This window comes from Lepeophtheirus salmonis, chromosome 3 (genome assembly GCF_016086655.4).
Source record: "Lepeophtheirus salmonis chromosome 3, UVic_Lsal_1.4, whole genome shotgun sequence".
NCBI lineage: Eukaryota > Metazoa > Arthropoda > Copepoda > Siphonostomatoida > Caligidae > Lepeophtheirus > Lepeophtheirus salmonis.
This window is the reverse complement of record NC_052133.2, coordinates 29,229,561-29,517,918: the sequence shown is the minus strand read 5'-3', so window position 1 is coordinate 29,517,918 and position 288,358 is coordinate 29,229,561. Positions and strand designations below refer to the sequence as shown.

At 31.6% G+C, this 288,358-nt stretch overlaps 18 protein-coding genes and 5 long non-coding RNA genes across 36 annotated transcripts in view; 11 read left to right on the top strand and 12 right to left on the bottom strand.

Moving 5' to 3' along the window:
• Nucleotides 1-66,374, top strand: part of LOC121114880 (protein quaking-B) — an 80,836-nt gene extending 14,462 nt beyond the window's left edge. For 2 of the 3 annotated variants that reach the window (XM_040708987.2, XM_071887295.1), the window contains exons 2-5: nt 17,530-17,666; nt 28,247-28,363; nt 48,836-49,464; nt 64,471-66,374. In XM_040708987.2, the coding sequence (XP_040564921.1) occupies nt 17,530-17,666; nt 28,247-28,363; nt 48,836-49,464; nt 64,471-64,591 (1,004 nt within the window). In that variant the 3' untranslated portion in view covers nt 64,592-66,374. The remainder of the gene's footprint in view (nt 1-17,529; nt 17,667-28,246; nt 28,364-48,835; nt 49,465-64,470) is intronic. The other variant, XR_011779365.1, reaches the window with a different exon arrangement.
• A 28,821-nt stretch (nt 66,375-95,195) lies between these two features.
• LOC121114879 (uncharacterized) lies at nt 95,196-96,906 on the bottom strand. The gene is made up of 2 exons (XR_005863363.2): nt 96,438-96,906; nt 95,196-96,369 (listed from the first exon to the last, which is right to left on the bottom strand). It is a non-coding gene; the product is annotated as an uncharacterized lncRNA (long non-coding RNA).
• Nucleotides 96,907-109,449: 12,543 nt separating this feature from the next.
• LOC121114876 (MOG interacting and ectopic P-granules protein 1) lies at nt 109,450-114,317 on the top strand. 2 transcript variants are annotated; one of them, XM_040708985.2, is made up of 7 exons: nt 109,450-110,407; nt 110,478-112,240; nt 112,307-112,473; nt 113,071-113,298; nt 113,429-113,614; nt 113,697-113,842; nt 114,051-114,317. In XM_040708985.2, exons 1-7 carry the CDS (start codon nt 110,352-110,354, stop codon nt 114,223-114,225), a joined length of 2,721 nt encoding a protein of 906 aa, XP_040564919.1. In that variant the 5' UTR covers nt 109,450-110,351; the 3' UTR covers nt 114,226-114,317. The 2 variants fall into 2 exon arrangements, with proteins under 2 accessions (XP_040564919.1, XP_071743395.1); XM_071887294.1 differs by having other exon boundaries at nt 109,450-110,415.
• Nucleotides 114,318-114,712: 395 nt separating this feature from the next.
• Nucleotides 114,713-115,929, bottom strand: Bka (FCF1 rRNA-processing protein Bka). Its single transcript, XM_040708986.2, has 2 exons — nt 115,074-115,929; nt 114,713-114,997 (listed from the first exon to the last, which is right to left on the bottom strand). Exon 1 carries the CDS (start codon nt 115,927-115,929, stop codon nt 115,333-115,335), a length of 597 nt encoding a protein of 198 aa, XP_040564920.1. The 3' UTR covers nt 114,713-114,997; nt 115,074-115,332.
• Nucleotide 115,930: 1 nt separating this feature from the next.
• LOC121114875 (importin-4-like) lies at nt 115,931-119,469 on the bottom strand. Its single transcript, XM_040708984.2, is given in 3 exon segments — nt 115,931-118,571; nt 118,645-119,292; nt 119,294-119,469. Coding segments are annotated over 3 exon segments (3,162 nt in total). The 5' UTR covers nt 119,354-119,469; the 3' UTR covers nt 115,931-116,117.
• A 1,371-nt stretch (nt 119,470-120,840) lies between these two features.
• RpS13 (ribosomal protein S13) lies at nt 120,841-121,555 on the top strand. Its single transcript, XM_040708982.2, has 2 exons — nt 120,841-120,979; nt 121,046-121,555. Coding segments are annotated over exons 1-2 (456 nt in total). The 5' UTR covers nt 120,841-120,978; the 3' UTR covers nt 121,501-121,555.
• Nucleotides 121,556-123,522: 1,967 nt separating this feature from the next.
• Nucleotides 123,523-124,154, top strand: RpS20 (ribosomal protein S20). Its single transcript, XM_040708983.2, has 2 exons — nt 123,523-123,665; nt 123,731-124,154. The coding sequence occupies exons 1-2, from the start codon at nt 123,663-123,665 to the stop codon at nt 124,094-124,096; spliced, it is 369 nt and encodes a 122-aa protein (XP_040564917.1). The 5' UTR covers nt 123,523-123,662; the 3' UTR covers nt 124,097-124,154.
• Nucleotides 124,155-126,651: 2,497 nt separating this feature from the next.
• LOC121114872 (galactoside 2-alpha-L-fucosyltransferase SEC1) lies at nt 126,652-128,437 on the bottom strand. The gene is made up of 4 exons (XM_040708981.2): nt 128,335-128,437; nt 127,607-128,180; nt 127,339-127,529; nt 126,652-127,273 (listed from the first exon to the last, which is right to left on the bottom strand). Exons 2-4 carry the CDS (start codon nt 128,145-128,147, stop codon nt 126,857-126,859), a joined length of 1,149 nt encoding a protein of 382 aa, XP_040564915.1. The 5' UTR covers nt 128,148-128,180; nt 128,335-128,437; the 3' UTR covers nt 126,652-126,856.
• Nucleotides 128,430-131,177, top strand: LOC121114871 (uncharacterized). The gene has a single exon (XM_040708980.2). It carries the CDS (start codon nt 129,403-129,405, stop codon nt 131,128-131,130), a length of 1,728 nt encoding a protein of 575 aa, XP_040564914.1. The 5' UTR covers nt 128,430-129,402; the 3' UTR covers nt 131,131-131,177.
• Nucleotides 131,178-132,300: 1,123 nt separating this feature from the next.
• sip3 (septin interacting protein 3) lies at nt 132,301-134,901 on the top strand. The gene is made up of 2 exons (XM_040708979.2): nt 132,301-132,770; nt 132,838-134,901. Exons 1-2 carry the CDS (start codon nt 132,478-132,480, stop codon nt 134,384-134,386), a joined length of 1,842 nt encoding a protein of 613 aa, XP_040564913.1. The 5' UTR covers nt 132,301-132,477; the 3' UTR covers nt 134,387-134,901.
• Nucleotides 134,902-136,803: 1,902 nt separating this feature from the next.
• Nucleotides 136,804-140,756, bottom strand: LOC121114869 (uncharacterized). The gene is made up of 2 exons (XM_040708977.2): nt 139,933-140,756; nt 136,804-139,850 (listed from the first exon to the last, which is right to left on the bottom strand). Exon 2 carries the CDS (start codon nt 138,862-138,864, stop codon nt 136,903-136,905), a length of 1,962 nt encoding a protein of 653 aa, XP_040564911.1. The 5' UTR covers nt 138,865-139,850; nt 139,933-140,756; the 3' UTR covers nt 136,804-136,902.
• A 4,560-nt stretch (nt 140,757-145,316) lies between these two features.
• LOC139904989 (uncharacterized) lies at nt 145,317-147,680 on the bottom strand. The gene is made up of 3 exons (XR_011779364.1): nt 146,286-147,680; nt 146,093-146,232; nt 145,317-146,030 (listed from the first exon to the last, which is right to left on the bottom strand). It is a non-coding gene; the product is annotated as an uncharacterized lncRNA (long non-coding RNA).
• A 17,445-nt stretch (nt 147,681-165,125) lies between these two features.
• LOC121114867 (sortilin-related receptor) lies at nt 165,126-174,300 on the top strand. 2 transcript variants are annotated; one of them, XM_040708976.2, is made up of 6 exons: nt 165,126-165,685; nt 165,756-166,153; nt 167,077-169,977; nt 170,059-170,724; nt 170,820-170,932; nt 171,032-174,300. In XM_040708976.2, exons 3-6 carry the CDS (start codon nt 167,092-167,094, stop codon nt 173,832-173,834), a joined length of 6,468 nt encoding a protein of 2,155 aa, XP_040564910.1. In that variant the 5' UTR covers nt 165,126-165,685; nt 165,756-166,153; nt 167,077-167,091; the 3' UTR covers nt 173,835-174,300. The 2 variants fall into 2 exon arrangements, with proteins under 2 accessions (XP_040564910.1, XP_040564909.1); XM_040708975.2 differs by having other exon boundaries at nt 165,183-165,685; nt 165,756-165,864.
• Nucleotides 174,301-175,527: 1,227 nt separating this feature from the next.
• On the bottom strand, nt 175,528-177,028 carry LOC121115472 (uncharacterized). Its single transcript, XR_005863530.2, has 3 exons — nt 176,634-177,028; nt 176,467-176,574; nt 175,528-176,410 (listed from the first exon to the last, which is right to left on the bottom strand). It is a non-coding gene; the product is annotated as an uncharacterized lncRNA (long non-coding RNA).
• A 4,055-nt stretch (nt 177,029-181,083) lies between these two features.
• Nucleotides 181,084-184,417, top strand: LOC121114866 (uncharacterized). 2 transcript variants are annotated; one of them, XR_005863360.2, is made up of 6 exons: nt 181,084-181,098; nt 181,216-181,340; nt 181,409-181,544; nt 181,612-181,727; nt 181,802-183,093; nt 184,403-184,417. It is a non-coding gene; the product is annotated as an uncharacterized lncRNA (long non-coding RNA). The 2 variants fall into 2 exon arrangements; XR_005863361.2 differs by having other exon boundaries at nt 181,088-181,102.
• An 11,146-nt stretch (nt 184,418-195,563) lies between these two features.
• On the top strand, nt 195,564-234,173 carry LOC121114862 (glycerol-3-phosphate dehydrogenase [NAD(+)], cytoplasmic). Of its 5 annotated transcripts, none has more exons than XM_071887293.1 (5): nt 195,564-196,009; nt 232,820-233,028; nt 233,085-233,422; nt 233,476-233,742; nt 233,798-234,173. In XM_071887293.1, exons 2-5 carry the CDS (start codon nt 232,824-232,826, stop codon nt 234,077-234,079), a joined length of 1,092 nt encoding a protein of 363 aa, XP_071743394.1. In that variant the 5' UTR covers nt 195,564-196,009; nt 232,820-232,823; the 3' UTR covers nt 234,080-234,173. The 5 variants fall into 5 exon arrangements, with proteins under 5 accessions (XP_071743394.1, XP_040564902.1, XP_040564903.1 ...); XM_040708968.2 differs by lacking the exon at nt 195,564-196,009 and adding an exon at nt 225,914-227,720; XM_040708969.2 differs by lacking the exon at nt 195,564-196,009 and adding an exon at nt 227,503-227,720 and having other exon boundaries at nt 232,784-233,028.
• On the bottom strand, nt 199,966-204,027 carry LOC121114864 (uncharacterized). Of its 2 annotated transcripts, none has more exons than XM_040708972.2 (6): nt 203,318-204,027; nt 202,436-202,612; nt 202,047-202,357; nt 201,303-201,895; nt 200,948-201,234; nt 199,966-200,882 (listed from the first exon to the last, which is right to left on the bottom strand). In XM_040708972.2, the coding sequence occupies exons 1-6, from the start codon at nt 203,636-203,638 to the stop codon at nt 200,757-200,759; spliced, it is 1,815 nt and encodes a 604-aa protein (XP_040564906.1). In that variant the 5' UTR covers nt 203,639-204,027; the 3' UTR covers nt 199,966-200,756. The 2 variants fall into 2 exon arrangements, with proteins under 2 accessions (XP_040564906.1, XP_040564907.2); XM_040708973.2 differs by lacking the exon at nt 203,318-204,027 and adding an exon at nt 202,692-202,897.
• On the bottom strand, nt 210,480-213,656 carry LOC121114865 (uncharacterized). Its single transcript, XM_040708974.2, has 2 exons — nt 213,232-213,656; nt 210,480-212,023 (listed from the first exon to the last, which is right to left on the bottom strand). Exons 1-2 carry the CDS (start codon nt 213,455-213,457, stop codon nt 210,480-210,482), a joined length of 1,770 nt encoding a protein of 589 aa, XP_040564908.1. The 5' UTR covers nt 213,458-213,656.
• On the bottom strand, nt 234,093-235,146 carry LOC121114863 (uncharacterized). Its single transcript, XM_040708970.2, has 2 exons — nt 234,745-235,146; nt 234,093-234,678 (listed from the first exon to the last, which is right to left on the bottom strand). The coding sequence occupies exons 1-2, from the start codon at nt 235,026-235,028 to the stop codon at nt 234,546-234,548; spliced, it is 417 nt and encodes a 138-aa protein (XP_040564904.1). The 5' UTR covers nt 235,029-235,146; the 3' UTR covers nt 234,093-234,545.
• A 933-nt stretch (nt 235,147-236,079) lies between these two features.
• Nucleotides 236,080-240,395, top strand: Cdc27 (cell division cycle protein 27). 2 transcript variants are annotated; one of them, XM_040708963.2, is made up of 8 exons: nt 236,080-237,214; nt 237,596-238,061; nt 238,208-238,749; nt 238,857-239,082; nt 239,137-239,382; nt 239,456-239,659; nt 239,716-239,890; nt 239,959-240,395. In XM_040708963.2, exons 1-8 carry the CDS (start codon nt 236,484-236,486, stop codon nt 240,024-240,026), a joined length of 2,658 nt encoding a protein of 885 aa, XP_040564897.1. In that variant the 5' UTR covers nt 236,080-236,483; the 3' UTR covers nt 240,027-240,395. The 2 variants fall into 2 exon arrangements, with proteins under 2 accessions (XP_040564897.1, XP_040564895.1); XM_040708961.2 differs by having other exon boundaries at nt 238,151-238,749.
• A 2-nt stretch (nt 240,396-240,397) lies between these two features.
• LOC121114860 (probable nuclear transport factor 2) lies at nt 240,398-242,006 on the bottom strand. The gene is given in 4 exon segments (XM_040708964.2): nt 240,398-240,676; nt 241,544-241,630; nt 241,632-241,715; nt 241,798-242,006. Coding segments are annotated over 4 exon segments (390 nt in total). The 5' UTR covers nt 241,906-242,006; the 3' UTR covers nt 240,398-240,565.
• Nucleotides 242,007-242,966: 960 nt separating this feature from the next.
• LOC121114857 (serine/threonine-protein kinase Chk1) lies at nt 242,967-277,651 on the top strand. Of its 3 annotated transcripts, XM_071887291.1 has the most exons (9): nt 242,973-243,153; nt 263,934-264,026; nt 270,436-270,989; nt 271,048-271,112; nt 271,709-271,967; nt 274,654-274,857; nt 276,564-276,868; nt 276,929-277,117; nt 277,183-277,651. In XM_071887291.1, the coding sequence occupies exons 3-9, from the start codon at nt 270,698-270,700 to the stop codon at nt 277,411-277,413; spliced, it is 1,545 nt and encodes a 514-aa protein (XP_071743392.1). In that variant the 5' UTR covers nt 242,973-243,153; nt 263,934-264,026; nt 270,436-270,697; the 3' UTR covers nt 277,414-277,651. The 3 variants fall into 3 exon arrangements, with proteins under 3 accessions (XP_040564893.1, XP_071743392.1, XP_071743393.1); XM_040708959.2 differs by lacking the exon at nt 263,934-264,026 and having other exon boundaries at nt 242,967-243,153; XM_071887292.1 differs by lacking the exons at nt 242,973-243,153; nt 263,934-264,026 and adding an exon at nt 245,794-245,890.
• Nucleotides 267,629-269,162, bottom strand: LOC121114858 (uncharacterized). Its single transcript, XR_005863358.2, has 2 exons — nt 269,015-269,162; nt 267,629-268,955 (listed from the first exon to the last, which is right to left on the bottom strand). It is a non-coding gene; the product is annotated as an uncharacterized lncRNA (long non-coding RNA).
• Nucleotides 277,652-288,358: the final 10,707 nt, after the last annotated feature.

Below are 288,358 nucleotides of genomic sequence, written 5' to 3'. Positions count from 1 at the left end.
AATGCCCTCTCACTCGAACTTGACTTACTCAAACAAGTTTGAAAGGGTCTTTTTCATTTACAATTCTACTACTTCAATTTATCTTTTATTTCTTCATTCAATACAAAGTAGGTGTAGAAACAACTGGAGATGGGATTAATTCAATATTTCCAACTTTGATCCTTTAATAAAGTCGAGTTTTTTCTCGAGTTCGAGTTATATTATGTATAGTCCAACACTAATATAGATAAACCAACCGTTCCGAGTGTATCTATTATTTTTATTGTTTTCCTTTGTTGCCTCCAAGCGATTAATTAATAATACTAATTACATGGACATAAAGCATGGATTGTTTTAAAGTCGGTAAAATATTTTCAAGTTTGCCTAATTTAGATTCATATCTTCTTTAATGTAGGTAACTCTTTTCTTTTAAAGAGAATCATAATTATGACATAATTATAACTATTAATATAGCATAAAGAGGGGACGTTGCAATGACAAAAACAAAGGATTTCAAATCCACGGATATGTGAAGAAAGGTCACCACTAAAGAGACTCTAAGGAAAAGTGAGACAAAAATAATAATGAAAATAAAATATCATCTTGAAATCTAATAGGTTTAAAGTAGTCTACTGCACTATGTTCATTTATTTATTTACACGCGTCATTTTTAGGGTTGGGATTAAAAAAGTCCCATCTCTTGTCATTTGATGATCCTTGGTTTGTGACTGAGTAAAAATTATTTAAATAAATGTTTTATTTTCATTATTATTTCATCCGTCTTGTCCCATCTTTTTTTAGTGTCTCCTTAGCCACTACGACATCAATTCCTATTAGTGTTACGGTGGTTGACTTTTTTGAGTTTGCAGATCTTTTGAATTAATTAACCACATCAGACCCGCAGCATTTCATCTAATTTGACTACAAAAGAATATTTGACAAAACATATACAAACATAATTATATATTTTTCCACATTCTCATCAAATACATTTTAATTTAATGTATTTAATTAACATTTAGAACTTTATTTGCATGCCCATGCCCCCTTTCACACACATTTTGGCATGTTCCATGATTCCCGTGACATAACAAATAAATAAAACCTTCTATCACAACAATTAGAAACAATTTATGTAACTACGTGTCACAGAAATAGCAGAACGTGTCTTCCTTAACCATACGTTTAGTTTTATTTTCCACAGAAAGATTGTGACATCAAATTCAGGGTTACTTTTTCTATGAATAAACAATCTTTCAATAGGTATAACATAGTCCTCCCAGGAATTATTATTTTAAATGAGAATTTAGGGGGGAAATAGTACTGCATCACGGATAACGCGCACTTTTTATGTCCTATATACATAAGGTCAAAACTTGTATGAAAAACGTTTTTCAAAGAGAAAAAGTGCATATAATTATTGAATATATTATGACATCCACCTTGCATAATAAATTCTTCTGGAACAGTATTCCTTGTTCTGGAATACCGACCAAGAAATTCAAAGGTAAAAAAAACCCCGTAATATGCCCCATATCATTCATGTTATAAGTACCTAACTACCTGCACAACGACGTTATATTTTTGCCTCAGCTTGTATGTTTGTTAATCATCAAGATTGTAGCAAAAGTTATAGATCGATTTTAATCAAACTTTGTTTGAAGATTGCATATATATGATCAAAGTAAGAGACCATTAAATTTTATACACAAAACCTAAAAAATACATAAACGACCTTGGAACAAATTGAGGTTCATAACTTAAATTGATTTTTAGGTTGTCCATTCTAGCTATAATTTATGCTACTTTTTCAATTATAAGAAGAAGAATTACTAATAAAAATATGAAGTCTTTGAAAAATATGCCTTTTAGGAGAACCAAACTAAAATATACTTATGCTCATTCAAAGTTATACAAAGAACTGAGTAACACTCTAAGAATTGTTTCGATAAATAAATTATGATTTGAAATCATGTTAGAGAATACATACCTACCTCGTATCCTTATTTAAAAAACACAAACAAAGATGCATTTAGTATAGTGACGAGTTACGTCGGGCAGGTTTTGAAGACTACCTACTACACAAATACAACATATTTTTATGTATCCAACTCCAGGATTTTGATGGAAAAGGTCATTATTATTTTGCGGTGCAAATATCTAGGTAGTAGTAAAGTTCAATTTCTGCTCATTCCTTTATTCTTTTTTAATAGATTTAATATAGACAGTACTTATGTTAGACCCTTATTATACATATACTGCAAAACCTGGTTTACCTTGAAAATGCAACCTTCTTCTTTTTTGTTCTTATTTTTGCAATAAACATCTTTGTTTGAACAACAGCAAAAAATCCAGTAGATCTAATGAAAATAATTCATATATAAATCGTATACAAGTTGGAGTTTATGTACAAGTTGCAACCAAAATATGGGATGAACAATTTTAAATGAAGGATTTACTATACTTGACATGAGGATCATGCAGTAACTGAAGAGTCCATGGATGATCCATATATTAATGGCATATTTTTTTAACTATTTTATTACAAATTATTAAAGTATAAAGTTCAAATGCTCAGAGTTATGTGACTCAGAAATACATAATAAACATCATAAATTTAATAAATCAAAATGAAATGATAGTGACAATGTACTCGTAAAAGGGCCATTATTCTAATTAAATAATGCATTTTAAGACGACGAACTTGCAACCTGCACAATTTGCTTACACAAATTGTAACTTGTGTAAGCATCGTAACTTGTACACAAAATATATAATATATTGTAACTTGTATAAGGGAATTGTACAACTTACAATTTCTACGTCTCAACGACGTGGTCACTTTAGGGGATCCAGCCTAAAACAACGTTTATCCTCGTCCTCAACTTAAAACCAAGTAGACTTAAATAACGTGAAAAAATGTATATACGACTGTATAGGGAATCTGGGACAAACATTTAAAAAAATATTTAAATAAAATATGTAACAATTTTTAAAGGACCATAAGAAGGCTTAGTCTTATCAAAAAAGTCATATTTTCTTTAAATATTGCCATTAAAGGAAATGTGATAAAAATTAATACTTTTAGGGGGGAGGCTGAAGAAAATAACCACTTGAGTCCACATGGGGGGGTAGAATGGGGCATGAACGTTATTTACTTATATTTGCTTGTAAACAAAACGGCAGAGAGTCTTGCTGCGAAATAATACAACTCCCTCAAATATAAGTTAACTTGATATATTTCATAGTTATGAAATCTAAATTGTATTTGGGGGCAAGAAAAATAGATTTGAAGGGATATCCTTTTTAATTTATTTATGCTGCACCCCTAAACTACCTACTATCAAACCACCTTACGGATATTTATTTTTTCTCATGCCCTAATAAGTGAAAAAATAACCACGTGGTTTATGAGTGACCTCCTCCCGCTTTATTTAATTACAGCATCCGTCATTTCAACACTATGGACGAAACATTGATGCTATGATTTCATTTCGATAAATTATAATTAATTACTTATTTTGTATTTACGAGTAATATATTGTTGGGCATCACAGAATACCTATTATCAATTAGTAATTGTTATTAAAAAAGTCCAAAATGACACCATTACTAATAAATCAAATATTTCCAAGAAATATATTCCATTATTGCATTACCCTCAACACATGGAGTACTTTAAATTATTCATTTCAAGTTACAACTTGTTCGTCTCATAACGCTTTATACAGTCACAACAATAACTATATTGCCTTCATTTCATTTTGATGATTTAAAATTACCTATTTATATGTATTTACGACTAACTGTGAGTATTTGACCTTTATAATATGCCACAGAATATGTACTTATATATTAGTAATGTTCATCCAAATAATATATTCATCTCACTGTTTGTTTGCAGCTTGTACGATTTGATCATACAAGTTGCAACTTGTACATTCTATAATATTTTTAATCAATATTAAAAATTCTAATCGTATGAGCCTTGTACGTAATACGAGGTGAGTTAACACAAAAACAATCCAAAACGAAAATCAAGAAATGAATAAAATGTATATAGTACAATATTTTATTTACATTTTCAGTTTATAATAGGCTTTGTGTTGAATTTTCTGGGAAAACTTGAAGTACTTAGGAGTGTACTCTATTGCTTAAAGTCTTCATTTGATGTATGACACTTTATTTGGCTCTGATATGTTCTTTCAAATAAAATCAAAGGATTTGACAAAATAATTTGATGATAAAAATTAACTGTAATTATTTGTCAACGAGTACAAAATATCTAATCTAGACTCATCTATTAGAAAAATCATTTTAGCTTACTTTTGTCTTGGCGGAGAACATATATAATATTTGAATTGACCTCAAGTCAGTTGTATTAATAATAATTACTTAACCACAATCATAAGTAAGTACAATCATCCAAGGCACATTGTTAACTTTATTCTAAGGGTGTTCACTGGCCAGCCTTGCCGGAGGGCTTAAATAGGAATTCAAATCCTACAATATATATTAAAACTTATATTTTATGAAAAAACTGTTAAATAAAGAAAATGAATAGCTTAAAATGTTTTTATATTGTGTGGTTATCTTGAGCCAAGCCTTTAAAATATATATAAAACTTAATCATCATCAAAAACATATATATGAAGGTAAAAAAATCTGATGACCTCCAAAGGAGCAAATATACCTTTAAAAAATTCACATATCATTAGTACTATAGGTACTATCTGTATAATATTGTCATTGTTACTCAAAAGTAGGACAAACTGGGGACAGTTGGAACCCTTTTAATTTTGGATCAATTACTTGGAGCTGGTTTGACTCAAATCACAACATACATGCATGTATAATGTATATGTTATTGTTTAAGTTTATTAAAAGTGTATCCAGTTAATAGTTTCATAATATTTTTGTTTGTGTGGCGAAAAAAGATGTAGCTCAGAAATTTTCCTCTTGCTGTCTTTAATAAATGATAATTTTCATTCTTGCTATCTTTTATAAATGACAATTTTCTACCCCAGAAATTTGAGGTTTATGTAAACAGTGGGATATTTTTTATGAAGTAATGGGGATACAAGAACTGGTACCAATATTAATTGAGTATAATAACGTTTTAAACTACCAGTAGCCTAGTACACTGTAGTACCGGTATACCAAACCATACTACCCCAATGTGATTTGTTGATGTTCGAAAAGTATGCTAATTACAACTGGTCCGCTGTCTACCCTACAATAATAGAAATAGGGAAGCATTGGAAGAGAAGGTTTCGTGTTAGATACTATAATTTGTAATCAGAAATATCTTGGCATATGTTGGTATACATATATATATATACATAAATGTCAATCAAGGATGGAGTCTCCATCACACTGAATAATAATAAAAATAGCCTTGAACAATGAATATGTCCTGACATTTAATATGATGCTGAAATGTAAAAAAAATCATCATGAGAAAGAGATGGCAATAGATACAAAAATGAAGATGTAAAGGTCAAGTGAAGGGTATAGCTGTATTGTTTGACAGTTTTTTATATGAACTAAATGTTTTAAGAGAATAAATTTTATTACTTTAAAAATATAAGGGATGGGTTACTAGTATTTTTTTGGAACCGGATAGGCATGGCTTATACAGCTTTGAGTCCGGAGTAGAAGTGGGCATTCTAATTCCAACGAGTAACTTGTAGCTATATACTTGGGCGTCCAGCTGCTGTAGGAGTTGTAGCTCCCCCCCTTCCGCAAAAAAATTCAATTATCCTCCGAGTCCAACAAGACTTACATTTATTAATCCATAACAAATCCTAACAGTTACTCCTCGGTCTTTCACGCACAATTTTTAAACTTACTGTTCTCGCTTAAAAAATAAAGATATCAGCTTTGGAAATTATAAAATCCTTTTCAGATGGTAATTACAAAAAGAGTGCGATCTTCCGTTTTCATATTCTTATAACCTATAGTAAATGCGATATGCACCACGCCAGTATAGTATATTTAATATATATTGTAGGATTTGAATCCCTATTGGGGAGGAAGGGGCATGGGCTCCTCACATTTTGAAAGTCATTAACAATAAAAAGTCGCGTGATTATATTGCCATTAAAATATGAAGTCATATATTTTGTGTGTATAATTGTAAAATAGACAACCTGACTCATTAACTTAAATCGCTCATGACCAAAATCCATGTAACTCTTTTTATACACAATATGAGACATCTGAAATGTCACATCTCCTATTGCTCCAAAAACACATATGATATTCCCAATACAGAACTTTAGTGCCGATATAGAGAAATTTGTTAACCTTTTTTTTCACGCATAAATAATGTGTGAATTTCTTGGATTAATCTCTAGTTCAAATTTCCTTCTTCCAAGTAAACTCAAACTTTAAATCGAGGGATTCTTCAATATGTAATTAATATTTAATTTGATGAATTATATAATCATTATTTGAAGCTTCGTTATGAAACGACACATGAAAGGTGCTCAATAATGTTTTTTAAAACTCTAAACTCATCGGGTAGAAAAATTTATAAACATAAAGAAAAAAGTTTTTATTTAATCAATATTACCTCGGTGTTTCTTGGTCCTCGTTTTTTATTTTATTTTTTCCTCAATATTATTTTAAGGAAAGCAATTCGGGGGGCTTCGAATAAGAGAAAAATAAATAAAAAGAAAACGACAGTAATAGATTTAGACACATATGAAGGGGAGGGGGAGACCATAATTAAAAGAAACAAACAGGGGATTGTCGATTTTTTCATAATTATAACAGGCTCCAAACACGGTTTTTGAATGTGTAGGGGCAAAACAAGAGATTTTTTTGCTGTTACATGCTGCGTTGAATGACCAACGATTATTTTAAGTTACAGCAAAGTTAATTTTTGTTTTAGAACAATAAAAAAATTTAACTTTAAATTTTGCTAATTGCAAAATATTTACCCTCTAACACCGATTCTAATTGTGTCACATCTCCTTTTTTATTGTAATCAAATCTACTTATTTGATTATTGTAATTTCTCAAAATGTGGCTATGGCTCTCATTTAGCACGACCCCTGCATAACAAGACCATACACACATACATAGGGGAGAGAGTTAATTGACAAGAAACTAACTTTTGGCACATTACTTATTATGTAAAAGTGATATAGAGATTTGAGTTTTTGTTGCAAAGTTCAAAGCAATATGTAACATTTAAAACCCATTTATAGCATAGTATGATCCTTTATAGCATTGAGACTCGGTTTGACATTAACTTTTTTTTCTAAGCAGATTTGAAATTAAAACTACCCTAGATCAAAATTCAAATGGAAGACTTATATTTTATTTTCTAAAAAAATGTCACACATAACAAATTCTATATCTTTTCTTTTAAAAAAAAAGTTTTTTTGTGTGTGTGATTGGATATAGGTTGATTTTGACTTCGAAACTCTTCTGGACCGAATCCTGACACTAATGTACCTACTATAGATGCAATTAGTATTGTGTAGGTCCTTATTTAAGACAAAAAGACTTCCACTTCAGTCCTCCATATCAGTCCTAAAACTTATAAAGTTTTGTCCTTGATGACGTCAACAAACTTTATTTTTATATTATTTTTGGTCAGTTCTTGTACTGACAGTCTTAGGGACCCGTCCCAAGTACAGATAAGGACCGAATATATAAGGACTGACACAACAATAACTAAAATATCAATTTTAATTTAGACAATTTATTGTCTCAACGTACCCCCTCATCGATTGATCAGATCATTCGATTAAGCAACATCAAGCCAGACATGATTGGTAACGATCATGTTGAAGTCAACAAAGACAATACATTGAAAATCAAAGTTTTAATAGAGAAAGTTTTTTCGTTAATAAATGTTCAGAAAAAATTTAAATAAAAAATGAAGAGATTTTTTTCCTCATGGATAATACGTGATTTTTTATAAGTACAAAATGGGAGGTCTTGAAATGTGAGTATTATATATAATAGTACATATTAATCTCTTTTTACCGAAATACATAAATATATAGGCAAAATATATTGATGGATTTAAACACTGATTGAATCTAAAATGGTTCGTTCCTTCTATTATTATTATAATGCACTGTTTCTATTTGCAATACATTCAAGGTTCTTTGATTATTGTTTGTTCCCTCTTGTGTGTGGAAGTCAACCCTCGCAGTGGTCATGAAAACGAGGGAGAGAGAGAGGCCAAAGCATTTTCTATGGATCACCCTTATGATTTTTTGTCAAAAGTACATCTTTTTCTTTTAATCTATGTACACTGTACGCAAAGATATAATTTATTCACCTTCGACCTTTTGTATTATGAAGAATTAAACACATATTAGTTAAACAATAATGATCTTTAACAAATAGTCTCACAACTGAGGGGAAGAATTCCTTACAAAAAATATTTCAATGCTCAGCGCTTGCAGATAGGCATAGATAGATAAAGTAATAGATGCTTTACTCATGTGTATCTAGTATTGTATAAGTGTGATTGGTTTATGCTCGACCGTGTTAGGAAGTTCAGAAAGATTCTACACTAAGAAAAAAAATGCAAGACATTTTTGTGAATGCTTGAGTTTGCGTCAAAGATTAACATCATCAAAGAGAAAATACGCCGTATTTACCTTCGATAACGCAAAAATACAAACCAGGCGAGTGAAATGTGAATAATATGGTCTTGATAATGTTAACAGCCAATCTTGTGCAATTTTGGCTTCGTCGATTCCGTTACGGTAATTTTGATGTCAAAGATGTAATACTAATTATCGGAAATATGAATAGAATAATGGAAATCGTCGTGTCTGACCGTCATGGACAACAATTTAATTTTTTTTAAACCATTCAAAATAATGGACTAATGGATCTAGTTTTCAAACATTGAGCAAAACAACTAACTACATATAAGTTGACAATTGAATGCTGAAGATATTAACACATAATAATAAAGGAGGGCAGAGACTCTTGCAAGGGATCCATTTTCTTGAACATCAAAAAAACTATAAACGCCATCATTCTGTAGTTTATGTCATATATCCCTCCCTCATAAAGGAAGAGTTTATATAATGTACGTCACATAATTTTTTCTATGATGACCATTTATTAATATATTTTGAGCTTGAAATGCACCACAAATTATCTAATTCCCTACAAACATTTCAGTGTTCAACGATAATATATACTATACAGCTAGTTTAAGTATCCTGAGCTATTTAAAAGTTGATAAGTGATATCTCTTTGTACTAAAACCCTTAATACGCTTTTGGAGAAAAAAAATGGAAAAATTATTTTTTTTTGCAAAAAAAATTCTAAAACTAAATTTTAAATATTAAATTTTTTGTAAGAACATTTTCTAAAAATTGAATTTTTCGGATAAAAAGTAAAAAAATAAATAGTTTTTTTAAGGATATAAATTTTTTTGGAAAAAAAATTGAAAAATTAAATCAAATTTTTTAGTATAAAGCAAAAGTTCCTTAATTTTTTTGGGAATGTGTTGTTGTTGTTTTTTCATAACTTAGAAAAGTAATAAATACTTAAATACCAGTAATAAATAAGAATCGTACTAGCTAATTACCCATTATTTTCCCGATGCCGACCCCGATTCCTGATCCGGGTAATTGTCCCATCACTAATTACAATAAAAACATTAATTTTCTGCAAAACATCAAAATTTGAGAGATACACTTAATGATAGTCTTGTTTTGCACCTATGTATAGTCTCCTAGAAGAAAACTCCCATTTCATGTGTAGTAGGTATTTTGACTTATTCTTTCTAATTTATTTAGTTCTTGAAATCGTCCCTACATGAAATAATACATGGGGTTTTTTTGTTTCGTTCCACTACACATCCATGAGTGGAATATGTAGACATATCTTATATACGTGTATAGATAGATAGTAATTTATGGAATATAGGATCTTAGATTTACATAGGAAGCATGTTTTATGTTAATTTTCTTCTTCTTTTTTTGTGAGATAAGCATACAATTCAATACGAGGATTATTTTTCTTTTTTTAAATCCAAGGACTTTATGAAGCATAAATTTTCAATGTGCTTTTCAAATAAACCATAGAAATTTTATTTATCGTTTATCAATGGTATTTTTTTTAAAGAAATGATCATTAGTTCTATACACATAACTGCATAATATGTATATAATATTATCTAATGTTAAAATTAGAAAATATTTTTGCTAAAAAGCTTTATATAGCCCTATATTTCATAGACATTTTCTGTTAATAATAGGGTTTTGTGTTCTCTTATATGAGTTGAGGTATTCGCAAATATAATCTATAGTTTAAAGTTCAATTGATTTATGACACTTTATTTGGAAGTTAATTTATCAATTTCTAATTTTTTTTTATAAGGACAATGAATTATTGAAAATTTAAGTGCAATTTGGGACACTTTCAAAGGATTATTTAGAGTAATTTGACGATAGAAATGAACAATAATTCGTCAAAGGTAGCAAATGTAATGTAGACTCTGAAAATGTAACTTTGAATATCAAACTTTTTACTATATTTTTGTGTTAATGGACCACATAATTATCACTCTAATATTAGGTTGTTCCGAAATGATTGAGACAGGTTCGTTTGAAGGTAAAGGAGATGAGTTAGTAGCAAAATTCCATCAGCATCAATTTTCTCATGAATTTTATGGTAAAAAAACAAATCATAATTATTCAGAGACTAAATAGCGAATGCCTAAATGCCCATTTCCACATGTTTCTCCATTCGTCACTGAACATGGAGACTCACAATTTTTGCTCGTACTTTTCGATACACTACAAACTGGGCAAACAGTGGATGAGACCCAAACCGACCTCATTATTGTTTGCCTTGATGCCTCCCCTGGTCGTGCAACAATCTTTCGGTGGAATGGTGAGATCCGGAGTCTTCATAGACAGGAGCAGCAGAGGGATATCTGAATGTACCCCAAGGATAACTGACCCTCGACTACTCGTCCAAAACCGATAAAGATGATGATCCTAATTGGCTATACCTGTAAACCTGAAAAAGATCAAATAGAGTCCCCACAGCCTCGATCTCAATCTCTGTGACCGATTTCTCTTCCGTAAGCTGAAGCACCGGCTCCGGGATAACGATTTTCATAGCTATGAAGACCTCACAAATGGTGTTCAGTGGATGATGAAGTTAGTGAAAGAAGAGTAGCCCTCCAGGCAGCTGTGGGCGTTGGAGAACGATTGGCACGACGTTATCCGAACTGAAGGAGACACTATGATATGTATTTGAGTACTTTATTTAAACTACATTTGAATGTAATTTCTTGTCTTACTGGGGCAGTCTCAATCATTTCAGAACAACCTAATATCACTAGTCATTAGTGTACCTTTTTTTTTTTTTTTTTTTTTGGAGGGGAGGGGGACTGCAATATGCTCTTCTTTTCAAAAATGTAAGTTATCTGAGTTTGGTTTCTACCCAAGCAATTTTTCCTTTTGTATCGGATCCTGCTAATTTAATAAAAATGCTTATACAACCTTTATAAATTATATTTTTAACGTCAACACCAAAAAAAAGACTTCCTTATTAATTAATACATTTTTGAAGATCCTAATAGTAAAAGTTTACGCCGCCCCCTTCCCTCCAATCAAAACATAGCTTACTACGGCCTAATATAATGTTTATGGGTATTCACTAATAGAGTGTAACAATATCAATATAACATATTATACGTATCAATTAGGTACAAGACTTGTAGTATAATCATAAATGTGTTTTGGGGAGAAAGAGAGTGGGGGGGGAGTGTTTGTCCTTGAACCATGCTGCTCACAAAAAGGAAGAATATCCCTTATATTTCATGCTATAGGATGCTTCTTCCGTATCTTCTTCTTTTAACCCTCTTCTTAATATCTTCACGTAAAATCACACCTCCTGTCTGCTTTATTCCTTCTGTAATTACGATTATGTTCATATAATACAATGCGGTATGAAAATGAAGGAATTACTGATTTGGAGACGTGTCTCTATAAATCTTTGACTTCTAAACAACACATCCTTGAAAAATTCCTTTGTTTTTGGTTATTTATACATTATTCAATGACTTTTAATAAGGAAAGTAATACCACAATAAGCATTTTTGTACAGTATCCTTTTTCCGGTATATTTTTAAATATTATTGCTGCTGGATCTATCAGCAGAACCCTTCTCAACTCGGCAAAGAAAATGAGTATTTATTTTATAGAAGTTTTCAAACAGGATATTGATAGTTTAGTGGATCACGGTTTACAGTTTTACACTATATAGGTCACACTTTCTATTTCTATTTCGATATTGTGAACAATGTGGAGGTTTCAATAGGGCATGAGCAAACTAAAAAAAATATTATCTGCAAGTTGGTGTCACAGTCTATAGCTTGTTGCTAAATAGCTTCTTTTTTTAAATAGGGGCATTCTTAAAAAAAAATCAGGGCGCCCTTTATTTTAGTAGCATACACTTATATTCCTTATTTAATAATATTATCATTCTGGGAGTTGTATTAGTTTGCCACCAGAGGGTGCGTCAGTCCTTAATTATTATGTCCAGTCCAATATTAGACCGGTACTTAATACTATCCGTCCTTCGTACTGTCATTCCTGTATATCAGTTTTAAGACTGATATTCAGGACTGAACTGTAGCAGACCGATACTGAACCGGACGGAACAGCAGTCTTTAGTCCTAAATAAGGATCGACACAACACTTGGCGCCACTCTTTGTCTCTTTGTTTACCAACAATATAAGTAAACAAAACTCATGCTCTTTTCGAGATATTGCAATTCAGTGAATTCAATCTTTTGAGATATTAAGAAGGAATAGGTGATTAAGCTAAACCTGTGGTCAGCATTCACAAATAATCTATCAAGTCTGGGAGTAGTAGAGGGTATGCTCCTACCAAATTCATCCCTTAGTCCACAAATCGACTCCAACTCCCCTGATACACCTTAAATCTACTTTCAAGATCATCTCAAGGGGTAATTTTCTGAAAAACTCGAAAGAATTGAGTTTTAATTTTCCGTATTGAAGCCTCAAGTCTGTCCTTAATATCGGAATAGAAACAGAAATAATGACGAATGGACTAATCTAATCCTGATGAACCAATTTATATAAGTAACTGTATTACGGCACTGATAATTTTTTGGGCGAATGAAAGCTATCATTTACCCTGACCGCTAGTAGCACTTCTTTATTTATTATTGAATCTCTTTTGACTTTGATAGAAGAAATCATAGCAAAAAATGTTTTTTTTAAGATGCGATACATCATTCTTTAATGTAGTTATACACAGAAACAACTTATTGTAGTTTCTGTGTCCTAATATCAAATAATAAAAAATTATAATGAGATCTTACATCTAACAATTAATTATTATCTGAAGAGTATAAATTAAGTTGTTTATTTTGGTAATGAATGTAGAGCCCTTAATTGGACATTCCATAGGGACCAAATCAAATGATGAAATGATGTCATTAATAAGTCAAAGTAGCAGATAAATGTCTCAAAGTTTAACATATTATTATGTATTTCTTATTTTTGGGTTACATTTTGAATAATATAGATTTTAACTTAGTGTTGCGTCAATTAAACCGAGTCAATATTTATGAAAAGAAAAATAAGATAAAAATTATCTAACTACGCATGTCCAATTCCTTTGCATAAGTTTATGTCAGAGGTTGCTTGATTCTTTCTTTTTTTAATATCATTGTTTCTAAATTAGAACAGATCCGAAGATAGATATTTATTTTAAAATATAATAACTTTGAGGTTTGTGATGTGTTAAGTAGCAAAATATCATAGCCGGAAAGATATTTTCCATTTTCAGTTATTCAAACACACAACAAATTCAGTTTTTGCCGATAAAAACCTGTAGATTTTTGAGCGTCAATAGTATGAATTAAGTATTATAATAAGAGCTGTAGTAAAAAGAAATGTATTATTTTCCTATGGATGGCTTTAGTAATGTATATTTCTCGTTATATAATTGTGATAGATTAACGCTAGATGATGTTAGAAAGATAAGTAATAGTTTTGTGATTTTTTTAGTTTATATCAAAGATGGACTCCAGCATTGAGAAATTTTTTTATAAATGTTCATGGTCATTATACAGTCATTTTAGTTTTGTCAATTCTGTTCCGGTAATTTTGATGTCAAATATGCAAGCCAGTTTTGTCAAAAATGTGGATAATTAAAATGGAAATCGTCAATTCCGACCGTCATGTAAGCACTGTTTTTATTTCCAAGGAGATAAACAGTAATAGAAAAAAAAATCCATTTCTTTTTATAACACCTGTCAAAGATGAATGCAAATTTAAAATTGATATTTAAGTGATTCTGCTAAAAAAGTCAAAACAAAAATTACTGCAACAATTTTTGTTCAAATTAATACTAAAGTCTGGTGGCTGAAAAAGAAATAATCATTTTTTTTAAAATAAGGGTCTCCCAAAAATCAACTGCCTATTTATTAATTTCAAGTAATCTTCAAGTATACATTGACATTTTTCTTCTTTTAATATTGTTTTAGTTTTTATTGATGAATAATGACTTCTTTTATATGCTGAGGGCAGGTATTCACACAAAGATTTATTTAGGTTGATTCCTTAGAGTTGGAGAGAGGAAAGAAGCATAGAATGAATGGAGTTTGTGTTCTTCCTGGAGGGGAGGTCACAGAATCCTTCTTAATATTCGTCATCTTAGAAAGGGAATCTTATGACGAATGAGGGAACCATAATGAGCGACAATTTTTACCAACATCTCATATGTCTATCACGTTTATTAGTTAGAACCAATAATATGACGAGAATGTGTAATAAATAATTACTTGGTATAAATCTTTGAAATCTAAATTGATTAGAAATCAAGCCAACATAATAAAAATATGAAGTCGACTCGTTTTAATTTTTCAAATTTAGACATCAACATTAGAGTCAAGTAGAAAAATCATCGACTCAAGTCAAGTCGACGCAACATTAGTATGCATATGTCTATGTATATTATCTTAAAAAATAGAATGTTTATATTTTATCATGGGCATGTGTTAAAGGATACATTTTTTTCGGGGGGGGGATATGAGTCAAAATTAAATACATTTGATGAATAAATTAAAGAATAAACCAAATATATATACTTGTTTGGAGATACAATCTTGATGAAATTGATTTTTTTTCTTTTAATTTTTCCATTTAATAAAAACCCATTTCATCAAGAGGTCATAAAATAAAAACATTTGGAAGATATTTTTGGAGAAAAAAAAGTTTTTATTTTCTCCTTATTCTTAAGTGCATAGTTTAAGTCAAGATCGCAGATAGTATTTATTTTTTACTTTTTTTCAATCCCTTTAAAAATCTTCTTTTGTTTGTTATTTTATTGTGTAGTTATTTTGAGTTTTGAAAAAGCTTAAATTATAATAAAGTAACTAGAAAAAATAGTGAGGAGACAATAAGAATTTTCATTATTATTAAGTATTATTCAGGTAATTTTGTAGGTAAACTACAAAAGGATCCCCAGTAGTCGATCCCGCCAAACCCATGTAGATTTTTGGCAAACAAAGTTATAATATAATTAATAAGAATAGTCAACAAATTTTTTCACATGGATTGGGATGGTGACCTCCTTATATCTTTTACCTCGGGAAAAGGGAAAATATCCTTTATATCCGAAAAATCTTTTTTTGTAGTCTATATTTGATATACAGAGTGTGGACTTAAAACTTGTAGAAGCAAGACTAAATTAGGAAAAACTTAATTTTATAGAATCAATAAAATACAACTCAAAACCTATTTGTGATATGTTGAAATATTTATTATATTTTTAATTCAATATGTCCATCTTCACAAGCAATAGAACAGATTGGCAGCTCTTGACGATGAAGGCCGAGTTCATGGTGGGCTGGCCACACTATCAAAATATCAGATCTGAGTGAATCCAAATTTTGAAGAGAGGTGGTGGGGCAGTCATCCTTCTTCAAGATACCCCAAACTGTAAAGTCTTACAGGCCAGAAGTCAGTCATTGTTGTTGCATAAATTTTGGCTCTGCTAGGCTGTATGGGAGGGGCGCCATCTTACTCATCCTTAATGAACTTCTTGATGTTGTAGGCAAGTCGAATGGAGATGCCAACGGCTTCTGCAGCCTTCTCGGCACTGACAATGGTGTGGGTCAGATAGTCCACGCGTTGTTGTTTTTTGTAGTTCCTCCTACATTTTTACAAACAGAAACATGGGATAAAAACAAAACTTGTTTATTTTTGTTTTAGCTGTCTTGTAAAGAAACCTCGCAATTAATGTCACTGCAAGTTTTGGTTCCCCACTCTCAATAAGTCTTGATAGCAGAATAATAAATATATTAATTAAGCAATAAATCTCAAAATACATTTAAAATATTAATTTTTCATTGTGCTATTTTTTTTATAAGTTTATATGTCTTCACTTTGCAACAAACTATAATTTTTGTAATTCTGATAAAAAATTGTGGAATTTATTAGACTTTCAGAGAAAGGGTTCATTTTTCGTAGTTTGTGTGTACTTATATAAATCTAAATTACCTGGATTTCCCTAAAGTAATTTAAAAGAAAATGTACTTTCTTTCATTTCCCTTTTCTCCTGATTCTAATGTAGATATGTTTCTCAGAATAATAAATATTACATTAGATGTCTGGAATTATAGTCGCAATATGTATTTCTTATACAACTTTCAAATAGCATCATACAAAAACAGATCTGTAAGAGAAATCTTCACTTTTCGTAGAGCAATCGTCGACTCTTTCCATGACTCTATTAATGTTTGATGTAGATGGCGTAGTTTCAATTAATAAATATTATTCATTCTTCCTTCATTGAGTAGAAAAATAATTGTATCAAAAAGATTAAAAAAAAGCAGATTCCATTATTTATAATATCACTCATCAATGACAGTTTTTATCATGTGCACATACTTTAATAATCTTTTTTCTTTCTTTTTTCGTTAATACTCAATAGAACTGTATAAAACTTGATAAATATTTTAGACAAATAACTAGGTTCATTAACAAATAGGTATTTTTATGTTATTGTGTATAGCTTCAATTAGCAGTAATGAGTGATTAATTATCAACGATCCTTTTTAACAGTAAAGTAGATGGTTTAAATCAAATTAAATCCAAAATTTTGTCAATTGCGAAATATTTAAAATACAGAGTACCATAAAATGTATTATAATCTTTATTTGAAAAAAATGAATCTAACTGCCAAAATATTCATTTAAAGTTCAGTATTAAAAAATAATGACAGGAATTTTAACAGGATCCTCTATGTTTGTGACATAACTACATACACTGTCCCAGGACATAAATAAATGCCATACCATAATCATAAATATATCATTTTAAAATATGTTTGTCCGTTTTTCCAAAATGAAAATCATAAATTAATTTGGGAAATAAAAAAAGGGGTTGGAAATAAATTATCGTTGTGTTTTTTTCTCCCTTAAACTCCTCACAATAATAATAATATTATTTTCTAAAGATTTATTTATTCTTTAAGTCATTAATTATTATTTTATTCCTTATCTTGTAGAAATTCAACGTCTTCAAAGTGGTTTAAAAGGGGGTGGATCCGGTCTCAAGGATTCCATTAAATATGTGGACGTGTATCGAGAACGTCCTATACGGTTAACAGTTCGTGTTCTTGTTCCTGTAAGAGAACATCCAAAGGTAGGTACACATTTTATAATTCAAAATTATATACGAGGTTTGTTGAAAAATTAAGGGGCCCTTTTTCCAATTCTCGAAGCACATCTTATAACGATTTTTCGGTACAGCTTTGAGTTCTTCCAGCAATGCAGTCTTTTCAATCGTTGCAAATCTTTCATAGGTCTCTTCGCTTTTGAGAAGACTATATGGGGGCTGAGGCATGATTGTGGTGTTGTTTTCGGCCAAAAAAGTCTATCAACAGCTCATGAGCGATGCTCATGCGACGATTATTTTGGTCAAAATTAAGCTGTATCGGAAGAAATTTGTTGACTCTCGTCTCATGAACAAAATGTCCGGAAAAAAGTTATGGCACGAGCCAACCTGTCAATATCCTCAAGAACTTTCATTGTTAGTGATTTGACGGTTTTCAAAAACAATTTTATTCACTGCTTCAACGTTTTCATCTGTTGTTACATTGCTTGAGTGTCGAGAGCGAGACATGTTTGGAAGAGTTTGTAAATATTTTTTACGCAGAACAGTTTCACCGTATGTCATTGTCAACATTTCAGTGAATGGAGTACTTAATTTCATTTTTTTTTAAACTTGATGCAAATTTTACACATTTACTTCTAACTGTTTTGCCTCTCACAAACAAATTAAACATATTATATAGCTGAAACAGTAAATATATGTTCCTCGTGAGTGTACTTACATAAAAAAAAATCGAGCATACCAAATGTAAGTTGCCTGCGCAAAGTCACCCTAATTTATGAACACAACTCGTTTAATTCAACCGATATTGTGACCTTATAAAATACTTATAGAATGACTTTTTGACTTGGGATATTTCTAAATGAAATTAATATTAATTGGGATTTATTTTGGTGTCTAAATAAGACATAATATCTTATAAAATTGCAAATGTTAAAAATGAGTAGGGTTCTACAAAATACGACCTGTCGTTATGTCAAATTAGCTTAACTATCATGACGTTTCATATAATTAGCTGCGAGCAGCTCTGAGATGAAAAAAATATCACAAATTACTGTATATATTTTTAAAACAGTTGACTCTAAAATAGTGTTTTGTCTGCCAGGGACGTTAAGTATACTTAAATATTTATATAAAACTAAAAAAAAAAACCTTCATGAACCTGCCCTTTTAATTGAATTAACAGGGATAATTCTGCACGAAAGGAAGAAAAAATTACGTACTTAATAAGGGAATATCTGGAAAATTATATAGTAACATCATCTGTGGTATTAAACAAATTGACATTTTACGTTGAGGGAAGAAGATTTCATGTACATAATGAATCTACTCAATCTAACAGTCATGTTTTGCCACTAGGTATATATATGACCAACCGTTCTCCACACTCCCTCCGACATTTCCTCTTTTTATATCCTGTCCTAAACGTCTGGATTTTCTTTTACAAATTTAGGAAATGGTCAATGTTTGCTAGGACAAACAGTTAAAGATTGACATAAAATCAAAAAAAAAAAAGGATAACAAAAAATTAAAATTTAGAAATATTGTATTCTTAAATTTAGTTCATTTTAAAATATTAATAAAAAAGTACTTTTTTAATGAAATCAAAATATAGTCAAGGCTATATGTTATTATATTAATCTGGGGCGATGTGCTCCTCAATAAAATTCGATCAAACAAATCATTATTGAAGCTGATCTAGACCTTTTAGATGTAAATTATTTTTATAAATAAAATCTGAATTATTGACGCTTTAAATGAACCGTTTCGACGTAAAAAAAAAAGAAAAATCGAGGGTTTATTCCTTTCCAAACAAAACCCTCAAAGTGAGCTAGTTTTCAAATTGCATTTTCTTAGAATTTTCAAAAGGCAGATATGCAAAGTGAAGGTAAAGTTTTGCAAGGTATAAACTAATTATCATATGGAACAGTGTTTTTTTTTTTTTCTTGGTCTTTAATTTCAAAAGTCAGCTCAAAAAAGCGTGAAAGTACTCCCAAAATGCAATTAAAAAATTCTCAAAAATCAGATATAATATGTATAAAAATTAAACAACTTATTCCTAATGAGTATTTCAAGCAGAGGGAGGGAAAGCTTTAATAAAGGTCATTAAGGTTTTTTCTTTTTTAAAAGCAAGGTGAAAATGTCATTAACAAAATGTCTTTTCTTAAATAGGTAATAAAAAAATTTTAAAAATATAAATTCACAAAATATTCTGGCAAAATTTGAATATACAAAAAAATTATATACTTTCAAGTACTACTAAAATTAAATATGAAGCTTAAAAGATTTTTTTTTCTTCTTGTGTAATCAAATACAAATCATTTTATTTTCTACAAAAAAAAATGATCAGGAAATTCTGTAACCAGAAAATGAAATAATGGTTTGTGCTAGCAACGAAATAATAAGGGAAAAAAGATGGTGGAATTTTATTTTTGTGCCCTTATGTTGAATTTTTTCAACATTTATATAAAATAGCTTATTTATTCATATTGAATCTTCTGACTTCTGCTTTGATGTTTCTATAGGAACTTTTTTTTTTCTTATAAGAATAGAACTTGACAGAAACATTTTCTAATAAAATACTTTCTCTGAAATGGGAAATATCCGATTCTAGAGCGCTTCAATCAATAAGTATACACCTAAATATATAGTCATATATATTACATAGACTAGATATTAAGTTACTATTACTACCAACAATGAACTACACAAAATGACTTGATGCCAGAAAGGAATTGAAGAGTGAATACTGAGTAGGTCATATTACATTATAAATCCCATTACTATAGAGGATTTTCACTGACGTCATGAGTTGTGTGATAATTGTAGGGACGCCATTTTTGTGACTCACGGTACTTGTTACTAATTAAAATGGACAAATTTCCAATAAATCTTGAATAAACTCTGACAAATGTTTTATAAAAAAGCTTAAGACTTGTATTTAATACTACTTGATGCCAATTATAGATACTAATATTGTAATTAAATCAAAGTAATATCTACTTAAAATCCATTTGATTTGGCTAGATCGATTTCTTCTACTATCCCTATAATGCCTAATCCACTTTTTAGTGATTGGTTGTCAAAACTTCTGATTTTTTTTTTTAAATTAGACTCCTTGTTAGTTTCTAACGATCTTTTTTTTAAAAATCGATCAAATAAATAAAAATTGTGAGGCTATTTTAGAATGCCTGATTTCATAGCAACGGTTCATGATATTCGTTCTTGCAATTGTCTATTAAAGAAATTGAATGTTTTTGGGCTAAAAAACGCTGTGTCTTCAAAGAGCAAATTCATTGGACCAAGAGTCCTTGCTCAACTATTCAATACCAAAGATACTCCCAGAAAAGAGTAAATAAGATGGCTGATATAATAAAAAGATAAAAAAATGTACCTCAATTATGTTCTCTCATTCACACACATAATGAAAAAAAAATGTTTGTAGAGACCGAGAAGAATAAAACTGTACATAATATTTCTCTACAAAAATTTCATTTCTAACAATGACTCGAGTTAAAATATGAACATTACAGACATAGACCATTTTAAACTATCAGATTTCAAGTTGATGTGTTTTTTTTTCCTGATTGATATGTTTGTCGTCTCTTTTCTTAGAGTTTATTTATTCAATTGTAACAAAGCTATCAGCCAACTAGCAAAACAAAGACCACTTGATCAATATTTGCACAAAGTAAGTGAGTTACCTAAAAATTCCCTCGCTCTGTAACTATCTGCGAACCCTCTATCAAGAAGTCACCTTTGTAACTAGAGTATCAAGATTAGTTCTACAAAGGAAAAGTTACATATGCAATAAGCAAAAAAGACAGAAAAGAATAGACTGATGATATTCTCTGTGTTAAAATAAAGTGTCGAGGTCTGCATGACAATTTGAAGAATGTTTTGGAGGAGAGCAGCTAAGCTGCCATTACGTTTTATTAAATCAGCTGCAAGTAGTCATAGAAGAAAAGGAAATAAACTCAAATCCCACTCTGTATATAGCAAGGACACATTTACAGAAAATTACACTGATATTTATCCTCAATTCTACTCTGAGCCCACCAAGGACTTATACTTATAACTCCTTATCAAGTCTTCAATCCAAAAGCTCAGGTGACAATTACAAAAAGTATAGCAATTGCTCTAGATCATATTTTCAACATCTCTATATATACATAATACTAAAATTTGCCTATTATTCAGTCCCTAATTATTCTGGGCAATGCCGGATACTAGCGTTAATGTTCTAATAAAAATGTATCTTCTATGAAAAGGTAATCATAATAAAAAATTAGAAAATAGCTCAGCCAGATTGAGCAAGAGCGGGAGCGCGCTCATTGATTGAAAAAACGAACGGAAGAGAGAGTGGGGTCACAAAATGGGGTAGTGAGTAGAAGTGTGTCAACTAACGCAATCGTTAACCCCTCCTTCATGTATTGTATATTTACAAACCTATCAAAATGGGTTTTATCATTGATTAGTCTGTTTCCAATTAGTTAATGTGATAAAAAAAAGGTTATGATTAGCAATGAGGTCTAAAAGCTGTTTTCCCATCCAATAAAGGAAGGAAGTGCAATTTATTTATTAAAGAGTTTTAAATCGGAAATCCCTTAGGATCCATTATACTTATATAATATATGTATTTATATAACAATTCTGGTTTTCTTTCTTTCCATATATTTTTTTTCACACTCAGAGCCTCAATAAACAGTTTTTGATCCTCTTGGGAATAAATGTCTTCTTTTTATTTTTTAATCTTTTGTTTCAAATCATGAATCAATCAATAACCACCTTTTACATATTATATGTAGCTGGTGTAAAAATATCAAGTAAATCATTGGACCTTGTTATGCTCAATGAACAACTTAACTGCCAGTATGTTAAAAAGACAAGGTAACTCTGCAATTTTGAAAAATGTTTGGGAGAAGAGTATCCTAGTCGTCATGACGTTTTATTTGCTATAAGCAGCTACCAGAAGAAAATAATAAACAAAAATTCCCCTTCTTATCTAGCAAGGACATAGCAAGATTTACTCATATGTTGATCCTCAATTCTACTCTTATATCTCCCCAAAAACATTCAAGCTACTCTTCTTTATTCGTGGTTATACTTTACACTTATATTTTCTCTCCTCAAGAATCAAAGAATAATGATTCAGCTTTGGAAAATTAAAACCACTGAGCAAATTGAAAACCACTAAAATCTCCCACGCTATAAAATGGTTAGAATTTAGAACTCTACCAATAATCTACTGCCATTTGAGGACTGTAAGTTCCTGAGCCTTACCATATGAGGTGCGTCAACATAGAAAATATCTTGAACAAAAATCAAGAAAAAGAGAAAATCTTATTTTATTTTTTACTTCATACATATATGTATATATATAACCCAGATATATTTGATTCAATTATAGACTTTGTACTCAAATTTGTGGGTTAATTTGTTAAGATACCCAAGAATTTCAGCTATTAATTAGAACATTTATTTGATTTAAAAGACTTATAAGGCCCCAATATGGCCTTTCAAATAAAATATGTCAATTTCTTATTCCTTCATCGTAACGATACAACGCTAAGTTCAATATGTGACGCCTCCAAAGCGTATTCATTAAAGAATACAAATATAAACAACAATTAATTTTGAAAAATATATTTCAAGATATCTTTTGTCTTGATGGATCATATATCCCAAATTTCTTCTCAGTGAGTGAGTCTTGAATTTGGATGTAATTATATTAACTGACAGCAAAATAATTAATAATTTAAAAATATTTATCAGGAAATAAATTCCAGCAATGGCAATGAAAAACTGACCAATATATTACTAAAATAATTATTATAAAAAAACCTACTTTTACACGTCAAAACATCTAACTGTCTTGAGTCGTCCGTACCATATTTTTTTTAAGAAGTTGTGTGAATTATAGAACTTAACTGTGTTTCATTATTTCTTTAGAATTCCTAATTGTCCACAATTACAATACATTAATATTTATTTCCATGGAGTACACACATAAATTATAGTTGGGCTCTCTCAGAAGAGTTTTTTCTTAATTATAACACTGGATTTCCGTATTAAGTATTACTAGAATAAAGGCCGTTCATGCTTTTGTTTCATTTATTTCTTTTGCATGAAGGATTATGAACAAATCAATGCATTGTATGTAGATATGATGTAACCTTTATGAATAATCTCTGTCTTAATTCGAAATAAATACTCACAAAAACATCAAAAAAAAACTAGAGCAAAGAAATAATAAAATAAAGATTCACGTAATTATGTTTGTGTCAATGCGTCTTTTTTATACTGAATGACAGAAATGACAATAAAAATACGTCAGGACTTTATTCTATTTTACTTTGCAAATGTTTCTTTGAATGCATTTAAATTAATGTATAAAATATTGAATAAAATTTTGTAGATGTCAGCTTCATTTCTCCCCCCACCCCTTTCTTTTCCCTCTCATTCCATTTTTTTATTTTTGGATAAAGTATACATATATTATGTAGAATTTGATTGAAAAGTTTTTTTTTCTTTTATACATATTACTGGAGTTGTAGAAAATTTGAGCTAGAACGTGTGCAAGATGTTTTTATTGTTGGAAACCTGAACAGTGTTTTATTTTATTATTATTAGCTTTTGGGAACTTAATATATATTGCTACCGTTTCCGGTATTTTTCATAGTTTTCCAACTAAAAATAGAAAAAAATGCCTTAAAGGGTTAAGTAATATGTCCATAAAAGGAGCATTCGCATATTTTTGTTTGGAGTAAAGCTAGCTCAGAAATTATAACAGGAATTTGATTTCTTGCAAGGACAACTTTGTTTAGGGTGAGTGTGTTGGTCAAACGTTTGAGGAGTCACACCATCGGAAGGCCAATTTTATGTAGTGTATCTACAATCAACGCTTTCATCATCATTTTATTATTGTACTGTTTGAAATGCATCAGTATCCCAGTACCTGTTGTGGTACCAGTATACAGAAAAACACTAATGCATCATTTACAAAACCTCTCAGACCTTTTATATTAAACGTCTAATTTAATGAATTAATATTTGGCAGCTTTAATAAACCAAAGTATTCTTACAGACGTCATATGCTTTAGAAAAATAAAATAAAACTTTTTCAACATTTATATAAAAACGAAGATAATTTAACGAATTATTTAGAGATTAAAATATTTTTTTAGCATTTTCTAAAGATAACTTTCTAATTCTCTTCTATCTCCAGTCAATACATCTTTTTACACCCACACAAAAGGATTTCTCATTTCCCGGGAAATATCATTATCATATATGTAACTCTTTTTAAAAAAACATGTTTCAACTGAAGTGTCACATATCATACTCCTTCAAAACACATATTATATACAAAATATGGGACTTTTGTGCTTGTAAATAAACAGTTTACAAATTATTTACCAAAACACATAAATATGTGTTGGCTTTTTTCAGGTTGAATTGGAGATATTCACAAACCACGTAGCTATATAGGGAGGGGTCAGGCCTAGGACCATGGGTATCCTTATTGGTGTATTGTGGTCAAATTATTACTACGTAGACGGGAATAATATTATGACAAAATGGATAAATGACGTCATAGGGATTAGGGGACAAAAGGTCGAAAAATAAAAAAATAAATTCATGGCAAGAATAACAACAAATTATTCTTGTGCATGTAAGATGCTTAAAGTTTTACAAAACTAAGTCAATGGGGCATGAGCGTTGTTTACTTATTACAGAAAGTCATAATTTAATCTTCACAGCCTTTTAATAATAAGGAAATATCTTAGCTAGACGAAAAATATATATTATTAGAGTAGGAGGCGAAGGGTCGAGTCTTTTTTTAAATATTCAGACAATTAGTACTTTGGAGGATCATAAAAAGTTCATGGAATGTCTCAATATCAGAAGGATGTTGTGAATTTGTCTCTTATGAAGAGTTCGGAGAGAGAATAAGGACTTGGAGTCAATCGGTGGACTGAAAGATGAGGCCGTAGGAGATCACATTTTATCATGACTTTTTCTTGTACCTTGGCTTCATCCTTCAGTCCACGGATCGACTCCGAGTGCCCCCTCTTCCCCCCTTCCCGAGTTCGCCATAAGTGACAAAATCACAATCTTATGTAATTATTATTAGAAGTTTGATAGGATTGAATTTCAACTTTCCGCTGTAACGGTCTCCAATTTTGAGATAGAAAGTGAAAGTATGATGTGTGGGAAAATTTACAGTTCAGTTGCAATATTGATTTGTTAAATTCCTTTTTATTGAGAAAAGAATGAATAAGAAGTTGATCAAATGATATATAAGCCTATTGATATTTGAATTTATTTTTCCTTTTTTATACAATATAATTCAGTATGAAAGGGACTACAAAAATTTCCAGACAAAACCTCGATAAATTTCTGTTTTTAAAAAATTACAAATAAATCAATATTACTACTGAAATAGATTTCGTAGAATCAACTCCTACGTTATTTCCCTCCTATATTCTTATTGCTTAAAAATACCTAAGCAATTCTCATTATGCCTTTCTATGCCAATACACACATACGTTAAGAGAAATACTAATAATTTCTTCATATACATATTTAGAAAAGGAAGTAAAATTAATCTTACAGCAATATGTTTTTTATGTATGAATATATACTGCCTCTGTGTTTGGAAAGAAAATTGAATTTTTGTTTTTTGCAAAATGGACCGGTATTTTTTCTATATTTTATTTTTCTTCCTACAAAGTACAAACATAGAATATTTCCCTCTCTTCATTAATAGATTCTCTTTACTCTTTTATCCTCTTTTTTGTGTAATAGTAAATAATTAATGAAATATAAAATAACCCACACTGAAAGAAACATACAAAAATATAACAACTATAAAATACTTTTTAAGAATGATGCTTACATTAAAGTTACTTCTAATTGTACCTTTAATATGTAAGTGTCTCTCCGGGGATCCCATTTTCATGGTGTGTCTCAGGCTTTTACATCTATCTATGGTGATTTTTTTTTCAATAAATCATAATTTTGGGATTTTTTTTTCGAAAAAATCCCAAAAACCAAGCCCCTCCCAAAATATAATCCTGGAGACGCCCCTGATCATAATATATCATTATTTTTAATGGATTATTATTATTATTATTTCGCCATTACAATCAAAACAGTGCTTACATGACGGTCAGACTCGACGATTTCCATTATTTTATCCACATTTTTGATTATTGGCCTTCTAAAAGTGTACAACAAGATGTTGGGAGACTCAAAGTAGGCGATACTATTAAGAAAGTAACCCCCACCGCGTTTTCAAAAATAAGCAACATTTAGATTCTTATTGGGGTCCTTCCCCCCTATTCGTTGAAATAAACTAAAGGGAAGCATAGGTTTGCTCACTTAGTTCCACAGAGAGCCCCTAGAGGTTTAATCCCTTTTTTGGTAATAATTGAATTAATTGGGAGGCTAATTCAAGCCTTAACCTTTAGGATGCAATTAATGGCTAATATAATTGCAGGGCCTTTATTGTTAGTATTATTAAGATGGGTAGCAATAATACCATACAACATAATTTTGGCCCACAGGCTGAAACCCACATTTATTGTTGTAATTTAAGCCGTAGAACATTTTATATTACCATTAAAATTTCCAACTTAAAAAGATTTGGCCTGCGTTTTTAGATATAACTACGATTCAATTCCATGTTTTGACATGAAAGAACCATATACATGAAAATCAAACAAAATAACAAATTGATACGAACGTTTCAGCAATTGAAAAATAACTTATTTTTTACTTTATCTTGATTAAAATTAAGGTTAAATGTATATAACCTCACAAAAATCGAATAAAATGAAGGACCTTACTTTTTTTTTTTTTACCTCAAGTGCTTCATATCCTAGCTGAAGTTATAGAATATACCCTATATTTTAGTTATAATATTGATAATTAATAAGAAGACTGATAAGGTACAGAGCGCGTTGAGCGTTAACTTTGTTAAAGATTCATAGATATTCACACACTATAATTTAATTTAGCAAAGATTGTTTTATGGGTAGACTTATGAATCTGATTACATGTGTCCTTAAGATTTAAGATGGGATCGGTCTAGTCTTCAAAATTTTGTTTAGCACCTTTATTGTATATATACAACCTTTCCTCATTCAAAAAGAAACAGAAATCCAAAATTAGTACCAACTTTGAAATTATTATTCAATAATCATTGTAAGGAACAGTTTACTATAGCATAACAAGAGCAGCTAGTTCGAAATTCAATCAATCAACGTTCAGAACTAAGAGAGAGAAAAGTAGAAAATCAACAGTTGACATAAAAAATATTGATAATGACATAATACGCATTTTAAATATTTGACAAATTTTTTTACTAATATATAGAACTACTGAATCTTTGATTCAATTATAACCTCTCAAAAAAAAGATATATTGGTATATAAAAAAGGAACTTGATTTATAGTATACCATTACTATCTCTCTTTCTCATTTTCTTTCTTGCCCCCCTTCCCCCTTTCTTTCCCAACAAAAACTACCTTTAAGGATTATAATAATACAATTTATTCCATTCTATATTTCTCATTGGTAAATTTTACATATTTATTTTTCAGTTCAATTTTGTGGGGAAACTTCTTGGACCGAAAGGAAACTCTATGAAGCGTTTACAGGAAGAAACGATGTCAAAAATGGCGGTATTGGGTCGGGGATCCATGCGGGATAAACAAAAGGTACATTCAAAGTTATTTAAAAATGTAATTTAGCCGATTTTTGTAGAAAAGTTCTAGGGATCATTTCAATCGATCCAAAATGCTATGTATAATATTCGTGATAAATATTCTAAAGAAGTAAATATAATTTATTAGAAAGCAATTGAAAATATAATGTATTACATTATTTTTCTGAAAATATGTGTTTAAGTCTGTGTTTCTTTCTGCATGGGACGCAATTCTATTTCTTATGGAGAAAATTCTATTCCTCACGCTGTTTTCAATTAAAAGTTCAAAAATATAATATTTCCTTAAATAACAACAAGAAAATGAACAATGTGAAAGTTGGTTTTAAATAGGTTTAGAACAACTGGTTCTCTTCAATGAATACTCAATTCTATAACAATTGTTTGATATACAAGAATAGTTACTAACCTGACAAGATCTAATATTTTAAACTCTAAGAGGAAGTCTAATTTTTGTTGAAAAATTCAAATTACTCTGTTTCATTATTTTCTTGTGATAAGTACTTTGAATTGATTTCGAATTTTTAACATTCCATAATGTTTTCAGTACTAATCATCGTTTAAAATTTTATTGAATTTTTCTGGTATACTAGCACCTTGGATCTGCAAACAAGTCGTGCCTGACGGTCACACGGTGTTATCTCCCTAACAGAAAAATACCCTATGTATTTTGTGTCTGCTGACTTTTCTCTCGTCTCACTTGATACGTCATGTCATGGCTATTTTGTAATTTATTATTTTTTTATCAATAAAGGAAGAAATAAGTTATATTCAACTTAGCCCCGTTTACAGAAGGAAAAGAATAAAATTCCTTGTTGATACCTTGTAGTCCTTGTATATATATATATATATATACTGGCTATGTTATTAATTCCATGAATAAATTTTGCCTACCATTTAGAAATACAAATGTATAGCTTAGCTATGTTTTTACTAAAATATTACTAAGCATTATAGTAATATACTATCGAATAAAATACTATCTAGGATTTTAATATTATGAAATATATTTATACAACTGGGTGGGTGGTTTTCAGGGGGTTTAATCAACTTTTCGAATTTTGAGAAGGGGTTCAAGTAGAAAGTTGTGTATTTGGTATAAATTTGATTCAATAAGAGCTCGAGGAAATGACATCCTTAAAAAATGTGTTTTTTTTCATATAGTTCATTTTCTTTTGAAGATATTGGGACCTATGATTTTATTTGTAATAAGAACAAAACTTGAACCATTTGAGTAATTATTGTAGGTTAAAAATACCAGCAAAGTTTATGCAACAATTCAAATTTCTGACCATAATTCGTTAAAATGGGACAATACTTTTAAAAAAACTCACAAAATATGTATAAATAAAATTTCAAGTCAATTGGGGAATCTTCCAAATACATAATTGATTTTCAACCCACTTTAATGTATAATCTACTAATACAGTGGTTCTCAAGCGACATAAACAGTTGAACAATTTTACAACTTTATCTGTATTAATAAAGCTAAGTTTATTTGTCTGTATGTCGACGCCATATTTTGAGTGCCCATCTTGAATCTATATGAATAACATACACACATTGTAAATTTTTCGTAAAAATAGTTTTTTGCATTTGTGTATTATCGTATGGCCCTTGTATAACTTTCTAAGTTGATACATAATAGCTCTTTACCTATGTAAAAAAATATATATTATATATATATATATGTATGTATGTTTTGAGAATATAAGTTTATAAGACTTTTCTTAATTGATTTCTTAATGAGAAAGAAGTTTCTCCTTAACAAAAATTAGATTATTCTTTGATTAAATGAAATGACTTTTTTTTATTCTTCTCCTTTATATTTTTGTGTAGAATGTGTTATGCACATATTAGATTGATACAACAAGGAATAATGGAGGAAAATTAGAGTACCTACTAGTATTGGGATGAGGTCTGGAAAATTTCAGACCAGTTTAATACCAAAATGATTTTAGCAACTAATTCGCACCAACTTTTGTCTGGACTGTACTTGTAAAAAAATTCCAAATATATATTAAAAAAAATCTTGATCATGTTTATTTTTTGAAAAAAAGAAAAATATTAAATGTTACCCTTTTAAATTTAGGTCAACCGTCTTAATTTTGTGAGTCTATCATTTTGAAATTCTGTTAACAGTTTGAATTTCGTTAGTCTATGTAAATATGTTTAATCCTAAGAGATTATAAAATGAATCTTACCCACAAAAGCTTTATGATAGAAATTTTCTATGTCACTTTCAACTTACTAGTTTTATAAGTATTGGACCGAAGGCTTGAAATTTCCCATCATGCAAATAATTATTTTCTAAAATTACTTATATTATTTGATTAATTATGATTGATTTCTTAAATATTGAGGTAGTCAAACTGATTTTAATTGTTGAGCTTATATTTTATCAGTGAAATATGTTTCTTTGCCGATGTTTTTACTCGACTTAGAACTCAAGTCAATACTCAATTACTCTAACTCATACCCATCCATTACAACTCTAATTTAACACTAATGCCTATAAGACTTTCTCAATTTCTGTGAAATTGCCTTTGAGCAGGGGAAACAAACTTTTAAATAACCTGATCCCTGGAAATATCGGTTACTAAATAAGGTGAAGTTTAAGTATTTTTATATTATTTGAAGAAGATACTGTATGGTCTTCATGTTAATCATTAACATTAAGGGTGTGAAAGCTATTTTTCAGAGCTCACGGGTAAAGTGTTTTTTTTATTATTATTACAAGGGGATGTAGCCAAATTTTGAGGAAATTAAGGAATTTTTGCTTTTTAATAGAACATTTAATATTTGAAAAAAAAAATTCTGATAATTTCATTATTGAAATTTAATTTCGAAAAAATTTTAAAAAAATTAATTTTCTGTGAAGAACTTACCATTTGAAAATTTTTCCCCCAAAAATTAATATCTCAAATTTTGTTCCAAAAAATTTAATTTTTTGAGTATAGCTATGATATTTTTAAATTTCTTTGAATTTCTTTCTTAAAACCAAGCCCTCCCCCCCCCCAAAAAAATATAAATATATATATCCTGCATATCATCCTGATTACTTAACTTAATCCGATATATTAAACAGTAAGTCACTAACAATCTAATTTTTAGTGGATTCTTTATAATGAGATAATTAAAAGCGGGATGTCACGTAAATTTTGCTTAAATGTAAAACCTGAAAAATCCTTGGATTCCAAAAGTGAAACCTACATACATAGTAGGTAAATATCAGAGGAAAGGCTCTGTGGCTTATCTATTAAGATCCTATGATGAAAGGTTAGCTGACGTCTTAAAACATTTTTTCCTGTATTTATATATGTCGTAGTTTTCTTATCTAAATGGAATAGAAAGTTGGATAAATATTGGGTTATATTGAATGTTTATTCTATTTTTTTTTCTTGTATACATTATCAATTTATAATCATTTACCTCTTATCTTATCATTAGAGCCTGATATCTAAGCGAATAAAAAGATTAAGCTTCATTTATTATATACAACTTTCCTTTTGTTCATATTATATACAAACATCTAGTAAAAGAAACCACTAAACATTTCCGTCAACAAACAAATAGATAAAGGGACCATTATTCGTAAAGAAAGCAGTACTTTTTTTTACTTTCTATCTGTCAACACAAAAATAAAATATGAATCTGGATTAAATTTACATTTTCAACTAATTTTCTACATTTCTATTAACAAATATGTTTTGTTCCTGTAAATTGCACTTAAAGTAGCAAAAATTTGCAATGAAAGAATTATAAATTGATAAATTTCTTTTGAAAGGCCATATCGGAGCAAAAATAAGTCACACTAACCACATCAAAGATTTAATCTATAGTTAATACTTTTGAGTTTAACAACTCGTTCCTGAAATTTTGAATGACGGAACGGAATATATCTGAAATATTGGACTAGATGTAAAAAAAAAAAAAATCTTAATTTTTGTTCAAGATTAATTGGTTTTTTTTCTTGACCTACCACATATGATAGTTTATGAATATAAATCAAATATTTCCCTCTAAAAATTTATGTTATGAGTAATAATTAATATTCAAGGAAGTATCCTTTTTTTTTCTTTGACGTAAGGAAAATAATATTAATAAGTCCTATATAATACATTTTTCCTTCTTGTACAAAAAAGAAAGTTATCAAATTCTGTTTGGTAACTCAGAAGATGAACTTTATAGAAATACATAAATGTAAAGCCAGTAGTTACTTTGATGAAATATATATATTGTTCTTTCTTTTTTGATATAGTTTCTATAGGGGAGCTTTTTAGCACCTTTCTATAACATAGACTTGTAAAAATATAATAAAAAGTTTGTTATAACTTTTAGGGGGGGGTTAGAATAGTGGTTTTTTACACAATAGATTCTTCTTGATTAAGAATATATTATTTCCTCTTAGGATTGACTATGAGTCAATAAAAGTCATCAATAAATAACTTCTTGACTGATCTCATAAATTGCATCAAAATTGAAAGTAATGACGGCCTCCTGAAAATGTTTCAAAATTAAATATAATTAGGTGCAAAAGGCAGATAAAGTTCCAAAACTAAATATGAATAAGTCGATTCTATTACATACATCTAATAAATAAATACTATTTAAATACATTGGATATGAAATATATTTATATTGGGGTTACTTTTTCGGCTTCTAAAATATTAATTACTTATTACAATTAGTCAAATAATCTCCTTAGTTATATTTAATTTCCAAATATTTTCACATAACCTTACATTCCTTATTTATTAAATACTCCATAATAAAATTTAAGGTTAAACTTGAATAAATTTAACTACACATTTCCTGAAGTTGTGATATAAATATTAATTATTTAGTTGTAGCTATCATATAAAGCAATTTAGAAAAATAGATTAACTTCCATATCCTCCATTCTACTGGATTTTTGTATGATTAGACGTATTTTGTAGGAATTGTATTAAAGATAACGAGGTAAATAATTTATCTTCTGAATGCTGGAATGTTTTTTATCTTTATACATATTTATGTCATTTCAAAATATAGCTCTGAATCGAAGTTATACTAAAAAAAAAGGCTCTACAAGACAAACCTATTGTGGCTGAAAATTTTAATGGTAATTTTCATGTTCAATGAAGTAACAACAATAAGTGTGGGATTTTCTGGCGGAAGAAACTGCTGTTCCATAGTGAAATAAACAAATGTCCTATCAATCTTGAATAAACTTCGTCAAATGGCTTTAAGAGTTAAAATAGACTTAGTACGCATACTTTGAATACTAATAGATGCCAATGAAAAACAGAGATATTTGAATGATATCAAAGTAATAAGTATTGTAAATCCTTTTGAAAATGGCTAGATTTGTGCGATTAATTTTTTTATTTTTTGGATTGATTAGGGATGAGAAAAAAAGGATAATTATAGAAAAATATCCTTCACTTTTCATTATAACAGTTAATTCATCTTCTACACTGTGGAAATAAGGCTGTATACCAATGTAATAAAACTGGGGATCAGAGATATATATATTTGAAAGACAGTAAAGGTGTAAGTCCTTTTATTTGTTGGTTTAATTTTGACATCGAGTAGTTCACTATTTTACTCAATATATTTATTCTGATTAAACTTGTTTGTGTGGGCCACTAAAATGGCCGACATGGTCAATGCTGACGTTATTTCTTATAACTATTATTAATACAATTATTGGGAATAGTTCCAAAAATGGCATAGCAATCATTATTAATCTTCCTTCTTGACCTTTTGTTTATTTTAAAGTCTTTATTTATTTTAGGAGGTCATTAGACATTGAATGAAATTCAACTCATAAACTGTTTTTCCTTTTTTCTATGTATCCAAGGAATGCACCCTTGTTTCCCTTCTTTTCTCTTTTTTTGACTAACTACGGGCAATTCTTAAGGAATTGAAAGAACTTTTATTTTAATTATTATTTTGGAAATAAAATAAATAGATTAAACCAAAAAAAAAAAAATTATTCCTTCAGAAATTCATTACAAGATTGATTTATTTCAATTATCTCTTTCATTACATAACTATTATACTCTAAAAAATTAATCATTCTGAACGATTAAACCAACACTGGAGAACCACAGGGAATTGACTTTTAGATGGGTCAAAGGGAAAAGAATAAAATATGTTTGTCAAAGACTCCATTGACATTAGAATTTAAAATATTTTAAGAAACATATGTCGAACTCACCTGTTATATGTACTTGTAAATATCCTTACCCCTATTTTGAATTGTCCACATATCTAAGTTCTCCATATTTCTGTTATGATTAAATATTTTGTATTTAGGGATTTGTCTCAAAACATGTTTCCTCATAGACAATTTATTAAATAGAGTACAGGAACATAATATCCCTTTTTATAATGCGTGGTAATCAGACTATAGAACTAGTAGAAGGATGGGCGTGGTTTAATTATAGGGGCAAGATTGTAAAGTTTTTTTGAAAATACAGTCAGTCCATATATCATGCGTTTGCCGTCGAAAGTAAACATTGCCGAAAAATGGTTTGACAAAATACTCAATAATGTTAAACACATACAAACTTAGCTCTAGAATTTTCATTGGTGCGATTTATGAAAATCATTAACTTAATTCAATTTCCAAAGTTTACAGAAAAACGATTTTTTCCATTCATTTTTATAATTTAAAATTTGCAAAATTATTTGAAAACAAATAGCAATATGGATAATAAAGCCAAAGAGTTCAAATTGATGTCCTTATATATGATGTTATGTATGAATTTTAAATTGGCTCATACAGCTCTTCTGCTAACCCCTGGAATACAACAATATAACAAACTGTTTTTCCTTTTCTAATCCACCTAAAATACATCCCTACTCATACATAGACGTAGACAAGGATCTAAAATATGATTTCTTTTCCTGTTTTACGTCTTTACATTTGAAATAAATGGTTATACTAGATTCATATACATGTGTATATCAAATATGTAATAAATGTCTTACCTATTACTCCAAACTTTACCGTCATCATCATTTGTCATTCAATCATAAAAAACTAGAGCGTATGTTGACAAATATATGTCATTAAGAAAGACGGGCGTTTAGTTCAGACTCAGTAAGAAAGAGAAGGGGAGGGGGACTCCAATACCCCCTCGTTGAGATTCCATGTATATTAGATTGGTTCTTATTGTAATTTGTGATAAAAAATGAAGAAATATAAATTTTAAGTCTTAGCAATCAATGTTTAGAAGCTGCACCGGTCCATTGAAGTCATTTATTTCACACTTTTATCAAAGAAATATCATTCTTAACGAAAGAATAGAGGATTTTATAATTAATAACTATTTTAGATAAATAAACCTTATTTTTTTTTAAATTTAAATAAAGTTTTCCTCTTGAGTGAGTATTTATTATACAAAATGACTTATAAAGTATTGTAGTATCGCGTATAGTGCGCACTTTTTGTTATCTTTATGTAGTGTTGTGTCACCCCTTATTTATTTGGTCCAGTCAGCCTTAAGCCAGGTTCTGAATACCGTTGGTCCTACGGACTGTCAGTAGTAGAACTGATTTAAAAAAAGAAAAATGAAGGAGAGGGACGTCAACACGAACCGAACTTTATAATCTATAGGATTGATATGCAGTACAGAACTGGATGGGAAGGAGATTAAACAGTGTGGAACTGCAGTCTTAAGTCCTAAATAAGGAGTGACACAAAACTACCTTAATGTATAACATATAATCTAAACTTCCTTTGACAAACATTTTTCAAAGATAAAAAGTGCTTTTTTTTTTAAGTTACATTGACTATTTTGTAGGTAACCCTTCTATTTGTTTCATAAAATTATGAAATTGACAAATTCAAGGACCCAGCAAAATTTCTAAGCCTTGAGCTAATTTTATATTGCTTCATTTTTTACTATGCCCACATAACATTTCGGAAAACTTAAAATAAGAGCCAGTCTAATTGGATATACACATATCAACAGAGAGATAATGTCATGTTTTATCGTTCATGTTATTAACTATTGACGATTTAGTATATTTATTGATAGCTTGAGGCAAGTCATGAGTGAGTGACAAGATATTGAAGGAAATTGTAATTAAATCAATATTTATACTTATGTAGGGTTATTGATATAACTGAGATTTAGAGAGCCACATATAACAAATGCCAGTTTGTTTGTTTTTTCTAATCAAATGATTCTCTATACTACATACTGCTTTCTTGTCTATCTTACTTGAGTTCTATACCTCCGGCACAAATCCGAAACACCATCAACGTAACTAGATAACTTAGAGACTTTTTATCCTTATTGCTAAAGGTCAAATGGAGTTGCATCGATTATATATGTATATGCAGAATATTTAATGCTACAATGAATCCATTTGATTTAGGAAATTGAAGTCAGTAACCATGTCATATGTATATTTCCTTCTGTAGAAGCGACAGAATATCAAACCTACGCACATTGAGTTCATAGAATAACTTCTTCCGAGCGTATTTCCACTGAGCAACGTTGCATCAATTTTACTTTCTTTTTATGAAGAAGTAGGTTGAGAGAAGCAATGGAGAATGTCATGTGTCCTATATATTTTAAAAAATGTAGAGTGGCGGAGTGTCGGGAGCCACAAGGACCATGGTTTCCTCTGGGACGAATAATGTATAGGATGCCAAAAGTTAGAGTGGGCCAAGTTAGGAATAAAACCATCAGATTTGATTTTTTTTTATTGATATGGATATAGATTGTTGAGATGAAGGAATTGGTCAATTGTTTCGTGTCTTTTTATTTAGGTTCATCTTTAACCCCAAGACTATATCCATTTTCTTAATTGCCATAACAAGGCAGCTCATCTGTCAAGATTTTGAGAATCTAAATCCTACAATTTTTCTCGTAGGATTTTCCGAAATTGGAAATTCATTGTTCTATAAAACACAAAGGTATTCTATTCTTTATTTTAACTTGTCGGATCATGACTAGCCCCAAAAGTGTCATGATTTTTATATTTACTAAATAAATAGATTCTAAATATTTCAAATCACGATTAACTTGATTTTAAATAAATACTCAAACTGTGATTACTCAAAAAATTACTATTATATGTTTTTGAATCATTAATGATCTGCATTGTCTAATAAAGGTCTTCTAAACCCCTTTACCTCATGTCACTCACATACTGTCTCTGGAGTTGTGCTAAGAGAAAATGCACTTTTTAATTTTTGACTATAAATGATCAAATTGGTGGAAATATAATAATTTCAGTGACTAATCATGTCGTAATAATTAACTATTATAATTTATTGATTGTCAAATCCAATAAAAATAACATAGAATAAGAGAGAATACATAGAAAAGTACATTTCAATTTTTGAAAGCATGGTGCATTAGAGTTTTCTTAGTAAAATCAAGAATAATGTCACAATATTTGTCGATAGCTTTAAATTTGAGAAGATTAAAGACGTCTGAAAATGATTAAATTCGGATCTATTTATGCCCATTTCTTCATATTAAAGGTGTTAATAGGTACTATGGTTGTATAGGTTAAAAATTGATTGAGTTGAACCGAACAAAGTCGATATGGATTGACTGGAGTCGATAAATTAGAAAAGGTAAGCAAAGAGATAATATTAAGTAGCTGCACATACTTACTCCCGTTTGGAGTTGGAAATTTGTTTAAGGAGGCCCAATTATCCATAATTTTGCTCTTCTGGCCCTCCCAAAAACTCCACCAATGTTAATCATCAAGGACGCTTTAAAATAATAGAATTAACTTATATTTTTTCTATATAATGAACTACCCAACTCAAAAACTGTTTCCAGGCCATGTGTGGCCAACGGACAGCTAATTGTAACCTTATGATGTACATTACTTTTCATGTAAAATTGGATAATTTTTTTGAGAACAAAGGACCCAATATTTTATCCTAACTGTAATATCGTGTAGTTACATACAAAGCTGTGGTATAGTTATGTCTAGTCTCTCTTTTTCAAGATTAAAAGAACTCATTAGAATTGAGATTGACTAGAAACTCACATAGAAACAGCACTACAAAACACAATTCATTCGATGAGGTTTAATATTAAAATATGAAATAGACATTGGGTTCATTAGAATGAGAAAATCGACACAACATTTGAATGGAGTAAAAAGATCATCAACTTAATTTGAGTACAGACGAGACTAAATTGTTCGAGTTGACACAACACAAAATAGTATGAGGGACTTGAAATTTTGCAGATTATTACTTTCTGAATTTCCGACAGCAGAAAAGAGCATTGTGCAGTCAAATAAATGATTTACTCCAAATAACGGACACTCTAATATACTTTAGTACATATAATTTTTCAAATTATAAACACTTTGTTCATTTCTAATGTAATTTACTTATGCCTAGTTGAAAAGTAATTACCTTATCATATGCTATGTTAAGTTAATGTCCCATTTATAATCATTATACATTAAAAATGATTTTTCATAATCTAAATTTAATTTAATCTAATTTTGACAAAATATAGATGGAGATATTTTCATCAGTGCACTTACATACGGTGCAAGAGACACGTTTTAATTACCTTGAAATTACTTTTTCAGATTTTTTTCAATGATCGTTCATGCTTAGTAAAAAAAACATATAGGCAATGCTTATTCGGCTTTTTATATCCCTTTGTTGCAGGGAAGACCAGGAGTAGTTGCAACACAGGACATAATAAAATGTACAACAAAGTTGTATAATAAAATAATCATTATTGGGGGGAAAAAGGATATTAGATAACAGATCTTTTTGAGAGGTAAATGTAGTTGTTGTTTTTTTTGTTTTTTTGGTGTATTATTTTTGTAATAATGTAGTCTAACTTGTCATTGTATCATTTAAATTACTGATTAATTTCCCAATATTGATATAATTTTATCAGAATTCAAAACTCACTCAGTGAGAAGAAATGTGAGATATTGTAATGATTACTAGAAAGGGACAAGTACTACCATTTTCCACGCATTATTTATTATTTTATATAATTACACTTCACATTTTCTTTAGGCAAAAGAGAGGTTTTTGAGGGTGAATTTCTTAATCGTCTATAACATATTGACAGTGAATAATTTAATAACTTAAAAGATCTAGTTATTTATTCAACAAAAAATATCATTGATCTAATTTTTTAGATTTCCAACTAAAATTTGATAACTGTTGCAACCACCCCTGGCTGTGGGACAGTTGCAACATTTAAGGAGTCGTATTCATTTGTGGTAAAACACTTATCTGACATTATGTTTAAATACATTCCTACTATATAATATATGTATATTTAGATATGTGGTGTGAAAATTTGGCGAGTCCAAGTCAAACCCACTCGGAGACATTGAGCCAAAAACAGAAAGCGTTGCGGCCCTCCCCGGAGATCCCCCTCCCCCAACTACACATACTAAACTAACAAAACAAAACAAAACAAAAATTGAATCATAATTACATGTGGGATTTAATAAAGCTTTCTATTGTTTGGTTTGGAATGAAATACCTAAATTGAAAAAAAAGCAGAACGTTGACCATTCAAATAAAAACTCTCTATTTCCCGGTTTAATGGTTTGTTTGTACCCTGTATACAAAAATGTTTTTAATTTAGTTTTAGTTGTTTTTTTTCATGTACACATGGGACTAATTAGATGTCCACAATATATTATTAAAGATGGGCAAAATGTAGATGAAAACTACATTTTTAAGATAAGTAAAGAAAAAACTTTTGGGGATATAGTCTTTTTATTTATTTTTCGTTCATTCCGTAAAAAATCGTCAGGTAATAACATCTCTCAATCTCTCTCTGCATATGAATTACCACATACTTTCGGTTCAAATTCATTAATTTGAACTATTGATTAATTTCCCATCCGCTGATATAATTTTATCAGAATTCAAAACTACCTAAATGAGGAGAAATTTGAGATACTACAATGCTTTGCAGAAAGCAGCTTAGCTGTCATAAACTTTCATTAAATTATCTTCGAACAGCTGTGAGAGAAAGTATATACGTACACAAAAGTATATTAAAGACATAGACAGTTCTACGCGGAGAATAACAAGAGCTTACACTTATGACTCTCCTATAAATCTTTATGGTTACTCTCTTTAGAAAGAACAAATATTTAGTTATTTGCAAGAAATCAAAATTATTGAGTGGTTATTGTTGTCTCATTCCCGAATAAAGGATATTAAATGAATATTTAATTGCTTTATTCTGTTCACGATTCCTCGGTCCATAATTTTTTTTCTTTTTTCAGTCAGCAAAGCTTATTTTATGATAATCTCAATGAATAAACCATTTTAAAAAAGTAGATAGATGGTTTATGGTTCCAGGGTTATGTACTCTAGAAACTCAAGATACCCAAATATTACATTCCCTTCTCAACGGGCCACCAAAAAATGTCCGCCATACCTGGCTCAAAGGAGACGTTTTTTTACGATGTATCGAAATCACGATTCTGTTATGGGGGTCTATTTTTTTATTAGAGGGGGGATGCCTGCTTGGAGTGACTAACTATGGATGACTCACTATTAATAGACTGATAAATCCTACTAGAACAAAATTATTGCCAAGATAACGACCCTGTTACGTGTTCCCCCAGATGACAACTTTTCACTTTCTATATCTACAGACCCTATTTTATTTCTGGATGTTGAGTAGCCCAAGAGGAAATATCTAAAGATGATCGATGAGATTGCTCCCTCAATCACAACCGACATTTACTTATTTGTCAGAATAATTCATATAAAAAATTCAAAAATGTTAATTGGATTAAATCTGCTGTCACTTGCATGAAAACAATAAAAACAAAATTTGAAAAGATCATTTCCAGCAACCAAGGCTTGAAGAGTGCTTGTCCAAAGGGCCTCTAGGGATTTGAAATTTTTTAACTCTAGATTAATATATAAAAGATTGGACATGAATAATAATGTTAATGGTTTATTAGGTTTATAGTAGATTTTTGTTCAAGATTTTTTTTGTGTTAACTCACCAAATATATATATTAAATATATTCTTATAACCATGTTCCACATTTCCTCTCAGATGTCTTATAAGAAAATCTGAGAAACTCAAATCCATATTATCTAGTTGACTATATACCTTAAAATATTTTATTTTACAGAATTTTATTTTTCTTTTACTTGAAAGAAAGGGATTTACGTCAAATTAACTTTGACTATCTTATTCCTTTCCTCCCTCGGCTGCTCCCTCACAATATTTGAAATGAATGTTAAAAAATAATATTATAATGTTGAACAAACACACACACAAAAGAGAGAGAGACAGAATATCGTTTTTCCATATTTAGAAAGTACCCCTTTTTTAACGACTCATTGCTTTTAGCATTAACTAAACATTCTCTATTGTTTCCTACCTATAGTTCTTTCATTTTCTGGGGAATTGTCTGTGAGTAAGATCCCGGGGAAAAATGGAAATAGTAAATATCAGGCTCCAGTTAGTGAGATTTAAGTAATTCTTTTTATTCTTTAAGGAGAAATAATAAATTTTAAGGTAGTCCTAGATTTTTTATGATTATCACTATGGGGGCACGAGTTGATTTAGAGCTTGCGCGTCCCACATTTTCGAATTCAGCAACCAGATCTCACCCGCAACAAACATCAATTTTAAATAGTAAGTGATGAAAAAGCTAATTTGTCGTGGATTATATATAATATTAAATGAAACCTATATCATGGCTAGTGACAGCATCCGCCATTATAATTTGGCGCCGACTAATTGACAAATTTTTCTTTATTAATGTAGATTATAGACAATAACTCCCCCAGAAATCCTCAGTGTTAGTCTGCGTTTTTATGAGCACATGTAACTACTCAAAACCATAATACTTATATCAATTCATCAATTCATATGACGTGTTTCCTCCTCAAGAATGAAAAAATAATAAAGAGAGTTTGAGAAAGAAAAAAAAATATGTTGGGATGAGTACTTTAGTCTTTAGGTTGCTCACTGATAAAAATAAAAAAAATCATTTTAACATACCAGTGCTTATATTTAATTCAAATCTTAACATATACTGAAAATGCACATTAATTATGATATAATACATAAGAGACCAATAAAAAAACAAAAATAGATCTTTTTGTATACAGGCACAATCCTTTAATATTTTGTTAATAGGACGGCCTTATTATATCTTACATATAAAAATTATATGATTTACGTCAGGAAAAACTATATAGCGTGCACCCTGTACATACATTCGATATTATATATCTGCACCCTGTTACTTGTTCTCATATATTCATGCATTAGACAGAAAGACAAACGTTGTTTTATTATTATAAATAAGGATTTCTCGGGAATTACCCGTGGGTATAAAACCCCGAGAAATATTGAGATATAAAGCCTAGTCGTATGTATATTGTATGTCTTTATCCATAAAATAGATAACACGCACGCTGAGTTAAAACAATATTTATAATGAGTGAAACAAAAATGAGGTCAGTCCTTTGCATGTAGGTGCGTTATGTACTTATTGTGAAAAGCAATTACATCAAAAAAAGACATTTGAAACACACTGAGTTCCACAATGTGCTATAAGTTTCCTTTAGTCAACAAAAAAATACTGATGGAAAATGGTTGACTCTCAAAAATAGGTCACTCTATCCACTGCTATCCTTGATACGTAAAGATATTTTTAATTTTGTCAATGACTTAACCAAACCTCAGGAGTTAAGTATGACGCTAGTTCTCATAGCTATAAGTCTTAAGCTATGTCAAAAGTCAACAAAAAAGACATTAGTGAAAATATATAACTGTATTATTCATTGATAGCTCACAATTCTATATTTGTTTTCTCTTGAGATGGTGTGTTCCTGTTTGAGTTTGACTCAAGAGACATGAAATGACGATTTTATTATATAACATTTCTGAGTTTGTGGCCTACAAAGAGCAAGATTTTATATTTGTATCAATAAACCTTGATGTTTTAATAAATATATAAGAAAATCTTTCAATCAACAAATCTTAAACAACTTTTAAAATCCTAATTTTTTGAATCTGCTCTTTTTTATTATGACGATATTGTAAGTTTTGTCATTGTGATCAAAAATAAGGAATTTTCTAAGTTTTCTAAAAAGAATGCCCATTTTATAATACGTTCTTTTTACGATTCAAAAAAAAGATACGGGCATAATTTAATTTTTTTTTTCTCTCCAGACATCCACCTACCAACTATTTATTTTGCATTTTTATTTTATTCAGAGCTTTCAAGGCAAAAACTAACACTATGTCATGTAAATGTTACAAAAAAATATATTCCGAAAAGCATTCTGTTGGCCATAAAAGTAGAAATTTGGGGTTATAAAGGTCATTTTCATGTTTTTGAGGTAAAAGCAATAAGGAACACACCATCTCAATTCAAGAGCAATAAATATTTCTTTCTCTATGGATATGATACCTATAATAATATGTATGTTGAAAGGAATTCCTTGATTTATTTACTTACACTAATATAAAATAAAAATAATATAGTTAACCCTTTTAGAGTTCATAATACCTTGAGTCAGCTCCTTAAAATCATTCAAAAGTCAACAATTAAAAACTACTGAAAGGAAAATATATTCGTTTATTTCAAAACGATCATCCTCAAGAATTAAAGAATAATGAATAAAGGTTGGGAAAATAAAATAAAACACTGTTGGGATTGCAAATACCAAAAGGAATGCACTCTTTTACAGCTCTACCTAAATATGGAACTGTAGAATATATAACCTGCTGCTATATAAAAATAAAAGAATATGAAAAATGACAATTTATGAACCCAGTCAATTTGAAGAATTTTTGGGAAGAGAGCACAGCTTACTTGCTATGAGGAGAAGGAAATAAACAGAAACCCCACTTCATATTTTGCGAGAACATAGAAATGAATTATCCTGATTTCGATCCTCGATTCTACGCCGAGTCCAAGAGAGACTTACACTTAAAACTTCTCATCAAATCCTAAGCGTGACTCTCCGTCATTCAAGAGTAAACACATTTTAGACTTAGACATTCCCTCCTAAATAATTAACGATTAATAATAACAGTTTTTGATAAAAACAAAAACAATGTTAGGCACAAAAAAGTATCGATCTTGTCTTAGTTCATAATTTCTACAACAATACTAATTAATGTCATCTTTAAGTTTATAAATCCTAAGGAAACACCTAATTAATGTGGTGTTTTTTTTTTAAAGCTATTTTCATTATTATTTAATACTTGTTGAAAGAACATCTTTGTTATAAAGTTTAATAAAAAATGGGTGTGCTCATGAATGACTGAGATTGAATATCGAAAACGGAATCCATCTCCTTGTACTTTTTTTTTGGTCTCCCAGTTTCTTTCAGCTTATTTAATGAAACGTCATGAAGGATAAGCTGTTCTCCTCTAAAACATTCTTCAAATTGTCAGTGTTAGTTTCTTCTTTTTTTTTTACATACCAAAAATGCTAACGACTTACAACCCTAGAAAATATTTTCCTCCAAGTCTGTACTCCCTGACGTTATTATTTGTTGCAAATAAAGAAATCGGATTGGAAAAGGGAATACTTTGTGTATAGGATTTTTGAAAAAACCCTTTCATAATGGAAGATTTTCCCCTCTACAAGTTCATTTTTTTCATCTCTTAGACAGTGCTCTTGTTTTTTTAGAAAATTAAATTGATTAATAGATACTTACATAGATTTACATATTATGCCATGCATATTATATATTTATATATGTAGGAAGGAAATTATGAAAAAGTTATAAAAAAACTAAAAAGTATTTATACTACTCTGTAGCAGTTTTTTTTTTAAGGGGATCTTTGAAGAAACTTTTAATGATATTTATACGTGTTTCAAAAGTTATGTTGTATACACATAAAAAAATATCTATTTTTTATAAATATTTAACCAGATATTACGAGATTTTACATAGTAGAGATGCATCGCATATATTTCTTAGTGCTGTGTGAACTTGAGTCGAACCGAGACGAGTGAATAAATTATAAAACTAAAAAAAAAAAAGAGAAAATTGAATAGCTACGCATACTTTTAGTGTTTACACACAACTTGAAGAAAAAAGATGCCGCCTACGTGGTTATAGTTTGGCCCCTATTAGCCAACTAAATCAAAAAATATATTTTTTGTAACAGTGCTTTAATCATGGTTTTATTTTTATTGGAGGACGGCTTGATTGAGAAATAGACTCACCATTATTTGTCGAGTCAAATTGAAAAATTATGAACTCAGATCGAGTAGAATCGAGTTCATAATTATTCGAGTTGACACAATACTAATCTTTCATCCAATATATTTCCATTTGAGTTAGTTTCCTCAATTACCAGCCCTAGGTAATTTTACCCTAAACTATATCGCCTCAAGACATTTTGCCTAAAACTATTTCGCTTTAGTGTCTGAGGGTTTGTTGTGGAGTTATAATTTGAAGTCCTTGTTGGACTGAGAGTAGAATTGAGGATCGACTCTCAGTGCAAAAAGGACTTACCCTTATAACTTCCCAACATATACTCAGAGTTACTCTCCATCTTTCATGAACACACGCACTTAGTGATTATTTTATACTTAAATTTTCTCTCTTCAAGAAATAAAGAATAATGATAACAACATAATTTTTTTTAAACTCTCATCATGATGTGCACAGACATAGGGAGTTGGCCTTTTTTGGGTATCACCTCAAATTTTCACCAAACTGTGCCTTGTATATTTTTTTACTTTTCTTAGTTACCTATGTAAAAATCAATTCAAATATTGTCTGAAAATACCCAGCTATTTGCCTGAATATACAGGATCCGCATGCCGAATGTGTCCAGAAAATGATTTTTTTTTAATCTTTCCAAACAGTTATCAGAATAAAAAAATATAAAAAAATTATAAGACTTCGTGAATTCTGATTTATTTTATGCTATCAGCTTCAATTACATTATTTAAACGAGGCCGAAAGCGTGAGCAAGCCTTTGCCAGTGTTCCCCTTGTCAAATCCTGGGATTCCTTCTTGATTCGACTGAGTTCCTCTTTGGTGTCTTTGTTTGTCGTTCGATCATGTCCCGCACACACAAAAAAAGCCATCAAATTCAGATACAGCGAGTTTGGAAGACAAAATTTCCGGCAAGATGAGAGCGTCAAAATTGTCTTGAAGTCATTTGCTACTTTTTTTTAGCAGGGAGCCGAGTCGTGCTGTTGTATGTAAGGTCTCTCATTGGCAACCATGTCGATCCAAGGAGTCACCTTGATCTCTTTCAATTGTTATGTCGTCGAACCTGGTTTGGATTCTAAGGAAGGGCCAGTCCAGAATATATAAGAATACGAATTTGTCAATTGATTCCATTTTTTCCAACTTCCAAGAGAGGCACTTTTCTATAAGAGGTAAAGTGAAGAAATTGGAAAGGTCTCATATTTATTTTCTCAAAAAGTCAAATTAATATCTAATTTTTAAGAAATAAAGAATGAAAAGGTCCCTGAATATTTATCTTTGTCCCAGGCTCTACTAAGAACAAAACAGGGCCTGGAGTCGAGATAAAAGTAATATTTCATTTCCGAGTTATTGTTTTCCTGACGATGACATAGTGCAGTTCCATCTTATTTTTCTATTAGTTCTTTTATATGTATATAAGGGGTCTAATGGATTGATTCTAGAGCCTCTTGAAGCGTGAGTGGATAACTGTGGAATCGAGAAAATGAAAGAAGATATAAAAGGGGGGAGAGGGGGGAATTATAAACAAACATTGACATTGTTTAAAGGAGGGGGGGAGGAGAAGGAAAGAGAATATCATATTGCGCTAAATGGACCAAAATTATATCTCGTACATTATTATAACAAAAATATTTACATTAGAATGTACATACACTCTATGTTAGGGTGAGGAGGATGCCTAACAAATACTTAACCCTTGACAAGATAATGCTTGACCTTCTTTTGATACTACTGTCAATTAACATTAGTAAAAATCACTTTGAAATACGTCACCATAAATATAGGAAAGTTTGCTCTCTGTTAATCTGTGGAGGCCTCATCTCCGGGGGTTTTGCTTAATATTGTAGAACTGTTGGACTACATGATCCAATAAATAACAATGAAGCAACGAGCGTGTGTACTTAAAGCTCAGTGAATTATATTAAAAAAGGAATGAAAAGGGGGAGTGTGAATTTTTTGTTATTGGTAACCTGAAGAGTTTTTTATTTTATTTTTAGGCTATTATCGTTTATCGATCAATTATCAGTATTATTTTTTTTATATTGAAGCGAGAACATCGAAGCATGAAGTGTAAACACAGGTTTGTTTTCTCATGAAAAATGCAGAGTATCATTGAGGATTTCTTGGAAAGTTAACTATAGTAAAAAAAAAAAAACAAAGTTTGATGTCTGTTCGTCTGTGGAGGCCTCATTTTTGAGTGTGCGGTTAATATCCTTGACCTGTATGACACCTTGACGAATGAAATAACAATGGAGTAGCGGCGGGTGTATGTAGCTAAATCTAAACGAGTCATATTATACAATAAAAGGGAGTACATGTTTATCTATATTAAGAAAGAAAAGTATGCTTGTCTGTTTGTCAACACCTGATAAGTGTCATTATTGACGTATTTCACTGCGCAATCTCTGCAAAATAACTTCGTTTATGCACTGAATTAGGAACAGATTTTAAATTTTGAGTTTATAGATGTATAGAAAAAATTGATAGTCACATACAAATATCCAAAAAAGTTTTTATAGTTTTTGATCAATTTTGCCAAAATATCATCGTTATTGTGCTCTATGTAAATATTAATGTATTCATAACAATGTAACACAGTACCAAATAAAGGAAAAGCTTATTTGGATAAAAGTAAGACATCAATCTCACCCTATTGTACAATTTAGGTTGTTAATGAAGAACCATGTTTCAAATTACTTCTTCAAATGTATATATGTATTTTCAGACGCCGTTTCTGTTTACTCTGAGAGTCAAAACGTGTTCTGAATGACTTTCTCACAATCATAGTATCCCTAAAAACATACTTTTGCTATATATTTTTTGTTGATCAGTATTTTAAACGTTAATTTGTTCAAATTAAATTATTTTTGGTTAAGCTATTAATATATCCCTACTATTTATAAAATGGAATATAGTTCAATAGTTAGAGAGTTGAACTATAGTAGTAGTTAGCCAATTCTTCCCCTCAACTATGGAATTATAATTCAATTATTGTTATGAATTGTTCACAGCGTTACAAGAGTTTATTCAAATTCAACCAATTACTAACGCTCTAAACACTGATAATGAGAAAGAAATAGAGAAATAAACAGGTCATATAAATAAAAAAAACAGTGTAAATTTGTGAGTTATTGAGATAACGCCGTGTTCCCAGTTAATTTTGGGGATTTAGTCTTTAAAAATTGTAGACTAGAAAAGATTGATATATGTTTATTTGCTCTAAATAGTTTACTAATTAGTGTTATCATGGAAAATAATAGACTAATCTTTTCTTTTCAGGAAGAGGAACTACGAGCCTCCTCGGATCCCAAGTACCAGCATCTCAACGAGGAACTCCATGTAGAAATCACTGCATTTGCTCCACCTGCTGAAGCACATGCTCGCATTGCATATGCTCTCACTGAGGTTCGAAAGTATCTCATTCCAGACTCTAATGATGAGATCCGGCTAGAACAAATGAGAGAAATTGAAATTCTCGCAGCCAATGGAGGAGACTCTCTAACTATTGCTGCTCTTGCCGCTGCGGCTGCCTCTGATCCAAAAAGAGGGCAGACAACGAATACACTCCATGCAGCAGCTGCGGCTGGTGGACTCACATTAGCTGCAGCTAATCTTCGACCTCAACCTACTGCTGCTTTACTAAGGAGTCCTGGAACTCCTTTCGTAGGAAACACGGGAATTCGAAATCCACTTACTCCCACCTCGAGTACATTCCCTCCTTTAGTTCATAAGATTGTTTCGACTTCCTCTTCTTGCTCCTCGTCATCTACTTCTTCCATCTCCTCAGTCTCCTCCTCGTCCACTACCAATAATGCTGTAGCACCCAAGAATGGCCCACACGGATTAATAATGGGTGGTGATGGAGGGGCAGAGTTCCTACATTTGGAGTCTGCGTGTCGAGAGGATGGGTAAATATGTATTTTATTACATCTTTAGCCAGTTTGGGTCTGTTACATATTTGGATCTGCAACTAAGGTTTTTAGCTCTAGTATGATTAGCCTAATTGTTGTAAACTTGATATCAGGGGATCGAAAGAACAAATTCCGCTATTTACAAATATGATGTATTTCTTTTAATTGGATTTGTTTTTTTAGCTTTTTTTACATGTTTACTCATATCAGGGCTAGAAATTCTTCTCTAGTAGGAATCATTCAATGCCGAAATCTCCCTTTTCATTCCTACCCTAAATGAATTTATTTATTCCTAAATATGTATGATTACTATAATGTTTATGGTTTTTAAGCCATTGATTTGATAATGTTTTTTCCATTTCAACGTCATCTATCAATAAAATAAAACATCTTTATTATACGTGATTTATATTAACAATCCACAGTTATAAATTTATTATCAGATAATTATGTTTAAAATGTCTCCAAATCTTTGCAGATGAGTATTTTTTTTTTCTATGCACGCCGTTACTACACTAACACAAACAATTACGCTATATTTTGCTGTCAGCTATCGACGGTTCTACTTCTTTAGCCCTTATCAGTATTCTAAACGTGATTGGTTAAATTTGAATGAACTATTGTTAAACTATGAACAACTCCCAACAATTATCAAATAATATTTCCATATTTGGAAAGAATTGGCTAACTACTGCCAACTAATTTCGGGTGTTTTTAAGTTATTTTTATATGAAAGGTTGCGTGATAGAATAAAATAATCGACATTTGTGGTGATTATAAATGTTTTTAAAACGTACGAAGAAATGATGATACTTAAAATCTTGTGTGATTTGTATAGCTGAATTACTCAAGAATCTTTTTTATAGTTATTATCTTGTGGAACCTGAGAGATATCTTTGGCTAGGATTATATCCCCTTGAATTATTTTTAATAGCCTCTACAGTGAAAAGTTTTTCACCCAAGAAACCCAATTCCCAACTCACGTGACTTTTTTTAGGATATTTGGAATTCTTTCTCGTCGATTCCATCTGGAATCGTTAGAAAGTTGATGCTGGTGACTGGGTCTGTAGCAATTGATCTTAAGATCCTTCTTGACAAGGTTAATAGAAATATAAGGTTATACCATAACGACTGTACGACTGATGTTTGACTTCCACCACGCTTTCTAATATTGACATCATAGTGTATGAGTGGGTGTGTGGGTTGTCAAAATCTTTTTTTCTTGCCCAACATTTGGTAGGATATACTAAATTGAACATTCTGGCAATAGTAACGTCATAGACTATGAGTGGTTGCGTTTTTTGTCAAAATCTGTGTGCCTTGCGCAGCAGTCGGAACGATACATCAAATTGAAAATTCTTTCTAGCAAGCCCGAATACATGATGGTCTAAACTTGTATTTCTAATAACCTTGTTCCTTGACAATTTTCCTCAATGTTTTAAGACTCATTAGCCATAAAATGAGCAATCTTATTCATTGACTGAACACAATTTCGATAGATTCATTCTCACATATTTAACCACTTCAGGGGTTCTCTTTTTACTAGGCTTTGATTGAGAACTTCCAGTGTCCTGATAACGTTTCAGGAATTTATAAATGTCCCTTATACTTATAAGTTTATCTAAGATCCAAAATATTTTAGAAGGCTTATTTTCTTCTTGATATAAGGAAATGACAGCTTCCCTTTGATTGATTTCCAATCATGATTTAAAACGTATTCTTAAGAGTCAAATTTTTTTAGACAATTTCAGTGGAATAGTATTAAGTGTCATCACTTAATTTGTGGTGCCAAAATTTTGTCACTAACTCAAAATTTGTTAAATATTTATATCAGTGTGCACGCTTATTGACCTAATACTGTACATTTTATTTTAAAATAATGATATCATTCAGGGAGTTGTATTACTTTACTACACTCTATTTTGCTTTGCTTACAAATTAATATAAGTAAACGAAGCTCAGGCCCATTAGTTATTTGTTTTTGTTTTATTTTGTTTTTCTCACAAAAAAATTAATATAATGTCGGTATCTTTATTTTATACTGAAACCTTTCCTTCCAATAGAAATAGAAAAAAATGTCGAAAATAAGTCGTTAATAGTTAGGCAAAACAGGAAACTATTATTCAATGATTGTTGGGAATTGTTCGCAGATTAATAAGACCTCATTCCAATCCAACCAATAAAAATAACGTTAAGAACATTGACAAGGAGAAAAGAAGCAGAAACATCGATAACTGACAACAAAATACAAATTATATTTTATTGTAAGCGTAGTAACGCCCTGATATATGATATATATCGAATCTTATATTACATCTTTTTAAAGCTGTCTTATAGACATTTTTAAAAGTAAATATTTCTAAATCTTCAAAGCTTGCTCATCTATTATGTAAAAGTACTTATATTTTGACACTAAAAGTGATTTTTCAAAATTGCTAAATCTTTATAATGAAAAAGTGTCATAAAATCCTTATTTTATATGGGAATTACTTTTTTGCTTCATTCTTATAGCGATATGCTCAAATACGTAAAAAAAAAGCTGTTTTGGGATAAATTGGCTAAGTAATAGCATCTTTGTTTAATTCATATCTTATTTAAAACTATACAGTAAGGCCACTCAGCTAAATCAATTAATACTAGAGAATAAATAGGGTTATTTTAATAATACTAATTCCTTATTTATAAGTGACGTAATTATATTAAACGAAAAATGATTAAATGAATGTTGTGTATTGTGATTAAGTCTTTATCCCTCTCAATCCCTTTAGTATTTTAAGCAGTTTTATATATGTATTATATAGAGTTTACTATGTAACATTGCCACTTATAAATAGCCTGGCAGGCGAGTAACAGTAAATGTATTGAGGTTTTCATCTCTCTTGGTCTGATTTGGTTTCCAATGAAGTTGTGTCACTCCGCCTCGCCACGTCACAAAAATTTGAACATATATCATGAGGGAATAGTCAACATTCGTTACGTAAATTTAAAAATAAATCCAAATTTATCAATCAATTAATGAGCTAGGTATTCACTATGTTTCTGACCAGTCTTTTCTCACATGCCTACCCCTTTTCATTCATTCTTTTTTCTAATCGGTACAATATTTGTCTCCAATTCAACAGTCCTAAGACTGACTAGTAGGTTAACTGGTGCTAGCTAGGTCTAAAGGAAATAATTACTGATAGTTTCATATAATACTAGAGTAGTATGTGACTAGACAGACACAAAATTTATTCAATATCTTGTATGTTCTTGTAATGAATGATGATCGCAGCTTTTGATGAAACTTCAAGAGTTGAGGGGGCGTAGTACTAAAAGTCTGATAAAGTTCCACCCTAGGATTCACAAGATTAATCAGGACAGGTATGAGAGGACTGCGGTCTTTGTAGGTTTTTATAACGGTTCAAATAATATAATCAATTCTTGTTTTAGAGATGTGAACAATTATCAAAAATTAGAGAATAATTAATCCATTTTTGGAGTTAACTTAGGATCTTTTTTCGGTTTAAAAAAAAAAAAAAATGAAAGGTTCCGATGTACAATCAATGTTAACCACAGACAGAGCGGGTCTTCGGGGAAAGATAAAGCCATTTCTTCCCTTCCTTTTTCAAAATTTTAATTCAAGTTTGGTTCAATTTAGTATTTTTAAAGAAAAGAAAATGGGTGGCCTTTAGATCTTTAGAAAATACTATACATCCCCATATATTTTGTTTGCAATGGTCAGTATCAATATTTATTTGTTTTATATGAATTTAACTCCGGCGAGACACACAGCCCCCTCTACCTCCCCTAAAACTGGTTCTGACGACGTGACTTATGTTTAGAAGGGATCATTTACTAAAATATAAATATATTTTAGTTGTAAATCGAAAGATTTTTTTTGTATGTAAAAATAACCCTTACTATTTGAAGGATGCTTGGGAGGAGAGAAGATTAGTGTTCATGGCATTTCATTCAATTAGCTGGAAGCATCTATGGGAGGAAGGATTAAATACAAATCCACCTACGCTTCAAGCAAGGACATAGGGTGGAATTATTCATACTCTTAGTCCAATAAGCACTTATATCTTTAAATTCCCCAACGAATCCTTAGTACTTCTAGGGTCCTTCATGAGCACATGGACTGGTAATGACTTTATAATTAGATCTTCTCTCTTCAAGAATTAAGAAATAATGACAACATTTTTAGAAGATTAAAAACACTGTTTAGTAGGGTGGGTCTTTTTTAAAAGGGGATATCGGCAAAAGTTGAGTGTTGGTACAAAAATAGTTTGTGTTTAATTTGAGCTCAAGGGAGTGGGTTTAAGAGATTCCTCAATGCATATATATCTGTATGTTTTTATATAATTGATTTAATTTGTGAGGATGACTAAGCCCATTCACTCAATCGTAAAAACAATATGACCCTACTTATTTTTATGAGAAGTAACTATTAACTATTGATGATGATTAATAATAATAGTTAGTAGAAAAAATGGATATTAATGATTTTGCTCTTGATGCATAACAAAAAATCTAATAACATCATATTTAACATAAAATATAAAAATTGATTTGTAGGGGCTGTAACTTTTTCAATAAGAGGGAAACTTGAACCATTTGATTATTATTATGGATTAAAAATGCCCGTGATGTTTCTCTAGAAATCAAATTTCTGACTAAAATCGGTAATAATGAGAAAATTAATTAAAAAATCTACAGAATATGGAGAAATAAAGTTTCAGCTGAATTGGGAAACCTCCAAAATGTGTTCACTTCCACTAAAATTTGATATGAAATAGTCAGTCATAGTATCAGGGCCGTAATCACAGGGGGTGGGCCCTTCCCTATTTCTAAATTTTTGATTTACACTCTACCGTTTAGGTTGCCAACTAAAAAAAAAAAAGAATGTACGACTTCAGTAATGCGAATGACTAAAAATAAGATACGAAATGCTTTTTTTAAAGTATATACATACAATATATGTTCAATGTACATGCATTGATATGTATTTTATGGTCAAGTCTCTCAGTGAAAAATAAAGGAGAATTAAAAGGGAAACATTCATTTTATGAAACGGTCCATTTGTAACTGAAGAACACGTGCAAAATGATCCTATGTCATCCATCTCTTAAATAATAATAAAATATGTACTAAAATAACTCATTTTGTAGGAATTAATAGTGAATTCATTTTTGCTAATTTAACTCGTTAGAATTATAATTCGAAATAGATTCATTGTTATTATGTAGGTATTTGTGAATCCACATTAAATGTAAGAAATATGTACAAAAAAATGTGACGTCATATTTTTGTGTCAGTTGATATGTTTGCTTAATTATTCTTGCATTTTGTTGGCTCAATGTATTTTTCTCTCTTAGGTAGAAAATATACCTAACAAATGAAAATCAAATTCCTTTAATAAATTCATATTAAAGTTGTTAATCATCATTAAGGATGTGAGTGTAAATCAAAAAGAAGAGTATATGTTGGAAACTTTGATAGACGATATATTTATTTTCAGGGATCACCAGAAAAACTAAAGTGCTCCTTGCTTGCTAATAGGTTTGAATTTTTAAAATAAGGAGAAATAATTAATAAGAGTACTTATATCTTGCAAGGTACCATATATACCACATTTTTTAAAAGAATGCTCACAAGGATTTCGACAGTTTTCACATCCCTTATCATCATCATTGATGAATAATGATGAAAATCTTGTACATTTTTTTAGCTGCCCCTTTAATTTGTAATTAGTTATATAAAAAAGGAATTTTCTTTTCCTTAGTAGTTTTCATTATTATTTAATTCCTTAATAGTGAAAATCCTTCCCTAAATAGATTCAATAATATTCAAAACCTCGTGCGTACTCATAAAAGACAGACTGTAACCCTGAGGTTTTGTTGCGGAGTAATAATTGCAAGTCCTTGTTGGACTTAGAGTAGAATTAGGGATCGACATCGAAGCAATTCTACAAATGCATTTGTTTATATCCTTTTATCCTTCCTCTCATGTCAATGCTAGTTGTAGCTGATCTAACGAAACGTCATGGGTATTATTCTTTCTGTTCTCCTAAACATTCTTCAAATTATCAGGGTAACTACTTTGATTTCCCGGTTTCTTTTATTAGCATGCCCATTCTACTCAGGATTTTCATCATTATTGATTAAAATAATATTATTTAGCTTTTTGTAATGGCACCCTCAATTTATATTTCCCTAAGCCGCTATCATTATTTTTATATTCTTGAAGAGAGAAAATATAAGTATAAAGTAATTGATAGTGCATGAAATACAAAAAGTGACACTGAGGATTGTGTCTACTTTGGAGATAAAAAAAGAAAGGATCCTTATCTTTGCTTAGTCAGACTACATAAATACATATTAGTTACATACATCATAGGCAATAAATCATTCGTTTTTATCTCAAATACTAATGTATATGGAGTCTTAGGTGTGTTCCTCCATGGAAATATAAATCATTCAGCAACAGAACCTCAAATACACATATTAAATGAATAGTATTTATGTCAGACATATTAAATATGATTAATATAGACGGTATTAATTTGAAGTCCCATTTACAAGGCCAGTTTTAGGGAAAAGATCTTCAATCCCAGTGGAATCGCTCATGATTTTGGCCCTTGGTATATACTGAAAAGAATTTTTTTATTCTTGTCCGTTTCTAAAAACAAACATGTTTTGGTTCTTTTTTAGAATCTTTGTGATCGAGATTTTTTTAAATTGATGTTTTTATAGAAAAATCAATTATTTTTTCTACATGTAAAACTGAAAAAAGCTAAAAAATCTAACAAAAACCGCTTTATTGTTAGGGCATACTTTACACACCTGTAAGTATACCACACAATTTGTTAGAAAAGGGTGTTGCGTGATAATATGGGCTTATATATGTAAAACATATTTTAATTATTACTTAAAATCTTTTATTATTGGATACATGTTTTGTGATTGACTTTTATTTTGAAGAACAAGTTAATTAAGTACTCGTACATAGCTACACATATCAAATGTGCCATACATTATGAAGGTTTGAAAATATATATTTAAAGTGTATATTTTATGATGAGTGAGTTGAAAAAAAAATATTAAATTCCTTTAAAATATAGGGGTTCTCTATGATTGAACTGTTATATATGTATAATGTATTATTTATTTATTTACTTTGAATCCATAACGTATTGAAGCTATTAAATAAAATGGAGATTATTAAGTAGGAACACAAAATAAAAGAAAAGGGGAAATATATGGGAGTAGCTAGCATAGGTATAAGTAATGCAACGGATCCCTAAATTGCGGTTCCGTTTTATATGCGGTTCTTTGATTTTTTTAAAGATCATCATCTAAGCTTTATAAGTTCTGATCAGGTTCCTCTATTAGGTTGAAGATTAGATTCTTCTTTAACTTATTTTCTGTAAAAATAGTAACGCATGGGCTGAAGAGTCCCGGGATTTTAAAAGAAAACACGTTTTCTTTTCGTTCTAAATTGGCTTTTTTAATATATACCAGTATTTTGACAACCACACTGTCTAGTTTACCAACTACAATGAAAACTACAATGCTAAAAAATACTTAGAATGTAGAACAATAGTTATGTTGGTAACCTGCAAGGTGTTAATGCTCTTATTAATTAATTTTACCACAAGGACTTACAATTATAACTCTGCAACAAACACTGCCTGTCTTTCATGAGCACTTAGCAATGTTCAGTCAGGTTTTGAATATAATTAAATGTAAAAGAAAACGAATTTCTCTACTCAGGAGTTAAATAATAATGAAAAACAGCTAAAGAAAAGAAAATGGATTCTCTAGATTACTAATTTTAAAAAAAAAAACGGACGGGCTAAAAAATACTCTGGATTTTCATCACTAAAGTACTTGTTGCACTCAGAGAAGAATTGAGAATCGACATCGAAGTAATTCCTGCCTAGAACGTTCTTGCTGGATGAAGAGTAGCATTTGGGTTCTTTTCTCTCACGTCATAGCAGCTAAGCTGCTCTTCCCTGAAACATTCTTCAAATTGTCAGGATTATTTTTCTGTTGCCTTCTTTTTACATTCGGCTATACTTTTTACAATTTTCTTCTTATTACAAGTTTTTATTTCAATTTTGTAATTGAAAAGCAAATATAAAAATGTTAAAAATATTATCTATTTTTAATCAGAAGTTGGGTTATTCTATTTATATTCTTAGTGTGTTATATCATTTTGGGTACTTGTCCTTATTTATAAAAATCAATCACTCAATTAAGCAACAAAAAATATCAACTATATATAAGAGTTGTTTAAGATAAATTATTTTACTTAATAATCATATGTTCATATAATGTAATTGATTTATTAATGAAGAATCCAAGTGCTTTAATGCATAGTATTTATTTCCTGGGAAAAAAGGAAAAATATTTCATCGTATTTTTTTTCTTACTGGACGATGAAAAGAAATTGAAATCATTTTCTTCTAATAAAAAAATAATAATAATACATATTTTAGTAGCTCTTAATCATTTGAGTATAATGATTTTAAGTCTGGTTTACGATTTAGCCCAGACGTCACAGACTCTCTCTCTATCTCAAAATCATGGACAGCGTATGATGATACAAGAAAGAACTGCAATACTTTATAGGATTAACAAAACAATGAGAGGTGATTCTGATCCAGTACACCTCCAGACTCATCCTTCAATCTTCCATCTACTTTAGACCTTTGCAAATAGATTTTTTCATCAAACTCATGTAAACTGATATTATTCGTATTTTCCAAGGTCTAAATTAAATTAATATACTCGGTCCTTTGAACTTTGGCTATGCCTGCCTCAAGAGCTTTATTATTGATGTTTTTCAAAAATGCTACAAATTAGTATAAATTATCACTAGTATATAGAAAATTTATTGCCCTTCATTTTTTTACCACTTTCAATCCTATATAATCAATTTCAAGGAAACTACAATGAAAACAGGAACATCATTATCCCAAATTTTGTAGGGTTTTGAAAAAGTCAATAATAAAGCTAGATGGCTTATAAGGCAGACATATTCAAGTAACTGGAATATTTAGGTAGTTAGTTTAGACTTTGGAGAATGGTAATAATATCTGTTCAGATAAATTTCATGTTAAAAGTCAAATTTGAAGAGGTCTAATGATGAACTTTCAATAACCTCAAAAGTGCTAATTGTCCGAATATCTCGGATAATTCGAAATCCTATTGCAGTAATATATTACTTATGTCGCTTCGCATAGCAAAATTAGTTCTACATTATTAAAAGGTTGTAATTATTGAATTTCAACTTTCTGCATAAGGCTGTCTACAACTTCGAAATAGAAAGATACACTATGAAGTCTGGACTAGACAGTAAACCATACCCGTGATTAGTATACCCTAACAAACCAAAAAACCAAGTAGCGCTACGATTACCAAGTGATCAAATTTTGCATTAATTAAATTAAATTAAATTTTTCACCATGAATTTTAAAAATAATTAACTACTCAACCTCGATGAATTTACCCTTTTAATTGTATTCACGAGGTGAATTCTACAAAGGGAAGAATAAATTGAATATATCACGAGGAAAAAGGATTCGGTAATGTCATTTATGGTGTCTCAAGATAGGGAAAGTTATTTCCTAGCCAAAGATGTCTTATCAAGTCTTCATCACCCTAAAATGATTACTTTGTGGAAAATATTTCAAATGACGAAACGTATAAAAAGGTACGGGCCAACAATCTTAACTCCCCTGTTGAGATATATTTATGAGGTAGAGGTTTTTCTAAAAAATATGGCCCATTAAAAATAAATATTTTAAAAAACTAAATAAGAATCAAAATTGATTTATGTTTAATCTTGAACTTTAGTAACTAAAAAACATTTTATTAAATATCAAAAACTGACAGTGATATTTGTTCACCTGGCCTGTCCTCTTTTCGGAAATCAAGAGTGGGTCACCTTATAATGTACATACAATTGATAGTTTCCTTACATAAACAATTTTCATTGAAAGGACTGTCTTATTTATTCTGTACATCCAAATATTTAAAATCCTTCAAATAAAAAACTATTAGGAAATTCAGGCCTAATAGGCAGATACTAATTACGGTGTTTTTTTAAATTGTCGTGCCTCAGTTTTTATGGGATTTTGTTCTCCGTTTTAATTAATATATTTTTAATGAGCTTCATTAAATGGAAGTACTTCTTAACAGAACTTCAATTTTCACCAATTATATGACGTAGTAACAAACACTCGAGCATAGAGAAAGAAATACATCCAGACGATAAAGATATTTGGAGTGACAGTTCGGCATAACAAGGGTGTAGAAGATAAAAACCTTCACTCTGTTCAATGAACATTTGCTGTGGCAAAGGGTAATTCCCCCCCCCCAAGAAAAAAAAAATATTTATATATATATATAATCCTGCAGAGGACCCTGGAACTGCTCAATTTTTCCTTTTTACTAGAAAATTTAATATTTCATATTTTTTTGCAAAAAATTTAATATTGTAAAATCAACTTAATTTTTAAATATTTTTTGCGAAAAATTTAATTTTTATTTCCAAAAATTTATTTTTTGAGAATAGCTATGGATTTTTGAAATTTTTTTCTAAAAAAATTAAATATTTAAAATTTAATTTTTGAATATTTTTTATCCAAAAAATTCCAAAAATTAAGCTCCCCCCCCCCAAAAAAAAAAAAAATAATAATAATGATATATATATAATCCTGACGACACCCTTGGAAGTGCTCAAGAGTTGACGACGGAACGCAAAAGTTACTTCAATCTTCTTTTTATTATTTCTAATGTGATAAATTGCTTTGATTTACGAACTCCCCCATAGAATGAATAAAACTCGTATGTCAAAGTATTACGGTACATTATATGGGTATAAAGTTGAACACATAATTTGAACGTCGTCAGCTAAAGAAATGATGTTGATTAGTTAACTTTTATTATCACATATGGAAGCCAATCAGAGTTGAATATCAGTTCTCTAGATGGAAATGCAGGTTATTAATGGAGAAAAATAAACAAATGTGACGTCATATTAAACCCTTTTTGTCAACTGATATATTTGCTCAATCGTTCGCCTCTATGTATTAATTTATATATGCGCTCGTCCTTAAAAGTAATTATTATTATTCGGAAGTACAAAGACTTAGGTTTTAGTGAAACACAATTTTGTATTTCCTTTATTTGAAATTATATATGTAAAAGATGGTAAGGAATTTATGAATACATTTTGTCAATATCCATAATATTATAGAAACTTTTATGGAATAAAATCTTTCATATATCTATGTACTTTTTTTTAACATGATGGATGGGAGAACGAATTCTTGAAAAATCATCATATTCTATTGATTGTTTGATTTTTTTCTTCTTACATTTGAAATAATATATACATATTATAGATTCAAAAACTATCCTTTCGTATATTCTTTGAAAAAAGACGGATAATTTTCCAATTTATTATCTACATTAAAAATAACACATTATTTTCCTTAGTAACCTCCTGTTGCCCAGATATTAGGAGACAATGAAATATAATCGTATGATGAGTCTCTTTATATAATAAGCTTAATTAATAATTATCGATCTTTTCTCCACTTGATCTATACCTAGAGTTGTATAAAATAAGAACTCCATGGATGTAAAAATTAAAGAACCCCAAAAATGACATGATAATCCTGACAATTTGAATAATGTTTGAGAGAAGAGCAGCTTGGTTGTTTGGATAATCCATTACATTAGCTGATGACATGAGATGATGGAAATAAATACGAAACCCACTCTACCTAGGAAAGAGACACCAATTCCTTCCACATCGAACTTCAATTATAATCCAAAATTCTAGTGGAACAAGGGCCAACATTTATAACTCTCCAACAAATCAAAAGTGTTACTCCCTGTTTTTCATAAGCACACGCATTAGTGATCACTTTATACTTAGATGTACTCACCTCATGAATTACAGAATAATCCTAACAAATTTGAAAAATAATTAACAATGTTCAGGTTGACAATAACTTGTTTTGTAACTTTTGTTCGTTTTAAAACACTTTATCCCGTATTCATCAATTTAGTCTTTTCTTTATTTCGTCAAGAAATAAAAGAATTGCATTGAAGAATATATATTGCTCGGTCTTCGTCTCCCCCGATTTATTTGGTAAAAAATTGTTGACGAATACATTTTGTCTAGGTATGGTTGACAAAATTAAGGTTGGCTTGGGTGCCCATTTCCAAATAACTTTTCCACTAGCTTATCATCAAAAGAAACTGTTTGAACAAAGAACACGGAATCATAATTTAAGGATCCTTTACATATTTAATTCAAACGTTTCTAAGGAGTGTAAGATTATATTTATTGTAGTAGTTAATGACATTAAGTTTAAAGTGATATTGATTAGTTGCCCATTTTCATATTTGAGGATGGTCAATACTATATGTTTGTCTGCTCTCTCTCAACATTGTCCTTCTGGATTAGGTTGTTCGTTTTTTTCTTTTTTTAATTGAGCTCTCGATTCAATACAAACTTGAATTCCAATTGCTTATGGAAAGGTTACTCCAAAAGTCATTCAAGTTATTTTTAGGTATTTTTGTACTAATGTTTGCAAAAAATTAAAGAGTTGCAAATATGTCTATTACTAAGTACCTATGCTTTTATAGGTGTATATATATATAATCTACATACTTTTGATAGGTCAAGAGTACGAAATTGAGTATGAGCCTAAATGTCAACTCTGCCAGTGTTCATGGCTAACAAATAGAATGATATTAAAGTACTAATAAATTAATGACCCCCTGTATTTAATGTATCTTACAATTACACAGTACAAAGGAATTATATCAAATTGTAGGGTTGTAAATCTAAAGCATTTTCTGTATGTAAAAAGGAAACAAAAAGTAAGAGGCAATCCTCACAATTTGAAGAATATTTTGGAGGACAGCAGCTTTACTGTTATGACATTTCCTTAGATTAGCTTTGAACAGCTATGAGATGAAGGAGATAAACACAAACACTACTCCATTTCTGGCTAGGACTTAGACATAAATTACTACGATGTCTATTTTGAATTATACTCAGAGTCCGACAAGGTGTTACTCTAATAACTCCCTAAGAAATCCTCTTCTTTATTCTCTGTCATTCATGAGCACACGCACCCTCTTGTTTTTATTTTATACTTACATCTTCTTTCCTCAAGAAATATGATAAAAGTTTTACAAGATAAAAAACTCGTACGCCAAAAATACTGAGTATTTACAATCTTATCAATGTGGGTTTTTGTTGTTGTTGAGGTAGGGGAAAGGAATTATGTCCACATGAATAAATAGTATGAGACGTAAAAATGATTGGTTGTGGCCACCTATCAATTCATTAATCAATTAGTGATAAAAAGTCGATATTATTGAATTATGTCACTAACTCATTATGATTAGATATAATTAGAATACTTGTCAGTTGAGGACTATAATTACAACAAGTAGGACTACTTTTATATATAGGGAAGACCGGGATGGTTGCAACACTTTAAGTTGATGGGTTATGATGTTTACTTCTCCAAGATGCTTTAATTTATACTTAGGAAATTTTAACAACACATGCCTACAATTGCCTGCTATTGTTTAAATCTATCGGAAGATTATAGCAAGCAATAGTGTTTCTCTAAATTGTATTTAAATGCGACTCATTAGTAGTAAAAAAATATGAAAATTTGAGTTAGAAATTAAGAAAATTAGTTTAAATAATATTTTTTAACCTTTATTATGATTAACTTATAATATACATTGTGAGATTAAGATATATATGATCAAGGCGTATGTAGGATTATATTTGGGGGGGGGGATTTAATTTTAGGGAGAAAATTCAAAAATTTAATTTTCGATATTTAATTTTGTGGAAAAAAATATCAATAATCCACACTCATTAACAAAAAAAAATTAATTTTTTCGAAAAGAATTTAAAATACTACATTTTTTGGAAAACAAAATTCTAAAATCTATAGCTATTTTCAAAAAGTTTAATTTTTTCGGAAAAAAATTTCAAAATCCTCAGTCGTTTATAAAAAATTAAATTTTTCATCAAAAATTTCAAAAATCCATAGCTATTCACAGAAAATTAACTTTTTAGGAAAAAATTTAAATTAAATTAAATTTGAAATATTAAATTGTTTGAAAAAAAATTCAAATTTTAAATTTTCTAGGAAAAGCCCACTCCCTGCGAACGAACCTCAATATAGATCACTAATCAGTATTACATATCAAAAAACTCTTCAGGGCTAAAATACGCTTGATGCAAAGTGTGGCTATACAAAATAATAAAAAAAGTCAGCAATGCGAGGAAAATTGTAGCATTTTTTGCAAATGTCCCCTTTGTACTAATTATTTCAGAATCTCAAATTTCCCATCACTGGGTGAGTTTTGAATTGGATAAAATTATTTGAACTGATGCAAAAATAACCAATAATAAATTCAAATTATATCAGTTGCAGGAAAAATAATGTAAAGCTAACTCCATTATTACAATATTAATTATCCTTAAGGAAACTACTCAGGCCCTAGTGTTGTAGGAGTCCTTATTTAGGATTATAGTTTGCACTCCCGTCAGTTCAGATCAGTCAAAAAAACTTATAAAATTCGGTCCTGGATGACGTCAACCAACTTTATTTCTTCTTTTTTTAATCAATTTACTGGACCGAGTAAATAAAGACTATTTTAACCCCTCAAGATCAGTTTTTATCTAATATCTCACAGAAAAGTTGACAAAAATTATATGGATAACATGACTATTGTGAATAAAATTTTATTCATAATAATCATGTTATACATATAATTTATGAGGTAAATTTTAAGACGTTGGAGAACAAGGAACTGTTGCAACTGTCCCCGATCTTCTTCTACTTCATTTTGTATCGAAGAAACATAACTATTATTTGTATAGTAGTAGGTTGTGTGATTATTACCCATGTAAAAAAATTCCGTAGAAAAATATTTCATCTTATTACCTTCTTCTTTACAGATTATTAACGGGACCGATGGGAGGAGATGAAACAAACGGAATCATGATAAATGGTCTTAAAGCTCCTGGAGTGTTTCATGATAATCGAATAAAACTACGACAGAACATAGCACCTTATTAAGAAAACAGAGAGTTTAGTTATTATTGTAACTGTTTAAACGCCAATTCCTCGTCCAAAACGCAACTCTACTAATGTCGCTTTGAAAAAAAAAATCACACAAAAAAAATCAAAAATTTATATGAATTATAGAAAATATCTGTTTTTGTGTTATTATTATTATTTATTATTTTTTATATTTACTTTTTTTCGTTAATTTTTGGAAGAGCTTTACATATTATATATAATTAAATATTATATTTGAGTAATTTTCAGTATTACAACAAACGAAGCAGGGAAAAGGATCGCGTTGAAATATGTAATAAAGAAACAACTGTTTATTTTTACGGTTCATCAGCAGCAGTGTGTTAATACATTTTATGTAGTTGTGTTATTATTTCCTTTCAAAATTTATATTCTAAAAGATCGTCGTCTTTCAGCAGTTTTTTCAACTGCTTTTGATTTACATATATGTCTGTCTCTTATAAATAATCATACTTATTAGGAGTCATTCCACGCCAAAACGTCTATAGATGTAGCCAAATATCTTAAATTTAACTGATTTTTGTTACTGGATGTGGATACTATTTAGATACGAAAATGCTAAAAATTAAAAATCAATACGTTTAATAATTCCAGAGATTTTGATATTTAAATTTAGCAAAAGGGGTTTGTTGTACAAATGTATACGACCTCTGCCTGAAAATTCAAAATTTTAGCAAAAATACACCCCACTCCCTTGAATTGGACCAAATGACCAAAGAAAAATTTAACCCCCCCTATTTTCCATTTTTAATTTCTCACACAGGAATATCTTTTGCCTCATAATCAAAAAAAAATCTGAATCTCCCCTCTTTCAGTTGACTTTTTTCTTAAATAAAATTATAGATGCAGTCGAACAAAAAAGCGATAATTTAGTGTAATTGACCTCTTAAGCTAGGTATTCTATTTTGAAACAATTATAAATTTGAAAACTGACTATGGTCGCTTAGTACGTTGACACACATAAAACATGTGGTCGTTAGACTTGTTTGACTATATAAGCTTCATTAAATACATAGCATTGAAGAGTCACTCAGTTTAAAGTGGACATTTTGTATGTCTCATATTTTTATCAAAAGAGTTCAATGGATTCTAGTGATGCGAAAATTAACTTTTAGCCAGCGGATTGGATTGTGAATTTCACCATTTACAATCCCCAGCTCCACCCAAAATTGGCTCCATCATCAATAACTACTTAAGTGTTTTTTGTTGTGAGAACTGCAGGCTTTAAAAAACCACGTTTTACAATGGTGGCTGTTAGAGAAGGTTTAACTCAATTTAAATAACTTTTTCTTATAGAAAAGAAATTATATTATATAATAAACTTTTTTAGAAAAGATTGGATGTATATTGACAGGACAAATATTGATAATGTGGTCTTCGTTTGGGTACTTGGTTTATAGCTTTACTATCTATCTACATTCGGTAAAAAAAATCAATTCTAAAATAAATAGTTAACTCAAGTGGCCGTTTTGGGAGGGGAATAACACTTACATCAAAGTTTTTTGAAGGTTTAAAAAAATTAAAGAAGCACCTACTCTAGAAAACACACAATCATTTATATATATATATTAAATATGCATCAATAGATTAATAATTATTAAATTAATTAGTTTTTAGTTTTTATTTGTATAACTGGAAAAAATACATAATAATCTATGTATAATAGTAAAAAAATATTTAAACCCAAAAATAACTTAATTGTTTAGCTGTTTGTGTGTGCGTGTATATGTTTTAGTCTTTAATAAATTCATTTAATTTCATATACTTTAAGTCGTCATATATAAAATTATTATGTCATTGTTTTTTTTAATAATACTTCATTATCCTATTTTGATTCTATTTATGCATAAGGTTTTCTAATCCCTAACGATGCTAACACATAAATTTAAACACTATTTTTTTTTACAATACTCAATTTTTCTGTACCTATTCCCCTAATCAATGCTTCGAGCGTTGATTGGTTGAATTATAATTATCTTATGTTAAGAACCTTTCTCAACAATTATTGAATAGAATGATTATAGTTCAGAAGAATTGGCTAACTATGATGAACTGATTGTAGGACCTACATAGTTTTCTTTGTTTCTTTTTGGGGGAAAAGTTATGAGATAGGAACAATGTGGTTGAATACATGGCGGATTTTAGGGGACACTAGACCCCCACTCTTGATTGGAATCACGTGCAGTATATAATTTATAAATAAAGTAGACCCCATTTAAACTGGATCTCAAGGGATCTAAGGATATCTCCTTAAGCCAGATTCACTATATATATTTACTATGTATTGAAGGAGACATTTATATAAAAATACCATAACAAATATAAATTTATATTATTTTAGAAAAAAACGTCAAAAAACGAAATATAGACATATGTACATTATTAAAAAGGGCCAAAGAAGGCTGGATATTTTATCAAAAGGGTCAATCTAAAAATGTAATAGAACATTCTTATTTTATTTTCGGGTAAAGAAAATGAATATTTTATTACAAAAAAACTGAATTTTTTTAAAAAATCTAATCTCATTTTTAAAGAAGAAAGAATGAAAAAGGCCCAAGCATATTTATCTCACTCTAAAACAGGCCATGGTTGAATTACGTCTGCATATAAATAAATAAAAATTGTGCACAAAACACTAAAACGTAATTAAATTTATGTGTTAAGGACGTCAAATATGTAGTTTGCAGTAAGTCTCTAGCACAGTGTTCATTCAACAACATAATAATAAGCTGTGTATTTCGTTATCAACTCTCGATTACACTTCTTCATACTTCCTCATCTGTGTTTAGAACCGTTTAATTCGAATAAGCTTTTATTATTAAACTGTGCATAATTCCCAAAAATTATCGAATAATAATTAAAAAGAATTGATAAATTACTCATGCAGTTATCTTTATTGTATCTCGCAACCTCTCCTCATTTAAAAAATGTCTGCGGGGGAATCCCCAAAAACAATTCGTACTAAGCGAATTTTTATATTTGTATTAATTTTAAGATCAAAAATATTTCCTCATCAGTTCTTTTAACTACAATTTTATAAAATAATCAATTTTTGAACTAGTTTAAGATATAATCAATGACTAGTCAAACATTTGAATTCCACTGTTGACTTATGACGTAAATTTATATGATGAATTTGATTAACTAATCATTGTTCATAGATAGTTAATTTGAATGAGCAACGTCAAGACGTAATTTGTTGCATTAATATTTTGTAAACAAACCCTATAGATTTAAAATGCTTGTACTTATTTGCAAATCTGTGACATTAATTCATTTATTCGAAACGTTGTTTCCTTTTTTATTTCTCACAACACAACCTTTACTCCGAAATAAAAAATGGCCCTGATGAGTTGCTAGTTAGACAATTCTTTCTAACAACATAATTATTATTCGATAATTGTTCACAGATTAAAAAAGTGTTATTTGAATTCAACCAATCAAGGTTCGGAAAAGAAGCAGTAACATTGATAGCTGAAAACAAAATACATAGTAAATTTTTGTGTTAGTGGAGATAACACCGTGTTACGAGAAACTCTATACATATTTATTCATTTAAAATCCACTTCCCCTTTCACAAAGAATAAATTTATATAGTTCCAGAGGCAAGGGGAAGGAGGATGGAGAGGCTATAAGCCCTCCCCCCCCTACCCCCACCACACAAAAACGGAATTTTGCTTTTTTACAACAAATTTATATTCGAAATTTTAAAGAAAAATAGGTATATTATAATTATAATAATATAATCCTGCGGATTACGCCCCTGATTTCTTACTCAATTCCTTATCTTGATATAATATGTATGTATTCTCGGAGGCCGTGCAATAGGGATGCCACCCACTTTTTGAGAATTTACTATTATCATATTTATATAGCAATATCCATAGAAAGGGCATCTAGCTTAATTAGTTTTGGCTTTAAGAAGAGATAGTAAATATTTTTATAACAGTTATTATTAGACCCTCCACTTTCAAAAACGTTATGCGAACCTGATAACTTTAAAAAGGCAATGTCTTGTTTAATTTCTTCTTTCTAGTCACGAATTCCTTTCTTAACCCTATTACAAAAACTCTTTCTACCCTTTTTTATTTGCTTATTTTTTAAATTTCCTTTAAGTTTATTGGACTAATAAAATATTCATAACGACACTAATTAAATTAATTTTTATGTTTTTTGGCAAAATTACAAAGTAAAATGATTATTCGTTAAATATACTTAAAAATAGCTTTTTTCGTTGTATATACATGTTTTTAAGAAAATTAATCACATTAAATTACTATGTTAATCTTTTATTTTTATTTTTTTTTACAAAATCTAAATATTTGATCCCTAAATTAATTTATAAAGTTTTAATATATAATAATAATAAATTAATAACCCTTTGATTTAAAAAAAAAAATAATATATAATTAAACACAAATAAATATTTATATTTAATGATCGTTAATTTAACCTCAATATGATGGATTAAATATTCAGTGGATTATACTTTCAAATTTTTATTCTCAATACGAGAATAAATAAATTATCTAACTTACTCGGATGGAGGAAATTACAAGACAACTATCATTTTATGTGCTTGTCAATACAAAAACAATTTGGAACAAAGATGTTTAAAATTCCCAAAATGTTTTCTTACTTCATAAGTAGATACATGCGAACCAATTTTTCATAGACCTATATTGGTCAATTAAATATTTTTCTAGGATGCATTGAGATATTCAAGAGTGTTAGCCATGATTGAGGCTCTTCATTTCATTTACAAAGCTTAATTTGACCCTGGTAGGGTCTTTCAGATAAAATAAATCAATTTCAAATCTACAAAATATTAATTAGAATATTTTGTAAATAGAAACAGAAGATAATTTGTTGAAGAATAAAAATGTCACCGAGAGACAAAGTGGTGGAAAACCATTCAAAGCTGTTTGTGTGTTTGGAACACATATTATGTCCATATAATTTAAAACACTTCCTTCATAAATTAAATTATTTTAGCAATCTTATTACTACTTCAATAATATTATGAATTTAAATAATTATTTGATTAAACTCATTTTAGTTTAATTTAGTGTAAAGAGTAGACATAAACATAATACTATCTTAGTTAATGAATAATTCATAGGTTTTACCATATTATGGTACATACTTTTTAACATGTACGTATTACTTGTAATAATAAATTGCTTAACGATTGTTGCTTGGATAGTATTATAATGAAATGATACATAAGCTAGTATTAAATCTGAGCTGACTTCATTTGCAATACATTAGCCGTCATAGCATTCCCTTCTTCTATAATATAATACACATAACATACTCTCTTGAATGTACTATAAATGGGGAGTTAATATTATATTTTTATGGACTGTTTCACTCCTTACATTTATTAAACTTTAGATTTTAATGTGTGTGAAAATGTCAGTCCGTTTTATTGCCTCAGAATGTAAAAAAGGTCATCCAACATATAAAAAAACAGATAATATGTATATGTTGACATCAAATTTCAAGAAGAGAAATGAATAGATAAGGGACATAGAAAAAGATATTAGCCATTATACTTATCTTTAAAATATCAAGAGACCTCTAATGCTGACTTCCTTAAAAATTGTAATAGAGGTGACCTCACTATGCCATCAGAAATGGTATATACAAATGTAGTAGTTTTATTTGGAAACAACTTCTGTGAAGAATTTTGGGAAAACGATATCCTCCGAAAATTAATGACAGGCAAATTTGGAAAGAAATCAACCTTTATTTGCTGCTGCAACTACTCAGTATATGTACATATGTATGTGTAAAACTTAATGAATAAAAAAATATGCATATTTGGCCATAGTTTCCATAACAAAGCAAACATCATTTATAGAAAAATGCTCTGTGCATTTATGAGAAAATGTTCGGTAAAGTAATATGCAGAAAACTTTAATAATAAAAATTGTACTAACGCTCAAAGAATCATAACAAAATTAAATGGTAGTTATTAACATTTTTTAGTATATTAATTATATTTAGTACAGGTAGTAGCTATTTTTGTTATGTGGACTAATCTATTAGTTTATTTTTGCTGTCCCATCTCTTGTAAGTGTATCTCATTGTAAACCCTAAGCATTTTTAATCTGCAATTTTTTTATGTTGGTGACTTGAACTATATAATACAAGGGAGTATGTTTCTAGTATACCTGAACACCTATATGTATGAAAAGTTATCTTATTAATCATGGAGAGGAACACTGATGATTTTTTGGGGAGTTATTAGTGTAAATCCTTGTTGGACTCTGAGTAGAATTGTGGATCGACATCAGAGTAATGTCCTTGCTACATACGGGTTGTGAATTGGGTTTATTTTCTTCTTTTCGTTGCTGCTTCCAGCTAATTTAATCAAACGTCATGACAGCAAAGCTGCTGCCATCCAAAACATACTTCTAAATGTCAGGGTAACTAAGTTAATTTTCGATTTACAAATCTGAAGATAAGCGATGCTCTTGTATTTCTTTCCTTTTTTGAAAATTTGAATTTAATTTCGAATCCTACTTTTTAGAAAATAGAATGCAGCTTTTTTTTTTGGAGAACAAATTATTTGACTCAAACACCAACTATTTCAAATTATTGTCAAATTTGGGTTTTCCATGTCAATCAATATAGATTTTAATTCAAGGATACGAAGGATCATTAAATAAGTGCATCCTGGTGTTGGATAGGTCAAAAAAGCTACAGTCCTATCAGTCTGGTCCTAATTGATTTTTTCAGTCCTAGGACTGGTCCTTATCGGTATTTTATGGTCACTGCAACAGCTGAAATGACGTAATTTGTAGCTATGTCCTTTCAACTGTTCCAACATAAGCTCTTTCAAGAGACAAGATAGCTGAAGTTAAAGGTAGAACTTATTATTATACGTTCTAGCTATCATTTATTATTTTCTTCGTTTTTATATCATTCAATTCCAGCTATGAGTGAGAGTAGCTATAAAGATAGCTAGGACCGTTGAATGGTGAAAAAGGTCGGATTAGGCAATCATTCTTAGGACTGGTCCAACACTAGTCTTTCCCTATCTTGTTGCTTGATCTATTAATTATTGCACCCTTCTTGGCTCTTCTTTTAAATAATCATTTTTATTTTGAGAGCGTATGTTACGTAATAAAATACTAAAACAGTAGATGGAATCTGTTCTTCTTTTTGGAACTTTCTCTAGGACTTCCAACTCCAATTATTTAGAACTTTGTAAAATTTTACAACTCTGAATCCTTGCAAAAGTATGTACCTCCAACGACTTCAACTCCACAACCCTTGTTACAATTACAATACTTAAGTTGAAATCTGATTCCTTTACATATCTGGCAATATAAGCATTACCAATTGGCAACCTTGATTATACTGACCTGTTTTTTTCCTCCAAAAGTCAAGATACTTAGTCTTTAAGTATCTTTAAAAAGTAAGGAGGTTTTTCAATTATTATATTAATATTATTACTTCGAAATATAGAACGGAATACATACGAGTATAAACGTGTGTTATCATTATTTCGTGCTTTATTTTACAGTAATGAATATACTCAATTAATTTCATTATCTTAGGTTGTTATTGAGAGAGGCCTAAATCAGGGTTCTCTTCAGGGGAGGTGGACTGGAGGTACTGTAGCACCCCCCCATCAATTAAGGATTTATTTTCATAAAAAAAAAGATTATCAAGAAAAAAAATAGGATTTATTTTCTAAACAAATCCTCACAGCCTTATATATTTTTAAAGACAAGATTTTAGAAATAAGGCACATTCATCACATGAGAATTGTAATTCTATCATATTTTCCAATAATTAAACAAAAAAATTATTATATGTAATGACCAATGATTTTTTCAACTCAAATTTATTTTATGTGAACATAAATTTAGCTGATTATTTCCCCAATCTAAACCAAGTTTTAGGTTTTAAACTCAGTTTATATTTCATTATTCAATGGATTCTTCCATATTTGAATACTTTTTATGCCTATGATCGAGTCAAACTTTAGTTTGTTATATTATATATAACTTATATAGGGTTGTGCAAGGAATACTGAAACAACTGGAAGTGCGTCTTAAAATCGTGCACACGAGGAGGCTAACATATTCTTCCTTTGTTTTATAAATTATAAAAAAGGAAAGAGTGGTTCACAAAAGTTAATTATTTTTTTTTTTGTTATTACTTAATTAATAATAGTGTACAAGTGTACTGCTCCTGGATGCAAGCAGGGCTATGACGGTGATACTACTGATCCGGATGTGAGATTTTAAAAAATCCTCATAAAAGACTCTAAAAATCTAACCAAATGGCTTAGAGTCTTGCCAAGAGATACAATTAACTAGACACCCAACAGCAAATTGAAGACTATGCAATCTGCACTTTAAAGTGACTGATTTTATCTCTGAATCAGTAGATCAAACCCGTAATAAAGGGAAATCACTCCTACGAAGGTAAGCAATGCTATAAAATACAAAGAATATTGCTTGTGAATCTCTGAGATGGCTCGTTTTTTGCTTAATTTCCTTTAAAATATCTTTAGAAGCACTTTCTAATGCTTGTAAAATGTCTGGACAACGAAATTTTAGCATAGTTCAGAAGCATTACCTTCAAATTCTAAATTATGCACTTTAATATTACAATTTCTTCCCTTGTAATTTTATTAACATTTGCTTCATTATGAATCACAATTATTTTTAATACTCTAACGGAAAATATATTACGAATATATTATCAAAATGCTGTACTAAAGGGTTTTGGAGACTACATCATTTGAATGCTCGGCGTAACCTTACCAAGAAACAAAACACACATAAGGTATAGAAACCAGTGCAGTTATTTTGAGAATAAAAGGAGCATCCGCCAGGGGGATCCATTGTGTTCAACAATTTTCGTCATATGCTTAAAAAACTTATTCGTGATGTTCACTCAGAAGCCACGATAAAAGGATTTCAACTATCTGACAGAACTTTAAAATGTCTTTGCTATACAAACGACCTAACTATGGTGTTTTCAGGGAGTCCTATCAAACACTAAAATCAGTTTAAACATTTATACGCATACTTAAAAGTTTTTCCGACAAATCTGGTCTTTTTGTGAATGAAGAAAAAACCAAACTTTTACGTCATTATGGCCCCCTAATATCCAAAGAGTGGCCACCATTTAGTTTTGGAAAAAACCTCAAATTATTAGGATCATGGGTTAGCCCTGATTGCATATTGATGAATTATGAAGAAATTCTCTCAGGGATAAAAATAGCTTTAAGCCACTACACTTACCTAAATTTATGCAGGTGAGATAGAATAAGCGCATTGTACCCAAAATCACACACTTATAGCGAATATCTCCGTTCTGTCCAAATATAGCTTCTGAGATTAATGTAATTGAAGATTTTTTCCTTAAAATCTTAAAGAAGAAAAATATATCAACTCAAAGAATGCACAATCCAATAAAATATGGTGACTTAAGTGTGATATCTTTAGTTAAATTTTGGAAACGCCTCAACTCCTATTGTATTAGGAAATTGTCCATACTCGAGCCTATCCAAAGTTTTTGAAAAACTGAGCGGATTCTCGGCTAGGCGCAAAGGATTTTGTGATGGGTCTTGGGAAGTAATAAAAAAACTCAGTCTCCTTGGGATGGGAAATGCCTCTGAAAAATTACATTAGCTACAATTTTGCTGGTGATTTTACATTGGAAGTACCCGCAGATTTAAAAGAGTCAAATGTTCTTGTAAATCAGATGGTTTTTTCTTCTATGGGTCAGTCTTAGAACATTTTTTACCAGTACAGCGACCAATACTTCCTTTTAGAATCAAGAAGATGTCTAACACAACCTACACTTACTCCTTTCATTGCTTATTTAATCCCAAGAACTCCACAGCAATACATCAAAGCCATTAAAAATAAGTATCTAACCGCTGCTGAGAAATGGTTTAAGTACAGATTACTTTAGGGTACTCTTGAAACAGCCGGAAAATACTACAAAGACGGGCAAGCACATTGTTTTTTCTGCAGTTTAACAAGAGAAACAACCGACCATATACTCTGGGAATGCAGCAGATTAACAGAAATCTACAGTGGCGACCAAATCATCATTGCAGAGGGATTTGCCTTCCAACTTTCGAAAAATGATTTTTTATCAACAGGAAACGACGGAAAAATCAACGCAATGATTACAAAGGCACAGTATATAATATACAAATTGTGCACTACAAGAGACGATAACTTTCATGATATTTTACCTATATTAAGATTGTATTTTAGGACTTTGAATGGGATTGTTTGTTAATTATTATTTTATTTTCATACAGCTATCGACGGTTTTTGATGATTGAAAGGTAAATTTATGTTGTAGTGCATAATTACCAATGGTGATTAGAATGAGTGCGTAGTTTTTTTAATGATATATTTTATTTGTTAAATTATTATATCAATGTAATCTGTATTATAAAATTGTTGAATAAAGCTGAATGCCCTAGTGGCCAACAAAAAAAATATACTAAAATACTCTAATGAAAAGTTCTACAGAAAGAAAAATAAAACTTATAAAACGGTTTTATGATTAACAATAACAGGAATGGCCTGTTGTGACCCAGAAATACAAAATGATTCTAGTCATTGAAAAAACATATTTATTTTTTCATTGTGATGCCCATATCAACAAAAATAATTTGGTGAATATATTTAGTTGTACTTGAGTGAAAAACTTTATATTTAACAAATATCCAATGGAAACTACTGAAACGTAAATATTTTCCTTATTTGACACAATTAAACTCTTTCAAGACGATCCATACAAAGCCAAAGAAAGCATAAATTCTAAATTCCTATCCGTGAAAAACGATGAATTTGATATGCAAATTGAGAACATTATAGGGAAATCTTCCCACTATATAACTATCTCTAGAGGATCTTCAACAACAGCAAGGAATAGTATTTATATTGTCGGATATATTGCACAATCATTATCCAAAAACTTGCTAGGTATGTTGGCACATCTCTCAATATATATACCTATAATAAGACCTTAAATCAAGTAAAATAATAGAAGTAACTACTCAATTGCCCTTAGTTATCATACTACCTTCAACTAGAAATGAACTTCGTTCATAAATTTTTAAAAACTTATGTGGAAGTGAGATACGTTCAAGTCTTTTAGCAATGATCAGAGATTTATTTTACGTGAACAGATCTGTTTACACTAAATGTATTAATATTCTAGAATCACTTTACCTTTAGTTGAGGGTATTATGATTGTTTTAATAGGTAACAGTAATTGAGTATTTACCCTGTATGTCATCCAAAATCCTATGAAAAACCATCAACAACTTGCAAATTTGGTCACTGTTTCTCTAACTACATACCTAAAATAGTCTATAAACTTTTTAATGTTGTGGTAAAGAGTTCTGCGTTGCTTACTGAAGAGTTCATATTTACCATCATCAATTCAACAACAAAAAAATTGCCAAACTGCGTTCGAACAAACAGATGATTGTACATCCAATAATATATTTTTATTATTACACACGAAATAAAAACTATTTTTTACTTATGTAAAAAAAATATATGCTAAATAAATGTCGAAAGAAATATAAGTTAAGTTTTAATTTGTCTAGGTATAAAATGAAACTATTAAGTAAAAAAGATTAATATAATTTAAAAATAAGTTAAAAAATTGATTAATTTAAGATCTTGATAAATTGTTACGAGTCGGATTAATTTATCAATGTTCATAAATCGTACTAGAAGTCATTTCTTCTTTTTGTAGTCAGCCTTCTTGTGTGAGCGCGATATTTTTATTTCCTTTCCTGTAGTTTTAGTATTCCTTGGTTTGTGTCTGCAAATTTATTAGTCCAGTCTTTATACACGTCGTTGTCTTTATTGAATAACACAACCTCTCATAAAAGAGCCCCATGGGAAAGGCCCAAAATCGTCTGATAGTTAGCCAAATAATTCAATCGCACGAAATACTATTTATCTCTTAAGCACTAACAAGCTATCATTGTCATATTATCTCTCTACAATTTTTTTAAATGAATTACATATACAGGGTGTCCACGATAAATTGGAACTATCTTAAAATTCAACCTGCTTGATAAAAATGGAATTTGGAGTGTATTTGTTAATATAAAAAAGTTAGACATGATATCAAACAATAAATTTATTCAACATGTCCTCCCCCAGCAGCCACCATCTTCTCCATCCTGCCCCTAAAGGATTTGCATGCCCTGATGACTTCCGCGGAATCGACAGCATTCCACTCCCTCGTAATGGAGTCCTTCAGGGCCGCGATGCTCTAGTGGCTGACCTTGCACACCTCCCTCTCCAACTTCCCCTACCAGTAGTAATCACACGGATTGAGGTCGGGTGAGTTGGAGGGCCAGGTGTTGTGCTCCCAGAAAGGGATGTCGTGGGAGTTGAAGAGGTTAGTTGTCCTCATGGCGATGTGTGCGGGCGCTGAGTCTTGTTGGAATATGAACTCCCTCCCAGCAGCTGTATCCTTCATCCAGTGAATGACGAACTCCTCCATGACTTCGCAGTACCTTATCGCGTTAACCCTTTCCTTGGGATTGAAGAAAAAAGGAGGCATCACCTCACCGGTGCTGCAGATGGCACCCAGGGTCATCACGGAGGCCGGGAACTTTGTGGTGAAGACCGCAGGGACCTCTTCTCTCTCCTTGGCAAGCCACCTGTCATTCTGGACGTTGTAGCTTCTGTCGACAGTGCAGTTCTTCTCGTCGGAGAAGAAGATGATTCTTCCTCCATGGCTCTACAGGTCATTGAGAAGACACTTACCGTTGGTGAGCCTGGTGGCCTTCATGGATGTGCTGTTAGGCCATTCGGTATGACCTGTACCCGAGGTCCTCATTCACAGCCTTGAAAACCAGCTGCTTGCTCACTCCAAGGTTTTTGGCCAACCTGGACAAAGAAGTCCCCGGCGAAGCCTTGATGGACTTCCGGAGGCCTTCAAGGAAGCGAGGAGTTCGGATTCGGTCAATTCTAATGTTGTAGTCCTTGCGGCAGACCTTCCCCTCAACCTCCCAGGCATTGAACACCCGGTACACTGTGGTCTTGGGGTAGTTAAGAAGCTTGTAGATAGCAGAGGGCTTGTGCCCCGCGCGAGCCAATTCGAGGATGGCGTCTCTCCTTGCTTGTTCCATGATGACTATTGTTTGTTGTCAAAACAATTGTGGTGGAAGTCATAGTGTATTGTTCAGGCAACCTTTTATATTAGTATGATTTAACCCCGAATATCCGCATTATGGATCTGGATGAAGTTTAAAGTAGTTCCAATTTATCGTAAACACCCTGTATGTATTTCATAAAATCAAAATCGTACATAGTATTTCATTTGATACTATAATGTAATATTGCTAATTATTATTTTTTTTAAAGGACAACTATACATTTGTATTTTTATATAATATCTTATTCATAAAAATAATAAAATGGACAATATATAAATACAACTAGGGTTCAACAAGAAATTGTAATCCTGTCCCTTTGGAAACGGAGCATAAACATGTTATAACTATAGTTGATAATATTGTAAAGAAAAACGCGTGCAAGGAGGAGGGGGAAAAAAGACATATGGTATCATTGTTTAAAATACTGATGTGATTATCATCTGTCTGCTTTATTATGATTTTTGAGGGTATAACGAATGTATTTATTAGCAAAATGTTTAATGAAGATATACTACGTATAATTGACTTCGACGGTTTTTATCCGTTACAAAACGTTTGAAAACGTCACACTCCATGAAATTGTAATGAACCTTATTCTCAGAATAATAGCTAATGAAACGACAAAGTAGAGTATTTGAAATATATTTGAAGCTCAAAGTTTAAAAAAGAAGGCTTCAATTAATATATTTACATACTAAAAAATATACCATCATACATTTATGTTAAATATACAAAATTAAACAATTAAAATCATATAACTATTAATAATAATAAATTATAAATACAGAATATTGAAATAATAGATTGATCCAGATAATTTTTTCTTGTTCAAACATCGGAATTCAGTTAAATATGTCATAACTTTAGGTTGCAATACACAAGCGAGACGTGGAGCTTAATCAAAAAGATAATCACCACTCTTCTTCATGTGGAAGTTGCTATATACAATTGTGCTCAGGATAGATATATCTCTACCGATGAAATCTAACTAATTATTAATAATAAAGTAAATGTCAAAATCATAAAATTAGACAATAAATATATTAATAAAAAAATGTTAGAAATAAATTAATCGTAAAGATTTAGAGCAAAAGCTAATTATGTAGTAATGTCCGGCGATATTACTCCCTATTAAGAGCATCAAAAAAGATTTCCCCCCGTTATTTAGGTATGCTTATATAACAACATACTATTATCATGAAGGATATACACAATTGTTAATTATAATGCAACGCCCAATGTAACTACCCTCGTTGTTGTTTAGCTAAAATAGAATCATATTTTATGGTTAGATTTAAAAAAAAATTGAATACTTACTGCGAGATAGTACAAAATTCAGAGTTCCATTTCGATATTCGTAAATACTTTTACTGATAACTTGATTGTCATTTGGTGTGGAGGACTCAAAACATTTTTTTATGTATTTCTATAAATGACATCAGTAACAACATCCTCCATTAATTTAATGATGGTTCCTCGGGAAGAGATATGTTTACCCTTGTATTTCTCCATAAATTTTTTGAACGTAGATGATTAGCAATGGATAAGGTTATATTACATGCAATAAGCATCGTTGTGAGATCAAAGTTAAAGTCTGACTTGATGTATTCATCGTTAAATTGATTTTTATAGATGAATATCGATACTCTTATTATGAGATGAGGATAATGGGTGGCGTGTAATTCTAGACAGGGGACTAAAGGCACATTTATATCGACAAATCCGACAAACCATCTGTTTCTCATCCGGTAAGTATTTTCCAAATTCCTAGGCCTCCATTTTCAGAAATCCTGACAGAAGGCGACGTTATTTTTTGCATTTTATTCAGTTCTCTATCGACTATCCCCATCTAATATTATTATATTAATATTGAATAATAAAGGCGGGAATGATAACGTTCATGATTGATAGAAGAAGATGTATATTATTTAATCAATGATGCCATTCTTCTCTTCTCCTCGCACGCTTTTCTATTCTTACAAAAATTATCACCCTTAGTTATAACCTTTTACTTGAGATGGAATTTGTGTAAGAGCGCAAGGATAAGGCGGGGAGAGACACATGGTAGTACTGAATAAAGATTCTAGTTAATATGAGCTGGCTCTTCTATCAATTTGGGGGAGAAAATGAATTACTGGTATAAAGAGGAGAAGCTTCTACATTTAAAATAAAATTAGTGCAGGGAAAATATTGTAATTATAATTAAATTCATATATATTTATTGTATAAGGTCTTTTTAAATCAATTTAGACCAAATATAGACAAAGATTCTTATTTTAGAGGGAAATTTTAACAATCTGCGACTTATTAAATAACGAACAAAATAGAAGAAAGAGCAGATGCATTCACTGTTTTACCGTTTCTAATCGGTTTACTTCGTTTTTTTCTTGACATGGATCCCTTCTTTACTTATTATTTAATTTATTTATGAGGGGAAAATATAAATAGACATGACGTGTCAAGTCAGACGAGGGAATCGACAGCTCACAACAAATACATACGGTATTTTTGTATTAGCGAGGTAACGCCGTCTGTAACTTATCGTTACCTTTATTGTATCTTGCAACCTTTCATCCCATAAGAAACAGGGGAAAAGACCCCAAAATCAGTTAATAGCTAATCAATTGTTCACAGGTATAGACTTATTATTTTTTCATCAACGTTGGGAATTGTTCACAGCTAAATAAGATTTAATTCTTATTAAACCAATCAACGTTCACCAACTGATTAGTGGAAAAAAAGGATTTTAATATTCTGAAATATACATAAATATAATTCCTTTGAAAAATTGTGAAGAGATGATATGACAATGATAGTCAAGGAGTACTTAAGAAATAAATAGCGGTTGGTATGATTGACTTATTTAACTAACTATCTGATGATTTCGGACAATTGACCACAAAATACAGTGTAAAGCCTTGTGTTAGTCTAAAAAGTTCTTCCTCAACGTGTCTTAAATACAAAAGGAAATTCCTCCTTTGAAAAAGGCCATAAAGGATATTAACTTTTTCTAAAAAGTTGATCCATAATTTACAAAAATAATATTTATAAAAAAACCTCATTCAATGAAATATGTATACCATATTTTAAAAACGGCCGCTTCAGGAAAAAAAGGATAAAAATAAAATTCCAAAATATCCTAAATCAAATCGAAAAAAGATTATAAGTTTATTTTTAAAGCAAATACATACAAAATCCGAAATTTCCCCAACATAGGTGTAAAATTGTTAAATAAAAATTAGCTTTTGTAAATCTGTAGCAATGTGAAAATGCTATCACTCCACCACTAAAAGTCTTTACAAAATGTTTTTATAAATAATAATAATCATATTTATTTATAAAAAAAAAGTATTTAAAGACCCTAAAGGTTAGTAAATAGTAACATGATTAAATTTATGTTTTACAATCTACAAAAAAAACAACCTCTATAACCAATTTGTGTTGGATCATACTAGCAAAAGAACAAACAAATAAATTGAAACTGTGAATTCTTTATGGCTTTAATAAAGCCACGTTTATCAAATCATAGTATATTCTGCATAGATAACCTGGAAAACTTTGCACCATTTTCTCAAAATGATTTACATAATAATATTTTGGTTCAAAGTTGTGCACTTCGGTAAACAGAGATACAGGGAGCGAACGCTATTTAACAAACAACATGATTCTATTTAAAATGGATTGTCTTCTAAACTAATCATCTGATTTTAATAAAAACAATGCTAAATGAAAGCTGGATCTATAAAAAAATATTATTATTAAATATATGGCGTCAATAACAGCCTCGACTCGATCTCGAAAACAGGAACAGGTCTTGATGACAGTCTCTTTAGTCAGATTCTACAATTGCTCCCAAATCCTGAACATGAGCACGGATTTTGTGTCGCAGGAGGATCTAAATGTGTACTGCACCCTATACAGAGAAGTCCACGAGATTGAGGTCCTGTGAGCTTGGAGGCCAAACACTGGGTCCAACAAAGTCCAAAAAAATGATGACAACCAGGTCAACATTTTCTTTTAAGTTGAGCTCTTCGTATCATGTAAGATTGTTATCGCAAATCGTCTGTCACACACTTCCTGATCCCTGACAAAGGCTCTCATCAATTTAAATTGCTCATTATGAATGATTATTTTTTTTTTTTTGCAAATTTGCAATCAAATCCTGATCCTTTTGACATTCTGACCATCATCACGCTTTGCTGTTTATTCATAATCACATCCAGACTCTTCCAGTTCCATCCTGACTCTCCAGACAAAGGACTTGTCTACTGTTCAGAATTAACATTGTCTCGTCTGGCACGGATCTTTACAAGGACACTGTCTTTTCCAGGATTGTGGAATAAATGTTTTGTTGATCGATGCCGTTTTTGATGCCAAAACAACAAACAACATTCTAACTGTGCATGCGCAGCTGTATCATGTGCTCAAAGTTCGTTGTTAAACAACAGTGTCACGCAGTACATATAGTACCAGGGCATGTTTTAACGTTAGTGGGCAAATATAATTACAGGACTCTTTTCTTTCTTTCTCAAAAAAAAGATTGGTTCCAGCCTTTTATCACCTTTCTTAATCAGTTATGTCCATACTTCATTTGTTGATGACTTTTTTTAAAGGTCTGTCATTTTTCTATTTTTATGGTCTTATTATAACAATTTACTATTCGTGTATGTATATATTTACAAAATCTGTTTAGCTGGGGGCCTTGATCAATAGAATGGCCTGAAACAAGTATCCCTAGTCCCCCTTAGAATAGCCCTGATTGCAATCGTTACTTCTAGTTTCATTACCTCGTAAAAAAAAATTACTGCCGATACCGTAAAACATTTGGTGGCGGAAAATTGTCCAAAGCAAGAATGAAAATTGTCTTCCGTAACGTCATCAAATTACTGAGGTAATTCCCTTCCAAATAAAAATCTTACAGACACCTCTTTATGTGAATGTGAATTATCCTTCACGACATATTCTCTTTATATTTTAGTGAAAAAGTATCAAAATACTGATACTACCCGAAACGTTCAAAAATATTAGTATCTTGACAACACAAAAACAAAGATATTTCATATCAAAGTAGAGGTAAATTTAGTTGAATTAAGAATATTCATTTATATGGAAGTAACATTTCACTAAATGCCTTATAAATTTCAAGGCTTACATATTTTCCTAATTCATTCTTCGTTGAAATATGAAACAAGACCTTGAATCAAATTTAGCTCTCAATGGAAAAAAATTTAATTTTTCATTCGATTTGAGAAGAAATGTTACACTTTAGTGTTGGATTCGAGTCAATAACTTTCCGAGCTTATGAGTTCTGCATAGAGTCGAGATCGGTCTATTATAATATAACAATTTTCAAGTTCGGTCGAGTTCGAGTTTTTGAGAAGAATCGCACATCTATACAACGTGATTCCTTCTTTTTAATAGATCAACGCTTATTTTAATAAGAAGGAAGTGTTTGAAGTAGTTTTATTTGGAATCATTACACTGTTTTTCCCCCAAAGACGTCAGAATCAAAATCTACAGCTGTTGACAAAAAATTTAATTTGAAAGAATAATAATAACAGCTTGAGATGATATTGCGTTAAGACTTACATGTTTTGCAATTTTAGCGAAAAGTGTGGTGTAGACCAAATTTCAAATAGTCATATCTTGTGAATCTCCAGTTCAATTTTAACATACAAATTTTTTCCGAAAAGTTTAAGGCTGTGGAAAATAAGTTTTGTTTTGAATAGACTTTTAAATTAGCTATTTTTGGAGTCATTACACTATATTATGACTTTTAACTTTAACTACAGTAAATTTTTATCCTAGTCAAATATGACTCATTTTTAGATCTTACTGTAATCTACAATATACGAGTATGTAAATATGGAGAGGATAAAAAATATTTCCCAGACATTTCGATTTGAATTATAAATGAAATGAAAAATATTAAATTTGACTATTTATTTAAATATGATAAATACAATTCAAATTGAAATATCTACAAAAAAAAAAAAATTATGACCCTGGTGGGTGTATGAGTCCATTCAGAGGTAGAAATTACCAAATTCAGTGTCTGAAATGTTATTTATGTAAGATAATGTAAGGGTTCACACGGTCTAAACGACTCCTAAGCAGTTTGGATACGAACAAACCAAACTCTAGAGGATGTCGTAGTGGTATGCTAGATGCAAATTGTCTTGATTAAATCCTGTGTAGAATATATGGTTAATAATACCAAGGTAACATGAAATACAAGGCATGTCAATAACTTACATTGGCCCAGTCCTCCTTTTCGAATTGTTGTACCGTACCAAGCGACTACTGGTCAAACTAAATAGAAGGATTGTTTTTGTGACGTCAGAGCCGATGTGAAACATTTATATAATATTAATATAAATATCGTATTCAATGTAGTTAGATAAAAATATTATAATTATAAACATTTCCTGCACCTCTACTTATATAGTGACTGGTGATGGAGTTACGCAATAAATCTTGGATATGTGAGGTTGCCATTTGTGACTGACCTAATAATGTGGTTAACCAGATTTCCCTAAGGATTGCTCAAGGAGAAAGATTTGGGAAAAAGCTTGGCATCAAAAGGGGTCGCCTTGGAGATACAACCAGAATTTGGGTAAATCATTTTTTTTAAAGCAATACGAGGCTAAAATCTAATTCATATTTTCTTAAAGTGATGAAAAGATGACTTGAAAAAATATTTACTAAAGTGCATAGTATACTCATCTTCAGTGTAAATAATCTGGTAGATTGAATAAAGATTATTCAGGGGCTTGTACTCAAGTCTCTCTCCTCAAAAGGTTACAGATACCTTCAGTCAAGTGACCTTGTTACGGTTCCTTGTGTATCAACTATAAAAAGGTGGTTTCGAAATTTTAAAACAATCTATCATTATCGAAATTGCGTCTCAACAATTTAAATCAAAATTAAAATCCTAAAGTAGTATTGTATATTTCAGCCATTTTATTTGATATAAATTATAGTTAAAAGTTATTGCTTGGAGCTATGTCCAGCTTATAAATCCATGATAATGTCAACGGATAAGAAGTTCCATTTTAGAACTCTTGGGATTCATAGTGCATCAGTATGATACAATCTTCAACTCCTAAGCATTTACATAACCAAAAGTAAAGTTATAATCTTATGAAATATATTGAAAAAGATTAAGAAACAGCACCTAACTTTTACATTTTTAATAATTTATTTTGTGTACACCTTTGTATTTATTTGACATTCCAATCAGTTTGTTCTTTATATAATATTGAAGGCCTTTAGTTTTAAAAAAAAACCATATGTCTTATTCTATTTACTAAAGCATCCTTTCATATCTTAGCTGAATGAATTTGGCTCTTCATATCGGAACATAAATTTTTAACTAACAAATTCAACATTTTTAGAGTTTATATCTAAAAAGTTGTTAAGTTTGTTTAAAAACTGAAAAGCACTTTATTCTTAATTATTAAGAATACTTTTAACTCAATCGATGAATTTAATTTTATATCGGCTGTGACATCACGCTCCATCTAATAAGAAAAAAGAGGAAAACCCGTGGTGGAAGACACACATCAGTTCAAATATGCGTAATTGACATACTTTGTATATCAAGTTATCTTGGTCAATACTAGTGATTTAATGGATCAATAAAATGCGGTTGCAGGTACTATACGGTTCCTTGCTCTAAAGTTTCCAGTTTATTTATGAATCATCATCCAAATTTTAGTAGTTCTCATACGGGTCCTCAATTAAGCTAAAGATCTGGTTCTTTCTTACACAATTTTATATATAAAAATAGCATCTACGTCCTACAGGTTTGAAGATTGAATAGTGTTCACGCTTTCTGTTTTTTTTAACGATGATCGGGAAAAAATGAATGATGATCGGAAAAAAAAATGAACGATGAACGGGGAAAAAAATGAAAGTCGTTCATTTTTATTGTTTTTAAGTATTATTTTTCCAAAGATTAGTACAAATTTTTTCTTAATTATGGATAGAATTATTATTATCTTTGAGGGTGCCTAAAATAGAATAAATATATATGATATATATTTTATTTAAATTTGTTGTTTTAATTTTCCAAGAAAAGCTTAAATGTGTTTATAGAGGGGGGAAACTAAAGTTTATATGGAAGCCAAGGGATTGCCAGCTTGAAATAGTTTGAAAACCCATAATGCAAATTGATTACTTTCTATGAGATGTCTCACAGCACACCATTTGCAAATCACTTGACTATATATGTATAAAATATGTAGGTATTCTAGGTTAGATTAGAGTTCAATATTCATCATACCCATTCATTTCTAATTATGAATTGAGATGCTTTAATAATATTTGAATTTCATTAAAGATATGATGGTGAATGTAGTATAAAATGAAACAAATGCATGGGGATGCTTGTAATTATGTAAGGTAGCAATTTTTTGGTACCCCGAAATTATTGGTCGCAGAGTATGTGTTATGTATCACCATTGTTTTATTTACTTTTATTTATATGACGAAGAGATTAGTTTTAGCAATCAATGTACCTTTTAGCGATAGTGTTTACTTGTACAGGGATGCTTTTTATAGTTGTCTCATATTTTAAAGGCTTGGATTGTATACAATACTGTCTGAGAGGTTTTGTTGTTAAGTATATTTTTTCCCAAAAGTACATGTAAACAAAACATTTAATCCTCATAATTGCCCTGAAACATACATATAATTATTGCAAAAAATGGAAACATCCCAAAGGGAACAGATTATAACTCTATACTGGGCACACTTCCAAGTCAATCCAGAAGATTACCAAGGTCAATCGGAAGATTGTTTACAGGTGCAAAAAGCTATTGGAGGATAGAATTGAGTCTCATAAGAGCTCAGAAAGTGGAACAACCAAAACTGTGATAACTGCGATATCCACGAAGATCCATACAAAAGCTGGCCCAAGATCACAATGTAGGCAGAACAACTATGACCAAGGTTGTTAAAGATGAGATTGGGATCAAAGCTTTACAAAATTCAGTATCGCCATCTTTTGTCAAAGGGTGTCATTACAAAAGAAAAGAGAGAAGCAAAGTTTTGCTCAACTGGCATGCAGTACATAAGAATGGCATCATGGTTCAACAAGAAAAATGACATAATCTTGGCAAAGACATATGGCACCATTGATTTCAGCAAAAAAAAGTCCCTACAAATAGCAAAAACCAGAGCCAATCATGGTTTGAGGCACTGTGGCTTCAAATGGTGCAAAATCATTTATTTCCTGGATTCCTAATGTGGTAAAAATTAATGAGGCTTTTTGAAGACAAAAGTGAAGCTCTGGATTGAAACATAATTTCCACGTCAAGAAGTTTGCTTCACTTAGGATTCAGCTCCAGCTCATGGTGCCCACTCAGTTAAAAACTGGAGTAAAAAAATCCACCTTCTTTGAGATAAGTCTATGTGGCCTCCTTCTTCACCTGATTTAAATCCACTTGACTTTCTATTTAGTGAATGTTGTAAAAGGAGGTCAATACTTATCCTTCAAGAAATAAGGATGCTGTCATGGCAACCCTTGAGAAGAAATGGAACCAAATTTCAGATAATGTAGTACGTGCAAGTTGTAATGCGGTTTGGAAAAGATTGGTTGCTGTAAAAAGGCCAATGAGTTTAAATCGAATAAATTCATATTTTTAATATTTGTTAAATTAAATGTTGCAAAAGATTTCAATAAAATTTGGACTTGTAGTTTTTGATTTAGAGTCAATTATTTATGTGACAATTTTAAAAAGCAAGGACGTATACTTCTTTTTTTAGTACATCTTTTATATTTTTAACCTTTGACAAATATATTATTCATTATATGATTGTACCCCCAATTTACAAGCCAGTTTATAATTATTTTTTCATATTCTTTAGAGCAGTGGTTCCGAAACTTTTTTGAGTTCGATCCTCAAAATATGTTGCTAGACAATGTGCGACCCCTACAAATATCTTTGAGAGAGTAATATAAAATTTGGATTGCATTTTATGCAAATAGATGACTTAAAGGCCATGTAACCCCTATAAAGTTTAACACAGATGTAAATAATAAAAATCATTTGACTATATTGATCAAAAATAAAGATTTAGCTTAGTTTCTTTGATGTTAAAGAAAAGGGTGTTGTTCCTAGTCTCCTCCACTACATTTGGGGATCAAACTCTATTCAACAATTACAAATATACAGTTATATGTAGAGTTGAATATCCTGATAAAAAACGGAGATAAACACTAATGAGCTGTTGGGGAGTAATAAGTCTAAGTCCCAGTTGGACTCAAAGTAGAATTGATGATCCAAAATGGAGTAATTTCTACCTATGTCCTTACTAAACACAGAGTAGGATTTGTTTCGATTTATTTCATCTAAAAAGCTTATCGCAGCTAATTTAATTAAATACCAAGACAGTTGAGCTGTTTTCCCCTTCAAACAAATTCTTCAAATTTTCAGGGTTACCATATTAATTTTCAAATTTTTCTTTGTCATACTGAAAATGCTTACGATTTATAACTCTAGATAAATGTATATTCAAGACGACATCAACAAATATCAACGCTAAAATAAATGTTGCTGTTTTTCTTAGCATCTATTGCCAATTTTTGTCATTTTCAAAGCTATTTATAATTGATTTTTTAAGAGCCTTCTGACAGTATCATTTGACTATAAATATGCACAATTGATAATGAGTTTCAAGTCCTACTTTCCAATTACAATTCATTAAAAATAATGTATTTACTCATTACAGTAGGTCCATTTCGAGAAAAAGACAAGTGTTAATCAAACGAGAATGACATGTGATAATATTATGTTTATTTAGTATTTTAGATGGATACATTCTTTGAAAAACTTGGTGAGGGTTAGAATTAAATGCAGACGCGTTGTTCCCGTGGAACAAAGTTTTCTTTCTTCGAAAATACACAATTAGTTGCGAACAAGTCTATACTGTAAACAGTGTGTAGAGCTCCCACCACAAACATACATTATGTACAACTTGTTAGATACATACTTTTCAAAACTTGATTGTATCGTGAACAGAAGGATGATAGATACAATATATGTATTTGTTTATTTGCCAAGAGTCCGGAGATGAATTTGATATCAGTAGTATGCGATTACATCCGACTCTTTCCTTTGGTCAATGAGGAAGCAATTTGTTCAAATGAGGCTGAGCAATTTCATGAAAGATTGGGTATACGTACACCGTACGTACTATATTGGGTTCCGATTCGGTAAAGAAATTATGAACCAGTCCATGAGCACAGTTAAAGAGAGGATGGGAGTGACATGTCCCATTCCCGAATTTAATGTAACCCCAAAATAATCCCCTCCAAGGTTTGACATAATTTATGTAGCAGTGTTGTCACTATATCAATACATTTGTACCGGTTCCAGTATATATGTTACGGGCAATGTGCAAAATGCCCCTTAGAACAGGTTTCTGTTCCATTCATCACAACTGCCAAGACGTTGCGGGGATCTGTTTTTACTCGGTCCATGCTTAGAACTGGGACTTTGATACACTGTCCCACCTCAGCCTCCTTTAATCGCCGTTAGGAGAGTTGCATCATTCGGTTCGCTTACTCTGTTTACTTGTTATTAGCTCCTTTTTGTTATTCCTTGGTGATCCTCTGCAGATTGGCAATGCGAGCACATTATATTTGTCAAATCCTCGTCATTTCCCCCCAATGGCAACGCTACATGGTGTTGAAGAGTGGCATTTATAGTCGCAGATTAAACACTTTTGTTGTTTAGTTACAAGCAGCTGACAGAATATGCATTTATTGTCAATATCTGGTATTCTCTCTATGCCCTCCACTTCGGACCTTTGCTTGTCTTCATTTCTACATATCTCCAACAGCTGTTTTTCTGTGGTTATAATGCAGTACTTTGATAAATACAATCCTCAAGTCAGATCTGTATTGGATGGTCATACATTGCTTCGTATGGAGTTCACCCAATAATGGATTAAAAGCTGCGATTCTTTGCATATTGCACAAACCAAAATCTGTCTGCCCACTTATTTGTCATATTGTCACGCTGCCACATTATAACCATGTCCTAGATGTCTCGATTGGATCTCTCGAAGGATCCTTGAGATTGTTCGTGACGTGGCTTTCTATGTATAAGTTTGAAGTCTAATGTGCAAAATGCCCGATTTTCCACCTTGCCCATAACATATATACTAAATTTATTATCCAAAAACACAATAAAATGGAAATTAAATCAAATTTAGAAGAAGAAGGAGAATGTTCCACTCTTTTACCTTTGCCATTGAACCCACCGACGGTTAAAATCAGACCTGTTAAATTAATAAATTACAGTTTTTATGAAATTATTTAATTCGAGTATAAGGCCAACCACATACTTCTGTTTGTATATATATATATACACATTCGACTATTTGAATCTTAGATATGGGGTTGTTTCTTCTTCATAAAAATATGACAAATTGCCTTATGAGCTCATGTTATGTCATTGAAGTAATTTCTGAGTTCTTCAATCCCATTTGTAGAGGGCCCTTAAGCCTTGAGCCTAATAATGAAAATCATGTGTATAATGGGCATGTTACAGGTTACAAAAATTTATGGAATGTTTTAATAAAGATCAGCACCAGTCAGCTGTGACAAGGGAGGAGGGGAACATAGAAATACACAGGGCATTGCCAAAAATTACTCCTATGTCGATCCCCAATTCTACTTTGAGTCCAATAAGGACTTAAAATTATAATTAAGGGTTATGTTTCGTCTTTTATGAGTATATCCGAATGTTCAATCTGGTTTTTAATATAGTTGAATCTATTTAGGGAAGGATGTTCACTACTCAGGAATAGAATAATAATGGCAACTCCAAAGGAAAAGAAAATTCATTCTTCAGATTACCAATTCAAAAAATTGAGCCAGCTAAAAAATCCACAGGATTTACATCACTGTATATAAATATAGTTTTCATACTGGAAATATCTAAAGTTTCATAAAATAATAATTGGTGAAATATAATTTTTTTATAATCACATGACAAAATGATCTTATTCAGTTTATGTATCTTATTAGGAGACAAAACAATATAAGCACGTCGTTACCTATATTGTATCAAGCACCCTTTCTTCCCCCAAAAAAAACAAAATCATCTGGTAGTTAGTCAATCGTACCAACTCCCATCCATTTATTATGTACTCCCATACCATCACTGTCATATTATTTCTTTACCATCTTTAAAATGAATTACATATCATTAAAATCTACATAGTATTCTATACTGTGATTATAATATTGCTTAGTAATATTCAATTAAAAGCGTAGCTATAAATTTGTATTTCTATATGATAGCCAAAATGTCTTCATATAAATAATAAAATGGCCAATATATATTTATATACTTATAAACAACGAGGGATCAACAAGAAATGTTATTCCTGTTCTTTTGGAAACGGAGCATGAGTACAGAATAACTTATTACTTTGTTTATTTTTCAAAAGGAATACATTATGAAATAGCCATGACGTATCAAACAAGATGAGGCAGTAGACAGCTGACAACAAAATACATTGGGTATTTTTGTGAAAGCGAGATAATGCCATGTAAGGAGACGAGACTCAGGCATGACATAATCGACAGTTCACTGTTATAATGGTAAGAAAAATAATATATATAAAATGGAGTATAATTTTTTTTTGTAAATTAAATGTCAAAAATAGAATCATTTAATCTTAATTATGATTGAATTTTAAAGGGCTTTTAATCTGCTTTTTCTCCTTGTTCACTCTGTTTTATCCGTTGTATACCCTTGGAAGTTTTATGTGTAACATACACACAATATACTCAATTTATCACTGAACAAAATGGATGACAATGAGAGGGCCTCTTTATCCATGCTGCTGGCATTTTAGAAGAGTATCGTCTATTAGTAATTCCGTAATCTATATTATAGTTCTAAATATTATATAATCATATACTGATAACATCCTTTGAAATTCCCTAAAAATCTGTCTAAGTAATTAGTAACAATAACTCCGTTTGGCTAAAATTAAAGATGCTTGTTATTTAAATTCAAAAATGTTGAAATTTACACAAAATTTTCCCTAGATCTCAGATTATTTTACATTACAGTTATCAAAAATTAGTGAACAAATTTCAAATTGCTCTCCTATAAAAATGACACTATATAGTCATACGCGTCAGGGGTATTCGCAGGATTACATTTTTTTTCTTTTATTGGGAAGGCGCTTGTTTTTTGTTATAATAAATAACAAATTTTTTGGTAAACAATTTCAAAAACCCACAGTTGTTCACAAAAAATTAAATTTTTTGGAAAAAATATATTTTAAATATAAAATTTTTCAGAAATAAAATTTCAAATATTAATTTTTTAGAAAAAAAAAAATGAAAAATTCATAGCTAATCCCAGAAAAACAAAATTTTTCGGAAAAAAAATCAAATAATTAAATGAAATTTCAAATATTAAATTAATTGAAAAATAAAATCAAATATTAAATTAATTGAAAAATAAAATCAAATATTAAATTAATTGAAAAATAAAATCAAATATTAAATTTCCTACTGAGAAGCAAAAATTTCTTAATTAGGGGAGGAGGAGGATATATAATCTTATATGTAGATGTTATATGAAGAATTTTGAATAGAAATGCATTCTTAATTTCTAATCAAAAACTTAGATGCTCCATTTTTTTTTAAATAAAATTCTTCAATTTTTTATTATTTAAAAAAAAAGAAACTAAGTTTATCTTTTTAGAAATGGATAAGGATTCTAATTTCAAAAAATAAGAAAATGTTGGCATGACTATTGACAAGGGCTTCTGAACAATTATATTGGGGGGGTACAGCCTCTCAAGTTCACCCCTGCGGACGCCCCTGATGGGTCTTTAAAGAGTTCACATTTTAAAACTTTTATTACTTCAATTACTTTTTACTTGTGTTTGATTCGAGTATAACAATCGAGAAAGAGTCAAACTTGAGTAATTAAATATTGAGTCAAGTCCATTTCAAATAAATGATTCGGGCAGAGAAAAATATGTTTTCTTTGAATTGATACAATTTATGTTCGCCAACATAGTCAATTTGCCTGCTTCTACAATAATACAGTCAAGTACATTAATCAAATAATAGCTTTATTTATCGAAAATATTGATTTGCAGTAAAGGAAATTATTTCTCAAAATGTTATCCATGTATATAATCACAACAAAGCTTAAATTAAATTAATTGATGCTGCTATTTAAGCCGTATGATCACTACCTACCAGATATGCAACTCTTGTGGCTTGATATTGAAACATTGATGTTACGTTAGGGAGGATTTTTCGAAATCTTAGGACTTTATGTTTATGCAACAATAGTTAATTACTTTTATTTGATTATAATAATTATATCTTCAAACTTTGATTATTAAAAGTCGTTTTTAACTCGTTATCGTTTCGTTTGATTTTAACTACGGCTAAAGAATCTATAATAAAAGAAACATGTTCGAACTGGCAGCCTCCTATACCTATCCTTAATTAAGAAACTTGGGCAAGGGAATGTTCATTAACGACACAAAGATAGTCCTAAATGCATAAAGAAAATAATTTTATACACTTATCAGCAGATATTATTAAAAGTGAAGAAGAATATGATATATAACTGATTCAAGGTGAGTATCAAATTTTTTGATATTCTATAAACTATTTTTTATTTTCTGAGATTTAGCAAGGTGGTGACCTTATCGGTCTAGCGGTTCAAGCGCTTCCGATTCTTGAACTGCTGAAATTGGAAGCGACAAAGTCGAACCAAGATCTTCATATATTGGTTATGGGTTCTTGTGCTTTTGTACCTGTATAGAATATATAAAGAAAATACAATGTACATGTATTATAAAAAATAAATTAGCTCAATCAGCAAGTTAATTTTATGAGTTTTTATGTTCAATTTCAACGTTTTCCTATGATTTTTTAGGTCGCCAGTGTGATACAATTGTATCTGAGTTCCAAATAGCTATGGGCCTGGAAAAGTGGTTTTAGGCAACAGACGCTGTAAATAAAAAAAAAGAAGGGGTGGGGTAGATTATGGATCTAGGTCCGGTAATAAGCTTGTCCGTCCCTCAAAATGATAATTATAATATTTTTTAATCATGGGATTTCCATAACTTTACTATGCCAATGGATCCCATCACTAATACATTATTAGCTGAGGTCCCCTTTATAGGAAACATGTGTGCTATGTATGTGTAGTAGACTGAAACTAATCTCCATCTTCCTGCACCCCCTCCCTCATATTGAAAACCATTGTATTAAGCAACCTTGGTTTTGTGACCTCAAAGGAAAATTTGGGGCAGTACGAACTCTACCTATAAGGTAGCTACTGACCTATTTATATCAAATGTCATTTTCTGGGACCGAATTTTCTAGCAGCACCCCTTGTTTTAAGGGCCTGTTACCAAACTGAGCCTGTATAAAAAAGATGCTAGATAGAAAACCGGAACCGAGACCGACAAAGCTGAATCGAGACCGAAACCGTTGAATTGAAACAACCGGGGACAATAGAATGGCTGAACCTAAGCCGGGCACAACCTTGGATTTTTATTGTTGATTCTTGGAATTTGTAGGGAAAATTCTAGAAATATCAAAAAGTTATTTTCGATATAATTTCCCCAGCAGTAGAAATGCCCTTGCGCTCCGCACCAATGTGGATGGAATGGATAAGTATTTCATGGCTTGCTCAAACAAGTTTAGAAATCCCTTTTTTCCTTCACTGTTTCATTACTTCAATTGATCTTATGATCTTTCATGGCAGAGTAATTGGAATAACAATTCAAGATGAGATTAATATATACTCGACCATTTCGAGTTTTGATGATTCCACGCGAATTTAGAGTAGTTTTTCAAGTAATCATCGAGTTAGCTCGAGTAATTTTTAGAAAATCGTCAACTTGAGCAAATTCGAGTTTTTATACTCGAACTCAATACTACTTTTTTAATTTTTAAAACCACTAATTGACAAACAAAAATGATATTTTTCCCCTCCATAGGATTTAAGATTATTTATTAAAGCACAATATTATAACTTTATAATATTATAAGAGAAAATGAGTTGAGTTAGAAACTTTCTCTTCTTGATACTTTACACCCCCCCCCCCGTCACTTTTGTTTTCTTTTTTTTCGTTAGTTTGATAAATCTCAAGTCATCACATGTATCATTCTCTTAGGATTGCCATCTGTCGTTCAAATAAAGCATTATTATTAATATTTAGAAAACTACTTTAGCTTGGAGCCTAGCTATTCGTTTCAATTAAATTTGTTTTATGTTCATACATTGAGTAGAAGTTGCATGAACAAATTGTATAAATTGTAACCCAAAAATAAGTTGAAGAATTTAAAGCAGACCATTGATGAGGATAATGAATATTCCATTGATGATCGATGTATTAATTTTATTATTGACTTTTCTGAATAAAATTAAAAATTATAAGTGCATAATCTCAAACATTATGAGCTTCAGTTATATACTGGATAATATATAATAAATGCGTGACTTTAATCAATCAAAATGAAATGATGGTATCAATTAATATTTGGTAATTAAAGTGACGGATCTTGCAATTAAAATAATGTGAGACGTAGAAATTGAATCTTGTACAAGTTACATCTTGTACATAAATCGTAACTTGTATGCAACTTATATACACATAAACATTTAATACTTGTGTTCATAGAGTATACACTACATAGTGTTGTTATTAACCCATGTTGGAGCAATCATCGTGATCATAATGTGGCTCCATAGTTCTTCTGTTGTTTCACCCTGTAGAAATGGTTTCTGGAGGTCAATGGACTCCTTCACATTCCCCCTTCTGGTGTTTTTGTTCGTATATAATGATAGTTGAATTCAAGTAGTAAAATAAAATAAAGAAGAAAAAAAAGGAAAAGAAGAAAGAGGCGGTCATCGAGAAACGGAGTCTCCTCATCAATACTGCTGCTAGTTCGTATCATCATCATTGTCTACGTACAAAGACAGCATGAGAAAATACATACAACAACTTATTATAGTGGCAACATTTTTTGGAGGAAAAAGAAAGAAAGAGAACATGGGGCAGAATTGGCGCCTTTCCCTTCTCTGTCCCTGACACACTTCATAGGAGGAGATCCATGATGGTTATAAATAATTAATTACATTTTCTTCACTTGTAACAATTATTTTACAAAATATAAAATGGATTAATTGATTAGATATAAACGATAAAAATAAATAAAGAATAACAAAGAAGAGCAATTAATTGAAAAGAAGTAATTAAAAATACACTCACAACACTCCATGCACCCTAAGTTTTAGGAGGCCGAGAAGTAGCTCCCTCTATAGAATAACTTAAATGTTACTATTAAATATATTATAATCTCTCTCAAATGTCTTTTTAGGAGATTGGATTATGTATTTTTGTAAAAAATATAATCTATTCATTCAAAAGAATTTGGTAGACAGGATACAGGAGGGAAATAAGTAATAATAACCACCAGAGGGGCCGGCGTGTTTTTCAAGCTCCTCCGAATGGAATCCATCTTGCATTTCTTGTAGGTATATACCGATGGAACCATCTACTACATATTATTTATAATATTAATTAAATTATTACTAATGAATAGATGTTTTGTAGGCTATACTTTACCATGGATCTGCAAATGGTAGTGAGTAGAGTTTGCAAGGACTACATGAACATTGTTTAAGCAATAAGGCAACAATGACATGTTGAGATTAGGGGTTATTCTTTGAAGGAGTTTATCAATCATATAATAATAATGTTTCATAGTTTCCCAAGGTCGAATGTGTGGGTACTAGCTACGAGGCTAGCTTCTAAGCATTGTATGATGAATATGAGAAATAAGAGCAAAAAAAAAAAAAAATGACTCTAAGCATTACAGCACTAACAATATTTTACTTTGTCGTGTTATTTAGGAAAATAATGTAAAAATGCTCTTAGGAAATGAAACTCAAAATCTGATGTAAAAGAATATGTAGCAACGAGACAAACACTTGTACCCACTGATGATTGAATGCTAAACTTCAATCTTCTATTATAATAGATTAGAAATCAAATTGACGAAGACGAACATGGAAGGAAGGAAGAAATTGTTGGGATTTGGGATCGTTCCAAAAAGGGAAAAGCATCATAATGCAAATAAACTTATCATTATTATGTAATTTTAATGCGAGAGTGAAGAATGTAATGTAGAGCAGGAGGGAAAAAAATTATGGCAGATCTCTTTCAAATCCTTGACTAAAGTTGTTACACAATAATCAATTATGGCATGCCTAGTAATAGTTTTCTTTTGCATAGAAGAGTCTTTCAGTTAAGGTGGTAGGGTGACCAATCGTTAGAGTTGTATAAAATTAGAGGAGGATTCAATCTAGGGCCGAGTCCGACGTCAAAACCTCATTTTGCCAACCTTCCTTACTTTATGCCTAATCGATGACGTCATTTTCAATTTGATAAAAATTTTAGTTTGGAATTTTTTTTAAGGGGGAGAAAAAAAAATTCCCCTCCCTCCCCACAAAAAAAAATAGACCGACAAATATTGGACTTCATCAATTAGTTATTGCATTCAGATGTTTTCAATATATTTACCCCTCATGAGTATGTATTGGAATACATTTATTGTAAATATTCTCATATTTCGGCCCAGAAGCTCGGACGAAAAGTGTAACCACTATTGTTGGGTGTCCCTCTGAAAATTCTAGACCGGTCTCAGACTTTTGTGATGTGAACCCCACTTATTTGATTTCACTAACAGTGTTTGTTCTGAACCGACCCCAGGGAAAAATTAGTCAGGATCGGTCTTACAAATAAATTGGTCTGTATCTGTCGCATCTAAAATACGGTCTGGAACAGAGAGCAACAACCCTTTGCCTGCAGGCACGAAATTTTCTGTTGGATTCTTCTTAGTCGCCTGCTAGACTTGTTCTAAAAATAGTTTATATTACAAATTTACTTATTTATTAATTTACTTTGTCAAAGAAATATAAATACATTAATTTACAAGTACTTGTCCTAAAATAAGGTTATTGTTTTTTTGTGTGAATATTATATGCTTTTAATTTCTTGATTCGTTTACACATATTCTTTGAGATGGTAGCCCTCAAGCCTTTTGGGAATCTCAAGCTAGCCCTCATGAGACATATTCTATAGATAAATTGTAAATGTTGTTTTGTGAGTTTTAAAATTATGAACATTTTACAATAACGTCCTATTATAAAGTTAACTGTGTTGCATAAATCATATATGTGCAATTTATAAATCAGAACATGGGAAAAAATCTGTTAATAGATTCAGACCGAAAAATCGAGTTTGAACACTAGTAAACACGAGCGTCTGCTTATGAATGACGGAGATTAACTCTGATGATTTGTTGGGCAGTTATAAGGGCAAGTCTTTGTTAGACTCAGAGTAGAATTGAGGATAGAAAAGTGAGTAATTCCTGCCTATATCCTTGTTTTATACATAGACTTTTGTTTATTTCCCTCCGCTCATAACAGCTTGTGGGTAATCTAATAAAACGAGAGCTAAACTGCTCTCTTCTAAAACGTTTTTATAGTTATCAGGGTTATCATTTTGATTTTCGGTTACTTTTTTTACACTCTCAAAGTGCTTGCGATTTATAAGCCTGGTTAAAAGTTTAAGTCCCTGTTGGACTAAAAGTAGAATTGAGGATCGTCATCAAAGTAATTCCTGTCTATGTCCTTGCCTAATATGCAGCAGAACTTGGGATTACAATATTCTTCAACTCACAGCAGCTTGCAGCTAATCTAATGAAACGTTATATTAATTTAGAAAAGAAAGAAGCAAAAAATATATATCAAAATGACCCAATACAATTTTTCGTTTTAATAAATGAATTTCTTTATTTAAAAAAATACAAATGGTACAACAGTTTTAAAATCCTATCTGCACCCCTGATTTAAGGTTCAAATCACTTTTAGATATAATTATTTTTCATTTTTGAAAAGAAGTAATTAATCATAATTAATTGCTACAAAACTAATTAACATAGCCATCAATTAAATGAATCCACAATTTGGTTTGTTTCCCTAATACGTAATAATATAGCCACAATTTAGCTTTTTATTTTTTAATGTTATTTTGGAGAGAAAAAATTGACATATTAATATTTGTTTAAAAATGTTTTTTTGTTTTTTTTATCGCCTAGAATTCTTATTTGGATAAAACAGCTATTACTCAAAATGCATCACTTTAAAATATTTATTATTTTTTGTCACTTAGGTAGAATTCCATACATCGGGGCAGATGGTCTTAACTCCAAAATATTTTGCTCAATGTATTCCATATTAGTGTTCAAGACTCGCAACAAATCAACCCGACATCCTGGAGATATGTACTTTTTCACTCAAGCTACTAAAATTATACAATACCTGCCTAAAAATATACACGATGTCTTGGCTGTCTGAGGATGAGAGTAGAAGGCATCGTTCTTCTGTGCATCACATGCCCACTCGCTCATTATCTATATTGCTCTACCTAAAGCATTAAACCCAGTAGGGCATCGAAGCCTAACGTCATTATTATAGAAAAAAAATATCTTAGTCAAAATTTACTTTTTTGTCCGCTAGAGGTTATTATTTCAAGCATTTTAGAGAATCATATCCTGTTCTCTCGTGAATGAGTTAAGTACTGTACTATTTCTACTTTTATTTACTTCATTATTTATATACTTTTTGTTTGAACAATTATGGAAAGGGAATTATGATTCAATATGATTTTCACATACAGAATTGTCTGTCGGTTTCTAATTTGGAAGATATTTAAGATTTGAAAGCCATTTTTTTTTTCATGCGACTTTTTTGGATTTTTGGGAATGGGAAATTTAAAAAAGCAAATGTTTCCCTAAAGCTTTTGGAAATTTGACTCAGTTCTATTTTTGCATCCTTGGACTCTAAAATAACCCATTATTTTGGAGTAATTTGTTTGAAATTTGCTTTATATTAATATGTAAATATAGAATATTTTAGACAAGAATAAATTTTATACCTACTATTATTTATTCAAAATTATTACTTAGTACGTACAATAAATAAATAAGTGACGTCATAGAAAAGTGACATATTACGAAAATATTATGACAAATATTGCCAATAGTACTAGACTAACGGTACTCGATGCGTTACTTGGTGTAATGCTGTAGCTCTCTCACCCGACTTATCACACGCTGCACAAAAAAGTCAGCCACATGTTCATAAAAGACATCTTAAGCATTTAACAAAGTGTTAAGGTTACCATGTTAATTTTCTATTCTTTTTTTTTTCATGCTCAAAATGCTTACAATTTACAAACCTAGTCATAAATAATGCGTTAACTTTGAGAGATGGAATATTGGGCAAGAGAGATTAATACAAACTAAAGTGATCCTTGCTCACTTCTCTGTATATATATCATTAGTTATGTAAATCCTATGATTTTTTTTAGCTGGCTCGTTTTTTTAGAATTGGTAATCTGAAGAATGAATTTTCCTTTCCTTAGCAGTTCTCATTATTATATAACTTCTGAGTAGTGAGCTTACCTTCCTAAATAAATTCAATTAAATTGTATATTTAAAAAATATGATTAAACATTCGTGCGTGCTCATAAAAGACGGAGCGTAGCCCTAAGGATTTGTTGCAGAGTTAGAATTTTAAGTCCTTGTTCGACTCAGAGTAGAATTAGGGATCGAAATCGGAGTTATTCTAGCAAGTGTTCGTTTTTAAAACCTTTTCTCCTTCCTCCCTTGTCACAGCTGATTGTAGCTGATCTCCTCCTAATCATTGCTCAAATTGATTTTCGGTTTCGTTATTTCACTAGGTTACTCTTTTTTTTATTAAAAAAAAGGGCCAGCTCATTTTATTTCGGGCTATTAAAATCTGAAGAGTGCCTGTCACAGGAGCTTCTAGGGATTTTGAAATTTTGCTAGTCCTTGTGTTGAGCCCTTCTGAATAACAGTATTACTTAGCCCCAAATAATCGGTTAAAAAAATACGTATTGGTGTTAAGTCCTTCTCTATAGCATGATTTTTTTTTAGTAATTTGGAGGTGTTAGAGGCTTTGTATATACATTATACATATAATACTTCCCTTAATGAATCAATCAAACCAGGCACGCCTTTATAAGATATAAAAATTAAATTTCTCATCATATTGAAAATATTAGTTAGGAAGGAGACTTTCTCTTTGTGTAAAACCAGGAACTCAAGTCATCCTTCCTCCGGACTGACCATAAAAATTGTTATTTGTAATTATCATAACTATGATGTAACTTCAACATTCCTGATTTCAGAGTATCCTTCTTACTCATAGACTGGGCAGCCGAGTAGCCATGGCCTTGTCACTTTTTTGAGAATTTACTATTATCATAAAGCTAGGGTGACCATATTTTGATCAACAAAAAAGGATATTTGGTCCAATTATGTTGTGTCAGTTTTAGGAAGAGGAGAGTATAAATATTTTAAAATTTGTAATGTTTAAAGTTAAGCTTTGATTATTGTTAATTATTGTCTTCGATTATTTTCTTATTAAAAGTTTTGATCTGCCTTTATTTTTAAATTGATTTTTTATTATAGAAAATCCTTATTATATATTAAATTACGGAGGATAACCGTTCTTTTTAGTACAAACATTTCCTTTTTTACATCCTTAAAATCGGCTAATCAATAAAAGCCAGACATTGCAAAAATTAATAGAAAAGTTTCCCCTGGACATTCTGGACAGAATGTAAAAAGAGAAGATTTCCTGGCAAATACGGACGGTTGGTGACCAAAGATATAGTTGTAAAATAAAAATTAAATTACAGAACACTTTCAAAAAACTTTCAAATTCTATTATAATTAGAACAAAATTGAGAACCCCCTTTCATTTTCTTGTAGTCATGCCCCCCCCCCCTTTAGTTTCATATGTATTTAAATTTGAGGATAGTATCCATTCTTAATAAGGGACTTAAAATCGCTCTTGTCTTTTCTAGTTGGGTATCGTCCCTTCAAAAATATCTGAAATAATACAGCACCCTCTACGAGGCATCATTTGTACTAATAATACGGTATTGTATTTCAATTTACCATTTGAACTATTTCAGAAAAAATTTAATTATCTTTAAAATAAGAGAATATGTTTGCCATTATTTTTAATCGAGGCCTAATTAATGTCTAAATCAGTCTGATTAAAACTATAGAGTATTATTATGATGACGTCAAAGTTAGATATCTATGATGTATCAAAGATTGTTCTATGGGACGGTTTTTGCGTCCGATTCGAACTGTCCTTAAAATTTAGGATGATACCGGTGGGGACATCAAAATTTTAGGATCGATCCATTTCCACTAAATCTATTATTTTCGTTTTCTGATTTGAGAAAATCCTTGTATTACCTAATCCTAATGAATTTACCTACTACTTGTGTTCTTCTTGAGGATTAAATGAGGGGGAGAATTGTATGTTGTTAATCAATACCAAGTGAATAGAAGGATAAAAACTCTCAGTTTCCTCATCTTTTCTTTTTCAGACCTTACTCCATAGATACATATATTGATCATCTCATATAGATAGGAGAGAAACTCAATTCGACTTTCTACAGCCTTTAGTTTTGCAAAATATATATATATATATATATAAATGGTGTTTTTCTCCTCTGTTTTTTAGGGCATATCGTTTTTTTAGGTTTTTCTTTTTTTGGCAACAAATGTTATTTTTAATCACGTTAATAATATATTAATAAGAATGGCTCAAAAATGTATTTATTGTGTATCAAATGTTAAGAATTGTAATTGGTATACGTTTGCAAGCAAAAAATGAGATGAATCATTTTAAATAAAGAATTTACAGTCAAAATAGGACAAGGATTTGAATTCCATTAGATGCTATTATGTAGAACAAGGGTGTGAAATGAGCCGAGGCATAAAAGAAAGGGACAATTACCTCACCCCTCCCCCAATTTATACAAACATAACAATATTCAGGGATATTCTGTCCTTCTTTTTTTTAAAGGTCATAAACCCTCGTCCCAAATATTCGGACGAATTAAGTTGCCCCTCCCCTATAAAAAATTATCACCCCCTAACCCATGCCCAAGAGTCACCACCCCATTTTTATAGAGAGCCACATAACCTTACAATTTCACATTATTTATTACGATCGAAAACACTCTTGCTTATTTATTTTTCGAAGAAAAGGTTGCTTCAATTTTTTTTTTTTTTTTTTTTGAGAACCATAGGATTTATACCTCTTATGTAGAGCGTGATTTTTATTATGGTAAATGCGAAAAGTAGTGTAAAAGTCATTTATACTGCAAGGCCTGGTCAAGTCTCAAGTATTAGTCCACAAGTCCAAGTCCTTGAATATTTTTATCGAATCCAATTTACATTTGGGGCTCATTTTATTAGGTTAATTTTTTCTTTGTACTGTCACGTTATTTTAAATTTTATTATTCATATCTTAAATGTAACCATCCCTTTTACTAAGAATGATAATATTATAAAAAAATTTCAAAATCCATAGCTATTCTCAAAAAATTTCAAATATACACAGCTATTCATAAGAAATTAAATTTTTATTACAAAAATGTATTAATCAAATATTTGAATTTTTGAAAAAAAAAATTCAAATATTAAATTTTCTAATAAAGATCAAAAATTCCTTAATTTGGGGGGTACAGTCTCTTCTGCCCCCACCTTATGCATACGCTACTGGCATCCTCTTTGGATACTTCCAATTGTACATACAAAGGTTCTATTCTACTTTCTATATGGAACATGTCTGTTTTTAGAAGGGTCGATTCAAAATCTACTTTTCCAATTAGGGAACAGAGAATAATATGTCTACTCCTTTACAATAGAGTAAGTAGTCAGTGGAGTACAGCCAGGAGGAAAATAGAGAAAAAGGCGAACATGTCAAACTATATATATATATTTTTTTTTTTTGGAGCAAGGAAATTTTTGAAGAGATTAAAAGGGTGCAAAAATAAGAAGGAAAGCTAGATGATGGACGAACATCAAACATAAAATTTCACAGTGATCCCCCCTTCTGTATTTAAAGATCGTAAAATGTATCAATCAGTAATAGAAAAAAAAAAGAGATTTTATTTTAAAGGCCATATCGGAGCTAAACAAAATATAATAAATCAAATAAAAGCTGAAATATATTCTTAATACTCCTAGGTAAACGGTTGGATATTGGTTTTTAAAATGAACCATAAAAATACTATTGATTTTTTTATTATTATTACGCTATGGAACACTCAAGCAAGAAATGGGATTGATTGATCTAGTTTGATGATTTAAAAAAAAGTCAAACTACTGAGAGATAATTATACTCAGAGAAGGGGGTCTCCCAAATAAAAATCATATAAATTATAGATCATTCTTATGTTGAGTACAAAAAAACAGTATAGTTTATACTACTTCCAGGGCCCCGACGCTGAGGATGTCACATTAGTGATATGTACTAACACATAGACATAGGAAAAGGGAACTGACACTCTTAATTAGGCTTAATTAGGATTTTAAATATTTTAAAAAGTTAGAAACAAACGAAATTTAAAAAATTGTATTTCTAAAAATTAGGTCATAAATGAATGTTTCTTCTTTAAAAAAGAAGATCAAAATAGAGGCCACGCAAGAAGGTAGTCATGGCCACCGATCTATATAATACCTTCATAATCAATAGGAGAAGAAAAAAAGAGACTGGACCTTCCGCTGATATTTTATATTATATGATCTATGGTGTAAAAAATCCAAGTAGTTGTATTATTTATCTACTACTTTACAGCGGAAAAACGATGAGCTCTTTCTCCTTTTTATTCAATAGGTTACAAATTCAGTTGGGATGTATAGAGGTCTGTGGTCAGGCTTATATTTTTTTTCTTATTTTCCGCCTGACAATTCATTTTTTCCGATGGATATAAAATTCACCATTTTTATAAAAATAAGATTGCTCCATTTCATTTTTTCCACCTAAAATAATAAAAGGTCTTTCTTATAAATAATTTCGTTCATTAATGACGTTTTTTTTTAGAAAAGTAATGTTTTATTTCATCTTTTTATAATATCTTTTCATAGATTTTGTCGATATTAAGATAAATGACTACCCCCCCCCCACCAATCCCCATCACAACAGCCCTGGGTACAAGCGAGCCTACAACTACTACTAAATAACAGCCTAAAAAAATTGATTTGTTTTTTCTAGTTATTTCCCCCGACCTCAACTCTTTCAAAAAAGGTGCCCAGAGCATTAGTAGGCCAAGTTTTTGAATTATTTATCAATATTGATTAGCGAGCTAGTTTTTTTTCTTTTTTTTTTATTCTTGAGGAGAGAACGTATAAGTATAAGGTATAGCCAGAAGTGTCTGTTCTTATGAAAGGGCAAGATTAATACTGAAGATTTTTTATTGAAGTGTTAGTGGAAGTCCTTATTAGGCTCATAGTAGAATTGAGGATCGACATGGGAGTATTTCCTGTCAATGCATTTACTAGATAAAGTGATGGGTTTGTGTTTATTGTCTTCCTCTTACAGTTGCTTGCAGCTAATTTAAGAAAACATAATGACAACTAAGCTTCTCTCCTCCAATTTTTTTTTTCAAATTGTCAGACTGACCACGTTTATGTTTATATTATTTTTTTAATTTAACATACCGAAAATGCTTACGATTTACAATTCTTCTTATCTCCTACCGCCTTTTTCTTTGTACTCACATGAAACTATGGCGTTTTGAGAATTAATGTTTTTGTATTTCAAAAATAATGAAGGATTTCCAATTGGGAGTGTATTATATGATTTCAGTGATCACAAATGGTCATCACTGTGTGCACTCAAGTGTCATACTCAGAGGTGGGGATTAGGACTTGCAACTTGACTTGAACTTCCAGTAGAAGTAATTTTCCTCTTCTCTGGTCATACTACATATTACATAGGTATATATATTATTTTGAATCCCACACATTATGGAAGCAGCTCTTTTAAGATTTTTTTTGAGATTGATATATTTATTATTCATGGATATTTCCTATAAACCAACTATTTTGTATAGATTTCCCAAGGAAGTGCAAGAAAATGCAATTAAATTTTTTTTAATTTGTCAGAACCTATTTAAAAACTTAAGAATGCGGTGATGACGTCACGTTGTAAGATTAAAGATTATTATATTATATTTTTAAATTTAAGACTCCTGAAAACATCATGAACTTAGGAGTAAGGATGGAGGGGTTCAAGTCAGTGTCAGGTTTTAAGAACACTTCACCAAGGCCCTTCACTTTAACGTACAAAATAGGAGTATCGGACGCTGTACTAGTGTTGTCAATATATCAATAAATTTGTACCAGTTCCGGTAACAAAATTGGTATAAGTATATTCGATATTTTTGACTAAAAATGTATATCAAATCGGGAATTCTCATGAATTTACATTATTATTTAGGTCTTTTTATTTTATTTGGGGGAAAAGGGGGGTCGTAGTGGGTGTTAACTAGTTCAGAAATTTGAAGACTTAGTTTAATAAAAAAACTATTTTTTTGAGGACATTTTATTTGGGTGGGGGGAGTGTTTGTGTTAGACTCAGGCCCTGGTTTCAGTCCTTCTGATTTCAATAATAATTATAATGTCAATCATTAAATATTACAACGTCATATATTCTGTCGATTGTAGCTTCCCCACTAAAAATATTTTACAGGACAGAGTATGTACAAATGACTAAATAAACAATATTGGGCATCCCATTTCATTCTGAATGATTCACAAAATGATTATAAAAGATGCAGAGTCTAAATCCCGGAGAGTCAGTCATTTAAATATACCGGGCCGTGCAAAATTATTTACCAATGATGTAAATATACTTTTTAAGAGGTTTTGTGGCAACCAATCTGATTGTTTCGTATTTTTACTGTTAAAATAAACAAAAATCCTTCCTGTGAGAGCGTAACAACTTCCACACATGTCCAATCAGGAAACAAAGAAGATCGAAATTGTAGACCTCCTCCGAGCGGGAGTGCCTCATAACAACATTAAGGAACAGGTTGGGGCCTCGTTGAAGACAATTTACAACGTTTCCAAGCGCTTGGAGGCTGGGGGTCATCTCAAGCATTCCCCTGGGGCTGGCAGGAAGCCCACAGTCTCAACAAGGCAAGTAAAGGCAGTGTTCAAGAGGACTCTTAACAGGTCCATTGCTGACATGGCCAGAAAGATGCGAACGTCGAGATCAACTTTTTCAAGTGCATTGAAAAGGGCTGGAGGAAAGTCCCTGAGGCGTACTGAACGCCCTCTGCTAACTGAACGTCAGCGAGAAGTCAGACTTGAGTGTGCCAAGAAAATCTTGAATGATATCAAGAGCTCATCTGGACGCATCATCATTTTTTCAGATGAGAAAACTTTTACGGTAGATCCTGTTTTCAACAGGCAAAATGACCGTGTTGTGAGCTTTGGAGATCCAACGGGAAAGCCATGAAGCCGGTATGGTTCCCCACTAGCTCAGATTAACAGCGGAGGATTATGTGAAGATTCTGGCGTCCAAGGTCCTTCCGTGGATCAAATCCATAGTCGGCAACTCTCCTTGGGGTTTTCAACTAGATGGAGCACCCGCCCACGCTTCCAAGAAAGCTCAGGAGTGGCTCAAGGACAACATGAACTTTTGGCCAAGGACTACTGGCCCCCTCAGAGCCCAGATCTGAAACTAGACTTCCCTATCTAGGCGCAACTGGAGACCAAGGCCTGCAAAAAACGACACAAGAACATAAATGCCTTAAAGGCTGCTGTCAACCAGGCCTGGGCCTCCATGGACGCCGATTACATCCAGCAAGTCTGTGGCAGCTTCAAACGTCGCCTTGCCAGTGTCATTGAGTCAAATGGTGTCTACATTGATTAAACTTGATCACAAACTATTTTATTATTCTAAAAATGTATGAATAAATTGTTTCTCAAGTCATTCAAATGTCATTATTGTCCGCGATATGTTCTGAACAAAAATCGGTAAATAATTCTGCACGGCCCGGTATGATCCATTTTACTGCATATATTTTAGTATATTCTGAAATGCTTTCAAACATAAATCAATAGTTGGACGATTACATTTGATTATGATGTCTAGAGATGGAAAAATGCGCGCATGTTTAAGCGTGTGATGATACATTAGGGCATGAGCGTTGTTGACTTGTATTAGTTTGTAAATAAGGCAACAGTCAGTGGCGCCGTAGTATTGTGACAAAATAATTCAACTCCCTGAATGATAATTATCATATGGAAGAGACACTAGTGCCCTCAAGCAATCCATAATATATATCTTAGCCCAGGCTACGGAAAGTAACCCCCCCTTGCAGATAATACATATTTTCTAGTTTGCTCATGCCCTATGGTTCAAGTTACAACAGGGATATTATAATAACTAGTACAAAGAAATGGCATCCTCGTATGCTTAAAAATGCACACATTTTTTCATAATTATTGTCTTTAAAGGTCAGGGAATTTTACTAAACACTTAAAAGTATGTTTCAAATGCCGGCCAAATGATCAAAACGAGGATTGATTCTTTCGTTTATACACAGTATATGTATAAATATAATATATATTGTCAAGTAGGTGAGTGTATTTTTTTTTAAAAACAAAAAAAAAACACACACATTCACATACCATTGGCAGCCGGGTAGCACTACTCCTGACTTTCAAAAACCTGCTCCTCAAGTTCGTTCAAAATAACTTCTCTCAAAAGTTAATGAGATTAATCTCGGCAAAAGAAGAGTTTGTTAGTAGTTCTTTGCTCCACTTAATGTACATAATATTTTGAAATATGTTGTAGAGAGAATAAGTCTCTCTTTTGGTTCTAGATTTTGTACCTTAGTCAGAGCGTATTTAACAGTATGTAATCAACGGATTGTTTCAATAAAGATTCATTTTGACACGTTTTTAACATTGCAGAAGGATTTTCTTCTAGTCGAAAAAATAATATACAATTCTCATTTACTTAGTAGTTTGTACCTAGGTTAGCTAGATATCCAAAGTTTTGTCGATAAATGTTTCTAACTTACTTAAATAGATGGCGTTTGTCAAGGTTTTTAAATTTTTCCATATGTTTAGACCACTTGCTGCTACAAATCTATTTTTACAATTATAAATCGATAATTTGATGGTATGCACCAAGAATTTTTTTTGCTCCACTTATTTTTGTATTTAACTCATTAGAGATCCCAAAAATATAATTTCCCATCCTACAAAGATATATATAAGAGCTTGCATCGATTCCAATGATCAGTGTTGCACTTATTATAATAGCTGAATACATAATTATTTACACTAAGCACACTTTAAATGTTGATCATAACAGACTGTTGAATTCTAAATCAAAGTACAAAGCATAAAATCTCTGTCATGATGGAATAATAGGAAATTCCTACCAGTGTCCCAAATGCTTATTTTGGACCTCATAATATATCACTACTGCATACTTTTAATGGAGAAAAAATGAAATATCCTTAATGGAGTAATCTTATGGCCACTTGAGCAATGCCCATGACATATTTTGTCTTAAAATGAAGATTTGAGCATAGCTCCAATTAGCATGCTATATTGATTTATTTCTCTTTTCTGTGGGAGAGATGAGATGAGGTGACTAGCTCTGTTTAGGAGAGGAGGAGAAGGGAAAGAGAGAAGAGTAGGTACATAATAGTTAGTAAATATCGAGGGAACGGACCTCCTCCTCCTATTCAGTCACAAGTCACTTGACAACAATGAATTTGTAAGCCTAATCAAATGATGATGACCTAGCCTCATCTCCTGTAGTACTGTTGATATCCATCATCCTCCTGCTGTTGTAGCTCTACTTTCATTCTATGCATTTTAGTAGGACAAAACAACAATGATCATTTGTAGCATAGGCTGCAGCAAGGACTATGACCTCCTCCCCGGAACCTGATTGCTCATCCTTGATGGGGGGAGATTTATTAGTAAGAGGTGGAAATGGGTTTAATATGAATTTGATAAGAAGACGAAGTGGGGCCTCGTATATGGATTAGTAGTAGCTAGAGATCTAGAGAGACTCCACTCAGAATTGGAGGAATGAGCGGATGCGGAGGTAGAAGAGATTCATAGAAAAATAAAAAGAAAAATTGTTAGAAGCAACTAAGTAGAATTAAAAAGAAGAAGAAAAGAAAGGGCCCGCGTCGTGTGAAAGACTAAGAATTGATTGGTGGGAGAGAGTGAAAAAGACTGGAATTTGATTGGTGGAACGTTGTTGATGGCGGGTGGGTTAGAATCCGCCATTTTGTTTTGAACCGACTTTTCCCCCCTTTCCAGTTCAGTCTTCTTCTTTTCTCTTTTCTCCTTTGATATTATGCTGATGAGCGGTAAGTAGTAAGTTGTGAAAAAAAGAAGTTAAAAATTGCTCAATAAACGACGACTCCGGACTGAAGAGGAGTTGGGAAGTAGCAGATTGCTTTGGGTCTCTCTGCATTGAGAGTAATTAACTAGAAGATTGCGGATCTTTGTCATATGAGTGAGTGTGATAGGTGGAGTGAAATGAGTGATAACTGATCCACAGGAGAAAAGAGTAATTTGGTCGTGGTTGGAAATGGATGAGTGTTGAGCAGAGGATAGTGCTAAGAGTGAGAGAAGAGAGGGATCGAGAAAGGTGAAGAAGCAAGGAAGCATAGTAGTTCCCTTGGTTGCTAGTAACAACTTTTTTCTTTTGTCTTTCCCAGAGCCATGAGCGGATCTGAGGAGGAAGAGAAGCGCGAGGAGTTGTTGTTCGAGAAGAATGGGAGCGGAGGGGACGAGGACATGGAGGCATTGGAGGAGGAGGAAGAAGAGGAAGAGCGAGACTTTGAGTTGGAAGGTGAAAATGGAGGGAAATGTGAGAACGGGGCTGAGAAGGACTCTTTGGGGCGAGTGAATGGAAGGCGTCGAAAGAGTCCCCTGGGAGTGCGGCGAGAGGTTCTCCTGGATGAAGGGGAGGAGGAGGAGGAAGAAGTGGAAATGGATGAGGATGATCTGAATGATGTGGAAGAGATCAAGGATGACTCTGACATCATGGAAGTGGAGGAGGAAGAGGATCCTTTGGGACTGGGCTCTGATAAGAAGACGACTCCTCTCATGATGAAGAAACCCAGCGGAACTTCTCCTCTTGCCTCAGGACCAAAGAAAGTTGTCACCATTGATGATGTCAAAGTTTTACATAAAATTGCTGCCTCCAACCGAAAGGAATCTGCAGCAGCAGCAGCCAAGAACAACGTCGTCCTCATTGATACGGATTCCATTCTTGCGGGAAAGTCTGGTGTGACGATTACACCGGCTTCACGTCCTAAAACCAACTCGCTTCCGAATCTCCCAGCAGGAGTGACCATCAGTCATGCACCTAAGGTGGGACATAATGCCTCGTCGTCCTCCTCCATCACTAAAAAACCAGAGTTGAATGACCCTAATTTGACAGATGACACGTTTGTTGTAGAAGCTCCGAGTTTTATCGTTCCTTACGTCTATGAAAAACCTCCCAAAGAGACTTTTTCTGCATTCTGGGAGGATATCAAAAAGTTGCAAGACAAAATCAGAGATGAAAAACGCAAGAAAAAAGAACAAGAGGCCGAAAAATTGAGAAAGCGCAAGGAGGAAGGAGAGGAAGAGGATCCCGAGTTTGACCCTGATGCTGTGATTGTTGAGGATGAAAAAGCCAAGCTAAGTTCAGAGTCCTCATCTGAAGAAGAAGACGAAATCCTTCAGCCCTCTAAAAAAGCCCAGTCGGAAAACTACTTTGAAAGTCCACTAGGAAAATTTTTTATGGATTTGGGAATGAATTTAGTGCAAGAGGCAGTACAAACAGATCTCTTAAAACAACAAATTCGTAAGAGCCAACGCGATAAATCAGCCACGGTCATGCACGCTATCATGTCCCTTAAAAAGAATTTAGAGGCTTCAAAAGAAAATAATAGAGACTTTCATTTAGATATGAAAAAATGTAAAATCTGTTCCTACAAAACTGAGTCTCAACTCGTAATGGCCTCGCATTTAGAAATGCCTCATATTCGAATGACTTTTTATCGATGTAATTTCTGCCCTTATGAAACAAAGCTTCCACAAGAAGTGTTATTCCATATGATGGCTCAACATGGAATTCGAAGTAAACTAGAACGTTCTCCATTTTTACACCAATGCCCACAATGTCCCTTTGAAGATAACATGAAAGGAAAATTAACGCGACATAAAACAGCATGTGATAAAAGATTTCGACCAGAAAAGAATTTGGAACCTGCTTTTGACTGGGAACCTCCCGCGAAAATCCCAAAACCACCCGTCTCACGTACTTCTGGCAGGGTTTACTCATCCTTCTCTGGAGGTCCTATTCCGGGAAGTTTATTATCTTCCACCACTAATGTACGTTCTAATATAAATAAGGGATTCTATTCTGGTATGCCACAATTGCAACTCGGAGGATCATCTATAAGCATGGCAAGATCAGGCTCTGGGAGATGTAAGTTATATTGTATGTCTTATTATATTGTAATATTTCTAATGGCTTGCTTCTCTATTATAACAGCTGGATTTACTGGTATGCAGTCAGGAGGACGGCAAATGGTCGGAGGCCAGTTTATGAATAATCAAGTAGTATTGCAGGCCCTTAACCAAGGTGGTCGTTCAGTTTCGAGCAATTCATCTGTACTTTTGCCCGGCAACTTAGCAAATTCAGGTTCCGTTACTATTCAGGTAAAAACAAAACATTTATATTCTTCCCTTTACATCGCTCTACTCCATGCTAAGGCAGAATTAGGGCTGTTTGGGCCGAAAGTAAAAGAGGAGTGACTTATTTAATTCGTTCTTCTTTTGAACCTCTTAGTAGTTAGCACATAAAGATAGTTGTTTACAAATATTATACAAAAATCCTTTAAGGTTTACATGACTTTTCTTTTTTGAATTATCCCTACGAATGATAGTTTATGATGCCATATGTACATACGGACATTTAATAATAATTATATGACCTTTTCATTATTTTTGTCATGATGAAATGGACAAAAAGATTTTTTCTGTTCTTAATAGATATATGTTGGTACATAATATTTTAATAGATCCATATCAACTACCTAATTTTAATTCAAATTGAATTTGTTTTAATATAACGAGAGGTATTAATATATTATTTAATCAAAAAAGTACATGTCCATTAATCTCCAGTGTATATTACCATTTGAAAACTTTTTTTTTTTGATAGAATCTGACTTTGTTTCTTTAATATAAGGTGAACCATCAACGCATAGTGGTTGTTTAATGAATAAAAACTTAAAATATTTAATTGATTTTCAGAGTGTAAATCAAAGGAATTCGCGAGGTCCAAATTCACCTAGTATATCAATAACTCCTCTTCCGGGTAGAAGCTCATCTGGAAATTCTGTCCGTCCTTCGCCCTCTGTGATGAGGCCTGGTCAACCCAATGCTGGCCAAGGAAAGGGAAATCTTGTTATTTGTGAAATTTGTGACGGTTTTATTAAGGACTTGGAACAACTAAGAAATCATATGCAATGGATTCATAAGGTAAGCATTCTGCTATTATTCACAATCGTAAAGCACAATAAATTTTGAATCGTAATGATTATTATTATCAATTTTGTGTTTTGATATTGAAATGTTTAGTGCACTATTCTAATGATTTAAAAAAATATAGGTTAAAATTCATCCCAAGATGATATATAATCGTCCTCCTCTGAACTGTCAAAAGTGTCAATACAGATTTTTCACCGATCAAGGGCTAGAAAGACATTTGCTGGGATCTCACGGTCTTGTTACTGCAAGTATGCAAGAGCTGGCGAATAAAGGACAGGATTCTGGGAGATGTCCAGTTTGTGGAAAGGTTATATACCAGTTTTTGTTTTGTTTTTCTCTAAGTTAATTCATTGCTGTCAACAATTTTAAACATTTTTATTCTCTACTAGGTTTATCAGTGGAAACTTCTTAACCACGTGGCTAAAGATCATCAGAAATCATTAAAACCTGCGCATTTATCCTACAAGTGTACTGTATGTACAGCAACCTTCGGTCAATATAAGCTTTTTGAAAACCATGTATACACCGCTCACAGGTAAAATTTTGAACCATTATATTTCCTCCTTTCTAATAGTATGAACAGAATTTATTATGATTAGAGTAAAATCTATCCTTTTTTGGAGAATTTCTTTTCTGTTTAACAGTCAAAAGTATCATTTTTAATTTGTCTCCAATAGATAATAATTAACGGCTCAAATGAGATAACGTAATATTAAATCCTGTTTTTTAAATCTTTGTTTTAGTGGTGCTGCAAAGAAATCAGATAAATCCAAAGTTGGTAGCAAACCCGCTGCATCTTCATCTCCAAATATATTAAAACCTCCTCAACTGTCTGATGAAATTACGATCATTCCGCAGAAAAAGTCTAATATTACATCCTCAAATACTTATGAATCAAAAAATAATCCCAAGGTGTGACATGAATAAGCTATATTTATTGTTCTATTTGTTTGAACAACCTAATCCATTTAATACTCCTAGTAATTGTGGAAATAAATGAATTAACCCGCTTTTATTATAGTATGTCATTGAATTATTGTTGTGCAAAATTAATTTTTACATGACTTAAATTCATTGTTGTTTTGTTTTTTTACAACCCAAAGTAATTTAGCATTAACATGACGTTAAATGATAGTTTTTCGGTTACTCTAGTCAAGAAATACTCTATACATAGAATATGCACTTTTTTATCTGCCTTGTATAGACCAACAACATTCAATTAGAAGAATAGTTATTAAATTAAAGAGGAATGATCTATGTACAGAGTATTCCTTGCTTGGGTTCAAGATTTATGTTACGCCCTTCTTTTTTTTTTTTTGGGGGGTACCATTGATAGACCAATTCCATGTCTATGCCAAAAAATATATAATATAAACTTAACAATAATAAACTTGCGGTAAAGTGATTACTTTTTTATGAGTGCATTTCAATTCATATTATAAGGAAGACAATGTAAACTGAATAACATCTTTCACATAGCCATGTAAATTCACTTTAATTTTTCTAAATCCTCCAAGACGTTTTCGTATTTCTTTTCATCACTTCTTGTGTCTGACGACGGTCTCTGATCTCCAATAGGAACAAATTTCTCAGCAGTTAATGACTTAACGATGGATGATGGGTTTTGTTGTTGATAATCCACGAACTTACTATTAAGGGACTCAATTTTCTTTGAGTTTTGTAGTTTAATCTAATTCAACAAATATAATAAGAAAAAAGTAAATTAATAAAGGAGCTAATCAACAACGTCGTGGTGGAAGTATTACACTTTTCAATTTCGTATTCATCACTTTTGGTTTTCCCTTGCCAACTTTACCGTTTGCAACTTTAAAAACTGCATTATTTCGGCTTGTGACTTTGGACTTCCCTTTACCCATATCTGTGGAATAAGTAAATAGTACTTCTATTCATTATTAATTAATTAGAAATGTCAGTGTCCAATTACAGATGGACTGACAGACTCTTGAAGCGAATGAGTGAATTCGATATATATTTCATATTTAAATATATAACAAGTATATAATTTCAAGATTTGGGTGCGCCATATGCATCCGGCATCCTTTCAATGGAATATCTGTGTTGAGTCAAATACATAATAGGAACGCCAGGAATTTTTCGAATACGTCTTTTCAAATCTTTATCACAAGTAGCAACAATGTAGCACTTATGCTGAGTAACTCTCTGTACTATACAATCGTCAGCATATGTTCCCTTATGCATACAAGGAAGTCTTTCAAATTTAGAATCCTTCACAATCTTTAGTGCAATACGGAATTTACTTCCGAGTTTTTCTAACTCTCCTAAAACACAGTCTGTAATATAGGGTATGCACTTAGCGTAGAGAGTATCCATCATTGATTGAACTATGTCCATCTTGTTCTTAATGGAAAAATTGATAAAGTTTGTATCTATAATGACGTGAAAAGGGGGCCCTAATTGAGTGTTATACTGAAAGAATAAGGCCGATGAGACTTGAGGAGCTACGGTTTCTTCTATTTCCTGTAGATCCTTTTTCTTTTCCTTATTTGGTTTCACTCTATGTTCCTCCTTGATCCTGGAGTCATTAAGACTAAGCATTCGCTTCATGGTAGCGAATTTTTTTGTCCTTTTTGCTTTTGGCATATTTCCTGGAAGGTAAATTATTTGTTCATTATTTTGAATTGTAAAAAGGAAAGCAATGTAATACTTTTCATAATCTGTATTTCACACTTTTATCAGGCATAAACTCGAGATTAAATTAATATAAATTTATAGACGTTAATTATGATCCAAATGTAACTTATTTTACACACTCTGTTTAGTAAATTTTTTCAAGATAAAGCCATAGATATCTTTTGAGCAGTATTAGGATCCATAGTTTGAAGAATGGTGTTGAATTCCGACGAGTATTCACGCGCTACTGTTCTCCAGAATTCAATTATCACAGGCTCAAGTTTAGATATTTCACCCACTTTTTTCGGTTCAATAGCAACAGAAGATAATAATAAAGGCTGAAGGTTATCCTTAACAATAGACCCTTTAGGAATAAGATGCAAAACAGCGCGATATACTGACAAAAATTCTTCATGATCTTCTTTGAGGGGAAGATTCTGAATGACGACAGGGAAAACATCCGTTAGAGGTATAAGAGAGTCATTTGCTAAAATCATTCTGCATACAGCTCCAACAATTTGATCCACAATTCTTGGGCTACTTTCCTGACCACTCAATAAAGAACTTAGTAACTGAAGAATTTGAGGGAATACGGGATAGGTACAGGGCCCACCATATAAACACATTTCTCCCATACCAAATATGGCATTATTCCTTACATCTTCGTTCTTTTCTTGAGTCATAGCTGCATAGGTTTGGTAAAGTTTAGACACATAGGGATCAAGGACGCCCTTCATGGGTTCCATACACTCAGCTAAAGAGCCAACAGCAAATGACTTCTCCGCGTTAGAACAGTGTTTTTTGGTTTTTTTCAAAAATAAGGGGAAAAGTTCATTGAAAATTGCTGCGAAAGTTTGAGGATCTAAAGCTCTACCCAAATTGGGTAGGACGTCACCAGCATACTCAAATAGCATTTCTTCCTGCTCAGCATCTTCTTCTTCCTCTTCATCATCAACGTCATTGAGATCCGTTGAGGTGTCGATGCAACCTATATAAGATTGATTCATAACGTTTCGCACACATTCCGCAATTGCCTTTATAAGCTCGGGTTGATTACGGATTGGAGCATCGCCTTTGAGAATTTCCGCCAAGGATTCCAAGCAACTACAAACAACAGGAACTTCTTCATCTTCGCATATCATTTTGCAGAGTTTGGGCACAAGCATACCGAGTGCATTGTTTAAGTCAGGAGCGGCAAAGAGAAGAGTTGCCATTGCAGACGCAGACGCTTGTCTAATGGTTTCAAAGGGGAAATCCAGCAATGTGTACACTTCCTCAGTTAGTTCTGCTAAATATGGAGCAAATGCAGCAGGCCCAATATATTTAACAAGATCTTTGAATGCCAGAATAGCCTGCTCTTTTTCATCCATGTATGAATTTTCAACGCTAACAGCCTTTATTGATTCCAAGGCCCGTTTTGTCTCATCCCCAATATTATCCACTGTTAAATCCACTTCTTCATCATCATCAAGCTCCTGGAATAGTTCGTCCTCTTCATTAAACTCTAGGGCCAATTCATCCATGCTCTGTAGAGATTTCATCATTCGATCTACGATTTGTGGAAGGACCGGAGCCATTTCTTCTTTGACAACATAAGCTACTGAGGCAAAGAGAGCATACGCAGATTTACGAACATCAGGGTCGTCATGAGAATTGATTAATTGAATTCCCAGATTAACACATTCCTGAGCAAGTGCAGATCCAAAAGCTCCAGTATCAGATACAGCACGTGCAATAACGCCCAGAGTATACATACTCTGTGTGAGAAGATTCTGAGCGTCCTGATCTTCTTCTTTGTAGACCAGATAGCCTTTCAAGATATTCATAATTGTATCGAAATAAGGAACAATAGCCTCTTTGGTAGCAGTTGCTGCAGCTGCAATGGCGCTCATAACGACTTCTCGTGTACTCACTTTAAACTTGACGTCAATCATAGTGATCAATCTTCGCATGAGCTCAGGCAAAATAGGCACCAACTCCTCGTCCATATTTTCGCAAAATTCCTCCAATGCATAAAATACACGATCCAATCCTTTCTGACTTTCCTCCTTACCTCTCTCTAACACATCTGCTATTACATTGTCCAAGACTTCAAAGAGAACCGGAAGTATTTCTCCAGAAAATTTACTTATATCGGGCTGTAAGTATTCAGACATTTGCCCCAAAGCATAAAATGCAGCGCTTTTGACTGCAGGATGAGAATTGTGACGAATTCCAGATCCGATACTATTCAGAAAATATGTCAAATAATGTGTACGTATATGTTCCGCACATCCTTCAGCAGACACTGAAATGGCAGTCAGGGCACCTTTCATAAGATCAGGACGATTTGTTGATTCTAGGGCAGGTTTGACATTCTGCATTAGCGTGTTCATGAATTTGGCAGGAGGTAAATTAACAGCAAGGACATCGAGTGTTTGACTCGCACACACTTCCGGAGATCGTTCATCATCGTCATCTTCATACAAATCGTCATCCTCAAGGGAACACATAATGGGAAAAAGAGTGTTGATCATGGGAATGTAGAGCTTTTGCTTAACAACAGTTTTCTTTTTGAAACGAGTGATACGGCCGAGGAAGGCAATTGCTTTGACTCGAAGGGATTCCTCCAACTGAAATAATGCAATATAAAATGAAAGGGAGCGGGTTGTGGAGGAGATTTCCTATTTGGATAGGTCAACTTACAGTGTTTTGAGAAGCCAGAGAGATGCAGAGCTCGGTCATGGGTCCGATGAAGGGAGAGGCAAAAGGAATTTCGGATTCTAAGAGTTCATCGAGAATATCAAGCGCTTCTGCGGCTCGCTCTCCTTCTGTGGGAGCGAGTTTGGAAACAAAATCCAGTATAGAGGGAATGAGAGGCTGAATGAAGGGTACATACTCTTCAGAGGCCGAAGGGAGGACGTTGGTCAATGTTTTGATGGAGTAAAAACCATTCTCTGGGTTCGAAAGGGACTCTTTCATCTTAGGAACTAGATTTGCCACAGGAATGAATTCAGGAGCCACTTCTGAGAGAACGGAAATCAACCAGAGTGTCTGTCCAATCCCATCTCCACTCAACCCCGTCTCAATGAAGGCATTCAACTCAGGCCAGGGACCTTTCTTCGTTCCCATGGCAATCAGAATAGCGATTGACTTGGCAACAGAGCGTTCAGACTCTTTCGAGAGGGTTTCAAGGAGTCCATTCTTAATCACATCAGGGAAATTGGAGGAGGAAAGCTTTCGCTTAAGAAGCACTGCAGAATATTGACGCACTTGGGGATTAGAGGAAGTAGCAAGGGCATTACAAAGTTCCTGGGTTGCTTCTGGGCTTTTAAAACGTTTTTTTGAGGAGGCCAGTAGCAGTTTTAATGGTCTCACTATCCGGAACAAGGAGATTTTCAAGGATTTGCTCCATTGCAAAAACGTGCAGTGAAACTAGACACTAAACACAGAGAGGGAAATAATGAAACTCACATTTATTCCTTTTTTTCTTCAATTTTCACGTTGCCGCCAAGGTATTTCTTCTGCTTTTTATAGCTTGACGTCATTTCTTTATAACTTCTAGCTACTCACTCGTTCCACAGCCAGTAGAGTCAAATAAATACAAACACGCAACCTGGAACATGTGGAATTCTCACCTCAAAAACATTCCCTTTAACAAAATTAATTGTTTACATTATTAATTTTCATCAAAGATTAACCTTTTGAAAGAACTAATATTCAAATTTAGTATGCTTCTTCTTAACTATATTATATTACGTATTTATGTTAAATTCTAAAATAAAAGTCCATGTCTACGTATTTTATTTACATAAGAGGCCGTGAAACTTTAGTTTTTTTATTGTATAAAGTAATTTGGGGTATCAACTCCATTTTTATAGCTAAAATAAATTAACAAACGACTGTCATGGCAACAAGGCATTTCGTTTAGACACCATAGCAATTATTCATTAATAAATTAAATCCTTGTCGGTAGTAAGAAATACCGAAATTATAATAGTTAAACTAAGAGGAAATAGTTAGCCATGTTTTAAAAATTGTAGTAATATGTATCTCTATTAAGATCAGTGGTCTTTTTATAACTCCAATTTCATTATTTCAATAAAGAACCGATTCCCTTCGGAATCAATAGTACTTCCATACGTACCAAGGTATAATAGAAATACAGTTAATATTTCTATTAAACTTAATACGTACTATCACTATTATATTATGTAGTGGTCTAAAATAACTAAAAGGCTCCGGCCCTATCAGTCCGGCCCTAATAAAATGTGTCAGTAAAGGACCGATCCTTATCGGTCTTTTATGGTAACTAAAACAGCTGAAATAACGTAGTTACTTTAACTATGTCCATTCAACAGTACAACAACCTCTTTCAAGATAAAAAATAGCTGAAGTTTGATTAAACTACTATCTACTTTTATGTTAAAATAGGAGGTGTGTGGCTAGAATTTATTATCATTCTTCAATTTCTTCAACTATGAGTAAAGAATAGGCAAAAGCTATAACGATAGGTACTACCGTAGGAATGAGGGATCGGTCAATAGGGCCGTTGAATCGTAAAAATATGCATCCTAGGATTGATACATCACTAATATTAGGTACTTTGCATCTTTTTTTAGCTGATTTTTTAAATTTAAAAACAATGAAGTCGAATTATGTTTTCTTAATTATAGCCTTTAAAAGCTATTCCGGCCCTATTGTTAAATGAAGAATAGTCCGACAATACAAGCTAACATACAATATAACTTCGGATAATTAAAATAATAGATTATTAATCTTTTTGAAGGAAGCCACACAATCAGTAAGTTATTAATAAATATCCATAAATTATTGCGGGTTAATTAGTAGCGACAATGTGGCCGTTTGAACTAGTTTGATTGTTAAATGCGTATATTTCTATTCATATTTGGTACCCCTGATGAGGAATCTGTTGATATAATATAACATCTTCCGTTTCCCTTTCTTTTCCTATGGAGATTCCCTGAGACAGGAGCATAAATTTAGTTGTTCTTTCGGAAATCCTTAAATTAATTCACGAGTAAGTTGAGCTGTTCCAAAGACTTCTAAGAATAATGTGTATTAATATGTATTTATTTATATCTAGTGGGTCGTATGCACGCACCAGGAAAGGGTATTTCCCAATCTGCTCTCCCTTACAGACGCTCCGTTCCCACATGGTTGAAATTGACACCATCTGAAGTCAAGGAGCAAATCTACAAGTTGGCAAAGAAGGGTCTGACCCCTTCCCAGATTGGTGTTATCCTCAGGGATTCCCATGGTGTTGCTCAGGTCCGTTTTGTGACCGGAAACAAGATCCTCCGAATCTTGAAGTCCGAGGGATTGGCCCCCGATCTACCAGAGGATATTTACTACCTCATCAAGAAGGCCGTCAATATCCGCAAACATCTTGAAAGAAGCCGTAAGGACAGAGACGCAAAGTTCCGTTTGATTCTCATCGAGTCCAGAATCTATCGTCTTGCTCGTTACTACAAGATCAAGGGAGTTCTCCCACCTACGTGGAGATATGAATCCGCCACCGCTTCAACCCTCGTTTCTTAAAATATTTGTTTGTTTGCCTTGACGACATTAAGTCAATAAATAATAATTAAACGGAGGTCTTTCGGTTTCTCATTTGAGTTGCTGTTACCTACCCGAGTAAATTGTGCTCAACGTTGCGCCGCGATAGGTGGAGATGGCTCAGTTGTTGTGTCCATGGAATTTGCATTTGTTCTCACAACATACATATAAAGTTCAATTTATCGACGCATTAAACGTTGTTTCCAAGGGAGGCCTGAAAATGTTTTATAGTTGAATAAGATGAGTGTCGGGACCTTAATGCTTAAATAAATGTATTGGGCTAGTTATCCTATTTTCTCTTCATATGGAACATGAGTGGTTCAATACCCATATTATATTCAATTTGTGAAAATTAGGTCTTAGTAGTAGTCAACCGATGCAAGGATTTAGTATAATTGATTATTTAAGGGACAGTTAATTACTTTTTGCTCGTGAATAGCATCCCTTAAGAGGTTTTAGCCGTGGCTCTGATAGGGAGTTATTTAGTGGTAGTGATATCCATGTATGTATTTGTTAGCCACAGGACTTACTTAAGAATGTCGACAATAAACATATTGCCTCTCTAATAATCCTACTTCGGAAAGTTCGTTCCCTCTCGTGTAAAGTTGTTAAATGGCACAGTTTCAATACTGCATACTTCTTGGATTAGTTAATCTTGTAAATTAGGGATTATAGTATGTTACGAACTCTGTAGGTCCCTCCCTGTTCACTGTACTACATAGATACTGTAGTATTTAGAACCTTAAAGGTATCAAATTCTATATACAACCTTCAATATTTAAGAGGTGGATGTATTTTTAATGTTAAAGCTTAACAATACATTAAGAATGGACCTTATGATCAAAATACATAAGGCATAAAGTAGCTCATGTAGAAGTCTATTACTTGATTTGTTTAAGCCTATCCTTAGCTATTTGTACTGTCAAACAGCTGTTACTTTTTTCAGTAATTTTGTTTAAAAAAAGACTGACGAAAAATGTAAGTCAAGAGAAGGAACCAACAACATTTACACTCGCTAGATGAGTCATATATTTTTGTTTACTGGTCAACGCTGTATTGGTATTTAGCTCAATGGTTCTGGTTAGTCCTTATGGAACTATGTCAATTCGAAAATTCAAATTGCATACATAAGTTATATTTGGATGGCTTAGCAATGCTTAAAATTAAACTTGACTAATCTGTTAATGTATTTCATCTATATATTCATAAGTATTCCGCCGTGACGAAGAGTTACCCCGAAAATCTTTTAAGAGATATTTATTATAACAAAATGTAATAATTGTATGAAATTCAAATTACTCGTATTAAATAACTTACTCAAAATAGTTGGCTAATTTATTATAACATAACTTTGTAGAAATATTGATGAAAATTTGCATGAAAGGCGTAGATCGAAACAATCAGGCTTAAGTACCTATTTTACTTGAAAAATGATAATATTTAGTTTTGATGATTTGGCGAAGATCTACATTACGGCAGGTACCATAAATAAAGAAGAGGAAAATGACATATTATTGAATTAGAAAATAAATTGTACATTTGTCGCTTAATTTATTTCCGTTCTAGGGCAGAGCTCTTACGCTTTTAATAAGAAATAATTTCAATCCATTAGATTTATTAAATGTCTAAATGAGGTTGCTCAGTAGATGCGGTGCCACTCCAGATACTTATAGCCAGCTCATTGGTATGTTCACCAGGCAACGAATATGTCCGCAACTTTTGTACAAGACCTGGTACTAATACAAGTATTAGTAGCAGGTACGATAAATATTGGGGTCGGGTGGGTAACTGCTAAAATTCTAAAAATGTGGCCGTAAGACCATGGATTAACAAAAAAAGCCAACTTGTGTTTCACTAATTTCTAGCTAATAGCAAGAAAATGGAATTAGTACTGATAGTGATGAGTGTTTCTATGAATAGAAAATAAATAGCCAATAGCTGCAAAGGTGGAATTGAGTTTTGATGTAATGACGTCGCATGCAGCTGACGTGCCTCGTACTGCTACAAAAACAAAATGCGCCCTCTGTCCTTTCCTTTTCCGCTTAGAATTGATCACGGACGGACGTTTCGTAACTTGCTCGGCGACTTCCAGATCAGTGTGGCCGGTGTTTAACAATCATCAAACTCTTTTGGAAGAATAAATCATGGTAAGTTATAGCTCAGTGAAGGAATCTCTTTGCACGACCTCACTATGCTTGTTTTATACTTCTAGGCAGCAGTAGCAGCAGCATACAAGGACTCGAAGCCCACAGGGAGTGAGGACACTATCCATCGTATCCGTATCACTCTGACTTGCCTCAAAGTGAGCTCTCTGGAGAAGGTCTGTGCTGAACTGATCCGAGGAGCCAAAGAGAAGGATCTCAAGGTTAACGGCCCAGTTCGTCTTCCCACCAAGCAATTGCGCATCACCACCAGGAAAACTCCTTGTGGAGAGGGCTCCAAGACATGGGATCACTTCACCATGAGGATCCACAAGAGAGTCATCGATCTTCACTCTCCTTCTGAAATTGTGAAGCAAATCACTTCCATTTCTATTGAACCAGGAGTGGAGGTTGAGGTGACCATTGCTGACCAATGATATCTTGGATTTTGCACATGTACGCCGATATTCGAAATATATATATGAAACTCCCTTATATTCACTAGTCCTCATATTTCTTTGATCGGGGGGCGGGGTGTCAAAAGACAAGTACTTGGTATTTTTGAACACCAAGCAAATTTCCTCATTATTTTTTCTTCAATGCTGGATTTAATATCTAAGGGCAAACATTTATGATTTCAATTTTAAGAATACCGAATGGATCCTATTTCATTGTTTTAAACTTGACCAATTAACAAAAAAATTGTCCTAGCCAAATCCTAATACCAATGTATCCTATTGACTCATTAAAAGCTGATACACTTATTTACAATACTTAAACCTATTATTGTAGAGTTATAACTAATAGGAGATCCCATATCATCAACAAATAAAGGTTAACTAAGTTAAAAATTTGTAAAATAAGTACGAAAAAAAAGCTAATTTCAATTATGTTTCCCAATAAGTAATTAGCTACTGAAAGATAGGAAGAAATATATTAAAATGTAAGTTCTTTGTTTTTAAGATATGAATCAGTTCATTTTTCAATTGTCACCAACTATTATAGAACAGAGGCGTAGCTAACTTTCATCATTGAGGGGGGGGGGGCTTAATCGCAAGAATTGTCAAGGCCGAAACACTATATAAATTACATATGCCCCCCCCCAAAAAAAATAATAAGGTTAGCAGCGGCCTTGCTATGGATTATTCTTTTCTTTTTCCTCGTAATAAAACCCACGTTTTGCAATGAAGGCTTAAAAAGATGCTGGGTAAATATGAGCCCAGATAGTAATATACATATATTTAGTAAATTGTCTGGTATTTTAAGGATTAATGCGTTTGATTAATTGCAAGTATTATAGGAGGTATTGGTTATTTTTTATCATCATATAAACCAACAATCCAGTTAAAGGAGTCATTTATAAATAAAGATTTTTTTTTTAAATAAATTAATTTCTTAATATGAAACAAATTAAAGGGTTAACTTTGAAATATTTTATTTTCAAAAATCACATTTAATTTAATAATTTATATTCGTTAAGAATTATTATTAGAAGTTTTATATATAATATGGAAACAAATTAAAGGCATTGTAACTCAAAGCAGTTGTAATTTTTATTGGATTTAAATTCCTAGATGGAATAGAGTCCTAGAAAGTAGACATTAACTAAGTTTACTGTATTAATGTCATATTTTATTAAAAGTGTAGTTTAAGTTATTCATTTGTAATTATAGATAAAAAGTAGGATTCAAAAGTATATTAGGACTGATATTATATCGTAATTAAAATGGTCATTCCATCTTTGTTATCTTTAATTTTATTTAGTTTCTATTAAATAGAGTCCCATCCATCGTAGAAAAATAAACCCTAAACATGATTCAGTTTTAAAAGAAACCCCAAAAACTTAAAAATGTTCATGAGCTCATTTATAAATTCATTGAACAACCCATATTTGATATCCTGATTACAATTTACATAAGTTAACATATATTATTCGCCCTGTATTATATTTTTTTTTTTCATGGTCCAAAGTTATTACATGTAACAAAATGTTATTAAAATGATTATGCTCATTTTTTTCCCAATAACCTAAAAGAAGTTGAAATTAATATTAAGAAACTATTGGTCGTTGGATTGTTCAAATTCTTGCAACAAGAATTTTTTTCTAAAGAATAAGTTTATTTTCTAATCTGTGATAAAAAATCTAACATGAGGCCCGTGACTGCAAGGGAGGGGTTTTTGGCAAAAAAATAATGTATGTTATCACAATTTGAAATTAACAACATCATTTTTTTTTAAATGATTCTTTTCTAAAAATAAAAAGAGATAATTTGTTAAATTTTTCTTTCCAAATTGTCAATATTTTGTCAAAAAGCACAAATGAAAAATGCTAGTAACACCCCTGCATGATATAATATTATAAATTCGCTAGCGCAAGCACGCTATCTTAACTTAGCCAATAAAAAAAATCAAAAGATCTGATTTATATTTAGCTTATTTATGTTAAAATTCTAAACTAAAACGATTTACTATAAGATATAACTATAAAATAGGTAAATTTCGATTGTAAAACCTCTTAGTATTCAACATTTTTTGTTTCTGTCCATTATAAATCTGGTAATATAATCAAACTTGCACACCCCTTTTGACACTTGAAAATACAACATATAATTGACTATGTGAAAATACTGATTTTGGTCAATATAAAGCAATTTTTTTAAACGTAAGACCCGTGATTTATTTATTGTCATTGCCGTTGCTAACTTGCCATGTTGCTTCTAATGAAAATTGAAGATGGATACTATAATTAACTCGCTCATCCTCTTCCCAATTCCTTTTTTTAATTCGTATTTAATATACGTTCTCCCTTTTTTTGTTATTAAAATAATTCGTTTTTTGTTTTATTCAATTTTTTTGGTGCATTTTCGAATCGACAGCCCATACCTTAAAAAAGACTTGAGACACGGAGAATCAATCTTGTTTCACGAAGAAAATCACAGATTAACGAAAAATCAAACAAGTCTGATCAGAATTAAACTTAGCCTTGCATACGTACTCAAAATTCTGAAAAACTTTTATTTGATGTCTTAAGTCTATATCTGTCTCCGTTTTTGTAATCAATACGTTTTTATCATTGTTTCCATCACACACAAATAAATTATTTTAATACTATATAGGATAATATCTAATGAATTGATTTTATCTAAGATAACAAAAAAAGAAATATAATGGTTGTAAAATTATCACGAATTCTATAACTAATACGAGCCCGGCACGAGTACTCCATACTCTGTATATACATCTCCCCCAGCTAAGTACGAACTCCAATGACCAAAAGTTCCATGAGTTATAATGGAGTGATTACAACTCTTTAACAATGCAAAATCTTTGCCAATACACACTGTAGAGTCGGGAGATCCACAGCCAACTAAGTAAATCCGATCGTCAATTTTTTTTAACTTTTTTTCTCCCCATTTCATATCGTCTGACACATGTACAAATACAAGCTCATGCTCAGTACCATATTCTTCGTCAAAATACGCAATTGCATCTTGGAAATAGTCTGTATAGATAGGATTCAGCCCTAATTTTAGTTTTCGAAACTTGAGATAGTCAGTTCGACGGTTGTGCATGCCTATAAATAACACGGGTTTGTTGCTTTGGGTACTCTTAATCTGAAATACAAACACAACTTTATGAGAGCTCAAATAATTATAATTAATATTAAAGAGAAACTAACAACTTTATCCCTAATTTCTCTAATGCGAGAATCTGCAAAGTTTTGGTATTTGTCCTTCATGGCGAAGACCTGATTAGCTTCCTTACGATAGAGTCGGTGAAATCGTTTTCCTCCTAATACTTCCTGCTTCATAAAGTTGGATTGTGAATAATGTACCTCAACGGCTTTACCTTTTGCCCATTTTTCTTGTCCTATCGTGTGTGCAAAGCATTTTTAATAATATTTTCCTGAATAACATATCATTGTATTATATTTCCTTGGACCTTACCCAGTAAATCAATGTCTCCTTCAAATTCCTCAAATGGAAACTTCCTATAGTCACAAAATGTATCCTCCAAAATCGGCATGTTTATATTTTTGAAAAACTTGGACATGTGTTTATGTGACTTCCTTTCGAAATACACATTCAACCCGTACTCCCAATGTAACCATGACATATATAAGTATGCAGATATCATATTACCCAAGCGACCTCCTGCATACATGGTGAAGACAGAGCTGGAATTTAAGAATTTAGCTTCATTGTAGAGTATACACTTTTTGTTGACGCATTCTAGACTTCCAATTTCGCAACTATCTTTAAATGATGATAAAAATGCAGATTCGCTCTCTCCAGAGTACCTTGGTGATGCAAAGTAGTCATTTGCATTGAGAACATACTCTCCTTTTGCATTATATAGAACGAAGGGAAGGCACAAAGTTAAAATGAATCGAATGATGCCAGTATTGAGAAAGCCAATCATAGTAGACTTGATATCTTTTGTCGAAGAATTGCAGTCGATTTCCGAATCTTGATTTTCTTTATCCATTTATTATCTGTACACTTATTATTACATAAGTATCTGAAAAGCATAAAATTGCTTAGTAAATTTAAGAGTGAAAACCAGGTACATTTATGCAAAAGAAGATTTACGAAGCAAAAAATATATAAATTAATCTTTTTAAGAGGATATCTAATCAGTAATCATAATACAAAATGAATTAAAAAATATATACTATAGCCAGGTGGAGTTTGCTGGAGAGCTAGGCTTGAATAATTATTACTTGAATATACAGGGCCGGTGCTAGGAGGGAGGGGGTGAATATTTTTTCATATTTTTCGACTGACAAATTTAATTATTTTAAATAAAAAGTCAATGCATTAATAATCCAAAAACTCCTATGTTAACTGGTCAAATCATGTAACAAGGAAATTAAAAGTAGACATTAACCAAGTCCAAGTTTCTGAAATGAAATTATAATTTATTGTAGGGGTTAAAATGATTTGCAAGATCAGACAATTTTGGGGAGAAACCCATATTGCTTAGAAAAATTACTTTTTAAGGAATTTCTTCGGCGAAGAGACATCAAATCAATTACAGAATGAATAATTATATTATTTAATCTCAAATTTTTAAATGAAACAATAATGTTGTAGTAATTAGGACATATTTGAAATAATGAGGATTAACTATTAATTAATTATGTTTAATGTACTTATATATTTACTTTATGCAAAAAATACTAATTAGCTATGAGAGAACGGGGTAATTTGTCACAAATAATAAACCTATTGTAAATATTGAGGCGATAGTGAATTATTTATATATTATTCTTATTAATTAATTCTTTAAGCATAACTTGTTCCTAACATCAAGTAAATTATAATAATAATTCATAGACATTAAATAATAACTGTTAGTTGATCAACAACCTGTTCCACAATCTATGACAACCATTTGCATAACAATGACCATGTTGTTAGGTTAATTAGGTTGTCACATTTGAAAAATAATTTTTGATTATAAAATGAACGCTCCGGTGAGAAGCTGCATCAAAGTTTAAGTTGAACATTATGTAGACAAGACTTTTGAAGTATCACTAGACTCAATTTCATGAATCATGGTGATAGTACTAATAGATCTTAGTCATTGAAAATAATATAAAAATTGTGAGATGTTTTATGTAGGTATTGAATGAGTTTGTCATATTATCATATAATAATTATAGCTAGAGCTTCAAAGGAATTGTTAGGAGATAGAGGTAAAACAAAAACCTCATGTGTGACGTCATGAAGCAATAAGAATGTCCTCCGAAGTTACCGCTAAAATATCTGAGCTAATATGGTTATCCTCTTTATCCGAGTCCTCCAACACAAAATCATTTTTTCTAAAAGGTCTTGGGAAATGGACGACTACTCCCAGGGACTTCCGTTCTCTGAGAGGGGAGGAAAGATTTATGGAAGTTGAGATGAAACTGAGTAGTCCTATGAGAATATTGGGCATAGATGTGGGTAACTATTGGAGTGCTTTCATCACAGTTTGGGGTTCCAGGGATCTCAACGCTTCTCATTCCTTACTCTCATCTAAAATATTACTTTCCAGAAGTGACTCCGTGACTGGAAATGCTTCAAAGGGGGAGGGAGTCCTTTTCTTTGATGAAAAATCCTTTGAGTCCGACTCTAAAGATCTCTTTTATGATCGCCTTAAAATAAAGGTCACGCAGCCTTATAATATCCCTACAGATCGATTTGGACTCTCCATGTTTGTCGTTCGAGGCACGCATTCCACAAAGTCAAAAGCGTCCATTCTTGATGAGAAAGGTCTTTCCAACGGCAACTCTCATGTTAAACAGAGAAATGGAATTGAGAACCTCATTGCCAAAGTGGGAAAGCACGTGGTTGAACCATCCAAAAAAACATATCTAAGGGATCTCTTACCATCAGTACCACCCTCCTCATCACCCCATTGGACAACCCTCCTTCGTAACTACTTAAACACTGTCACATCGCCCATGGCTATGAGTGCTCCTTCCTTACTAAAGCAATTTCTTCGCAAAAATCCTAACATTTCTTTGAACAATGGTCAAAAAGCATTAGGAGAGTCTCAAATCAAGCGACAACTATCCTCTCTACACTCTCCGCTAAGCAAAAACACCGTTCTAAACCCTATTCAAGATAATAGTAATAATAATAATATTATTTGTAAACCTTCCGAGGAGATGATTTCTCTCTCACCAACTAAAGAAGAGCTACATCGCTCTGTTCGTAAGGTCCTTAAAGTCTCACCTGTCAACTCATCCCCTGCTGAACTACTTAGGTTATTTCATAAGGTGAATCCGAATATTGTTTTATCCAAGAGGGAAAAGGAACGGATTAAATTAGATTTCATCAAGTATTGCTCTTCTCCAAAAAGGAAACGAAGATCTGAGAGTGTTGAAGTCATTCATCAAGTCAAAAAGAAATCAAGGCCCTCTTATCAAGATGATTTCGATCCTCGCATATTAAAGACATTCTCTAAAGATGAGCTTGAGCACAACAAGGTTTTGATACAGACTCGTGTATATAAAAAGGATAAAGAACTTCCACTTGAGGGCGATAGTGTGCTATTCGTCAATAAAGGAGTACCAGTTACATTCTACAAGACTGGAAATCGTATATTCATGGAGATTGAAAATGAATTTTTTAGACCCGAAGTGATGAAAGATCACATTGTATCTATTTTTAAGGACTATTCACTGGATCAAATCTATATGAGTGAGTCCAAAGAGAATAAAACCAAACTCATTACTATCAGAGACGATTTTCATTTGTGCCCAGTATGTAACGAGGTTGAATTTCGGAGTGTAAGAGAACTTGAAGTTCATTCATGGGCTTGCACGGGTCCTCAATTTGAAGAAAAGTCTTCCCTCAACACCGAGAAAAAAAGTCCTACGCCTGGACCAAGTGGCTTACAGAATTCCTCATGTCCCATTTGCTCCAGAAAGATTCCTATGAATGCTCTTATAGATCATGTGTCACAGTGTGAGGGATAATATAATTTAATATATTATTATTAGAAGATTAAATGATTAAAATGTAACTCCATCCCTAGTTTTATTTGTGTATTTGAGTAATTTATGGATTCGTTTCTATTATTACTGAATTAACTACTTTTTTCCTCATGAAAAATTGACACTGACTTTTTTATAGAAGGAAATGAAAAAATGAACTAACGTACATAAACACTTGTAACATTTGATAGCTTGATTTCTCTTTAAAGATCATAAATGTAAATAATTACATCAATGCTATTTTTTTAAAGCCCAATAGGCATACCTTCATTTATAATTCTGACAAACAAAAACAAACAAATATTCTACCTGAATATAACATAATCCTTACACATATCTGATATGGGTTAAAGAAAAAACAATAATAAACGACCATAAAAATCACAGCTTTGTTTTTCTTTTTTCTTTTATACAAGTACCCAAAAGTCCGAATTAAAGACAATTGTCGGAAAAATTAGCTAAAAAATCGAGTTCTTTCTCTATTACACCTTCCAAATTTGTTGGTATGGGTTTCTTGTTACATCTGCAAGAATATATTATAATCTGCACTTTACTGATGATGGCCTCCACATTAAAAGCCCTGGGAAGATTAGGATCGGTGGCCACTACCCGATCAGTTTCTGACGTCGATACTTGTAGTTTTTCTTTTAATTTTACTTCACACATTCTTACCTTATTACACTCGTAGAAAATATTTGCTGCCGTTTCTATTTTCTTGTTTCAGAAGGTTTCATACTCTCATCCTCGTTATTCAACTTATTCGTATAAATTTGATGAGATAGCGATTCTGTAACGGATCCATTATTGCTTTCATGAAGTAAAAGGGTTTTTAAATAGTTTTTTTTTTTATTGCAGTCAACCCTCGGGAGAATATATGAAGGCTATTTAATTATGGACGTGTCTTGAGTGATTTTTAATTGAAACTTATTTATAATTCTGTTACGACAAGAAGTGAATTTAAATTGAAGTCAAAATGAGTTTTATAATTATATTAAATTAACATATGGAGGAGAGAGTATAGGCTGCATCATTCATAAATCCTAATTCGTGGTATAAATAATATAATATTTATAATAATGAAATGGGCAGGTACTTATATAATTTGAATTTGGCGGGGTAGAAAGACGAATGAGAAAAGTCCTTGTGTGAAATAAGTTGAAGGGATGGAAGTGATTGGAGGGTTGCTGTGAATTGGAAATGACGTCATGCTATAGTTTGACGTATTACATTTTACTTAATTGGACTTCTAGTCGATGTCTCATCTTGAATTATTAAGAAGTGGAATTTAGTGTTACGGAAGGAAAGAGTGAAGAGGAGAGAAGATTGTTGATGATGATGAGGAGAATGGGTCTTCCTGTGCTTGTATCCCTGGGACTCTCCACTCTGGGGATGCTGCATGCCTATCATTCTCGTTCTCAGTTTTATCCAGCTACGATTTATATAGTGAAATCCAATTTGTTGATGGCCATCGCCTATTTCCAGGCTCTGATCTCTGTGATCCTCGTGGGGAATTTGATGAAGAAGATATTTTTGGGTTCTCTACGTGCCTCCGAGTTTGAGAGTCTGATAGACAGGTCCTGGTATGCTGTGCTCGAGACTTTTTTGACCTTTGCCATTTTCAAGTAAGTCGAATGAATGAAGTGAGTAGATTGTGATTTCCAATTCCAATCTTTTTTCTTCTGTTTCCAGAGATAACTTTTCGGACAAGTTTGTGGGTTTCTTCAGCATGTTGCTATTCCTCAAAGTGTTTCATTGGCTGGGAGAGGTGCGAGTTAATTTCATGGAGCAGTCTCCCGCGAACTCTGCCCTCTTTCATATCCGAGTCCTTTCCCTGGCCATGATCCTGGCTTTCCTGGATATGAAGCTCATACTTCATTCCTACAGCTCGACGCAGCAAGATGGAGACTCTGTTCAGCTTGTATTTGGGTTCGAGTATGCAGTTCTTCTCACTGTGGTCATGAACTTCTTTATCAAGTACCTCTTACACTGTGTAGACCTTCGATCAGAGAGTCCATGGCATAACAAGCCAATCTACATGCTCTATGCAGAGCTTGTCATTGGATTTATTAAAGTCGTTCTCTATACCCTATTTATTCTTATCACGCTCAGAATCTACACCATACCCCTCTTCGCTATCCGACCCATGTATCTTAATCTCAGAGCTCTCAAAAAAACATTTGTTGGCATTGTTTCCTCATATCAAGCTATTTACATCATGGATGCTCACTACTCTCAAGCTACACCTGAACAACTTGCTTCTGCTGATAATATTTGCACCATTTGTAGAGATGAAATGCTGGCTCAGGCCACTAAAATCCTTCCTTGTAATCATATATTTCACAAGTCATGCTTGAGGTCTTGGTTTCAAAGACAGCAGACCTGTCCCACTTGTCGTCATGACGTTATTCAAAGCTTCCGGCGTCAACGGCATACTCAACCCACTCCCACGAATAATAATAATGTACATGCCAATAACAACAACATCCCTGCACAGCAACCTACACCCCTGGGACAGGCGGCTCAGCAGCCTCTTCATCAACAAATTCAGATTCCTCAATTTCCTGGATTTAATCCAAATATATTCGCCCAAATGGCGGCAGCGGCCAATATACCACAGCAATTCCCCTTTCCTCCCCCAGTTCCTCAACCTACAACAGCAACTGGACAACAAAACAATGCATCAGCCTCCTCAACCACTCCAACCAGTGGCAACAACAACACCGCTACATCTTCGACGGATTCATCACTTCCTCCAACCCCTTCCCAGTTCAACTTACCCTTCCCCTTTCCACCCCCACCCCCTTTCCCTTCTATGTTTTCCTCATTCAGACCTCCACCTATGCCTCCAGCGGATTTTAGGGGTCTTTCAGATGAAGAATTGAGAGCTATGGAGGGGAATGAACGCAAAAATGTAGAGGCTCGAATTGAATGCTTGAAGAACATTCAAGTATTGCTGGATGCTGCTATGTTAGAAATGCAACAATATTCCTCAATTCTCTCTAAAGTGGATGATGTCTCTAACAATTTCCCATTGCCAACGGCTGAGACGGGAGCGAGACCTAAAGAATCAACTCATAACAAGACTCCTGCTGAGACTGGTGACGAAAAGGAAATCATTGATAAAATGGATAGTAATTCTAGTCCCTCTCCATCATCTACTGAATCCTCTGACAAAGAAGAGGTCAGAAGAAGAAGATTAGAAAAATTTACCAACATACCCAGCGATTCATCCTCTTAATTACAAAATATCCCCCATCTACGTGTTATATTGAAGAAAAAAACAAACCAAAAATACCCTAAAAAAATCACAAAAACATATTTACAAGTATGATGTCGTTGTTTGTTTCATCTTTTTTTTTAGTTGCTGAGCTCAGGGAATTAATATTTCTATTATTTAATTTGCCCACATCTTTTTTTTCAAAATGGATTGATTGGCATAAATTTGAATTTTCTAATACATATTTAATTAATTTATGTTAATTATGATCTATATCTATTACAGCCAATAATTAATTATTGTTGGAATAACTGGTTCCATCTTACAACAAAAAATAAATTGTCAGGATCTTAATCTTAAATATTTTTCTTGCACCCTCTCATGTATATTTATTTATGCAGCATAAACTTTAAAAAATGTTTCCTTCAATCTTTTTTGATTGTTTTTTTTTAATTTGAATGAAAAAAGTGAAGTAAAAATGGTATTTATATAGTTATGATATTATTGAATACAAGTTGAAATAAGTGTATAAGAAAGAGTGTGCTTCATTGACGTAATACGATACTAATAATAATAGCCAATAAGATTAGTTGAACAATTCATTAAGTAAAATCATTATAATAAGTAATAATGTATGTAGGTGTGAGTAGTGAACAGCGTCCGTTTATGGGGGCCACAAGGCCTGGGCTTGAAAGAATTTATAATTATATAAACGAAAAATAAATTTAAAAGACCACAAAATTTGACATTAGTGAGTAGCGCTCAAAATTTATGATCGATAACGCACTCACTGATTCAAAAAATAAGCGGGAGCCATACTTTATGTGAGTGGAAAAAGTTGTTCTTTCTTTATTAAAAGTTAAAAGGAAAATATATACAGAAAATGTCATCCAGAAAAAAAAAGAGTACTCATTGATTCTAAAAACGAGCACACTCACAAAATAGGGTTGTGAACGAGAATGCGCATGTTAGTTCTTGAGTGGAAATAAAGCTATAAAAAATTCATTTTTCCCCCTAAAAGGGTCATTTAAAAAAAAAAAAAAATATTCCTTAAAAAACGCCAACAAATGAAATTACTAAATAATTTACTGGATTAATACAAGGACTAGTATATATACATGGACTTAAACCAAAGTATAACTTGTACATTAAAGAGGACCCCTCTTAAAGCTATGTATTAGTATAAATAAGTCTGAATATCACTCATTTTATCTACATTTTAGTAAAATAAAATATAAATTAGATACAAATATGTAATATAGTAGTCATTGATTAATATTACGTATTCAACAAATAAAATTAAGCATAGGGAATCTACTCACTTTTTTATCTTTGGGGTAATTTTTACCTACTTTACTATTGAGTTTAAATTTTAGGATTTTTTATTTTAAAATAATAATTATTTTTAGATTATTTTGTTGGGAAAATTAAGTAGAGGTAAAAATATTATTAGTATAAATCAGATAAGTAGACAAAAAATAATAGTATGATAAATATTTATTTTAGTAAGAAGTGGCCTTTTCTAAAATATAGATAATTCTTAAATAAATTTATTTTCAACAAAAAAAAAAAAGATTTTGAAAAAAGAGACCCGCATTTTATTTTCTAAAAAGTGAGAATATTGTTTTTTTTTTAAATGAAAGAAAGTAAAGTAAAGTGAATATTTTTCTATAATATAAGCTATGATATTTCTCAACACAATTTATTATGAATAAGTTATAAGGGTCTAAAGAAGAGTGTAGTTTTTTTATCATTTTTAAGCATAAAAATGGAAATATATAGAGTTCAGAACAAGATACATAATCAATAAAAACACTTTCAATGAAGTTTATTAATCCTACTTTCAATTTGGGGATTGTTTTAATGGTAAAAAATAACTCTGAACTATAATTGTCCCACATTACTATAGTCCAGATATTTCATAATTCAGATGATCCGTTTTGTATTTTGTGCTCAATTATTAGCTTCATAATTTAATTTCCGGAACGGATTGAAATACCTAGAAATATTAAAAACTATTTCCTCCAGCCTTCATTTGATATATGATACCTTGTTTAGTTACGATATGGCCTGTGTATTAAATATTTTTCTTATACTGACTGATAATTTTTATGATCTTTAAGTGCAATTTGCGAATGATTTGTCAAGGTAATTCATTAATATAAATGTAAGACAATTAGATTAAGAATACAAATCTAACAAATTATCTAGCTTTTTTTTGTGTTGACGTACCACATTTGTCATATATGGAGAACTATAAAAATGGTATTACATGCATGCTATCTAAAATTTTTATTTTTTTAAAAAGTGACATGTGGCACTTTCACTCTGAGCATACATCTACATGTATTTTATCATTATAGCAAGTCTCTTAGCCATATAGCAGTGTACATAAAGTATGGGAAGTGTCGTATTTAAATAAAAAGTTAACTCAAATAGTAATTCTATTCCATCTTTATTTATTTTTACTAAATATTCATTTAGTAATGGTATCTCTGCATGTATACAAAGGGAGAATTACCATAACGAGCAATTAATTACTTTTTATTAAAGCCTCTTTTTCGGATTTTCATAACTTTTTTTTTCCTTTTCATTGTCTTATCACTAGACACACCAAATCCGCGTGATCTTTGTTCAAGGGCATGAGCTTTATTACGATATTTCTTTCTTATAATAGAAGCCAAAGCAGGTCTTTCATCCTCATACTTTGTGCGAATCACATCCAAAGTTTCACCTATTGAATTTAAGAATTCAATTGCTTCTCCAAACCGTATATCATCCTCAACGAAAAAAAAATTCTCACTCACTGTTGACTTTGAGCCTTTTAGATATGAGGGGAAACTACCCATATTGGATGGTTTCTTTGTAGACCCTATTTTGCTTTCTGAGTTTTCTTCATCCTCATTGTCACTCGAGTCATACTTGAAAGGATTTGCAGTAAATAAATCTTTTTTCTTATCAGATTTTATTTTTAAAGCAACATAGTTATCCGTTTGCTTTTCTGCAACATGTTCTAAATCATTACCAAAAGCTTTCAATAAACTAAATGATGAAGAATTTGTATTTGTTTCCCTATTACTAATAAATGCGGATTTTAAATCTTCAGAGACTTCATAGAATCTTGTTTCCATTTTTTCTATATCCAATGCTTCAGAATTATTTTCTACTTCATCACCATCCTCTTCCAATTCTACATCCCCATCACTTTTTTCTACAGACAAAGTAGCTTTATCATTCAATGGATCAAATCTAAATTTGGTTGAGTCCTTAAAAGTTTTATCCTTAGGTTTCTTTACAAGTTTTACTTTAACTCCTGCAGTATCAGCAAAACGATGATCCATCTTAAAGCGATCATCCCCTCCAAAATTGCTTTGGAGACCAAGAAGACGATGCCCAGATGGTCCCTCGAATTCAGGTCTTTCTCTGAAACGATCCGCCTCTGTTTCATTATCTTCATCATCACTCTGATCGAATAACTTAGTTTTTGTATCAGGTTCTTCATCACTTTCATCGTATCTGGAGATTTTATTTGAGCCTTGTCCTCTAAGAGCCAAAGATATGTTATCCCTCTTTCGTTTTAACTCAGTCTTACGTTGCTTTAGAGAGGTAACCCTTTTGACATCATCATCATTGCCAAAATGACTCTTATTTGGGCCACTAGTACCTAAGGGCTCAAGATTAGAATTTACATTTTGTTCAAAAACTTTATCTTTCTGTCTAGCTTTTCCTAAGCTTTTCTCGGCACGAACTCCTCCTCCAAGTGGTTCCAAATTCGAATTTTGATCATTTTTCAAATTATTCTTGGAATTTGAAAAGCCTTTGGAACGAAAAGAGGACTCGTCTTGGTAGGAATTAAACAACCTAGGTTTTTTTTCTTCCTCTTCTTTCCAAAAGTCACTATCAAAAGATTCTAATTTTCTCATAAAGGCTCCACCAGAGTATTTTGGCGTTTTTGGTTTGGTTCTAACCCCATCTGTCTCATCATCTTCATCACTAGAACTGGAATAATATTTTCTAACGGGTTTTCTAAAGCTAGTATTTTGCTTAGAATGGGATTCATCAAATTGAATGACGCCGCCAATAGATTTCCCATCCGGAACCTTGTCACCAAAATCTGTTTCTTCTTCCTCAATTACTATTCTTTTGTAGGGTGCGCCCTTGTGCGATCTGGCTTCAACCACAGACTCTGATTTGTTCTTGGTGGATGATTCTCTCTCTTTTGCTAAACGGCTCATAAAGCTCTCTTTAGCAATTTGAATCTTAATTTTATAGCCTTCCCACCAACTGGAATTAGAGCATTTCTCTACACATTCCTCCAACTGAGATTTTGGAGCAATCATATCAACAAAAGCAAAAGTTGATAATACATTTCCATCGATGTCTTTTTTTTTTTTTATTTCCACCTTTTTGACCGTACCGTAGGAGGAGAGATTATTATTAAAATCATCCTCAGTTGCTTGAGGACAAACATTTCCTATAAAAAGACGTCCCTCAGCCATCCTATAAAAAAGAGACAGAACATTAACCTAATTTGCTTATCAAATTATAACTAAAAACTGAAGGTTGAGAATCTCAAAATTGTATTTCTATAACATATAAACAAATCAAATCAAATGGGAATTTTACGGACACAAAGTATAATATTCTTTAATCATCGAACACAATTTTTGTTCCCTTAAATTCCTGTATCGATGATTTATTTGCCTCTTTCTTTGCTGCCCAAGATGGATGTAGACCTTTATGGGATTGTTTTTCAGGTTCCTCCTTTTCACCAAACACAATTCGTTTACCCTTAAAATCTTGAATAGATGACTTATTTGCTTCTTTTTTAGCAGCCCAAGAGGGATGTAAATCTTGTTTTATGGAATAATTTCCTTCATTCTCGCCAAATACAGTTTTTTTCCCAATAGGTTTTGCAATGTGTCTCGCTTTCCGCTTAGCTTCCCAAGAGGGATGAATCTTATCAGAAAATTTTGTTTTTCCACCTTGAAAGCCTCTTGAATTCCCACTGAATTTTTTCAAACATCCCGGATTCCTCCGACTAAACCTATTATTGAACTGATTGAATTCAGCAGTATTGCCATTTTTTTGAGGACAATTCATCATCTTCACTCTCCTCTTGATTGTCGTTATCGTCAGAGCCACCAAGGAAAAATGAGTCCTTTATTTTCCTTGATCCTTCGGATAAAGGTTTATCAAGAAATTCCTCAAGACTTCCTTCCCCTTCTTCATCACTACTCTGTTCATTTAAATTAATTTTTTTTTATCACTAAATCCCCTTCTTTTCGCTCAATGGATAATTCAGCCTCAGCTTCTTCCATTTCTTCTTCTTGATCACTATTAACATCCATATTTTCGATTGATGGGGATGGACTTCCACTACGAGGCAGATAATCCTTCTCTTTGGATTTATTTTTTTCTTTAGAGAAATCCTTTGCGGGTGCTTCTAATTTTTTTTTCTTCACCATTGACTTTTCAATACGCTCTGTAAATTAATGATGTATGATTTAATAATGAACGAATTGAATCATTATTTTTAGCTGATGAGATAATATACAAATGGATACCTTTGATTTTATTATTCTTTTTCCACTTTTTTCCCAGCATGGAAAGAATGGATGGGAGTTCATTCTTCCAGTTTGGATATTTCCTCCGAAAGTCGTTTATTTTCTCTGCTAACATCTTTTCTGAAGCAACCCGAATTAGAGCTCGTCTCTGCACGCTCATTACTTCTCCGATCGTCTTGAAATTCTTTAGAGCAAATAAAGAAGCCTCTTTAGCATGCGTTTTCTTGAGCAAATGAAGTTCTTCCACGAGCCTCTCCGCCTTTCGAAGCAACTTATCATTCTCTTTGCTCTTCAAACTCTTTATTTTACGAACCAGTCTGTTGATAACTCTCACCATAGACTTGTTAGTCGTTTTATTCAAGGAACAAACGAAATCATGTACCACAGCAGTGTTTAGCTTTGGGGTTTCCATTGCAAGCATGTTCCAGGATCAACACACATGTCACATGTGTTTGTTTACGTCGTGAGAAATTAAATAAAAAACAAGAAGGTGACGTTGTGAATGTTTGGGTGTTAACTACACTTGCGACATCTACAATCATATACATGCACTAGCTAGATTATCAATTTTTATGACATTTCGTTTTATTATTAAATATGTTGTTTGGAAACATAAAACTAATCTTGAACAAAAATCAAGATAAGGATAAAATTCCAATTATTTGTTTTATTTCATAAATACATACACCCAATATTTCATCCACAAATTTGAGTCAATTATAGGTTTTGTATTCAATTTTTTTTGGATGAGTGTAGATCATAGAGATAAAATATAGAGAGGGAAGAAGTAATTGACGTCGTAAAAAAAAAAGAAATAGTTGAGCAAAACCAAAGTGACTATACAAAAAGATGAGGCACCAAGGATATTCTAAAGCAGGCTGGTCGGCGTTAGCTGATGTAGTAACGTCACTCTTGCGGCAGTTCAGATAATTTTATTGAAGTGAAGTGTACTAATTTGAATCTGTTAAGCAAAAATGGCATCATCTTGAGGTTCAAAGCGTGTTTGGGCCGTTCCCCGCTGTCCCAATCCACGGGAGGCCCAGTATTTTGCATTTCCTCTGAAAAATTTGATACTCCAGCGTCCTTTGGATCTCAGTCTGTAGGAGAAAAGATCCAATTAATATTAAGAATGCTAAGATTTGTGATAGGCATTTTACATTCAATGATCTGAGAGTAATCTCCAGGCAGAGCTTCTTGACTTAAAGGCCAGGAAGAAATTAAAAAGTGATGCAGTCCCCTCACTCCATATTCCTTTTGCTTTTCCCAGTTCAGATGAACCCAAATCCTCCAGAAATATTCGTAAGCACACTTGCGAAAGGAAAGAGCGTGTGAAACGACTATTGGAAGCAAGTAAGGTCCATAAAACCAGTATGGACTTGGAAACAGAGACTGATAATGAAGGGCTTTCGGAAGTTTGTGGTGGGATCACTGAGTCCCAACAACAACCTTTGACCAAAACGCAAAGCAAGGAGAGGAAAAAGGTAAAAGGAGTCCAGTGTGAGGAAGCAAATGGGCCTTTGTTTTGTGAGCGCAAATGCAAAAAATTGCAAAAAGAACGTTCTTTGACAAAAAGGTAATTGTATCGGTACAAAACCAAGTGCAAGTAACTAAACTCAAAGAAGTTCAAACAAAATTTACCCCTAGAAAAGAGCCACTCCAAAATTCAAGTAAGAAGAATTATAGATCCCTTAAAGAATTTCAATCGAGGATACTCAAAAGAAGATGTAAAAACTTATCATTGTAGCTATGAAGACGCAATTGACAAAAACCCAATCGTATTTGAAAGGCTGTAAAATCATCTTATTGAATTATATCCTAACTGGCCTAAAGAAGTGATCATATCCTTTAGGAAACCACGAACAAGAATTAGAGTAAATAACCTTAATAAAAAGCTCAAACTGAAGAACACAAGTGCTAATCTGAGAAAACTTAGACAGATTGGTCAATTTACAAATTAATATTTATTATTCATGTTTGTATGTAAAAAAAATATGTATGCTATAATTTTTACTTATTACTATTCTTTTATTCACCACTCTTATATTATGTAATAAAATGGTAAATTAGATAATATACATAAAGCATACAAACAATAACTTACATACAGATAGTTCATTATTATTAATATGCAAATTAATGTTGGTTTTTAAATAATTAGTTCTGAAAGTGATTTTATTATTCTATAAAGTATCAAGCAATGATGTCAAGTTTTATAAGAATCGAAATAATTATTGGAAAGGATTTACTTTTATAGATATTAATATCAATATAAGTTAAATATTTATACGTTTTTTGGCATGGTCCTAAGTTAACCATTTTGTACTATAAAAGAATCTTAATTATATTTATTTACTTAATTTGTGTTGCCTTACAATGAATTAAGTCTGGATTTCAATTTACTATTATATAGGACAGAGTGCTATGTGCCTCAACAGTGACGTCATTAAATTTTCCTTCTTCTCTTAATAATGAAAAAAACGCAAGCGTAGGATTTCCTTGCTGCCTCGTCTTTATATATAGTCACCTTGACCAAAATCAAGGTACTGTATTTATAAAGGTCTGTCGCTCACGACTTTTATAATTTGACGGAAGTAAACATCCCATTTTAATGACGTCATTAAAACTTGTATTTGTATTTTGCTCTAAGATTATAAGGAATCTAACTCAAAATGTAATATTTTCTTCTTGCAAACTGGGCTTGGCACTATATAAAAGGGGAATTCATTTTATTTTCGTACTATACCCTTGTAGGTATGAAAAAAAAATAGGTGAATATCTATCTACGTTTATGAATTTAATACGGTACACAACTATTACTATTAGTTTCCTTGAAGTTGTAAGTTTGAACAACTGCATCTAATCATTAGTAATTTTTTTTGGATTGGGGATATATACCATTATCTTAATATTAGGTATAGTTTTATAATAAAAAAACAGTCATTATATCGAAGAAATCAATTATATATTAAAAATAAGTGGATATTATTTTTTCTTACCATGAAACGCTCATGAGAAAAAAACTTACAACTATATCTTAATTTTGCATTGAATAAACCACTGTTGCTTTGTAATTTTTACTTATCTCTCCAGAGAGAGATTTTTATTTAATTATAGTAAAAATTTGAAGAATACTCGGGGAAATCAAAATTTCTAAAGATTTCCCACTTTTATATTACTTGCAATAGTTTGTAATACAGACCAATAATAGTTCTACAACTAATAATAGGAAGGATTTTGAAATTTCTACTCGATTGACAACAATCACAATAACAAAATAGCATTTGCATGTTTAATATAAAACCGAATTAATCAATAAGATAAAAAAATAAAATAACGGATAACTCATAAATATGGATTGTAAATTTTGAAGAATATCATTGACACTTTATTATTTTTTCAATCAATACTAAAACAATCGTATTAATATATTCTTACATTTTAAATATTATTTTCAGTAAAAAAAAACTTATAATTATCTAGCATAGAAAACATTTAATAATTAATTTATTTGTGTTGAGATCCTAGATCTTTACAAGAGTAATATTCCAATATGGTGACAAGCAATTCCCGACTCAATAAGTTTGGGAATTTAAATGACATTCAGATATTTCATCATAATTATACATAAGTTAAGAGGTTTGTAATATATTTTGTAAAACACATGATCACTTAACAGCTCCAAATAACTATTTATATGTAACAGCAGAATAGAATATGCTTTGCAGACCAAAATATCAAGAAAAGAGAAGCACATATTCTTTACTAGTCTAGAATCATGTTCCACTTATTTTCCAATGCCAAATAACTCAGTAGTAATAAAGCAATCTGGCGTAAGCTTGAAGTGTCCAGCTTATATAATTCTCACAAAGAAAAAAATGCTCTGCTATTTCAAAGAATTGGGAGTCCTGAGTCCCCCTTCTCCAAGACTGTCAATACGAAGAAGACTTGTCTGATTTCACTCAAACCCATTTGAGAAATGAAATAGAAGGATTATTCTATGTTAACTCTCTAGCCTTGTCATCATCAATTCTATAATTCAATCCAATGGCCAAATATAGTCAATCCATATGTATTGTTATTAGTAATTTCTATTGACTTTCAATACTTGGCGAATTGAATTTATGAAAAGATCGTGTTACTTTGTTACTCCCAGCATCAAAGAACAAGTCATTGTGAAAAAGTGGAACATAATTACTATTAGACAGTGATAATGGATAATTAATTGTAAACATTCTTTTAGTTTCATTCCACTCTTAACATATAGTGAGCGTTTTAAGTGAAAAGAATACATGAATAAATTCAAATACCGACTATGTACAAGGGTTGCTTTTAGGATTAAATGTAATTCAAAAATTTTATAATATGTCATTTGATGTTATTATTTAATTAAACTGTTAAGCTATAGAAAATTATTTTCTTCATTTTCAATGGTATTTAGAATTGCTATACAGTTCCAGCTTCATGGAGCTTATAGGGGAAGATACAATATACACATTATATGAGCAACTATAATTTTTTGGACCAATATTCCTTGTACTTTGGCCCCGTATACAACAAAATTTACTCATAGTGTTTTTAACATAATATAATTCATTTTATACAAATATAGTAATAAACAAAGTTATTAATTTAAAAATCTAATTGCCATACTTTTCGAGGCAAATTGACTATTAAATTTGCCTTTGTTCCTTAGTTCTTGTTTTTTTTAAAAATGTTTTTGCTTATTATAAGTCTTAATCTTATAAAAAGATTCATAATTTTCTCTTTTAACAAATGTTATTTTGGTATAAAGTTAATATCTTCAGTTATTATATGACTAGCATGTTTGATTTTCTTTGAAAGGTCTTTCTTTTGAGCCTTGTAAAGAGATTCTTTCATGTTTCTGAAAGCAATTTCGATAGGCAAAATTATTTTTTTTAAATTTCATATGAACAATAGACTAGACTCCCCAATATAATCCAATATACTTATAATTTTAGTTATGTTGTCATCGTAATATTCCTTAACTGTATTTTTTAAGACAAATAAGCATAATTCACAACGTGGATCATATTTTTCAATTTTGAAAATAATATAGCCAGCCTAATAGTATAAATTATAGTTGATAATATTGTAGAGAAAAACGCGTGCAAGGAGGAGGGGAAAAAAAAGGATATGGTATCATTGTTTAAAATACTGATGTGATTCTCATCTGCCTGCTTTATTATGATTTTTGAGGGTATAACGAATGTATTTATTAGCAAAATGTTTAATGAAGATATACTACGTATAATTGACTTCGACGTTTTTTATCCGTTACAGTAGATTTGAAAATGTCACACTCCATGAAATTGTAATTCATTATGAACCTTATTCTCAGAATAATAGCTAATGAAACGACAAAGTAGAGTATTTGAAATATATTTGAAGCTCAAAGTTTAAAAAAGAAGGCTTTAATTAAATATAATCTACATACTAAAAAATAAACCATTAAACATTTAAGTTAAATATACAAAATTAAACAATTAAAATCATATAACTATTAATAATAATAAATTATAAATACAGAATATTGAAATAATAGATTGATCCAGATAATTTTTTCTTGTTTTAACATCGGAATTCAGTTAAATATGTCATAACTTTAGGTTGCAATACACAAGCGAGACGTGGAGTTTAATCAAAAAGATAATCACCCCTCTTCTTCATGTGGAAGTTGCTATATACAATTGTGCACAGGATAGATATATCTCTACCGATGAGATCTAACTAATTATTAATAATAAAGTAAATGTCAAAATCATAAAATTAGACAATAAATATACTAATAAAAAAATTTTATAAATAAATTCATCGTAAAGATTTAGAGCAAAAGCTAATTATGTAGTAATGTCCGGCGATATTACTCCCTATTAAGAGCATCAAAAAAGATTTTTCCCCGTTATTTAGGTATGCTTATATAACAACATACTATTATCATGATGGATATACACAATTGTTAATTATAATGCAACACCCAATGTAACTACCCTCGTTGTTGTGACCATTTAAACAGTTGTTTTTGCCTTTTATGAGTTTTCTGAACACCATTTCTTGGAGCCCATCAACCATAGCTAAGCCTTTAGTGATAAAAAAGTAATATTTATTGACTATGTAATATTGGAAAACCTAATTATCATACCCAAGTCTTAAAGCGAAGTACGTAGTCTCAGACAAACTAGTTGCATACCATCCAAAGCTACTACCCCCGTTGTTGTGACCATTTAAGCAGTTGTTTTTGCCCTTTACTGAGTTGTGTATCATAATTCTTGATATGTTTAGCTAAAATAGAATCATATTTTATGGTTAGATTTAAAAAAAATTTGAATACTTACTGTGAGATAGTACAAAATTCAGAGTTCCATTTCGATATTCGTAAATACTTTTTACTGATAACTTGATCATCATTTGGTGTGGATGACTCAAAACATTTTTATATGTATTTCTATATATGACATTAGTACCAACATCCTCCATAAATTTAATGATGGTTCCTCGGGAACCAATATGTTTACCCTTGTATTTCTCCATAAACTTTTTGAACGTAGATGATTAGCAATGGATAAGGTTATATTACATGCAATAAGCATCGTTGTGAGATCAAAGTTAAAGTCTGACTTGATGTATTCATCGTCAAATTGATTTTATAGATGATATACTGTATAATATATTTATTTCAATTTTTAATAATTGAGGTTCATTCGAAAAATTTGATATAAATTGTGGAAAAAAAAATAATTTCCTCTGTAAGATGCTTTTAAATCTAAAACCTTAGCCAAGAAAGAAGAATAGTCATAGTGATAATTGCTGGACTTAATATCTTTCATAAGTTGGCTTAAACAAATTAATCGAAGTATATGTTTAAATTCTTTGGAAGGAGGGGAAGTGTTTGTTGCTCTTATCATGCTAAATAAATTTTCCATACTATCAGATGAAAAATGAGACGTTAAAATAAATTTTAGGCCATCATTAAGCAATACATTTTGAATATCAATAATGGACATTGTTGTGAGAATGAATCCAGTTTGAACTAGTTTCCAACTTGTGCTTCCTTTTATTTTTTTTAATATAGTTTTAAATCCATAAGAAAAACAATGGCATGCTCATATTGACCTTCTTTTTTTATGATCAAAGGTGAATATTATTTTCCTTGAGCAAACGAAATCGTACCATATCCTCAATTTGTCAATAAAACAGGCGGTAGCTGAAACAGTCTTGCCACAAACATTTGATGGTAGGTTTTCTGAAAGAACAATATCTTCAGGTAATATTATATCATTGGAGTATAAAAGATTGCGCCAATTTTTAGTTAAATGTGAGGAACCAGCAAGAAAATAAAGTTCCTTACAGGGATTTGCTGGGTTATTAATTTTATTTATAGAATTAAATTTTTTTCCACAATTTATACCAAATCAATTCCACACATTTGAGAAGGAATCAATTAATGACGAAAGATCACTCCCTGACTGCAATATGTATGGTGGACCTGAAGCCCTTAAGATTATGGGGCTTATTACTGGCGGAAAATGAACGGGTGCTCTATCAATAAGAAGCTTCTGAAAAGTCTTGTTACGCATAGCAAGAAGAAGGGTAAACCACTTTCTTTGGCATGGCTTGATATGTGTAAAGTATTAGACTCTATTAGCTATAAATTACTGATTAGGGCCCTCATAATGCACAAGGTCCCTTCACCATTAGAATGATCTATCTAAATGCTAGCACAAGTTTTGAGGGTGAGTTAGATGCTAAATTTCAATAGATTTAACATGAACAATACAGAGTTCAAAAGGGTTGTGCAAATCATGGCAGGCAACGTGGCAACTAAGTCTAAATTTAATCGATATATAATTCCAAAGAATAACAAATGTGAAAGCCATATATAGCAAACATGCCCACGTGTACAAGGCTTCCGCATAGAGAGACAGGATAAATTAGTTGAATACTTGGACTTGAGGTTATGCCGGCCAGGACTGCAGGTTTTTAAAACCAAGTATACAAAATAGGAGGGACAACTTTAAAACTAGATCTTGTATTAGTACAAGAAGGGAATGTGCACATCTTGGACCCAACAATTGTTGGGAATACAACTGATTTAGTCTCAGTCAATAGTGTAAAAAGGAAAAAGTATTGGTCAAATAACTTACTGGAATCTATTAAGCTAAAAATACTCTCAGAGAATTTAGTTATTGGTAAAAGTAGGAGGGATTGTCATGAATTGGAATGGAACCCTACTCGCCAAATCGAAAGAGCTACTTAAGAGATTTGTTGTGTCTAAAAAGGAAATTGATATGATGGTACTCAGGGCCATGAGTGACCGTTTAAGGTTTGGGCAGCAGAACGTCAATGACCAGACCGCCTAGACAGGTTTTAACACCTCTTAAATAAGTTTTGTTTTTTGTAGGTTGTAAGTGATATTTTGCTTTTACCTATTTGTCTATATTATAAACATCATAAGTTTATATTTCAACATTTTAATAACTAGATTTTTCCCTTGTTGGTCCTTATGGGCATTGGGATGCACTATGTTGTTTTCTCTAGTGTGGCATCGAGCTAGAATTAGATAGATTTGTGGATATTAATTGAGATGCAAAATTTTCGTTCTTTTGTTTGTTTTTCTTTTGGTTTACACTCTAATTTGATTAACTTTATATTTAATTGAGTATTTTGATTGTGACTAGATCCATTTTTAGCCTTTCTTCTATTGAATTTATGGAATTGAATTCCTAGACGGTAGTCCCTTACTGGGGATGGGGTTAACTTTGGTTGGCCTTCTTAATCAAATCTGCGTCGTTCAATGAACCCAATAGCTTTATGCTGCTTTGGTTTTCCTTTAAAATAGACAAGGCACATCTTTCATCAGGTGCGATGTATGTGTTTGAGTTAAGGCCCAAAACATTCAAAATTTAATACTATATTTTAGGTGAAGAAATCTACAAAAGCGATATATTTTGTTAAAATACCCCAAGTGTGCCCTCTTGTCGTGGGCCGTGGATTACAGGAATCGTTCTTGAAGTGAAGGAATGACACTTTTCTTATTTCCAAGGGACAAATTCCTTGGAAGGCAATGGGTCCTAAAAAGGAAATGAAATCCTTGGAAACCATAATATAATTCACGATTGTGCTTTGAACATTTTGAAGAAATAAGATTTTCCAACTTTAAAGCCATTCCAACATTGTTTAGACTTCTAAAACTTAAAGTTCCAAGGCTCACAAAAAAACTCCAACAGACCCATTTTCATTCGGGAAAACAATGCTGATGCTAAGAAAATTTAATAATTAAGGAAATCTCAAGCAACTTTTTTATTTCGAATTTCAGGTAAAAAATGATCTCCACAATTTCAGGATCATACATACTTTACTCCTTATTTGGAACCTCCTACTTCCGAAAATAGGGAAGTAGACTTAGTGGACATGAATCTAATTTCATCAACAATAGAAGATGAAACTTTTTATAAAGAGATATATATATATATCTTTTTTTTTTTGCATTAGTGACTTTATCCTTAGAAAATAATAATTGTATGTATTACAGATATTTCTCCTGCGGTATAACATATAGAAGAAATAAATACCAACATACAAATCCAACTTGGAGTCTATGAAGCAGAAATAAAGGAATTAAAGAAGAAGTTGAAAGATAAAGATGTCAAAATTTGGGACGCTGAATCAAAATTTAAGTCTTTAAAAATGCGCTTCCTTTCGGTATTTAATTCAAACCATATAAAAAATTTAAGTTGCAAGTCTTCTCATTCTAAAATCCGCCTTTTGTCTAATAAAACCATCTGGAATTCACTTCAGTTAAGATTCGTTGAGGAACTATATGTTGTCCAATTAATCTATTACGCAAGAACTGTTTGGATCAATTCGCAAAAATAGAGGCTTTATTCAAATCTTATGTAAATCAATTCAAAAAAATTGTAAACTCAATAACTGAAGTAGAGGTTCCATTAATTAAGTCGTCTATAAATCCCACCAAATGTCATAAATTTTTATTTTTTTACTGTGTCTAAGTATATTAATATAAAAATGTACATACATTTACAAATACAAACTGCTCAATAGCTTCTTCTACTTTCGGCAGACGAAGAATACATGCGAAATTAAGTAAGTTAAAGAAATTATTATTAAAGTAATTATTCCATTTTTTCATAATAATTAAGCTCAATAAAATTAATTTTTTTAGTATTCATTTATTGTATTTACAGGGGGCGCTGAAATCTCGTGACATAACTCTTCTTATATAGCTCTGATTTAGCCTAAGTAATGATAAATGGACTATGTTACATAAGTAGAGTAATCTTATTCAATGAAGTACATTGTACTGAATAAATAACTTAATGAATAGTTATTTTCGTTATTAAATTTTGTAAATGATCATGTTTTTCGATTTTGCTGGTCTCCCCCCCCCTTTTCCTTTAGTTGTATTTTTGCATGTGTTGTAGAAACCATTTTGTGTTTTTGTTGATATACGCAATCCTACATTGTGTGTCGGAATTGCCATCAAATTTACACACTCTTGGTAATAATTCTGAAGTGCTAAATGAGTTGGACATTCGCATAATGTGAACATCATCTTACACTTAACATAAGGATCTAGACTTTTGATGTGTGTAATTTAAACATATTCTGGTCGACAATTTATCTCATTGAACATTACAGAGTTTTTTTTTTTTTTTTTAACTTTATTCATTCTAGAGAGATTTTATACATTACATATATAAATAAACATTCTACTTTACAATTAGGTTTCTAGAAAAAAAAAGTTATCACCATAAAACGATTTTGATATTTGAGAAATATTAATAAAACTGTTTGAATAAAATATACTAAATTATAGTATATTTAAAATATACTAACGGCACCAAACTTTTTGAAATTATTTTTAAAAAAATGACTTTAAATGCACTAAATGAATAAAATTCTGAAAATTAATTTAAGCAACTAAAACTAATTTATAAAACATAGAAAAAAAATAACAACAAAAGACTAATTATTTGAAATCGATTCATTTTTAAACTTTCTAGAATTTCGAACTAATCGACGAAGGAAGTTTAAACTTACATCTGAACAACAAGGATAATATCTTAATAGATCTACAGTGTAAGTCCATGAAGTTAAACCAATATTAGGAACCTTGGTTAAAAAGGATGAATATCTTGCAGCAGCTGCAATCATTATTGCTCTAAGACTTTCGACTGTGATTGGCTCTTCAATGGTTATTTTTTTTTTTTGCAATCATGTTTTTGCAGCTTTTAATAGCATGTTCTATTACTCGATTTTTTGCATTTTGGCTTTTCGAAGAGAGTCCAAGTAACAATAAAGGGAGACAAACTTCTCCGTAATCTTTGGAACATTCAGCGTGACAAACTCTCTTAAAATTTTGAGACCCAGACAACTTGCAAAAGCGTGAACTGTCGAATTAAACATTTTACCACAATCCTTACAGTATGTGTTAAAATAAATACAACCTGATAAAATTTGAAATTGGCCCGTAAATTTTTCCCATCCTTTATGTTTGAGATTGAGACCATAATTCTGTTTGTCCATTTACAAGGTAACTCGAGTAAGTCCCGAAAATAATCACAAATTCTAGCGGCTTTTGCTTCTGTTTGAGAGGAATAATTCATTAACAGGTGCCACAGTATTGGTGGTAAATGATTTAATACTGCTCTTTTGAGTGGGAAGATAAATTTTCCGTAACCAAACACCGAACCATTGCAAATATCGTGAATTGTAATGATTCTTATCGATAAAGCCTCAAATTCTAGCATTTTTAGGTCTTCTTTATTTTTAAAGAAACACTTTTTGTCACAATTACGACGCACAATTCTCTGGCTAGCTGAGAATGCATTGTAATCATATTATTACTCTAATCCGTACCTAGAATCAACCAATTAAATATCGGTGTAAAGGAAGTGGACGAACGCCATTCGGTCTCCGCATTCTTCGTTAGATCAATGAATCCATAAACCAATAGGAAGAATGGATATTTTATCCCTAATGATCTTCAATCTAGACCTCTTTTCATATTTCAATATGTAATTCAATAAAATTTCAATCCGTTTTATTAATTGTTTTTCAGAGTTTGCTTCCAGCATTAAAGTAATATAGTCTGCATACATATCTATTACATGCTTAGACGGACCAAAATCAATTCAAAAGCCTTTGTACTAAAGAGTTTTTAAACTTAATAAGGAGTACAATAAGCTTGCTATGAACACAAGAATAAAAATTAACTTCTAGGACAATTGAAGCGTCTGTACATTAGCAAATACACAATAGTGTTTTACCCTGTAATGACAGCAATGAATTGCATTGTGATGCCACATTGATTTAAGAGCTCTAAACGACATGAAATTACATTTCATCAATGCCTTCGGGGTTTTCTTTTTTTTTTATTGAATTATGTCATTAATTTTTCTATTTCACTAATTTTTTTATTTTATGTAATTATTTTCTTCCTAGAGTATATTATTACAATAGAAGTGTTTGCTGGTATTATTTTTACCACTATTTATAAGTAGATTCTAATATGATATATTTAATTATTATATGGTTCTACTTGTTTAACGAAAATAAACGTGGCGGGAGGAATCAAAACTGGACTCAGTTAGGTCCCATTAAAATTTTGGGATGTGCTTGTAAAAATCTTTTTTTCTATATTTTAACCAGACCCACTATAAATAAAATAAATTGGGCATCTTTCTCCCTATGAGTTTGAAAGTTTTGTTAGTTTTCACCTACCTATCCAGACTAGGAGCTGAATTCAGACTTTGTTTCCTTCTCTTCAAAATAAGAGAAGAAGCAGAGTTGACTTTCAATAATTTCAAAGAAGGAGCTGTGGGTGGAGGATGAGAACTCACTGGGTATCTCAGTCGATTATTCTGTCGTTTTATGGAACTCCTTGGTTCTTATATGTAGAAGTATACGATGATTCCGTGGAAGATCTGAAGGAATTTATGAAAAGGGGCAATTATTAACGAGATCAGAGGTCACTAGTCACAAGTCACCTTGAACACAATGAACAATCTTTCCATTAAAGGAGATGTGATCCACCGAGTGAAACACTTGTTAATTGGATCTCACCTTAAGGGTCCCGTTCATTCAGTGGGTACCATAATTGGTTCGAACAAAAAAAAAGTGAGCCCGATCCTAACCCAACTTTTGGGTAGGGCTCAATTCTTCCAACATTATACATGGGCCCATAACACTCGGGCCTGGTCGGACTTTAGTTTTTTATTGCCAAGTTCCGTTGGGCTTCCTTTTTTTAATTTTCTGGCTGATTTTTTTCGGAGAAGCATCTGATTAGTTTTTAATGGCTTGGCTGATTTTTCAAAACGCTGTTAATTCATTCTATGAGCTCATCTCCTATAGTATATATATGCCTGCACTGGTCTTAGTTTGTCTATAGAGTTAACCTCTCTAGACAGGTGCATTCTGTTTTTTTAATTTTATTTATTGTTAGAGACGTGAATGCACGTAAGGGGGGGGGGTGAGATGACAAAATTATTTTAGAATCACCTGTGTATATTTTCGCTACAAACCGATCTGAATGCACTGGTCTGACCAGTTAAGAACTGCATTTCTTAGTTTAAAAATAATAAGAGCATATCAATAAACATATATTCATGGAGTTGTAATATTTTTATTTTGTAATACTTGTCTAGACTTTTCGTTTTGTACAAAGTTCAACTTTATATTTTGCATTGCATTGACACAGGGCACCATTGTACTTAGCTAAAATTGTGTGGTTAGATATGAAAAGATACATAAAGTCAAAACAGTAACTCCCCTGTGAGGTTCTCACAACCTGAAAGGGAGCACACAGGAGAGTATGGTGACGCCAATGAGTTAAAACAACAAGGTTTTTTTGAAATAAAACTAAGTTTAGAGGCATTAATCACTATGTAAACATTAATCCTTATCTATATAGGGGCCATAAATACAAATTTCCTAATCCCCTTTTTTTTGTGTACATTTCAGTGAAGAAATATGAGCGTCTTCCAATCGTAATGAATTCATATCCCTTTACATTGAAGCAAGGTTAATAGAAATACAAGGTTAGACCATCTTGTAATCTGACATGCTAGAATTTTCAATTTGATGTATCGGACCGACTGCTAATCAATACAGACAGATTTTGACGTCAATGAAAATAACAGCGGTACTCTAACAGTAACAGTCAAGGAGGGGGATAATTAGCTACTCTTTGTAAAAGTTATTCTCTGTGACGTCATTATTAAAAAGTATGACGGGTGTCAAACATCTAACCCAAGCTCTAACTCTCAAGTTTAGAGTCAAATATCCCCAAGAAATTTTCAAATGTGATGCAAAACGCTTACAAGAATTCGAATCAAAGTTTTGAACATTAAATGGAAGAGCAAGAAGAAATTAGGAGTTTAAAACAGGTCGTATAAGTATCAAATGAATCAGAAACTCCGATAACAAACATTAACAAGAATATAATACTATAATACTTACATGTAAAATGTGTCTACATGTCTTTATGCGCAAAATATCTGCAAATATACTACACATCTGGTTGTACAATTATTTATTTGAATTAGTTTATAGATATGATTTAAATTAGATTTCAAGCTCATACTCCTACCGAACTTGACCTCTGTATAAAATGATGTTCCAGATATCTTATTATAGATTTGGACATTTTAAATTATTGAGTTGTCTCCATGCAAATTGCTTTTGCCCAGTTTACAAGTAGAAAATATTACATTTTGAGTTAGATTCCTTGTAATCGTAGAGTAAAATACATGTACGGGCCGGTGTCTTTCATATGTTTGTTACGTCATTAAAATGGGCATGTCTACTTATTTCAAATTATAAAAGTAGTGAGCCACACACCTTTATCCTTCACCAACTTGCTTTTACTACACCTATTATGTTTATGTATACAACAACACAACAGTTGACGTGAACTTATGCATATAAGCGCCCTCAAGCAATCTATACTTATCGATGGTACTGGTTCACTTGTAAAAGTTTTAAACTACTTTTGTTTTAACACACTAGCATTTCTGCGGGTCTGAAAGGGAAACCCCTTCATCACAATATACACAAAAACAACTGGAATGATAAAGCATCGTATTAACTCACACACAAAAAGATTTTCAATTTATTTTGTTGTCAGCTGTCAATGTTTCTGCACCCATATAATGTTCTAAACGTTGATTGGTTGAATTACAATTATCTATTGTTAAGCTGTGAGACATTCTCAACAATTATTTAGTAATAAGGTCGTAGTTGGGAATAATTGCCTAATTACTTTCGGTCTTTTTTAAGTTTCATTTCGTATAAAAAGTTTTGTGACATAATAAAGTTAGCGATGCGAGGGAAAGCCTTTGGAACCTAGATGAAAAGGGACGGGACTTTTGTGTTTTATTTTTCTCAAAGACAACTTGGCAACACACAGCAATTGTAAAGGTTCAGTAATGCATAGGAATATGCATTAGAAGCCAAGAAAAAAAATATCAGTATCTTAGCTAAACAGTTTAAATGATTGAATACATTTATTCCTTTGTTTCAAATGTACTATGTACAAAATCCTGACAAAAACGCGGCATATTTAATAAATAATATCAAATATGACGTACTCAGGATATAATAATAAAATATATAGAAATGTATTTACGGTTAGAAACAAGACCTACAGTTTCTGTTTTTTATTTAGTTAACATGAATCATAACATCTACAAAATGTTATACTCTGAATAAGTTATTCAAGGCATCGCTCACTCAGAAACAGGTATTTTAAGAGACTGAGTAAAAGTTATTTTTGACCATTAGACTGTTTCACAATAAACTCATAATGGAATTTTAAACGACAAACAGCATTTTCTCTGTATTTGGGTCAATATAAACTATTGTAAATTTATAATATTTATAAGATGTTGAGTTTGGAAGCGCATTGGAGCTAGAGGGGATTTAGTAATTGTTTGATATGAAAACGACATTACAGCGTATTTTAACCATTAATATACCTTTTTATTGTTGATAATTTCCTTGGCTAAAATTAAACATGATACATTTTATTTTGTAACAAAACTAAATAAAACACATACTTTTACGCTAAAAATGCCCAAGTTCACTTGTCAGTTGTATTTATCTTACGTTAATGCGAAGGTTAATAAGAGAGTGCAGACTGTAGAGAGGATACTAACAACTGAACTTTATGAGGATTTTAGCTGCTGAAGTACGTATCTGATTATTTTTTAAATAAGCATTATTCAATTTCAGTCAACATATTTATTCAATTTTGAATTTCAATAATCGAGCGAAAAGTAAATATTATGAAATATGTATGCATTTGTATTTTCTTCTGAGCAACCATCGGAATCCTAAACGTCGTTACCTTTATTGTATCACAAAACCTTTCATATGAAAAGAAATAGAAGAAAATCCCAAAATCAGTTGGACGTTAGTCAATTCTTCCAAACTATGGAATTATTATTCAATCAGAAGTGACTCACAGATTAACAAGAGCTGAATATAAGTTCACCGATCGACGTTCTTAACACTGATTAGAGGAAAAGAAGCATCAAAATCGACGGCTGACAACAAAATACACTTGATATTTTTTTGCTAGTGAGGTAATACCATGCCTAACTTAGGGGATTTACTGACATCTGGCCTTTATGGACATTTAAAAAAAAAATTATTAGACTATTCTGTTTTTTTTTTTTAATTACAAGGTTTAATTTGACAAACAAAGCTTTTACTTTATTTTAAATTTTAATAATGGGTAACAATTATTAAAATAAATTTGAATTTTTTTAAAACGCTTAGACGCTTGTCGTCTTCTTATCTCACAAGGCCCAAATCTTTAACTCCAATGGGTTTTGTGAATATCAGCATCTCAAAAATGATATTTATCTACTTAGCTTCAATAGAACAAAATATAGAGAAAATGCTATCCTCTATTTAAAGTTCCATTTTTGAGTGCATTGTGAAACAGTCTAATGTAAGTATGTCTATAAAATAAATAAAATGACTCACACCTTTATTTAAGTTCTAGGCACATTGAAAATTGTCACTCGACAAAAGGAATGAGTAATACACTTAACACTAAATCATATTTTCAAAACAAATAATAATTAAGTGAAAAGCTGATAATTATATACAGCAAATGTAAAAATTAAATATTATGTAGGGTGAACAACTGTCCTCTTTCCACCGGACATAATAGTATCTTTTTAAAGCCTGTAGGAGCCTCGTCTCGGATTGAAGGTAGAATCTTGAAATTTTGTATCTAACAATTTGAAAGGGGGATAAATCAACCTACTAAATAAAAAAGAATCATCCTTTCGTATAAAAAAGTTAGTTAATCATGGATAATTTTTGTGTTTTAGAATTAGTCTGGTCAAATTAGTACACATCTTACGACCATAAACAGTGACGGAGTAGCACGATATTCTAAGAGGATTAACGCTACGGATTAACATTTTTTTTTTTTTGAAAAATAGATCTTGCGATTAATGGCCTTTTTTTTGTTAAACCCCAATTTTTATTTTTTAGAAAAGTCAATTTATTTGACATTTATGTTATTACTACACTCCTCAGTAGTCATATAATATCTAAAAGGTACATTCAAAATATACGATTGTTCAGCACAATAATTTAGAATGTGCTCATAATTATACAATTTAAGTAGAATCAAATTTAAATTATGCTTATATTTTGCTGTTTTGGGCAGACACGGTACGCTAATGCCCTTGAGTACACTCTGTCCCTGCCTTAGCAAGACAGATCATCTGCCAAGATGATTTTCAAAAAATTGCATTCCTTTTCTTCGGATTATTTTTACAACTGTGGCTTTAGTTAATTTTTATTTATGACAAATAGGAATTTTATCAAAGTGTTTTGTAAAATTATGACAGTTAATAGTGTTGTTAGTTGTCAATATTGATGAACTGATAAACAATTTGGGGCTGATTACCGATTAATCGTCAGCTGTGAATCGGCCGATTATTAATTAATTTTCTGGTAAATACTAAATACAGTTATAACAAGCCCAGTAAATTGTAGCAATGTAAAACCTCACCCTTGCTTTACACAGTTTTTTACTTTGTTACTTTCTAGGTGTCGGAAAAGGAGGAGGATACATGTCTTATGAACTTTTCTACAAAACCTCAGACGCAGTTTTGTAAAACCCAAGAATGAAAAAAAAAGGGTACGGTAATATTAATATAATGATTTATTTTCTTATCTTTATCCAAGAATAACAGCAACTTCACTCTTTTCATATTCTTTATAATTTATAACCGTCATTGATCGTTATTTTCTTTCTGTTCCTCTGTTCTCTCTTGATAACATAACTATATAGTACGATTTTAATTTGAGCTTTAATTTTTGTAGGTAAGAGCAAATTCTAAGTATTTTCGAAGCAAAAAAAAAAAAGAATTTGCGCTCGATTTTCTTTAAATTTATTTGACAATGACATTCATTGTTAGTCGTATATTTAATGAAATCTTTCCCTACGATTATTAAGATCCCCAAATTTTTTATATTAACAATAATTCCAAAACTAAATGTTGAAAACGTGTGACGGGACTGTGACCATAGCGCCATTATAGTTTGAAAACGTTTAATTGAAAGTTTAAACATGTTCAAACATTTTAAGACACACGTTTGAAAAGGTGTCAACCGTGTATGTAATATAAAGCACAAGACGTAGTAATTGTGCTTTATTAGGTTGCTATATACAAATAACTTAAGATTCTATACCTTTTCTTAGCTAAAGCCCAAAACACCAAGATTATATTGTAAAACCCTATTTATGAGAGGAAACCCCAACTACCGGTAGCCCTGGCCACTGCCTTAACCTTAACTTGTCTTTTTCTTGAAAATTTCAAGGGTTGAGAGTCAAATGGTCATAACTCAAAAATGACAAATATTAGTGTTATTAACTATATGTCACCCTAAAAGTCTAATATTTAATGTTAATAACTAAAATCAGAGAAATTCAGAATCTTGAAATGAATTTCTCACATTCATTTTATTGTAAAAATTGGAAAACACCATTATTGATGATTAGAGAATGGAGTTTCTATGCTTAATTTTGTAAAATAAATATTTGAGTTACGACAATTTTGACGATTTATTCATGACAACTTAATCAATATGTATGTTTTGATTTTTTATCAATTTGATTGTTATTTATTTATCACAAGAGTTGTTAATCCTAAGTGTTTTCCTAGGTGCAATTTGAACAGTATTTTTTTATCATTCAAACTCAATTAGTAACATTGACCTATTACCGATTAATCGGCAAAGTGGCAGATTAGTTGCCTATTAATTGGTGCATCCTTAGTTATCACATACCTTAAATCTCGTTGATTTGTCCGGGTAGATTGTTGAAATAATTTTTAAACATGACTGCACATGTCAAGTTTGATTTTTAAGAAATTGTAACCTTTTTATTAAATATTTTATTATAAAGTTTGTTGATTTCGTTTTTTAGTAATAATAATATTTAATTTGGGAGCCTTCGATGGATTATAGATGAATCTAAAACTGGCTAAAATAAGCCGGATTCTAATTTTAAATATAAATTTGCATATTGAAATGTTATGTTCTGGAAATCTTTGAATACGATTATGTAATAAGTTATCACATAATCGTATGATATTGTGACATATCATTGTAAACCCTGTTACTTCTATGGGGAGTTTATCCACCCTAGAGAGCTAATTATTATTATTCATCTGCCCAAGGATGAATATGAAGGGGAATTAAAGATGTCTTCTTCCGTATAGAACATATATTATTTGATCTAATCATTCATTCATTTAGAAAAAATCTATCCTATACAGTCTGCAAAATATTTAATTTGTTTGCTGATTCTTATAGATAGACAATTGATCTTTGATGACATTAAGAGTGATTTACCCTCTAGAGAGTCATTTTTGTCTGGACAAATCTCACATAGTGTTTGCAGCGTTCATAATTTTTATTAAAAACTTCTTTTAATCGGTATACAGCTAATTCGAAAATTTCAAATTTCAGATGAAGGTGATTCAATAGTCGTTTTTAAATGATCACTAGGTATAGTGATAGCTGAAGTGCATCCTTCAAGAGATTTCTTTTGAAATTCAACTTTTTACTTAGTAGTTGAGGGGTCCATTTGAAGGAAATACACGAGAAAATAATTTTTAATATATCATTGATGATAAGTTGAACTGAGATTATATTGATAAAACAACAAAAATCAATTAAGTTCACTATGAAGTGTATTTATCTTGGATAGGTAATAAATGAAGTGTATGATCTACAAATATATGCTGACTGGTCAAGATCTGCTAGCTGGGATTGCGTGCATGTGTCACTATCACCTCAATATGTAACAATTACTAATGACAAATTAAGTTACATTGCTCAAAAATCAATTTTTATGTTGGGGTTGTTGTAACCCCAGATAAATATATTTTTATGAATTGGAAGTGAAGTAATGGGGTGTATAATGTCATAAGTGATAACACATATGATATTAGTAGGTTTTTTATTTATTTATTTATTTTTTTTGTGGTGGCGAATTTCAGAAATCGGCAATTATTTAATATTTATTGGATAATATCATCTTTTGTCTCATTCTGCATATTATAATTATTAATTATATAACATGAATGAATTATTCATCTTTTATTAGTGGTGGATTCAAATTATCACAATTGAGTTCGGTAGAATTCGAGTAATTGAATATTGAGTCGAGTTGAGTTTTTGAGCATTGAGTCAAGTCAAATTCGAGTAAAGACATCAGGCAATGAAAAAATATATTTTTCATTAAATTGATAAAATCTAAATTCAACAATTAAATAAATGTGACTCCTACCTCTATATAAGGCAGTCAATAATTATTAATCAAATAATGGCAAATATATTTGCAAAATAGAAAATACTTAATTACCACAACATATCAAAATACCTTCAACTAAAAATATAACACTTAATTTTCAAGGATAAAAGAAACGCATGTGGAAGTGAGATACGATGGAGTCATTAGCAATGATCAGGGATTTTTAGTTAACATTATTATGATTTTTTTTTTTTGATAATTGACCTTAATAGGAAACTATTTAAAAAAAGTTATTTACATAATCACAATTAATCACAACAAAGCATAAATTAAGTAAATTTGGTTTGCCATGTGTATGCTGTATAGTTCTTAATAATTATTAACATATCAACCGCATCACTACCAATTATATTTCTTCTTTTCAGTATTATTTGCTCAGCATTGGTAGAAAAGACTAGTGATGCTCCTCTCTGAAGTTGCTGTAATGGATAAGTATTTCATAAGATTTATTTATACTTGAATATTTCGAGTTTTGGTTCTGTTTTTAGATACTACGCTAAAAAATGGTCAACTTTAGTATAGTCGAGTTTTTCCGCGTTCGAATAATACTCGAATCCAACACTAATTATTTATAAAATTTCACAAGGAAGTATTTAATGGTTCATAACGAACTGATAATAAATATACACTAATTTCAAATGTGTCAACAAAATCTCAGAGGGGGAGTTACAAAAATGATATATTTCAAGGAGGAAATTTTTTTGTAGATAAAAGTACTCCCATAGCAAGCTAAGGAGTACTCCTAATGTAGGGTTAAATTTCCATATTGTAAACTGTAATATTATAATTATTATGAAACGATTATATTGGTCTCGACTGATACATCAACTACATAGACGATTGATTATAAGCAGTTTGAGAATAATCGATAATTATGATGGGCCACAATTAGGAGATTATTACTAGTGATGTGCCGTAAGCTGAATTTTGCTGTTCAAGTATTTTCGAATTTATAATAAAACACTCGAAGAATTACGAGCTATACTCATTACTCGCTGGAATACTCATTACTCTCATGGGTATAATACTTAAATTTTTTGTCAAACTGATAATTTTGGAGTGATTGAGACAAAAATTCATTGATTTAGAGGGAGTACAGCCCCTCCAGTCCACCCCTTGCGGATACCCCTGACACTACCTAACAATTTTTTCGCGCCAACAAATTACAGATTATTGAAATTTTGTTATTTAAAAATTGTTTTTCCCTTCTCAAATTAGTAATAATAGGATTGCCTTTCTTAGCCAGCTCGGATGAAGCAGCTTTTGTCCTCTTGTGGAAGCAAACTTTTTGAATCGTGATAAAAAATACATTTTGAGGATTTACATACTTATATATACTTAAAAAAGTAAAAGGGGAGAAACATAATTTTTGACAAGTTACGAGTAAATTTTTTTGTTATGTTTTCTAAAAAAATCACTTCATCCTACCTTAAGTGAGTTTCCTACCATAAGTATCTTTCCTGCCTCAAGCTCCCCTCCTACCATAAATCAATTTCTTACCTCGAGCTCTTTTTCAACCTTAAAACCATTTCCTACATCAAGCCCCTCTCCTATTTTGAATCCGTTTCCCTACTTCATGTCCCCCATATTAAATCAACTCTTCAAGTCCTCTTCCTATCTCATCATCATCAAAAGTTGAAGAAAGGTAGTTCAATTGTATTGGGTGTTCCTTATATAAACTATATTTAAATAAAAAAGAGCGAAAATGTAGATGGTGTAAATTTGACATTGACAAAAATTTAAAACAGTCTTTAAAAAAAATCGTATGTAAAAAAATTAATAAATAGCTGAATCACTGTTATCTCGATCTTGATGTTTTTTATTTAAAAAAAAATAAAAAAAAAAAAAAAAAATATTATACGTATATTTAAAAATTAAAACCTGTGTATAATACATTCAGATGAAATTTATGGAGACAAAACCAAAATCTCAGAATAATTTATCTTATTGCACAGGTTTATCGAATCACCTTGAATATTTTACATAAATAGGGAAATTTGAATGTTCAATAATCATAAACTATATTCCATATTAATTTCCTTCTTTGTTTAACCAAAAATCAATGACTCACAAGCAATATATATTTAATTGAGGTTATAGTAAAGAACGCATAACATCACTTATTTCGTAGATCCAGGGCTATCTACGCAGTTCTGGCTATGATATACTTCAAAATGACTGCATGGAAAAAATGCATACAGACAGATAAACCTTGCTTTATCAGGGCTGTCCTTTTCATCAAGGCAAAAATTCCTTGATAATGTAGATTTTATTATAGCAAAGTTCATCGACGCTTAATAACTCCGAGCAATGCCAGGTACTCCCGCTAGTACATAATAACGCCTGTGTAATTTTTAGTGATTAAAAGGATATGAAGGCCTGAATTAATAACTAGTAATTAAAGTGACTAAAGTTATTATATTACGTAAAAATTGTAACTTGTACAGTCTTATACAAGTTACAACTTATACGTACACAACCTTATTATACCTTGGGAAACTTTGGCTCTTATAAATGAATCATTATTGAACAGGTGCAAATGATGTATGTATGTATGAATATGATTTAACGAATCGATTAACTTCACCTTCCACAATCGTAATTGAATTTAAAAGTGAAATAAATGAAATGAAGTATACAAAAATTAGACAGCAGTTAATATTACGTATTTCCACGTCGAAATATCCATAATTTGTACACTTAAAGTATCAAAACACGTATGCATTATTTTTTTATGTCAATTCTTTTGGGAAATGCATACAGGCCTCACAAATATACATAATAAGTAAAGCATTTTCACTGACGTCCTAAAATGCATTATAATAAGGGCCATCTTGGGGTGTGAAATTGTTAGTTGATATTTTTACTATTTAAAATGGACAAATTTCCAATAAATCTTCATAAATAAGAATAAAAAAAAAGCATTGAATACTACTTTATACCAATATTAAACAGTGATATTTGAATTAAATCAAGGTAATAGTTATTGAAAATCTATATGAAATGCAAGCTTTGTATTTTTAATTTTTGTTCTTGATTGATTAGGGACGAGAAAAGTAAGATAATTGCTGAAAAATATTTAATTGTTTATTTATTGTCTGCAATATGGAAATATGGCTGTATAAAACTAGGCATTAGAGAAATACATTTTTGCTAAGACAGCAAGGTTTAACACGTTGATTATGATGTGCATTACATGTGGTGCAAAATAACGTTTGCAAACTTTCCAATTGTACTACAATTGATACAAGAGATGGATATCCGTTAATTTTTTGTTGGTTTGCTTAACGCTAATCCATTAATTTTCTAGCCTATTCCACTATTACTAATTCTTCTCATTTTCTAGTTTCACACCAGCTAGCTCTAATTTATTTGCAACAGATACTGGAAGATTGGCAACTTGCAGTATTTATGGGTAAAAGTTCACTTAGTCTCGAGGATGCAGCTCAAACAGGGCGACTTGACGGAGTTAATAGCGTTAAAAATGTATCCATTTATATTTTACTCGCTAGTAATTGCAGTTAATGAATACTGAGATAAACTACAGAATAAAATATTAAGTCTTCTTGACCAGTTTATATAAAAGTAATTAAGAAGACTAGACATGCCTCTAAATAAGAACAAAGGTTGAGTGATACCAATGCACTATTCTGTGCACAGAATAGTGAATTGGTATTCCGTACAAAAATATTACAACACTTAACTCATATCTATCTTACTCAAAATATCGATGGCCAAATGAATCTGTTAGCATATTTTGGGCGTCATTTATTGTCTTGTTCTCTTATAACAATCCTTGTTAGCTTAAGTTAACTTTGTTTGAGAAGAGCAAGAAAAAAGTATGTTTGATATAAACGAGATTTTTCATTTGGACATGACTAACTCAAATTACTTTTTGGACAAGTAATAAAATTTCAGTAGTACAGTATTTATCCGTCTATTAACAGTTACTTCAACCCCCCTTTTCCCATTAAAAAAATCCAGCACCCCCTATAACAAAATCGTGAATATATGGCGCTGGATTCGAGTTATACACTTGAGTCTACTAATTTTATGCAAATCATAGCCCTAAGGGATCAAATGAAGTTCGATGTTAGACGCGGTTTAACTTGTCCCCAACATAGCAATATCATAGAAATCAACTTTTTAGTACTTTTATTTGTTGATCCCATTTTGACATACAATATTTGATTATTATAACACTTGGTTATATAGACCTCTTTCAAAATGGTTATCAATAATGGTGAACTCGTCAAAAAATTTTATATTTATCAACTGACATTAAAAAAAGCGAGATCTTAATACAGAATAAGCTACAAGTATATTTAACAGTAATAGAAGTTTGATCAATATTATTTGATTCGTATTGCAGTTTCAATATAGATACGCAGTTTTTTAAATATCCTAAATATGCGCATAAAAAAATTATGATGACTTGAGGAATCAGAGCCAGAGGGCCCTTTTCAGTGTTACCTATATATTACTTAGTATGAAGTTGTTGTATGTTTCTTTGTTATTCCATCTCTTTCTTTATCTCTCTCTCATATTGGATAACGTTCCCTTCTTATTCTTTTTTGTTCCTTTTTATTCTCTTCTTCTCTGTCCATCTCTCTCTCTCTCTCTTTTCCTCTTTATATCGTATGTATCTACTATCTATTTGTGTTGCTGTTATTCGTCCGAAGATCCCATAGAGTCATTATATCATCATCATTAGAATTGTTTTGTTTAATATCAAAAGAGAACAAGTTCGCTCTGACTCTCACTCTCTCTAAATTGATCGTCATTAACTAATATTGCTGTCATTATATAAAGACTCCTTTCTCTTATAAAAAAAATGGTCATCAACATCATTAACGTAATCTAGAGGTAATTTCTCTAAGTTAAGACTTAGTTAGACCCATAATAATTAATTTTGTAATTATGTTAATATATTTAGACAAATGATGGATCGTTGTTTTTAGAGTGCTAACAAAGAGGATGGACGTGTAATTCTATCGCCTTCAAGAAGTCAGAAATATGTAGAACATTTCATTTACTATTTAGAGGTTAATATAATCTGACTACTTTACTTCTTTGTTGTGACAACGTTTTAAAAATTATTTTACTACGAGTAAAATTAAGCGTCAATCGATTTTATTCCTTTCCTTATTTTTTCTTTTGTCAATTACTAATGACTTGAGATAGTCGCTTCTTATCTCTTGTTTAGACAAAAACGCAATATTTGATTTATATAATATAAAAAGTTGCAATTGTACTTGTATGTTTTCGTATGATAAAGGTCTTTATAACTACACAGTTGTTTTCATCAAAGACGTGACTCAACAATCTCTTTTGGTAAGTTGTTCCTCAAACAAAAAGTATTAAACATATTAATTATTATTAGTGATCACGTTAGTGATGCGAGGGTTGACTTTTTTAATCCCATGGGTCCCTTATCTTCTGAATTATATAACCCGACTCGCAACATTGTATTAAATTTCCTTCCAGAGAAAATTTGACTAAACAGTATTCAATGTATTTAACTGAAATCGAAAATTGTATTTACAAAATTACCCATCAACCTCATGACTCACATTTTAAAATGCTCCATGATGAAATTACTTTCTACATATTTTTTTAGCGTCATGTAATATTTTAATATATCAATTTGTCACAGAAATGGTAGAATCCACCACACTCAAACCTTGGTCTTAATGTTAATTTCCTCCCAAAAAAAGTCATTCCAATAAACTCCAGGATAATTTTCCCTGCTTGAAAAAAAAATTTATATGAAAATCAATGTGTGACATAGAATCATGAGAAAGAGCGGTTTATACTAGTTTGAAGCCTGTTATTGTATGAGTCCTGGAATGGGAACATTTTTGTTCGGTAAGAAAGTTGACATTTAAAATGTTAAAAAAATGAACTGATTTTTACTGGAACTTCAACTTTTGAATACACAGCCCAGCCGTGGTCTAAAAGTCAATCCGCGCATTAATAGCGTAAATATGTATAATAAGGAGTTACTGTTGGTGTTATTTGAAAGGAAACAAAAATTATTTATCCCCACTCTCTGTGTGAGATATTTAATTTAATGAATATAACTGGAAAACTATCCCCGTCTTATCACGTTTCATTTCCCTTGATATACGTATAAACAAACTTTCCTTTTCACAACTTTTTGATCGACGCTTCCATTCCTTTTCTATTTTCGTGATATAATACATCATATTTAGAGGATTCATATGATAATTATTTCTGTGTTTTTTCTTTTATAGTTATAATTGGACAAAATGATAAATTGTGCCTACCTTATATCCCTTTTCGTTTTATTTACATTAAAATGTCGTGCATTTGGTCACATTGAAGATCATAATGTTGTTACTATTACTGCAGAATCTCATCATACACACCAAAGACGCTCAGTGCCTGAAGAAAAGAGCATTAACAACAAGTCTGTAGTTGTATCGAATCTAGCAGAGTCGGTACATCTCAACAGTAGCCATTTATCCTTGATATTAACATGGACTGGTAAAAAGTCAAATATCGTGGTCTGTGTATCCAAGAGTAACAACAACCTCGAACCCTCTAACGTCTACTTGTCAAATGATGATGGATCAACTTTTGTTGATATTTCCTCCAAATTTTTGTTAAAAGATGGAAACAAGTCTCATATCAATCGATTTTATACTCATCCGAATGAACACTGTACCTTTGTTTTTACAGATGTCGTTCATAATTACATTTTTACGACGGTTAATTGTGGTCAAACAATTGAGTCTCAATCCCTTGAGTTTTCACCTGATAAAATAGAATTTGATATCCGAAGTCATAAGACTTTCCTTGTGCATGAGCTCTCGAGTCCAGAGATGAAGCTTTATGTCACAAAAAATTTTGGCTTAACTTTTTCACATGTACAAGACTATGTTAAAAAGTTTATGATGTATTATGATGCAAGTGAAACTGTTTTAGTGGTACTAAGAGCTACTCCAGATGTGAGGATCAGTAATGTGATTGCCTCTAAAAGTTTATTTCAAGATCCTTCGGAAATTGAAGTTGTTCATTCAAATGTATTTGATATTTGTATGCGTGGACCCTATTTGTTTGTCTTCACAGAAGATCAGGATCACGGGGCTGAGTATAAGCAGCTCTATATTTCTAAAATTAATGCAGATGGAAGCACTGGTCGTTTCATCCTAGCCAACTTTGGTGAAGATCGTCCCATATATGACTATTACATTGTGGATGTAACCGAGGAGAATCAAGTGTTGATTGCCACTAATTTTGATTCTATGAGATCAAATTTATACACTTCTGTGAGAATCAATGAATATGAAGCCTTATTTTCTTTATCTCTTCCCATGGTTATGTATTATAATCCCTCTAGAACATGGAAAAAAACATGGTTGAGCTATACATCGGGGAACAAATCCTTTGTTGACGTATATAAAGTACAGGGTCTTCGTGGAGTGTATATGGCTAATCAGATTCTGGATTCTTATCTCCAGTCCAACAAAAGTGAAATTTTTCCAGAAAATTTGCAATCTTTCATTACATTCGATTTAGGTGGAATTTGGTCTCCCATTCGAGAGCCTCGTTTTGATGATCAGGGCCATAAACTACATAATTGCTCAAAGAATAAAAATTGTTCTTTACATTTATCTCAGGTTTTAAGTGAAATGTTCCCAAAATCAAGATCAATCCCTGTGATAAGTAAGGCATCTGCAATAGGCATCGTACTGGGGAGTGGTAATATTGGTCATCAATTGCATGGGAAATCTAATGTTTATTTAAGCGCGGATGCTGGGCTCTCATGGCATCAAATTCTTAAAGGTTCTTACTACTACAATATTGGGGATCATGGGGGAATCATTGTAGCTGTGAAGTATTATAAGACTGAGGGGCCAACCAATGAATTGTTATATTCCATCAATGAAGGAATCACTTGGAATTCCCTCATTTTCTACAAGAAACCTGTTCGAATTTTTGGATTACTCACCCAACCAAAAGAAAACTCTACAATATTCACCATGTTTGGCACTGAGGAGATCAACTCTGTTAAATGGGTTATTATTAAAGTAGACCTTATGTCAGTTTTCCTTAAAAACTGCACAACTGACGATTATAAACTTTGGTCACCGGCGGACAATTCCTATGGAAAACACAAAAACTGTCTCTTGGGAAGAAAACAAATTTTTGAGAGACGTATGGTTCATTCCAATTGCTACAATGGATTAGACTATGTACGTACAATCAAAGTAGAAAATTGTGACTGCGAACGCTCTGATTTTCATTGTGACTTTGGGTTTATTCCTGATCCATCCTCACCTGAAACATGTATTGCCAATCCTACATTCAATCATACGGATTTGTATGAGAAACCTCGTTGTTTACCTGGTGAAACTTATGTTAGGAAAACAGGATATGTAAAAATTCCAGGAGATACCTGTATTGGTGGCAAGGAAAAAGAGTTTTTGCCCATTAATGTGTCTTGTCCTCTTCAGTCTGAAGAAGAGTTTTTACTTATGAATGAGAGAATTCGCGTTTCAAGAATAAATCTTAGAAACTTGTCTCAGGTCGAAGCTCTTCCTTTGGAATCCATTTCAGACGTTTCTTCACTTGAATATGACTTGGATCAAAACTGTGTCATTTGGAGTGATTCAAAAAATAAGAAAATATATGTTCAGTGCTTAAACAGTATCTCAAAGGGACTCAGAGTTCTTGTGGAGGAATCAATTGTAAGTGTCCAAGGTATGTCCTTGGATTGGATTAGTCGTAATTTATACATTACTGATGGTAAACTTAAAAAGATTGAATTGATTAGTCTTGATGATGGTAACATTAGAAAAGTTATACTCGATGCGAAGATACTAAAAAAACCACGAGGAATCGCTGTTCACCCTGCTTACGGCTATTTATATTTTTCTGATTGGTATGAAGGTGGTCCCTCAATAGGAAGGACCAATATGGATGGAACTTCACATAAAACAATAGTGAAAGGGGATAAAGTTATGTGGCCGAATCACTTATCAATTGATTACATTGCTAATCGTATTTATTGGACAGACGCTAAAAAAGATCATATTGGATCATGTGATTTACATGGAAGAAACTTGAAATTCTTAGATTCCACTCAAATTGATAATATTAAACACCCCTATTCTATTGCTATTCATAAGGTATTATAAAATTTATTATTACAATATTTGAGATCATTCTATTAATAATAATGATTTATTAATGAATATTCAAAATTGTAGGAACTTATGTTTTGGGATGATTGGGCATTTAAGGCATTATATGTTGCTGATAAAAATACTGGGAAAGGAAAAAAAGAAGTATTTAAAGATATGTCTGCTGCTATGGATATAAAAGTATTTTCCAAAAGTTTGAGAGGGAATACGAGCCCTTGCTCCGAAAATATGGATACCTGTTCCCATGTCTGTGTTCCTCTCCCTCATTCTCGTAAGTCATTAAAAGGATATAGGTGTCTCTGTCCTGATGGAATGAAAGAAGTATTCAATAGAACGGCAAAAAAATCCTCATGTATTTGTCCTGATGAAAATCCCGCTTCAGGTTCCATTTGTATGGACAATTCTACACATAGTACTTGCGGCGAAGGAATGTTTCGTTGCGTTAATAAGCTTTGCATTCCTTTAAATTGGAGATGCGATGATAAAAACGACTGTGGAGATGGATCCGATGAATTGAACTGTCGGAATGTTACATGTACTAATTATCAATTCAAATGTGGCAACGGTAAATGTATTCCCCATGGCTGGCGATGTGATGATGAGGATGATTGTTACGATAACACTGACGAACAAGGATGTGATTCTTTAGAGTGTGCAGAAGGTCATTTTAAATGTAAAAATGACCAATGCATTAAATCGGAATATAGATGTGACTTTGATGAAGACTGTAGAGTGAGTAGGAACTTTTTTAATATTTATTTTTGTCGCTTGTTTCTTTGGTAATTAAGAATAACTGTGATTCTCAAACTATACATATCTACTTTTAGGATGGATCTGATGAGGAGGATTGTAAAATGCGCGAAAAGTGTATGATTAATGAATTCAAATGCTCTTCCTCTTCCAAGTGTTTTCCAATATCTTGGCAATGTGACAATTTCGCGTAAGTTGATTAATATCTTGCTAAAAAAAGCTTACTTTTCGCGTTTTTACATATTGATGTATTATTTATGAATATATTTTATACTTTACATACATATAGTGATTGTGAAGATGGATTAGATGAAAAGAATTGTGAAGAAAAAACTTGTAAGGAATGGCAATTTAAATGTAATGATCAAACGTGCATCTACAAAGATTGGGTCTGCGACGGGCAACTGGATTGTGCGGATAATTCTGATGAATTCAATTGTAGTAGTACAAGTACTTCAATGGAACACCAAATTCCTTCATTTCAGCATAATAATTGTACTGAAGACAAATTTAAGTGTGCAAATGGAAAATGTATTCCTATTAATTGGAAATGTGATGGACACAATGATTGTCCCGACCAGTCTGATGAGATGAACTGTGGATTTAATCATCATTATATCCATAATGGTAGTACAACTTTTTACCCTGAGCCTAAAAAAAAATACATTGAGCTAAATAAATTTGAATGTAAGTCAGGGAAAAAGATCTGGCAGGCATGGATATGCGATGGGTATAATGACTGTCCGGACGGAAGTGATGAAAATCATTCGCTTTGTCAAGAGAAAATGAGATGCAAACCACATGAGTCACGATGTGAATTTTCTGGTGAATGCATTAACCTTGATAAGATATGCAATGGAAGGAAGGACTGTGTTGATGAAAGTGATGAAAAAGGATGTGGTCATGATCACAATATTTTCCCAATGCCTAGTAGCATATTATGCGATCCCATCCATTTTTCTTGTGATAATAACCAAAAGTGTTTGTCTCATTCTTTTATTTGTAATGGTATTAGAGAGTGTGAAGATGGTAGCGATGAAGATAATTGTCAAAAGCATGAAGTGTATCAAGTTAGAGGACTCCTCGTTGATGAAACCTTGATATCAGACGAATCTCTTACAATTCATTGGTGGATCGCTGATTTATCTTCTACTGCTGATTACCTCTTTCAACCTAAATATAAAATAGCTGGATTTGATAATTTAGAATGGAGTAAATTGCCTTGGCAAAAAATTTACTTTGCCTCCTACACTTTCTCTGGACTTCATCCTTTTACAAAATATAATTTAACTGTTGATATGAAAGATGCTTCTGGCGAAATTTATGAATCACTTCATTTTATTGTCGGACAAACTTATCCTTCCATTCCGTCTCCTCCACTGAAATTGGAAGCGGTACAAGAAGGAAAAAAAGTCAAGTTATCATGGAAACCACCAACTCATCCAAATGGCATAATAAAGAGCTATAATGTATATATATCTTCACCATTCGATCCTCCAATGAAACTAAGAACAAATCAGAATGGAATCCTATTTTATCCCAATGTGAACTTTGTATCCGGAGTCAAATATTCATTTAGTGTTTCTGCTGAAAACTCAATCGCTTCTGGCAATAATTCAGAGCATTCACATTTAACATTTGATGAAGAGGTAATAAAGTATTCCATTAGACATTTGGAAGTATTGAATATCAAAACAAATTCTGTGACGCTCAGGTGGTCCGGGATCGGCTCCATTTCTCACTTTGAAATAAAAATTGACTCCATCAAGAACCCTTTTGCTTCTTATGATGACATCAAAGTCGATAGCTCATCATTTAATTATACTCTTACTAATTTAGCCCCTGCTGAATCATATGAAGTGCAAGTTCTCCCTGTCAAAAATGCTATGTATGGCTCTCCCAGTGAAATAGTTTTTTTTACATCAGGAACCCCTATTCCAATACCAGAAATAGATCAAATTGTGTCTATTCCTGAAAAAGAAAACACAATCCAAATAACTTGGAAGCTTCATGGAATCCACAAAAATTTTAAATGGAAGTACGCTCTATATTATGGCTCATCTGAGAATGAATTATTAAAAGGAGGGATCAGATTGACTACAGAGAAGACTTGGCTTAGAGTTGTTGATTTGAATGCTTGTGAGAACTACATTTTCAGAGTGAACATTATAGAGCCGGTGGGTGTGGGACGTGTATCCCCTTTTAAAACCTTCACAACTCCTTATTCATTGCTTTCCCCTCCTAAGAATCTGAAATGGACCCGGAGACAAAAAGACATCAACTCCGTGATTTTAACATGGTCCCCTCCTTGCTCAGATAATGCACGTGAAAAAAATATGGGTTATTTTTTGACTATTTACAACTTTGTAACAAGGAAAAACAGGACAATTCACTTGGAGAGAATAAATTATATTAATAATGAGTATACCATGCGTGATCTACATTATGGAGGTTACTATCAAGTCCAAGTTAGAACTGACATCCAACATTCTGCCTACACTTCTTCTCTATTGATTAAAGGACCTGAAATCCCAGCTCCTGTCGAATTCACACGTCGAACGGAAAAAAATACGGGTAATCAATTTATTTACTGGAGTCCATCTCTCAGTCAAAAGGAGCTGGGGGAATTTACATATAAATTGTATTTGTCAAAGAGTGATGATTTTGAGTACTCAGTCATATTTAATGTTTCAAGGCCTCCATATGTAATTTCTCATAGCTCATTGGATCCAGGAGTTGTATACTATCTATGTGTAGAATTAATTACATCTCAAGGCTATAAGTCCGGGAAGAGTGCATTAATTACAATAGAACGCCCTTCAGTTACTGCTATAGTTGTTTCGGAAACTGGAGCCGCAGGCATCATGGTCCCCATCTTTCTTTTTATCATCGTTTTAATATTTGCCTTGGCTGTTTATGTACATCGACATCGAAAACTAAAGAGTAGATTTCAGCAATTTGTGAGTAGATACAGCACCTCTTCTGGGGCTACGATTTTAAGTCAGACCATTCTAGATGAGGAAGACGAAGAAGAAGAAAATGATTCTCCAATCATACGAGGGTTCTCAGACAGTGAGCCCCTTGTCATCTGAACTCTAGTTTTTAATTAAATACATTTTATTTAAGCCAAAAAATTGTGATATATTTTGGAGAATTGAACTCCATTAGTTCAAACATATCTCATGTGAGTTTATCAAACACACATACAAACTGAAAAGTTTGAGTACACTTTATATTCGGAGTTCTTTTTCCAAAATAAAAGGAACAGAAATAATTTATAGAAAAACACTTCTTATAATTACTACTATAACTATTATTGTTTTGAGAAATTTATATCTAAAGGAAACAAAATATAAAATTGGTCCTCAAAGAAAGTACTTATTTTTTCTATTAAAACATAGAGATTCATTTTTATTTGTTATTTATATATGTATAGATAATCCATTTTTATGTGATTGTGTGCGTTATTTTATATGTGAATAAGAGTTTTATAGATTGACAACATTCAAATAATGTGATAATTAATTATGGTTATGAATAAAAACATTTGAAATTGTACATTTTTGTTATGTTTTTGTTGAAAAGCATTACCTAAAGAGACTTAAGAAAAAACCGATAAACATATCATTGTTAATAAAAGAAAGAGAGTAAGTAACATTGAGAATTTGTTGCGGACTTATGTTTGTAAGACTTTGTTGGACTTAGAGCAGAATTGAGGAACAGCATCGGAGTAATTCTTGCAAATTTCCTTGTTTATTTAGCTCTTCCCTGGTCCCAGTTGATAATAGCTGATCCAATTCACGATACTTGGAGACAGTATCTTGATCCAATTAAACGACAGAATACTGCTCTCCTCCACAAAATTATTCACATTGTCAGGGTTACCATGTTGATTAACATTTTCTTTTTTTAACATGCACAAAAGTACAAGATTTTCATCAATATTCCAAGGTTAAAAAATACAAGGTAATGTCATAATGCTTCATGTGGAAGTTGCTATATACAATTGTGCACAGGATAGATATATCTCTACCGATGAGATCTAACTAATTATTAACAATAAAGTAAATGTAAAAATCATAAAAAAGTAATATTTATTGACTATGTAATATTGGAAAACCTAATTATCATACCCAAGTCTTAAAGCGAAGTCTGACTTGATGTATTCATCGTTAAATTGATTTTATAGATGAATATCCATACTCTTGTTATGAGATGAGGATAATGAGTGGCGTGTAATTCTAGACAGAGGACTAAAGGCACATTTATATAGACAAATCCGACAAACCATCTGTTTCTCATCCGGTAAGTATTTTCCAAATTCCTAGGCCTCCATTTTTTAGGTCTTCGCCTTTGAAGCGTTTTATTCTTCTCGAGCTCTACAAAGGTCCTTTCCATAGAGAAACAAATACGACAACGTCAACAGATGAAAATATATCAAGACTTTCTATTCATACAGTTTATGGATGTATAAATTCTATGTTAATCGGACAGAGCTCTCTGATCCCTTGTGCAATGGAAGAAAAGGTGGATGTTTTATAATTTTTTATCGTTAATTTTAAAGTATTTTTGAGTTAGATACTCTTGACTCATACTATGGTTCAATTTAACTAATATTTTTTTTCTTTATAGAATGTAAGTATTTAATACATATTGGTATGATAATATTCAGATGGTCCTTTTAAATTTATTTTCTATATTGATATCCGTATCAACTTATTGACAGTACGTCAAATATTTTGTCAGAAATGGAGAGAACCATTTTTGAACCTAAGAGTGGCGATGAGAATTTAAAAATAACAATCTTTAAATAATTATAAATATAATAATGTCAAAAATACAACTTACTGTTCATTCATATTGGGTATTCCTGAAAAAAGTTCACTCTCTCTCTTTTTCATATTTTACAAGTTGTCATACAAAAAATATTGAATAGAAGGAGATAATAATATATACATATATATATATATATTATTATAATTATACTTTGATAAATTATCAATTAAGGCATCTTATATTAAAAATCATTTTTTTGATGAGGGGAAAAAAATATATAAAAAATAATTTTTTATGGGGTCAAAATTTCGTCTTCCCATCTTTTGAAATTAAAAAAAAAACCTGCAAAATTAGACGGCATTAAACCTATTTTTGAAAAGGAAATAAGCATGTGCATCAAATACGCGCATAAGTTAACTAATTAAGTAATTATTATAAATCATTATGGTAAAAATAACGGAGAATTGCAAAGTTACATCGAAACATTTTCATATTAAATTAAGGGATGCCGGTAGAAAATCTATTTCTAACGTTCAAAGAATACAAATATAGTATCTGATTTCCTTGGGAGATTAGTTTTTAAAGTGGAAAACAATATCGGGTAAGCGCAACAGTTTATCCAATAAAACATTTCAAACTGCAATTCACACAGTTAAAGGATCGGCTGAAGACTTATCTCCTACATTTAAAACATGTTAAGTATATATTAGGCATAAAAATAAATTATGACCTCATTGAAAGGAGATTCGGATGGTACATAACATAACATAATATCGATTAATATTTATGTTCATAGATTGATTTCAAGAAATGGTGAGCTGATTTGCTGATTATAGAAATATTAAGAAGTTGATGTTTGAATCACATCCATATTTAATTAATCTCTTGGATTCTAAAATTGAAACAGTTTAAGATTAATTTAGTGATATACTAAAATTTAAAAAATACCACATTTCTTGACATCTTCATGGATAGATAATCATAATCTGGACACAGCTCAAAATGATCCAATGGCCTTTGAAAGTTAAACATTATGGCGTTGATGTTAATCCGGCTCTATTAATTATTATATTTAATAAGCAATTATAAATTATGATAATAATTGAAAAACGAACCTACAGAGGAGAATCGATGACTTGCCGATTTGTAAGTTTGCCCATTGTCAAATAAAAGAACGCTTTATAATTATTACTTGGCAAGAGGTTTATTTTAACAGTGAGGGACATTTGATTAGATGAACAAAACAAAATTGTTTGGAGGAAGAAAAATCCCCATCATCAAGCATGGTGTAGGAACATTATGATTATATATTGGGAGTGTTTCTTTGCGAAGGGGAGATGACAACTTCACCACATCGAAGGAAGGATGGACCATCCTCTGGGAAATCTTGGGTGATAGCCTCCTTACCTCAGGACAGGGAATTGAAAATGGATAACCTAAAACCAAGGACTCCTGTAAGCAGGATCGGGCACGTGCAAACATGAATTCAAATACAAGTGCAAAATATTACATAGGTATATTGAAAAAAACAACAACAATGCAACGTGTTTGGTTAGATAATAAGTAATAACTAATAACTATTAGTTACTTTGTGGACACCATCTTTATTGTGTTTTGTAATTCCAATCATGCCCACTAAATGTTGTGCTCCAGGGTGTAGAACGAGCTATGACAACGAGCCACAAAAGCCACAAGAATGTTCGGAAGATAGTATGCTTATAACTGTCCTTCTTTTATAGGTACTTCAAACCAGATGTAGTACCATCCCTATGGCAAACTCTCATACCAAATTTTGCCCACTTCAGGGATATTCACTTCAAATTACAACAGGGCCACAAATAAACCATCAAAGCATTGAACCCTACAAACCTGGAGAAGACCAATGTGAAATTGGCTGATGCTGTGTTTCACGAATCATCCATTGGAGCACTTAAGTACTACTCTAAAGATGACAACATACCAGAGTTTAAAGACACAGCCGAATTTTCAGAGTTTGTCAGAACTATGTGGAATATCCTAAACGTCAAGACACCTGGAGTTGGCTACGAAAAGAGAAATGAGCTTCGGGAACCAATATCTTAGAAGAACAAACTTGCCCTCTCTTTCTTGAGAGATTTTGTCGAATTTCTCATCGAGTGGCAAAACAGTAAAGCACCTGGCCTCACAACAGACACCTCCCTAGCAATAAAGCAGACGTGCCTTGCCGCAGCAGATCTGGCAGAGTATCTTCTCCTAGATGAAGACTTCTCCTATATGCTCCTCGGCATGTTCCAGTCTGATATCATCGAAAGAAGGTTCGGCTGGTACAGACAACTAAGTAGAGGTATCTACTACATCAGCGTGAGAATGATCCTGGAAGCAGAGAAAAAGTTTCGTATTCTGAATCTTGTCAAATTCTCAGGTAAATAAGATATTTGTTGATAGTAAGTTTCTTTATTAGTATTACTTATTTTTACAATATAATATCATTACAATGTTTTACTTTTTTAAATTTTCAGGTATGACCACTTCAGAAATTAAAGCTCTGCTGGATGAAGACCTGGTAAAAGCTGAGCTCATTTTGACTAATTTGCAGGAACTAGCTTCCACGAGAGAAAGTAATACTCTCTACTTTGTTGCCGGTTATATTGTGTTTTTTTTAAAAGAAGATCAGCTGTACATCATGCCAAGAGTTAATGGTCATCAGAGACACATCTCCGGAGTCAATAACCTTCGATAACCCAACCAATCAGCATGTAGACCTGAAAAAATTCATCGACATAATGAGCAAAGGGGGGTTCTCGATTCCATCCGACCTTCTCTACCTCTCCTGTCTTTATGCTTACTCCATATTCTCTTACATTACAGCTACTCCTGAAGAGAAAGACAGTTTACTTGGCACCCCAAATCCTAGAGCTTCATTTGTTGCCACATTCATTGACAGGATGCAGGACAGTTTAAAATCTGAAATTATCATCGTTGTGGGAGTAAAATGCGAGGAAGGATAGTCCTAGTCAGCTTTTCTTCAAAGAATTTCATTCGCTTTGTTTAATGTCATGGGTAATAATTTAAGTGCTTAACTGAATGATGACATCCGATTTTTAACAAAAAAAGAGAATGACAGCTAAGAATTCAGAAGCTAATAGAAAAAAAGCTAAATTTGAATCAAAATTCATTGAAAATCTTTATAAGTGGGCAAACTTACAAAATCGACAATCATAGCTAATTTTAGAAACAGATTCCAAAACTTTACAATAAGAATATGGTCCCCTTTAATCTCACTACCTCTACGACATGTGTTACTTCTCAAATTGAATGATGAACCGTTTCATTCTCCTTCGTCTCCTTCAGTCTTGTGTTTCTTGAAGACTTTTAAGTTGTTGATGTGATGGGAGGTTTTGGAGTGGCGGATTACTTTCCATAAAGAACGAGATGGGCACAAGAAATCCCAAAAACGGCAAGATATACTTTTATCTTCTAAATCATAATTCCATACATCAGTACCTCCGTTGCTAGAAACCCATGAAAAAAGGCATGTTTTCTTCGGCATGATGATGATGCACGTGGCTATGAGAGAGCAGTAAGGGGAAGTTGCTTTGCTGATGATTAGTACAATACTGAGGAAAATTTATTTAAAAAGTGCAAGGGTACCAACGTGTTATATTCCTTTTTTTATATAATCTCTTTCAACCAATCAAATTCGTTCTTTTTCAACGATTCCCAAACCCTACTAGCATGTCATTTTTGATGATAAATTCTACTTGGTAAAGTCATATGAATTTTGTACAATTATAAAATTACTAGTAAAGGGTTACCCGGCGTAGCTCGGCCTAAGGAGGGAGAGGGAAATCACATTGAGAATGGTCAAATTAATTGAGAAAATTAAAAAAAAAATATTCAAAAAATACTTTTATATATTAATAATTATAATATGAATGTTTCGTTGCTGTCGAAAAAGATCCTGATAATTCTAATTCTCTTTTTGTTTTTCACCCTATATCAATCCGGTTAAGTAAGTTAAACCACAAAGTATCATCAAAGAAACTACTCCCTCCTACCCCCCCCCAAAAAAACAACTCTTATTATTGCCTCTTGTAACCTTAGTAGTATTAATTTAAGGCTGATAATTTTGGTAAGAATAGAAAAGCGTGCGAGGAGAAGAGAAGAAATACGCATGGCATCATTGATTGAATAATATAACTAAAATATTCTTCTATAAAAAACGTTATCGTTCCCGCCATTGTTATTCAATATTAATATATAATAGTCGATAGCGAACTGAATAAAATGCCTAAAATAACGTCGCCTTCTGTCTGGATTTCTGAAAATGGAGGGCCAGGAATTTGGAAAATACTTACCGGATGAGAAACAGATGGTTTGTCAAATTTGTCGATTTATAATATCGCCGGGCATTACTACATAATTAGCTTTTGCTCTAAATCTTTACGATGGATTTATTTCTAACATTTTTTTTATTAGTATATTTATTGTCTAATTTTATGATTTTGACATTTACTTTATTATTAATAATTAGTTAGATCTCATCGGTAGAGATATGTCTATCCTGTGTACAATTGTATATAGCAACTTCCACATGAAGAAGAGGGGTGATTATCTTTTTGATTAAACTCCACGTCTCGCTTGTGTCTTGCAACCTAAAGTTATGACATATTTAACTGGATTCCGATGTCAGAACAAGAAAATATTATTTGGATCAATCTATTATTTCAATATTCTGTATATATAATTTATTGTTATTAGGTATATGATTCCAATTGTTCAATTTTGTATATTTAACATAAATGTATGATGGTATATTTTTTATTATGTAGATTATATTTAATTAAAGCCTTCTTTTTTAAACTTGGAACAATGAATTCAAACGGGTTCTTTACCGGTGTACTTAAACTGAGGGAAAAGAGGAAGAAGGAACACAAATAAATAATTTTGAATGAACATAGACATAGTAAGTGTTATTTATACTCCGTTTCCGTTATACAATTTCTTATTGATCCCTCGTAGTCGTGGTACATATATCAGCCATTTTATTATTTCTATGAATACATTTTGGTTATCCTTTAGAAATAAAAATGTATAGCTACGCTTTTAATAAAATATTACTAAGTGATTCTGTAAAGTATGGACTTAAATATTATCTAGGATTGTAACATAATGAATATACCTATATGTAATTTGTTTTTAAAATTGTGGAGAAATAATATTACAATGATAGTTTGGGAGTACTTAAGAAAAGAGAACAGTTGGTATGATTGAATTATTTGGCTAGCTGCAAGATGATTTTGGGCTTTTTCTGTTTATTTTTGGAGGAAAGGCTGAGTGATACAATAAAGGCAACGACATGAGTATAGAGTAATTACTGATATCCTCTACAAAAATAATTCTTGCAACTAAATAAATTTGGACTCTAATTTGATCTTGTGCCTGTTGTTTCATCGCTTGGTTGTAGGTTTGTGGCCTCGGGCAAAACTTTGGATAACAATAAAAGAGGAATGAATAAATGAGTACCGTTCAAAAACTTTTTGGGTTCAGGCTCTCTAGAATGAACGGAAAGCATGAATGTCGCCCGTTTTTCAAAAATATGTAGGTAAAATATTATAATTTATTTCGCCTCCGTAGGTGGTCAATTGTAGTTTCCTAAGCTAAGACAAATCGCTCCAAAAAGCCATGTGTAGAACTAATTGGCTTAACTCTACTTAGGTAAAAAATGTTGGATTTTAAAATAGACATTGTACAATACGGATATGTAAAAAGATGCAGTAGTATCTATCAAAACAGTCTACATGGGTAGTTGGAAATGAAGGAAGAGTAATTTCTTGAAAAGGGTAAGGAAAAGCCGGAAAAATATTTGTTCATGCTTGCTTTCATTTTTGTGTTCTTTTTTAATTTGAAGCATACTACATTATTTCTACACGATTTGTTGCCAGAAATAAGCGTGTGTTCCACATACTACTGGCTTGCTAGTTGGATAAAAAACAAAGTTCGTCCATACGATTCCAACTCTTTCCTTCATTCCTACTTTAAGAAATGTAAGTAGCAGACCTTCCTTATAATTACTATAAATCCTCATTCATTTTAATAAATATTCATTCACAGATACAATATGAAGTGGTGGTGTTTGATTTTGGGCCTTGCTTTCCTTCAAGTCGCCGTTTTCTTTGAAAACGTAGAGGCCTCCAAGGATACTGATGGAGATGGTATTCCTGACTCTGGTAAGTAGTAATTATATGATATATTCATACGATGTCATGCTTTACAATAATGTTCTATAATTTATCAATCATAGAGGATGAAGATGATGACAATGACGGAATCCCTGATATTGAAGACAATGATGACGATGGTGATGGAATACTCGACGAGGACGATGACGATCATCATGATGAGATATGATAGGAATGGGCAATGATTTGATGCCATTCCCTACTATATCTTTATTTATTCATTAAAAATTTATTATTATCCATATAAATTTATACATTATAGTATTTAAAGATGCTTCTTTATATGGTATAATTTTGCAAAATCTACGTAATTAATATATATTTTATACCCCAAAATGCAATCATCCCTAATTTAATAATTATTACTACATTTGTGTATGTAATATTAATTAATAAACCTTGTATTACTGAACTCTTAAATGTCTTTGCATACTTAATTGGACATGTATCCATATAAATATATATTTCTTTATAATACATTCCTTTATTTAACAACCAATGCAATTAAATAAAAGGATTTTCTCCTAAACTAAACGTCCGATTTTGATAAAAACTAATGCCAAATAAAAGTTGAATCAAAATTAAATTATTTTTAGTCAATATAATCGCATTTTGGGTCAATAAAGGCCTCTACTCAACTTCCGAAACAGGAGAAGGTCTTGATGACAGTCTCCTTTGGCAGATTCTGGAATTCCCCACAGATCTTAAACACTTTGTGTTGCAGGAAGATCTGTTGGTGTGTTGCTCAACTGCTACCCACACAAAGAAGCCCACGGAGTTGAGATTCGGTGAGTTAGGAGACCAAACACTGGATTCAACAAAATGAAAAAAAGATCTTTCAACCAAGTCACCGTTTTCTTTGAAGTTGAGCTCTTTGCATCTTGTCCGACTTGTGTGGCAAATCACCTGCCACACACTTCCTTATTAGTCTTTCAGAACAATTGAGATGGTAATTACCCTCAACAATTTGGAGGGCCCATTATCAATGATTTAAAAAAAAATTGAAATGCAATAATTGATTCTTCTGATAGTCTGACCTCATCTTGTGATATCACGCTTTATTGTTTATTCATAATCACCTCCAGACTCTTTCATCTCCTTCCTGACTCTCCAGACAAAGGATCTGTCCAGATATAAGGATCACAATAAAGACACTCATCCTTTTCCTCGATTGTTTAATAAATTCATTGTTGATTGATGCCATTTTTTTAATGGACGCCAAACACTTCTGTTATACGCTCAAAGTTCGTTTTTAAACAACGGCCTTACGTTGCACATAATACTACGAAATCATATATCTCAACTATTTTCAATAGATACGTACAAATCATCTGCTATTTATCTACCCAATAATGTAAGTACGGGGCTGTGCCTCTTCCTCAAAAAGATGCATGTATTCATAGACATATAAAAAAAAATATTTTTTTAGATTTTGATGTTGCTGCATTTTAATCATGGTTTAAAATGTGAGAAGCTCCAAAATCATTTTTTGTATCATCTAAATGTATCCTCATCAAACTTAAAGATTTTCAAAGATGTAACTTTTAATGATTTTGTGTAGTTTTTGGACAAAAAGTACAGATGAAACCTGCGATTGAATGTCAAAAAAGACATTAAAATAAAATATGATATTTTTTGAATAATATTTTTTACTTAGTATTTTATTATCTAAATATTGAGATTACCCACAAAAGTAAAATATTTTTCTAAGAATGCATTTATAAAGATACATTGAAATTAAACACAAATAATTGTAACATGATCATTCTTAAATATATTCTTCTCTTTTAAATTTTGATAGGTAATGGAATTATTTTTTTATTAAATAATATTTTAAATATCAAAACAAAGAAAGTGCATTTTTCTTTTGTTTAATAAAAATAAAATGTCATCCTACTGTTGGCGAACTTCTTTTAAAAATCTGTAGAACATGCTTCTATAGAAATGGTCATTTGTAAAATACAAAATGAAGTCGTAGTGTAAAAAATATTAAGATCTGAATTAAAGACTAAACGAATTTTCAATAATTATGAAAACATGGATTAATTACAATATTATATGAATTATAATTCATATAATATTGTAATTAATAGCACAATTTTTTTGATTTAATTTTATACACTTCCAAACAAAGTTATATATATATATATATAAATGAAAAATTTTAGTGAATATATATTTTTCTTAGAAAACTCGAACTTTTTGTAAAATAATACTATATTTTTGATAAATAACAACTTTTTAAAGGTGAATAATTTTTATCTTAATTTTTTTTTTAAAGAATAAAAACTAAATTTAAGAATAATCAAGTTTATATTATTTGTGTGTATGTTCACCTTTAAAGTATTTGGACAGCTTTTCCTTCGATATTTAGTCTGAAACTGTTGACGGAAGTAATATTCTAATCAATCATTGTTATTTTTTATTTTTGGGGAAAAATGTATTAATATTTTCAAAAGATTATATATTTACCTCCATCTTTTGTTTATTAATAATTTTTTCAAATACCACTTTAAAAATCAGAATGATATACCTTTTACATTATTTTTGTGTCCCAAACTGAAATGTACATGTCATACATTCTGAATCTATGTATCCAGTAGATATGTATAAAATCTTTATCCCCGTTGATCTAACAATTACTTTTATTTGATATACTACAGATAATCAGTACCCGGGATTCAATATGAAATGCCATTATGTTAAAAAAAAAAAGAAACCAAAAATTAACGTGGTCACCATTACAATTTGAAGAATCCTATGGAGGAGAGGAGCTTAGCTGTCATGACGTTTGATTAAATTAGCTGTGATCAGCTATGAGATGAAGGAAATAAACACAATCAGGAATTACAACGTATTCGATTCTCGATTCTACTCCGAGTCCAAGAAGGACTTACACGTATAACTCCACAACAAATCCTCAGAGTTACTCTTCGTCTTTTACACACTACTGATTATTTTATACTTATTATTCTTTCTTCAAGAATAATAATGACAGCTTCGGTAAATAAAAAAATATGTTCATTTAGCAGTCCCAAAAAGTCACAATCTTCAAATTATATATTTTTAACCTCTGGTCATTCATATGTACTTCCTTATTTTATAATTGAGTGTGTGTCAGAGGACTTTGGTCCATATAATAAAGAAGACGACATGTACTTTAAATCCCGTCTACCTCATTTATCCTCTTCCATGGCCAAACCACCCGAGTGGGGACGAGTCTGAATTATTAACTTTTTTACTTTATAATGTATGACACTACAATACTCCCAGAAACATAATTTAAATTTGATTCAACTAAAACTGCAGAATTAAACTATATAAATTATAGTGCTTAATAACCAGTTTTTTCTTTTTTTTCTTCAATGTGGTCTTAATACCTGTGAATACTAAGGAATGGCATAACCATATCATTAACAATAATTAAATTGCTATATCTAAAATTAAAAAAAAAAATGAACTGTATTTATAAAATGGCAACAAAATAACTAAATCGAGTCCTGAGTAAGTATGAATTTTGCAATGCAAGTTGCAAGTCATAAAAGAGAACCTCAACTCAAAACCTAGTCAATTTTATTGATCTTTAACACGAGTCTGTTTGAAAGCGAAGAATTTAATACTTGAAATTTCCTTTTTGAAAAATATTACCAAACAATTTAATCTTCTGTGGACTTTTAAAATTTCATTTTTTGTCAATCGCTATGGATTTTGAATTTTTTTGTAGTAAAATTTTAGATTTATTTAAAAAAAAAGAAAATCCAAAAACTAAGGCCTCCCCACAAAATATAGGCTCTGGAGGCGCTCCTGATTGTACATATAATGGCTAGGAATATTCGTGTTAATTTTCGTTCACACCACGCGGAAGCTGAGGTTGAGTAAATGTATTTATATCTTTCTCATTTCCTTTCTCTTAATGCACATGTGAGGAACTACATATGTGCAGTATGCACATGTCACTTATAACAACGAAGAGAATATACAAAGTATTTAAAGAAACAACTACATACATTTGTGGAATATTTGTGATACTATAATGTTTCTATTCTTGAGTGTAATTTTAAAATCCAGTTTTTTGGGGGCCTCATTTATTTAATTCTTCCGCAATGCCCCCATGATTATTTCGTTCAATAGAGTGTTTTCACTCACATCCTAAATTGCATCATAATTGAGTGCTCATTGTTGGTATTTTTACTACATAAAATAGACATATTTATAATACATCTTGTTAAAAATGTATCAAATTGCTTGAAGAATGAAAAAAAGACTTAATAAACTTGCATCATGAGCGTCCACAGGGGGGCGGAGGGCTTGTAGCCCCACCCCCAATTAAGGAATGTTTCCTTTTTACTAAATAATATAAATATGTTAATTTTTTGTTCCAAAAAGTTTCATTTTTCAAATTTTTTTCCTACAAATGTAATTATTTGTGAATAGCTATGGGTTTTTGAAATTTAAAAAAGGTGATATTTAACTTTTTTTTTTTAAATTTGACATTTTAAATTTTATTTTTTAAATTTTTATTTTTTTAGGAATACCAATGGATTTTGAAATTTTTTCCAAAAAATTTAATTATCTGTGAATAGCTAAAATTAAAATCAAAAGTAATATGTACTAAAAATCCCTACACATGGCTTGAATTGCACAATAATTTTTATTTTTTCGGATTGATTAGGGACGAGAAAGGTAGGATAAGTGAAGAAAAATGTATTATTGGTCCAAGTATATTGGTTAATTTATTATCTTAAATATGGAATTACGATTGAATAACTATGTAATAAATAACAACACATTTTTATACATTTTAGGGTCTAATATGTAGTAAAACTAGACATGAGAGAGATATTTTTTTTTTTTTTTTTGAGAAAATTATTTGTTTCATTTATTTCATTGATTCAGCCACTAAAAAGGTCATAGATGACAGAGCGTGACACCAATGAGGGTTAAGTACCTTGGGGTGCATTATTTGCCATTTGGAGTCAGCTATACCAACATATTTGACCAGTTGAGAGATTGAATATGAAACTTTGAGGCCAGTAAGCTCAGTGTCTTTCACAGATACATAGGTCTAAGGGATCATCTCATCCCTAGTCTCTAAACTACCCACCCACTTACGCATGATGCAAGTTTACTGCTATGAAGGGGTGTGCCCTCCTGAAAAGGAGATTAGTAAAAGAGCCTTCCACGATACTCCAAAAGAGTTTTACCATGCTTGGGTGGCCGGTGGGGTGTTGGGACTGAAAGAGCTTCTCATCTCCAGTCGGAACCAAGCAACTAGTAGAGCTCGGGCACTATGAGACAGCAAAGGTAAAACCATCATAAAGGTCTGCAGATATAATAGACTTATTTTGGAGTTAAATAATGCCCAGATTATCATGCTCCTTCAGTGACCAGCCCCCTAAGTTGTATAGAAAGGCTATTAATTCCAAAGTATATACTTAGAGACTAGAGTCAAGTCAGCAAGGAAATCAAAACTTATCTTTCTTGCTGATATCGTATATGAATTTTTCAGACAAAGAATTTTCCTTGCTGTGCAAATAATGGCCATTGTGTCTGACGCGTGTGAACTTGTGGATCAAGAAAAAGAGAAAAGAGTACGGAACGGACGAGTTTAAAAAATCAATCATTACGCATCTTGAACTCGCTGACAAGTAGGAACTAAATGATATAATTATAACACCTGTAGTAATAAATTGAAAGGGGATAACGTCGAAACAGGCCTATAGTAACGTAAATAAGGCTCTGGGATTCCTCCAATGTTCATAAAATAGATTCAATTAAGAGTCCTAACAACCATGCATGATCTAAACAGAATAGATTATAATATTATGCCAGGGTTTTAAAATAACTGATTTACATACATGTAGTTCACCTTCCTTTTCCCTCAATCCACAAAAGGGAAAAAAGGGAATTCGGCGAACAAGCAACATATCATATTAAGTTATATTAAAATTACAAAATATTGCTTCTTTTTTATTTTATTTCTATATGTTCTGTTTTAAAGTGAATTTATGTATTCTTAAGCGTGGGTTTTATTCATTTTAGCTCACATCCAGTACACTAGTGTAAATTTGTTGGGGGAAGATAAATAACAGCAAATTTTAACAGAGTTTTGGAAATAAAATTTTAAAGCTAGACTTTTATAAAGCTTACATATCTATACATGGTATTTTAACACAAACTTGCCATACCCAAAAGTGGTTTTTTATTTTATTTAGCCTCCTTATGAACAAATCAGTGTGAATTCGCACTAGCAGTCATAGGAGCGCACCAACTCACATGTTTTTATTTTTCTTCAACTATTTAAGTACTATTTAGTCTAAAAACATAGAGTGTTATATTATTCTTCAGTCAGTAGTCCACTCCCCAATACATAGTATAGGAAAAATGTGTGAATGGTTAATTTTAATTAATTATTTAAAAAATAAATACTTGTTCTAAGTTAGTTATTTACTAACCCAATATTTTTAACCTCTAATTAAATACTGGGAGGCATTTGGTTTAAATAATTGAAGTATGGAAAAGTTTCCAGAACTTTAGAAAATGGAGAAATTATACGTTTTCAAACATTCACCAAGGGTATTAATTAGATGGCTATCTGACGCTTAATAACATGATGAGCAAGTCGGAGCCAATGCCTTTTTAAATTATTTTTAATATTAAACTATTCTAACAAATTCTTTCTGATTATCCCTTTGATATATTTTACTTTAATGTACATTGTTTTTTTTATATTTTATATTACATATACATATATGTCTCAACTTTTTTTAAATTTTCATAAATAGATGTAAATATTTATACTAGAACAGAATATACAAAGGGAGGCAGAGCACAATTATCTGTGGAGAACATGGTCCACAAGAGATCCCTGCTTAGAGAACCAAAAAAAAAAAAAAAAAAAAATGATTAAAAGACCTAGATAAGTCCCCATCTCGAAAAGGACAAAAAAATCCAAAACCGAACCCTCCTAGCACCCTAGGGATAGCCCATTCCCAACAGAACAGAAAGCCGTATTTTTCCAAGTTTTAAGTATCTACCTTCTTTTTTTAAATACATAACTTCTCAACTTATTCCTTAAAACGGTTTCGTGACTACAAAATTATTTTTAGATCTTGCAACAAATAAATGAGGGAACTTTTATTAATTAATTAAATATGTTAAAGGATTTCAAATATTTTAGATCTATTTTTATTCTACAAAAATTCCGACTAATTTGTATTTACCTTCGAACTAACTATAGGTTCCGTGTCAGTTCAGATCTTAGACCTAAATATTCGAGTACCCCAACATTTGAATCCAGATCTAAAACCTAATTTAGAAGCTTTCTTGTCTAAAATTTATGAGCACTTTATCCAAAGTTTGGACCTAAACGGAATAGAATCCAGATTTAGATTACATTTTTACTGATGCAAAAAACAATGTTACAAACAAATTATAAGAATGTAATTATTAGAATTATTCTTATATTTAATAACATTGAACACGCCTTTATCTTTATTGTATCAATCAACCTCTCTTCAAAAAGAAAAAGATCTAAAATCAGTTGGCATTTAACCTTCTTTCAAACTTTGGAATGATTATTTAATAATAGTTCACAGCTTAGTGAGAAATAATTCGTGTCTAACTAATCAATTTTAATTACACTGATTCGAGGAAAAGAAGAATAAACATTGACAGCTGCCAATATAATTTATCAAGTGATCCAATGTTTATGGAGCTGTTGCTCCAATCACTAATTACGATAAATAGATTTCCAACTTTCGATAGAGTTCGAATTTTTTTTTATAAATAGGAGTAAGTATTACGCAACATTCAGGGTCATCCGTCGGGGGTGGGCTGGAGGGACTGCAGCCCACCTCAAACAGAGGAAATTTTGCTTTTTACAAGAAAAGTTAATATTTGAATTTTTTTTTTAAAAGATTTATTATTAGAATTCTATTTTATAATTTTTTTTGTGAATATCTGTGGACTTTAGAAATTAAAAAAAAAAAAAAAAAAATAATAATAATCCAAGCCCCCCACCCCAAATATATATATATTGTCCTGTGGACACTCCTGATACTATTACTTTTAATATCCAGAAAATCCCTTGGATCTTTTTTATGTTCCGAAAAAGTTCGAGTACCCGAAGCCTATTATAGTCTTTGATCTCGGATCTTTTTAGGTAATACAAGTTTACTTATACCGTACCCCAGTACTTTGGATTAGGATCCAAAGTACTGTCTTATCTCTTTTTCGATCATGAAGCATAAGTGGTTGATGTAGGAAATTAAGTGAAATGAAAGTTGATACATTATGGTGTATTTGGGTATTTTTAAAAATATAATTCCTGAAAAACTGAGAGAAATATTTCCCAAATAATATTTTAACCTTCAAATTTATATAGAATATCATAATATAGTTCCCCTGGACTCCTTTTTGAAAGATCAGATTGAAGCGTCCTCTAGTTCTATAACATAATCAGCCTAATTATATTGAAATTAAATACTACAAAGAAAAAACATTGTTTAGGAAGCAGACATATTATTTAAATTTGATGCAAAATAAATTACGTTGTATGAACTCGTATTGTAGTGCATGTTACTACTCTGTGATAATTTTTTACTTTTAAAGAAAGTCGAGTGTTTTCATTTTGATTTTTATACTTTTTGCAATTGTATGATCATAAATTTCAAGGACAGGTTTACAATTATAATACCTAGGAAAAATATATAATATAATATACAATTTGAACACAATCTTATGCCAAGTACAAATTATGCATAGATATGTATGTATTAGTATTAATTAGGGTGTCTCTCCCAGGATTCCGCTTTCCCGGGATTTTACACCTACGGGAAATCTTGCTTTAATTTTTTTAATATGACTAATTAAATTAAATGATAAATACAAATTAAATTAAAAATCACTCTGTTTAAAGTTTTAACGATTTATGTTTTACAAATTATGTTGTAATAATGGTAATTATGGCCAAAAAAATCACCCAGATGTTTTGATTGACGGAACTAATCCGCAACAATAATTTTATACGTTCCTGGTTGCCTTTGTATTCTAAACTTATATTGATAGTCATGAAAATCGTTTGAGCATGTCAAAAAAAAAAGAAGCTGAAATTCAAGATGGTTTTGAAGAATGTCTTGTAGGAGAGCAGTTTAGCTGTAATTACTTTTCATCAGATCATCTAAAATCAGCTGTGACAAGGAAGGAGGAGGGGAAGGAAATGAAAAACAACAACATTGCCAGCCATTACTCCAATGTCTACACTCAATTCTACTCTGAGTCCATTACGTACTTACAATTATAACTCTGCAACAGATCCTCAGAGTTACTCTCCGACTTGAGAGTACATAAGAATGTTCAATCAGGTTTCGAATATAATTGTAAGTAATAGAAAAGGAAGTTCACTACTAAGGAGTTAAATAATTATGCGTAACAGCTAACAAAAAAGTAATCATTCTTCGGATTACCAAAAAAACGGTCCCCCTAAAAAATACAGGCGATTTACATAAATATATATCGATATATAAAAGAAATAAATATATAATAACAGTTTGATACTTATCAAAAGAAAATATGGTGTAGGAATCAACTTAAAAAACTCACACATATATAATTATTCATATGAAGGGTAAATTATTTGAAAGCTGTTTCATATCTGTTTAAAAACATCGTTTTAAGGCAGTTAGAGATCTGATATTTTAGATGTTCGATATTTTTATAAAAAGAGTTACATGGATTCTAGTGAGGCGCAAATGAATTTTATACAACCTCCAGCTCCACTCAAAAATTTATCTCATTTATGAGTTACTATTTGAGTTTTTTTTGCGGGTCAGATCGGGTTACAGAACATAAAAAGTGGGGATAAAAACAACCTGTCAGGGGCGTCTGCAGAATTATATATTTTTTTGGGCAGGGGCTTGGTTTTTAGAATTTAAAAAAAAAAAAATTACAAAATTAAATTTTTTGAAATTATTTCTTGAAAAATCCAGAGACGTTCTTAAAAAAAGTCAAAAATTAAATATTTTAATTAAAGAAATTTAAAAATCCATCGCTATTCTCAAATAATTACATTTTTTGGAATTATTTAAAAAAATCCACAGTTGTTCATAAAAAATTAATTTTTTTTGTAAAAAACTTGAAAAAATTAAATTTTTTTGTAAAAAACTTGAAAAAATTAAATCTTTTTGTAAAAAACTTGAAAAAATTAAATTTTTTAGAAAATAATTCATATATCCATAACTATTCTTTGGAATTTTTTTTCATAAATCCACAGCTGTTAATAAAAAATTAGAGAAATTAAACTTCTTGAAAAAAAAAAAAATCAAATATTAAATTTTCTAGTAAATAGAAAAAAATTACTAATTTGATAGGGGCTATAGCCCCTCCAGCATATAACCTGCGGACGCCTCTACGTTTGATAAGGATAAAATGAAGAAATTAAGAATTGATTATATGTTAATAGTACTAATCGGTGCTTAAAAATTATTTATAAAACACTATTTATTATTAACTAACGGGATCCCCAAATTTGAAAATAAATAATTCCCGGAAAATGAGTAATCCTAGTTCGAACAAGGCATATCTTTATTTCTGAACTTAATCCATGCATAAGAACATACATTTTTTTTTCAAACAAACTTTTCAGAAGAATTACGCAAATTTTCCTAAGAGAAAGGTTAAATTTGACACTTTAAGTAAAATAAATTAAAATGCGCATTTTTTTTTACATAAAACAAATTGTTTTCTTTATTTAATTATACCTGTGACTACAAATATGTACATTGCTCATATATTTTAATGTTGAGACTTGGCCTGAGACCGATTCTTTTTCAGTTCGATCTTACGCAATTTTTTAAATGTAGGTCCCTATTTCGGTCCAGATAGCAGTCTCAGATCTTAGACCGAAATTGAATCGTTTTAGATTTTGTGGATTGATTTCTTCGGTCTCTATCTATGAACGAATTTTATCGCCTACTCGCCTGATTTATGAGTTGTAAAAGTATGATTTCATATGCACCAAGTTACTTTTATTGTATCTCACAACCTTTCCTCCGAAAAGAAAAAAAAAGGGCTCAATATCACTTGATCGTTTATTTAGCCTATTCTACCGAATTGGAATTCGAGAGTCGCTATTCAATAATTGTTAGGAATTGTTCACGAATGGCTAATAGCTAATTGAAGTTCAACCAGTCAATAACGTTCAGAATATAGAAAGTGGGGGAAAGATGCAGAATTATCAATAGCTGAGAACAAAACACTATGTAAACTTTTGTGCTAGGGAAGTGTGTATGACATTATTATGGTGATGTACACCATTTTGAAACACACGCGATTCATCTACAGTTATTTATATAATCGGTATTGATCAATTTTTAAATGAGACCCATTTTTTCCCCTGACCGATCTAGACCGAAATTTTCATTAAGACCGGGCCACACTGAACTTTTAAAAAGGGGCAAATTAAGGTGGATACAATGATGTGCGTACAGTATATTTTTAATGCAAATCTTTTGCTTTTTTATTGTTATTTTCAGGCATACTTAACAATAACTGTCCCTAGAAGTTACCTAGAGCTATTAACACAATCTCTCATTTTTCTTAATTTTGTAGCTTAAATGAAGGTGAAAAGAAAAAGAGGGATTGAGGAAATATCTAACTTTTCTCATTTATAAACTTATTTTATTGCCTTATAGAAAGAAAAAGTTATGTTGCCACACCGTGTAGATGGAGTGGCGTCCGTAGGCGGTCAGCTATAGGAGTGCCCCAAAAAAGGAAGTTTTGCTTTTTACTTGAAAATGTAATATGTATATTAATATAATCTATGAAATTTGATCAGAAAATAATTCAATCAAATGTAAAACCGGAAAGATGTTTGATCTAAGGGATATGAATTTTTGTCAGATGATAGTTGATACACTCGGAACATGTCTAGCTTTTTCTAAATTAAAAATATCTCATAATTTTAATAATACTTGAACCTTCAAATAACTATATAGTTATTTGAAATGTAGGAAATTTTTATTTATAGAGTAGAAAAACGTCATAAACGATCCACTTTATGAAATAAGCTGAGATACATTATATTTTATATTATCCTTTCTGCTGCTTTCTTTTATTTTCATCAGTTGATATGATTTAAATCAGCTGACTCTACGTATGATGAACTCAAAAAGGATTTGGATTTAAATATTAATTTATATATAAATCTATGACCTTTGTTTAGAATTAGTGTCGTTTCATACTCAGTCATTCTCTAAATAATCACTAATTGTTGTCATGCAGAAAAATACAAAAGGTCAGCCATCAAATGTTTTTCAATGTTTCCCAATGATAAAAAACAAAACAAAAAAACACGAGGAGAAGGCGGGAGGAATACATATGGGTCTACTCAATTAATACCTTTGTTAATATCAGCTACAAGTATATGATTTTTGGGAGGAAAAATGAATTACTGTATTAAAGAGGAGAATAGTGTAGGATTAGAGTAGAAAAAATATCATTACTATATTTTAATTCATATATATTTATTTTATTACCCATTTTTAAAACAATTTACACCAAAAATAGGCGATAATTCTTAATTCAGAGTGAGAAGATAAGACCTACCATTTTTCCTTTTCTAATTTATAAACTAAGTTTTTTCCTATCACATGTCAACTCTAATTATAACATAATAGGCAGCTGGCTAAAAAAAACTACTTTAATCATATGTCGCGCTCCCACCCTCTCTCCCTCTTTTCAGTATGTTCAGGCCTATACTGACAATAAGGATAAAGTATAAATGAAGTAATGAGCGCACGCAATATTTCCTAAAACGACAAAATTATTAAAAAAATTATTTTCTTTTTGTCTGATGTAAAAGAAGTGTTATAAAAAAAAAATATTAGAATGAGTTTTACAAATATCTGGAGTAGAACAAGGTTTAGTAACTCAACCTCTGTAGGGGGAATGTGTATTTTTTATGCTTAAAAATTCAATGACCAAAACTTTGTACCATATAATTCCCTTGTTATTTTATCAGCATTAGATAATCTATGTTAACTCACGAGCTACAATTAATATATTTTCCACAAAGACAACACTATAAAGTATAGATGATTCATTGAAAAAAACTACCTTAGAGTAAGTAGTTCAACCTGCAAGTGCTTTAACATTTAAAGAAAAAGTAAATTATAAAAAAAATGCTAAAAATGAAGTTTAGATTGAACGTTTTATCCGTTAAAGTTAGGAGTCCTATTTTTTCTCTATATTAAAGATTTACTCTATATATATATTGCCAAAAGGGGATTGCTAAATTTAATAAATAAAATGTTCAATCTAAACTTCATTTTTAGTATTTTTTTATAATTGGCTAGTCGAATAATGTTAAAAGTAATATTTGTATCATGGCAAGGTTAAAACACTTGCTCTAAGCAAGTTTTATTTTAATCAATTTTTTTTATATTTCAGTTCAAAAATGTTGTCATTGTGGAAGAGATATTGTAATTGTAACACGTGATTTAATATAGATTCTATAATTTTAATAAATTAACAAGGAAGTGATAGTGTACAAACTTATTTAAGTTTTGCCATTTGATTTTTAACTATAAAAAATATATTTCTCCCTAGATGAGGTTGAGTGACGGAGCCTTGTTTTACTCCAGATATTAATAGAACTCATTGACTATTATCAACGATTATTTATAGGATTTGGGCAGTGCTTGTATTTAAGATATACTTTAACTGACGTATACAGTTATTTTGTAAAAATTGATGTGAACTTTCAAATAAAGATATATAAATTGAAGTTAAATGAATCATCATTGTGAAAATAGTATTGATTCTAATTTTTCTAAAAAATTAGAAGATTATTCCACATTAATTGCAAAAAATGTATTAAAAGAAATATTTGAAGAAGAAAGAAAGAAAAATAATTTAGAGGAAGTAAGTGCTATGCTTCCAGATCTACAGAATATCGATTTAAAGGATGCACTATACGATGTAAGTAATGCTCTCATAAACGAGCGTACTAAATGTCTATATTGGATGAAGAAATACAACTTCGAACGCAATCAACGACATATTTTAAGTTTAGAAATAGATGAATGTCGCATAAAAGCTAAGCATTCATTAAGTGAATTGATTGAAAAAGGAGGAGAAGTTAATGAAGTTACGTTACTCTACAAATCAGAATTATCAAGGCTTCAAATTCTTGAAAGCGCCTTAAGAATTGAAAAAGAAAATATCATGAGATTAATGACTCAAGTAAATTTGGAAAGATGTGAATAAAGGTAATTTTCTTCAAATAAACAAAATATGTATATCTGAAATACATTTTAAAAATTATATAAGTAAAACACTTTATAAGTAGGAAAAATAGTTTTAGCTTTTTGAAGATTATAATATGTATAGTTCTTAGAAATTAAATATATCACTTATTGAAACTTAATATATGAATTAAAGTAAATAAAATTCTTCTTCAATTTAAGTTTGTGCTGGATATTAGGGTTTATACATAAATAATATGTAGTCGTTCTTTTTTTATAAACTAACGTTTTTCTTAGTAAATCATTATAAACGGAGCTATTCTATTATTTTAATCGCGCAACCTTTCCCCATGAAATTCGAATTTATAATAATAAAGTGTTTATCTAGGGTTTTCGACTATTTTATCGATTACGCAAAAAAAATTCAAAAAACCACATATACTCACAAAAAAATTTAAAAATTACATTTCAGATGTTTATTTTTTTGGAAAAATTTGTCATCTTGACTAAACAAAAGCCTAGTAAAAAGCACAAATTTAATAAGTTTCGGGGGGGGCTACAGCCCCTACATCCTTAAATTCTAAGTTTCAATTTTAGGGGTCTAGATTCTCGGCGGTGGAATCATGCAGGAGTTTTCCTCCGAATAGAAACGGAATTCTTGAACCACATATCGTTCTCTCCAGAGGAAATACATCGTAAAGACGTGATAAAAACTGCATCCCGGTTTGTGTAAAATATTCATAACATCAGTTGGCAACCTACATTATCATTATCCAATGAATTCTTAGATCTAAGAATTCATTGCCTAGACTCTGGAAGAGGGGTTCTTAGCTTTTGTCTTCAATTTTCCTTTTCCTAGTGAGCCAACTCTCCATTTCTAACAACAGCATCGATCTTTGACAAATTCAATTTTAACCCATAAAGTGGAAAGAACCTATATATTCGCTTTGCTTTTTTGCACCATTTTACGGTCCTTAATTATTATTTGTAAATGATATATTTTTACTAGCAGTTATCACGTAGAAATAAAATGCATATGAAAAGATTTGTTATGTTTTTTTCTAAATTTATTTGGACCATAAAAACAAACAAAAAATGCAACACTAGACGCATAAAGGTAAATGGGAGTTTTGTATTTGTTTTGCCTTAAAGAGTGTCTCTATGTTTGGTTCCATTTTTGAATTGACACACAGTAAATCAGATTCAATGTCAATTAAATCCAAATTTTGAACCCAACCATACTCGAAAACACCGACTCAGACAGGTAGGTGGAGGGAAATACAACTAGTATTATGAGCGCTGCTACAACAACACAAGTGGCCAGAATGCCTTGAGCCTTTTCTGTGCAAAACAGCCTTTGCTGCGGAGTCATGCACCAGATCAAGAAACTGGTCTTCAATGTCTTCTACTTCCTTGGGGATGTTGTCAGCTCGAAAGCTGAAGGGGTCCCCGTGAACTCCATCATTGGATCGTCGCTTTTGAAATCTGCAAAATAATGCCAAAGCTCTTCCAGCAGCCTATTGACGTTAATAATGGCTTCGTTTTTGAGAACGTCACTGACACCACAAGCAATCTTGCTAATTCACACATTGGAAAAGCCGTTGTGTTGCGGCCAGTCTCAAACTTGCCTCGTTTTTTAACGCACATTCACAAAATCTTAACCTTAACATACAATATTATAACAACACACACGCACTAAATAAAATAACCATAAGAATATATAGACGTATGAGGCATTACTTAATAATGGGAGCTTTATTACCGACTTGTTACACCAAATAGAGAAGTTATAGGAGTGAGTTTATAGGGAGACACTGTTTTACATTTCTAACCCAACAGTATTGTCACTTTTACTCAAACATGACTTACAATAGCTAATATATTGTGTTTTTTTTTGTTATTAAAACTATCTGTGAATGGATGTGATTTGAAATTTGTTTGAAAATTTAGAAAAATTAGTTGAAATTGGTGAAATACAAATTTTATGTGACATAGTTATGACGTAGTTTCCCTTTCGTTATTCTTATACATACCAGGACCATTAATGATTTTAATCTTTTGACTGAGGGAGTCTCTAATACAACATTCTTGTTTCGGTACTAGATGAGTGGGCTATCCCTGAAATTGGGCGACCTTGATGCCAGGTATACCCAACGGCAGCCCAAACTGTATTGAGGATCATGGTTATCTTTTTAAGTCTGTGTAAGGCTTATCAGCTTGGGACTACCAATCTTAAGCAATCCGGAAAGAAAGGCTCACAAAGCTTCAGCTTAGGATGGTTAACTTCTGGCTCACAATTAACAGCTAGGTCAAGGACTCAAAAGGGGGAAAATGTTTCTTACTCTACATTTAGGGAATCAATTGTGAAATCTAAAATCCTCCAATTTTTATATTTGAATATATCATATTCAAAAATTATGATATGTTTATCTTTTTTATATGGATCTAACTGTTCTTTAAAACATTCCTTGCATAAATTTTTCTCAACAACAGAACAATACTACAAAAATATCCACACGCGCAAGACTCATTTGTGCTCAGCAAAATTCACAATTCCGAAAAGTTTGTGGAACTTAAAAACCAATTGTTCACAGCTTAAAAGGGGCTAATTCTATTTTAACTAATCAACGTTTAGAACCTTGATTACGAGAAAAGAAGCAGAAACATCGACAACTAACATCAAAATACTCCGTTTTTGTGTTAGCAAACAAAATTATGTGTTAAGTTACAAAATTATGAAAAAATGAGAGGTTACGTTTAAAGTTCCAGGCAACTTCTAGGGGGAGTTATTGTAAAGTATGCCAGAGGAATAACAATAAAAAAGAAGACGATTTTCGTTGAAAAATATATCAGTGAACCTTTAGTTCGTTCCACCGACCTATATAATAACTGGATACTCAAAAGGTAAAGAAAAGGAGAGTCAACCGTCAGCTGTCGGCAGCCATCTTAGGTACTTATAATTTGTATATGAAGATATATAGGAGACTTCTCTCTCACTTCGAACATTGGAAGCACAACGATATTCTCAAAGCTGTACAAGGCTTAAGGTAAAGATAAGATTCAAGTTCTTCTCCGTGCCCTTTTAATCCTCATTCATTTATGTACTATGTTGTCTGTTAATGCCTATAATCAGAATCCTTCTTTTAGTTAAATCACTCTTACACTTTCACCGTTCAACGTCTACACTCACTTACATCTTGCTCCGTGACCTTATCCTTCTCATTTATAACAAATGTTAAAATGTGTCTCTTTTTTATTCTAAAGGCTGTTCATCCAGTTATTAAATCGGTAATATTATCGGTGGTTCGTTCCCACGGTTCACTTTTTGAAATAAACAAAGATGTAGTGTCTTTTCCTTTCAGCTGTTAAAATTAATTTCCATAAGTTGACCCTTATATGATTTTAAGTAGCTGACTCTACTTGTTATGAACTAAAAAAAGGTATTACATAGGATTAAGATTTTTATATTAATCAAGGTCCTTCCTTTAGAATTTTTCAATTCAATCTTTTAAATAATTAATAACTATTCTCTTAATAATAATCAATGGTTTGTCAACAAGAAAAACAGCTAGAAAACCAATTTTTCCTTTCCTCTTTTGATAATGGAGGTTGAAAGTAGATGAAGAAGCTAGTCGTTTCCATAGAGGAAGAAAAATATTAATGTGACAAGGTATGTAAATGAGTTTTCCATAGGTTACAACTTTTAAACTATGATTTACTTTAGGGATAGTGCTTTGCAGAAACAGCCATAAATGGAATAGGCTTATTTTCTTCCTCCGAATTTTAACATAATACTAATTGTAGACCAAACACAACGGCTGTATTAAATTTTCCAAGATCATAATTTTTATTATTTGTCTGACTACCTAAGCCAAGCAGTCATGTTATCAGTTATAACGGTGTCAGACATGTTTAGGATTTTCAGACCGAAACCCAACAAAATGTATTCCTACCTAATGTAGAAAATAAATGTGACTATGTACAGTTAAAACAATATCTGATTTTTATTAAATTCCACAAATATTAAAATAATATTATTAATAATCTGCTCTTTATCATCTTTATAATAATCAATAATTAATGCGTTATAATAATTATACTCCTGTATATGAACCGGGAATAGTTGATGCAATGGAAGAATTTCATATGCTCATAGGCATATGTACGTACATATTTCATTCACTATTTGTACCATTTTTAATGCTTCAAATGAGAGGGAGAAAAACAGATAAAGGGGGTTTTGTGAAGAGGAAAATTTCTCAATTTCAAATTGTTTTAAGAAAGGGTTTCCTTAATAAGGGGGATCTAACATATAAATTGATTTTAAGCAAAGCACGTTATTACCTTTATTATAACTCGCAACCTTTCCATATAAAACAACAACAGAAAATACCCTAAATCCGTTGGTATTAACTATTCAATAGTTGCTCGGAATAGTTCACATCTTAACCAATACATCTAGGGATAAGGTATATATGAGACACTGTTGTCGTGAAATAATTTATTGAAAAGCCCACCCAATTTTGGTACATAATAAATACAAATATGTAGAAGAGAAAGACTATGTATATTGGAGATACTCAATTCTGGGATGAAGATAACTTTAATGACTGATATACTTTGTCCTTAAGTATCTTGAGCTTTACAAGGGACTATCCAAATTCAACCAATCAACGTTCAGAACACTGATAGGAGGAAAAGGAGCAGAAGTATTGACACCACACAACGAAATACAATGTAAATTTTTGTTAGTGAGTTAAAGCAGTGGTAGCTATTTCATGAAATAAAATGAATTTGGATCAGAGTATTGACTCGTGGCTCTCGAGTAGGGTGCTAGTAAAGTATCAGAGGAGGAGTTAAGAGAAGTTATGAGACGCCATCCAAGAGTAGATAGTCCCTAAATAAAAACCAAAAAGGCACATAAGGAAATCTTTTAGCTTATTCAGAATTGTAAATTCATACTTTTAAGGCAAACAGTATTAAACTTTTTCCAGAATCAGAGTCCATGTTTTTCGGCGATGAGAATGAAAGATGGGGTGGGAGGATTGAGGCAGCGAATTTTACTATTTTATCTAAATCCTTATGTCCATATGAGTTTGCCCATGGATATCGCTTTACTTTGAAAAGATGAACTTGTGACTCCATGTTCTTGTCCTGAGATATGGGATAAGGCCATCGAGTTTCTATTGCATTACGAACCGTTTCTCTCTCATCAGCTCCGCCTCCAATAATACACAATTTATTCTGACCTAAATAGAAAATAATTATTATGGGCTATAGGATCCCAGTATAAAAAAAGTAGATACTATGTAGATACCTGATAAATGCAAGCACATACTCTCAGAGAATGATATATTGGATTGTCTGAAAATAATTAGACTAGACTGACTTCCCTCGTGACGATTCATTCTTATACTTCCATAGAGATTATAATTGTTAGCACTCATAGTTTTTATTAGTTTTTGAGTCAAAAGCCGAGATTCGGATGTGGATTCCCAGGTTTGACATGAGTTTTGCTTCCAAGGATGATCATTACAATAAAGAGATTTCACATCTTCCGACTCATGTTCGATTATGGTTTCTTTACAGCTTAGGCCATGTGACCAACTTTCAATAATGGTTGACTTAAGCTTAGATTCTACATTTACATTGTAGAAACGAATCACATTAGGTCTTTCTAGCTCCAGGGCAGATAGACCTTTCTCTCCACCAAGAGCCGGAAGAATCCGTCCATCACGACAGAAAAATAGTGTATCATGACTAGAACTTGGAAGTAAATTTCCGCAAGTAGTTACTAACTTCCATTGACGACAAAAAAGGGAATGAATTAATTCAATTACTAAGAGACGAGATTGAACCCTCTCGGAGTCTTTCGTAGGTCTCCATGGAGACCCCCAGAGCTCAAATTCACTAGAAAACAAAAAACAGAAGGAATTAATTCAATGACTAAGTGACGAGATTGAATCCTCTTGTACTTTTTCGTAGGTCTCGATGGAGAGCCCTAGAGTACAAATATATTAACTACAATCTCATATGCTTATAATTGAATACACACATATACCTTGGACAATCAGGATCATCTTGAATCGTTTTATATTTTTTTCCAAAACTGGACTTTGATCCAGGCCTGGGTGTCTTTTCATGTTCTGGTTCTCCGTTATCAATTTGATCTAAACCATCTCGAGACGCTTTTAGCTCCCTATCAATTTCTTCTAACATATCATTGTTAGACTTTTTAGAGTCTGACTCCTCTTTTTTGAGCGTGACCGGAACTTTGTCTGATGAATCACAAAGTAATCCCTTTGGCCATTTTTTGTCTATTGCTCGACGCACGACGTTATTTATTTGTATTTGAGACTTTGTTCCCAATATCTAATTCATACAATATAATTCAATGGATTTTAGTTTTAGATTTTAGTTTGATAACCTAGGTGTACAAATAAACAATACCTTAATTTTATTATCACAATCGAACAAAAGACACGAGACTTCACCGTTATATAATGGAGTTGAACACTTTTTTATTATCCACGTACAGAGTTCAAAGTTTGGAGTGGTTGTTAACTCTGTGGAAGCAACAATTTCCCATCCATTGGTTATTATACGCTCTAATATAGCACATGCAAGCTGAAATTATAATTAAAGGCTTTATTGTATTTGATAATGTGCTACAATAAAGGATACACATATAAGTTATATTCCATACGTAAAATAAACATATTTTATGTGAGAGACTATTTTGATTTGTACGTCCAACACATTTTTCTATGCAGTTTTCTTTTCGATTAAAAAAATGGGGGCATGCCATGCTACGTAGTCTCAAGTGTTGAAATCGACTTAGAAATAATATATATATATATATATGTATACAATACATAGATTAACACCCTTATATAAACAAACACAAAAATATATTTTTTTTCTTGAAACGATTTTTGTATCGTAATCATTAACAACTTATAAATGATGTTTGTAAAGGGGGCAAAAGTAATCATCCGTCTGGGCAACTGATACATAGGTACCTAGGTAGCATGATCAATGCTAACTCAAGGGATGGGCATTTTCTCTCTATTTTGAAAAAATTCTAACGTATCAGCGAACTAGAATAACTATAGTTTATAGTGATCTCTTTCAGCAGATATGAAGTCTCTCAAAGTTACCATACTTTTTATCGCATTTTCTCAGGCTTTTACCCACACCGCAATTTAGACAATATTACCATCCCTACACATCAGTTGCGTAGATTTATGATTATTTTCCCCCTGATATTGATGGGTAATTTTGCAGAGCATTTATCTCCGTCTTTTGATCCCATGGAGATTGAATTCTTACCAAACATCCTTTAGTAGACCGAAAAATAAGCCGATCCACTCCATCCTCTTCCTCTTGAATTCCCTCGCCAAATCGAAGGATCCATCCTTCACCCTTATGCAATACCGTGGTGTCTCCCTTCCAGTTGTAAGAGGAAGAGTGTACCACATCGAGTATGGTCTTGTGAAGGTCCTCATTTCCATGTACGACTCGAATCTCTCCTGGCGGGGACGTGAGTGTAATACTGATGTAACCAGGGTTATCGGATGGGGGTAAAAGATCAACTGAATGCAGGGAGTAAGACGCTGGAAAACCATTTTTTACACAGTTTAAACCCGTCATTTCTATACATACATATAATATGATCTTTTATATAGTATACAGTATTAATATCACTGTGATGGTATGAAGTAATTATTCACTCTATAATACTAGACGAGTTGTTACATTTTGAAAATGATAACTTCTATATTCTTCGCGAAATGGTTAAATTCACTCAATTCCACTTGTTAGTAATAATAATTTTCAGTGCAATCCTGTAGTAGTTGAAAAATGGTGTGTTCTATTTGACACTGATAAAAAAAATTGTTCAAGAGGATGGAAGATGATCTGTACTTACTAGTACATACAAGATGAGGATGATGAGGGGAGGGGGAATGTTCACCGCCCAGATCCACTATAGACATTGCACTCTTAATTCCCCCTTCTTCTTCTTCTTTTAACTCCCTAGTGAAGATACCGAAGAAGAAAAAACTGCTTTCCCCAGTTTATTATTCCTTTACATATGTACGTACTTACAAAGCTTGGTTCTGTAGTAATTTTCCCTCTTCTTTTTTCTTCTTCCTTTCCTCTCTTTCTTTATAGTTTACCCTTTCCTTTTATACATTTGTATAATAAATATATAAATGATTATTGAGCTCCCACTCTTCTCTCCCTTATTTATCCTTTATTTTTTGCAAACCACTATCATTTGTTGCCTTGTATAATAATACAATGCATGAAATCTATTCTCAATGGATTCTTAATATAAGAAAAAATCAGCATAGCAATGAAGTACGGCATAGATAATTTTGCTTAAACCATTTCGCCTTAGGCCACAAGTGTAATTCGCCTATATATATATAAATTAGATTGAAACCCTGTCTTTGTTATTTTTGGTTAAAATTCATGTTCCCTTAGAATTTTTTGTATCAAAATATCTAGCTTAGATATTTTGATTTAAAAAAATCAAAGGAAAATTCAATTTCAACCAAAAGTAGACAATAATGACGAATATATCTCCTTTATTTATATATTAAGGCAAAATATCTTTGAGGCAAAATTACTGGGCACCATGAATTAAATTACATGAACATGCAAATCTCATCCTTCTTATAATAATTTTTTTTATGTTTGATGAGGTCTGACTGGATGAGGCATATTCGGGAGTAAAGTTGTAACTACGGAGGTAGAATGAACAAGAATCCCCTTTTCTCCGGATTTGTTCTATTTTTACATCCTGTCCGGTACTTTTTGTTATTATAAATTCATGATAAATCTGATTTTTTTTTTTTGGTTTTAAGGAGATTTTCATTCGACTTAAAATAAAAGTAAAATTAAAAATAAAGAAATACCAAAATCAAAAAGGAATCTAGAATGGATACTCGATTGAGTACAAAACCTCCGTCTAAAATCAAATTGAATTATATGTAACAATTTTTTCCGAAGTATGGTCGATTATCCTTTTTTTACGTTTTGTGTTATCCTGACCTTTGACATATCAATGGCCTCTTACTGTGACAATATATATTGCACTAATAAAAAAATATATTATTCGTACTAAGTCTGTAACTTTTGCAGTAATCCTGGTGACTAACAATCAATTTCGTTGCGAAAGTAAAAATTATAAGGAAAAAAAAGAATCAAAACTTTATTAATGACAAATATTATCAACAATCCTCCCTTTCTCCTAAATTCCTAAAACCGTCACTGATTATGATTTTTTTTTTTTTTGAGGGGGGAAATCAAGCCATGGTCACTTTATATGAAATCAAATTTCAAAAAATCAATACAAGGAATACCTTCGATAAATAAGATACACTTTATTTTGAATCCCTTACTTATTAAGTTAATACAATACCTACTGCCTTGTGGGGCACAATTTGCCTTTAAATAGGCAAATTCCAAATGAACTCATTACTAAATTCCTATTTATTGATTAAAAAAATTCATTCTGACTAATGTTTTACTCAAAATTTCGAATTCAGTCGATTTTGAGCTTTTGAGGTCTGTATTACATTGAGTTCGTGTTAGAACAATGTTTCAACTTTTGATCTCGATTAAGTACTAGTTTTTGAGAATTTCTTCACATTTTGTAATTTAGTTTCTCTTTTTTTGATACAATATCAACTCTTCTCTTTTATAAGAAGGATAGTTTTTTTAATATAAATTTAACCAAGTATTCCTCGAATGTTTCAGTTTGTTTTGATTATTCGGGTAAACCTCGAATCCAACACTAATGATGAAACATTTATTAAACGAACTGAATTTAAAATACCCATGAAGACCAGGCCCGTATCCCAAACAGTGTCTATTTTAGTGTCAGTGGAGCCTGTTTCAAAGATCCCTTTTCTTTTTTAAAACGTTATTTAAAAAAAATATTTTCATTTTTTTTAAATATAAAATGCAGAGTCCTTTCTTTTTCAAATTACCTTTATTTAAAAAAAGGCCAACCCTTTTTATGTCTTTTTATAATATATCATACCCATATTTAATTTAATTACTTTTGGGTTGAGATTGAGTGTTTCACATTGCTTTTACCTCGAGAAACATGAGAATGATTTTTATAACCCAAAATTTCTGGTTTTGTGCCAAACGTAGGGCAACATTTCATATACTATCAAAAAACATTGACAGTTTACTAAAATACTAAAATATTTTTTTATGCAAAAAATCTTAAATAACTTTTAAAGTATTAATCTTTTCTTTATTATGAAGTTGTATGTCTTCACATTACGACTAACTATAATTTTTGCCACTGTGATAAAAAATGAGTTATTTTTTAGATTTTCAAAGAAAGGATTCTTTTTTCGTCATTTTTTTTGTATTACAAGATATTTTCTCCAATTAAGATTATAACAAAAAAAATTATCGAGGTGTCAAGCCTCCCTCCTGTGATTACATCTCGGAAATACAATCTATCCTATCTTTGCTTTCAAAAAGTCATCATGGATCAAGTATCGTGCTTAACATTAATAAGTCAAACAATTGAGGATTAAATAATAAATCATTTTTTATACTTCGCTATAGCTCGTGTAAATATCTTTAATAAATGTCATTCTCATATAGATTACTATTCAACATTACATCAAATACAAAGAAATTGGTAGAAACATGACATTAGCATAGAATATTTTCGAGTCAGATCTTAATCCCCGAATAGAAGGGCCAAGGAAAAATAAATTAAGTTTAACCAAAAAGTAATTAGTTAGCTCACTTCCTTCACTTGCAATGTAGAGTTGAGAAGATCCAGGGAAAAATTATTTGAATTGAACTCGAGTCTATTAAGAAATCTCTATAAAGAGATCACTTGAAGAAAAAGTCTTCAGAAGATCACATTCTGTTCAAAAGAAAGAGATCCGAAGAGCTTGATCATCTCTTAACGACTGACGATATTAAAAAAAAATATATTGATTGATTTTTTGAATTTCATTTAATTTTCCTCAAATTATATTTTTATTTTTTTACTATTTAAATTGTAATATTTTATGAACTGATATTTATGAGGACCTATTTGTAAGTAGATCAAATTCATATACTCATGGCATATCTATGGGCAATAAAATATAGTTGCATGAGTTCCATATACATATGTAGGTCCAACCAAGTATTACTAATCAAAGTATGTACATACTCTTACAGTTTATAACAAGTAAACTTGGCGTATATTGTATGCGAGTCCATTCCGTTTTTCTGCAAGCAGGATTTAATTATTTATTTTTAACTGTTAATTCCACCTCAAGTCGGGAGTCTTTAATGATGAGATACAGTCAAGTCTCAAGTCTTCTAAATGTGACTTCAGTTCAAGCTGAGTCGAAGTCCAAGTCCCCATCTCTGCCTGTTAGTATAAGCAAGAGTGATGAGTAATAATTATTTTTATCTAATAACTTAACAAAGATATTGAAATTAATTTATACGTATTTAAGTAGGCGCATTTTATTCATTTCTATTTTATATGTATATTTACAGGGTTGATCTTATTTAGAGGTATATACATATTTTATTTTTTTCTACTTTTCAAGAGTAAAATTTAAAAGAGAGGTTTTGTGAGAACATTTATTAAAAATATTTCCTCGGCATAACTTTTATTCAATATGTGCTCTAATAATTGCCTCAATACGAGGCCCAAATCTCTTGCAGACCTTGACTATGCAGTCTTTCTTATCCAGAAGTTCGATATAAGCATCTATAATGAGCTACTCCTTCCTCTCCACAAAAATGGGAGGGCAGACTTCGCCAGTGCTGGCCACTGGATTTTTTGTTCAGAAGTCTCACTGAGTCTCAGACTTTGTCTGGATATTCGGTTGTAATTTAGTAGCTGTTCTTCTTATTCACAGTGACATCAACGGTGAAAGAAAATTTCCCAAATTTTTGTTGGACTTGATCAAATTTAGAATCTTTTTTGCTCTTGCGTCCCAGCTTGCTTTGTTCAGAGATAAAGTGTCTTGTTGTTCTCCTTCACCAATTTCATTCCGGATTGAAAATAATAAAATGTGTACCACTACGTAAGATCAACCCTGTATTTAGGTAAATTGTTAGACTTTAAAATACATTTCGCTGCTATTCCACAATATCCCCATTAGCCTGGAAAGCATGCACGAGCCTTATATTTCGGTTAGAGAAATCATTGACACTTTTCATATTAATATGGTATAAAGTTCATGAAAACAACAAAGTCACTCATTTGTGTTGTGAAATTGGATAACTGATAAACTAAGAAGATTAACTATTCCGACTTCTTGCCATTCGGGTGGCTCTGTGAATGAAGGTAAATGAGGTAGAGAGAGACATAAGTTGTATATTCTATGATATCAAGAGTCCTACTCCACACTGAATTTTGAAAAGGGAGGTAGGTACATACTAAAACCATCAATATACCAATAAAATCAATCAAAAGTTAAACCAGTGTAAAACCGGGATATGATTACTGGACATTTATCACAAATTGTGTTTCACAATACATGGGTAAAAACTAAACTTGTTCATTTGTGTGTGTTTACCTTGCTTTTCTTGGTGCCACTTCCGTATTCCTCTTAGGTTCGCCACAGGCCTGATAGAAATTGATGTACTTATCATCGTTTTTTTCCTTAGAAGTATATATATTTCAAGTAGAGAAACACAGAAACAGTTTTTATTATTATTAAAAAGTGCAAATACTACTGAATTTATTAAAATACTTGATAACATTTCTTCACTGATCAATTAGTACATACATGCAAATAACCCTCATGTACTTCGGGAATAAAATCTTAGCCACAGAGCTTTTGATCCATAGTTCCTATTGGGATAAAGTTGAATGATCTTGGGATAAATATATATTTTCTTCTTTAGTGGCTGGATTGATGTTTGAAGATCTAATGACTTTTTAAAAGGTGTTGCTGAGGTTCGTACAATATCTTGTCGAGCTCCCTTCGGTATTGTACCCTCTTTTACATCGTTGGAATCGAAATGATTCTTTAAGACACGTAAGAAAAGAGGAAGATCCTTATTTCTAAGAGCCACTATCTTGAGAGGTTTATTTGAACGGTCTGAGCTTGTAGAAGATTTGATAAACTCAGTAGAAGGGAAAATGATTTTATCGTAGGAAATGGTCGTGGGGGAAGATAAATCCCCGGGCACCAGGTTTGTTTCACCAGTTGCTCCTAATTGAGTCAATGCTTGCTTCTTTTGATTGTCTAGAGTCAAAATGGATGGCGATGTCGTCAAAGAGCTTTTACTATTCCCCATGTTCCCGGAATCTACCGGAATTTTTTCCGTTGTCGGAGGGTTAAGCAAGGGTAGTAATCGCACTTGATTCATTGTTTGAAAGTCAGAGACTAAATCAGCACTATTGAGAGTGTCTGTTGTTTGATTCACACCTTCTGTTAACTCAATAACCATGGAAGGTATTGAGGTAGAACTCGAATGATCTGCATCTTTGTTTCCTAGACGGTCAGTCATTTGTCTACTATCATTTTCTGTATCTATCTTCATACGTTGATCTTTGTTTTTAAAACTATCTGTAGTCACAACTAAACCATTTATAGAGCTTAAATTTGTAGATGATTTATTTTTGTTTATATTTGATAAACCAGAACTTGATGTGGGTCTCAAATCATTTCGATCATTCATCAGTTTTACTCTATCACCCTTTTTGAGGTTCGATAGATCACCTACTCTCGTTAAGGATTGAATATTGAAATAATTTGGATTATTTATTGAAGGAATGGTTGTTGATTCATCAAGTTCATTTAATGGAGAAATAGGATTCAAATTCAAGATCATTTCTTTTGGAGTTGATTCCGTATTTTGCATATTTATCTCTATAACAGGTGAAACTGTTGTTGATATATCAGGCTTGAACTCGAATGAAGGTGAATTAGGATTCATACTGAGTTGAGGCTCTTCTGGAATAGATTCGATAATTTTATTATAATCATCCATATCTTCATCAGATAAGCTTGTCTCTTTGAAAGTTCTCATTGTAGTGTCTAGTGGAATAAATTCCTTTCTGGACGAAAATGTTGTTGATGTAGCATCAGTCCATGATACAGAGGAGGAAAGAATCGAGTTGAAATTTACATCAGTCTCTTTGAGCGGCGATTCAGTTGTTTCTGAATCTTTGGCAAATTCACCGTTTCTCGTTACAGATTCTAAAATAAAGCCGTTAAATTCCTTAAGGAAAGATTGTGTTGTTGACTTTTCTGTATCTGATTCAGTTATGGTTGAAAGAGTGTTCAAATTGATCTCTGTTTCTTTAGGTATTATTGATTCCATTATTTCAACTTTTTTGGTAGAAGCCTCTTCTTTTGTTACAGATTCTAAATTAAAACCATTAGATTCCTTAAATAAAAATTGTATTGTTGACCTTTCAGCATCTGATTCAGTTATGGATGAAACAGTGTTCAAATTGATCTCCGTTTCTTTTGGTATTGATTCAGTCATTTCATTTTTTTTTGGTCGGATCCTCTGCTTTTGTTACAGATTCTAAATTAAAACCATTAAATTCCTTAAATAAAAATTGTGTTGTTGACCTTTCAGTATCTGATTCAGTTTTGAATGAAACAGTGTTCAAATTGATCCCTGCTTTTCTAGGTATTAATTTAGCCATTTCAAATTTTTTGGCCGGAGCCTCTGCTTTTGTTACAGATTCTAAATTAAAACCATTAAATTCCTTTAACAAAGATCGTATGGTCGACTTTTCAATTTCTGATTCAGATATTTTAGAAGAAACAGTGTTAAAATTGATCTCCTTTTCTTTGAGTATTGGTTCAGTCGTTGCAATTTTTTTGGTAGTAGCCTCTGTACTCGTGACAGGCACTAAATTAAAATCATTGATGAAGCCGGAAGTTGTTGTTACCTGATTCTTTGATTCAGGGAAGGATGGGTTGGAGGTAGCCTTTGTTTCTTTGATAATTGGATTTATAGTTTCTTTATCAACTAAGTTCACATTCGGAGGGGTAGAATCTAAGTTTTCAGGAGTCAAACTGGACTCAATTGCATCATTTTCGTAATAATCGTAGTATAGATAATCATCATATAATGGAGCATTTTCGGCCTTTTCAAGTTTTACATCCAGTATTTTTGATGTTGTACCGGAGTCAAGAGGATTTTCGTCATTATCGTTCAACTTACGTTCAACTTTTAGTGATAGAATTGGTCCAGTAGAGATTTCTGATATTCCTTTACTAATTTCAGAATTCTTCATCTGTTCTCTTGAAGAGATATCTTTTTCAAGTGGTTCAGTAGATATTTGTATTTGATTTTGAGTAGTTGCTGCATCAGTAGAAGTGACTAAACTTTTTGTGTTAGACTCAACTTTTTTCTGTGAATCAAGAGTCAAGGTAGAAATAATATCATTCACATTATCAGATTTGAGTAAAGAATCATCTTTTAAAACAGATGCAGTTTCATTCTCAAAATAGTCTTTTTGTAAAAGTTTTCCATCACGTACAATTTGAATTTCAGAGGAACCCTCAGATGTATCGCAATAACGGCTCAGAATAACTTCAACGAATAAATACGATACACTTTGCTCAATCCCTGGTATTAAAAGCTCGATATCCTTGTTTAATTGTGAAGGAGAGCAAGATAGCTTTTGTGAGGACTCATAAGTTGCCTCCAATGATAATAATTCCTTCAACTTCAAACAAATATAGTTAATTTGATTTTTCACTTCTGGAGATAAGCAAGCCTTAGGACCCGAAATATGTCCCGGTAAATCCTTTTCCAGTTTCCCTGAATATTGTAATAGTCTACAAATTCCATGTTTGAATCTTTGATGGTGATTTTTGCTGAAGAACAGAAAATATTTGCATTTAGAATTCATTTTACATCTAGATTGACAGTCTGATGCATTTAGAGCGTTGTCCTCTTCTAGTATTCCACCCTTTAGATCGGTTCCGGAATATCTTGCATTGATATGATGACATTCCTCGTGTTGTTTTTGGGAAATTGGGGTGACGATGAATCTTGGATTCTGGCTCAAGCCTAATGTGAATTTCAAAAGACATTATGAGTAAAATCTGATGAGTTTATATATGATATATAACAAATACATATTTTTATTTTTAATCAATGAAATGAGTCTCAACTTTTTATAAAATAAACGAACCTATCAGTATCACATTTTTGTTCTTCCTGATAAACCAACAAATGGAGGAACAGATGAGCTAGAAACTTTGCAAGTAAATAGGTACTTGACTGCGTGTTTGGTGTTGAGCAACCAAAATTTTAATTAATTGTCAGGATAACTGAGTGAGTAATTAGAAATCCAATAAACTCCCCTTAGTTGATCCAAATAATAAAAAAGTCAGCAATTTTTTTGCATGAAAAAAATGGTGGGAAGATTTCAAGGAACTTTGGCTCTGCCAATATTTGATTAGGAGACCTTTATTTCCTTAAAATTGACCAAAAATTTCAAGCCTGATGTAATTTCAATAATAGATATGATTATATATTATATATTCGATAAATACATGTACTATTAAAAAATTTATGTCAGTTAAATGAGTCTATATACGAGTATAACTATAATAAAATGATTTAAAATAAATACCTATTTTATGGCACTGATATAAAAATTTAGTTAAGCATTTCACAATTCTTGTGAACGTCCTAATTTAATTTGATCTTTGTAATATTATATTGAGGGTAATCTGGAGCTAGAGTACCATTAAAAAAAAAGAATTCTAAATGCATATAGTTAGTATCAATATATATGCATTTATACTTTTTTACAGGTTTGATATTGACCACCAATTCACCATTATCATTAACAGGATTGCCCTTTGTTCACAAGTCCAAGTTAAGTACAAGTCCTTTAATATTTTAATCAATTCTAGATCTCATGCACAACTCACAAGTATTTCTCAAGTCATGACCTTTTAATTACAAGTATGATTTTGTTGGAAAAGTCAATTCAGTTGGTCGGAATCTTATTATTAATTGTCGAGGATAATAACAATATATCCATGCGAGTCCAAGTCTCCTACTTCTGATATTATATTTAAAAAAAAATCAAATCAAAAGAACTCATAAGAACTTCCTCTTTATCTTTAAGTTTTTTTAATTTCGGTAGCTCTACTTGTTTAAAATGAATTCTAAATCCATTGATTAAATAAATTACACATTTCACGATTTTTATTCAACTTTACAATAAATAATTTTCTCAAAGGAAAAGAAAAATCAGAACTCACTCTCAAGAACGTTTTCTTTATCATCTTCACTATCACATGGCCTTAATCCTGGATCCCAGAGAGCAATGAGCTCATCCTCTTTCTTTAGTAGAGATGCAGAAAGGAGGAGATGTGATTGATTTTTTGAAATGTCTTTGATTATACCACTCAATGAAGATAATGTTTTTTGAGCCAATGTCACAGCCCATAGGTAAATGAACAAGACTCCAATGCATCCTCCTCTCATAGTGTCCTTCTAAAACTGGATGAATTAATCAATCGATGAATCCTTTATTTGATATTTTTGTTTGAAATGTACCGTTCATACATGATGGGTATAAATTATTCAGGCCTTAATGAAATGCCTTTAGTACATACATATAAATATCACTGGTGTTTTAATAATTAAATATTATACTTGACGATTTGTATGTATGCGACTACTAAGTGAGTTCTTGAGAAGTACGTAACTTTGATTTTGATACCTTGTTGTAATCTTTATTATATGTAGTTGCTAAGTAGGGGAGACAAGGGACAGTTATAACAATGGACGTTTACAACAATCCCTTTTTCTCGAATATAGAAAAGCTACAGTCATAAAATTTACAGCATAGCTGTATAATATAATGTGGCAAAAAATCAATATTTTTTGCTGACTTTTCTTGGAGATATTGGATAAAAACGGTTGTTGAGGGGTAAAAGTAGTATTGTGTAGATCTTTATTTAGGACTCAAGAGTGCAGTCTTATCCAGTTTTGGTCCGATCCAGTTCACTCCTTGAAGACGTCACTCAACTTTATTTATTTCTTCTTTTTTAAATCATTTCTGGTACTAACAGTCCGAAGGGGGTCTTGGTTTGGAATTTTCTTTTGAAAATAATACTCAAAAACTAAATTTTTTTGTAAAATCCAAAGCTGTTCACACAAAAATTAAATGTTTTGGAAAAAAATTTCAAAAGTCCACAGCCGTTCATAAAAGATAATTTTTTTTTTTTGGGAAAAAAATTTCAAAAGTTAAATACTTTGGATAGAAAATTTAAAAAAAAAAAAATATCAAAAATTATACTTTTTTTAAATAATTTCATAAATCTATAACTATTCATAAACAATGAAATAATAAAAAAATAAAAATCCATAGCTAAACACAAAAAAATAAATCTTTTGTAAAAAAAAAAGTTGAAGATTTTTTTTTTTTTTGAAATTTGGATATTTAGAGTGCCCCTCCAGCCCAAAATCCGGTGGACACCCCTAATACAGGTCTGAAGGACTGGTAGGACCGGTTCTAAGACACTGGATAAAAGTAGTGTCCTTGAGGGTCATTATTATAGACGTAATGTTCCCAGTTTTTCATTGTTTTTTTCTGAAAGTGACATCACTTGAATTATTGATTGTTTATTTATATCAGTTAATATAATTTTATCAAAATTCAAAAACAGAGATAAAATACATAGAGGGATGTTGTGAATAAATATTTGTGTAAATATATTGTTTGATTCAGGAGATGAATCATAGACATGATCATTAATAGATGAAAGACCTAACTTTTTTTCTTAAAACCGTTTTCTATAAAATTGTTGGAGCTTATAGCGGGAAATACTATATGCATTTTCGATTGTTTTGGTCAACTATCTTTTTTCTCTCGTCTGCTTTCGTGGCGTCAAAGAATTGCCATTGCCATGGTACAGTAATATCACTATATGTATTTTATTTCTATTACTACATTCAAAACTCACTCAGTGAGAAGAAAATTGAGATGTTGTAACGCTCAGTACCAAAGGGCAGTTTGAACAATTACTTCAATTTTCCAAGCATTGTTTATTCTTGTATATTGTACTTCACATCAAGCTCAAAAAGGGTGCCGAAGAGGTTTTTGAAAGTGAATTGCTCCGATCTACAATACTGATTATTGATCTACAATATGTACCATAATTGACTATCATACATCAAAATTTAATCATTCAATATAATAGTCATATATTAATGAAATAAAAAATTATTTAGTTTATTTTTTTGTATTTTTAATTCAAAAAGGAATATTTTGATAGCGTTACAATTGTCCTTCTGCGTCGGGGACAATTGCAATATCTAACGAGTTGCATTCAAACGCAATTTATGCAAAAATTATTTTCTGATATTACCTTTTAATATATTCAAGGAATAGCGGACATGCATATTGTATATGTATTTTGTGTTAAAATTGGGATAGTCTAAACGAAAGCAGTTCGGAGTAATTGAGGTAAACACAAAAAGTAGTACAACTGTCCCCGTCTCCCCTACATTGTACTTACAGCATAATATTATATTAATGGTAATGTGATGATTTTTTATGTACATATTTGCCTTTTTTTACGGAAGTTGACTCTTTATTGTTGTTGTATCTATTTTATGTCGTGATTAGATATATGTATACTACTTAATTGAAAATATCTTAACAATGTATGCATGAATAAAACCTAGATATTGATCAAAGCAGGAGAGGGGGTGCAATTAATTATGAATAGTTTTGATATGATCATATACGTTATGAAAGTGCAAATGTATGTTATATGCAAGGATTTAATCTTTGTTCTTTGAGGTGTTGCAATAGACGGTTGAAATACAAAGTAAACAAATCAATATATGAATAAATACCCTTCGTAGATGATTAGTAGTGATGTACAAATTATACAAATAAGATTTATTTTCATTTTGGGTCCTATCGGTTTTTTTGTTTTTTTCCCCCTTTCGACCTTTATTTGCATTTTCGAAGCTGTATTTGCATTTTCCCCGCCATTTTTAGGTAAAAAATATTCAGTTATTGAAGTAAAGGGGGGTGAAGAAGAGGAAAGGATGAATCGCCATGAATTATAAAGGGTTAAGTACTCAGATATTCCAAAAAATATTTTATCCATCTTCACAGCAAAGCTATTTAGATATTTTTTTAAATCTGTTTCTTCTTTATAAATATAAACGGACGTCCAGTAGAATTTATTTTAAATATATTTTTAATAAATTTATATAAATAATATTTTAAATAAATACGAGCAGGCCCGTAGATGAGTCTAAGAAGGTGTTCGAAGATGCCTCTCTTGCACAACCATCTCCTTAATCTATTCGAATTTCAAGGTACTAAAAGAGAGCATCACTCAGCTCGAAGAAAGCCTACCTCTTCTTCAGGTTTTGTCCACGAGAGCCTGACCAACTCCAAGCGAGTTCACACAACAAGCCTTTGTATGTCTGCTATTGTTTAAATCTATTTATAGGCTACACTTTTACAAACAGATATTTAATGACCGTTTGATACGCGATTATGTTTATTTTCAAAAAAACACTCACATGAACCCACTCAAACGACTGTTACATAATAACGGCATGTCCAAAATGGATGAAACTTTGTTGAATAACTGTCAAAAGATGATAGATAGAAGCGTCTAGCTTTTATTTACGAATGCTGCAATCTTTATTAGCTGTTCATTAATATCTCGTCTAAATAAACAGGACATTTTAGACTGACAAGTGTCATTTTTAATCAAATTTACACTGGAGTGTCTTGAAATTTTATGCACTTTTGAACTGAAAAAGGTATGAGAAACACTGGTTTAACCAATAAATAATATTAATTTTTTTATAAAGTCACTGTATGGAGCAAAAAGAGATAATAACATATACAAATTTTGAACAGGTATAATGTATATTCAAATCTTTCCTTTTTGAAAATGGTCCTTGCTTTAGATATAAAAAAAACTCTTATCAAGAATTTTTATAGGTTAATAAAATGTCTATCGAAATGATTTAATGCAAAATATAGAATGATGCTGCATTGACTAATTAATAAAGAATGAATTTTCCAAACTTTGGTGAAGATGCATGACCTAAAGAGAGTTCATAAACTTTATCAAGTCTGAGCTCAAATACATAATGCATGCATTTTTATGTAAGCGACGTATTACCCTGAGAAAGATAAGTAAACTCACATTTTGTCTACTTTTTTTGAGGGGTCCTAGAATCCCTTTGAGGAGATAAATTTCACAAAAACTATAGCAAATCCCAATTGTAATCCACCGACTTGACATTGGATTTCCATATAATTAAGTTTTAAACTTATTACCTCCTCATTAGATTATTCCTTGATTGTATTCACTTTTAAATGTATTATAATCATGATTATCATTGCATTACAATTGATTCATCTAAGCGTAATGGTTTTAATGTCTTGTAATACGGCTTAAAGGCATATCTTATAAGCCATTAGTGTTGTTATTGTGAGTATTCTTGTGGTACTTGAATTAGCAATCCATTTTTCAAAATCAAATCAGTTTATTGAATATTTTGGATTGAAATACTTTCAATATTTTTACACTTTTCAGACTTTATGAGGCTCCTCCACGTACCACGAGAACACCAAGTATAAAACCAGTGATATGCATAATATAGTTTAATAACCACTGATGTAGACAATTAAGCCGTTAATCAATTACTTGGACCTCCAGAAAACCTTTAAATTGATTCAATTGCTGAAAAACTTTTTTATATAATGTTATGGGAAGACGGAATTTCGTATTTCCCTGCCCTTTTTTAACTAAATATATCCTGTTGACTATTGGTCACATCGGATCATACGATAAGGTATTGTCAAGGTGTGATTGCATACTCAAATCCTATATGGACAGTATTGTGCTTGGCCGGTTCAGTAGTGAATTATCGAGTAAGGAAGAAAATGTACATATTTTACATTTTTACTACTTGATAGATAAAAACGCGTCAAAAGCGACCAGAAAATTTGTACACGGGGCCGATACTCTTTTGGTTCGTGTTGCACAACAGCTGTTCGATATATATTTTTTTTTGCTCAATTCTCCCCTCTACTATAAACAACTCAACCGTATGAAGCTGTTGATCGAATAGAAGCGGCCAGTATAGGTGAATAGGAGAGGAGTCGTCTTTCATCAAGATAACACCAGGCCGCACGCATATTTGATGACTCGCCAGAAGCTTCCGAGAGCTTGAGTGGGAAATTCTTATGTATCCACCCTACAGTCCGGACCTGGCACAAAGTGTCTACCCCCTGTTCTTGGCTGATGTTCTTCGGGTAATAATTTGACCTCAATAGATGCTTGTGAATGTTGGTTGTCCAAGTTTTTTGTCAAGCGGGACTAGGGCTTCTACAAGAAGGGCATTATGAGGTTAGATCCTCGTTGGCAACAAAACAGAACGGGGTGTACTTGGGTTAAAACGGATAATTTTAACAATTCTTATAAAGTATTGAAATAAAGTGAAACATACAAAATTACTTTTCCCAAACCTATCAAATTTCAGCAACGTCCATGAAAATCTCAGTTTGGCTTAATTGATGCCATTGGATTTAGTTACTTCAGTGATATATTTCACTTAATATTCCAAAAGTGAATATGGAGTTATATGGGTTAAATTTTTATTTTTATTTTTTAGTAAAAGTTGACTTATACTTGATTGGTGCAACTCCATTGGGCCAATTCAAAGAATTTCTTTTAAAAAATCCCTATAAATGTGATTAGAATGAAGTTTCTATATTTTAATAGCTTTAACTTTTAAATATAAAATAATAAAACGCATAGCAATATTTATCGTATCTCTTAACCTTTCCTTCTCTTGTTGGTCGTATACAAATTCATCCCAAAATAGGATTATGAAAATTCTTCCTTCATGTACAATAAGGAATTGTTCACAACTTAACAAAAGTTAATTCGAATTCAACCAGTATGTGTTTAGAACACTAATAAAATACGAAAATTAAAAATAGTAGAAAAACAACGGCTGACAAAATATATAGGAATTGTTGATCATTGTAAAAAAATCAATTTTTTTTTCTCATTAATATTAAATTTTGTCTTTTTTACATTTTAGATACCTTCATTAATATAAATTTTTAAAAATTACAGTTTTCATAAAGCTTGTCACTCCTGATTTAGACAATCAAGATGTCCATTGGGTATGACAGCTACCATACTTTGGCCTTAAACAGCCCTTTGGCATACAAAATAATCTGCGCTCATATAATTACATTCTTATACATTTTTTCGTCATCTAAAAAATAATGATTTATTGTGTTTTTGGTTGTTTCTCCATTAATACGATTTGGTGTATAAGTTTCCCTGTACTTTCTCTTTCTTTCTCGAAATTGGAGACAGCGAAAGAAGAAAGTTGAAATTCAATTAAAAAACTCTAAATACTAACGAAATAACTTTGCGCAGAATATATTATTGCCATTGGAGTAGGAGGATGGGCACCTCGACTTTTTCACTTTTTCGAGATATTCCGATAATTATCACTTTGTATAATGATCAAAGTAGATGGAAGGTCTCAGTATGTGGACAAGGTTTCTTATCGAGTAAACAGGGGTAGGGAGTGGAAGAGGGCCTCGGAGTCGATCCATATAATAAGGAACGAGGCCGGAGGAGATCACATCGTAGAAATAGTCACATAACTTTACATAATGATATGTGATCTCCTCTGGGCTCATCCTCCGTCCACGGATCGACTCATAGTCCCTCTCCTCCTACTCCAATAATATACCTTTCCAGTCGATTTATTTAGCAAAGTTATTTATTTGTTATTAAAAGGTTTCGATAATTGAATTTCAACATTCCCTGTCGCTCTCTCCAATTTTGAGATAGAAAGAGAAAGTAAACGTGCGAGCAAACTTATACAGGATACCTGTATGATTATGTAATGCAAACATTATTTGAGACAGTGCTAACCTTTTCTCAAAATCTGACGATCTGAAAAACTGTCCTAGATGATGATTATATAATGTAAGAAGATGAGAATGAGGCATAAAATAAGTGTAACATGACAGCTTCAATGTTATAATGGCAAGAAAATAATCAATATGAACTAAAAAAATTATATCATTCACAAATCATTCACTAACCACCAACTGATTTTGGATTTTTTTCAAGCTTTTTTTAAAAAGGTTGCGTGATATCATAAAAGTAACAAAGTGAATTGTCATTGTTATTAAATTAGTTGCAAGTAACTAGGGTACGAATTAAATATAAACACAAATCCCACTCTATATCTAGCGAGGATAATGTACATAGACAGGAATTACTCCGCTGTTTATCCTCAATTCTACTTTAAGTCCAACAGGGATTTACAATTACAATAACTCCCCAACAAATCACCATTCTTACTCTCCGTCTTTCATGATCATATGTACTTAGATATTATCTCATCAAAAATTAAAAAATAATGATAATCTTCTGATTGCTAACTAGAAAAAAATCTAGCACGTGTTAAGGTCATATTTTTTATAACTGCACTGATGATATTTTAAATGTAATTTTAAACGAAGCACCGAAATAAAATGAAATACTAGTAGAATTGCAAATAAAAAAGAAAAAACAGGGTCGTCCGCAGTGGGTGGGCTGGAAGTGCTACAGCCCTTCCAGCCCACCCCCCAAAAAAAACCCCAATTTTTTTGAAGAAATTTGAATTTTTTGATTTTTTTTTCAAAATAAATCCAAAAACTTGTGTATATTTCCTTCTTCTCATAGGTGTTTGTAGTTACTCTAATGAAACGTCAAGACACCTAAGCTGCCCTTCTCCAAAATATTTTTTAAATTGTCAGTGTAACAATTATAACCTTTTAGTTTTCTTTTTTTATACTAAAATTGTTTACGATTTACAACCCTATTCATAAAAATTTAATTGCTTCAGATCCATTAAACAAAATTATATTGAATAAATCTGTTATATTTATGTTCAAAGGATAATAGTCACATATGAACGCATACAGAGATATCATTTTTATTCCAGGTTGTAATTGTATGTTTATAAAACATAGACTTGTATCACATTAATTCAAATAGAGCCGTCGATGTCAACACTCATCCTTTATTTTCCCCCCAACTGTGCTGTCAAACAATATGTTTGAATACATCATTTGAAGATGCGTAGTTTACATTAATACCTACATATGCTCTATTCAACAGGTAATAAAATGTTTACAGCAGCGATTTCAATTCCCAATTTCAGAGTCTCAAAGTCTCTTATGGACTTATAAAATTGAAAAAAAGCTCGATATACGTATGAGTCGATAATTAAATTAGTAGTTTAGATACAGGCATGAAATATAAATATTATTTTCTGATGTAATCATACCCTCTTTCGAGAATCTTTTTTCAGCAATTTTGCAATTGATTAAGGCAATTTACAATAGTTATTTGATATGTATTAAGGTTAATTGAGATTTTATTCCACGATCATTATTCACCCTGATCCGATAAACTTGGATTTTTTTTATTTTGTTAGAGGATCAGCCTCTACGATCAGTCAGGTGCTTTCCTTTCTGAACCTTCGACGCAATTCTCCTGATTTAGCTTATGGTAAAGCTCTGATCTCCAATTACTCATTCATAATGGTCTTGATCTCAGAATATGTCTTAGGCCCCAGAGGCAAATTTGCAAGTTAAAATGTAATTTCCAGAAACAGGGAGGGGTTGGTATTGATAGTAAGTTCTGATAGTTTTAAAAGGTAATTAAATCAGGAAGTTGCATGAGTACATTTTAAAATTCAAACAAATTTATGCATATGTTTCGAGATATTAGAACGGGCGCATATAGAACTTTGTAGCTCCCTTATATACAGAGTGACACATCAAAATATGGTTCCCGATCAAACTTAAACTCTAAAACGTGATTTCAAAAAAAGGACAAGTCTATGCCGGTGAGGATTTTGATGGTCATTTTTTTGTTCTACGGTTTAAATAACACTAATAAATGTAAGTTTCAGCCAGCGGGCATAGATGCTGCTGAATAGTGTAACTACATTTGTGAAAAGATCTCAATTGTAATTTATATTCTCTATAGCAGGGATCAGTAACTTTTTTTGCAATACCCTAAAATAACTTGTAAATTTTTTGCAAACTAGTGCAAGAAAGTCCGCAGGAATGGATGGGGGGATGAGGGCTTGTTTTTTGAAATTTTTAAAAGAGTTTCAAAAAATAAAATTTTTAGAAAAGAAATCCTTAAAAAATTTATCCCATGTTTCCTCACAATATTTTTTTTTTCACATCAGTAATTTTCAAAGCCTTTTTTTTATCTATAATATGAAATTAAGAATGTATAACGATGTAATAACATTTTAGAATCATATCTATATTGATAAAGTAAAGTTTGTCTGGATGAATGTCTGAATATAGGAAAACGAGTCACCGAGTGTACTGGATATAGTGTTCCATGATATAAATCATATAAACATACTAGCAATGGGTTATCTGGCGTTGCTTAGGCCGAGGACGGAGTCGGAAATCACATTGACAATGGTCAATATTATTTCTTCTTAATGTCTAGACCTCTTTTGTGCGTGCGAGCATTATAATATATGTATTATTATTAATTTAAATAAAAGATTGTGTTATAAACTTCAAGTAAAATACCAACATATATATGCATGAGAAAAATTGTCTAGATGAGAGTTTCATCTTTTATTTTTGTTAAAAAATTGCCGAATCGAACTTAGTGAAGAAAAATACAATAAAAACTTTTGCACTAATTTTGCAAAAAAAAGTAGTCAATAGCATTTATTGGAATTGTAAAGAGGAACTCAAAACTACCAAGATTTTTTTTCCTACTTGCAAAAACTAAATAGATATGGAGAATAATGTTCTAGAAAAAATAACCATCGAGAATTGTTTAATATTTGAAAATATTGCAAAAATTAAAATGTTCCGGAAATTGAAGATACTGATTACACTATACAACAAAATGAACCCAACAAGTATTATCGTTATTTCAGCCGTAAAACACGAAAATGACCATTAAAACTTTCATTCTCTGTAATCAAGATAAAGTAAAAAAATGTTTCATTTTTCAAATGCTGAATGTTTGTATCCATTTTTTATTTACATTGAAATCATGTTTTTTCATGTCGAAATATGGAACTGAATTCTAGCTATACCTTAATAAATTGATTTTTTTAAACGGTTTTAAAGGGCAAACCTTTAGAGGTTGAAAGTTTTAATGGTCATTTCGTGTTCTATGGCTTAAATAACAATAATAATTGTTGGTTTCAGCCTGCAGGCATTCCAAAACCTAGTGTTATCATTAAGTTTAAATTTACAACTTTATGTACAAAATGCATCTTGCTTTTGGCATTTCTTCTTAAAAATTAAACATTGACGTTTAATTAAAAAATGAAAAATTATTTGGAAAAGGAGAGATATTTCAGTTTAACATAAATTTTTATGTGTCTTATTAATATGCAAACGAATCTCCAGACAAATTTCTACAAACTTTATTTTATCTACGAATCCAATAGCCATTGAAAATCCCATTTTTTTTTTTGGACTGAAAAAAATGCGAAAATATAATTTTCACCGATTTCTTCTTTCTTTGTATATTGTGAACAAGTTGCGATTTTATACAAGTTGTAACTTGTATAAGGAACTGTACAAGTTACAAACAAAAAATGAGAGGAATTATTTTAAATCAAGGATTTACAGTATTTAGGATGATGATAATACAATAGTTGAATGTTCCATGGACTATACATATATTAAATGTGCCATTTCTGACTATTTTATTACAATTTACTTAGATATAAGTGTTATGTTACACATAATAAAGTTCAACCTCCCAGAGTTATATGACTCATAAATACATAATAACCATGCCATTTGAATGTATACAAATAAAAGGATAGTATCGATGTATAGTTATTTAATAATGCATTTTATGACGAAAAAATTGAAACTTGTACAATTTTCTTATACAAGTTGTAACTTGTACAGTCAGTACAGCTTGTACACAACATGTATAAAGATTTTGATAAAAAAAAATAACAAATTTTGTCATGTACTAATTAAACATTAAAGGCGTGTTTCTATTTGTTTTTGTTATTGATCTGTATGAATATGTTCAAAATTTATGTGCGTATATGATAATATAAATTATATTAATAATATTTGATTAGAATATAAACGCTGATATGTTGAAAATATTTTTTTTTGTTTTTATTAGTGAGCGCTCCTTCAGACAAGGGGTCACCAAACTACGGCCTGCGGGCTAGATCTGGCCCTCGACGTCAGTTTATGGTACTTGAACTGACTTTATAAGACGTATGCCTTACATTTACTATTGGCGTAGTGTGGCGTTTTATGTGTATTATCTTTTAAATAACTCTAGAGTATCTTTGTCATGTTCAATACATTTCAAGAAATTCACTTTCTCCATCTCCGTTTGGGTATCCCACAATTATGCATATTTCCCTTTCTATCATTTTCTGATCCTTCACTCTTCATCAAGGCAACTAAAAATGTGAAAAGTGAACACCGAGTGTCACGTTTTCAAAGAAGAGTGGGAGTAAAGATTTTTTTGTGCAAACAAAGGTCCAGAAAGCTATTTGTATAATATGTAGCAAAAGTTTTGCAGTTTTGAAAGAGTACCATCTTCTTCGTCAAAATGAAGCAAAACATTTACCAAACGTTTTTCTGGAACGTTATACTCTGAGAATTATGAGTCCATGAAATGTGCTTTAGAAACTCTTACTGATAAAGTTTGCTGAGAATGAATTTGTCACTGTTACAAATTACAAAACAGAAAGATTATACAGCCCGAACACCTCATTCTTTCATTTACCAGGCCCGCAGTAAAATTAATTTTGGTGACCCCTGCTTTAGACGAAAGTACTCATCAGTGACAATTTTTTATTTTTTTTCAAACTCTGATTATTCTTCTTTCATTTTTGAAGGGGAATACATCATATGAATTGATATAACTATTATTGTATTGAGTAGTTACGGGGGAGTGTGATTCTGAATAACGGAGATTAATGCTAGTGAGAATTTTCTTTATTTTAAGAAAAAATGGTCTTATAGCCAGACCAATTACTCCCAGCAATGCGGAGTACAACTGCTAGTACATATATAATAAAACAAGACGATTGAGCGATGATTTTTTGATATACAGTAAGGTTTAAGTGCTTTAATTTTTGGTCCCACTTTGACATCCAATAGTTCACTATTTTCTTTAATATTAATGAAAAAAGATTTTTCATTGTTTTATTAAAACTTGATTGTTTAAGCCAGCCATCTTGAAATACGACTGACGTCATCCAAATTGTAACGTCACGTGTAAACACTCTATAGTAAAAAGTATTCAATTTGTTCACTGATGCATTTAGTACATAACAACTACGGAAAAGGGCAAAGAAAGTATTATATTGCTAAAATACACATTATAATCCTGAGGTGGCTAAACATCCCAGGGAAGTACTGATGTTAGGATTTTGTAGGAAAATAACAGAGGCTTAACATGCATTTGGACATATCAAAAACCCCATCTTAATTTCCATCATTTAAAGAATGTTGATTTTAAATTACATCTCGTGATTTTATTATTGATCGATTCCACGGCAACTGTTTTCTGTTTTGACGGGTCAAGTTTAATATTTTAATCTCTTCATTCAAACTTTACTTTATCATCTTTCAAAGTCCAAATCAGGGATGTTCAACTTTTAATATAATGGATTGCATTATCACTTGAAATATTTTAATGGACCACAGAACCTATTAAAAATGGCTTCATAAAACAAAGCTATTAATTACACATTCATTTCAAATTTAGACTAAATCTATTTTTTGAAGACCAAACTGCTCAAAAAAGGCCAATCTGACAACCCTGTTTTTCGGGATCCACAGGATTATTATGAATATTATTTTTTGGGGGGCTTGGTTTTTTTTTAATTGTTTGGAAAAAATAAAAAAATTCCTCCACTTCATAATTTGATCGAATGACCTTTTCTAGAAATGTTCTTTAAAAAAAAATTATCTGTTTTCTCATTATTTTTTTTTTTTTTTTCCATGAGCGATAATTAATTTTTCAAAAAAATTCAAAAAATACGACTTGAAATGAGACTGAGTAATGGGGCGTACTTAAACATTAAGCGGGACCAGAATGCAGTGCGCAGGTTACGGGTTGGACATCCCTGGTCCAACAAAATACTTTATTTATTTCATATTAATACATATATTAGATTTGATTGAATATCCTTTTCCCACCAAGATGCGATTTCAACTCTTCTTGATAGATATTCTTATATTTTTAAAAGGAAAGTGTAGGATTTTGTGGATTCTAAACAGTGTAGGGATTTCATACTCAGACTTATCAAGGACGTGACACATATTTTATGTTTGTAGAATAGACTGTTCAGATTTTGCGTTTATATTTTTTTCCAACTGCACAAAAACCTTTTCTCTTGGTTACAATCATAAAACTGACTTTGGCAAAGTTGAAGGCTATTAAGGACATTTTTGGTATGGTACAGGCCTTTGTAATAATAATAGTATAATAATTATGCTATTATTATATAAAGCAAAATAAATAAGTAATACTCAGTGATGAAATAAATATGGCACGCACACAATACTGTCTAATATAATATTAATATTATTAATCATCATTCAACCCTTCGATCTTCTCTCTCTTTCTTAATTCTCTATTAAAGATGATTTACGTTATATATATTGTACATCGTTTGACTAAAAGAATACTCCTAGCTTTAACAGATGTTCGATCTAAACTTTACTTTTGGTAATTTTTTTGTCATTGACTTGTAGAAAAATGTTCAAGGTAATATCTGAATCACTCTCAGATTGAAACACTTACTCGACTCAAGTTTTTAATAAAATATATATTATTAAAGTCAAACTTGTCTTTTAACCGATGCCTAATCACTCTGGACAATGCCAGCTACTACAGCTAGGGTTTGATAAAAGAAGGAAATCGCTAATTATTAAGTAGATCTTAGACTCTTTAAATTATTCAAAGCAAGATGTATGTACAATATTTTTTTCTGGTACATAAAATAGTACATTTTTTGCTCATAGCATCATCATATTTAGGACGGTAGAAGAGGTCTAAAAATAGTCCATTTTAACCCGAAAATCCCTTCTTTTTTTTCAAATTAAAACGGTATATACCATTCCGAAAATAACTAGAGTTTTCTCAAATTTTGCCAAAGTCATTTTTTGATTCTCCCTAGAAAAAAAAAATGTTTTTGTACGGGAGGAAAAACATAGTAACCCAAAATCGGGGCAGTTTAATGTGTACGTAGATTTTATGTGTACTCTATGACTTTTTGGTAAGGGGTTCTTTCAAATTATGTAAATTTTCATAGATAACCTCATTACTAATAACCCAACCTCCTAGCTCTAGCTTCACCTCCCCTTCTCCGCATGAATTTCTGAAGCACAAAGTAGATATACTGTAGGCTTACTTAAATGTACATATGTACATTAAATTAGAGTTAAAATCAAACAACAAAACAAAGATAAAATATACCCTATGAATAGAGAAGCGTCATGATATGATATTAGAAGAAACAAATTATGTCCTCCTCCAGGCGTCAGTTTTCTCCATCTTCTCTCTTGGAAAAGAAGACCTGACTTTCCTCAAGAGTCTTACGTACCAATCAACAACTAGGAAGTATAGTATTTCTTGTAGAGAGGAAGATCCACCTTATAAATTAATATCCACTCCTTCATAGTATTCATGTAAGTAGTAAAATTATAAATCTAAATATAAACTAACTGAAGAGGAAAGTTTTTCTTAACGTAACGTGTGTTGTATAAGTTAAATAAAACTATGTAAATGCGTCATAGTTACTTTATGTGATGGAACGGTTTATGCACATTTTGAATGTAATATGATCTACTATGTGGGGATTCGTCAAGATCCTTGAAAAAATGTCAACTTTATCATCAGTGATATCTAGATTATTCTGGGATCAATATATCCCTAATGTCTACATTATACCAGGTTCTAACGTCGAAATTTAATGACTTATATTTTTAGAAAATAAAATTTGCCTACAAGTTATTTAATTGCGGCCTTTCTAATAAAATACAAAGTATTTAATACTTATCAAATAATGTGTGGATTTTATTTAAGTTTTTTATTATATTTTATGCGAAAAAAATAAATATTTTTTTTTACAGTCGCTACATTATAATCCAAACTTTCAGACTCACATCCCATTTATTCCGACTCAGATAGTCCATGGAGGTATCACCACTTTAGCGGCAGCCCTGTCTGGTGGTACACCCTTAACCCCTAGTTCTGACATTCGTCATACAGGCACATATATATGATTGTATTAAGCATCCTTAGTCAATCGATTTGAATTGAAGGGATTTAGAGATCGAGAGAGTTTGTTAAACTCACATATCACAGTTGTTTATTATTTAAAGATTGAAAGGGTTAATAAATAGCAACATTCAGGGGCATCAGCATAGGGTGGACTGTATTAAGATTTTTTTGCTTTTTAATAGAAAATTTAATATGTGAAATTTTTTTCAAATTATTTTATTTTTGTAAACAGCTGTGGATTTTTGAATTTTTTTTCCCTAAAAATTAATTTCTTCAGAATAGCTATGGATTTTTGAAATTCTTTTCCAAAAAAATTAATATTTGAAATTTTTTCCAAAAAAAAATTTAACTTCTTCAAAATGGCTATTGATTTTTTCCGAAAAATTTAATAGTTTAAATTTTTTTCCGAAAATTTAACTTTTTAGAAATAGATATGGATTTTTGAATTGTTTTTTCAAAAAATTATTTTTTGATGAACACCTGGGAATTTTTTAAATTTTTTTCCCAAAAAATATAATTTCTTCAGATTTTTTTTCCAAAAAATCTTATATTTGAAATTTAATTTTGGAATTTTTTTTTTTTCAAAAAATAATTTTTTGAGAAAAGCTATGGGGGTTTTTTTTTTCTAAAAATTTATAATTTGAAATTTAAAAGAAAAATAATTTTTCAATTTTTTTTCGTAATAATCCCTAAAATCAAGCCCCCACCTCAAAATATGATTTTGTAGACGCCCTTGACATTAGTAGTCATTTGACTCTATGCATCTCTAAAATATTCTTATAATTACTTATATATAGGTATTCATATACATGAATAGGTTTTAACTCTCAATGAATTAATTGCTATTTTAGAAATGAACTATCCAATTATTATTATTATTAAAACTGTTTTGGTCAAGTTAAGATTCTATTTTTCACATAAATATGTAATTCTATTTTTTTTTTAAATTTGTCTCTCATGTCAATGAACTATTTAGATATCACTTTATAAATTGTTTGTAGAATTTGTGACTCAATTATTGTCCTCTTTTTTATACATTCAACTCTGTTGTAAGATACCTACAGAATATTTTGATATTTATTTTTACCACCTTTCGGACATTTCATGTCAAGTGTGCTATAAATCTCATGTCTAAGAATTTGATAATCCAAATACAATATAAAAATCCGGAAAATGTTATTCAGAGTGAAAGGACAAGATAACGAATAAAACCAACAAAAATAGCTTAAATCAGAACACTTGTATACAATTGGAAAATGTTATTAATTTAGAACAAATTGATACAAAAATTTAGAAAATTGAAAGAAACAGAGAGAAAAACGTAACTTTGAGCTTTTTTATCTACTCGCAACCTTAATTGTCAAAAGGGAAATGAACAATTTTCTTTTTTTTTTGCTTACTATTATTTATTGTGGATGGATTTATTATTTGGATATTATTGTCAATATGAAAATAATATTATGTGTATTCAAAGTGCTAGTCGTGAAAATAGCATCTTAAAATTTTGAAGGGAGAGGAACTTTGACAAATTTCGCTGTCAGTACTATGTGTAAGGGCTCTCCCACACGGCTTTACCAAGCTAACACAAAAATATGTATTTTGCTTTTGGCTGTTGATGTTTCCGAATTTTTCTCCTATTCAGTGTTCTGAACGTTAATTGGTTGAATTTGAATTAGCTTTTGTTAAGCGGTGAGCAATTCCCAACAATTAATTATTGAATACTAACTCCAAAGTTGGGAAGAATTAGCTAACAAACGGGCTCCAAGGCAGGTTATTTTTCCTTCGTTACTGCTTCCTTGAGCATGAAAGACCCCTTCTAATACCCAATAATTCACCTGGCCTACGGGTTGTGGAGGTGAACTACTTGGCTTCAAGAGAAGATAAATTCCACCGACGCTGCTTCCCTGAGCATCAAAGACCCCTTCTAATACCCCATAATCAACCGAGCCTTCGGGTTTTTGTAGTTGATATGCTGGCTTCAAGGTAGTTTAAACTCCACTCTCTCGGAGCCAAACAGTTCACCTGCACAAACCGAGGGATGGGGTGGATTATACGCATTCGATGGGCTTCTCAAGCTCAGGAAAGCAGCGGCAGTTGAATTTGAACTGCCTTGAAGCCCAGGAGTTCACATTCATCATTCAAGTGTTTTATTGTCCGAATATAATATAAATTGCAAGCAAATTGAACACGATGATTTTACTTTACAATAATTTTACATCACAATCAAAATGTACCCGACGATATTACCACACAATCAAATTACCAAAATTATTTTGTCTCCAAACTTTTTACTGCAATCATTTTACAGTTCACGTAAGAGATAAATATCAGTTGGTGTGCCTGACATATTTAGCTAACTAACAAATGATTTTAGGCCTTTTTTCTGTTTCTTATCTGTGGAAAGGGTGCGTGCCATAGATCTGAAACTTTTCTATTCTGATATTCAAAATAAACTTAAGATGCACGCTAAAAATTATCAAATTCTGAGACATGACATGAGTGGCAGATCATGGCACACTTGATATGGAATCCCTACTTTAATGATTATAAAAAATAGTATATACAGTCAAACTTGTTTTAAGCATACCAGCACACTAAGTGGCCATATCGAGTTTTCAAATGTATAATTATTAAAAAATAGGAAACTTTGTTTAAGAAGTCACCTGTACTTACACTGCACATGTTCCTTTTTTAGTTTCCCTTATATGACCGCTTAATACAGGTTTTACTGTAACTAAACTATAATTAATTAAGAAAAAATATTGTTATTATTTTGCTGGTTAGAAACAATAAAAAGTACAATAACAACATATATGAAGTCAAAAAAAAAAATATCTATTTAATAGAGCATTAACTTTAGTAAATCTCTTAGCTATGTTGAACAAATTAAATTAAATTTTATGCCGATCATATTTTCTAGCTGAAATCTTTTTTTATATATTTGAATATATATTATTATGCAGTAACTATGTAATTAGCTTAACTTATAATTCATTTTGAAGAAGGTACATTCGTCCTCTCATGAAAGGGGCAGAGATTGTGCAGAGGCGAAGGAAGAGTTTTCATATATGAGGAAGTCTATATATATTTAGTTTTTCATTCAACTTGTTGAATAACTCAAACCCTGTAAAACCATCACGTGAAACTGCTGTTCTAAGTTATATGTCTCTGAAAATTTCCTATAAAATCTAAGAAAACGATAATAATTTTTTATAATCTAAAAGTAACTTTTTGCCTATGTGTTGCTTATTAATACTGCAACGTTATTGGGAATGATTTTTTTCATTTTATTAAAATCAACCAAGAAATTGCAATGGTATTCCCTCATTTTTGCAAATGAGATGCATAAATTACATAATATAATAAGTTTGCCCAATATTTTGATTAATTGATAATAAAATAATAGCATTTTAATTTTAAAGTAAACATGAAAAGAAATATTCATTAAAAAAGAACATCCATTTTTAATTAAGGTAGATCCAAGGTTAATAGAAATACAAGGTTAGACCATCATGTATTCGGGCTTCCTAGAATTTTCAATTCAATGTATGGTACCGACTGGTGGGCAAGAAAAACATATTTTTGTCAAAACACGCAACCACTCATCTACTGTGACGTTAATATTATAAGCGTGGTGGAAGTTAAATATCAGTCGTACACGCATTATGTTATAAACTTGTATTTCTATTAACCTTGGGTAAATTGTTGAATTCAGAACAGTAGGTCATTTTGAGCACTGCATAAAAAAAGGATTATTTCCAGTATTTATATATACATCAGAAAAGTATTAGACTTTACTTAATCAAATTGAGCTTTAATGATATTTAATGTACTATAAAAAGTACATTGTTACTCTTATCATACCATGGTTTAGTTTATTTAGTTAATTATCATTATAAATCTGAATACATTATTATTTTTGTGTTGTTTTGGGGGATGGGATGGACAGTTAGGCTCCGGGATCCCTCACTACTATTGTCTACATAACATCGAATGATTTATCATAGTTCTACACAAATCTAACTTTTTTCGCAATTTTATTAACATAAAATAAGAAATCCCAAAATACTTCATAGGGAGCGCTGCATTACATAATAGCAGTCAGCTTTTCTTTTCTCTTTGGCTAATCTCCAGCCCGGCTTCGTTATTGCTCATACAATAATATTAATATATGAATGAATAACTATTTTGATTCATTAATTACAAAACGAAAGTAATCAAAATGCTTGGAGCTGGGAGTCGTCTTCCTGCCTTGCTCCAAAAGTCGATCATACATAAAACGTTTTATTATAGAACAATGTAAGATTCTCACGAATCATATTTTTTTATGACGACTCTTATTGTTTTCCTCTCATTTTATATATTATCATCAATAATTAATTATTTAAGCTATATCATCAAATCTGAGCTTGTTTTTTTATTATTAAGAATAATCAGAATAATAATTATTATTTAATATCATTTCAAGTCCAAATGAGAGTTATTTAACATCTTGTATTTTAAGAGGAATGAGCAAAATGGCTAAAAAGATTTGCATAGTTGGATCTGGGAACTGGGGATCAGCCATTGCAAGAATTGTAGGGGCAAATGTCAAGGCTAATCCAAACTTATTCCACCCCGATGTCAAAATGTGGGTCATGGAAGAAATTATTCATGGAGAGAAACTGACACACATCATCAATACAAAGCACGAAAATGTTCGATATTTACCAGGTTAATATATAATTTGATATTAAGAAAAGTAACTTTATTTTAATTTCCGTATGTAGGTAAAAAAATTCCAGACAACGTTATTGCTGTTCCAGATATAGTGGATGCAGCTCAGGATGCAGATTACTTAATCATTGTCGTGCCACACCAGTTTATCTCTTCCTCTTGTTTGCCATTGAAAGGGAAGCTCAAACCAGGTGTAAAAGGGATTTCATTGGTGAAAGGGTTTTGTTTAAATCCAGACGGTGGAATTAAATTAATTTCGAAAATTGTGAATGAGTTATTGGATATCCCTATGTCAGTGCTCATGGGAGCTAATATTGCAAATGAAGTTGCAAGCGAAATGTTTTGTGAAACAACTATTGGGTGCTCAGACTCTGATGAAAAGTCCAAAATGGTATGAAATTTACAACAAACTATAAATACTAATTAAATTTTTTCCCCCTTTAGTTCTTAAAAAAGTTATTTTGCACTCCCAATTTCCGTGTCACTGTTGTAGATGATACAACCACCGTTGAGTTATGTGGTGCCTTGAAGAACATTGTTGCATGTGGTGCTGGTTTCGTCGATGGGTTACAGCTTGGTGATAATACTAAAGCTGCCGTTATAAGACTAGGGCTAATGGAAATGATTCGTTTCACGGAAATTTTCTTTTCTAACAAGAATTCGTCCATGTCCACATTCTTAGAGTCTTGTGGAATCGCAGATCTCATTACAGTAAGACATTATTTTAACTATTTAATTGTTTTTTATTGTAAATTACATTTTGCAGACTTGCTATGGAGGACGCAATCGCCGAGTATCTGAGGCTTTCGTAAAAACAAATAAACCACTGATAGAATTGGAAAAAGAAATGCTTGGAGGGCAAAAGCTTCAAGGACCAGAAACTGCTGCAGAGGTAAATTTCATGTTGAAACAGAAGGACATGGAAGATAAGTTTCCTCTTTTTACTTCCGTGCATCAAATATGTACCGGTAAAAAACTTGTTCTTCAATTTATTGACGATTTACGTAATCATCCTGAGCACATGATACATGCAGATGTTCATTTATAAGATAACGATCCGATATTTAAAAAAATATATATTTAACGTAAAATTTTTTGCATCAATTTTTATAATAAATATGTAAATATGATACTCTTAAAAATGTGGGTGGGAACGTATTAATTATTTACAAGGATCAATCATGTTTGCTTTTTTCAAGATCCTCGCCTTCCACCTTTGATAGTCTTCCTCATCATCCATTGGATCCAAATGCACCCTATCTCTCTTGTTACTCCCAGAACATAGGTTATTCTCCTTATTAAAATCAAGACTTAAAGGATGAGCTGCCTTCTTTTGAGTCGCCGGCTGAATTTGGCTTTTGGATTCGAGACTCATGTCAAATATTAATTTATTCAGTGCCACTTTTGAGGGGGCTTCACTTAAATTGAACAGAGTAGCTTTGTCATAATTACTCTTAGATGATTTACAAAGTACAGCAACAGCGGCACAATTATGGGCTGGAGTTACTTTCATTTTAGATAGAGGGAATTTTTTTGGACATTTTCTTAAAGTAAGAGTCTATCAAATTGAGGGCAGGTATCCGAATTGTCGGAACACCTAAACGAACGCAAATTTCTTCCACAGTTATACTTTTGCTCTCCGTTTCCCTAAAAGACAAAAAAAGAAAAAAAATAGGGTATAATTTACACAAGTACTTTATATGATTAATTTACAAGTTAAGCTGAGATTTCACATTATTCAAAAGGGCTGCATAGGGTGCAGGGTTTTTAAAGCCAGCAAGAGAGGCAATTTTTTTGGGATTTCTCTGATCACCGTGATATCCAAGGATTTGAGCAGCCAAATCTAAATATACAACAATCAAACTACTTGCGTTCGGTGCACCACATCCTCCTTTGGCTTCCCATAAACGACGAATCTCCTCCGCTTTATTAAAGAGTGTCGCATCTTCTTTCAGATTGATTTTTTGAGCGTACTTCCTGAGAAGCTCTGAGGACATTTTGACAGGAGTTCCGAGTTACTGTTTGATATTAGATTAAACTTATAAGTTAATTAGTAATTACTGTTGACTTCGCGGCTGAATATAAAGTAAAAGCCTTGATGACGTCATGAAGTTGGTAACAACAGCGAAAATACGGACTACATAATATAAAAATACAAAACAACCTATTTAATTGAGAACCTCTTAGTGATAACTGATAATATAATATCATATCATATATACTATTATAAAAAGAGTATTTCTATGGTATTATTGATACTGTACATTTCCTCATGTCACTTCCCCTATAGATCTTCTAGATTTCAATATGCTGACCGACATTACTCAGTGGACAACGTATTCAGGGGAAATTAAGATATTGACTTCAATGTGTGTAGGTTTGATTCACTCCTAGAGAAGGACACATACATTTTGTATATGAAATTCAAAGACAATTCCTAGGTCAGATGGGTAACACTATAATGTTTTCTTAAAAGTTATACAGAATCAATGCCACTCCATCTGACGAATTAACGTAACGTAAAAATACAAGAAGAAAAAAACTATAATTCCAAACTTTTATTTTCCTCAATCATTAGAAATCATCAATAAAATAAATGTATAATAAGCGAATTGAAGGGATTACTCTAAAAATAATGTAGTTATTCTTAATATAGGTTTATATCAATACATTTATTTATTTATTATTAAAAGAAATTCTTATCATGGAAGAAGAAGTTGAGTGTTTCCATTTAAGAACGTCTATTTTCTCCTCTTTCCTTATTTTTGCATTTGTAAGTAGTAATAATGTTGATATTGTACTGGGGTGTATAATGGTAAATAATAAATCATACTCATATCCAAATGTTCACTTCCATAATTATATGTATACCTAGAAAAAAATATGATGAATATAAATAAATATAAGTAGATCATAGATACAAAGAAAGTGAACATAAATAATAATTTGACATTTTTGCTTCCATCGGATAACAATTATGAAAATGACAAGTATTATTTGTAATAGTATGTTATGTATGTAACATAATATTCTATGCATAAAAAGAGAGAGAAAGAAGAAGAAAAGAGAGAGAGAAGAAGAAAGAAGTCTTTAGCTAATAGCTGGTGGAGCTAGAAGAGGGCCAAAGACTATAGAAGGGGATTGTGTTTATCTGTCTCTCTGCTTTGTGTGTCTGGATGTCTATGAGACTATGATAAATTAAGAGCCGATTGGATTCTCCCTCCTTTGATTTGTAGGAGATTAGAGAAGGAATTGAGAGTGGGACTAGGATTGGACTCCTTGCATAGGTGGATAGGTGGACATTGTATTGAAGGGTGGGTTTGGGAGAGGTCTGCATTGTTGGAGAAAGGAAGGAAGGAAGGGACTGTTGCGGCGGGAGGCTGAGCAAGGACTCCGACTAGACGAGGCCAAAGAGGGTGAATTGAAAGCCCTATAGTTAAAATTGTGTGAGCATGTTGGTCCAGGAGCCAGTGCAAGCCGCCATTTGGCATTGCCTGAATCATTACGCCTATGGAGACGCGACTTTTCTTGCGGAGAAGCTTTTATCGGAAGTGGACACGGATGAAAGCGCCTTTCTTTTAGCAACCTGCTACTATCGCTCCGGGAAGTTGAATCAAGCCTACGATGTTCTCCAAGGGAAGGGACTCCGCTCCCAGCAGAATCGATTTCTCATGGCAAGATGCTGCACGGATCTCAACAAGCTGATTGAGGCGGAAACCATTTTGAATGGAGACTCCTTGGATCCCAGAAAAGAGCGTACAATGGAGGACATCATTACAGACTTTGGAGATTCATCTTGTTTTGCCTACAAAATGATCGCCTCCATCTACGCACAAACAGAGCGCCTCTCCAAAGCACTGGATGCAGAACGAAAGTCCTTAAAATTAAATCCTCTCCTGTGGAAGAGCTATGAGAGTCTCTGTCTAAAAGGAGATTCACCTGATCCCAATAAAATTTTTAATGTCCATAACATCGAACATTTTAATCACATTCACGGGACGAATTCCTTAATTAATCTCATTAATGCGAGTCCTGCACCCCCTCAGGAACCCGTGTCTCATGTCATTGCTAATCATTTACATCAAACACCACAATCTCAACCACTTCCCCATTCTCCTGCGATACCGCCCATCACTGTCACTCCTTTTTCAGGGGTGGATACGCCTCCGTATAATCTCATTAGGTAACTAACAAACTAGGACTCATTCATTTTTAATATAATAAGATACTCGAAGGAAAAAGGAGACAAGACGATTAAAATAATAAAGAAACAAAAATATATGTACCTCAATTATGTTCACACCCTCACAATCACTCGATCAAAAAATGAATTGGGATGCCACTTTTATAGAGCACAGGAGAATAAACTAATGTTTCTCTACAAAAATCCGATCCCTAACAATGATGCTAGTTTTAAAGATGAACAAAGTGCAGTAGACTATTTAAAACCTATCACAATTCAAAGTCATCATTTTTTTTTTCATTTATATTTTTGTCGCCTCTTTCCGTAATAGTCTCTTAAGCATTAATCATTTATTTCTGCGTTCCTTTTTTTTATTTTCAGTACTCCAAACACCAATAGTCGATACATTTCAGGAATCAATTCTTTAAACTATAGCACAGACATAGAGTCTCCAGCCATTTCCACGCAGGCAAAACCAGCACTGATGCCTCCACCTATAAGGATGCGCAAGCGTTATTCCACAAGAATAGCTCCCTCTTCGACCTCTACAACTTTGAATAATAGTACTGTTTCCACCCCTAATAATCTTAACAATTCATCTTCAACATTTGTACCCACATTTGGTACTTTAAATACAAATTGTCAACTTTATTCAAGACGGATATTGACCAACTCCCTGAGTTCGAGTTCTCCCTTAGTTCGAATTCAATTAAATTTCTCTTCGTCTGTTATTGAGTTATCTAATACATCATTAATCATGGGTTCTCCAGCAAATCAATCTGCAAATACTAATCTGGAATCTGCTTTGACCAATGCCACCAATAATGAGTTAAAAATATCTAAAAGGGTAAGTGTTATTCATAAATTATATGTACATACAATTTTTCCCCAAATATTGACTGGTTTTTTCGTTGTGTTCATATATAATTGTTTTAGTCAATTATGGGCTCTGCAAAAGAAAACCCTCTAAAACCAAACTTATTTTCTGCTCAGTCTTCTAACATATCATCATCTCCTGCGTCTCAGATCGTCAGAAGGTCTTCCCGTCTTTTCGGATCCACGCAATCTGTAAAGGAGAATTCCAAGACTCCTACTTCTCCATCTACTGGATCTCTTGCCAATCCCATCATCAAAAATCGAGTTGCTTCAAAATCCCCTTCTCGAAAAACAAATTTGTCAAGAAATGTAACTCCGAAGTCGAATAATAACATTGACAATTCTGTCTCAGAGAAAAATGAAAAGAACAAGGAGATTACACTGAAAGAAGATAAAATCCCGCAAAATAATCAATCACTCGCTATTTCATCTGCAAATCTTGCTGCTCAAGCTATGGCTATCCAAAAATCATCTCTTGAAGGGCTTTTGTCCCTTTTAAAGACATTGGGGACTGCTTTTCTAGAATATTCCCAATTTAATTGTCGTAAATCTTTAAATATTTTGGATGATGTAAGTCCTCATCATAGAAACAAAGGATGGACTTTAGGACTTGTAGCGAAAAATCATTATGAATTAGGTGAATACAAGGAAGCCAAAAAGTAAGTTTGTCTTGAATACTCATTGTGTACTATAGGTCTATATTTCATCTATGTACATAATATGTGTAACTAGAATATTTATACCAAAATATTGCTTAATCATTTAGGTACTTCCAAGAAGTTCGTGATCAGGAACCTTATCGCTTAGATTACATGGAGTATTATTCTACTGCACTTTGGCATTTACAAGAGGAAATTGAATTATCGTCATTAGCTCAAGAACTTACGCGGATTGATAAATTTGCTCCTCAGGCTTGGTGTTCCGCCGGTAACTGTTTTTCCCTCCAAAAAGAACATGAAAATGCCATCAAATTTTTTCAAAGAGCCGTCCAAGTAAGAGGAGGAGACTCAATCATTACTATTTTTTCATGTTATTATTTTATTCAGGTTCAGCCAGATTTTGCTTATGCTTATACTCTCCTTGGACACGAATATGTGATGATAGAAGAATTAGATAAAGCTTTGGCGTGTTTCCGCTCTGCGATCCGTGTGGATCCTCGTCATTATAACGCATGGTATGGTCTTGGCTTAGCTTACTACAAACAGGAGGCTTATCAAATGACGGAAATCTACTACAAAAAAGCTCTTTCCATTAATAAACAATCGCCTATTCTTATGTGTCATGTTGCAGTAGTAAGTATTCATAATATCTGCACTGCATGTTCAGAGATTCAAATTAAGATGTATTTTTTATTTATCCACAAAGGTTCAACATGCCCTTCAGAAAACGGAGCGTGCCCTAGAAACACTGAATGCAGCCATTAAAGCAGCTCCGAAGAACCCTCTTTGTAAATTTGAGAGAGCTTCTATTTTGTTTTCAAGTGAGCGGTATGAGGAAGCTTTAGAAGAATTGAACGAATTAAAAGAAATCATACCCAAGGAGTCTCCTGTCTACTTCTTAATGGGAAAGGTATGTGTCCCCATTTTTCACGCTATCAAAAATGTATGCCATTATTCTACCCACAGGTGTATAACAAACTCAACAATAAAAACTTAGCACTCATGCACTTTTCATGGGCTATGGATTTGGATCCCAAGGGTGCCAACTCACAGATCAAAGATGCTTTGGATCCTACACTTAACCGCGTTGCTCAAGAAGAGAGTGCCATTCAACACGCTGATGATCCAATGCAAGTGACAGGTATTTATTTATTTGCCCTAGCTCTCTTATGTATTTTCTAACTAAATATTATATATTTCTTTTTCTAGACGCAACTGATCCCAGTCCACGTGAATCCATCAATCAGGACATCTCACTAGGAACATCGGGAGTCTAAAATTGCATTGGTCAATTTTACCCATAGAAAAATATGAAATAAGTTTGAAGACATTTGGTTCTACTTTCCAAAATCAACGACACCTGAAATATGCTAACCTACCTTCAGTCCGTGATAATTCTCCTCTTACCTTGGATTTACATACATGGAAAAGGAAGAGGGAAATAATAAATGTTAATACTAGTTTTATATGAGATGCCAATTGATGAATCATCATAAATACTTTTGAGTTTTGATTTTATAATAGCTCGATAAAAGTCATAGTAAATACATATATATTTCGACACGTATCACTCCCATGTAGCTTCCAAAAGTTTAAGTTTCCTCCTACCTTTTGTTGATGAATACACTCAGTTGAAAGTTACGAAATCTATGTTTTTCCAGTTTTATTTGTATTGTCCCAGGTTTTATTTATAATAAGCGCAAAATTGGGGCGTGTTTGCTAAAGACATAAGCGCATGTACAGAAAAAATTGGGGTAGGTATAATTAAAATGAAGAGAGATGATCACAATTTTCATAAGTTAATTGGTGCTCAAATCTAAGCGTTATGTATAACCAATCTGAACATATCATGTTGTATGAAGAAGGAATCATTAGCAGGTTTAAGGACGAAAGATTGAGTAAATGATTGTGGAGGATCATCGTCGGTCTGAAAAAAAGAAAATGATATTATTTTATTATTAGTGGGAGAGGGAAGGACATAAATAAATAAATATACAAATTAGATTAATTTTATTAGACAATTTTAAAAACTAACAAACTTAAAACGTACTGGATTCGAGTATTTCTCAAATTCAACTTAACTATTCCAACAATTTACCAAAAATTACTCCTACTACCCCGAAATGTTATACGATAAACTCGAGTATAGATTAATCTCATGTCCAGTTATAATGATATTGAAAAGAAGAAATTTAATTGGCAGTGATCATACGGCTTATATGTTGATCACTAAACATTACATCCATTTAATTTATGCTTTATTGTAGTGTTGTTCGGTATAATGGTACTACCGAGGTACTTACGCATTTGAAATGGTACTATTCTAAACTGAAATTGAAACCGGTAAGTGCAGCTCCACTCCATTATAAAGATAAGATTAATTTATGCTTTGTTGTGATTATAACTTTTCTTTTAAAATTAATGAGGAAGTCAAACTGGCATACATAATTGTTGCCTTCCCCTAGAACTCGAATCCAACACTACTCTTAAATCATACAAAAGGTTATTATAAAGAAAGCAAGAACACAAGTCTGTAGACTCCTTCAGAGTCATCTATCTATTATGGGGCAATAACATGTTGGATAAAGCATGAGGGCATACTGTTTTTGTAAAACTATGTAGAGGATCCTTATTTGGCAGTAATAAGGGAAATGATGAATCTCCTGACTTGTCTGAGTAGAAGGCTTCTATTCTGAATACTATCAAATAGGTATATTCACCCATCCTCATGAGATCACTTTACCAAGGAACTCATCATCCCACCCTCAAGTAAAGATGCAGATCAAGGATTTACCTTCAGTTGCCCCAGAACGTTGATGAGAATTCCGCCATCAAAAGTGGGTTGGCAATCCACGGCAGTGATTAAGTGGGCGATTTTTTTGGAAGGTCAATGACTGAATTTTCTCCATGATTTTCATGGATCCCTGCATCTGTTGACCTTCAAAGGACATGAGGGACTGCTCGGCCTGAAATGGAGAGGATGAAATTAGGAGTAAGGATTGCGGATTATTGCTCAGCTTCGCAACAACCAAGGGACGGACGACTTACGTTATAAAGATTCACCAACTGATGTCTCTGAGCAGGATCGTCAAAAAGGGCATAGTACTGCTGCGTAAACGCCTTTCCAATACTCTCATAATTCGGATTCAATGTCATCTTGACCTCAAGGACTCCAACGCTGGGGGGGGATCACTTTTAAAAAAAAATGGATCAAGCAGCCACAAATAACTCAAAAACGAGGCTAGAAACAGAAAACAAGGGAAGAAGAAGAAACAGAGAGAAAGAGAAAGAAAAGGAAGAATCAAACGTTCCCAGAGTTACCAGCCTGAAACATACTCCCACAACATTGACGGCCATGCCATCTTGGCCTTTATTGATGAAATCCGCTTAATGGATGTCATCTTCATTGTTCTTTGGAGACTCATTCCATATGAGGTCCTTGTTACATATTTGAAGAATGACACTGATTTGAAATAATTATTTCTACACATCCATTAGAAATCATGTCTGCCTAATACTCATCATATGCGATTTTTTTTAAAGGGTGGCCTTTCTCATTCTTCTCTGACTATAATTTTTTTTTTTTACTTCAATTATTATAAAAGAATGCATGATATCTAATTAATATTTTAAGGCCATATAAAATATAGATTATATAATAGGTGGATTGGATTCGAAGTCGAAGGAGAGATAGAGTGGATTGGAAACTGGAATACTTCCATCTCCACGTCCATTCACGGACTTTGATTTGAGAATTACGTAAGTAAGAGAACAATTATGTCGTAAAAATGGTAACCATATAGCCAATATAGGGTTCAATTAGTATGAAAGCCCTAATTATAATTGAAGAGCTGGATTGAAAATGGCAAAAAGGGAGAGAAAGAGGTTGCGATAACTGAACACGAAATATTATTGTGTAGGTATTTTTCATCCAATATAAATTATTTATGTGGAAATAATGAATTAAGAGATAAAAAAATTTAAAAACTCATGTGAAATATTTATTAATTAATTATGAAACTTAACTTTATGTACTTATTTTTCACACCTGTTAGTTTTATATAATTAATCTGATTCCCAACAAGTTACCTGTGTATAATATTTAAATTGGAAAAATAATATTTATTCAAATAAAAAAATCCTGAAAAATAAATATTATTCTATACATAAAAATAAAGTCTATTACGTAATAATCTAATAAAAGAGAGGCTATAAATGGATGTATAGTATGGTAACCTTGAATCTAGGAGGCGCGCCAATCATCTGAACATCACATAAAATATCTTTCAAAATTTGTGAGATCCATGTAATATTTAACGACGTTCTATAAATAATTAATAAGTTTTGTAGTGATTGTGCATCCTTTGGAAGATTTATTCGACTTCAACCCGTACTTAAAACTATGTAAGACCTTTGTATTTTTATCATGATTACTAGGACAATATGTTGTTATATAAGGCCTACAGGATTTTGCGATGATCTTTTACAAACTTATTAGCCATGACTCATGAGAAGGTCATTTTGGATTTACAGAATGTGAGAGACTCCTGATTTGCCCAGGTTCTCTGCCAAATGGCTCATGGTCAAATGAACTCACGTAACCTTTTGACCGAAGAGACCATCAACTCACGCAATCTCTTCCTCACTCTACTTCCAAATAGAGACATATTTCTCATGGATCCGCAAGCGTCATTGCGCACTAAATCCGCACTAAATCCACACTTGCAACCATTACAGATGTATAGATTTCATACTCTATTCCTCTCACGAGTTTCTCACAATATAGTAGATTATGTCATTAGTGCAACCATGGTTGAGATTTTCTTCAAATGTAAAACTAACGTCCCATTTTTTCCGACTTAACGGAAATATCAAAAAAAAAAGAAGAACATGAAATGTCTTTTTTTTTATATAAAATAAAGTGATAATATTTTCGTGCAGCCTTCTCTATATTAATAAAAACCGTGTATATATCACAGTTTCGTTCTTAGGATAAACGGGATATCTGATCACTACGTCTTTCATAACCCAATTATTAAAATTTGTAGATTTTCAGCAAAAAAAAAAAGCTGAGAAGATTTCAAGCAACTTTAGTTTTTGCCATCATTTGATTCGGGATTAAGAAATTGTGTCCATATTTCATTTAATGACGTTATTTTTCTTCTTAGAAATTCTTATTATTATTCTTTTTTTTTAAATTGACCTTTTTGTTATGAAAATAAGGTCAATTTTATTTTCCCCTCATTTTTTCAGTCTTAAAGAAGAAATGACCTTTTTTGGCTAAGACATTAATAATCAAAATTTTCCGACGGACATTCCCATTTTTTTCTGCTCCAATAATCAATTTGGGCCCTATTTAGACTTCATTTTATGGTTCATGATTTCCATCGAGGGGTCATTTTGCTTGATATAATATGTACACACATAATATTAATATTCTCGAGGTTTCCCTACCATTTGTGCGTTTTTTAATAACCTTCTACATAGTATAATAACTATTATGGAGTATGACATTTCTTTTGACCATTAAGATCATAAATTTTGTATAAGTTACTGCATCCTCTATTGTTTGATATTTAACAATAATAAGTGTTTGCTTTGCTTTACTTGCTGCCTTTGACCTGTTATTCATTGTTATTATTGCCTCTCTCTGAGCGAAAAAGGAAAACAAGAACTATTATTATTTTTACTACTAACTTACCTAGCTACACGTTGATGACTTTATTCATAAAATACTTATAGAAAGACATTTGAATGGATTTTTTGATAGTATATATTACCGTGGTCCATGGATGTTCAGTGTTCATACGGTTTCCCTCGTCATTAATTCAACACATATTGTAAATATACAAATTGTAACTTGTATAAGATAATTGTACAAGTTACCTACAACTAAAAAATGCGAAGAAGAATTTAGTGTATTTGTAACTTGTGATGAGGAGAATGCAATAGTTGAATATTCCTTGTATTAAGGGTCTAATTTTTTACTTTTATATATAATGAAAATTACTCATTGATAAGTACTATGCAAATAATGTTTAAATCTCCACAGTTATTATATTACTCCTAAACACATGATGAATAAGTCATTTTAAAATATCCAAATAAAATAATAGATTTACCAATTCTAGTTTGTAATCCTAATGACTGATGTAATTGAATAAGACGCTATAAGATGTATAAATTGTAACTTGTACGATTGGTTTATACGAGTTGCAGCATACAGAATACACATTGTTGAAAAATAAACGAACGAATGGGTTCTTTTTAGTTGTAGAATCATGTATTTATATAAATACGTACATCGGTTTAACCTTCAATTGTGGTAGGGAGTGAGTGACTCACGTCTGACAATGTTTATATTTGAATAGTTTTAAACAATAGATTCTACGTTCATTGAAGGATATTATTATAAATTGTAATACATATATTAGGTATTCTGATCAGCCTGTTTTATAAATAGATTTAAATTTTTATTTCTTTATTAATGAGGAAAAGAATGTAAAGGAGGTAAGAAACGAATAGTATAACATTACACAGTCGTCACACGTCCAATAAATGTATGATATAAAAATACAGAGACACAATTATAACTCGCCAGCCAATCCTCTGTGTCATTCATGAGCACACATAATCGTTGTTACACTTAAATGTATACTTAGTTGTTCTCTCCATAAGAATGAAATAATAATGATAGCAGCTTCGGAGAATAAAATAAAAACACTATTCAGATTGCAACACCTATAAAAAGTATCGTGCTTGCCTGAGGTCATACTTTTTACAACGCTAATAGTAATAATATTCAACAAGGTCTGACCTCACTAAAACAAAGAATAACAACGTATTTGGTTGTCAGCTGTCGATTTTCCTTTTTCTCTTATCAGTGTTTTGAACAACGTTGATTCGTTAAATTCAAATTAGCTCGGTTTAAGCTGTGAGTAGTTCTCAACAATTATTGAATACTAATTATAGAGTGGGTTTTTTTTTCGGGGGGGCAAACTGTTACCAAGTTAATTTGTAACTTTTTTTTGTTTATTTTTCAAGGAAAGGTTGTGAAATATCATAAAGGTAACAATGTGTCAATCATGGAAGGAATTCCGTGATACTACTGATGAATAAGCATAGTAACTTGCTTGGAAAGGTAGGTAAATGAGAGTAGAGTCGAAAAAGAGAGAGAAGGAAGTTTATTTTTAACCTGGACATATTTAATGATTATAGTAGTAACAAGAATATAATATAATACTAAGTGATATAATCATGATAAATAGTGGAAGATAAGAGGAAAGACAAAAAAAAAAAAATCTTTTTTTTCATTAATCTCAGTTGTAGTTTTGAGGATTGAAATCTCATATATTATGTAAGAGACTCCCACTACATGTACTACCCCATTACACCCCTTGTTATTTATCATTACTTGTATGATATCGATGACTATGAATGAATAATAAATAATACTCTTCTGCAAAAAGTATGGGGAAAAAACAATTCAAATTTGACTGAAATAATAGGTTTTTTTTTAAATCCCACGTGATTTCCCCCCTCTATTTTATTAAACTATAAAACAGGTTATCTGTATATATATATTAGTGATGTGTCGTTCATAAAGATTACATCAAAATGAACGACTTTTTCTAAAAGAGTATGAAGACTGATGAGTCCTTAAAATGAAGAGGACGTTCATTCAATTCATTTCAAGATTGACCAATGCCGTCAAATGACCTTAGATACATATTACAAAAATATCTTTAAATAGTTAGAAAATGTGATAATTTTACTTAATATTTGTATCAGATTTTATATTTTGTAAATTTAAATATTTAATCATTAAACAATGAAATAGAGTTAATTCTAATATATTGTTGAGTTACACATTAATACAGTGCCACTAACAAAATAGGATAGTTATTGACTTATTAAAAAGTAACGATTAAACGGTGGATGGGAATAGTCTCTCTTTTATTAGAAAGAGCAATAAAGAACCTATTCAGTCGATTTTTCCATCACTAATACATATATATATATACATTTATTAATATGTACTAATCTTAAAATATATTTATAACATATATAATGAGAAGTTGGATCAGAAGAACCAGGTTGTTTTTTCGATAGTTGTACAATGTATAATATTGTATCTTTTTTTTTTTTTTTTTTTGCTAGTCGTGATTTGACCCATTTTCTTAATACATATGTATGTGTTTATTGGTGTTAGGTCTGAAAATTCTAGACCGGTCTGAATCCTTTATAACTTTTAGTGGACCGAGCTAGTTCGGTCCACTAAATAAGTTCAGCCTGGACTGCACGGCCTTACCTCAATAACTCTAACTTTGCTCTTTAATTTGTGGTCAGCTATCGATTTTCTACTTATTTCTCATTATCAATGGTAAGCTATAATGAAGAATCCATATCAACAATTGGTTAACTACTACCAACTGATTTTGGACCTTTTTTCGGGTGAAAGGTTGAAAGGTTGGCCAGTCTCGAAGAATAGTTCGATTTACACTCATTCAATAGATGAACTGTATAACCCAGTATTTCTATTAACCCTGGGTTATACTATAACGTGTGTATGAGTGGTTGTGTGTTTTATCGCAATCTATTTTTCTTGCTCAGCAGTCGGTAAGATACATCAAATTGAAAATTCTAGCAATACTGACGTCATAGACTATGATTGGTCGTGTATTTTATCAAAATCCGCCTGTCTTGCCTAGCAGTCGGTACGATACATCAAATTGAAAATTCTAACAAACCCAATGAAAATGACGCTCTAACCTTTTTTTTTCTATAAAACCTTGGTATAACCTTGAATTGCTATTATACTTGTTACAGATGACGTTATACTTATCATTTTCTGTCACTTTTCCCTTATGAAGAAAACAACTTTTATAACCTTGTATATTCAGTTAAAAGGTTGAATTATTTCATGCATGGTTAGTTTCAGAGTAATATTGAAATATACCTGAGACCCCTAGCGGATAAAAAAGTTATTATATAGCCATATATATTTGGGCAATTATTGATCACGTGGTTTTTATTTCGCATCTTGAATTATAGTTTTGTGTTGTATAACCCATAAATTAGGGAGGTAAGAGATAAAATAGGTCCATAGATTGAACCCAAAAAACTTTGTCTGTGATTTGACAACGATAAATCGGAAGTCTACGGTCTGAGCCGAAATATGGGTCCCAATCTATTTATAAAAAATCACTTAAGACCGAACCGAAAAAATGGGGTTTTGACCGAATTTTAAAATAAAATATCCTATTTATAGAAGGATGGACATATTTTCCTGTTCTTCCATGAGCTCTTCGTTTTTTACATCATTCATCATATAGTAGTAGTAGTAGTTGTGTGTTAATGTATGTATTTGTAGATGTTGAATACACTTTAGTATGTATGATGTTACTACACTAGTTGAATATTATGTTGTTTATAAATGTGATGAGGATGACGATGAGAATCAAACAAGTCCTTCTTCTTCTTACTTGACAGTTGCTACACACACATTCACTGCCATAGTATACATACATACTCTATAAGAGAGACGGTTACTTTATGAGTGACTTTAATACCGTTTATTCTAGGGGTTCGTTGAGCGGGATCCCGGGAAATATGTTAGTCAATAATAATGACTGTCAATCTTGTGTAGTATTTCTTTTTTATATTTTTAGAAGTAAGAATACATTATATGCTATTATTAAATTACATCATAATGTAACAATTGTCAATTCTCATTTTTATCATTATCACTAATCCTGTATTTATTGGAATTCAGTAGCTCGACAAAAAGGCTTAAATATGAAGTGATAAAAGCGAGCTCATTTTGGGTAGAGTTAGATTGAACTCCCGCATCACTAGAATACATCTATCTCCTTTATAAAGGATACGAGACATTCGAAATAGTAGATCTTATACTTTACCAAAAACAAATAATATACTCAAAAAAAATTAATACACAAATAATGTGACAGCTTTTTGGGTTTACTTTAGCTGGTCCTTATATCCATTTTCCAAGTATTAAACGTGCATTATATTTTGACCTACTAGTATATACCGGTAGTTGCATAAATACGCGGACCATTTTTGGATTATAATTAAATGTGTAATAAAATTCGTATGACGTGTTTTTTTTTGAGAATTATATAATAGAGAATTTATTCTGGTATGAAATTTAATATAATTACTGAATATAACCGCCATCAGCTGCTATGCCACCCTCCAAGCGCCCACGGAAGGTCTTGCACATATTGATGATGTAATGGTCTTCCATGGCTACCCATTGCTCATTGACGCTGGCCTTCAATGAGTCCAAATTCGGGTGGCGGATAGCACAGGCCTTCTTCTCAATTTGCCACCACACACTGTTGTCAAGGGGATTCAAATCAGGTGATTGAGGTGGCCAAATGTTTTTGTTCCAAAATGGCATGTTGGCAGCGAGCCAATCCTGAGTCATTCCAGAGGTATGGGTAGGTGCCCCATCCTGCTGGAAGATGAAGGGACCCATTAGAGATCTTGAGAGCCTATGGAAGGATCTTGTCCTTCAAAATCTCCAAGTAGGCCTTTCATTTTAGTCGGAAACCAGTTTTGAACCAAGTTAGATCCATTTTTGTCCCATTTGATGCAATGGGACCAAACATCATCACAGATGCTGGATGTTTGACTGTGGTGACTGTCCGAAGCTCCTCAACCATGTCCCTGTTGTCATTGAAGGCCACCACACGGTCACTTGACCTGTTGAACACTGGATCAACAGTGAAATTATTTTCATCTGAAAAAATGATGATGCGACGAGACGGGGCATGCTTGATATCATTCAGCATGACTTTGCAACGTTCTAAGTGCTTATCACGTTGAAGTTGAGACAATAAAGGCCTCTCAATCATCCTTAGAGATCGGCCACCAACTTCTTTTACAGCCCTGGAAATGGTGGCCTTATGAACATTCATGTCTTCAGCCACCTTTGTCATGGAAGTCTTTGGGTTGACCATGAAGGCCTCCTTCACCTCATCCACATTGATTTTCCGTGGTCTGCCGGTCCAAAGACCCTCCTTCAGATATTTTCCCTCCTTGACAAGCTTCTGGACCTTGAACACAGTAGTCCTGGATAGTCCAGTGTTCTTGATTATCTCCGTGACAGACCTACCGGCGCGGAGGAGAGTGACAACTATATGACGTTTGGCCTCGTCATTCATCGTAAACGACTTTGTTTGATGCGAGTAAGAAAAACAAAAACAAAGCCAAAAGATTTACCGAATTACTAGTGCTGGATTTTTTTATTTCCGGTCACGGAACCTCGAGATATCAGCGTTTAAAAATTAGTCCACGTATTTATGCAACTACCGGTATGTTTGTAGGTAGGTAGACATGAACGGGGTATAAAAAGGGGAAAAGTACTAAAATGGATCGTATTGGATTTAAAACATTTTGGTAGTTTGTTGGCATCATTTATTATATTATTATTATTATTATGGAATAATTATATGCGGGATTTCCGGGGGAATCTCCCGTAGATGTAACATCCCGGGGAAAAAGGATTTTCTGGAGAGGCACCCTAGTATATACATAAGGTGTATGTATATCATTTTAAGAATCCAAATAACTAAGAATAAATACCAAAATGGAGAAGAAGCAGAAAAAAAACCATTAAGGAGGGACCAGATAAAGAAGAAGGAGCAAACTAACGAAAGAAAGAATGAAGGAAAATATAGTACAATCATACAGCTTAAATAGTAAATACATAGTAATTTGTACTTATTTATGCATTCTGCGTTTTCACTGATGTCACAAATTGCATCATAATAACTGAAGGCGACGCTATCACGTCATTACGTTTATTGTATCCCGCAACTTTTCATCGATTTTTTTTTGTGTTTTTTAAGGCCTGCTTCCACACGATGGAATTCTTCATTATAGCTTAACAACAGCTAACTTGAACACTGATTAGGGCAAAATAAGTAGCAAATCGACAGCTCACCACAAAATACCAGTATATGTTTGCGGTTGGAAAGTAATCTTGGGGGATCATGCCTGATATTTTTACAACATTTGAATTAACTTCACAAATACCTCTTTAGAATAAAAAAAGACTTAACGCACCTGCATTGAATAAATACTACTTTATGCAAATGATTAACAGTGATTTTTGAATATAATCAAAGTCGTCATAAGTACTGAAAATGTCAATGAAAAGTCTCTAGTTGTACAATTTTTTATTGTTGATCGATTAGGGTTGAGAAAAGTAGGATAATTAGATAAATTTGCTTGTATCTTATTCTTACATTCAACAAGTCAATTTATACTCTACCAATTTGAAATAAGATTGTATAACGATGTAACAACACATTTTAATACATTTATATCAGGATATGATATATATTAAAACTAGGCATTAGACCATTGATTCCCAACCGGAGCTCTGTGAGGCACAATGGCTCCGCGAGTGTATCAAGGTCATCAATAAGTTTTTAATTTTTTATTCCCTAGAAATGATAATAATTCTTTTAGTGTTCGAGTGATATATTTTGATAGAGAGTAAGGTTGAAGTCCTATTATTTTTTGGTCCCATTTTAATATCCGATAGTTTCCTATTTTACTTATTAATTATAAAAAGGTTTTTATTATTATATTACTTGGTTGTTTGGACTAAAGAGCCCTTGAGTCCTTTAGTTTAGACCTCCCCCAAAAAGGCCGACGACGTCAACAATTCTGAAGTCACATGTAAACGTTCTATCGGAAATATTTTCTTGCTCTTTACGGGTCGTTTATTCTTCTTATTATTTTAATGGTTTTCCTTCTCTCTCTCTTTCTTTCTCATTCTTTTTCATCTTGATAGGAGTTTCAAATAATAATAATATGTAGAAAATAAAACACAAAATACAAAATAAAGCAATGCGACCTGTGGTCCTTCTTTTCATAATCTTCCTCTCTCTGCTGTTATAATATAGGTGTGTATATACCTATATAACTATTATATATTACATACATATCACTATCACTACGTCTTTATGCGTAATTCCGGGTCATTCCGGGGAAGGTGTGACCCGGAAGTTTAAGGATATTCAAGAAATTCCTTTTCTTTTTCTTTTCTAGGGCTCGTTCACATTATTATTACTCTACTATTATAAGAGTACATATTGGATACATTATAAACAGCCCTTCTCTGGCTGAGTAATGATCCGTCTATCTAACATCGCACTCTTTGCTAACTATCCTTCTTGGGTATGCATTCTTACTCCTTCAAAGGAGAAAGGTATTATTCTACATAATAACAAGCACAAAGGTTAGTAGTTGTATTGCTGCTGCCCTAGCTCTAGCTAATGGTTTGAGATACCTTTTTTAATGGTCTCTCTTGCGTAGATGGTTATTGCCTCACGTTTGATATGTTTCACTATTTTTAAAATAATATGAATGTAGTATGTCCAAGGAACTCAAAAATATTTTTTCCTTCACTCAAAGTCTTTTCTAAAATACCCAGATCCATTTTAAAGATTTTGGCTAATTATAGTATGAGATTGCAATAATATATGACTTTTAGATATACCCCTAACAATTTGTTTCACTATGTACATATGTTGATGTGAATTAGGCAAGTGTCATTGTCAAGTTTACATCACTCCTCTTATTTCAATTAGATTTCAACCACTTCTTTTTTGAGAAATTTTCAAAGTTTGTTATTGAATGTTTTTTAGTGTCCTGCTAAAGGAATTTGTTTGGATAACATCTAAACTCTGCCAAAATCTGTAAAATGGCCCTACTTCGTTTGGGAAAGACAAAGCCAAAATTATTTGTATTATCCTTAGACATAACACATTCATACTAAAAATGGGCACCTTCATAATATTTGATTCATTTCAAAAATAGTGATCACTGTAATGTTTGTAGTCATATGTAATAATATTGGAAACGGATTAAAAGATCCCTTTATGTCTGTAATTTGTTTACTTGCTTATACAAAACGATATACCTAATACATAGTTATATGCATATTTACTTTTGCGCATTACTTTAATTAGCGATTGTTTCGTAAGGAAATTGATGATGAAATGCCTTATTCATTCTATTCATGGAAGGAGTCTCTGTGGTTGGAAGAAAGAGAGAGACTGTCTCTTAAGGAGTAGGGGAAATAATTGAATTAAAACAGCATTGAGTTAATTTCAAATACTATATTTTAGAATCAAATATTTGTAGCAAAGTCTAATACTTTTTTAATAAAACACAATTTTTATTATCTTATTTTTTTATAAAGATAATTTTTTTAGGAGTGGGAGAGCGGATTTAGCATAGAGATTTGGCGATTTTTATGACGTCATGACTCGGCACGTACCGTTTGCAAAACCAATTTAGTAAATTGAACCATGCACACAAGTTTTTACAACCAATCCAGGTTTGGATTCGGTACACATTTCTTTAAACCCTTCTTGTTATAAAGTACGCACATTACATCCTTGTGTTTGCAATTTCAAAACCCTTCCTATCTGGGTACGTACTTTATAAATAACCAATACCCTAGTACATTTTTTAATGGGTCAGTTTCCAGGATCACAATAGTACCAGTTTACAATCTAACTGGGCCTAGTACCTTCATTTCTAGTGCATGTATGTAAATACATTTTCTTAATTGATTTTCTAATTGGGGATCTTAAAAAATATGTGAATGTACATTCATTTACTATAATAATAAAAACATAGTAAACGTGAATATCAACTAAGAATTAACTTAACAATTTTTTTGAGAATAGTAATCAATTTGAAGCTCATAGGCGTATAAGATGAGTGAGGGGGGGGGGGGATCGCCCTCCCAATTTATATAGACCATATCGTAGTGACAAACCTAGCAATATTTGGACAATTCATTTTGTATATTCGATCTTTAATATATACATACGAGTATATATGTTGATTTTTATTTAGGGTTATGATTTAGGGATATCAGTTCTAAAACTGATGAAGTTTGGTCATTGATGATGTCTCCTTGTTTCTTCTTTTTAAAATCAGTTGTAGTACTGATAGTCGAAAAGATCTGTTCTAAGACTGGAGTGGATCGAATAAATAAGGATTGACGCAGCACTACACATATAACTCGTATAACGGTCAATCCATGGAATATTTACTCATGTGGTTTTCCTTTTGATCCGATTTGAGTAAAATTTGGTATTTTAAATAAACTATTAATTGGAAAGTCAAAAATGAAATTTAAGATATGTAACTCAATCCAGATCTGAGTTCTGAGCACCTTTTTACTAGAAATTAGATCAAAAATCGTATTGAAGAGCCTTACGCTTTGTATTGTAGTTTGTAAACTACTCATCTGATAGATGCATATAATAATACATAATTTACTTTGATTTAGTTATAAATCAAAGTACTTGAAGCAACTTTTTTATTAATTTATTTTTAAAAAAGTATGGCTAAATTTGATCATATTTTTTGACCTTAAATATTCCAAACATTCGGGTACATATTATATTTTTGAATACCGTTCCGCGAATCACGGTTCTGATACTGTACCTTCATAATCAATATTGGTATTGGATTTCGGGTTGAAAATCCTAGAGTGGTCTGAGGCCTTCAAAATTTTAACTAATTCGGTCTTGTAGTAAAAATATGTCTACAATGTTTAAAAATATCATCTGGTCCCACGTCATTTTTTTAAAAGAAATTTCGTTTTTGATTTTAATTTCAGCCCATGGTCTGAATTCCTGTCTATAACAAAATATATGTCTAGAACAAATCACTTTGACTAAACCTGGTAAAAAATCATGTATCGAACCGAGTGTCAATACAAGTAAATATGAACTGTAAAGTGTTCAAAATTCAAAATATAATTTGCCCAGTGTTCAAATCTCAGAAGTCCTTTTTTATGGACATTATGCAAATACTATGTATAAATACATAGTATTGCTAAATAAGAATGGTGATAACTGATAGTACCGATGTTTTTATTTATTTTCTAGTGTGTTTATAAAAAAATAAGTCGAACTTTGAACCTATTTTTATTTTTATAAATAGTAATAGATAATTATTATGATAATGTGTATAATTGAGAGTGAGAGAGAAAGAGAGACGACTTTTGTAAGAGAAGGCAAATTCACGTGGCACGTCGTTCCCCTGTACTTTTAAATTTACATATTATTACTATATAAAAAAACTTTTGGAAGATGAGTTTCTTAGCTCCCGCTCTAGCTCTTTAAACGAAGAAGGAGTAAGAATGATCCATAGGCGTCTAATATATATCTATATATTACGTCACATATTGATCTTGACATTATTACCACGCAACTTTTTATTGTTAGTACTTTTCAAAAAGTGTTCCTGCGCCTTCCTATGGTAAAATCAGTGTTCCTTCCGTCTTGTTAGTCACATTAGAGAATAACATATTTGAAAATGTTTCTTTTTGTAATCGACTTGCTAAAGATATTCATTGACGAATACATTTCGAAGTTAACACTGTGCAGAATATTATCATCAATTTTTCAGCTGTGTATTTGTCTGCTATAATGTATTCATGCTCCATCTGAGTAATTATAGAGATTATCGTGCTAGACAGGTATTTTTAATCCCCCTATCGACTATAGAAAGCCCTTTTCATATTACCTCTATGCTTGGCTCCTTTATTGGTGAGCATGCTCGTGCACTGTTTTTGAAATTGGAGTGGCCAATAACTATAATGAAAACTAATCACTTTTTTATGCTATATGATAATTGCAAAATTCTCAAAAAGTGAAAAGATTGTGCCCTCTGCATCCTTCTTCGGTATATTGTTTGAATCTTTTTTAGAAACCTTTCACAGTGACACCTCGACATGATACTGAGTTAACTGTTAACGAAGTTGTTGAAAAGGAAGCTAACCTCAAAAAGTTAATTGATCACCACTGCTATTAGAGTGTTGTAAGTTGATTCCTTGGTGAAAACAGTATATAAGACGTAGATCAGCTGATGGGGCAAATCTAACTGTCCTATCAGTCATCAACAACACAAATAGTTGAAATTAATGAGAATAACTCCCAGCGCTTGACTCATAATTTAGTCCTATAAAAGTAGAGCTCCAATCCAAAAGATTGAATAATAATATTAGGGCAATTATGCATTATCAAATCGCAGGAGGGGGACAACTCAACGCTGATTTGTATTACTTTCAAATATTTCTCGTTAATTTGTTAATATCCCTTCTATTTATTAAATGTGGTATAGTCCCACAGTTGGAGGGACTGACTTCGGGCTCTTTTTCTCTCTCTTTTTTAGAGAGAGAGAGAGAATAAAAAAGTTGAGATGAAAAGGTTGAAATATGTAATGAAGATTGCTAAGTGCCTCATCTCATATAAATTGTGTTTCTAAATGTATCTCCATACTTAATATGTAAAAAATTAAAAAAAAGTCTTGAACTTGGCTCCCTTTGACATAGTTTTCCACTCTGTATAAATTAAAAGATACATACATATGTGTGTACCTTGTATATAAATGTATGCACAGGGTGTCACGTGGAAATTGGTACAATCATCCAAGGATATCCGGAAGATTACGTCCAGGACTACGATCTACTACGTCAAGGCTGATCAGTCCCTCTAAACTATGTCAAGACCACCCAAAAGTTCCTTGTATAAAACTAGGGATTTCTGGGCCTCGATACAGTTCAAGATCAACTCTTTAGATTATGTATTTTGACAGCAAATCTATATTCATCCCCAAAACACTGTCGTCCTCAGAGTCCAGGTTGACCAGTATTGGAACATCATATTTATATGGTCAACTTCTGCACTGGGTTCTACAAATGCATGTAATATTTTGCATTATTTATCAAGAATGGGTCTGAAAAGTATTGTAAATGCCCAGATTTCCATGCGACACCCTATATGTATATGTACAAACTATTTTAAAAAAGTGGGTTTCTCTCTATCTTTTATATTTTTCCTTCTTCTTTGGCCTCAGGTCTTCTTTCCTTTCTTCCTTCTCCTTCTTATTATTCTTCTTCTGGATGGCACAAGAGAGAAAATCTTTTTTTTCTTTTTTTGCAATCTTCTAAAAATAAAAAAAGACTTTATAGCTATAGGGATACATACTACAATATTAGCATTTTCTTAATACTGAGGGAGGAAGCAAAAGGAAGGAAGGTATTTGACCTTCGAAAAGGAAGGAAGGAAGAAATGAAGGGAGAAAAAGGAAAATAAATCCTACATAATGTGTAGATTCTATGTATAGAACCATCCATCTAATTAGTTACATACAATCCCTGGTTGTTATATATGTATGGTTTTTAGTCATTTACATACATATCATGAGCATCATAGGGAATGGCTTTTCTCTTCTTCTTTTTATTATTATTGTTATTGTACTTGTCCTCTCTGTGGCACTGCTGCTACCATGGGTGTCATTTAGCCAACTTTCCCAAGGTTGCTCCTACTGATGTGTCAAACAAAGAGGGCGTTCATCGTTGTCATGACTCATGATGTACACCCTCTCACACGTCATGTTCTCTGACGGATAATGATGATGCCAATATATATGTTGTGTACAAGTTGACATTTCTTTACAGATTGTTATTATATAAGACAGAATTGTACATGTTGACACTTCTTTGCATGAAATGTCTTATTTAATTATAATCGCAGTCTCTTTAACTTACCAATTAGTAACTGATATATATATTTACGAGTGATGGAACTGTGAACCCTTGGATTATTATCTAATGTGCCGCAGAATACTTATTAATTTATTATTCGTATTATAAAAGTCAAATCTCACTTCTTTAATGGACCATAACGACCATCAAATGAATATTCAATTAATCAGAAATACTCGTAAAATCTTTTTCTCATTTTTTGATTACAACTTGTACACTTTTCTCGTACAACTTACAATTTCTACACGACAATTGGGGCCATGTACACCAGTTTTGGTCATTTTTTGAGCCCTTCCCCATGTTTTCATTTAGTACACATAATCTAAGTACTTAATTATAGCTTTTTTTGCAATTTCAACCCCAGGATCCCTCCTTTTACCTGCGTACGTACTTTGTACATAGTTACGATTTCTACGTCTCATAACGATTTATTTATGGTTATAACATGAACCATTTTAATAACAAATTAGGTTAATTGATGCTACCATTTCATTTTGATATATCAAAATTACTTATGTATTTAGGAGTAATATCATTATTATGATCATTTGAACGACATAATATTATAGTTTGCCTCAGATTACTTTTTGTTTATATAATTTTCATCAAAAAAGTTAAAAATTACTCCTTCAGTATACATCATTCAAACATCCTTTAAAAATCCAATAATTGTGTTATATTTGTCACAATTAGGCAGAAAAATATTCTTATAAAATGTTTGCAACTTGGACACAACATAGGAATATCTTTAAAACAATTCATTTCATATGGCCTTTGAAACAACATCGTCCGGCTCGTCCAAGGAAGGGAAGATCTAGGAGCTAGGATGATGATGGAGAATAATGAGAAAAATTATCAAAATAAAAAAAACGGGAAAAGTGACCATTGTGTTGGAGTGGTTGTGACGTGGACATATCCAAATCGTTTTTATTATTATTTATCTCTTTTTTTACTACCCATTTCCTTTCAGAATAGAGGGGAAAAAATGTTTATGACACACAAGACCTGGAAGAGAAGAGATGAAAATCTCTCTCTCTTCGTCCATTTTTTTTTATTTTTATTTTATTTTGGCTCTTATGATGGACTCTTTAAATATGAGTGTTCTTTCCTTACATAGGAAGTGTATTATGATATGCTATGTATTTTCTTCACCCATGGGCTACAAATAAAAAAAGAAGATGAGGAGGAGATGACTTTAGTTCTTCTTCTTCTACTCTCCACATGTTGGCAGATTTGGGAATACATAGTATGTGTTTTTGTACTGTGTATCTCACTACATACTCCTATGAGACGACTTATTCCTTCCCTATTTAGTTATTATCCTCCTCCATATGTTTCTCTTTAAGTTAGTTAAACATAGGGAGAGATTTATAAAATATATATATTAGTGATGGAAAAATCAAATCTTGACTAACTCGGTTCTAAAAAAAGATAGACTCTTCACATCCACCGTTCAATCTTTATTTTTAATAAGACAATAACTATCTTATTGCTGTCAGTAGCACTGTATTAAGCCTACTATATTTAACTTAATAATATAATTAAATTAACTCTATTTCATTGTTTAATCATTCGATATTAAACTTATAAAGATGATACAATTTTTAACTATTGACAGGTCTTTTTGTAACAGATTTTTGTAATTTATCAAGATCTTTCGAATAAAACTGATTCTATCCCTCTCTCAGGAACTATTTATCCACATTGAATTTAACAAATAAATCGTTCATTTTATGGACTTGTTAATCTTATTAATCTATTAAAAGTCTCGTTCATTTTGAAGAAATTGTTCACTACCTAATTATTAACATAACTAGTGTATATGTTGTGTACAAGTTGTGATTTTGTAAAATTTGTAACTTGTATAAACCAAAAAAATGAAATGCATAATTTAAATTAAGGACGTACTATACTTGGGACGAGGATCATGTAATAATTTAATATTCCATGTATGGTCCATATATTAATACTCTGATTTGGGACTATTTAAATACAAATTACTCAAATATCAGTACTCTTTAACACATTATAAATGCCCACATAGCATAAATACATAATAACCATGTAATTTCAATAGATCAAAATGAAATGATAGTATCAATTTATAGTTAGTAATTAGAATGACGGATATTGTAATTAAATGATGCATTTTAAGAGAAAGAAATGAAACACAGCATATATATAGGGTGACACATAAGTCTTAGGACAACTTCAACAGCCAAGATAGTACACAAATATTTATTTCTCTAAACATATTTTTACACCATTGCAATCAGCGTTAAATTTACTTAAGAATGAGTGGCTACTACAGTTCTCAGATACTTCAGAACTGCTTTACACGCTGTATGGATGGTCTCCCCCGACAAGTTGACCCTTGCGGACACTATGACAGTCTTCAAGTCGTCGACACTGCGTTACATGTCCTTGCTTCAAAAGTGATCGATAGTGTTTAGTCATCACTCTTACTCAGACTTTACAGTATGGGAAGGTGCTCCTTCCTGCTGGAAGCAGTAAGACCCTTCCCAGTGCTGTTCCTGGATTGAAGAAAGTACTTGGGACTGTAACATGTCCAGATAGACACGTTGATTGACCTTTATACCCTTGGGAGTGAAGGTCAAGGGTGTCTTCATCCTGGTGGAGGTGACACCTTTCTAGACCATCGCCGAGGGCGGCTTTTGGCCCCTTAACACGCTACAATCATTCAAGGGAATGTCCTTGATGTTCCGACCCAGCACCCCGTTGTTTGGCCTGTTGTAAGCCAGCTAATCGGTGAAGATATTCTCGTCAGTCCCAATGATGGGAACGTGCATACAAAAATTGAGGAATTTCAGAAGCACCTGCCTCTTGGCCATTGGAGCCTCATTGAAAAGCTCGTGCTTTTGAAGACGATACGGTTTCATCCTCCGGAACACCATACCCATGGTTTCTTGAGACATACCAGCCTCAAGAGCCATCTTTCTCATGAAGTGCTTCTTTTTGGACCTTGGGCGATACCTTCAGGGCTTGTCATCCACATTCATGGTCTCCTTATACCGCTTGATCGTGTAGTGGACTGATGACTTAGATACATTTAGGACTTTCAGGGCCTTGGTATTTATCCTACACCACTACTTAGAAATGATGGCGCGCTTCGGGTTCATGATGTCATCGTTAGAGGCGCAATAACATTTTTTTTTAAATTTTGGTTAACAACATACAAAGATTAAGGTTGAATGAATCATATGCAGCAAACATAATTAAATAATATACACCCTTCTAGGAGACATATTAAGTTGAAGTTGATGTATATATTTTTTGTCGTGTACAAGTTGCAATAAATAAAATGAGAGGAAATCTTTTAAATGATGTATTTACTGTTGGTTCTTGGAATAAGGATAATACATTCAACATTTGCATATTCCATTGATGGTTTAATTTTCGTCTTTTTTTGGGATGAAACTAACTCATTGATATTGATATATTCTGTAACTTATTATGTAGTTCAAATCCCCACAGTAATGTATATTACTCTAAACCTACATCATACCTAACTCATTTGAATATATCAACATGAAATGAGGGCATCAATAAATACTCGAGTAATTAAAATGACAGATATTATAATTAAATCAGGTGTTATGATACGTTTTAATTGTTAATTTGAGAAAACACTATTTATTATGTTGTGTACAAGTTATAAGTTGTATAAGCAAATTGTACAACTTTACTAGTAATTAATACACATAACTGCAGTAAGCATTTAAGTTTAATAATGTGCCACATATTAATTGTTCATCAGTAACTTTGATTGACCCTATAACGTCTAATAGCTCTGATTTTTTGAAATTAGGATCCTTTTTTAAGAAATATATATATATATTGGAGTTTTTGATTATAAATTTTTTTTCACTCATTCAAAGAAAATGACTGACGGTTTTTGCAGATGCTTATTAAAAAAAGGAATCATTTTATTCAATTAAGAACAACTCTAAATTAAGATTTTTTTATTTTTTTAAATAAAAAAAGACGTTGTTTCAGCACTGTTTTGACGAGGCAGCCCATTTGTAAGAACACTTGAAGAAGGTCTTATGTAAGAAATTTGTATTTCTCCTGTCCCTTTGTGATCAATTGATGAAATATATATATATGACATTCCATCCACTCGGAAACTCATGTATCGAATATTATACGTATGTAGTGTTGTGTTGCTCCTTTCTTAAGACTGCAGTCCAGTCCCATAATTCGGTCCTTAAAGAAGTTTAAATCGATCCCTCGTGACGTCAAAGAGGATGTTTTTCCTTTTTTAATTATTCCGTTATATAATAGAATAAATTATATAACTTATTAATAGACATAATATGTTTGTTTTATACTGAATAAAATAATATGTTTTGCAACATATGTGCAATAATCTAAATATATATTTCATATATCTTAATCGGCTTAATAAACAATAGATAATTTTATTACCAATTCCAATGATTGACGGTCTTAAGGACCAATCCTGATGATCGATAGAACCGGTCCTAAGACTAGACTGAATAAATAAGGACCGACACAGCACTGGTTTGTTAATCCTAAGCATTTTTTTAGTATTCGAATTTTGTGTTGCTGCGAATCTGAATGTTTTTTTGTTTTTTTCTATGGATACCATCATTATTCTTTCATTCTGGAGGAAAGGACAACTAAGTATACATCCAAGTGTAACCTCGAGGTACTTTTTTTAGCAAATGATTTTGTATCTTTTTGTAAGCAACCTGAATAGTGTTTTTTTTTATTTTCTAATGCTTTTATAATTAGTTTTTTCATTCTTGAGGAGAGGACACTCACGAGTGTCTGTGCTCATGAATCACGGACAGTAACGTTGAGGACTTATATTTGTAAGTCCTTGTTCATCTCCAGAGTTTTATAATTAATGGTCGAAAACTGAGTATTTCTGATACGGAGGGAGATTTGTGTTTCAGTCCTTCCTAGCTAATTTAATGAAACGTCATGATCGTTAAGCTGCTCTCCTCAAAAACATTCTTCATATTCTCAGGATTTTTCCTTGTTGTTTTTTTTTACATACCGAAAATTCTTACGATTTACAAATCTACATATAGCGTTATAGGTTTTAAAAGGTCTAAAATTATATAATCCATGTATGGATAATACATGGAATATTCAATTGTTGCATGTATTATACTTATTCCAAATACCGTCTGTCAAATATGATTTAAAATACTTGATTTCACTTGTTTAATTGCAACTTGTACACGACATATACAATATATGTATGGATATTACTCATTCCTTCATCCCTCATTGTGTGTAAATTGTAGAATCAGTGTGACAAAACCCACCACCTACTCAAATCCTATCTATCTTACATATTATTATATTCCTATGTATGTACAGTAGAACTACCTATAATACCTAGCTAGTATTTCTAGCTTTATTTTAGTTAGGTACTAAGTACCTATTTACTCTTATATTGTGACATCCTTATTCTTCCCTTCCAAAAGGAGGAGGAGGAGATCGGCAAGTCAAAATTGAATTTGGGTAGGGGAATAGAGCGTTTTCACTGACGTCATACATAATATCTTCATTGAAGGAGACAACATCTTGGGGGCTCGTAGTTTATATTTTGACAACATATAATCCACAAATTTCACATTAATATTCACATTAAATCCGTCAAATGTCTATAAAAATATATTACACCTGCATCGATTTATGACAATGAAATCAAAGTTTGTAAAAAGCCCCTATGAAATAGCTGAATTTGTATAATTAATGTTATTTTTTTGGATTTATTAGGGACGGGGAAAGTAGGATAATCAGATATTTTTTTCTATTCTTAAAATTAATTTATTCTCTACAATATGGAAATAAGATAGTATAACGACATAATAACATAACATAATCTGATATAAAATAAAACAAGACAAATGAGCGATAATTTTTTTTATATACAGTAAGGTTGAAATCCTTTTATGTGTTGGTTCCATATTGTCATCCAATAGTTGTCTATTTTCTTTAATATTAACTAAAAAAAGGAAGTTATTGTTATATTACGTGGTTGTTTAGACCATAAAAAAGGCCGACATCAGCAATGCTGCTGATGTTCCATGAAAACACTCTAATATCTATTTACATATTGATCCATCAATATATTCTTGATATATTGATGGATCAGTCATATAATTATGATTATAATCAATTAATACTTAGTAAACAAAGTAATTCAGGGAATTTTAATTTCTATGGGATGTCACATCAGTTCAGAAGATATGTATGTACAAGTGAATGAGAGTGTCTGTTTTAGAGAGAGAAAGAACTCGTTTTTTTGCAATGAATTCATTCTTGTTCAACTTGTTTATTTTTTTGATTTTTGAACTGTAGATTGTAGTACTATAATGTATATATTATGTATTACTACTGGTACGTATTTGAATCTGCAAAAAAATTATATTCGAAATAAAAGAGTAATTTTCTGTTTCGTATTTGGTATGTATTAGGGTGTCTTTCGCCGCCCCGTATTTGTATTTCACAATTGTACAACCCAGCTCCAACCTCTTTTATCTCTGCCCATTTTTTTATTTATTAGGGGCTACGAAATAGAAAAAAGGGGGACCCGGGTGCTTTAAAAAACAACGTGGACACTATTAGTGATAATGATAAAACTGAGAATATATATCGGGTAAGACTAGCTTAAGAGTTATTATTTCTTCAAAGAATAAATACTATTATAATAAATACTTGAATCTCACTATAGTAGTTTTTTGGTACTAACCGACGGGATCCGGATATTACAAAGAGCACAATTCCCGGGATCTACCTCAAATACAATTTCCCGGGAAAGGAGAAACCATTATGTGTTTTTTGTTAGCTATTTATTTATTTATTATTATTTAGATATCGTTCGTTTGTTCGTTAATTCTCTTACCATGTGTACCTATGTATGTGTTGTGTTGTGTCTAGTACACCATTACCACCACCACCAACAACCTAAAAATATCTTCTTTTATTTTGTTATATGGGTGGAAAATACATATTGTTATTTTAAGAAGAGAAGAAGAGAAAAAAAAATATTTTACCTGTTAATACGTTTCTAACCTGCGTTTATGACCCCTTTTTATAATGTGACCGATTTTTTATTATTATTTAAAAAAAGAAAAGAAAATCCTGGTACCCAAAAAAAATTTGGTTTTTTTTTTAATCCCATGATGATAGTATGTAGTAGTAGTGCTTGACTTTCCTCACATTAAGTGTATTACTATTAAAAAATCATTTTCGATTAGATTGAAAAAGATAATTGTGTTACGTCGTCAACTCAAAAGTAATCATAAAAATTATGAAATGTCCCATTTTAATTTTTTATTTAATCAAAAATAAAAACGACTCAATATTTCATGGACTTATTTCGATCAATTATGGGATTTGTATTTAAATGAGTTGAGATACCTTTAGAATGATAATTATAGTTTAAAGCCTTTATTTGTCTCTGATACTATGATTTTTTAATAGAATCTAAATATGATTTGTTTCCCATTTTAATTGTGAGCGCATTAAAGTTTCCAACGTGTTCAAAGGATGGATCCGAATAATTAGTTGATTGAAGTTGATGATAATAAATTTGTCGTTGAAGAATGCAAATGCACCTAATCCAGACTCAGCTTATTTAGTCTTTATTTCGTCAAGAAAATTAAAGATTTGCTTTATTTATACGAAACATACAAAATAATTGCTGAGTTTTTCGTCTTTGTCTTGCTCTATTCATGCAAAAAACATTAGTTGACAAACCATATAACATATTTTTCCCATCAACAACAACAACAAAAAAAAGCTGGGAGTATTTTTCTCAAAAGTGAGCCTATAATTTTTTAAATCTAATTATCTTCAATTTCTAATAATAATTTATTTTCGGAATTATTAAATTCGGAGGCACCGCAAATTGTACTTAAAATAGATTCAATTTGAATCATATATCAAATGAAGGCTTTCATCTATAATATTAATATTTCTAGGAATCTCAACCCGGTCCACAAATTATAATGTAAATAATGGGTCATTTACATTTAAGAAGTAAAACTGTGAATTGGGAATTTCTCCTTTTCTTAATTTTTGTGTTGTTACAGTACATACATATATTGTAAATGTACACTCGTGATTATCCTATTTGAATGCAAAAATTGAATAGTATGATACTCCAAGTAAAACAGTAACAACTAACAACAAAGCCTAAACTCCCCTCCATAGGTAGGTATCATTAGCCGCACCTTTGGCTGCTGCTTCGTCCGTTCTTTTCTCCTTCTTCATTATTATTCTATGTGCTTAACCTGGGGTTTTGAGTTTGTTGTATCTCCTCCACTCTTGTTATAGTATTATGTAGGGGTACCCACTATATTAATAAGGAATACGTACATTGTACACTTACAGGCAGCACATTTTCTGTGTTATTCCCCAATATATTCTTCTTCTTCTTTAACTTACTTAAATGATCCTTATCAGCAGTCGTTCTCTCTCTCTCTTCATCTTCTCCATTTTAATAATGACATTTCTTATTATATTATTAATATATAAAATTTTGATGATGTTGATTGAAAATAGCTCAGAAATATATTTATCCACGAAGTAGGTTTATATTTGTGATGTAGCGGCAGATCCTTAAATGACAGTTTTATGCCGTTCTTTGCTACTAATTATGTACGGAGCATCACCTCAATTTTAGTTGTTCTGATCCATTTCTGAATAATTACTTCTCTATCAGGATGAAGATACGATCTATGAAAGATATTTCTTGATGCTGTTTGTTTAATCAAGATATTTATATTTCCGGTGGAACTTTTTTAATTTAATTTTTTCCTTGCGTCCGTCCTAATCTCTTGTTCTGTCGCCTTCTGTTTTCTTCTTTTCATTAGTAAGGTCAAACTCACAGTTCACGTCCCGGTTCATTTTCAAAAATTGTTTCTCTTACGTATTTTGATAAACAGTTTGAGGAGTTACCTATGGTCTTTACCTCACTAACACAAAAATGTAAGCTGTATTTTTTTTTTCATCCGTGTATTTTTCTACTTCTTCTTTCCCATTCAGTGCTCTGAGCACTGTTGATTGGATAAATTCGAATAAGATTCTTGTTAAGTTACTTTGAACAATTAAAAAACAAAAATAATTAAATAATAATTCCGTTGTTGGGAAGAATTGGCTAATTACTACCAACTGGCCCCTATTTTTGTTTATTTTTGGAGAAGTAAAGGTTGCGAGATGCAATCAAGCCGAGTCTCCTATTCTCGGTTTTGTGGTTCGCGAAACAGTTTGGACCCATAATCCAATGATATTGCTAGTGTTTGTTTTTTTGTATGTATGTGATTCAATAAAATAACTGAGTAAAGAAAATAAGAATTTAACAAAAAAACATAACTACTTACCTAGAACCAAACCAAACCACGTGAGGAAGGAGGATGATCATTATTTAGAAGGAGAAGAATAAGGAAAACAACCAGGTGAATGTTAGTCATATGAATCATACTACTACTACCACTAGGCATAATACTTTCGTCTTCTTCTCCGTTCTTATTCTCACTACTTCTACTATTTCCACCACGACGACATTCTCTGCTATTTTACTCCTTCTTTTTCTTCTTCTCATCATAATCCTAATGATGATGACATGATGACCAAGCATTTAAGGAATGTGCTGTTAGTTGTTCCTTCCTTTCTTTTCTTTTTCTTCTCTACACGCTTTTCCTTTTGCATTTTTTTTCTTATATACAATGAATAGCAAAAAATTAATGTCTAAATCTGTCAAACTTTGATTGAGTCCTTATTATATGGTTATTTTTTTGGACATCATTCCATCTCTCCTTTTCTATCCCAACATTCCCTCCTTCTTTAAAGAGTCAGAAAAATACTTGCCCAAATGTTAGTATTCATCGGTACTATACAGTTCTGTAATCACGGTTTGTTACTGGAGAGGGAGGAGACTAATTGGAGTGACTTTGGATGACTCATTTACCGATAATTAAGTACGATACTACATAAATTTGCTGTTTTAGCTCTGTTACGTTAAAAATGAAAAGGCTGATCGATGACGTTACCTCTGGAATTTCTGAACCTAACAAAATTCATTTTATATAAATAAGCAAGCATAAAACTATTATTTTATAAATAAAAAATCATCACATTTCTGAGCTAGACCCCACCCCAAACAAAAATCCTGTTGGGTAGTGTTGGTCCTTCTTTAGAATATTAGAGTTGTATAAAATATGAGCTAAAACGTCTGCTAGATTTTTTCCCCGGAAATTTTAACAATATTTTTTTATTTTCCAAAGTTGTTATACTAATTATTTAATTTTTGAAGAGAGAACATCTAAGTATATTTTACCCTCGTATGAATGATGGAGAGTTACACTGATGATTTGTTGGGAAGTTATTATGTTAAGTCCTTTTTGGACTTAGAGTGGGATTGAGGATCGACATTTGAGTAATTTATTTATATATCCTTGCTAAATACAAAGTGGGATTAGTGTTTATTTCCTTCCTCTATTTAAAGGTCAAGACAGAAAAGCTACTCTTCTTTAAATTCTAAGGGTTACGATGTCATTTCTCGTTTTCTTTTTTTTAAATATACCGATTGTCTATCGAGAACTCTACTGATGATATAATTAAATTAAATAACCCTTCTATAGACAGAAATGTTAACTTATACAATCTGTTTATACAAGTTACAACTTGTACACAAGATATATATATATAGTGTAGATACATACATATAACATTGTGGATGATTCTGTCCTTTTTGTTGCTACTTACTGTATCCTTTTAATAATAATAAATGTTTAGGTATAGTATGTACATATTTAAAATGCTCATACGCGTTTGTTGTTATTGCTGCTATATTATTAGTTATTACACATAGGTATGTATAATATCTAAAGATATATTATTATTAAGTAAGTAAGTAAGAAAGGTGAAGATGCAGGTAGAAGGAATGAATAAAGAGAGAGAGAGAGAAACGAACCAAAAACTAAAATGGAATAACAATAAAAAAATAAGATGGGAGGGAGGAGAAGAAGGTAACTAACTAACTAACCAACTGAGACACTCTCTAGTACTACTACTAGGTATTAATAGTACCACCATTCTACCATACTCGTCCTCCCTCCTTACTCACTACATCAACCAATGCCACCATCACCAGGATTAACAAAAGGAAGAAAAATATAGTACAGGGGATTCTCACATAATAGAGTTTTTGGAAATATGAAAATTCCATATTATATTAAATCAGCATTGTCCTGAAACTCGTAAAATGGGATCTATTTTACCAACCCCCCTACACCCCCTGGGTTTTTGAGCATCGTTGTTAGCTAGGGCAATAAAAGTATTTTGTGCATCAATAAAAAGTTTGAAAGGTATACATACATTAAGACATCAAATAGAAAGGAAAATTAATTTGTAGTCCGAGAATTCCTACAACTTTGTATTGTACAGCCTAATAATCACAGGTTCATTCTTATAGTAAACATACATCTTGAAATATATTAGATACATATGGAATAGCGAATCCCCTCTACTTTCATGAAACATTTCCATTCTCCTATTTGTACATAACAATTATTCTGAAAAACTAAGGAACGTATTAATCAACGAAAATTAATTTTTCAATATATGCCAATTTATACATACTTTGATTGAGGGACAGCTGTTTTATACGACATTAACATTGTTTGAAATAGCGTACTGTGGAGACCCCCTGTATACATAATATTCTTATTTTAAAAAAAGATATGAGTAAGAAAGACTGGGAAAAGAAAGAAGATGGCTATCAGTAGTGGAGCTGGTATTGGTAGCAGGGGTGAGCATGCCTTCTCCTAACTAGATATTTGCCCATAAAAGCAGGTTGTTGTTTTTGCCGAGTGTCGTCTTCATGGCGGACAATGGCCACTACTATGATAACGATGATGGTTGTGCTCGTAAGGTAGGTAGTTGGGTATACGCTCAAAAATAGTCTGCTGCACCATCATGGGTTTTGACATCATCACCCTCCCTCTCTCTATCTGCCTCCTCCTACCCAGTACCCATTCGGAGGAAGGAAGGAATGGGGCTGTTGTTTCTGTGATTATTATTATTTTTTTTTTTTTTGGGGGGGGCTCGCACTCTTTTTCTTGAAGGAGAACACAAAATATGTACATATTTCTTATTCCACATACAATAATAAGAATAAAAGAAGGAAAACTTGTTGAAGAACCACCGTGACCGGCCCACTACAACTACTACTACTCCTCTTAATACTAATAAAAAAAGGAATCTTGAACTTTAAATATATATTATATAAATATGTGAAGCAGCTAGTTACAAGTGTGTGTATTGTGCGCCATCGCATTTTCCATCATCAGGTAGAAGATAGTTTCTTATTTTTACACTACATACATTTTTAACGGCTCGAGCATGCGCGCCCCTACTACTACAGTCCAGACGGATGATCAGTGGAACTTAGCTTGTGAACGAGTTCACATCATCAACAAGTTGACAAAGAGAATTATAGCAGTTTAATTTATTGTTGATATCAACATATTTAACAATATCATCGTCACCACACGTCAACTCTCATTTACTTACTATTTTAAGAGGGAAGGAAACATATTACACAATATGGACCTCAAATCTTCTTCTTAAATATAATAAAAGTATTTTTTTTAAACGAACAAAAACGTGTTTTTTCTCCTTCCATTTCTTGTTCTTGAATGTTCAATTAATAAAAAAGTGGAAATCATGCTGAAAATAATAATTACGACAGCTACAAAAATATTTAACGTATTCCCTAATCGGTCAACGAGTTGTTCCTTCGTGATTCCCTTATTAGTGAAATGGAATGATCCTCCCTAAATATATAAGAATATTCATCACTCTGACGGCTCTCATTGTAGAGTATTTTTCGAAAATTTGTATTTTTGGATAAGGTAAAAAAACACTCACTACTCACTCTACCACCACCTGCTGCTGCTCCTAATATTACTCCATTTTGCAGAGGGAAATTTAATAATGTGTTTAACTTTTATTTACTTTAATGATAAACCACACTAATTAATTCATTGATTCTCTTCCAGAGCTACAAAGAGGGATTTACAGAAAGGAAAAAACCCGTGATGGAATTTACAAGGGTAGTTCAAGTTTATGTCTTGCTGCCTCTACTATTACTTTTTCGCTAAGGCTACAAAATTGGAAGAACAGAAGGAAACCCTTAAGATAGTCCCTCTATTCGTTATCCCATTAACGCAAACGGAGAGGGAAAAAGAAGAATAAGAAGAAAAAAAAATCTTGGATACTTGTAATTATAGAAATATTATTGATAAGGATCAAGAAACAACCATGGTTAAAGAATTTATAGAAGGCTGGGATTTGATGCAAATCCTAGGAGAAGGAACATTTGCAGAGGTCAAACTCCTTGTCAATCGTTCTACTGGGGAGGCTTGTGCCGTCAAAGAAGTGGACTTGAGTAGAGCCTTTCTTAATAAGGAAAATGATGTAAGAAAAGAGATTTGCGTTCATAAACTTCTTAAACATCGTAACATTGTTCAATGCTACGGATCTCGGATAGAAGGCTCTCGACAGTTTATATTTCTGGAATACTGTAGTGGAGGAGAACTGTTTGATAGAATAGGTAGGTCAATAGAACCATTTATCTCTTCATCTCATCTCTTAATCTTCTATTAAAATAGAGCCGGATAAAGGAATGCCAGAATTTCAAGCCCAAGGATATTTTAATCAGCTCATAGCAGGAGTGGTAAGATTTCTATTATTTTATTCTTCCCGTATTTACATGACACTTTTTTATTCACAATCACAACCCCCCCTCGTACTTTGGTATAACCAGGATGCATGTTCTAGAAAAGTGCTTGCTTTCATTTTTATAATCATGTGTCCGGTCTACCAAAATTCGAGTGGTTTAATGCATCTTCTTCGAAACTCTTTGCTGGTTTCTTTTCTTCACTCCTTGTTTTTTTTTTTTTTTTAACATTCATTAATGGTAATAAGGTATGAATTGGTTACTTGTTTTAACTGTACCATATTATACAATATAAGCACATATATATATATTTGTGTCTGGAGGCCAGTTTTTGTACACATGTGTGTGCAAGATTTGAAATTTCGTCACTTTAATTTTCATTCTCCCTTCTTTTCTATTTTATTATCCATTATCTTTCATGAATGTTAATGTATATTGTATAAAATGTACGCTTATGTGTATAATTACTTCTATGGTGGTGTTATAGCCAATAGTTAGAGAGTACCATACTATTTCTTATTGCTATTCGTGGTTGACGTAGAGTACATATTACATGTTAACTTTTTCATTTTTAATCTTGTTATTTTTTCTAGGAGTACCTCCATGTACGCGGAGTGGCTCATCGAGATATCAAGCCTGAAAACCTACTACTAACAGATAATGATGTACTTAAAATATCTGACTTTGGAATGGCCACCGTGTTTCGTCATAAAGGAGAGGAAAGAAGTCTTGAGAGACGCTGTGGAACACGACCTTATATGGCTCCAGAGATTTTAATGAAGTCCAATTACTCAGCAGAGCCTTCGGATATTTGGTCATGTGGAGTCGTTTTGGTGGCAATGTTGGCTGGAGGTATGCACAGAAAAAAATAACATGAGTCGCGTTGTTTATAGAGATTTTTTCTCTGTTTATCTATCTCTTCTTGTTTCTGGAGTATGAAGAATGATGATGATAGTCTCGACTCGTCTTGTCTCCTTTTTTACTCCTCCCCCCCTAAAGGAAGGGTCCTTGTACATAGACGACAGCAAAAACATATTTTTATTATAATTCATTAAGAACTACATTGGAGAGATAGAACATTGGAGGAGGATAGAAGAACTAGGTCAAAGAAAGGCTTCATTCCGTTTTTACAACTTTCAGAAGCAGCTTTCTTTTTCCCCGGGTGTCTTTTTCTTCTTGTTTCTTATTTTTTTGGCCCAGTTACTCATTGGTTGAAGTCTTAAAGGGAGGGGGTTCAATAACAAAAGGGCGATTTAATGTTGTACTTGATGAAGAGAGAAAGAAAGGAGAAAGAGAGAGAAAGCAAATAATCAAGCAAGCACAGACATAGGGGGAAATAAGGGGTGAACTCTGGAATTGGGGGATTTTCCATTTAAAATATGTCTTAATAAACATGATAAGATCTTCCTCATATTGAAATGATTTCTTATTTAATTATTAATAAGTTTGATTCCTACAATTCTTTTTTGGAATATTTTGTGTAGGTATTTGGAAACTACAAGTTACTTTTTCTTTATTTTCCTTCTTAGCTTTCATATATGTATGTATGTATACATCTTACTGAGGTGGTGTTATTATTGTACAAAAGAAAAAGAAAGAGCCTTTCACGTAGGTTGCTCTCTGGCCTCTTTTATTCTCTTAACAAAATAACAATAATAAGAATATATTTTCCCCTCCCAAACTTCTTGGATCGGTTCTTCATTCTCTCTACAGAGTCCTTTTCGATACAATATAAACTCTAACGCCTCTCTCTTGCATCTTCAATATATATATATACTCATTTTATAACCCCACAACTAACTACACAAAAGGTAAAATTTGCCCATTATTATTATAAGGTTTTTATTTTGGTTCGTTTTATTATAAAGTATTATTATTTTAGTTCTTCGGGGTAAACTAACAAATGGGTGAACCCATCAGGCTGAAAATTACCTAGTGAATACTTAAAGGTGTACTTGGTGGAATAAGTTATCCCATTTTTTTCTTCCAATAAACCCTAAAAATAGTAATATATAATTGTTGTTTTTTTCCAATACCAAATAAACCAAATTTTTTATTTGATTAAGAACAAAAGAGTGGGGAATTATAAATCTAATACATCAGTCGATTATAAACCCGAATATCACCAGGGATGCCAAAATATCTTAAATTGAATAAGCTATTAATTATTTTTTTACATAAAAAATATGGCTGTGGTGTAGATTTCATCCGACTTTGGTTCATGTCAATATTTGATTTGGGGCCTTTTATGTCCTAAAAATGAATTACAAAACTAAATTTATTTATTAAATTAAAAAAGAAAAACAAGTTTAGGGATACCTCGATAGTGTATGTATGATAATATCCCTTCTGTCTTTTAAATAAGGAATTTTTACCACTTCTTAATTCAGAACGAGACATGAAGCGTTCTTACAAACTTATTAGTGATTGAAAAAATAATTCTTCTGACTAATTCGGTTTTTTAACTCTGGTTCTAAGAAAATAAAGAATTACTCTTCACATGAGTTGTTCAATTGTTCTTTTTTAAATAAATCAGTTAACAACTTTTGTCAAATTTTCAACTATTAACATGTTTTATTTTTGTAATTTACAATTTATTTAAGATCAGCTGGCGACATTGAGAAATATCAACCACATAATTTTGAATAAGGCTGAGTCTATTTCTTCTTTCAGTAATTATTTGCCCACATTGAATCGTTAGTCTTAGTACTCTTTTAAAAGAGTCGTTCATTTTGAAGGAATCGTTCATAAACGATACATCACTTTTATATGTGTAGTGTATATTTGTACTGCTAGAGCAATGATACTAAGTTTCTTCATATAAATGATATAATGACAATATTAGTTGCTTGTAATACATATATACTACATACATATGACGATGTGTGCGTCTTCTATATTATCATCATCTACATACATAAATTGAGAGCATAATTATAATTCATAGTTTATTATTTATTGTTAATATTATAGGGGAAACAGCTCACTACATATTATATGTTATAATATATTATGTAGCTATATATTAATGAAACAAGGAGGAGTAGAGTAATACATATTCGTAGTTGTAGAAAGAGCTGCTTGCTGCTGTTGCTGTTGTTGGAAGCACTTACTTACTACTTTATACTACATACTTCTAATACGATAGCTCAAGCATCATCTGCCGGCTGTGTCTGTTTTTTTCTTATTACATACTACTAACATATAATAAGAGTAACATACTTCTCCTCTCATTCTCTGTCGTGGATGCGTTGTTAGTTAAGAAAAGAGGAGAAAATTAGCTTCCATAATAATTTGTTGTTTCGTATTAATAGTTTACATACTACATTATTCATTATTATTGATCTGTGTTTGCGCATTCTTATCAACGTACTCTCCTCCTCACTTACCATAGAACTAATATTGCTTGTCTTTTTCTACTATCTAATTAAAGATTTCCCATCATCATTACTTTTTTATATTTAAAAAGAGAGAATAGAATAATAGTCAGTCTTTTTATTCAACATATCATATACTTTAACTATATCACTTTCCGTAGTTTTACCATGGGATCAACCAACACCGGATCAGAAAGAATTTGCTTCATGGAGAGATCAAGAAATCAAAATAGAGCCGTGGAATCGAGTGGACAATCTTCCTCTCTCTCTTCTCAGAAAAATACTTACTCAACATCCTTCCAGAAGATATACCATTGCCCAGATTAAGAATCACATATGGGTCAAAAAGAGATTTAAAGACGCTGGTGAGTAGTCTATCTCTCGTATATCTATTTACTTCTCTTATTCACTCACTTACTTAATCACTAGTCACACTTCTGCTTCCATTTATTATAAATAGTTGTGCCAATAACAATCTTTTTTTTTTTTATTATTATTCAATGGATCATGTATCTTCTGGGCAAAGTCAGGTACTATTGTGACTCTGGCTTCTTATCGACTCATTAATTGGTTCAGGGTCTTTTTGGTATCTGGTTTTGCTCTTTGAAGGAATTTCCTGCATACTCAGTGTTTTTTTTAACTCTCAATTCTATTTATTCTTTACAAATCTTTTCTGTTATACGCTTTTGACAATGTATGTATTCTTATACTCTACTACCTACTACATTTTTCATTCATAATTAATCAAAGTTGAATTTTTGGTTTATGGCATGGGGTTTAGTATTAATAGAGTTGTATAAAGTATAACCTGACGACATGTAAGAAAAGAAAGAAAAAAAACGACGAAAAATGGCATGGGGGTAACTCTGAAGAATGTTTCAGAGGTAAGTAGCGTAGCCATTGATGATGTTTCATCAGATTAGCTGAAGGTATAAGCTATAAGAGGAAAGAAATAAACACCAATCGTATCTCGCACCGTATCTAGCAAAGGACTAAATATACTCTAAGGAAAGAAGAGCCAAGACGGTTGAAGTAATAATGATGCAAAACAACATGTATTTCAATTATGCACACTCATTCATACGCCTTGAATAAAAAATGACTTAAGGGTAGGACTTTAGTAAGAGCACGAGGAAAGTATAACTGTATAATCTTTCTCTATAAAAATTCCATCCCCAAAACTATAAATTGAGTCAGAAGTTGAACAAGGTGCAAGTAGACAATTTTATACCTATGATTACTCAAGGTGATAATTTTTACCATTGATATCTTATTCACATCTTTCCTTAGATTTTCTTTGGTAAGGACATAGTTGGCAGGGATTACTTTGATGTTGACCCTAAATTTTACTGTGAATCCCACAAGGACATATACTTAAAACTCCCCAGCAATTCCTCTAGTGTTACTCTCCGTCTTTCATGAGTATATGGACTAGTGATTACTTAATACTTAAATGTTCTCTCTTTAAAAATTAGGATAGCAGCTTTCGAAAAAAAATAATAACATTGTTTAGATTGACAACTAGAGAAAGCCATTTGAAACGTTCTAGGTCATATTTTATACAAGTCTAGGTTTTTGATTTAAATAGTTTATTTTTATTTACTGATTTATTTATGCATTCCTTTTTTTTATGTTTTTTAGTTCTTCATTATATTTAGTTGTAGCTTTAAGCCTTTTCTTTGGTGATCTAGCTGTATGACTATCTCTTTCTGAACATAAAAGCTCATAAAGCTAGATTACCAAAGCAAAGAGCCAAGGCTTTTTCTACCCTTCTTCGATTTTATTTTTTATTTTTTTTTATTTTTCCATTCTTTGGTGGTTTAGCTGTATGAAGTGCCATATTAGATCATAGGGCTGCATCACCAAAGTCAGGACGAATTTTTTTAGTTACTCCCTATTACCACTACCACCACAACCACCACTACCCATTTTTAGAAACACCAAAGCACCCAGCACACCCTTTTTCTTTTCAACACATTTTGTACTACCAACACTATCATCTTTTGATCACTTATTGATTTATTATTATTTTCATAAGGCTTACATACATATTTTATTTTTTATTTTCAAGATGGGCGACTCATTGCTCCAACTGTGATCTCCCCTCCTCTAAAAAGGATTCGTTTAGATGAGTTTTCCAAAAAGAAGGAGCCTTCATCTTCCAAGATGAAAAAAATTTGTTTAGATGGTCCTAATCCTATGGCAGAGAGGATATCTGCTTCTCAACCTCCTCTAAGAGAGAGATTTCAAATCAATGAGGAGGAGTCTTCTTTTCATCATTCTCCATCTTCAGACTTCCAAAATCCCTCCTCCTCCTCTGACAAAATGGACGACATTATATTTTCCAAGTTTTCCGCATTTTCTCAGCCTGTTTGTGTAAGTTTTAATTTGCGTGTTTGTAAAAACATTGTTGTGATTTGTTTCTCTCCTCCTTAGGCTAGAGATATGTTCACAGCAACGCAGACTGGGACGCAAACTCAAAGTAGTCAAACTTATTTTCAAAAATTGGTGAAGCGAATGACCCGATTTTGGATCTCCTCTAAGAAGACAGAGGATGCTACAGAGTATTTGAAAAGTATTCTTGGACAGTTGGGATATACGTCTACTTATCCTGAAAGAGGAATTGTGAGTTATTTTTATTATAATTATGTTTAATTTATTAATTGATTTTCCCCCAATTTTTAATTCAGATTAATTGTAAGACGGTGGATCGAAGGGGTGGTGTGCTTCTATTCAAAGTAACGATAATGGAATGTGACGGAAAAGTACTCGTGGACATGCGACTTTCCCGAGGGTGTGGATTGGACTTTAAGAAACATTTCGGGAAAATCAGACAAAATATGTCTCCCATCATCGAAAAGACTCCTATCATGTTTCCATCACTCTTAGATATCGAATCCATGCCTGGAATTCCAAAGTGATTACTTCAATAAAAAAAGAGATACCTATATAAAAAAAACAAGAACAATCATGAATCAAATATAGCCTATATAATATACATATGTGTGATCAGTGAAAAATCATCTCTTTTATTTCGTGTGATTTTATTCTTTAAAAAAAAATTAAAGTCTACTCTTTTTAAATAGTATTTTTATTATAATTTTCTTCCAAATTGATTATTACTGTTAATTTGATGGAAATAAATTTTTTTAAAGATTGCTTTTATGTTATTTATTTGAATATTATTACTATACTCAATCTTCATCTAGTAGTATTTTTTTCTTGAGTTACATTTATAATTACATATCTACTTTATTTTCATACCGAATTCCAAGATTGATGACTTCGGAAAGTATTTGCCGCAGTTTTTTGTTGATCGTTTAGCAACTATTTTTTAAGCAAAGAAAGACGATTATGCTAATTATGAATTGGATCCACATCAGAAGACAGCCACTCCTCTGTTTGAACTCTCTCCAAGCCTGTAAACAGTGTGAAACCGTACATACCTACGTAGTGTTACAAAAGGCAATGGGGCACTATGTTCAACCTTAGTGAACCATTTATTACCTTTATATATATATTACAATACAACGAGTGGTGGATGAACAAGAAAATGGATACCTATTGATTATTTATGTGAGTAAATGTATTTTCCATTTGATAAAATGGTGGTCTGGTGAGGATCAACGCATAAATTCAAAGAGGGCCAATGAAAAGAAAACGTCACTATCAATCAAATCAATCGTGCATTGTTATGTCATCGTACCTACTCACAACTAAGTAACCATATTCTATCATAGGTTCCGTACTCCATGTGTTTTTTTTGTTTTTTTGCGAATTAGAAAAGAACAAACTCAAAAGATGGTCCTATGATATTTTTCTTTCTTTTCTTTAAGAATTTGGCTTTGGATTATGAAAATCACCATTATATAATTTATTGTGTAGATGATTTATTATCGTCTAGACAGGTGAATTTTGTTTTTGGAACAAGAGCTAGCTGTATATACATATAACATATCTATGTACTCATGGTATATTTTATATATATTCTGTCTTACAGAAATTAGGCTCATGCAATTTTTTATAACATTAATTAGAGATATATTTTAAATTATGGCTTTTGTCAATAATATTTTCTCCTCATAAGTAGAGACTAGTTACTACTAGAGAGCTAGGGATTGAAAAAAAAATATTTTGCCACTTCCACGTGATAAATATTTACCTTCGCCCTAATAGTAGTACGAGTAGCTTTTCTGATTACTTCAAGAAGAAGGCGTTTCTTCTCTGTCAGTTTTTGACAACTTTTTAATGGAAATTATTTACCACATATGCAGTATTGTAGAACCATTATAGAATAAATATGTTAATCACGTGATAGGATGACGTGTTGTTGAAATTCAAATATGGTGGAGTATTATTTATATGTATAGGTATATATTATACCTAGCTAGATGGTTGATCAAATATAGGTGCAGATAGTTAAAGCTAATTATAGTTAGAGTGACATTATAAAGGAATAATAAGATTGGTTGATTTATCATTAGGTCATGATTGATTGTAGATATTTGACCATTGTGGTGATGATGGTATGTGATAACTGATTAGGGATGATAATATTGTGACCACTAACACTAGTAGAGATTAAATATTGTTTAGAAATGAGACACTCTTATCAATTATCATGAATCATGTGTGTTTTTGTACAGTTCATAAATAAACCTGACAAGAAAAACAACATTCCAATTCATAGTAGGTACATAGTACTAGAAAAAAACGTTTTCTTGTTGTGGTCATCAAGGTTTTTAATATTATGTATGTAGTTGTACCTTGCGGTTACTGAGAAAAATTCTTGCAAAAAAATATTCACATAAATATGTAAACTCTTGAGAGAAGGAGCCTTTCAATAAAGGATTAAAAATCATGAGCTTAGTGGTTATTACATATACATAGGTATGCGATTGAAATTGCCGAACTCATTTTTTTATTATTATAGCTATAATATTAATTAAAGAACTAGATTGGCACAGTTCATTTCATGAGTCTAAAAATAAGCAGGAAAAAAAGTGCAACACCTAAAGGCAAATAAAAAGTTTTTCAAATTGTATATAACTTATGTATTGAACAAAACAAGGGCCATAAGTATATAGGTACATATTAGTGATGTACTGATGTATTGCTTATAAGCTATTCCTTCAAAATGAAGGATCCCTTCGATCAGTTCAATTGTAAGTGGGGAAATAATAACCCAGATACAAAATAGACTCAGCTTTATCTGAAAGTCGTTGAGTTGCTATTTCTCAATCCTCCCAACTCATCTGAAATAAATGGTAAATTACAAAGATAAAAGATGTAAATAGTTAAAATTTGACTTTTTTATTTTATAAACAAAAAAATCTAATTATTTAATAGATTTCCTTTCATTATTTTGTTGAGTTATATTTAGAAGGCTTAATAATACAGTACATTGAATGAGTTGCTGAATGTTGATGTATTATCTTTGTTGACAACGAGAGTTAAGGAACCGAGTCAGTAAAAAGAGTTGATTATTCCATCGACTAATTAGTTAAATACATAGAACTGAGGAAAGTGAAAATATGAACACCGAACACAATAATAACGATAATGAAAATAAGAGGGAGAGGTCCTGCATTCCATACCTTATACATTGATTTCATTAAATACATTACATACAAAAAAAAAAGTTTTAGTTTATTATTTTCTAGTATTTTTATTACTCTCTAGTCTCCACTATCAACTCTTTAAGAAATGGTTTTAACTTCATATATTATACAATATATATAAAAAGAAGAAAACAAAAAAATAAACATCACATGACCAAATACGTCATATACAAGCCAACTTTTTAATAAAATCAATTGAGATAAAAAAAAAAAAAACTCATTTGGGAGCGATCGTGGGCTTTCGTTAATGAGACTGAATAAGTGTGTTCGTGACCCACTTTTCCCTCTCTCCTTCACACAAACAAATAAAATGTCTCTAAGGATTATTTTTCAATGCCAATAACTTCTATTTAACTCTTTTTTTTTAAATAAATTTAAGACGCAATTCATTTGACCAAGTATTTTTAATATTATTATTTGAAGATACAGTTCGGTCAATACTTTAAAAAAATGTTTTTTTCAGCAAATGAGAGATAAAAAAGAAAAACAATTGGTATCCTTGGAAAGGGAGATAGCTGGACAAGGTGGACTCATAATTGATCAGTCTTACAAATATATATTTCCCCATGTAAAGTGTCATTTTTTATGATATCTCAGATGACGTTATCACTCTCGTTTTCTCTCATAACGTTTTCAGCTTTCTCTTCCCTTGTTAATTCAGTTACAAGGGCGAATTCATGGAGGATGCATAGAATAATATTCAAGTATACTGAATGCCCCTAGGGGACAAAAAAATGGTTGCTAAGACCACTATTTGTACAATTACTGATCACGTGGTCTTCGTTTTATTTTGGAGCAACCATTGAGACTGAACCAAGAGTAGCAGTCCATATCTAAAGGGGCTAATAAACACCGTACGGGGACTAAATGTGATGACATCACATATTTTTTACATGTTGTATTTGGTTCTCCGTCAAGTTAAGAGAACAAAAAAATATGTGTGAGGGGGTGATGTCCCCTAACTTGAACTGGCTTTACCTAACAATCTGGCTCTTCAAGTTGGTCTTGGTATCGAAGACATTTCACTTGTTTCGAACCAATAAACTTTTTTTTCTTGATCTCGGATAACGTTGTCTTGAACTACTATTTTGTATGATACTACATTCAGGTGCAAAAAAATTTCAAAAATCCATAGCTATTTACAAAAAATTAAAATTTTTGTAAAAAAAAAATCCTTAATTTGGGGAGGGGGCTACATGCCCTCCAGCCCATTCCCTGAGGACGTCCTGACATTATTGTTGTCAGAATACCCATATTTTCATATTGGTTCCGGTATCTATATACTTAGATCTCGTTACTTTTTCATACTTTTTTTTGTCTAAAAAAGGTATAAATAAACTGTGTTTAAGCACAATTGACGTGTGACGTTACGTGATTTGCAGACCATAATTTTTTTTATGAGGAGGAAGTAGCGATTTCAATATCACTTTAATATAATACCGTTTTAAATGCGTCAGTAACCCGGAAGTCGGTACCTCTATACCGAATAACATTAATGTACATTGAACTTTCATTTACAGTACCTAGAGCAATGGTTCTCAAACTGCGGTAAAATTACCACTGGGGGCACTGGGAGGAGCAACTAAGGGGATTTTATAAAAAAAAAAGATTGCAAAAAAATTCTACAATTCATTCTTTGGGAGGGGAGTTTTTAGACAAAACTTTTACAATTTGACAGAAGAGGCAAAAAACCGAATTTTCATAGCATTTGTCTCTTGTAGGCAACATATATATAATATCTTATCATCGGAAAAAATTAGGATTGACCGGAGAATTACATATACATTCTACACGGTTGAGCGTGTATATCTATACATAAAAAAACTTTATTTCCTTAAATTGACATTTGCGATTAAACAAAATAAAGAAATGTACACATTTATGAAATACCAATTTTTTTATGGTCATTTCATATTTTTCTTTTTATAAGTATGTATTTGCTTTGAAGGTTTTGCTGTTTTTGTAGTATGATTTTCCCCCCTCCATCTATGTTATAAATCGAAATTGCACAAAAAAAAAAAAAAATCAAAAAAAAAAAAATATATAGTAGATGTTTTTTTTTGTACATACCAAATACCAATAACATAATATGTATGACTGAAAAGAAACTGGTTTTAAAATCTATGAATGGAACTTCCTTTGACCAGTAACTCCCTTTGGAACCGTATAATCCTCCTATGAGTTGATATTACCTGCCTATATACGTATATTGTATAACGACTCGAATGGCCCTAAGGGAAGAAAAAAAAGGAAAAGAGGTGATGACGTTATTTTTTTCAATGATTCCTCACGGCCAATCCTCGCTATTAACATAAAAACATACACTTATTTCTTGTCAGCTGTTGATTTGTTAACTACTTATTATTCCACTGCAGTTCCGTCCAGTCCCGTTGCGTTCTGAATATCAGTCCTTATACTTTTAAAGTTCGCTCCTTCATGACGTCACTCAATTTTAAACCTTTTTTCGAAATCATTTCTAGTATGGACAGTCCGAAGGACCGGTGCCAAGGATTGATGGGACCAGTTCTTAGACTGGACTGAATCAATATTGAATGACACAACACTACCCATGGCATTATTTGTGGGCTATTCAACGAAATTCAGGTCTTCCGACGCCCGCAGGCTAAAAAAAAATATTATTGTTATTTAAGGCGTAGAACACGAAAATGACCATTAGAGCCATGAAACAGCAATAGGTTTGGCATTCAAATCCTTTTATTAAATCACATTTTGAGAGTATTATTTCGATTTAGAGCCATATTTTGAGGTGAAATAACTATATAAATGAAAATTAAGGGCAATAATAATTAATTGATAAAAAAATTTCAGCATTTCAAGAAATAATTTATCTTGAAGGCAGTTCCTACAAGAGTTGCGTGACAAGTTCCGATATTGAATATGAATAAGTCTATTACATACAAGAATTAATCTGTAAAAAATCCTAATAAAATAAATTTGATATGAAATATATTTAAACCAGAACCTCCACTTGAAATCAAATTGAGCTTTGTATCTCAACTTGTTCCAAAGTTATGGTCGATTATGCATTTTCACAGTTTCACCTTGATTATGAACTTTGACATACCCATCCAAAATTGAATGGTCTCTTACTGAGACCAAATATAATCTTCTTGCCAAGTTTGATGAAAATCGATCAGTAACTTTTGGCGTAATCCTGGTGACTAACAAACAGAGGCAATTATATTTTCTTTGAGCACATTTTGTCACGCAACCTTACTTATTAAATATTCTACAAGAAAATAAAAATCAAACAAAAACCTACTTTCTTTTGACAATTATTATAATAAAGGTTTTTTTTTAGTTTTAGCAAACCCAAATTATATGTGTATAACCTACGTACAGTCATTTTTGAGTGTACCCTAGGACTGTGTACACACTTGATCAAAGAAGTAACAATGCAATCGAGCTTGGATGTCATATTACAAAGAAAAGGGAGTATTGAGCTATATAAAAACGGTATGATAAATTAATGAAACATTGTAAGATTATATATTTTTAATTTTTTTTCCAAAAAAAATAAAAAATCCATAGTTGTTCACAAATTAAATTTCTTAAATTTAATATTTAATAAATAATTAAAAATTATATAGTAAATTTTTTTGAAAAAAAAAATTTTTTTTTTTTCTAGTAACAAGCAAACATTCAAAAAATACAGGGAGGGGGCCCTCCATCCCGCCCCCTGCATGCTCCCCTGAGTTGATACTGATTTTTAACCTTGTGTCTAGTTAAAGCTCATATTAAGAAAGAAAAGAAATGGGAAGTACAGTATGTATATGAGCTAAAGTGTGTTCGCTCACCCAGAGAATACCAGAGTTATCTGAAAATGAATGGAAGAAAAGAGCGTGCTTTTTTCAGCAAAGGATGTCTTTCTATATTTTGAAAACGTGGTCGTGAAAATGGTACTCTAAAGACGATGACCGAACTATTTTTAATAATGTGCTTCAAGTGCTGTGCCTCTGGCTGCAAAAAAGGAAACAGTAATAGTGCAAATGACCATGATGTGAGATTGCATCGATTTCCAAAGAAAAATCCTACAATTTTGGTGAAATAGCTTAAATCCATCCCAAGGGATACAATAAATTAGACTTCCACAAATGGTTCAAGATTCTGTAGTCTGCATTTCTCAGTAGCAGGCTTCATCACTACATTAATGGAGAATAAAGGAGAAACACTTATATACAGGTTAAAACTAATCATTAGTTTATAGCTTTATATATTTATCTGAGATCCTCAAAATACTCAACTCATTTCTTTCTTAGATTCAAAGCTAAAATAATAAAAATGCAGCATAGAATACCAATGTGTAAAATTGACCCAAGTTTCTATAGATTAATTTATTTACAAATTTATTGCTCTCTCATTACGACATCCACCCTCTAGACCTAAAAAATTATCTTCGAGAGCAAAAGGACTCCCCCTTGAGAATGAGCTACAAGAAGCTCTGGAGAATCCAATTTTTATATATAAAAAAGTAGTCAGCTCAAGAACTTTATGATGCACTTTTGTCAGAATCATTACCCTTAGGATTCATTTTACTCAAATTTCCAAAAGTTGCACTAGTCAAAATCCTTCCAGCTAGCCATGAAATAGAAGATGATCTCTCTTTTAAAATATTCTATAATCGTACTCTATTAAAAAATAGCTCAGTGTCTTATTGTTTGAATTCAGGATATAAAGTCAACTCAGTCACTCATGCCATCAGCATTGCAGCGTTTCTGGGATCCAAAGATCAATTAACAGAAAAGGGGGCTTTTGGTAACATCTACAAATAAATGCTTCAGTTCTTCACCTCCAGGTTGTCTTTTATTATGGAGCAAATCATACAGTCCAAAGGTGATTTGATGTGGCAAAATGTTAGTCCATGACTCTATGACCAAATTTATTCCTCAAATATCCTTACATTCCCGTCTCCGAAATACCTGAAAATAATATCTAGTTCGGTCAGAGTAGAAACGGGACTATCTCAATCCACAAATAGATACCTCAAATGAAGAATAAGAGATTTGAAAAGTAGGTATAAGTATGTGAAACTGATGATCGACGAAATTTACTTAGCTCAAAGAGCGGAGTTTGTCAGAGGCAAGTTTTTTTGGGCATGAGAGCAACAAGGCAGCAAAAATTATTCTCACCTTTATGATAAAATGAGCTGCTAGGAGTAATCTGGATCTGATTACCCTCATCCTTGTGGCATACTTAACCTCGGAGTTCTTGTTTAACAAGTATACTCTTATTTTGTAAACTTATATGACTGGATATATAAACTTTAATGACTGGAAGACTTAATAATTGAAGACAATTGCATCTATTTGAGAGAGACGCGCCCCATAATTTGTTCCTGGATATATTGCATTTTCTCTCAAGTAAAAGGTTCATTGTACATCTTGCAAAAAGATACTTAAAAGATACTTCTCTAGATAATATAGTCCAGTTTTTAGCATGTTGTTGTTGGTAACATAAACAATATTTTTTATTTTATTCTTTTGAAAGAACTGTGCTTTATAATTTTATTCTTTAAAAATTCTTTTGAAGAGAAGATTTCCGGGGAGTTGCTTTGTAATAAAGAAAGGGTTCGTGTGAATGTTCTCACATGAAAACCCAATACATTTAAATGGAATGATAATATCAATTAAGATTTGGTTTGGGAGTTGTCTTTGCTCTTTTTAATAAAAAAAAGGAAATTTAAATTTATTGTACATTCAACAGAAGCTTTCCCTCCTTCAAAAAGAGGAGGGAAAGACCCAAAATCAGGTGGTAGATAGGCAATTCTTCCCCACTATGAGACTATTTTATTAATATTAAGGATTTTCTAGCCAATTAGAGTTCTACCAATCGATGTTGTTCAGAACAATAAGATAAAAAAAGTAGAAACATCGACAGCTGACAACGAATACGTTATATGTAGGGTAAACATATACAAGTGGCTTAATCATTTGAAAGGATTAAAACATTTTATAGTTGTTTTTTTCTTCGGAAAAGAGGTTGTCAATCTTGTTACTTTTATTATAAATCGATATTCAACTACTTCCTCCATAAAAACTGCACATTTCTTGAATGTATTAAAAAATTTATCCCATCAGGGGTGTTTGCAGAGAGTGGGCTGGAGGAGCTGTAGCCCCCCCAAAATTAAGGAATTTTTGCTTTTTACCAGAACATTTTTTCGTCATTTGAACAAATTATGGAGCATAGCAAAAAAGTAATTTTTCAAATTCTTTTTAAAAAATTTAATTATCTGTGAATAGAAATGGATTTTATAAATTATTTATTTCATGTGGATAATAGAAATTTTTTCAAAAAAAAAATTTTAATTTGTGTTTTTTTTTTAAAATTCAAAAACCAAGCCCCCAAAAATATAATCCTGTGGACGCCCCATAGCTACACCCAGACAAGATGTAAAAAGAGGACGACGCTATTTCAAGGGAAACACAAAGCTATTCGCCAAGTGGGAAAACGAATCACACGTGATCAATATTTGCCCAAATATGTTCGCTTAAAGGTAAATTTGTTATCCGCCAGAAGGGTCGAGTATTCTTCAATTTGTACTTATTTCCCATAGCTCTACTTCTTTCATTCCCAATTACTTCATGACAATGAAAATAAAACAAAATATTCTATCTTTTTATTTATTTAAAAAAAAAAAAAAGAATAATTAAGGATTTGCATGAAACGGAACTCGAGAGAGAATAAAAAAGAGAACTCAAGTGATTTCTCTTCTCAAAACAAGATTTTTTCTTCTTCTTATGGCGTATCTTCTTATTATACTCACAGCTCGTATTTTACAGCAATCAACTTGGAATTTATTAGATTTTGTATTTTTATTAATACCTATAAATTATACAGAGTATAAATGTTCATTTCAAAAGATATGTACCTAATACGTAATAACAATAACGGTTATCTCCTTGCTTATCCTGAAAGGTACGTATCTTCATCAAATTCATAACCATGAATAGTTAAGAAAAAAAAAACCCACTGATACTTAGTTCCGGGACTTGATTTCTTTTTGACCATGATTTTTATTTTTTCTGATATAGGTGGAAGGATTCTATAGTGACAGAGAGAGTGGTTATATCTTCAACGTTACCCAAAATATATATGCATTTAGTAATCTTCCTTGCATCTTTCAACATTTCCTTCTAAACCAGAAATAATGCGAAATTAGCTGGTAGTTAACCAGTTAGTTTGTCATAATTAGTATAGTCAAGGTCATTAAAGTAAGACAAAATTGAAAATCTAGATAGATCAATTAATATTAAAAGAAATAGCCGGATGTTATATTACGAGACATAATAAAATGAAAAATCATTCTCAAGGTTAAACTTTATAAAAGCTAAATCAAAAATTTATATACCATCAAAATTAACTTATCCAAGAGGAATCTATTCAACGTAGCACTCAAGTATTTGGTGGTGTCCTCTTGATCTTTTTCTCCAAACTGTATAGGAACTTCGTATCTTTTCAGAGACCTTCAATTTTGCTTTGCAGGATATGTCTTCTCCATCGTTCCTCATCTTGGACACCTTGAAAACCAGGCTTCTTGAGAACTTTACAATGTCCTCGCTAACTTGCATAATCCTCGCTGTACCTCAACTTCAGCATCTAGGAGATCTGAGATGCACCTCCTTTTGTCTTTTGATGATGAAATGTTTATTTTAGTTTTTTTAATGCACAAAGGATGGTTGAACCAGAATTAAAAAAAAAAAAAAAAATCACCAAAAACTTCCTATATTAATGAGAAAATTAACATTAATTAACAATCCACGTTTTGCTACCAAAAGATATCGGTATTTGAGTACGTTTTAATACTTTATTTACTATAAAAAAATATACAACAAAAATTATATGAAGAAAAGCTAATATGTACTTACAGGGATATCTGCAGGGTTTTTTTGCTCGACAATGGAGACAAGTTCAAAAATGTGTTTCTTTTTTTGTTTTTTAATAAGGGAAATTTTGATTGGAGTGAGTGGAGCAGCTTATATTTTTTTTTTTTTTTTGGGGAAAAGGGAGGTTTAGTCATCGAAGAGTCAATTATTTTAATACTCTAGTGGCGTAATAAGTATCAGACCACTTGATCGGCTATCAACTGTGATATTAAATGGCTGATCGCAGTATCGCAATCGGTCCTGATCTTTATATCACTATATCGCAAGTGAAAGAGCAAAAAAATTACTATACGATCAATTTGAACAAAATTACATCTCATGTAATAGGGAAGTGGTCGAGA

What these genes read in the sequence shown, in the direction of transcription:
- LOC121114876 (XM_040708985.2), top strand. Translation starts at nt 110,352, where the DNA reads ATGAGTGTTGAGCAGAGGATAGTGCTAAGAGTGAGAGAAGAGAGGGAT. An exon ending in AAGATCAGGCTCTGGGAGAT is followed by an intron (nt 112,241 to 112,306) that starts GTAAGTTATATT and finishes CTATTATAACAG; the next exon opens with CTGGATTTACTGGTATGCAG. An exon ending in GATGTCCAGTTTGTGGAAAG is followed by an intron (nt 113,615 to 113,696) that starts GTTATATACCAG and finishes ATTCTCTACTAG; the next exon opens with GTTTATCAGTGGAAACTTCT.
- Bka (XM_040708986.2), bottom strand. Translation starts at nt 115,929, where the DNA reads ATGCCAAAAGCAAAAAGGACAAAAAAATTCGCTACCATGAAGCGAATG.
- LOC121114872 (XM_040708981.2), bottom strand. Translation starts at nt 128,147, where the DNA reads ATGGATAAAGAAAATCAAGATTCGGAAATCGACTGCAATTCTTCGACA. An exon ending in AGGAGACATTGATTTACTGG is followed by an intron (nt 127,530 to 127,606) that starts GTAAGGTCCAAG and finishes CACACACGATAG; the next exon opens with GACAAGAAAAATGGGCAAAA. An exon ending in GAGAAATTAGGGATAAAGTT is followed by an intron (nt 127,274 to 127,338) that starts GTTAGTTTCTCT and finishes TTTGTATTTCAG; the next exon opens with ATTAAGAGTACCCAAAGCAA.
- LOC121114871 (XM_040708980.2), top strand. Translation starts at nt 129,403, where the DNA reads ATGTCCTCCGAAGTTACCGCTAAAATATCTGAGCTAATATGGTTATCC.
- sip3 (XM_040708979.2), top strand. Translation starts at nt 132,478, where the DNA reads ATGATGATGAGGAGAATGGGTCTTCCTGTGCTTGTATCCCTGGGACTC. An exon ending in TTGACCTTTGCCATTTTCAA is followed by an intron (nt 132,771 to 132,837) that starts GTAAGTCGAATG and finishes TTCTGTTTCCAG; the next exon opens with AGATAACTTTTCGGACAAGT.
- LOC121114869 (XM_040708977.2), bottom strand. Translation starts at nt 138,864, where the DNA reads ATGGCTGAGGGACGTCTTTTTATAGGAAATGTTTGTCCTCAAGCAACT.
- LOC121114867 (XM_040708976.2), top strand. Translation starts at nt 167,092, where the DNA reads ATGATAAATTGTGCCTACCTTATATCCCTTTTCGTTTTATTTACATTA. An exon ending in ACTTTGATGAAGACTGTAGA is followed by an intron (nt 170,725 to 170,819) that starts GTGAGTAGGAAC and finishes ATCTACTTTTAG; the next exon opens with GATGGATCTGATGAGGAGGA. An exon ending in TGGCAATGTGACAATTTCGC is followed by an intron (nt 170,933 to 171,031) that starts GTAAGTTGATTA and finishes ACATACATATAG; the next exon opens with TGATTGTGAAGATGGATTAG.
- LOC121114864 (XM_040708972.2), bottom strand. Translation starts at nt 203,638, where the DNA reads ATGACGGGTTTAAACTGTGTAAAAAATGGTTTTCCAGCGTCTTACTCC. An exon ending in ATTGTGATAATAAAATTAAG is followed by an intron (nt 202,358 to 202,435) that starts GTATTGTTTATT and finishes TGTATGAATTAG; the next exon opens with ATATTGGGAACAAAGTCTCA. An exon ending in GATGATCCTGATTGTCCAAG is followed by an intron (nt 201,896 to 202,046) that starts GTATATGTGTGT and finishes TTTGTTTTCTAG; the next exon opens with TGAATTTGAGCTCTGGGGGT.
- LOC121114865 (XM_040708974.2), bottom strand. Translation starts at nt 213,457, where the DNA reads ATGAGAGGAGGATGCATTGGAGTCTTGTTCATTTACCTATGGGCTGTG. An exon ending in TAAAGAAAACGTTCTTGAGA is followed by an intron (nt 212,024 to 213,231) that starts GTGAGTTCTGAT and finishes AATTCACATTAG; the next exon opens with GCTTGAGCCAGAATCCAAGA.
- LOC121114862 (XM_040708965.2), top strand. Translation starts at nt 232,538, where the DNA reads ATGCTTGGAGCTGGGAGTCGTCTTCCTGCCTTGCTCCAAAAGTCGATC. An exon ending in ACGTTTTATTATAGAACAAT is followed by an intron (nt 232,615 to 232,783) that starts GTAAGATTCTCA and finishes TATCATTTCAAG; the next exon opens with TCCAAATGAGAGTTATTTAA. An exon ending in GAATCGCAGATCTCATTACA is followed by an intron (nt 233,743 to 233,797) that starts GTAAGACATTAT and finishes TACATTTTGCAG; the next exon opens with ACTTGCTATGGAGGACGCAA.
- LOC121114863 (XM_040708970.2), bottom strand. Translation starts at nt 235,028, where the DNA reads ATGTCCTCAGAGCTTCTCAGGAAGTACGCTCAAAAAATCAATCTGAAA. An exon ending in GTGAAATCTCAGCTTAACTT is followed by an intron (nt 234,679 to 234,744) that starts GTAAATTAATCA and finishes TTTGTCTTTTAG; the next exon opens with GGAAACGGAGAGCAAAAGTA.
- Cdc27 (XM_040708961.2), top strand. Translation starts at nt 236,484, where the DNA reads ATGTTGGTCCAGGAGCCAGTGCAAGCCGCCATTTGGCATTGCCTGAAT. An exon ending in TTTTTCAAAGAGCCGTCCAA is followed by an intron (nt 239,083 to 239,136) that starts GTAAGAGGAGGA and finishes TATTTTATTCAG; the next exon opens with GTTCAGCCAGATTTTGCTTA. An exon ending in TTATGTGTCATGTTGCAGTA is followed by an intron (nt 239,383 to 239,455) that starts GTAAGTATTCAT and finishes TTATCCACAAAG; the next exon opens with GTTCAACATGCCCTTCAGAA.
- LOC121114857 (XM_040708959.2), top strand. Translation starts at nt 270,698, where the DNA reads ATGGTTAAAGAATTTATAGAAGGCTGGGATTTGATGCAAATCCTAGGA. An exon ending in AGAACTGTTTGATAGAATAG is followed by an intron (nt 270,990 to 271,047) that starts GTAGGTCAATAG and finishes CTATTAAAATAG; the next exon opens with AGCCGGATAAAGGAATGCCA. An exon ending in AAAGAGATTTAAAGACGCTG is followed by an intron (nt 274,858 to 276,563) that starts GTGAGTAGTCTA and finishes TTTATTTTCAAG; the next exon opens with ATGGGCGACTCATTGCTCCA.